The following is a 277,864-nucleotide window of genomic DNA, read 5'->3' as shown; positions in this document are numbered from 1 at the left end:
TCCCCTCAGCCTCTGCATGTCCATCTTGTGTGGGTATGCAGTTTGCTCTCTCTCCAATAAACTCTGCTTGGGAAAAAAAAAAAAGTTAACACAAGAGCTGGGCTCTTGATGGCTCACACCTGTAATCCTAGCTACTCAGGCTGAAGAACTGAATACTGCAGTTCAAAGCCAATCCTGTCAAGAAAGACTGTGAGACCTGTCTCCAAAGAAGTGGTGCTGTGGCTCAAAGTGGTAGAACATGTTACCACAAGAAAACTGCCCAGCATGTGGAACAACCAGCTCCTGTAGAGATTGGGTTTGGGTAATCTGCTCTCACTGCCCCACTAATGGAAGAGCACATCTACACCTGAACTACTTACTGTTCAGTATAAAAAATGGCAAAGTAACCTTCGAATAGATTGCAGGTAGGTCTTAAATGCGTTATGGGGCCTCCTGCAACTCACCTGTTATCAAGTGTCTCAGGAGTGCAACCTGAGGTAGGGAGTTCTGCAGGAACTACAACCAAAGTCCTTGGGCTGGAAAGCCTGGAGTTTTTCAGATTTTGCAAAGCTGACCCTGTATCAGGGATTGTACTAGCCTAGGGGCTCTTAAGGTCAAGTGCATGTGCATCCACTACTACACACGTGCTGCTTCAGACTTAAAGAGCCTTGAGTAATACATATGTTGGGAAACCAAGTCTGCAAGGCCTCAAATGCCCTTATAGAATCGGGTGTAAAGTTGCCTTCTCCAGATTTAAGTAGAGATAAATGCAAATGTGGCTTAAAACTGGCTACTCCTTTTCTCACTATGCAATACAACTGTCGTTTATATGTATTATGTCACTATGCATGCTGATCATTCCAGAAAAATTCTGACCATCCCTTGGGTAGTTGGGAGCTGGCAGGTCTTAAGAGATGAAGAAATTTATAATTTAGGGACTTACATTTTAAAGCGCTTGTCGACTGGGGCCTGAACGGGATTATTTTGGGTCCTAAGCTTTCAACCTGCGTTTATATCTGGGGGTCACAAAGTGAACCTGGATTCACCCATTTGAGGGAGGGATCTGAGATGGGACAGCAACTGTCCAATAGGTTTCTGCACGTGGCCCTCCAGAGTCCTTGGGAAGAGGAAACACCTACAAAGGAAATTGCCAGGATTGAAGATGTCTGCTCAAAAGCCCTTGCGGATCTCCGAGGAAAGGTCTACAGGCTTCCAGAATGTCCGCCCGCACCACTGACGTCACTCCATAGGCTTCCTCAAAACCGAACGCCAGAATGCTCCAATCAGAGGCCAGGCCCCGCCCCGATTCACGTCACTTCCGGTGGTGCAGCAGCCATTTTGTCAGTCGCCCGCGGATCCCGCGCGCTGGGGAAGTGCAGTTCCCCCTGGCAACTAACTCGTCGGTTCTTCGGCGCTGCCGACGAGCGCGATCGAAGAGCGCCCACCAAAGGCAGAGTCGTCCCTCCGTACATGGTCGCTGCTGCCGTTGCATCCGCCCGGTGCTAGCGCCCTGTCTGCTTGCCGTGCCGCTTGACAGGCGCCCTCGGGGAGCCGCCGTTCGCGATGTCAAACGAGGAGAGCTACCGGGCCATTCTGCGTTACCTGACGAACGAGCGCGAGCCCTACGCTCCCGGCACTGAGGGCAATGTCAAGCGGAAGATCCGCAAGGCGGCCGCCTGCTACGTGGTACGCGGCGGGACTTTGTATTACCAGCGGCGGCAGCGGCATCGCAAGACCTTCGCGGAGCTGGAGGTGGTGCTGCAGCCAGAGCGACGCCAGGGCCTCATCGAGGCGGCGCATTTGGGCCCCGGTGGCACCCATCACACTCGTCATCAGACCTGGCACGACTTGTCCAAGACGTACTGGTGGCGAGGTGAGACCTGGCCCGCGGCGAGGGGGCCGGGCTGGCGGCGGAGGGTCGGGGCGAGGCCTCCTAGCACGGCCCGTGGTGTCCTTACGAGAGGCTGGAGGGTCTCAAACACCAGTCGCCGGCTAGCGATCGGCGACAGAGCGCCTGCCTGGCGGAGCGGAGCGGGTGGGGGACGCGAACGGAGCCGCACTTCCTAACGGAAGGAGGCTGGGGAGGCTGAGGGCGGACTCTGGCCCGGGGTGGGGCCAAGGGGCTTCCCTGGGGGCCGGGCCTGCTGCGGGGCGGGTCTATGGAGCCCCGCCTCCCTAGGCAGCCGAGCCACCAACGGTGTAACTCGCTGACGCTGGGGATCCCTCCAGCCTTTGGTCAGCGCCTGCGAAAACTGCGGCTGAAACCACTTTTTTTTTTTTTTTTGAAATTTGCCCAGGTTCTGGGGCTTGAACTCAGGACCCGGGTGCTGTCCTTGAGTTTTTGTGGGGTTTTTTTTGTTGTTGCTTTTTGGCTCAAGGCGAGCGCTCTACCACGTCGCACGGAGTGAAATGTACTTATTACCTGACTTATGTAACCCCTCTGCACATCACCTTTACAGTAATAACACCACCACTACCAACAATAATCAGGGAGTCTCACAGGGCTGGCTTCAAGCTGCGATCCTCGGATCTTGGCCTCCTGAGTAGCTAGGATTACAGGCGCTAGCCATTGAAGCCTGGTGTGGCTGGAACCTCATTAAGAACTGTGCTGATACTTTTGGTCCAGAGCTCACCTGCTCTTTTCAGGGTGCACAGTTCTCAGTTTGGGCTCTTTGCATCTACTCCCCTTTATATCTCAGATTCCGCTATTACATCATTAGTAAACGATAGTGTAATATGGAAATGATGAAGACTAATTATGCAAATAGTTGTCTTGAACCTCGTTTTTAGATTAAGAGTTAAACCTAAGAGTATCAGATACTATTAACTGAATGTTCTTCCCACTAACTCTGTGTCAGGCACCTTGGGAAGTGTGAAGCACTGTATATATTCAGTAAAGATTACTATGGTTTCTTTTTTCGACCACCAGGAAATAATAGCCCTAAAGTTTCTTGACTCCTTGGGAACCAGGATAAGAGAGAAGGGCAGGTGTCTTTGACTTAACTACTGTCCTTCTTCACAAATTTGGCAAGTGCTGAAACTGTACACTTTGAATCAGTTTACAGATACACATAAAATAGTTGTTCTTTTTTTTAAGGATTCTGTATCTTCATATGTTGCTTGGAGAAATTAATATGTGAATAGTGGTTACCTCATTTATGAATAAACGAGACTACAGTACTCTGAATTCTTTTGGTCTTGTGCACCTTTTCTACCCTGTTTGTGCCATTGCTGGGGCTTAAACTCAGGACCATGTGCGTGGCTTTTCCCCCCTAAGGCACTAGCTCTACCACTTGACCTGTGCAACCTCCACTTCAGGCTCTTTTTCTGGATGGATTCTCATTGACTTTTCTCCTTAGGCTGCCTTTGAAGAGCAATCAATCCTCAGATCTCAGCCTCTTTCGTGAGTAGAATTACAGATGTAAGCCACTAGAGCCTAGCTTTCTTATTTGCATTTTTAACTCTTATTCTCTCAAGAATATAGTGAACCTTTCAAGAGGACATATGATAAATTTTATGTTTTGTTGGTTGAACATCCAGGTGATGTCACAAGTTTGGTGTTCCACATGTGACTTAATATTATGGGCAGCAATTAGGCACACTAAAAATATTCTATTACATGATCTCAAAATATGTATATAAACAATGCACATCATAAAACAAATGAATGTTGTCTAGATTTGTGTCATCTCCAGCACTTCTCATTGTGCATTTGTGAATATTCCAAAATTTGAAAAACAAAAATCAGAAATACTTAGTTCCCAATCACTTCTGATAAAAGATACATTAAACACCCATGTAATAAAAAGAATTTTAGGAAAAGATTTTTGCTGTACAGTTTTTATTTTGGCAGTTCTGAGGATTGAACTCAGGGTTCAGTGGTTTGTGGTATTATATCTAGATTATTGTCTTCTAAATCTTTTCTTATGGAGCCAAGATTTTTATGCTCTACAGCACATATTCCTTTATATTCCTAACAAGGTTCTGTGATATCTCTTTGGATGTCAAGTTATCCATAAAAGGTTGTTTACTGAGCATAGACTCAAAAAAAAAATTATAGCTGAGCATCCTTAATCCAAAAATCTAAGACATTTCTGATTGACTAATGAAGTTATTTTAGGAGAAACATCAGAAGCGCCATCTCCTTAGCTCCAACTGCTCTTGTCTAATTCTGCTACTTTTTCAGTGCTATTGTTTTTGGTGTAGATAGAGAAAGTTCTGGAAAAAATTATTTTACATTCTCATTACAAGTTTTGGTTGTAACCTGTTATGTGCTACAGATTTTTTTCTGTATTTTTTTTTCCTATCTTCAAGTCAGCTTAAAGAAGAAATCCATCAGAGACCTTGTTTTGTTTTGTTTTATTTTTTGGTCCTGGGGTTTGAACTCAGGGCTTGGGCACTTTCCCTGAGCTTAACCCCCCACCCCCCATAGTGCTATACCACTTTGAGTTACAATGCTACTTCCAGTTTATTGGTGGCAAATTGCAGATGAGAATCTCATGGACTTGCTTCCTCAGATTTCAGCCTCCTGAGTAGCTAAGATTATAGGCAGGAGCCACCAGTGCCCAGCTGGAGAGAGAGAGGAGGGAGAGAGAGAGAGAGAGAGAGAGAGAGGGAGAGAGAGAGAGAGAGAGAGAGAGAGAGAGAGAGAGAGAGAGAGTGAGAGAGAGTGTGTGTGTTTGTGTTTTGTTATTAGTATTGTATAGCATCAAATATGTGTGTGGTGTGCGTGCCTGTGCTGGTTACAGGGCTTGAATTTAGGGCCTGGGTGCTGTCTTTGAGCTTTTTTGCTTAAGAGTGCTCTAGCAATTGAGCCATACCCCCATTTCAGCTTATTTTCCTTCCTTCTTTCCTTCCTTCCTTCCTTCCTTCCTTCCTTCCTTCCTTCCTTTCTTCCTTCCTTCCTTTTGTGGTTAACTGGAGATAAGACTCTCCTGGGCTTTCCTGCATAGACTAGTTTATAACTGAGATCCTTAGATTTCAGCCTCCTGAGTAGCGAGGATTACAGGAATGAACCACTGGTGCCTGGGTGAGACACTGTAGGTTTTTTGTTTTTTTTTTTTTGCCAGTCCTGGGCTTGGACTCTTGTCCTGAGCACTATCCTTGGCTTCCTTTTGCTCAAGGCTAGCACTCTGCCACTTGAGCCACAGCGCCACTTCTGGCTATTTTCTGTATATGTGGTGCTGGGGAATCAAACCCAGGGCTTCATGTATATGAGGCAAGCACTCTTGCCACTAGGCACCAGCCCTGAGACACTGTGTTTTAATTGAGAGAACAGCTGGGTGCTGCTGGCTCACCTCTGTAAGCCTAGCTACTTAGGAAGATGAGATTGGAAGATCAGAGTTTGAAGCCAGCCCTGGTAGAAAAAGTCCATTAGACTCTTATTTCCAATCAGCCCCCAAAAGCTGGAAGTGGAGCTGTGGCTCAAATGGTAGAGTGCTAGCTTTGGGCAAAAAGAGCTCAGGGACAGTGCCCAAACACTGAGTTCTAGCACCAGTACCAGCAGCAAGAGAGGGGAAAAAAGGGAGAGGGGAGAGAGAGAGAGAGGGATGGCACACGTGTGTGGAGAGGGTGGTTGGGCCAGCACCATTTATGAAGATCAGGCAACTGATGGGAAACGCTAAATACCTCTTAAAACTTGTGTCCTGACATATTAAACAATTCATGTTCCTTTGGCTAAAGGAATCCCATGGTCCCATGATCCAAAAAAAAAAAAAAAAAAAGAATGTTTTGAGTATTTGAGTATTTGTATAGATATGGAGGATGTGGCTTACTATGTTCCTAGACTATCTTATGATCTGAGATCATTGTCATATATGTGGTACATATTTGATCACTATATAATGCATAGCCATAGATTTTATTTCATGGATACATTGTAATAATATGGAAGTGGTCAAGACTATAAAATTGTCTTATAATGGGAGAAGTGAATAACTGAAAACCAACAAAAACCATGTTTCCTAGCATGGAAATAAACTATCATTCTTCTTCTTACAAATGTAAAAATATACTTTACATTTTAACCAGGTGCTGGTGGCTTCACGCCTGTAATCCTAACCCAGAATGTTGAAATCCAGCCTGAGCAAGAAATCTTGTCCATGAGATTCCAATTAACCACCAAAAAACACAAGTGGATCTGTGGCTCAAAGTGGTAGCACCTTGAGCAAAAGAATTCAGGGACAGTGCCTAGGTCCCAAGTTGAGTTCAAGCCCCATACCAACAACAACAACAACAAAAGAATAAATAAAAGTTAAAATTAGTATCTTACATTTTTAAGTATTCGCTATATCTTTTACAGTCATGGGTGTATTTACATACAGTCATTTGAGCATACAATAATATACACAGATTAAATCATATATTTCTTGTTTTCTAGTAGAAACAGTATTAAATTTGTTTATTTTTACTGCAGGTATATTAAAGCAGGTCAAAGATTATATCAAACAGTGTAGCAAATGCCAGGAGAAACTAGATCGCTCCCGTCCAATATCAGATACTTCAGAAATGTTGGAAGAATTGGGACTAGACCTTGAATCTGGAGAAGAAAGTAATGAATCAGAGGATGACCTGAGCAACTTTACTTCACCTCCAACTACAGCTCCTAAGTCTTCAAAAAAGAAGCCAGTATCCAAACATGAACTTGTATTTGTAAGTGATAATTTCCATTTAGCTTTAACTTTTCTTTTTTTTTTTTTTTTTTTTGGTGCTAGATCTGGGACTTGAACTCAGAGCCTGAGTGCTGGCCCTGAGCTTCTTTTGCTCAAGGCTAGCACTCTACCACTTAAGCCACAGTGTCATTTCTGCTTTTTCTGTGATTAATTGGAGGTAAGTCTTAAGGACTGGATGATCTCAGATCTCAGCTTCCTCAGTAGCTAGGATTACAGGCATGAGATTATAGGCTCCCCCTTGAAGTAGAGTATTTTGAATGAGACAAAAATGAATCCTGAACTCTGTTGGCTTGTTGTTTCTTACTATACTATATGTGTTATATGTGTTGTTCGCTTCCCCCCCCCCCCCCCCCCCTCCCCCAGTTCCTGGGCAGAGTCCCTGAACTCTTTTGCTCAAGGCCAGCCCTCTATTGCTTTGAGTTTGGTTTTCTGGTGGTCAATTGGAGATAAGAGTTTCATGGACTGTCTAGCTTGGAACTGCTGGCTTGGAACTGTGATCCTGATTTCAACTTCTGAGTAGCTAGGATTACAGGCGTAAACCACTAGCACCTGGCTTAGGCTTATTACTACCCCATTTCCATTGTTTTGTAATAAAATAGTCGTATAGGCAGAAAACTTTTTTTTTTTTTTTTGGCCAGTCCTGGGCCTTGGACTCAGGGCCTGAGCACTGTCCCTGGCTTCCTTTTGCTCAAGGCTAGCACTCTGCCACTTGAGCCACAGCGCCACTTCTGGCCGTTTTCTGTATATGTGGTGCTGGGGAATCGAACCCAGGGCCTCATGTATACGAGGCAAGCTCTCTTGCCACTAGGCTGTATCCCCAGCCCCCAGAATACTTTTTTTGGGTAATGAAAAATAGTGGTATAGGCATAGGCAGAATACTTCTTTGGAATACTCTTTTGGTCATAAGACTACTCTGACTAGATTTTTAATTATGTTTTTGAACTTTGTATTTTTGTTTATTGGCTTATATCAGTTTTATATGCCACCAAATTTCTGACAGTAAGAAGAAATAGATGGACTAGGAATGTGGCTTAGTGGTAGAGTAATTGACTAGCATGCATGAAGCCCTGGGTTGGATTCCTCAGTACCATATAAGCAGAAAAGGCCAGAAGTGGCGCTGTGGCTCAAGTGGTGGAGTGCTATCCTTAAGCAAAAAGAAGTTCAAGACAGTGCCCAGGCCTTGTGTTCTAGCCCCAGGACTGGCAAAAAAAAGAAGAAATAGAAAATAGTGAGACAAAACATACTGTGCTTTATTTAAACTAATAGGTAAAAGAAAGAATAACAGATTATTTCTTCACTTGGTAAAAGGGACATCTAGTTGACATCATACTTTCTTTTGACAGGTTGATACCAAAGGAGTGGTAAAGCGTTCTTCTCCAAAACATTGCCAGGCTGTCTTGAAACAGCTGAATGAGCAGAGACTTTCCAACCAGTTTTGTGATGTTACTTTATTAATAGAAGGAGAAGAGTACAAAGCTCATAAATCGGTTTTGTCGGCTAATAGTGAATATTTTCGAGATCTTTTTATTGAGAAAGGAGCTATTTCCAGTCACGAGGCTGTGGTGGATCTTTCTGGTAAGATTTTTTTTTTAATAGCTCTGCCTTTTGTTAATAAGTACCTTCTAGAAGAGAGAGTTGTCCTCTAACTAAAATTTATGCTAATAGAGGCAGGCCCACATACAGAAACCTACTAAGCCTATTGAAAAAAATCTTTAAAAAAAATTTATCATTCTTGTTAAGGTGTGTACAGCGGAGTTACCATTTCATAAGTCAGGTAATGAGTACCTTTCTTTTTTAGCCATTGTCACCCCTTCCTTCACTTTTCCCACAAGTTGTCCCTGCCCACAAGTTGCATAGTTCATTATCTACGTACCGTATACTGAATACCATGATTGCATTTGTTTACTCTTCCTCCCTCCCTTACTGCACCCCTTTCTTGTCCTCCCCTCCACCAAGAAGCAGAAAAAGGACCTTCTTTTTAAGCAAGGTTTCTAAGATAGAGTTATAGAAAGAACATGGTTGTACCAGAAGTATTTCTGGGATTTAAGCTGTTTGAGAGAAATCTACAAATGTATCTATGTTACAACACTAAGTGAACATGTTACTTAAAAATTACACACCTAGCTAAGTACTGGTGCTAATGCCTGTTATCTAGCTACTTGGGAGGCTGCGCATAGGAGGATCATAGTTTGGGGTCAGTATTGGCAGAAAGGGTTTTATGATTGTATCCCAATAGAACAACTGAGTGGTTGTGTTATCCCATGCAAGGGCTGGACGTGTGGCTTAGCGATAGAATACCTGCTTGGCCAGCATGAGCTTGAGTCCAAACCTTGGTATTGTCAGTATAGGAAAATGTCAATTATTATTTCACTTTTCCTCCTCTCTCCTGCCTCCTCCTTTTCCCACTCACTAAATTAACATGTTGGCTTTGAGTTATGAAGTGAAAATTTAGAAAGACTTCAAATCGATAAGCTCATTTATACATACATGTTCTTATAATAAGAACCTGCTGTGACTGGCATTCTGACATTAACTTTAGGAAATTTTATTTTCCCATTCTTGGAAGGTGAAAGACAGATGCTGATAGATTTTTTTTTTATTAGTATATGTTAGTTTTAGGCGGGGCTTATTGTTACAGTTCCCTACATGGATACAGTTTATCTTGATCAAACTCATACCTTCCTCTCTTAAAAAATGCCAACAGGTTTGATAGATTTATTTCAAAATTGGTACTATTAGGAATTTTTTCTATTAGTAAGATTTCTAGTTGTTTTTTTTTTTTTGGGGGGGGGGGTGCCAGTACTGGTGCTTGAACTCAGGACCTAGGTGTTACTGCCCCTTCCCTTCCCTTCCCTCCCCTCCCCTCCCCTCCCCTCCCCTTCGCTCCCCTCCCCTTCCCCCTCTCTCCCTCCTTCCCTCCTCTCTCTCCCCCACCATCTCCCCTCCCTCACCTGAGATTTCTTTCTTTCTTTCTTTTTATTTTTACCAGTCCTTGGGCTTGAACTCAGGGACTAAGCACTGTCCTTGGCTTCTTTTTGTTCAAGGCTTAGCACCCTACCTCTTGAGCCACAGCGCCATTTCTAGCCTTTTCTATATATGTGGTGCTGGGGAATTGAACCCAGGGCTTCATGTATACGAGGCAAGCACTCTTGCCACTGGGCCATATTCCCAGCCCCTGAGATTTCATTTTCTAAAAATCATTTTATAGTAAACACACAAAGACTCATTTTTTTTGTTGTTGCTGTTGGTCATAGGGCTTGACCTCAGGGCCTGGGTGTGGTCCCTGAGCTCATTTGCTCAAGGCTAGCACTCTACCACTTTGAGTCACAGCACTGCTTCTGGTTTTTGAGTTGTTAATTGGAGATAAGAGTGTCACAGACTGGTCTGCCCCGGCTGGCTTTGAACTGCAATCCTCAGATCTCAGCTTCCTGAGTAGCTAGAAGTACAGGTGTAAGTCACTAGCTCCTGACTCATTTTAGGTTGTTTTCCCCCATTGTTGAATGGAGTAATAGAATGTATAGTTCTTTTACAGTACTATTTTCTGAATATAGGAGGAAACCTCTTGTTCCTTGTAATTGTTTTAGACAGATATTTAAAGTATGATTTGGAATCAAATTATTTGTTGTTGTTGTTGTTTTGAGTCTTGTTAATTTTGTGGGATTCTTTTCTTTTCTTTTTTTCTGCCAGTCCCGGGGCTTGGACTCAGGGCCTGAGCACTGTTCCTGGCTTCTTTTTGCTCAAGGCTAGCACTCTGCCACTTGAGCCACAACGCCACTTCTGGCCATTTTCTGTATATGTGGTGCTGGGGAATCGAACCCAGGGCTCATGTATACGAGGCAAGCTCTCTTGCCACTAGGCCATATCCCCAGCCCCTGTGGGATTATTTTCTTTTGTAAGTTTATCCCTCCTCCTCCACTTTTCTCCTCCTTCCCCTTTCCTTCCTTTCTCTTATGATTTTGAACTTAAAAATTAAAATGTGGTTTAGTAGTGGAGTGCTTGCCTTGCATGAAGCCTTGGGTTCAGTTCCTCAGTACCATATAAACAGAAAAGGCCAGAATTGGTGCTGTGGCTCAAATAGTAGAATGCTAGCCTTGAGCAAAAGAACCTCAGGTACAGTTCTCAGGCCCTGAGTTCAAGCCCCAGGACTGGCAAAAAATAAAAATAAAATTTATTAGGTCATAGACCATAATTCAATATTTGGTTGATTTGTGGTTTATTTTTTTAAAGGAATATTCTTACTTCCAACTTAGCTTGGTCTTATAGTTTGTGGCATTGTTAACATGGTTTCAGGCTGGTTTTTTTTTTTTTTTTTTTTTTTTTTGGCCAGGCCATATCCCCAGCCCCAAGGTTTCAGGCTGTTTATTGTCAACTACTTTAGGGAAATTGGGGCTTAAATTCAGGGCCTGGGCATTGTGCTTCATGACAGAATTAGCCATGAGGATAATGTTAATCTCTTTCCTCAGTTTTTAATCCTGAAATATATCTCAATTTTATCCATCTATTTATAAATTCTCTATCTGTATATAAAAGCCTCACATTTTGAGTCAAAACTAGAGAATAGCAAATATGAGATTATGATTGCTTTGGTTCTGTCTCACTGAAATGGAAAGTTAATTATATGAGAACAGCTAGATATAGAGCCGCATGTGTAATGTATCATCAATATAAGGTGGAGGTAAGAATATTTCCTGGGTTGTATAATAAATAAAGGAAATGATATCATTTTCTTTTTTGGGTTTTGCTTGAGTATGTGTGTGGGGTGGGGGTTTTAAGTGGGAATTAAACCCAGGGCCTGTATACCTACTTTACCACTGAGCTACACATCTTGCCCTATGCAAGTTCTTTCCATCCTTTTTTCTTCTCTCTTTTCTTCCCTCCTTCCTTTTTCCTTCTTCTGCTTTTTATCTCTTTTCTCTCTCTTCTCTTTCTCCTCCTCCCCCCCGCCTCATGTTCTGGTCCCAGGTCTTGAACTCAGGGCCTTGGTGCTGTCCCTAAGCTTTTGTGCTCAAGGCTAGTGTTCTGTCATTTCCAGTTTTTTGGTGGTTGATTAGAGTTTCACAGACTCTCCTGCTTGGGCTGGCATTGAACCCTGGTCCTCAGATCTCAGTCTCCTGATTAGGTAGGACTACAGGTGTGAGCCACCGGCATCCAGCTTCCTATATAATTTCTTGGTTGTGTATTTGTGAAGGTAGTATAAGAATCAGCACTGATGTAGTGGTTTTTTTTCCACTTCATTTTTAAAAATCACATGAATATTAGGAATTAGAAATGGCTTTTGAAAGTGAAGCACTGAGAACATAGAAGAGAAATAAATTGGCTTTGATATTCTACATAAAATTAGAATGTAACACTTCATAGATGTGGTAATTTCATTCTTTGGATCCAGAATATGCAAACTGTAGCCTAAGGGCCAATTCTCCCTACTCTCCCTTTTCATAAAGAAATTTGTACAGTCAGTATCCATTATGTACATCAGTTTTCCAGCTTCATTGTAAGAGCTGAGTAGTTGTGACAGGCACTTCGTGATCTGAAATATTTATCATCTCATTCTTTGCAGAAAAAGTTAACTGTGCTGGGAATATGGCCTAGTGGTAGAGTGCTTACCTCGTATACATAAAGCCATAGGTTTGATTCCTCAGCACCACATATACAGAAAAAGCCAGAAGTGGTGCTGTGGCTCAAATGGTAGAGTGCTAGCCTTGAGCACAAAGAAGCCATGGACAGTGCTCAGGCCCTGAGTGCAAGCCCCAGGACTGGCAAAAAACATGAACTGACTCCTGCCCTAAGTCTTGTTTCTTGTTTAGTTCTAGAATACTTTGTTCAATTAAATGGACTACTGTTACTAGGTAATATAGCTATACTTACTGAAGTGAGGATAGGGGACAGGTTGGCTGACCCCTGCCTACTCACCAACCTCCCTTATTTTTTATCTTCCATTCTCCAGCAGCTATTGAAGGGAATTTGAGGAAAACCTGGGGTTCTAAGGAGTACAGTTTGAAAATGACTGCCTTACAACAACTCTTGAGGTAGTAAATCTGATATTTTCTGTATTAGGTCTTGAGAAATTCAGCTCATAAAAGTGAGTTAGTCAAGATTTGGTAAGCAGCCAGGACAGAAAGCAAAATCCATAGATAATTAATTGTAGAATTAATGGTCATAATTGCTACTTTTTTATTTTAGAAATGCTTATTAGCTATATGTTAGGGATTTAGAATCTACATTTCTCCTCCCACCAGAACACCGAAAATCTAAAGGTAATGGAAAACAAAAGTTTTATTAGTAAATGGCCAAGCAAGGCCTTGCTTTTTTTTTTTTTTTTAATCTTGTCAGAATTCTGTATCAGTTGTTCCTATGCAGTGGTTTTGTGATGGACTAACTTTTTTGTCCCCTACCTTTCTTGTTTCATGCAGGTTTTTGTAAAGCAAGCTTCCTTCCTTTGCTAGAATTTGCCTATACTTCTGTACTGAGTTTTGACTTCTGTAGCATGGCTGATGTGGCCATCTTAGCTCGTCATCTTTTCATGTCAGAAGTTTTAGAAATTTGTGAAAGTGTGCATAAACTAATGGAAGAGAAGCAGCTAACAGTGTATAAAAAGGGTGAAGTACAAACAGTTGCCTCTACCCAAGACCTGCCATCACAGAATGGAAGTACAGCACCTCCAGAGGCTAGCAATGAGGGAACCACAAACACTGTGTCTAGTGAACATGGGGGTTGTGAAATTGTAGTAGTAGTAAATGGAGAATTGCCAGAAGCTGAGCAGAATGAAGAACTAAGACCACAGCCCGAATCCCAGGTTTCTTCAGAAGCTGAAGCAACTATGTCATCTGTAGGAAGTGTAGCTGACTCCCATCCTGAAATAGAACCTGTTGCTTTAGGAACGAAAAACCAGGCAGAGTTAGAAACGTCAGACATTAGAGATGACACAGTTTCTAATTCTAATCCTATACTTTCGAAAGACAATATAACCAGTAGCTCTCATGAGGACAGTGACATAGGAAATGATGTATCAGCTGAAGATAACTGTGCTGAAGACATTCCAAACCATATGCAAAACCTTGACCAGCCTTTAAAAGATCATGAGAATCTAGTTGCATCAACAGCAAACAAAGACCTTGGCTCTGAGGATGATACTTACAGAAGTAGGCTTCGGCAGCGGTCTGTTAATGAAGGGGGATATATCCGACTACACAAGGGTATGGAGAAAAAGCTCCAGAAGAGGAAAGCCCTTCCTAAGTCAGCAGTTCAACAGGTATGATTTACAAAGGCTTGTCATTTCTTGTTTCACCTTTACATTGAAAGCATTCTAGTGATGAACTTTGGCCTATGGTAAAAATTATTTGGGATAGTTACAGACCAGCAATTTAATGTTTGAAGTACCAATATCATCACTAGGATAATAGAACTTTGAAGTATTTTAGACTCATTAGATAAAAAAATCAAAATAACCTTAAAACTTAGATTGTGTTTACTATTTCTTAACTAGGTGGCCCAGAAATTAGTTCAAAGAGGGAAAATGATGAAACAACCAAAAAGGGACACCAAAGAGAACACTGAAGAAACATCTCATAAATGTGGGGAATGTGGAATGGTTTTTCAGAGACGATATGCTTTTATAATGCACACACTGAAACATGAAAGAGCTAGAGATTACAAATGTCCCGTAAGTATCTGGAAAACTAATAATTCAAGATAACTCTAAATTTAATGCACAGTGTGCTAGTTGGTTGTTATTTCTCCCACTGGTTCCGATTTTTATCTCTCTGATATTGCTGAGTCATCTGCTTTATAATGTCATTTACTTGTACCCAAATCTTCAGTGAATTACCTGTGCTTTCTTTTTTTTTTTTTTTTTTTGCCAGTCTTGGGTCTGTGCTTTCTTTTATATCCTAGTAAAACAACAGAAAAAAAGTCATTCTAAAATTATAAATTTATAAGAGGGTACAGGTAACAGAGAGACCTTGGCAACTAGACCATGGTCACTAATACATAGTAAGTGATTCAGCAAATTTAACAGGACTTACTTTGAGATTTTTAGTAGAGAAGGCTACAAGTCAATTCAATTGTATTGAAGAATGAACTGCTACACAGTTCAAGATTTAGTAGTAATACCAGTAACTTTGAAAGTCATGGCAGTTAAATTGTTATTCCTTGGCCAGAGACCTTTTTTCCTCTGGAAAAGGTAAAACTATAACTTTATCAAGGGTAATTTTGTACAGTGAAGGTATACTATATAGAAAAACAAAATCTACAAAGATCAGATGTGGTGATACATGCTGAGGCAGGAGGATCTTGACTTTGTAGCCAGCCTGACACTCGTCTCAAAAATCAAACCCCACAAAATATAATTTATCTAAAAGATAAATGGAATGGAAAAATAATATTTATAACCAGACATAGTCAATCCTCTATGTCTGTAGGTTCTGTTTGTTTTGTTTTTTGCCACTCCTGGGGCTTGAACTCAGGTCCTGAGCACTGTCCCTGTCTTCTTTTTGCTCAAGGCTGGCACTCTACCACTTGAGCCACAGCGCCACATCTGGCTGTTTTCTATATATGTGGTGCTGAGGAATGGAACCCAGGGCTTCATGTATATGAGGCCAGCACTTTACCACTAGGCCATATTCCCAGCCCTATCTGTAGGTTCTGTACCCATAGATCCATCCAGTTGTCTGTTGAAAAAAAATGATTTTATACTGGACATATACAGGCTTTTCTTTTTACTTGTCATTATTCCCTACACTGGGCAGAAAAAGCCTATCACTTAGTGTTAAAAGTAATGTAGAGACAAGGTAACATGAGAATGCTAGGTGCAAATAGCATGCCTTTTTATCTATGTGAGTAGAACATTGTAAAGTTTGGTATTCTCAGGTCAATTCTGGTTTGTATTGGGCAAGTGTACTATAGATTCCAGGGGAAAAGTATACTACTGAGGGACTAGGACACTTTAAGAGAAACAATTTTTGTTTTGTTTGTTTGTCGGTCATGGGGCTGGAATTCCAAGCCTGGGCCTGGGTGCTGTTCCTGAGCTCTTTTGCTTAAGGCTAGCGCTCTACCACTCTGAGCCACAGTGCCACTTCCTGTTTTCTGGTGGTTAATTGGAGATAAGATTCTCATGAACTTTCATGCCACAGCAGGCTTTGGACCACAATTCTCAGATCTCAGCCTCCTGAGTAACTAGGATTACAGGCACGAGCCACTGGCACCCAGCTTATTTATTTATTTTAAATTTTCTTATTGTTATTGTAAAAGTGATATACAAAGGGATTACAGTTACATAAGTCAGGTAAAGAGTACTTTTCTTTTTGGATAGTGTCATCCCTTCCCTTGTTCTCTCCCAGGTTTTCCCTCCTCATTTTTATTTTTGTGCCAATACTGGGGCTTGAACTCGACCTTTGCCTGAGCTTTTTACTAGAAGCTGGTACTCTCACTTAGCCACAGCTGTACTTCTGACTTTTGCTGGCTAATTGGAGATAGGAGTCTCATGAATTTTCTTTCTTGGGCTGGGTTTGAACATTGATCCTCAGATCTCAGCCTTTTGAGCAGGTAGGAGTATGTGTGTGAGCCACTAGCACCAGACTGAGAAGAGGCTTGTTTGTTCTTTTTTTCTTTTACATTATGCTTATTTCCAGGTCATAAGTTTCAAAGAGAGGAGTTTAGAAAGCATCAGAATATCATTACCAGAAAAATACCAGAATATATCAGAATACTTTTATCAGAAGAAAAAAAAAACTATCACATTCAGTCTCCCTTGTCACATATAAAAGCGACCATTTTTACTAGGTGAAAGCTCACCATGGCTCTCTGAGTCCGGAAGCTAGGTAATGATGACTTAAAGTGAGAAGTAAAGCAGAATCTCTGAGACTCCAGAAGAGTTTTTAAAGAATAAAATACAGATGATCCCTGACTTGTAACAGTTTCCCATTTGAAAATTTTTACTTTATGATTGATTTATAATGATGTGACTATCATAAAAGATAGCTACATATAATATAAAATCTTGAAAATGTTAGGAATTGTAGTTGACTAAATATCTCAGAAGCTATAGAATAAAAAGGTAAATCAAAGAGGATTGAAAGTAATATTTCCAAATAGAACTTGGAAGAACAGAATTCATTTATGTAATTTCAGAATCTAAGAGTAGATTTTTTTCTTGTTAAAAACATATACTGATTATATATCCTAGTAATTAAACTTATATCAAAGTACATTGTGGACTTTCAGAATCAGAGCCAAAGACAAAAATCTTAGAACTTTTCAGAAGAAGGAAAAAAAAATTGGCTGTGCTTCAGCCAGTTTCATGCCTAGCTACTCAGGAGACAGGTTCAGAGCCATAGGGAAAAGTCCATTAGACTCTTGTTTCCAATTAACCAGCAGAAAAAGCTGGAAGTCTACCTGTGGTTCAAGTGGTAGAGCTCTAGCCTTGAGCACAAAAAGCTCAGTGACAGTGTCAAGACCCAGAGTTCAAGACCCAAGATGGGCACAAAAGAACCACACCAAAAACCTTACAGGGAATTAGGATCAAAATGGCTTTTTCCCCCCTGTGAGCTGGCTTCAAACCTTTCTCCTTAGATCTCAGCCTCCTGAGTAGCTAGGATTACAGACATGAGCCATTGGCACCCGGCAATGGTGTGTTTTTAAAACTCCTTCCAGGAGGAAGTTGAGAGAAGCTAGTGATGAATTAGTAAATACAAAGGGAAGTAAAGCGAAATAAAAAGCAAAGAAAAGATTATAGCGTACCAACTGGCCCAGCTTTAGTAACATTTATAATCTATTGGTATAAACATTAACCTTGTTCTTGTATTATATCTGAATGCTCTAATATGTTAACTTTGTTTTTAAAATAGGGTAAGAGGAACCATTACATCTGTATAGGGAGTAGAGGAATGAATGAGGGAATCAGCTTCCACTGCACTACATTCGTGGCACTTACTGCTAGAAAATAAAAATCAAAACAGTGTAAAAGAAAGTTAATTCTAGTAGAAAAGGAAGATGATAGGTCAGGAAACCAGTTTTTTTGTTACTCTTTTTTTTTTTTTTTAAATGGGTCCTGGGACTTGAACTCTGGGCTTGGGCTCTTATCTCTATGATTCTTTTTGCTCAAGGCTAGCACTCTACCTCTTGAGCCACAGCGCCACTTCTGGCTTTTTCTATATATGTGGTACTGAGGAGTCAAACCCAGGGCTTCATGTATGCAAGGCAATCACTTTACCACTAGGCCATATTCCCAGTCCCTGATTATAATTATTGTAATCAGAATTGCAAAGTTGAAATTTGAATCAGGTTTCACTTAATATTTTGTGATGGAAATAAATTTAGATAAAATCTTGTTTACTTTTTCTTTTAGTTATGTAAGAAACAGTTTCAGTATAGTGCCTCGTTACGTGCACATCTTATTCGACATACCAGAAAAGATGCTCCAAGTTCATCCTCCTCCAATTCCACATCTAATGAGGCATCGGGAGCATCATCTGAGAAGGGCAGGACCAAACGCGAATTTATATGTTCCATATGTGGAAGAACGCTACCGAAATTGTATTCTCTTCGAATACATATGTTAAAGCACACAGGGGTAAAGCCACATGCATGCCAGGTAAAGCTGTAACATTCATTTTGCTACTTAGAGAAGGCACTAGTTGATGTATATTTAGGAGTCATTCTCACTTTTATAAAATATCAGGGAAATTTATGTTCTCAGTTTTTTGCCTTTTTAAGTAAGGAGTGATTCTTTATTGTACTCTTTAATTCATACTGTTATGCTGCTTTTTTCCCCCTACTATCTCAATTATTTTGGAAGCCAAGTGCTAATCATTTACTCACAAATTTAAGTGCCAAGTACTGGTTGGGCTTTTCTGTTCTAGTATTGAAGAAATGTGCAGCCTGTAGAAAATAAGTAGAAAATAAGCACGTAATGCAACTTTTTTTTGTTTTGATTTAACACAATTTCCTTTCTAGTATGTTGGAGGTAATAGATAACAACTCCCTCCCCCTTTTTGTTTGCCAGTCATGGGGCTTGAACTCAGGCCTGAGCACTGTTCCTGAACTTCTTTTTTCAAGGCTAGCATTCTACCAGTTTAGCCACAGTACCACTTTTAGCTTTCTGTTTATGTGGTACTGAGGAATTGAACCCAGGGCTTCATGAATGCTATGCCAGCACTCTACCACTAAGCCACCTTCCCAGCCCCTGAGTAGATGGTTCTTTTTTTTTTTTTTTGCCAGTCCTGGGGCTTGGGCTGGGGCCTGACTACTGTCCCTGGCTTCTTTTAGCTCAAGGCTAGCACCCTACCTCTTGAGCCACAGCACCACTTCTGGCTGTTTTCTATATATGTGGTGCTGGAGAATTGAACCCAGGGCTTCCTGTATATGAGGCAAGTACTCTTGCCACTAAGCCATATTCCCAGCCCTTAAGCTTTGATGTCTCTTGAATATAAGTTATACTACATATCAACCTCACAAAGATAAAACAGGTATTTCTCTACTGTCTGAACTTTTATGTAGACTTAAGAAAGATTACAACAATATTTGTCAAATACTGAGTCACGAGAGATCAGCTAGCTACAATCCTAGATATTTATGGTTTCAACTTTCACTGTCATTTTGCTTTAAAATTATTACATAAGATATGTACACTACTTATATATTTAAATCATATGTATTAGTTTTCTTGGTTCTCATTCAGAAATACTGACTTAAACACTACTTTTCATTATACTGACTTAAATACTACTATTCTTTTTTAGGTCTGTGGAAAAACTTTCATCTATAAGCATGGTCTGAAGTTACATCAGAGTCTCCATGAGTCACAAAAGCAATTCCAGTGTGAACTGTGTGTTAAGTCATTTGTTACCAAACGGAGTCTGCAGGAACATATGAGTATTCACACAGGTAATAAGAAAGTTATATTTCTATAATTTATTTTATATATTTAAATTTACTATTATATCAATTATGCTGCTATGTCGGAATTATGCTGATGGTTGTATATGTTCATTTTTTGTTTATTTCTTTATGTAGTTGCAATATATTTTAAAAATTATTCATCTTTTGTGTATCTTTTTCCATTTCCCCTTCTCCCAAGTAGTCCTATAATGTGCAGTGTTTTTTTGTTTTATTTTGTTTTTAAATAATGAGGCATTAAAGTAGTATTTTTTTTTTTTTTTTTTGCCAGTCCTGGGCCTTGGACTCAGGGCCTGAGCACTGTACCTAGCTTCTTTTTGCTTAAGGTGAGCACTCTGCCACTTGAGCCACAGCGCCACTTCTGGCCATTTTCTATGTATGTGGTGCTTGGGAATGGAACCCAGGGCTTCATGTATAAGAGTCAAGCACTCTTGCCACTAGGCCATGTTCCCAGCCCTGCATTAAAGTATTCTTAAATATAGTTTTAGAGCTACTTATTTGTATGGAAATGTTCATTGTTTCTGTCAGTGTGGAAAATGTGTACTGAGCTGAACATGGTGATGCATGCTAATAATCCCAGCTACTCAGCTTAGCACAGTAGCTCACACCTGTAATCCTAGCTACTCAGGAGCCTGAGATCTGAGGATCATGGTTCAAAGTCAGCCTGGGCAGGAAAGTCCATGAAACATCTCCAGTTAAGAAACAACCAGAAAACTGGAAGTGAGACTGTGCCTTAAAGTGGTAGCGTACTAGCCTTGAGCACAAGAGCTCAGGGACATCACCCAAGTCCCCAAGTTCAAGCTCCAGGACCAACAAAAACAAACAAACCTTGCAGCTACTCAGAAGTTGAAGGCAAGATAATCGAGAGTTCAAGGGCATTCCAGGCACCTATCTAAAAAACAAAATGCAAATAAAGAGTTGGGTATAGCTCAAGTAGTAAAGAGAATCTTTGCTTAACATGTACAAGTAAGACCTGGGTTCAGTCCCTAGTACTACAAAATAAAAGGGAAGGAAAATATGTATTAGTGTTAAACCATTAGGGTCTTCAAATTTTTGTTCCCTGAATCTTTTTTAATATATGATTATAGAATACAGCTAAAAACATGAGTTGAGGGGTGGAGCACCTGCCTAGCAAGCACAAGGCTCTAAGTTCAAACCCTAGTACTACCCTCTTCCCCACTAAAAGAGAGGATGGATAGATACATTATAATGGAAGAGGGCTATGTACCCCTTCATCTAACTTTTATAATTATTTTCTCCAATGCAAAAAAAAAAAATACATGTTTTGACTGAAATACTTGAAGTCTCTTCTAAAAGTGAATGTACACAGTCTGTAGTTGCCTCTGAAGCTTCTTCATTTTAGATAATCTTTTCAAGGGTAAAAGAAATTCTACCTAAAAGCTGTCATATTTTACCTTTTAACACCCTATCATCTTGTGCTGAAGGAATCCACAGTTAAGAAGAAGTGACTACTGATGTTCTCATTAAAATCTACAAAGGCTTTGTTTGTACCTCTGTTAACTTGGTTGCATACCAACAGCTCTGAATTTCCTATGCTGTATACTTTGGCTGTATCCAAAGAGAAAAATAATAAACCTGCTTTTTGGGTTTTTTTTTTGTCAGTTGTGGGCTTGATCTCAGGGCTGGGAATTGTCCCTGAACTTTTTCACTCAAGGCTAGTGCTGTACCACTTTAAGCCATAGCACCACTCCTGGTTTTCTGGGGATTAATTGGAGATGAGTCTCATGAAGTTGGCTTTGAACCACAGCCCTCAGATCTCAGCCTCCTGAGTAGCTAGGATTATAGGTGTGAGCCACCAGCACCCAGCTGAATTTGGCACCCAGCTGAATTTCATTTCTTTAAAGAAGCCAAGTTTATACATTTTCCACCTAAAATTTTGTTTTTCATGTATTTGTATATTATACTTTCTATATAGCAATAAATAAGAATAAGCAGTTTTGTTTCAATAAAAACAATGATCATTTCATGAAATGGTTATGCTTTAAAAAGGTTAAATGGTAGGCAGATATAAATGTCAGCATGATAGATAGATTACAATTTAAATGGAACTTCAGTCCAAACATACCTTCATATGTCCGTTAAAGCAAAAATGTAGAAATGGCTAATGAATGTTTGATACTCACTGCAGAATTTGTATTTAATCCATAGATTTTGTAAGCATATCATATTCTTAGGGAACTGGCCTTTGCCAATACAATCATGTTTTGCATAGTGATGTTTCAGCCCATAGTGGACTTAAATGTGCATATACAAGTGTAGTCTCAGAAGAGTATGTCACCCAGTGGGTCTAAGAATATGCCTAGTGGTAGAGTGCTTGCCTTATATACATGAAGCCCTGGATTTGATTCCTCAGTATCACATATATAGAAAAATCCAGAAGTGGCGCTGTGGCTCAAGTGGTAGAGTGCTAGCCTTGAGCAAAATGAAGCCAGGGACAGTGCTCAGTCCCTGAGTTCAAGCCCCAGGACTGGGGGAAAAATAAAAAAGAGTCTGTCAGGGCTGGGGATATGGCCTAGTGGCAAGAGCACTTGCCTCGTATACATGAAGCCCTCGGTTCGATTCCCCAGCACCACATATACAGAAAATGGCCAGAAGTGGCGCTGCGGCTCAAGTGGCAGAGTGCTAGCCTTGAGCATAAAGAAGCCAGGGACAGTGCTCAGGCCCTGAGTCCAAGGCCCAGGACTGGCAAAAAAAAAAAAAAAAAGAGTATGTCATAGGTCAGACACACTGTGATGTTTGTACCATGATGAATTGTTTAAGAATGCATTTCTCACAAGGAATTTTTGTTGGTTAACTTTTTATCAGTGACAAAGACAAAAAGGAGGAAAAGTTTATGTTTTGCTTTGGAGTTAAGGTGAGACAAGATAACTGGGGTGGTGGGATATTGCTCACCTTCTGGAAACTAGGAAGCAGACCGAGTGGGAAGGGGCAGAGAGGTCAAGATACACCTTTCTAGGGCATGTCCCCAGGACCTGCTTCCTCCAAGTAGGTCCCACTTATTTTACATTACCCCCAAGAATGCTACCATATTATTAGTCTATCAAGGGAATAATCTGTTTATTATTAGATCAGATCCCTAAGAATCCAACCACATTCCCAAGCCTATTAGCTGGAAATGTAAGTGCCTAAAGATCCTCATGGGCCTATGAGGAACATTTCATATTCAAACCATTACATTCTACTCCTACCCAGAAAGATATACGTTCGTCTCATTGTACAAAGTGCGTTTCAATCTGCCTTAAGATTCTCTGATAATTGCTCAGAAGATTAAGTCTAAAGTTTCTTCAGAGGCTCAAGGCAAACTCGTAGCTGTCAGCAACTACATGAACAGCAAAGAAGTTAAAATATGTACAAAATACAATGGCGCAAGAGTATACATGCCCTTTGTAGGAAGAGGAAAATAGAAAGGAGACCAAAGATACTGAGCTACAGCAGGGGAGACATTAAATCCTCTAGCTCTGTGGGGTTCTGTATTTGACAGTTGGGGCACATGGTGAGATGTGAGCTCTCAAATGCTTAGGCAGCTCTTCTCTGAAGCCTTGTTGTTTGCAACCTTAAGCTGGCTCTGCTTATAGCTTGTGGTTTCATTGGCAAGTTTTCTGTGTTCTTGGCATCTCCAATATCCTGGATCTATATTGAATCTTCTGGCTTAATGGCAGCTTTACACATTGTCTTCCTAAGGATTCCCCACGAGGACTGTGACCTCGATCCTCTTTGCCTGGCCTCCCAGGCTTTCCTTGGGAATCCATGGAAACCTCTAATGAATGCCCCATAACTGTTACAATCGAATGCTTTTAAAAAACCAAGGTTGTATGGTCAATAAGAAGTCTGCTGTCAACTGAAGCAAGTGGCAAGGCCCTCTTGAACTGTGGCTGCCGTAGAATCTTTACATAGATGACTAAACACAACAAAATAATTCCCTATCTGCTCCAGTACAAGCAGGGCTTTTCAGAGGCATTCTCTCCTCAAGGCAAAATGTTTGAAATGAGTTAAAACCTTTTTACTCTTCAACTGTGATGGATTAGGGCCAGCCAGTTCCTTAGCTGCTCTCAAGATATCTTATTCACCTCTTGTAAAACATGTGGCTTCTTTTTATTGGAGCCATTCTTTAACATGAGATTTTATTTTTCTTTAGTCCCAATTTTATGTACTCCTTTTTTCTCCAAACGTTGTGCTTTGCCTCTGCATTCAGTTCTCTGTGAATTTGGGCCGAAAGAAAACAGCAAAGCTGGGCACTGGTGGCTCACCCCCGTAATCCCAGCTACTCAGGAAGCTGAGGTTCAAAAGCCATCTCAGGCAGGAAAGTCTATGGGCTTTTCATTTCTAATTAAGCACCAAAAAAAGCAGAAATGGAGCTGTAGCTCAAGTTTAAGAGTGCTATCCTTGTGCACAAAAGTTCAGACAGCACCAAGGCCCACAGTTCAAGCTGCAGAACAAAGAAAAGGACACAACAAAATTCATTGTCTGAATACTGGGCTGCTTTGAAATTGTATTTTTCTACCAAATGAACTAGTTTGCTACTTTTACACTCAGTCACCTAGTCTCAGGATGCACACAAAATGTAGACAAATCTTTTGCCCGAATGTGGCACTTATAGCCTCTTTTCTGATCCCGAAAAGCCCTCATTCTCATCCAAAGCATAAAAGTATGGTCTATGTTGTCTACATTCCAGTCCACATTGTTTTTCTGTACTCACACCAGAATTGCCAATTTAACTGTACTTAGTGTATTCTAGCGCTTCTCCTCTAGCCTGGATCTCTAAATTTAGTTTCCCAAATTCATCACAGAAGCCAGTTCCAGAAGATTCTAAACCACCTCTGTTAAGTAGTTGCAACAGTGACCCTCACTGCCAGTACCAGTTTTTGTGTATAGCCTTTTCAGGGAGCCATGCTGCCACAAGCCCTGGTGTTTCCTTCATGCACTGAGAGGAATGAAGGATGGTAGGCATGAGCTCTGGACAGGTAGTAGGTGCATGGAGTCCTGGGCAAGATCCCATGGCTCGGACTTGAGGATGTAATTCCTATACTTTAGAGGAGCTGCCCGCTCTCCTCCACTCCTCATCTGTTACTGCGCCCTCTGCCTTTTCCCTACCCAGAGCCTCCATCATCCCATCCTTCTACCACTGCCTGCACAATGGAAACCTCACTGCTGCAACCCAGCTCCCCAGGTGTTTGTTACAGCAATGAAAAGCTAACATAGTATCCCTTTCATTGTGCAGTGCAAGACTGCTGTTGTTTGGGAAGGAAGGAAGGATTTTGACTTGTGTTATTTTTAGAAGTTTCTTGCCAATGTTTACATCACCATGGTCCATGATAAAGAAACTATTGAAATCATGATATAAGCAGTTCATTGGAGATGATTGCTAGGTTGGTGACATATTTTTTCTCTCTTTCTCTCTTTCTCTCTTTCTCTCTTTCTCTCTCTTTCTTTCTTTCTTCCTTCCTTCCTTTCTTTCTTTCTTTCTTTCTTTCTTTCTTTCTTTCTTTCTTTCTTTCTTTCTTTCTTTCTTTCTTTCTTTCTTTCTTTCTTTCTTTCTTTCTTTCTTTCTTTCTTTCTTTCTTTCTTTCTTTCTTTCTTTCTTTCTTTCTTTCTTTCTTTCTTTCTTTCTTTCTTTTTTCTTTCTTTCTTTCTTTCTTTCTTTCTTTCTTTCTTTCTTTTCTTCCTTTTCTTTCTTTCCAGGAGAGTCCAAGTACTTCTGCTCAGTTTGTGGAAAGTCTTTTCACAGGGGTTCTGGACTCAGCAAGCATTTAAAGAAACATCAACCAAAACCCGAGGTTCGAGGCTATCATTGCACTCAGTAAGTATGTAATGTGGGAAACATGCATTCATTTAACTTGATTATTTTATCTTATCTTATTTATTTATTTTTGGACTATCCTGGGGCTTGCACTCTGGGCCTCGACACTGTCCCTGAGCTTCTTTTGCTCAAGGCTAGCACTCTACCACTTGAGCCACAGTGCCACGTCTGGCTTTTTCTATTTATGTGGTACTGAGGAATCGAACCCAGGGTTTCATGCGTGCTAGGCACACAAAGCCCTCTACCACTAAGCCACATTCCCAGCCCTCCCTGAGCTCTTTTGTTCAGGGATAGCACTCTACCACTTTTTTTTTTGGCCAGTCCTGGGCCTTGGACTCAGGGCCTGAACACTGTCCCTGGCTTCTTCTTGCTCAAGGCTAGCTCTCTGCCACTTGAGCCACAGCGCCACTTCTGGCCGTTTTCTGTATATGTGGTGCTGGGGAATCGAACCCAGGGCCTCATGTATACGAGGCAAGCTCTCTTGCCACTAGGCCACATCCCCAGCCCAGCACTCTACCACTTTGAGTCACAGTGTTACTTCCAGTTTTCTGGTAGTTAACTGGAGATAAGAGTCTCACACACTTTCCTGCCAGAGCTGGCTTTGTACAGTAATCGTCAGATCTCAGCTCCCCAGTAGCTAGGATTACAGTTATGAGCCACCAGCGCTCAGTTACATTTTTTTTATCATAAGTAAAAAATCTCAACCCAAATTGGTTGAGGTTTCTGAAATATGCTTAGAAGTCTGTCATTTAATGTAAACTTTTTTCTAGTATATAGATATGGTAATGGCAGTAATTTAATCTCATAACCTCCTAAAAGATCATTGATTATCATAAAAGATCATTTTCTGTCAGTACAGTGCTGGTGGCTCACACCTCCTGTAATCGTACTCAGGATGCTGAGTTCTGAGGATCCTGGCTCAAAGCCAGCCCAGGCAGAAAAGTTTATGAGACTCTAATTAGCAAAAATCTGTGGCTTAAGTGGTAGAGCACCAGGTTTCAGCCAGGATCTAGTACCTTAGTTGCTGTAAAAGTCCTTAGGTTCATTCTAATTATATCAAGTTAAGTCATTTTTATATCCCTGAGTCAATCACTATGGCCAAGGGAAGGCTGTGCCTTACCCTTGTGGTCTGTGGTCAAGGAGCTGCTCACCTCCAGCATGGGACAGAGTAGGAAGGTGGGGAAGGGTGTGCATAGGAGAGCAAAACCAGGTTGAAGTGATGGACAGGGCCTTTCTCTAATAATTTTTGGGCACTCTACATGGTGCTGTAGAGGTTAAAGAACTTAAATGTTACGAGACTGGAAAATTGGGGAATTCTTTCTTGTTTTTGCCAGTCCTAGGACTTGAGCTCAGGGCCTAGGCACTGTCCCTGAGCAGCTTTTGCTGAGAAGGCTTGCACTTACCTGTTGAGCCATGGTGCCACTTCTGGCTTTTTATGTTTATGTGGTACTGAGGAATTGAGCCCAAGGTTTCATGCATGCTAGGCAAGCACTCTACCAGTAAGCCACATTGCCGGCCCAGTTGGGGAATACTTTTGCTTTAACCTTGGGGTTATCTTACAGAGTTCTAGAAATTAGTATACTGAGTTCTTATAATACTGTTTTAAAGACAATCCAATTAGATAATTAAACTTTATTACAGATGTGAAAAAAGTTTCTTTGAAGCTAGAGATCTTCGCCAACACATGAATAAGCATCTTGGTGTGAAGCCATTCCAGTGCCAATTTTGTGATAAGTGCTATAGTTGGAAGAAAGATTGGTATTCCCACGTGAAATCTCATTCTGTCACTGAGCCTTATAGGTGAGTAAATATGAGGATTCAAACTTGAGAAATGTATGTATGTCAATGAATTCTTTTTTTTTTTTTTTGGCCAGTCCTGGGCCTTGGACTCAGGGCCTGAGCACTGCCCCTGGCTTCTTCCCGCTCAAGGCTAGCACTCTGCCACTTGAGCCACAGTGCCGCTTCTGGCCGTTTTCTGTATATGTGGTGCTGGGGAATCGAACCTAGGGCCTCGTGTATCCGAGGCAGGCACTCTTGCCACTAGGCTATATCCCCAGCCCTTTTTTTTTTGTTTTGTTTTGTTTCGTTTAATTTCACAATTGAAAGTTACAAAGAACTATAAGGAACTGCCATTTACCTTTTACCTGTATTCTCTTACTCTTTACATTTTGTTCCACCTACTTTACAATCCATTTCCTGCCCTCTTTTTCCTTCTCTTCATTCTTCTTGCCCTCCTCTCTCTTCCCTCTCACCACACACTACACACATAATTATATTTACCTGATCGTGTTTGAGGGTGTGGTAGACATATCGTACCCTTCACCCTTAAAAATGTTTGCTATTTGTTAGTAATAGGGACTTTTTCCTAGGTGATCACTATCTAATTATCAAAATCTTGTCTGTATTTTAAAATATGCCAGTGGAATAGAATCATGTGCTTCAAACTAAATAGTTGTGAAATTTGCCCTTTATTTAGTAGATGTACTCAAAATTCGATAGGGGATCTTCCTGTCTCTTTGTAGCCATTAGGGGCTGGGGGGAAGTCTTGTGGCTCACAGGTGAGCAGGCTAGATTTTCATTCTGTCAGTTGAGTGTGTCTCACTAGATCCACAACTACTGTCAGGTACTTTCTTTATTCATGACCACTGTTTGAGGTCTAAACTCCATACCTTTTCACACATCAGTAGAATCTTCACCTGGTGAACTTTGGCTCTAATGACTTACCCTAGCCTCAGTATGACCATTTATACATTTATATAAAGCTGGGCTAAGTCTAGGTAAATTTTTATTTTGTGTTTCTTTTTTTTTATTAATTGGACATAAATTTTTTTACAAGGTGTTGTGCAAAGAGGGTGCAGTTACATAGTAGGGCAGTGTGTACATTTCTTGTGATATCTTACGACCTGTTTTTCTATCCCTTGTCTAGGTCAAGTTGACATATATGCAATATACAATGTATCAAGAACATATACAGTATTCACAGACTTGGTCTCTACTGTCTCTCCGTCTCCCTTTGTTAACAGTCATATATCAGGGAGATCATGCCCCTTTGTTTTCTGTGTTCTAGGCTTGTCTCACTCAACATTATTTGTTTGAGTTCTGACCATTTCCCTGTGAATAACAGTATTTCACCATTCCTAATCGCTATGTAGTATTCCATTGTGTATAAGTACCATATTTTTTGGATCCATTCGTCTGTGGAGGGGCATCTGGGTTGTTTCCATATTTTGGCTATTGTGAATTGTCAATGAATTCTTAATGACTGCTGGATAACATAATTGAGGTTCCTTCCCCTATTTTAGGTGCAATATATGTGGCAAAGAATTTTATGAAAAAGCTTTGTTTAGAAGGCATGTAAAGAAAGCCACCCATGGGAAGAAAGGAAGAGCAAAGCAAAACTTGGAACGGGTGTGTGAACAATGTGGGAGAAAATTTACTCAGCTGAGAGAGTACAGGAGACATATGAACAACCATGAAGGTAACTTAGTATTACAGATAACTGAGTAGAATGATTGCTAATCCAGCAGCGCTTCTTTTATTATCCCTCTTGCCCCTTTTCTTACCTTTAATGCCTTAGAAGACTTATGCAAATAATAGAGGTGATACTGAATCTGAGGACATAATTATTGGAAAGCTCACTTTCATTATCCTAGGTATGGATAAATGAGGTTATACCCAGAAACTAAAGTTTGTAAATGCTATTTTATTTTTTATTTGAAATATAATTAAAGTAGGCTGGAGAAAGAAGCTTTCATGCAAATAGGATAGTGGTCGTTTTGATTTCATATAAATTTTATAACATCACTAGAATGATATTGTATAAGGAAAACCATTAGGTGCTGACTAAAAAGATGACCATAGTCAAGGTGGATAGGCATGGGCACTTGTACACTTGCAGTTCATCATTTTTCTCCCATCTTTCCTCCCCATACCCCTTCTCTTTTTTGACAGGAGTTAAGCCTTTTGAGTGTTTAACATGTGGAGTAGCTTGGGCTGATGCTCGGTCTCTAAAACGTCATGTCCGAACACACACAGGAGAACGGCCCTATGTGTGTCCCGTGTGCAGTGAAGCCTACATAGATGCCCGGACGCTTCGGAAACATATGACTAAATTCCACAGAGACTATGTGCCTTGCAAAATTATGCTGGAAAAAGACACTCTTCAGTTTCATAACCAAGGAACTCAAGTGGAGCATGCTGTTAGCATCTTAACTGCAGACATGCAGGAACAAGAAAGCAGTGGTCCTCAAGAGCTTGAGACAGTGGTGGTGACAGGAGAAACTATGGAAGTTATTGAAGCTGTTGCAGCTACTGAGGAGTGTCCATCAGTATCTACGCTTTCTGACCAAAGTATTATGCAAGTGGTTAATTATGTTCTGGCACAGCAGCAAGGACAGAAACTATCGGAAGTTGCAGAAGCTATTCAAACAGTTGAAGTAGAAGTGGCACATATTTCAGAAGCAGAATGAATATTGAGATAGCAAAAAAGAAGATAGATCTTGTACACTGAACTCACAGAACGTTTGTTTACAGTTCCATGTGACTGTCCACTTGAGAGGTTCTGTGTTTATGCCTTAGGCTGTTGGTACCATTTCCTTTGGCCAGTAAGTTCTGTACAGAGTCCACTTACTGTAAAGAAATGGAGAACAAAATTCTGTCTGCTGATAGTGGTTTATCATGGTATGTTTTTTATGAATTAATGTTTATAAATGGCTTACTAAATTTAATGTTGTACAGTTTTATTTGTATTTTGACATTATTTTATTATATATTCTGAGTTTAAAAGGCTATACAAGTTAGCTTTTTTGTTTTATTCTCAAAATACAGAAGTTCTGTGATTTCAGTTGCTACTTGTAATTAAAAAGAAAATTTTAATATAAATCATTTCATAGGATGCATAGGTTTATTTTTTTTTTGTAGGTCTGTGATTCACAACTTACTATTTATTTAATCCTTTTTGAGTCAGGGATTCCTTTTTCTGTTTTAAAGCACTTAAGTAGTTATGTGTTGTAATCAAGTTCAAATAATATATTTATCTTTGTGGGAAACCCCTAAACTAAATACCTGATTTTTAAAATGCCATTCAAGTGCATAAAATTCCTGTTAGAGCCTTACTGTGCTTTTGCCTCCAGGCATATAATTGGCCATGGGAAACATGTACTGTTTATTAAACACTGTTGATGGAAAATTTCTCCTTTAACATAGGACTGTTAATTAAAAAAAAATCTCTTTGCTGAAGAGAATGAACAAATTAAATGAATGCACAGTTATGTTTGGTTATGTTTTCATCTTTTCTATCATGTTTGTGTTGTAACTGCAGGTGAAAAATAGGATAGCAATATGGATATCCTGTGGATACCATATAATTGTCAAAAAATTTCAGAATATTGAAGTCTTCAATACAGCCCGCATTATAGAATACTACTTGATTATGCGTCTACCAAAAAAAAAAAAATCTTGAAATTGTACCTGAAACTAAGTTATATTGATTCATGTGTTTGATTTTTTTAAGGTCTTCCTCTTTGAGCTAGTCAATTTTCCGATTTTTAAGATAACCATGGAGAAATCTCACATTTCTCTCTAAGAAAATACCATTCAAGCTATAATTGTTAAAACTAAGCTTTTAGGTATTAGAAGCTATCTTAAGGTATAAAATTAAGATATATACAGATTATATGTAATTCATTCCTAAAGCACAAAAAAAATGTGCCTTGTTGTACATATATTATAAAGATGCTTATTCCCATTTACTTTAAAAATGGCTTTATGTATAAATGTGATAGCCATGCTGCATGCATTATAATTGCATATGTAATATTTGCATTTGCAAATTTTTCATTGTTTCAATGGCTGTGTGGCTGACTTCCAATTCTAAATAAATCTACATACAGCCTGTTGTAATGGCTGATTGTTTACTATGTTAGTGAAAAAGTTTTTCATTATACAATTTGAAATTGTATTTTATGTCCATTTTACCAGTTACTACATTTAGTTAATTGTAAAAGCCCATTAATGTATGTCAGAAATATGTAAATAAAAGATGTTCAATCTTGTTTAAAGCATAAGCTTTGAAGTTGAGCCTCATTACTGTTTTCACTTCATGAATCAGTCTTACTTCATGTGTTTACTATCAGAAACCAAAGCATACAATACTGGTGGCATGATTTACGTGGTAGAATTTGTGTCTAGAAAGTAGGTTCAGTGCCAACCTAAAAAAACCCCGATATATTCTAGCAGTAGTCCCCTAGCATGTTTTTTTTCCCCCGCTGTAGACAAAGTTTGCTACTGTAACCCAGTCTCATTGCACTCTTGTCATCCTCCTCCTACCTCAGCCTTCTGAGTGCTGGGGTTATGGATTTAAATCAAACCATACATTTAAATCAAAAGGCAGTGTTTATAGAGAATTCCTTTTTTTTTTTTTTTTTGCCAGTCCTGGCGTTTGGACTCAGCACTGTCCCTGGCTTCTTTTTGCTCAAGGCTAACACTCTACCTCTTGAGCTACAGTGCCATGTCTGGCCTTTTGTTTATGTGGGGCTAAGGAATTGAACCCAAGGCTTTATGCAAGCAAGCACTAGGCAAGCACTCTACCACTAAGCTACATTCCCAGCCCCTAGAATTTCTTTTTTTTTTTTTGGCCAGTCCTGGGCCTGGACTCAGGGCCTAAGCACTGTCCCTGGCTTCTTCCCGCTCAAGGCTAGCACTCTGCCACTTGAGCCACAGCGCCGCTTCTGGCCGTTTTCTGTATATGTGGTGCTGGGGAATCGAACCTAGGGCCTCGTGTATCCGAGGCAGGCACTCTTGCCACTAGGCTATATCCCCAGCCCCCCTAGAATTTCTTAAGGTGGCTGAAACTGCTAAATTTAGGGTTAATTTTTGTTGTTTTACATAGTACTTTTTAAGTGATGAATTTAATTTAAAAATATAATTGTTAGTATTCAGCTGTTGTACAGAGCAGTTACCATTTCATAAGTCAGGTAATGAGTACATTTCTTATTGGACAATGTCGCCCCTTCCTTCAGGTAATGAGTACATTTCTTTTTGGACAATGTCACCCCTTCCTTCACTTTCCCCATTTTCCCTTTTCATCCTTGCTCATAAATTGCATAGTTGGTTTTCCACATAGTGCATAGTGAATACTATGGACTGCATCTGTCCCCCTCCCCCCCACCAAAAAAAGAAACCAAAAGCAGAACACCAGTATATTGTTTTACGCATTTTTATAATTGGGAATGGTATTTCTTGGGGGGTAAGGGGAGCAGTCCTGGGGCTTGAACTCAGCCTGGGTGCTATCCCTGAGCTTTTGTGCTAAAGACTAGTAAGCTTGTTTCACTCTGAGTGTGTGTGTGTGTGTGTGTAATTAGAGGTAAGAGTCTCATGGGCTTTCCTCCCCGAGGTGACTTGGAACCATGATCCTCACATCTCAGCCTCCAGACTGAGGATGATAGGCATGAGCCACTGGTGCCTGATGCTATTTTCATTTTGTTTTCCAGTTTGTTGGTTTATAGACCATGCAAAATCACTTGACTTTTACAATTACCAATTAAAGGTTCTATGAATATACTGAAGGGTGTTCCTGCATAGTAGTATTGGGAGAAAATGCAAACATCTAGGGTAGAAGTGGTTGTATACTTAAATCAGGTGCTGAAGGCTCATGCCTATATTCTTCCTATTTAGATGTGAATGGGTAGATTGCTGTTCTTCATGAGACTCCATCTCAATTGATAAAGCTGAGTGCAGTGTGTGAAGCTGAGAATGGATCATAGTTCCAGGCCAACCAAGGCAGACAGGTCTGAGAGGAAAGCTGGATAAAGTGGCATGCGCTTGTGATCCCAACAATGATGGGAACTCTAAAGAAGGAAAATCAAGGTTTGGGTAGGCTCCCACATCCTATCTAAAAGACAACCAGCAAAAGGCAGAGTTGAGCAGTGTACTAATGGCTCATACCTATAATCCTAGGTACTCAAGAGAATGAGATCTGAGGATAGTTCCAAATCAGTATGGGTAGGGAAAGTCTGTGAGACGCCTACCTACACTTAACTACTAAAAAAGCCAGAAGTGGCACTGTGGCTCAAGTGTTAAAGAGTGCTACCCCTCAGCAAAATGCTCAGGGACAGCACCCAGACTCTGAGTTCAAGCCCCAGACTGGTGTGTGCACACACACAAAATGGCCTAGCAGGACCAGGTTCAACCGTTCTGTCCCTTCTTGGAAAAAAAAGGTATACATACAGATGGACAAAAGTTCTATGTTCCACACTGAGAAAGTTATCTTAAACATAGTTAATTAACTATTCTCCATTTTCACCAATTATCAAAGTATTGCAGGATCAATGTAGAGCAATAAACATACTGGGAAAATGGAAAGAAGTAACACATAGTCACGGCTGACCAAGAATGGCTTCCCAATCCCACCAGGGATTGTTCATGTGAAGGTTGAGGCAGGAATTTCAAAAATTGCCTTTATGGGCAGCTTAGTGGATTAGAGCCCCGGGGACTCTTCTCTAAGAGTCTGTATCTTCTTAATTTTTTCTGTTGGTTGTGGGGCTTGACCTCTAGACCTGGATGCTGTCCCTGAGTTTTTTCACTCTAGACTAGCACTCTACCACTTTGAGCCACAGTGCCACTTCCAGTTTTTTGGTGGTTAACAGGAGTCACAAGGAATTTCCTGCCCAGGCTAAGTTCAAACCATAATCCTCAGATCTCAGCCTCCTGTGTAGCTAGGATTACAGGCATGTGCCACGAGTGCCCAGCTTCTATATTTTAATTCAATTCCCTTGGCCCTAGGGTAATTTCTTCCTGCAGTTTTTTTTTTTTTGGGGGGGTGGAGGGATGGGAGAGTCCTGGGGCTTGGACTAAGGGCCTGAGCACTGGCCCTGGCTTCTTTTTGCTTAAGGCTAGCATTCTCTTTTTTTTTTTTTTTTTTGCCAGTCCTGAGCCTTAAACTCAGGGCCTGAGTACCGTCCCTGGCTTCTTTTTGCTCAAGGCTAGCACTCTGTCACTTGAGCTATAGCGCCATTTCTGGCCATTTTGTATATATTCATGTATAGGAGGCAAGCACTCTTGCCACTAGGCCATATTCCCAACCCGCATTCTAACTCTTGAGGCACTGTGCCAGTCAGCTTCTTGTTTGTGTGGTGCTGAGGAATTGAACCCAGGGCTTCATGCATGCTAAGCAAGCACTCTACCACTAAGGCACATTCCAGCCCAGCAGTTGATATTCTATTACTTAGATATCTCATGTCCTTTCCTTCCCCATTAAAGCAGTACAGAAAGCAGCCTTCAACAACATTCCTGATAAAAATGTAATAGGAATTAGTTTTTTGGAAACGATAAAATATGTTCCTCAGTCTTAAGCCATTTTAATAATAAAAACTGAGGAGACACTTCCTCTGGAACGATGATACATTTAATGTCTACTGCTATTTAATACTTTAGTGTTTTGACGAAAGGTATAGCTACATAGCCAAGGCTGGCTTCAGACTTGTGACTTCCCTGCCTCCACATCCTAAATGCAAAGATTATAGGCATGTACTACCAACTATTAGCTGTGTACTAGAGTTAACAGGCAATACAGAAAACAAATTAAGAGGACCAAAAGCTGGTAAGAAAGAAAACTATATTTTTAAGGATGTTGGTATACTAGAATATTCTACAGAAATAATTCACTACAGGTACTTTGGTCATACTAAGTTATCTTTCCTTTTTGAACATTGCTATTAGAAAAGTTAAAATTGCATATAGGGCTGGGAATATGGCCTAGTGGCAAGAGTGCTTGACTCGTATACATGAAGCCCTGGGTTCGATTCCCCAGCACCACATATATAGAAAATGGCCAGAAGTGGCGCTGTGGCTCAAGTGGCAGAGTGCTAGCCTTGAGCAAAGAGAAGCCAGGGATAGTGCTCAGGCCCTGAGTCCAAAGCCAAGGACTGGCAAAAATAAAAACAAAATAAAATAAAATTGCATATATGAATCACATTTTTATAGGACTGTACTACTCTAAAACCTCAAGACCTGGGTTCAAATTCTGACTTCATGTTCCCCTATTTGCTACAGGAAAAAATTCTCCATCCCTCAATTTTTTTCATCTTTAAAATGAGAATAGTAGTATCTACCTTAGTTTTAAATTAAAAGCAGAAACAATAACCACCACATAGTTGTAAAGAAAATACATTAAAGCCAGATGCTGGTGGCTTAGGCTTGTAATCCTAGCTGAGATCTGAGGAACACAACTCAAAGCCAGCCCAGGCAGGAAAGTCTGTGAGACTCTTTATCTCCCAACTGACCACCAGAAGTGACAACTGTGGCTCAAAGTGGTAGTACGATAGCCATGAGCAAAAGATCTAAGGGACAGTGCCCAGCCCGAGACCAAACCCACAACTGACAAACAAAAAAAATACCATTCAATAGCAATGAAGATTAAATACTTTGGCATGAATAGTTAACAAGAAATGTGTAAGTCCATAATAAGATAATTTTAGAACACTCTTGAAAGACACAAAAGCAGACTACTCTATTGGGGCCAGGCATGGTGGCTCACCCCAGGAATCTGTTACACGGAGGGAGAGATCAAAAGGATCAAGGTTAGAAATTAGCCTAGAAAAAGTTATCGAAACAACTTCAACTAACAAGCTTGGTACTTGCACTATGGTAGGCATTCTAGTAGGCAGAGGCTAGCCCTGACAAAAACACCCTGTCAAAAAATAAAGCAAAAAGAGCATGTGGCTCAAGTGTCTCCCTACCAACTGTGAAGCCCTGAGTTCAAACGCAATAACCAAAGCCAACCAGGAAGCAATAATGCAGTAGAAAAGAAAATCTGAACACTATTGAGTTTGACAAAATTTATTGGTATTTTAGTAAAGACATTCATTTCAGTCATTTCTCTCTCCTTATCTTGACCTTAGGTTAATATTTCATTTGGGGTCAAGCAATGAATATGCAGGAGAGGGATGTTATTTTAACAAACAGTAAAATGGACAAAAATGGATAGTTTGCCTACACAAAAGTAAGTAAAATTTATTTATCTTGATATAATTAAATCATGGAAGAACCAATAGTGCTATATACATTTCCACTGTTTGACTTGGGGCTTATTCTAAACTTAAATGTGAGAGGGTTGGGCATATACACAGGCTGCTTCTCTGGAGTTATTACTGGGCTAAAAAAGCCCAGTGAGTAATCACCACCGACACATATTCTGAAGCTGCCTCCAAATTCATCACTGCAGTTTTCAGGAAATCATTATGCTGTTTTGTTTGTGACTATGCATTTAAAGATGTTTAACTGTCACCTTAAAAAAAAATCCCATATACAATACAAAAATACAAAACAATCCTACAGTACACAAATCTAACGGAGTATATGTGATGTAAGATCCAATGAAATGTGTTTGCAGATGCATTTTCTATTTTCACTAAATAAAATGTGCTTTTGAGGCCACTGGTCAGTATAAATATATTGAAACCAGATAATTATGCTAATAAACCCTGTACTGAGTTCAATTTAGATTGAATGTAATTTAAAGGCTTAGACAAAGTTACAGATAGTTCATGTTCTTGTTTTCCATCTTCATACAGTGCTCAAACTTATTTGTTTTTGGTGTTTAAATCTTTTAGAAAATAAAAACCAGCCAAATGTTTAAGTAGTATGTACATTTCAGTTTTGGGTGGTGGTTTGTATTTTAAAAGAAACAGCTTCCTTATGATTTGCCTCAAGCTCAAGTTTTGTTGGAAATGCTTACAGGAACTACGAACAAAAACTAACAAAAGCACATTCAAAATACTGATTTACTTTGGTAACAAATGGTCATTTGAAGACTGATATAGACAAGGTCCATTAAAGTGGGCTAATGCAAATACTCAATACTTCACATAATTTTTTTTCAAATTTAAAGATGTAAGCAACTGTATCTGCTGATAGCAATGCACTATCTAGTATATGATGACTTGAAACAAAATGCCCATAAAGAAACAATGGTGTGTTTTAATTTTATCTAAATTTACTTTCTGTCAATAGTCCAGTAACATTTTCCTCTCAATACAATACTCCCTCTCTCTATAAGGCTGTACCTAGGAGCCAGACAGTTTAGGTAATGAGGGAGTTAAGTTAGGAGAGTAACTGTTTGCAGTTTTAAATAGACAATAACTTTTTGTTTCCCTCTTAATGTGCTAATAGTTGGTTCTAAAAAAATATGTAATTCTTAAAAAGGTACCATTTCTGATTTCTTTATTATCTGTAGCCTTTGGAAACTAATCACATGAAACTACAAAATTAGCAAATGTCTTGAAATCTGTATATAAAACATAAATTACATCTAATTTCAAACTCTCATTTATTAGTGTACCACTCAATCTTAAAAAAAAAGAAAGGAAAAAAAGGTGGCTCCAAAGATAGTCTTATACCATTCTTTAAAAAAGGAAACTGTTCCTTTTAACTTTACACCCACCCCATGCCCCAATTTCAAAACACATCATTTAATTGTCTTGGTCATGGACATTTCCCAGATGAGATTTTATATTTCGTTCCCATAGCTTCTGGTTATCAGAAAACCCATGCTTTCCTTTATTGAAGGAGTTTGGTCCAGCCGATGTTGGTGTATCCCTGTGGTAAAAAAAAGAAATGGGTTACATTTTAAAATTCGTAAGTATATATTAGTTTAGCAGGTACTATAAACTAACAAGCTGAACCCCAGAAGCCTCTACAGAGATTTAAAGTATCTTTTCCACAGATACCGCTCAAGGTGGATCTAGTTCAGATCCAGGCAGCAGTCAGAAGCCAATCTTTTTCTTTTGTTGCAATGCTGTGAATTCCAGGGCCTCCTGTGTTGTGTTGTTCTACTGGTCAATAGACAAGTTCTTTAACATTGACCTAGACCTCCGCCCAAGCATGTTTTAACAAAAGTTTAAGTTAATTCTGATGCAAAACAACTATTACAGTTTGCAAAATCACTGCCGAAGAGCTAGGGGTGCAGCTCAGTTGTAGAGACTTTACCCAGCACACGCGAAGCCCAACATTACAGAAAACACAAAAACTCGTGCAAAATATTCAGGTACATGAAACTTATTAACTGGGTTTATGAACTCACCTTGGCAGCTTGCCATCAACATTTATAAATAAAACAGGAAAAATATGAAAATCCATCATATATATAAAAGTTTAAACTTAATTCCGGTAATCAATCAGACCTACTTCTTACTTTAGGTCCCATTGTGAAAGGATGACAAGCTCAGGGACAGTGTCCAGACCCCAAGTTTAAGCCCTAGGACGTGTGTGCACGTGTGCACACACACACATATTTAGAATGTAGCTCTTTGGAGGGTCATATGTGGTGGAAATGAGAACAAAGAGGGCTGAGGTAAAGTTGAGCTTTTTTGCTTTTCAGTCATGGAAGTTGAACTCAGGGCCTGGGCCCTGTCCCTAAGCTATTTATTTTTGCTCAAGGCTAGTGCTCTACCACTTTGAGCTACAGTTCTACTTCCAGTTTGGGAGTGGTTAATTGGAGATAAAGTCTTAACAGACTTTCCTGCCTGGGCTGGCTTTGAAATGCAATCCTCAAATCGTAATTTCCTGAGTTGCTAAGATTACAGGTGTGAGCCTCCAGTGCTTGACAAGTTGAGCTTTCTTAACCAGCCTCTAAGTTATCCATTTATGCATATAAACTGGAAATCAAACATGGCAACTTAAAAAAAAATGATTCCATTTATATGACAACAGCAACAATGGAGGAAAATGGAAACATTCTTAGACTTATTTTGGTACTGGATACTTAAGATCAGGCGTAAACAAGTGGGGAAGTTATTGTAAGTCAAGCAAGTAAAGGCTACTTCTCTGTTACACAGAGGAAAAGTATACAAATTTCAACTTGAAATCAAGAACATGTCTCATACCTATATCTTATTTGGAAAAAAAAAACACCCCAAAACCACAAGTTATATCCAAGAAGAAACTGCTTTGTTTCATTCTCCTTAAGATACTCATTTTCTTCTACCAGGGCAGACTGTAAGTTCACTAATAGCTCACATAATGGTACACTATTATTTTCTTCTTTATGACTGGTCAAGTTCTTACTTTGTGTATGTGTATGTGTGTGCGTGTGTGCCCTAGAGCTTGAACAAAAGGACTGGGTACTGTCTCTGGGCTTTTTTTTTTTGGCCAAGTCCTGGGGCTTGGACTCAGGGCCTGAGCACTGTCCCTGGCTTCTTTTTGCTCAAGGCTAGCACTCTGCCACTTGAGCCACAGCGCCACTTCTGGCCATTTTCTGTATATGTGGTGCTGGGGAATTGAACCCAGGGCCTCTTGTATATGAGGCAAGCGCTCTTGCCACTAGGCCATATCCCCAGCCCCTCTGGGCTTTTTTGCTCAAGACTAGTTCCTGACTACTTGAGCAGCTCTACTTCTGGCTTTGGGAAACTTGATCCTTGGATAGCAGTCTCCTGAGTACCCAGTATTACAGGTGCTAGCTGCTAGCACCTGGCCTACTCATCGTTAAGATCCTAATTAACCATGTAGACCACAGAAAAAATTTAAAAAATTGTTTAGCTAGGACAAAGAGCCTGAACACTAATAACACAGTGTAATTCATCATTGTTCTAAGTTAATCTCCAATATTTATGACAATACCTTCCAATATTCTTCATTCTCATCTTTGCTTCTGGAGGCATTTCCTCTGGCTCACTCTGAAGAAGAATGGTAAGGAAACGAAAATGAATGTACTCAAACTTATTAAATTCACAGGGGAGATGGAAAGAATGATAATAGGTAGAGATACAGTTACAGTTAGATAGGAGGATCACCTAATGTTATCTACATAGTAATGTAACAGTACTTGGCAAAAATTAACTGTGTATTTAAAAATAGCAAGTAAAGAATATTTAAAATGTTCTAAACAAAGTATAAATGTTTAAGATGGTGAGTGCCAATATAAATCCCACCTGATCAAAGTATTGAAATGTCACATTTTTTTTAAATCTCTCATTATTCTTGGACTAGGTATGTGCTTCAAGTGGCAGAGTGCTTACCTAGCAACCCCCAGATTCAAACAATTCTCATATTCGAATGCACACAGTGCTGCAATCCCAACACTTAGGAAGCTAAAGCAGAGAACATAATGGGACCTGGGCTCAAAAGCAAAGTAAAAGTCTTCCAACGCTGCTACAACTAGTGACTGGTCTCCATTCCTTTTGTGAATGCCCACAATTCACTTCCTCAAGTACTTCTGATTTTCACTTCCTATTTTACACTTAAAAAAATCTGGCTTATTGGGCTCAGTTCCTATAGGAGCATGTCTGTAATATTATGATGCCTAGTATATAGAAAACTTGAATGGGCAGAAATGTGTACAGCACCTGTCTGACAAGGGTAAGGCCCTGAGTTTCATCCTCAGTACTACCAATGAGTTAAACAGAAGTCCATGGGAGAATGCAGTGACAGCCACAGTAATTCTTTCCCAGTATTATTCTATAAAACTCTCCAGTCCAGGGGCTGGGAATGCGGCTTAATGGTAGAGTGCTTGCCTCGCATGCATGAAGCTGTGGGTTCAATTCCTCAGCACCACATAAACAGAAAAAGCCAGAAGAGGCTCTGTGGCTTAAGAGGTAGAGTGCTGGCTTTGAGCAAAAAGAAGCCAGGGACAGCGCTCAAGCTGAGTCCCAAGCTCCAGAATTGGCAAAAACAAAAACTCTCCAGCTCAGTCAAACGCTTCTACCTTGCAACTTGTGACTTAGGTGTTAGCTTACAAAAGTAGACCTTGGTAGACTCCACTTCTGCCTATTTTAGTATTTAACTGTAATTATTTCTCTTATATTCTCCAATTACTCCACTCCAGGGGCTGGTTTTCATCTGAATGTATAATCCCTGTCTATGTTGCATTTGGGAAACAATTAAACATGTACCACCTTAATATTGTTATACCATAACAATTGTTATACCATAGGGTCACATCTTAAGTGAGAGTTAGGTTCTAAAGTTGAAGCCTAATACAAACATCATGATCAAAGCTGGGTGACGGTGGCTCATGCCTGTAATCCTAGCTGCTCAGGAAACTGAGAGCTGAGAGATCATGGTTCAAAGCCAGCTGGGGCAGGAAAGTCTGTGAGACTCTAATCTCCATATAAACACCAGAAAATAGGAAGTGGTGCTGTGGTTCAAAGTAGTTGAGCACTAGCCTTGAGTGAAAAATATCAGGGACAGCTCCCAGGCCTGAGTTCAAGCCCCATGACTGACTGATCAAAAAACAAAACAAAGGGCTGGGGATATAGCCTAGTGGCAAGAGTGCCTGCCTCGGATACACGAGGCCCTAGGTTCGATTCCCCAGCACCACATATACAGAAAACGGCCAGAAGCGGCGCTGTGGCTCAAGTGGCAGAGTGCTAGCCTTGAGCGGGAAGAAGCCAGGGACAGTGCTCAGGCCCTGAGTCCAAGGCCCAGGACTGGCCAAAAAAACAAAACAAAAAACAAAACACTAAGACATGAGAACTGGGACTGACAGGGTAATAGGTAATAAGCATTTCTAGTCCATCCTGGAATGTGGTTTTTTTTCTTGAAGCAGAAGTTCTGGCAGAATTACATATAGGATACTGCCTTTTATAACCTGAAAAAGTATTATGTATTATGGAAAACCCCACTATAAAAATTGTTAAGGATACCAGTAATGAATTTTGATTTTTGCATGCTTTCTAGCACCTATTACTAATCATAATAAGCACTTGTCCATTTAGTTCATAAGCTTCTTGCCTAAAAGTAATCAGTATTTTAAATAAACTTACAACAAAGTAAATAAGAAAACATAATCATCCAATTTTTGTAGGTGTTGCCAAGAAGTTTGCTAAAGAAGTTCCACCAATACCATAAATACAAACTACAATTTGACATTAACTTTTTCTTAAGGACTTGTTAAAGTGAAATAAGAAGGTATTAACTTACATCTTCATCTTCATTAAAAGCTGCTGCTACTGAAAGGGTTTTTGGAGCAAGAGTTGGAACAGTTTCCTTGGGCTTCTGAGGAAGTAACATATTAAACAAAATACAATGTAAGTAACATTTGTACAAGCTTGCTTAATAATGTAAGAGAAAATGACCATAATCCTCTCCCATACAAACATTAAAATTAGCAGCATTATCCTGAAAACATGTTGTTCTTTACTAGTTACCTTTCCACCAGTTGATCTTTAACCAAGTTTTATCTATTTCATCTTTTTGTATAACTTTAATTGTTCTTACTATCACACTTGGCCTACATTTTATTGCAATCTGGCTCTACCAGCAACATTTAGTTGAAATTATTTTTGGTATGGTCACCATCAACTAGAATGTTGTACTTGGTTTTAGTCACAGCTCCTTTCTGAAAATACCCTCTTTAGCTTCTACGAACTGTTTTGTCTCCTTTCTCTGTTGCTTCTCATTCAAGATACAGACACACACCTAGGGCTATACTGTCAGTGACTTTTCCTTCTATTGTCAATTTTAATCATTTTGAAGGGTATGTGTATATGTGTGTATGTACATACATGTGCACTGTTCCTGAGGACTGAACTCGGCGCCTGGCCACTGTCCTAAGCTTTTTTGCTCAAGGCTGGTGCTCTACCACTTGAGCCACATCTGGTTGGTTTGTTTTTTTTTTTTGTGGTTAACAGACTTTCCTGTCTGGATTGGCTTTGAACCATGAACCTCAGATCTCAGCCTCCTGTATAGCTTGGACTAAGGGCGTGAGTACCCAGTGTTTTTACCTAACAAATTCTCTTGCTTACCTCAAACAAGCTGCCATCTGTCTACTGGACAGCTCCACCTAAGAATTCCATGGGTACTATAGCAGTCATAAGTAATCATGCCAGAAAACTTCCTTGATCTTTTAAGATCCTACTGATCATTTTTATATTGAATAGATCGATTCTCCTCCTTGTATTATATATTACAAAGTCAAGGCTCCTAGTATTACTTGACTGGACTACTGCTAAAGAGACCATTTCCAGGCCTGAGGATACTGTCCTGGAGTATGAATCTGTGTTTGCCTGTCATTCTTTTCAAACATGCTTGAATGCTTATCTGGCAAATAAACATGAGGCTTTGGTTCAATTCCCATAAGAGAAGGTGGGAGGAGATGGATGGATGCTTCTAAGATACCAAATACCAATGTATTTAATTTTCTAGATTCACTATAATGATTCCATGGCTCCCTTAACATCTACATGGTTTTTGTTGTTGTTTTTTGGCCAGTACTAGGGCTTGATGGACTCAGGGCCTGGGCAGTGTCCCTGAGCTTTTTGCTCAAGGCTAGCACTCTATCACTAGAACCACAGTGCCACTTCTGGCCTTTTCTATGTATGTGTTACTGAGGAAGTGAACACAGGGTTTCATGCATGCTGGGCAAGCACTCTACTGCTAAGCCACATTCCCAGTCCAATTTTTTTTTAACTTACATGTTCTGGCTCGGGGAGGATACTAGAGGAAGGATGGCTAAGAAAGGGTGAATGAGGAAGAATATGGATTAAGTAGTTTATCTGAATGCCATTGTTTTAGGAAGAAAAGAACAAAGGAAAGTGAGAGAATGAGTAAGTGAACCAGACTATTTGTAGGCACATATTGAAATAGCAGAACAAAAACCCATTGTACAACTACTGTATACTAATACTTTCTTGTATATGATAACAATTAAAACATGTTTTATTATTCCTAACCAACAAGAAAACCCTACATTATGTGAAATGCATGAAATTCTTTGCAGCTATATGAAATGCTTTTTTTGTGCGTGTTTAATGGAATATCAGTTCACCAGTAAAATCTTTCATCCTGTTGAAACAGAACAACACTACCCCTCCTCTCTCCTTCCTCATTTTTTAAAAGAATAAAAAGCAAAGTGGCTTACGCCTATAATCCTAGCTACTCGGGCAACTGAGATCTGAAGACCCAAGCCAGGCAGGGAAGTCTGGGAGACTCTTTATTTACAATAAACTACCCCCCAAAAAGGCAGGGAAGTAGAGTTCTGCCTCAAGTGGTAGAGCACTAGCCTTGAACAAAAGAAGCTCAGGGATGGGCCCAAGCACCAAGTTCAAGCTCCAGGATTAGCATTAAAAAAGGAAGAAAAAAAGAGTTAACTTAGAATGTATAACAATTCTAAAAATATCCTTTTCTCTTTTAAAGCAGTCTCAAATATTTAATGTTATAAGACACAATTAAGTATTGGTTGATATACTTTATTTCACATCATATAACCAAAACTATCAACTATCTTTTTCACATCCTACACCTCAGTCCAAGAAGATTGAAGTTTATTTTGTAAAAACAGACTTATGAAGTTTTGCCTTCTACTTCAAAGGATCAGTAATTACTGTCAACAAATCAGAAAAAGTAGTGATTTGGATTCAGGGAGAAGACCAAATGCAGTAAGATCATCAAGGGGATTAGGCCTGAGATTATGTAATTATTATGTTATCAAAAAATTAGGGCTGGGGATATGGCCTAGTGGCAAGAGTGCTTGCCTTGTATACATGAAGCCCTGGGTTCAATTCCCCAGCACCATATATATAGAAAACGGCCAGAAGGGGTGCTGTGGCTCAAGTGGCAGAGTGCTAGCCTTGAGCAAAAAGAAGCCAGGGACAGTGCTCAGGCCCTGAGTCCAAGGCCCAGGACTGGCCAATAAATAAATAAATAAACAAACAAACAAATAAATAAACAAACGTATGCTGCTCAGTGTATACATCTTTATAAAGTACCAGGTAACTCATACTTTGAACACAAAATTTTAAAAAATCAGAAGAAACACAGAAACATAGAAAAATACCATTATAACACAAGTGCAATGTCTTTTGTTCAGCCCAATTCCTTTTTTTAATCTTTTGTACCAATAGAGGCGATTAAACTCTGAGACTGAACAATATTCCTTACAGTTTTCAATTAAGTTTACCTCTTACCACTTGAGTCAGCTCTTACTTCCAGCTTTTTGCTGGTTAACTGAAGATATCTCACTCTGCCCAGCCTGGTTTTGAATCACAATCCTCAGATCTCAGCCTCCTGAGTAGCTAGGATTACAGATGTGAGCCACCTGCTCCTGGCCTAAATCTTCTACAAAACACATGAATAAAGAAGTGTTTTTCTCTTCTCACAAAACAGTAATTATGTGGCTGGGAATATGGCCTAGTGATAAAGTGCTTGCCTCATATACATGAAACCCTGGGTTCGGTTCCTCAGCACCACATATACAGAAAAAGGCCAGAAGTGGCGCTGTGGCTCAAGTGGTAGAGTGCTAGCCTTGAGCAAAAAGAAGCCAGGTACAGTGCTCAGGCCCTGAATTCAAGGCCCAGGACTGGCAAAAACAAAACAAAACAAAACAAAAAAACTGTAATTATTTCCTGATGCTAATAATAAAAAACTATCAAGTATTTTTCTTAAATAAAATATATGTTTGGTAAGTATTATGTGCAACTGTCACAGTGTAGGTTAGAAACAAATAGCCAGAACTTCATAAAGTTCAACTTAGTATATCTCAGATACTTCCAGAAGGTCTATGGTTTAGTAAGCATCAATGAAAATACTAAATTCAAATATTTTTAGAGGTTTCATTGTTAATCTTAGAATTGTGATTGCAAGCCAGCCCAGGAAAGCAAAGTCCAGGAGACTCTAATCTCCAATTAACCACCAAAAAGTGAAAAGTGGAGATATGGCTCAAATGGTAGAGTGCTAACCTTGAGCACAAAAGTTCAGTGACAACACTCAGCTCCAGTACACAAACACACAAAAAAAATTCATAGAACTAGGCGCTGGTGGCTTATACCTAGCTCTACCCCCAAGGATCTCAGGAACATGTTTCAATCTCTCTGTCCCATCTTGTCTTCTCCCCCCACTCTGCAAAGTTCATAGGACTCAATTTTCATTAGTAGATATAAAGCTAATCAGGAATTCCTTATCAAATAATATATCCCCAATACTAATAAACGAATATTTCTAGAGATATTGTTATCATTTTTGTGTGTGGTAGTGGTAGGACCTACCTCTTCAATGCTCTACTACTGAGCTACATTCAAGGATATGTATTCTTTTTTTTTTTTTTTTTTGCCAGTCCTGAGCCTTGTACTCAGGGTCTGAGCACTGTCCCTGGCTTCTTTATGCTCAAGGCTAGTACTCTGCCACTTGAGCCACAGCACCACTTCTGGCCATTTTCTATATATGTGGCGCTGGGGAATCAAACCCAGGGCTTCATGTATATGAGGCAAGCACTCTTGCCACTAGACCATATTACCAGCCCGAGGATATGTATTCTTAATATTACTGACAGAGAGATTAAATACAAAACAAACCATTTCACACAAGCTTTGAGATTTTGCTTAACTTACAAAAATTCTGTTACTATATAAATAAATCACATATTTTCTGTAGCATTAGTTCTACTATTCCAAATCTGTTTTCTTAAACTGTTTACTGAGATAGAATTATTGTAGACCTTTCCAAACCACATGCTGATTACTTCTTAAATACTTAATGTTAAATTTCTACATTAAACAAGCAACCTAACTTTTTATAGTTAAAATTTAATTTCCAAAGCAAAGACTGCATTACAAACATCATACATATAATGATAACTTACAGTTGATCCAAGTTTGATGGATATGGCTGATGCTTTCTTTGTTGTCTGACTACCTATGGCAAATCCAAACTTGGAGATCTTTGTAGGTTTTGTTGGGAGGTCTGCAGCTTCTTCTTCAGCTGATCGCTTCTCAGCGCTGCGACTGGAACTTTCCCCTCCATTACTGGAAGAAACAGTCTTAGTTTTCACAGGTTTTTCTGCTTCTTCTTCAGGTCCTGGTGAAGTCGAAACAACTTACCAAGATGAGCTATTTTTACTGAGCAGATTGATGGGAGCAGCAACCTCAAAAAGCATCGTTATAAGGAAGATACCTCTGCAGTTGTCACCTACTGACCCAACAGTCTCTTCCACTGTTAGAGTATATAGCAGGAACTGAGATTTTGTGGCAGTAGAAGAGGTTCCCATGAATTAACTAGCATAAAATACAGAGCAATTTAAATTATAAACACAGAGTTCACAAAAAGTAAGACCCTTCAACTAAACGCTATTATAAAAGTTGACAATCTGGTTATTTGTGGCATTTCAGTTTTTAGAAATTAAGATTTATGTAAACTACTTTCTACAAAGTAGTATGTGAACAATCATGTGGCAAGGTAATACATTCTGCTAACCATCTAATATTCTCAATAATGTACTACTATGTATACAAAATACCTAGCAATGAATAGAATCATTATCACCCAAACTATAATGTATTTTCTTGAGTTAATGTGTCCCTTGTTGTACATCTACTACAACCTCAATCAAGTAAGATCTTCAAGGACTTTCAAGTGTCTTTTTGAGTAATTTTATTCTACTCTGAAAGGTAGGTTATCATTGGTTTCAAGCTACCCTCAAGAGCCTTGGTTTACCTAAGACTTTCTCTCAGGAGAAATGAACTAAAATTTCAAGTAAGTGTACACACACACACTGGAAAGGCAGTATGTCTCAGTTATTTTGCTTGCATTTGCATTGAGTCAATGGTGAAGTCATATTCTGAATGCTATAGGTCATAATATGATTAAAACTAAGAACATGCTGGGTGGTAAGACAGAAACTGGCTAAGTGTTAACAATTGTATTTTCTTTCCCTGATTGTCACTCTAAAGAAAATTTTCTATTATAATAAAGTTTTACTTTCCCTTTCCTTTTTGTTTTTTTTAAAGGTCTGAGACTGGGACTCAAACTTGTTACCTGCTGCTGCTGTTGCTTATTGGCTAGTGTTCTACCAACTGAGTCACACCTCTAATCTCAAGAGTTTACTTTTTGAAGAGACAGTAGGTTAGAAAATAAGACTGAAAGCTGGATTAGGGAGAGAGGAAAAAAAAATCAAACATATAGACAAAGGATTAAAAGACCACAGCTGTAAATCTTGATCTAAAAATGATAGGATCAGGGGCTGAGAATATGGCCTCCTGGCAAGGGTGCTTGCCTCATATACATGAAGCCCTGGGTTCGATACCCCAGCACCACATATATAGAAAATGGCCAGAAGTAGTACTGTGGCTCAAATGGCAGAGTGCTAGCCTTGAGCAAAAAGAAGCCAGGGACAGTGCTCAAGCCCTGAGTCCAAAAGAAAAAAAATAGATAAATAAAAATGATAGAATCACTAGATTAAGAAGCACCTGGGGGGCTGGGAATATGGCCTAGTGGCAAGAGTGCTTGCCTCCTATACATGAAGCCTAGGGTTTCAATCCTCAGCACCACATATTTGGAAAAGGCCAGCAGTGGCGCTGAGGCTCAAGTGGCAGAGTGCTAACCTTGAGCAACTGAGTTCATGCCCCAAGACTGGCAAAAAAAACCCCAAAGAAACAAAAAAAAGCACCCATGTTTCTGGGGATTAAAAATAGGCTCTCACCATGCCAGAAAAGCTCTCCATCTGAGCTATATGCTCCCATCTCTCTTTTAGGTTTTGAGACAGGGTCTTGTTAGGTAGCCCAAACTGGTCTTTTAGCTTGTGATCCTTCTGTTTCAGCCTCCTGATAGATGAAATTACAAATGTGCCATCATTACTGTTCAGCAATATGTACTTTAACTTGAACATTTGATTTTTCTTAAACAAAAGACAAGCTACTCTCTTTGGACAAAGGGTGAATGATATAATAATAGCACAGGGGAGGGACATAAACAGGATTAAGGTTGGGAATTTTATTTCCAAGAGCTATCTTGAAATAGTTGCTTGAGATACTATTTATAAGTAAAATTGTAAAAACACTACAAGAGTTAAAAACTGAAAATGCTATTAAAAGATAAATGCAGAACCCAATATAAGAAATAAAAAAAATCCTTAATGAAAACAAAGAGTATGATAGTTTTCTCAAAGTCTAAGTTTATAATTTAAAATTTACTAGGTGGTGGTGGTGGCTCTAGCCTTTAAGCTGGCACTAAGGAAGCAGAGGCAGGAGGATTGGAGTTTAAGCCATTCTAGGATAAGAGATCCTGTATAAAAGGGGGAAAATGTTGATTTCCCCCCTGCATTCTACTACGTTTTAATAAAGTATACCATTCAATAGTAAAACCAAAACAATAAATACTTTCTGATAAGCACAGTTAAAACTGAATATACACAGAGAAAATGCAGTGGCTTTACATAAAGAAACAGTCTGTACACGCACAGCACACTGTGCAAACAGAAATGAAAAAAACCCCATCAAAACAAATAGAAGAAAGACTTGATTGTAACTCTCCTCTTTGATCAATGAGCAATAAATGGAATAGATTTCCAGTTCTTTCAAAGCCTATTTCTTCTTAATTAGAAAAATGAAAGCAGGAGAAAAAAATCTTACTATTGTTATATATTAACAACATTAAATGTACCAACTAGTTGAACCTATATATGCTAAAAAAATGGAATGCAGTATTATTTTACCTAATCCCATTATGCTAAAAATATTTCTCTGGAGATTGCTAAAGAAAAAAGTATCAACAGAAGGGAAATGGGAGAATTTATCTAGAATTCATTTATAATCAACTGGTAGAAACTCATTTTTATTCTTATTTATATATTATTTTACCTAATCCTATTTTGCTAAAAATATTTCTCTGGAGATTGCTAAAGAAAAAAGTATCAACAGAAGGGAAATGGGAGAATTTATCTAGAATTCATTTATAATCAACTGGTAGAAACTCATTTTTATCCTTATTTATATTCTTATCACTGGAAGATGCAAACTACAGACTGCCTGCCCACACCCAGGTCCACACTGAAGATACACTTATAAGGTCATTTTTACACATCAATGATTTCAGATCTAGCAAGCAATTTATTTTTGGCCACAGGAAAAAAATGGCTTTGCTTTGTTAGATTTACAAAGCAACTTTAAAATCTCATTATCTTTGGATCAGATTTAATCTTCAACAAAGAGACAGGAGTACAAAAGGAGGGAACAAGGTGGATGCACAGTTATCATTTCTTAGTGTGCCATAAGGTTTATGTGCTTTTTTCCCATATATATCTTATTTAGTAATGTAGCAAAGTACACAAAACATTTAAGAAGGCAAAATGGAATAAACAACAGACTAAGATGGGAAGATATGACAGCTAGCTCTGTGACAACTAAACCTAAAAAGAAACCTAAAAAGAAAGTGTGAAATCCATAAAAGTACTCTTCTGTGACTTATTTGCATTCTGGAAGCTAGTTTAGCTGAAAATTTAAATAAAGGGGGAAGAGGCACAGAGCTAACAAGACTAGTATACAGCTTAAAGCAGTATATATTCAAGAACCTACATGTTTCTGGCACAGAAAATATCCATTGAAGTAATTCTTAGCATAACCTTTAAAAATTTAAAATGGCTATGATTACATATAAGCAGCTCTTCTCCTTTTGTTTAATCTCATAAATTTAAACAAAAAGGAACAAAAATCTACTCAAAGCCTTACTCTGTTAAGTGAAAACAGAATTTAAATGGCTTCTCCCATAGACATAAATTTTAACAAAGGAAATAATCTACTCACCAAAAAAAAAAAAAAACAAAAAAAAAAACCCAAGAAGAGAAAACCCACTTTTAAGGCTAGAGGTACAGGGGCTGGGGATATGGCCTAGTGGCAAGAGTGCTTGCCTCCTATACATGAGGCACTGGGTTCAATTCCCCAGCACCACATATACAAGAAGCCAGAGACAGTGCTCAGGCCCTGAGTCCAAGCCACAGGACTGGCCAAAAAAAAAAAGGCTAGAGGTACATTGTAGTAGAACAGTCATTAGCATATGCCAGGCTGGAGTTTAATCCCCAGTACCAATAAAAGCCAAAACAAGCAACTTATATTTGCAACTTAAAGTAGATTGTTCTGCAGGAAAAAGAAATAGGAAGTCTCTAGGTAAGCACGCAGGACCAACATGACCATCCTTTCTTCCTTTTTTTTCTTTCAATGACTGTTTGCCACAAACCTGTCAATTAGGGACATGAATGGATCAAATATCTTAATGCACAATTTCACTAAAAATAGCTGACATGTGCCAGGCATGGTGTCTACACCTGTAAGCTTAGCTACTTGGGAGGCTGAGATCCAAATGATCATAGTTAAAGGCTAGTTCAGGCAAAAAGTTTCTGAGACCATATCTTAAGAATTTTTTTTTCATGGTTCTGTTTTGTTTTTAACTTTATTTTTATTTTTTATTAATCAAATTTTGTTGACAAGGTGTTGGCCATACCTTAACCCAAAAAATAACTGGGCACGGTGATCTACAATCCGTCATCTCAGCCACAGAGAAAGTGAAAACAGAAGGTATGTTAGCTGGGAGGGATAAAGTATGAAAGTAATAAAAGTAAATAAAAGTAAAAGGAATAAAAGTAAAAAGGGCTGGAGGTGTGACTCAAATGGTAGAGTGCCTACCTAGGAAGCAGGCACCACAGTAGTGCCAAAACACACAAACAAAAAGTCAAAAACTGACACTCAAAAATGGATTACACAGGGCTGGGATGTAGCTCAGTGGCAAAGCACTTGCGCAAGTGCAACGTCCTGGGTTTGATCCCCAGTACCAAAAAGAAAGAAAAATGGATTACGCATGCTGGAAGACAGTGGCTGACGCCAGTAATCCTCAGAAGGCTAAGACTGGAGGATCTTGGTTCAAAGGCAGCCTGGACAGGAAAGTCTGTGATCTTCAATTAATCATCAGAAAATCAAAAGTGGTGCTGTGGCACAAGTGGTAGAGAGCTAGCCTTACACTAAAGAGCTCAGGGGCAGTGCTCAGGCCCAGAGTTCAAGCACCAAGACCAAAAAAGGGGGGTTACATATAACAGCAGTAGTTTCTCATTAAGGAAACAAGTAAATTATGTAGAAATTAAGGGATATTCATCATTCTATATTACCAACAAAAAGATAATTTCTCTACACATTTTATACAACTGCTATTAAAATGGTAAAAAATTAGTATTCATGCTGTAGAACTAATACGCTTCAAGTAAAAGAGAGGTAAAATATACAGTGGATTTCTGCTGACACATCAAGGTACATTTGCCAATACATTAAACATCTTTGCTCTTCTGGAAGTTAAAAAGATGACCTTGAAATCAAATCTATATAGGATTCTGTGAGCTACAGATCTGTATCTTAAATTAATTGTAGGTTCTTATATGATCTTTTTTCTACAATTTCTAAGGCAAAAAAATTTTTGGTGGTGAGAAAAACCTCAAAAATAAGTATTAGATGCCTAAAATTGTTTTCATAATTTTACTAGATTAATAAAGGGTAAAAGGAATTTCATTTTCAGCTCAACTGAAAGTACCGTACATATTTAAAAATTAGTAATTCTGGGTGGGTTCATTTTATCTTCATTAATTCTTGTTGCCACAAAAATTCATACTGAAACGCTAATAGGTCCCACTATTTACTTTCATGTGCTTTTAATTGGCTATATTTTTTATTACTAAATACTTTCAGGGACAAGACTAAGGGAGTCAGAATAGAGAATATTAAGACCTTTTAAACAACACGATCAGCTGGCTCGTGTTGAAGTCACTAGTCTCCTGACAAAGCAGCAGGAGGGAGCTGGGGAGATTACTTGTTTCTTTTCCTGAATGCCTAAGACCCAAAGTCAAGGTGGTGGTGGGGGCGGAGGGGGAAGGAGGGAGCAAAGATAACCTGTAACCTGAGCTCAATATGGTAACAAAATATGGAAAGCCACACTAACCACCTAAACACCAGGCCAGTGGTAGGAGGCTAAGAAGAGATAATTGCTTCAAAGAAAGGCAATCAGACCCTGACCCTAGACACCTACCTAGCAGCCCTCCTGCCCACCGTCCCCTGCCCAACCCCGCTTAAAAAGAAAGGGGAGGAGGGGAACTGCAGGGGTCGCCCCCAGCCTCGGCCTAGGGGGAGCGTTCGGCCTAATTCCCTCCTACGTGTAACCGAGAGGCCCGCATCTTCGGAAACTCGGCCTTCCGCCAGTGCCCACGGCCACTACGAGGTGGCTAGTGCTTCGTGGCTGTGTGGTTGTGTGCGTGGCGTGGTTGTGAGGAGCGTGTCCGGTGAGTGTATTTTATGTGTGTTCGTCACCGGTATGGCGTTAGCGGTCCCTACACCGCCACTCCCGGTCCTAATTTAAGTCTCCCTTTCTGGCGCCCACGTCCTTTCTCCTCAGAATCGGGGCCTCCTCAGAATCTCGGAGGTGAACAGGCGATGGCCGCCCCTGTCCTCTGACAAGAAGGCGACGTCGGGCCTGGTTCCCCAGCGAGCCTCACCGGGCGTGCCCGGGGCTCCGCGGGGCCCACAGCTAGTCGAGTGAGCGCCATATCTGCCCGTTCTTGTTCTATCTGACTCCCCACCCCCCACCCCGGGGAGCTCAAAGAAAGGTCCGCAGTATCCCCCGCAGCCCGCGACGTTGGGGTTGTGTTCACCTCCGGAGGCTCCAGTTCGCTGCGGCTTTTCAGGCTTCTCCTCTCCCGCCTTCCCGTCCGCCATTTTCCCCGCCGCGGCCTCTCTGGCAAACCACGCCAAAGACGTCACGGCCCCGCCCTCGAACCACTGAGTTTCAGAACAGCCCCGCAAAATGGTAGCCTAGAGAGGTTCTGCAGTGAAAAGCGGCCTCCCCGGAAGCGGAAGTGACGTCACTAACACGCCGCCACGGAGTACGGGCGGGACCTGAGCACTGCGTAGCGAGTACGTGTAGAAAGGTAGCGAGGCTTAGATAGTGGCAGCTCTGGAGGAATGAGAAGTGTGGGAGTAATTTGGGAAGTGTTGCTGGAATTCTTGGTTTCTGTGTTCCCACCCTTTTGTAGTGGCAACTGAAACTGTTAGGTCCTTAATTCGTTTTATGGGACCACGTGTGCCTGCCTATTTTAATGGGGGCGGAGCGGGAAGTACTGTATTTTAGCGCCCTCTGGTATTGATATCATGCTTCGTTATCATTTAATCCCCGCGAATGCGGAATTGCCCTCTTTTAATTTCTTGTGGGTACAATAGTTTTCTTACATAATTCGAGAGAGACGACCATGTCTTCTTTGCTTAGAAACTTAGTGGATTGTCGGGGCTGGGAATGTGGCATAGCGGTAGAGTGCTTGCCTAGCATGGCACAAAGCCCTGGGTTCGATTCCTCGGCACCACATAAACAGAAAAAGCTAGAAGTGGCACTGTGGCTCAAGAGGTACAGTGCTGGCCTTGAGCAAAAAGAAGCCAGGGACAGTGCTCAGACCCTAAGTCCAAGCAAAGGACTGGCAAAAACAAAAACAACAAGAACAAAAAAAAAAAAACAAAAAAACGGTGGATTCTCATTGTCTGTAAGGATGAAGCTCATATATTTGGCCTTCCACCTTTTCTCTACATTTATTCTGTATTCTAGCCTAATGGGTGGATTACTTGCCTATATAGGGAACTGAAGTTTCTGAGTTATCCTTAAAATAAATTAGTGTTGGAGCACTAGTCCAAGTCCCTGATCAGAGAAATATTGAGAGTTGTTACTCGCAGGCCTTTTCTATAAGACTAATGTCACCTCATTAATGTGAAATCAAGAGGATCAAATTATAATTTACATATGCAGTTCTTTCGGCACTTTGTACCTATGTGTGCATAAGTGTTGAGTATATGGCTCAAAATTCGTTTGGTAGGTCATGGGGCTTGAATTCATTGCCTGAACACTGTCCCTGAGCTATTTGGCACAAACCAAATACTTTGAGCCACAGCTACACTTCTGGTTTTCTGGTGGTTAATTGGAGACGAATCTCATGGAGTTGGCTGCCTTGGGCTGGCTTTGAACCCTGATCCTCACATCTCAGTCTCCTGAGTATCTAGGATTACAGATGTGAGCTACCAGTGTCTGGCTCAAAAAAAAAATTTTTTTTTAAGGCTGGGAATATGGCCTAGTGGCAAGAGTGCTTGCCTCTTATACATACATGAAGCCCTGGGTTTTATTCCCCAGCACCACATACATAGAAAATGACCGGAAGTGGCACTGTGGCTCAAGTGGCAGAGTGCTAGCCTTGAGCAAAAAGAAGCCAGGGACATTGCTCAGGCCCTGAGTCCAAGGCCCAGGACTGGCAAAAAAAAAAAAAAAAAAATTCACACTAGGCTTATTGCTCAGTGGTACAGGGGATCCTTATGCATAAAACACTGGGTTTGATACCGAGCAAAAAGGAAAAAAAATGACAAAATACTATTAAAACACTTTCTTGTGAGAGGTCACTCCCCACTCCTAAAGTCCCCAGAAATAGAGGTAGGACTATGGTCAAAGCTGGCCTAGACAAAAGTGGCAAGCTTGAAAAACTGAAAAGGCGGCTGGGAATGTGGCTTAGTGGTAGTGCTTGCCTGAAGCCCTGGGTTCAATTCCTGAGTACTCTATAAACAGAAAAAGGCAGAAGTGGTGCTGTGGCTCAAGTGGTAGAGTGCTAGTGTTGGGTAAAAAAGCTCATGGACAGTGCCCAGGCCTGGCAAAAACAGGAAAAAAACAAACAAAAAAACGAACTAAAAAGGCATAGGGACTGAGGTTATAGCTTAAGGAATAGAGGATGTGTCAAGCAATTTTATGTCCCTGAGTTCAACCCTCAGCATTAAGAAAACAAAAATAAAGCAACTCCTTAATTCCCTTTGTAAATTTACTGTGTGAAAAAGATGTTCACTGTTAGTGAAGGGATATTGAAGCTTCAAGTTTGAGGAATGGAGAAAAAAGTCATTAGTAGGGTAATTTGGTGGTGTATTTTTCTTACCAGAGTTGCTGTTCCTGGCCAATCAAACAATATATGAAGGGCTAGGAATATGGTGGCCTAGTAGCAAGAGTGCTAGCCTTGTATACATGAAGCCCTGGGTCCGATCCCTCAGCACCACATATATAGAAGAAAAAGGCCAGAAGTTGCACTGTGACTCAAGTGGCAGAGTGCTAGCCTTGAGCAAAAATAAGTCAGGGACAGTGCTCAGGCCTTGAGTTCAAGCCCCAGGACTGGCAATCCTCCCTCAAAAAAACAAAACAAAACTGGATATGGAGCTGTGGCTCAAAGGCAGCTCAGGTGCTCAAGGACAGTGTTTGAGCTCTTAGTTCAAGCCCCATGACTGACAAAAAACAATAAGAAAGTGACCACAAAATAATTTTAGAACAGTACTTAATTCATGATTGCTTCACCTTTCTTACATATATCTCCAAGATAATCACTTGAGACTTCTATCACTTTTTCAATGGAGACATAAACATTTTTTTCCTGAAATAAGAAAATGCCTGTTGTATGTATGTGTGTATATACAGCAGTGCTGGAGCTAGGTAGGGCAAGTACTTTCTTTAACACTGACCTACAACCCCAGTTCATGCTTACATTAAAAAAAAATTTAAATAGTTGTACAAACAAGTTTCAACATGTCACTTTTTATGCAATGTATCTTGGTCAGTACTACCTCCATCATTCTCCAACTATTATCTCACCTATCAAGTTTTCTAGTTCCATTTTCATGTATGTACATCGAGTATTATGACTGTTACTTGCCCATCATTCCTCTATTCATCCATCCATCCGCTTTCCCTTAACTCTTACCTTTCATGCTTCTTGATAATCATTTAAATTGTTAACTGTTCAACATCCATCCCTCATATACTATAGTTTATTCAGTTAGATTGTGCATATTTACAGCCCAGTTTCCAAGTTTACATTTTACTTCCACCTACAAGAGAAAGTCTGCCCCCTTGGTCTTTCTGAGCCTGACTTACTTAACTGTTTTTCCCACATTCACCCATTTCCCTGAAAATGACAATATATAAATAAAACTCCATGGTATACTTATACCATTTTTTGACCCATTTGTTAATTGTAGGACATCTGGATTGTTTCTAAATAGCCATAATAGTCAATAGTGTAGCAATGAACTCAGTGTGCAGGTGTCTTTCTTGTACCCTAATTATCACTTTTTTCTTTTGTCCTGGGGCTTGAACTCAGGGCCTATACTCTGTCCCTTAGCTTTTGTGCTTAAGGCCCGTACTCTACCACCTGACTCACAGCTCTACTTCCTGCTTCATGGATTTTCCTGCCTGTGCTGGCTTTGAATTGTGATCCTCAGACCATAGCTTCCTGAGTTGCTAGGATTATGGACATGGCCTCTGGCACTGGGCTGAATATTGTTAATTACTTCCTTTCTAGAAAACAAGTATGCATTTCCCCCAGTGTACTAGTTTGATAGCTTAGGCAAAGAGCAATTTACTAGCAGTAAACCTGCATGTCTCATGGGCTTTAAACAAACCGTAACCGAGGAAAATCTATAGCTGGTCATCATGTTCTATTTGTAACTGGGGACATGAGCACCTCCAGAAACTAGTCTCTGTAAGTTTCCCCCTCTTACACCAGTTTGGAATGGCCACAGACAATCCTAAAGCCTTTCTATCACAAACCACCACAGAAACCATGTAAGCTATTTTAGTTCTCAAATCTAAAAAAATCTGGATTAATAAGGCCTAGAAAATCCTGGCCTGTCTTCAAGTCAGATACCCATTTTGGACTGATAATTGGCCAAAGGAGTCTGAGTACCATGATTAACCTAAATAAGCAAAGTATGTAATATATGGCAGCAGCTTTTCAAACTGAATGGCTGGAGGTCTGGATTACTTTAGTTGTAGAGGGCTTGCCTGGCATACTCAAGGCTCTGGGTTTTATCCACAGCAAAAAAGTACAAAACAGGGCTGGGAATATGGCCTAGTGGCAAGAGTGCTCGCTTTGTATACATGAAGCCCTGGGTTCGATTCCCCAGCACCACATATATAGGAAATGGCCAGAAATGGCGCTGTGGCTCAAGTGGCAGAGTGCTAGCCTTGAGCAAAAAGAAGCCAGGGACAGTGCTCAGGCCCTGAGTCCAAGCCCCAGGACTGGCAAAAAAAAAAAAAAAAAAAAAAAGTACAAAACAGAAATGGATGGCTGAAGAAACACGTCCTTTCTAGAAAGGTAAACATCTCCACAAACTCATTTTTTATAATATAGCCAATTCACATAATACACCAAATTATGTTTTAGCCTTTTTTAAAACCAAGGCTTTGGGGGCTGGGAATATGGCCTAGTGGTAGAGTGCTTGCCTCGCATGCATGAAGCCCTGGGTTCAATTCCTATATTTATATGTATTGAGAGAGTGAGAGAGAGCGCACCCATGTGCGTGCGCACCAGAAGTAGCACTGTGCCTAAGTGGTAGAGTGCTAGCCTTGAGCAGAAAGAAGCCAGGGACAGTGCTCAGGCCCTGAGTTCGAGCCCCAAGACAGGCCAAAAAACAAACAAGCAAACACACACAAAAAACCCCAAGGCTTTCTAATAGTTCTGCTAATAACTGATTTTTCTTCAATAAAGTTGTATAAACCAATGGAAAAAAACCCAAGGCTTAAACAATATACTTTTGTGTCTATGACAACATTCTTAACATTGTACTAATGTTGAGTTTAATAAGTGAACTACCACCTCAAGTTTGGAAACTTTCTAAGCTGGTTGTTTTTTTTCCATGAAAAGGTATTTTAACCTGGACTAAACAATATCAAAGGAGGATAATGGTGACCGAGATTCAAAGAACTCATAAAAACCCACAGCAATGGTACTGTTTTATTGGGGTCATTTAAAGATCATTCTATTGAACAAACTTTGGAGGACTTCTTTCTGCTTGTCTTTTTACAGTAAATAAGACATAATTCTCAAAATTCTGAAGATATCCAAGAAATTAGGAAAGACATAACCTAGCAGTTAGTTTGAAAACTATCTTTAGAAGAAAATGAACTCAAAGTTTTTTCTTATTCAAGTCACTTTTTCTGTGTGCCTACATTTAAAGAGTTTTGAGGATATGAACTAAAAGTCTTCTTCTTCAATCTATTTACAAACTCCCGAGAATACTGGGAAACCTCCATATAACCAGAATGCTTTCTCTTGGGAACAAACTTCAGAGCCTCTTGCCAATCACCAGTGTTTTTCAAACATAACAAAATACGTATCATTTGATCTAGGGTGAGATTTTTGGTACCCATGTCCCACTGTAAATACTTATCTAATGGAAGGCATTGTGTTGCTAGTCCTAGTTGTTTTGCCTTCGCTAGGGATAGACCTGGCTTCATACATTTATCAACTAAGGATCCAATTATATAAATCTTATCATGCTTGAAAGTAGTCATAACATTAGGAGAATCTGCAGTTAAATATACAATACTGTCCTTTGGAAATAAGTCTGTATAAGACTTTTCTGTTGTTGTTATCAACAATTTGTCCCATTTTTCTTTGTAACATTTAACTAACTCTCTATGGTAAGTACTATCTATTTTAAGATTGCAGAAATAAATATGAAAAGGATCAACATTTCTTCTGTTCCATCCTTCACTTTCTAGAAGTTGAGAAACAGTATTCCGCAGTTCTTTGCCGTTCATACAGTTATCATAAGCCATGTCAAAAACCAAAGGTTGTCCAAACTGCATAGCCTGAGCTCCCTTCCAGTCCATTGCAATGTTCATATTCCTGTCCCAGAGTCGAAGAAATAGAAAGTTTTGTTCTTTCTCCGCAGTGGTTTCAAGCAGCTTAGCTTGTTTTGCTTCTTCCCTTGCTACTGCTTTTGCTTCCTTTTTCATTTGCTTGGCTTTTTTCATTCTTTCCTTAATACTCAAATATTTTAGATATTTTCTTTTTGCTGATTTAGAAGGAAGTTCCATAACAGATTTGAGCTCTTCTTCAGTGATGTGTTCTGGTACTTCTTTGCTAATCAATCTCCACATCTCAATTAATTCTCTAGTGGCAGCTAAAGTATCTTCATCCTTGCTCGAGACTGTTGAAACACTTTCTTCTTGCAGACTAGATTTCATTGTAGTTTTCCATCCATCCAATTCTAGCAGTGCAGGAGGGGATGAATTCTCCTTGTTAGGGTAGGGCACAGCAGGTTTTTTGGAACACATGTATCTCTGTGGAATTGGATATAAATTTATTTTCCTCCTCTGATGAGTAAATGACACCAAAAATCTGGCAAAAGGTCTTAAGCCAGTGATACTAACATTCATCTTGAAGAAAATAGATGCAAGGAAACTTCTGTAAAAGAAGATAAATTAAGCTAGACAAAGAGCTTTTTCTGACATTTCTAAAACTTTCAAACTCTGTAAATAGAATTTGGCCAAAAAATGCAATTGAGCTGAGTTTCAATGGCTCATACTTATAATCCTAGTTAGTTAGAAGGCTCAGATCTGAGGACTGAGGTTTGAAGCTAGCCTGGGACAGGAAAGTGTGAGACTTGTAGCTCCAATTGACCACTAAAGAGCTGTGGCTCAAGTGATTGAGCACTAGTTTTGATAAAAAAAAAAAAAAAGCCCAGTGACAGACCCTGGATTCAAGTCCTAGTATGAAACACACACAAATGCAATCAATTTATGAAACACAAAGTTAAATCCTTATACATCATTAATTTGCTTGCACTATTAATTTCTCCTAAATTTCTATAGCCTAGAGCCTGTGATCACTCATTGAAGAAATATTTTAAAACTTATTTGGGCTTTATTTTATATTTCTGAGATAGTCTCATTACATTGCCTAGGGTAGTCTTAAACTTATTAGTACCTCCTGCCTCAAGTAGCTTGAGACTACAGGCATGTGTCATTATACCATGTTCTAGGTTCTTACTATAAACATGAATTTCATTATTAGGTAAGAGATAAAATTTAAATTCACATATAAGGGATTCAGTACATTAATGTTACTGGATAATTTATGTGCCACTAATAAAGTTGAGTTCATAATGGTAATAATCTCCAGGTATATACTTGAACTTGAAATCCTTCACAAAAGCAATGCATGTAGACAAATTTAAGAAATGTGCAAAATATATAAAAGATGCAATAATGATGCTACTGTGTTTCCACAATAAATTAGGGATTTAAAAAACCCAAATCCTACACAGTTCAGACTCTGAAACATGCTCTCCAATTTTATCTTGAGGTACTAAATGTTCCACAAGATAATGGAGATTCTAAGAGATGCGAAGCCAGTGTAAAACCAAAAAATTATTTGAACAGTTAGAAAACACCTTAAGAGATAAAGTCTTTCTTTTGCTTCTTTAATGGTTCTGCGTTCTCCTAATCTCCTGCCTCTCTGGACTGTATGGACATTGATGCCCAGATTGCTCCCCTTATCCAGCATAGATGTGACTGTTTTGTCCTTACCCTACTTAAAAGATCTGTTTATTTCCCCTTGGAGATATAATTTATAGCTGTGGATTCAAATGAAACAATCTCTTCCTTTCCTACCAAAGGTGCTCATCCTGTGATTTGTTTTAGATAGTGATACTGCTATTAATTAAGCCAGTTACCCAGCCAGAAACTGGAATTAATTTCACTCTTCCCATCACTGACCCAATACAGCATTACCAAATCAAATCCATTTATTGCATGCATTTTACCAGGTCTAGATAATTGTGAGTGCATTCATGTCTCTCTCTCTCTCTCTCTCTCTCTCTCTCTCTCTCTCTTCTGCATTCATGTCTCTTTAATCTCATTTCTTAACTTCATTTCCTATCTGGCTTGCTTCCCAGGCTTGTGAGTCCATGAAAATCTGGTGAGTAGCATTCATAACCTCTCCAATGTACATTAAGCTTACCTGCCATGTTAAAGTCTTTAATTATTAGTAAGGCTTCCTATTATTTTTATGATTACCTTTTCAGCTGCAATTGTACATATTTTTTATCTTATGCTTTTGTTGTTGTTTAAATCAGGCTCTTACTACATAGCCCAGGATGGCCTCAAACTGGAGATCCTTCTGTCTCAGTAGCTTTCCAAGTGCTTTAATTTATAGTTGTGTACCATGACTGGCCTTTACCTCAAGTATTCCTAATAGTTCTTATAGTACCCTGTGCTTACAACAGTACTTGGAATGGTACTTGGTTACCTAATTATGTTACTGGATAGTAATGGCTATCCATTCCATTCAGAAAGACAGTTGAAAATGTTTTGTATGTGGCTAGAAATAATCAACCAAATACTCTGAGTAAACAGTATGGGTCAAGGTTTCTCACATTAAAAAAATACCCTTTAAAGAAGACAATAATGCAGACTTCCCCAAACAGTTAATCCATATACCTCCGGTCCTAATTTGTAAATACTTACAGAAGAAATATAAGTTTTATGCTTGTAACTAGTAAAGACTTTTGGAAAATGGAAACTTCATTATAGTACCCATTTTATTTTGCACCCGTGTGCGCGTTATTGAAGGCTTGAATGCAGAACTTCGGCCTCTTGCTTGTCGCCCCCCTCTTCCTCCCCCCCAACCCCGCTCAGGTAGGCTAGCACTCTACCACTTGAGCCACAACACCCAAAAACTTCATTATGAAAAGCGATCAAGGGCTGGGGATATGGCTTAGTGGTAGAGTGCTTGGTTAGCATGCACGAAGCCCTGGGTTTGATTCCTTAGTACCACATAAACAGAAAAAGCCAGAAGTGGTGCTGTGGTTCAAGTGCTTGAGTGCTAGCCTTGAGGAAAAAGGCACATGGAGAGTGCCCAGGCCCCGAGTTCAAGCACCAGAACTGGCAAAAAAAAAAAAAAAAGCGATCAAGGATATCATTTGGGTAAACACTGCTCTTGTTTCAGACACGGTATAACCTACAGTTTATAAGTCACTGGGCTACTCCTCGGCAGTCCTTCGCGGCGCACATGCTCACCTCTGTGCATTTCAGATCACCAGAACCCTCTTACCCAACAACAGTGGCAGAAAGAAAAAACAGTACGCGTACCCGACGTAGAGGCAGCGGAACCCCACTGGATGAGAGTTCGAGAAGTGGAAAACCTCCTCAAACCGCGCGTGGCAGAACAGCAGTTCACCCACCAGCCCGACCGTGACGGTCCACACGCTCTCAGTCACCGACTCAATATAGCTTCCGGCTCCGCCGGAAGTCCTCTTCTCTCCCTCCCGGCGCGGTCTTCTGACCTCACAGGAGGCGGGAAGAAATTTCCGGGCTGAAATCCGTGTGATGCCAGGGCTGGGCAGTGGGTGCGTGAGTGCGTTGTGAAGCTAGCCGCTTTCTAACGACTTGGAGCTTGTACCCTATTTTACTTCTTGCCTCCCCACCGCCCCCATTTATCCTAAAACCTTGAGACTTTTCTCAAGTCTTGTAGAAGAATGTGCTTACTAAAATAAAACGGTATTATCACACAAAAATTCCTTTGAAACCCTTGATTCTAGGACTTAAACTGTAAACTTTAGACCAGTTTACCACTAGTGCCTACTAGTACAACGTTTGGAAGGTAGTTGAGCACAGTAATCTCTTTCTTTTATTGGACTTAGTTTGGCAAATGTAATGTGAAAATGAAATTAAGGCCCATTTGTTAATTGGTATCCTTAAGCCTTGATCTTGCACGTGTTTTATATAGGTAACATTTTTTAAGATATTTTAAAATATTATTTAAGATATTTAAGATATTTTTAAGATATTTAAAGATATTTTTAAAGATTTTTTAAAGATATTTTAAGATTTTTTTAAGATTTTAAGATATTTTAAGATATTTTTATTTAAGATATTTAAAATATTTAAGATATTTTAAGGATATTTTTTAAGATATATATATTTTAAGATTTTTGGATATTTAAGATATTTTAAGATATTTTTTAAGATATTTAAAACCATCCACAGGGCTGGGGATATGGCCTAGTGGCAAGAGTGCTTGCCTCTTATACATGAAGCCCTGGGTTCGATTCCCCAGCACCACACATAAAGAAAACGGCCAGAAGTGGCGCTATGGCTCAGTGGCAGAGTGCTAGCCTTGAGCAAAAAGAAGCCAGGGACCACAGTGCTCTCAGGCCCTGAGTCCAAGGCCCAGGACAGGCCAAAACAACAAAAACAAAAAAACAATCCACAGCCATTCCTTGGGAAAGGTCAATCTTTTCAACAAATGGTGCAGGGATGACTGCATATCCATTTACCAAGACTAGACCCTTAAAATATATGAAGATTGGGGGGTGGGAATGTGGCCTGGTGGTAGAGTGCTTGCCTAGAATGCATGAAGCTGTGGGTTTGGGTTCCATTCCTCAGCACCACATAAACAGAAAAAGCCACAAGCCTTGAGCAAAAAGAAGCCAGGGACAGAGGTCAGGCCCTGAGTTCAAGACCCAGGACTGGCAATATATATATATATATGTATATGTATACATATACATGTATGTATACATGTGTACATGTACATATACATATATGTATATATATACTCAAATATATCAAACCATTTTAGAAGAATGATAAAACATAAGAAGACATCAAAAGATTTATTAAAGTGATTTGGCAGATATATATATATATAGATATATAGATATATGCATTTTTTGTTTGTTGTTGTTGCTTTGTTTTTTATTTGTGTGGGTCCTGGGAATGAACTCGGGGCCTGGACAATGCAGGGTTTTTTGCTCAAGGCTAGGACTCTCCTGGCTTTTTTTGGTAGGGGTAGTTTGTTGGAGATAAGAGTCTCATGAACTTTCCTGCCCAGGCTGGCTTTGAACCATGATTTTCAGACCTCAGCCTCCTGAGTAGCTAGGATTACAAGAGTGAGCTGGTAGTGTGTGGCTTGTGATATAATATTTAATCAAATTGATTGTATTGAGCAATGAGTAAAGTACACCTTTGGTTGTGCCTTTGATGACATTTCCAAATATTATTAAATCACCAGATGCCCTGGCCTAATAAATCAATTGTACCCTGATGGATTTATAATAATATGGTATTATTGGATGGTGATGATAGGTCAGAGGTGGCACCTAGTTGGATGGAGTAGGTCACTGGGAACAGGTCCTTGAAGGATATGTCTCATTCTAGACTTACCCTGTATTCCCAATAGGAATAGTATATATACTCTGCTTTCCAACTACCATGATGTAAATGGTTCTGCTTTGCCATGCCCTGATAGATTGACTCCATGAGCTAAAGTAAATATTGTACTCAAGGCATCTGCTTCAGGCTCTCCATAGCTCATTCCAGTACATATTGTCTGTTCTACACTGGCACAAATTAATTTACTTTGTATTCTGTCTGCATTATTTATCACAGTAGAAAACTCTTTCTCAAGTGTCTTTCAAAAGTTGGAAGTAAAAGGACCAAGTGTTTCTCATCAAATAGAGAACTTCTTTATCAAATTTGTTTTTTTTAATTATTAAATTTTATTGACAAGGTGTGCAAAAGGGGTACAGTTACATAATAAGGCAGTGAGTACATTTCCTGTGATATCTTACACCCTCATTTTTCCCTTCCCTAGATCAGGTAGGCATATACACAATATCCAGTGTACCAAAATCATATACAGTAACCACATAGGGTACACCAAAGGAAATTCACCTAGAACTTTAAATGTAATGTCAGCAATAGAATCCTACTGTGTCCTTCACTTGGAACTGTTTTTGTTTATCCTCATCTTATATGATCATGTAGCTGTTTAGTTATTGTGATCCACAGATAGGTCTATTCTAGACCTTTTTTTTCATTCAAATTTTTATTATCAAACTGATGTACAGAGAGGTTACAGTTTCATATGTTAGGCATTGGATACATTTCTTGTACTGTTTGTTACCTTGTCCCTCATACCCCCCTCCCTCCTCCCACTTTCCCTTCCCCCCGCCCCCCGCCAGGTGTTCACCACACAGTTTTGCAAGTATTGGTTTTGTAGTTGTTTCTCCTTTTTTACCCTGTGTCTCTCAATTTTGGTATTCCCTTTCAATTTCCTACTTCTAATACCAGTATACACGGTTTCCAATATACTCAGATAAGATTACAGAGATAGTGTAGGTACAACCACAGGAAGGTGATACAAGAACATCATCAATAATAGAAGCTACAGATACAGATGGGACGTTGAAAGTAGTTACAACTGTGATATAACAATCGTTTCCATAACATGGAGTTCATTTCACTCAGCAGCATCTTATGTGATCATAAGGGTATAGCTATTGGGCTCTTGTGATGCTCTGCTATGACTTGCCTAAACCTGTACTAATTATTCCCAATAAGGGAGACCATAGAGTCCATGTTTCTTTGGGTCTGGCTCACTTCACTTAGTATAATTTTTTCCAAGTCCTTCCATTTCCTTACAAATGGGGCAATGTCATTCTTTCTGATAGAGGCATAAAATTCCATTGTGTATATGTACCACATTTTCCTGATCCATTCGTCTACTGAGGGGTATCTGGGTTGGTTCCAGATTCTCGCTATGACAAATTGCGCTGCGATGAACATTGTTGTGCTGGTGGCTTTACTGTGATTTTGTTTGTGGTCTTTTGGATAGATAACCAAAAGTGGGGCTGCTGGGTCATAGGGGAGTTCTATAGTTAGCCTTCTAAGGAATCTCCATACTGCTTTCCAGAGTGGCTGAACCAGTTTACATTCCCACCAACAATGAAGGATTCCCTTTTGGCCACATCCCCTCCAACAATTGTTATTGTTAATTTTCTTTTTTTTTTTTTCTTTTTGGCCAGTCCTGGGGCTTGGACTCAGGGCCTGAGCACTGTCCCTGGCTTCTTTTTGCTCAAGGCTAGCACTCTGCCACTTGAGCCACAGCACCACTTCTGGCTGTTTTCTGTATATGTGGTGCTGGGGAATTGAACCCAGGGCCTCATGTATACGAGGCAAGCACTCTTGTCACTAGGCCATATCCCAAGCCCTATTGTTAGTTTTCTTGATATATGACATTCTTACTGGGGTAAGTCTTTATCAAATTTCTACTCTGCCTACAATTGTGGCTGGCAAGCATTGAGGGAATTTGGTAATTAGGTGAGGACAATGAAATGGGCTAGAGTAATAACCGTAGAAGCAAGGCAAAGAAAGGGAGAAGCCAGGCATAGGCATGAGCCTAGCTATATAGGATTTGTGAGACTTCATCTCCAAAATAGTCAATGAAAAGCAGGGTGGGAGGTGTGACTCAAGTTGTAGAGTGCTAGCTGAGCAAGCAAGTTGAGCAAGCAGGAGGTAGGCCTGGAGTTGAAAGTTGGATACTACAGGCTGGGGATATGGCCTAGTGGCAAGAGTGCTTGCCTCATATACATGAAGCCCTGGGTTCGATTCCCCAGCACCACATATATAGAAAACAGCCAGAAGTGGCACTGTGGCTCAAGTGGCAGAGTGCTAGCCTTGAGCAAAAGGAAGCCAGGGACAGTGCTCAGGCCCTGAGTCCAAGGCCCAGGACTGGCAAAAAAAGAAAGAAAGAAGAAAAAAAAAAGAAAATTGGATACTAATGGGAAAAAAAAGATGGGGGAAGTGAAACTGACAATCAAATTGACAATCTTTGTTGAACATTTAGGAGGAGAAAAAGAAGTCAATAACCTGGTTTGAATACTTGGACAGACTGTGTAACAGTGCAGAGAATGGGGGGAAAAGAACACACTAGGGTAGTAAGAAAGATGGTACAATTTTAGGCCTGGCACTTCCTTCAAGACAACTAAATGAAGTCCTCTTTGGGATGTATGACATTGGCTATATAGGTCTGGAGTTTAGGAGGTTAGCCACCAGTAAAGTAAACCGAAGTGTGAAAACTGTTGACACAGTCCGTTAAACCCATGGGTGGAAGAAATCATTTAGAGCATGAGTAGACAAGAGGAATAAGTAACAGTGACTGCAAAGAAGAAGCCAGGGAGATAGGAGACAAAACAATAAAAATATGACATAGAGGGGCTGGGGATATAGCCTAGTGGCAAGAGTGCCTGCCTCGGATACATGAGGCCCTGGGTTCGATTCCCCAGCACCACATATACAGAAAACGGCCAGAAGCGGCGCTGTGGCTCAAGTGGCAGAGTGCTAGCCTTGAGCGGGAAGAAGCCAGGGACAGTGCTCAGGCCCTGAGTCCAAGGCCCAGGACTGGCCAAAAAAAAAAAAAAAAAAAAAAAATGACATAGAAATCAAAGGAAACATTTCAAGGAAGAGTGGATGAATTAACAAACCATGCCTAGAGAACATGCAATATAAATACTTTCCTATTTATGTACTGGGTTTAGACAGTCCATTAGAAGCTTATTGGGAAGTTTTGGGACTTCAGCAAAAGAAAAGGTAATTATGTAGTTAGAAAGTTGGCATAATTTGTAAAATCTTTCCAAGGGAAAGAAAATACAAGGGTTTATTTAGCTGGGTGCTGGTGGCTCATGCCTGTAATCCTAGCTACTGAGGAAGCTGAAATTTGAGGATCTCTGTTTGAAGCCAGCCTGAGCAAGAAAGTCTGTGAGATTCTTATCTGTAATTCTCCACATAAAATCTGATAGTGGAGCTGTGGCTCAAGTGGTAGAGTGCCAGCCTTGTGTATAAAAGCTAAAAGACAGTACTCAGACTCTGAGTTCAAGCCCCAACACTGGCACATATGCAAAAAACTTTCTCTAGGCAATTAGCCTAGAATAGAGGTTTCTAGGTCATATCAGTATCCTCTACTTTACCAAAGTTGGAAAACTATTTTCCAAAAGGAAAGCCCCTTTTCACCCTATTTTTCTTTTTTTTTAATTGTCAAGATGATGTACAGAGGAGTTAGAGTTACACAAGGTAGTGAATACATTTATCATACTTGTACCCCCCTTCCTCATTTTTCTCCTGCCTTCCCTCCCACCAACCCAAGTCCCCTTGCTTTCATCGTTTTTTAAACCTTCCCAGTGATGGACATGGTCATTCTAGTCTACAATGCTATGAACTTTATGAATATTAACAATAAAACAATTCCTTCCAGGTCAGGTGATATGTACATTTCTTTTCTTTTGATTAGTGTAATCTGTTCCTTTCTTGTTTTTGTTGCCAGTCCTGGGGCTTGGACTCAGGGCCTGAGCACTGTCCCTGGCTTCTTTTTGCTCAAGGCTAGCACTCTACCTCTTGAGCCACAGCGCCACATCTTGCCCTATTCTATATATGTGGTGCTGGGGAATTGAACCCGGGGCTTCATGTATACAAGGCAAGCACTCTTGCCACTAGGCCATATTCCCAGCCGACTTCTGGCCTTTTCTATATATATATATGGTGCTGATGAATTGAACCCAGGGCTTCATGCATATGAGGCAAGTACTCTTGCCACTAGGCCATATTCCCAGCCCTTTTTTCACCCACTGAAGGAAAGCCTTTTTATAATTTGGCATGGAAAATCAGATTTGCACAGAGAAGTAGTAATATTGCAAATGTAAAATGCTTTGTTTATTCAGGAGCTATGCTGCAAATTGCCATTTTCTGTGCTAAAACTAAAGTCATAATATTTACCGTTAAATGAAGTAAACAGAGAACTTCGTTAATTACATTTCAATCAGAGAGTATATCAGTATTTTCTGGTAGTATTTATTAATTATTTAACATCCAGCTATTCTCATTCATCTTTGCTAGGTATTTGTTACCTAGTTGGTAAACAATTTTTGGAGGACAGAATAGGATTTTCAAGCTGAAAAACCAAACACAGGTATGTAAAAGATGAGTATCTTTTAGAGTAAACATTGGACAAAAAAAAGTTTGTTTTACACTCTCTTACTTCATGGCCCAGAGTGGCCTTAAAAGAGTGATTCTCTTGCTTCAGCCTCACAAGTAGCTGGGACTCCAGGCATATGCCACCATGCCTGACTTAAGACAATTCTTTAGAATTTACTGTAGTATGCTTTGCTTGGCTAATATACAATGACTTGTACCTATCTACTTGACATATTCACTATATCTGAAATAGCCATTTGCTTAAAACTCCCCTTTCAGTCGTCTACTGTATTTTTCTTTTTCTGTTTTGTTTTTGCCAGTCTTGGGGCTTGGACTAAGGGCCTTAACACTGTCCCTGGCTTCTTTTTGCTCAGGGCTAGCACTCTGCCACTTGAGCCACAGCGCCATTTCTGGCAGTTTTCTGTATATGTGATGCTTGGGGAATTGAACCCAGGGCTTCATGTATGGTAGGCAAGCACTCTTTTTTTTTTTTGGCCAGTCCTGGGCTTGGACTCAGGGCCTGAGCACTGTCCCTGGCTTCTTTTTGCCAAGTCTAGCACTCTGCCACTTGAGCCACAGCGACACTTCTGGCCATTTTCTGTATATGTGGTGCTGGGGAATTGAACCCAGGGCCTCATGTATAAGAGGCAAGCACTCTACCACTAGTACATATCCCCATCCCTGCTTTTTCTTTTTGTGGCAAGTGGCAACTGAACTCTAACTTCTGTCTTACTTTCACAGGCCACATTTAATTAATTAGTAAATCTTTGGGTTCTATTATTTGAAATATATCCATAGCCTAATTACTATTACCTCTCTACCTCTGTCATGTTGGCCCAAGTGACCTTCAACTCTCTTCTTCATGGTTTTCTAAATATTCTCTAAAAGAACCACTGGCATTAAAGATAGACATGAAAACAAAGAATTGTCTCAGCAAGGTAAAATTTACTTCTGCACAGAAGGGTGTGCCATCAGCTGGAAATATGGCAAGAAAGCACTCAGAGCAGCCAGGCTGCTCTATTTATCCTTAACACAGCAGGCCCTGCCCATCTGCTTGGATTGATGGAGCTGAGGTTCACAATAAGCTCAAGACTGGCTAATTTGAAGAGGGTAACATTTACATAAGGTGAGTGTAATGGGGTTCGAGGGAGGGGATCCCCCATTACTCTAAGAGTCCACCACTTAGAGACAGTCTCAAGTAAAAAGATGGATTTATTGGGGAAGTTCGAGATGGACCAGTCCCAGGTTTCAGAAAAACATATAACACACAACAGGACATCAGCACAGAGACTTACTTCCGGAAGACTTCTAAGTACCAACAAACCAATTCAGCTCCAATGGAGAGCTGCCTTGGGACACCATAGGAACGAGAGACCAGATGCGAACACGTGGCATGGTATAAGGGCACCTGAGCTGGCCTGCCCTTAAATAGGGTCAGGTCAGGGGGCTGGGTCACAGGAAGCTCCCAGTTCCAAGCACTTGACAAACAGATTCAATAACATATAGGCCACGTGCCTCTCCCTGACTCTTGGGATTTAGGAACACCCATTACGTGGGGATGGGACTTCCCTTCCTGTAGGAATCCAGGCACGCCCATCAAGATAAGATGCTAGATATACCACATGGTCAAGCTTGCCACAGGCAGGTGGCCAATGAGGTTACAACACGTACAGAGCATGCCAGGTCACCGGCAGGTAGCCAATGGAGTTACAATCTGCCTCATAGTATCTGTTTGAACCAACCTATCATCCTAGTTAGAATTGGTGTGCTGATTTGGCAGGGCTCACACAATGCAGGGGGATGGGCTTACCCATGGGGAGGGGGTACTATTGTTCACAGCTAAGGGGGTCTACCAGGGATTCTGAGCAGACAAGGGTGGGGCCCTCAACCCTGGAGTTCAGGGGTGGGGGAATGTTAGTGAAGATGGAGCCAGCCTCTGCTCTCTTTAACTAATCTGAGATGGAGTCAGTCCGACTCTTCTCAAGAGTGACCATTAAAAGATTTCAAAGCTGAGCACTAGTGGCTCATGCCTGTAATCCTAGCTACTCAGGAGGCTGAGATCTGAAGATCACAGTTTAAAACTAGTCTGGGCAGAAAAATAAACTACCAAAAAAAGCCAGAAGTGGAGGTGTGGCTTAAGCAGTAGAGAGCTCAGAGTCAGCACCCAGCCCTAGAATTCAAGCACCAGGACCAGAAAACACTTTCTCTCTTTCTCTCTCTCTCTCTCTCTCTCTCTCACACACACACACACACACACACACACACACACACACACACTTAGGAATAAGATTAACAGTAAAAAAGCAATCTCAAAATATACCCACACCCTCTGATAGTTCTTGAACAATATGAGGTGTGTCTTTTGAGATGTTTCTTAATTCCATCTTGGCAACTGAAATAAGAAGACTGCATCTAAGTAACATGTCTTGTCCTCATAGACATCCTGGTGCCTTTCTGGGTGTCAGGGACTTTTCACCCAGCTTTTCACACCAGCTAAGAGGTGAGATATGCTATTTGAAGTACATATGTCATGCTGTTTAGCCCTAGGAAAGCTTTTGCTAGAGAGATGTGGTAATTGTAAGGTCCCTCCCTGGAAGGCTCCAAGTAGATGCCCCCACCTCATTAAGTCTCCACCCAGTTACCTGGGTAACCAGCAGACCTGGAGGCAGTTACCTCCCCTTTCCCTGAGGTCACATCCTAATCCACCTGGCTCAGGCCCTGAGTTCAAGCTCCAGGACTGGCAAAAATAAAATAAAATTATCTAGACAATGTTTAAGCTGTCATCCCCTTGTATGTGGTTTTCAGAATGATCCCTTTAAAAATGTCTAAAAAGGAATGTAACATCTATTCACAAAATTCTGTCATAGTCACTGACATGGTTTCTGCTTTGGTATATAGAAATACTTTGAAATTGCTACTCAATTCTAACAAAAACTTGAACAAACTGAAAGACAACAGCTATACAATTTGGCTACTAAAATACAACAAATTTATTAGCTGAGAAGCCTTTTCAAAAAAATTTCAAAATTATTAGGCTGAGTTGGGGTTCACTGAGAAGTAGGCTGGTAAGTATGGGAATATTTCAAATCATACCAACCTACCTGTCACCAGCCAAGCATTTCATTTTGTTTTGTTTTGCCAGTCCTGGGGCTTGAACTCAGGCCCTGAGCACTGTCCCTGGCTTCTTTATGCTCAAGGCTAGCACTCTACCACTTGAGCCACAGCACCACTTCCGGCTTTTTCTATATATGTGGTGCTGAGGAATTGAACCCAGAGTTTCATGTATAGGAGGTGAGCACTCTACCACTAGGCCATATTCCCATCCTCTAACTAAGCATTTTGTTTTTCCCTTCCAGGTTTAAAAAAAAAATGACAAGCTTGATTCCCCCCCCCCCCCTTTACTGGGGGTCAAAGCTTAGGGTTACTAAGTAACATAGGCACATTCTACCATTTAAGGTACACCTTCAGTTCTGAGAGGCTTGAACTTTAACATATCTTCTTTATTACTCCATAACATTATTGGTTTATTTGCAGTCTTAAAAGGCCTTTTTTTTTTTTTCGTCTAAGTTGAGAAAAACTTCTGAAGACAAAATATATAGCTGAGGACAGAAACAAAGTGATATCTCAAAAAGTGTAATGTTCTATTCTCATATTTTGGGGAGCTACTTTTTTTTAGATCCAATGACCTGGAGGAATTCTATTTAATTAGCACTCAGCAGTTGTACAAAGGGTTTCAGTTTAAAAGATTTGTTTTTGCTAGCATATGCTCGTTGCACAGAGGGGCTTCATTAAATTTCCACAGATACATGCAATGTCTCATCAGCCTCACCCTACTACTCTCAGAGGGGATTCATTGTAATGCAACCGTTTCTGCATTCATGCAATTTAAGCAGTCATTCCCTCTGTCAATGTTCTTCAAACGCCCTCTAGTTTTTGTTAAGTGAATAAGTGAACGTTCTTGAAAACCCCAGGTTGAAAGCGTGTACCCATCCCCACTTTTGCCGAGGGATACAGATGGTGGGAAAAGAGCAATGGAGGTGGCAGGCTAAGAGAAAACAAAGTCCCCCGAAAGCGACTTCCGGGCGGAGGTGGGCGGGGAGTCCCATTTCCGGTGGGAGAGCCGCAGCAACGGCTCCTGCGCAAGCGCAACTCGCACTTTCTGGTGTCTGTCTCCCCTCCCCATCCCTCCCCTCCGCTTTAAGGGGGTTCTGGAGGTGACAGCGCCGGCAACTGCGACGGGAGGAGAGAAAATGGACAAGCGGAAGCTCGGGCGCCGGCGCTCTTCCCCGGGTGAGAAGGGGTGGAGAGGCTGAGCTGGTCTCCTTACCTGGGGCGGCGCGGGCGGCTCTGGGTGTTATGTGGAGGCAGGCCGCTAGCGGTGTTGGGGGGCGGGGGAGGACTGAGGTGAGGGAGCCGGGGGCGTGGGGGAGGGCAGGAGAGAGGATGGGGACGCGCACCATGGCGGGCCGCTGCAGTCCCTGATGGGATGGGAGCTGTCATGGAAGGCTCCGGGTACGGCGTCCTCCGGGAGCGTCCCCGCAGTGGGCTCGCAGCCGTCGGGCCACGCCTTCCCCGTCCTTCCCGCGGCGCGCCCCTCTCCCTACCGGCGCCCCTGCACCTGACCGCACAGCCCTCCATTCCTTTGCATTTTTCACTTGGGGTCCCCTGTTCTGAAATCCCCGGGGTGGAGGGGGGGTCGTGCACCTCTGGAAAGGCGTAGCTGGCTCCTTGCCCTCTCCCCCCCGCCCCCAGTCCCTCAAAGAATGACCATTTTGTATCTCATTTCTCCGCTTCATAAATAGGAGCTTTTTATTTTTTTTTTCTAGTTCCCACACCACCTTCCCCAAGAGATTCGAAAGTCCGAGGTGTCGAAGCTGTGTTTTTGTTGTTTTTCTCCTCATCGCGGTGGTGCTTTTGAGGTTCCTTTCAGGTTTCAGTGACCTTCTTAAGTTTTGCATAACTGTGTCGCAGTTAACATATAAATGGTTATAGGATGTGAGGTTACCGCTTCTCTCTGGCTTGTTTTTTCGTAATTCTGTCATCCATTAAGTGCATCTCAAGCCAATGTGCTGTGAATTTAGGAGATGAGAAGTGCACTGTCTCCTAAATAATGAATCCGTTTCCATTTCATTTTAAACTTTCTTATTGTACTAGTTATATATTTACTTATTTAATTTCTTTACTTTTGTGTTAGTACTGGGGCTTGAACTCAGGGTCTGGGCACTGTACCTTAACTTTTTCTCCCCATTTTACCACTTGAGTCACACTTACACTTCTGGCTTTTTGGTGGTTAATTGGAGATAAGAATCCCAAGAACTTTCCTGCCTGGGCTGGCTTTGAACTGAGATCTTCAGTTGTTTGCCTTCTGAGTAGCTAGGACTACAGACATGAGCTGCTAGCATCTAGCCAGTATCAGTTATTTTTATACAGACTGTGTTAATACTTCCAGAATTATATAGGAATAATCGGCGGCAGTAAATTTCAAACTTTTCTGTCTTTTACTATAATGATACTAGTGAATATGAATCTCTGAGGGCTTTGAGGCATTGAAACCTTAAAATCTTTTCGTATGCAGTGTTAAGGTTTGTGTGTGTATTTACTGCGTGTATATTTAAAAATTATTGATATTTTTTGCATTTAAAATATGTCTGTATAATATAAAATGGATTTACATTGTATGTAAATACAATAGATCTCATATAGCCTGTAGCCTGTCTAGAATGTGGTGGTTAATAGTACACCTCTGGAATCAGGCACGTGATAGAGCACTCTACTAAACTTAAGAATGTTATTTGGCTTCTTCAAACTTGAATTTCTTCATCTGCAGAACAGAGATAATACTATTATTGATCTCATGTGGATTTCGTAAAGATTAAATAAAATAATTAGTGTAACACACTTAGCATATTATCTCCATGGTAATTACTGGTATCTCAGAATACATGTTTATGGAATAATTAAGTGAATGAATGATTTACATAGCCAATGTGGGAAAAGTCAGGTTCTTTTTGCCAGTCCTGGGGCTTGAACTCAGGGCCTGGACACTGTCCCTAAGCTTCTTTTGCTTAAGACTAGCACTCTACCACCTGAACCACAGCATCACTTCTAGCTTTTTCTGTATATGTGTTACTGTGGAATTGAACCCAGGGCTTCATGCATGCTAGGTAAGCACTCTATCACTAAGCTGCATTCCCAGCCCAGGCTTTAACATATTTATTTATTTATTTATTTGGCCAGTCCTGGGCCTTGGACTCAGGGCCTTAGCACTGTCCCTGGCTTCCTTTTGTTCAAGGCTAGCACTCTACCACTTGAGCCACAGTGCCACTTCTGGCCGTTTTCTATATATGTGGTGCTGGGGAATTGAACCCAGGGCTTCATGTATACGAGGCAAACACCCTTGCCACTACGCCATATCCCCCCCCAGGCTTTAACATTTTTAACTCAACTATTTAGAATGAGAATAACCAAGCCTATATGCTAATACTAACATATTGTAGTTTTTAAAGTATATTTTAATATAGAATATTATAAGAAAAGTTACCTTTTTTGTAAGAACAATGTTAGAGTGCTAAATAATTTAATTGGGTATCCCATATAGGATATCTCATTTTTAGTTTTGTTTTGTGATGCTGAGGATCACACACAGGACCTCACACATGATAAGCAAGTATTCTACAACTCAGCTATATCCCTCATCTCTATACTGTCTCACTTTCTTTTGTTTTGTTTTGTTTTTTTTTTTTGCCAGTCCTGGGCCTTGGACTCAGGGCCTGAGCACTGTCCCTGGCTTCTTCCCGCTCAAGGCTAGCACTCTGCCACTTGAGCCACAGCGCCGCTTCTGGCCATTTTCTGTATATGTGGTGCTGGGGAATCGAACCTAGGGCCTTGTGTATCCGAGGCAGGCACTCTTGCCACTAGGCCATATCCCCAGCCTGTCTCACTTTCTTTTAAAAATTAAAAAGGTGGATATTGTCCTCTGTTTTACAGATGAGTACCTAAAGGTTCAGAGAAGTTACAACTAGTAAGGCTGGATACAAATTTATTCTGTTTGCCTTTAAAATCTGTATTCTTAATTATTATTGTTATAATAGGCAGTCTCAGAGGTAACTCATATATTTATTAAAATTCTCCAAAAATAACCTGGTATAAAATAGAACAACTTAGTTACAAAAATTTGTAAGATTTTGGCAAATCAGATAGTATTAATTAAAGGGAACATGAAAGTGTGCTACAAAACAAGAAGCACTTGTAACTCATCTAGCTAGTGTAGGAATATTTATCTGTAAATTGCAGTCTAAGCAACTGCCAGTGCTTTAAAAATGATGTATATTATTAAATGTTTAATTGACCAGAAAATAAATTTCTACAATATAAAGACTTTCTTACCACTTATTTAGAAAATTACTACTTTTTTATGTCATTGGGGATTGAACATATGGGAAAAGTTAAGCAGGCACTCTATCTACCACTGAGCTACTCTCCTAGTTCCCCAAATTGTTTATGTTTGGTAGTCTACATAAGGATTACTAAGACTTTTAAGTGTAATGGTTAAAATGATGTTTTGCCTTAATGCTTGCTTTAGAATACACATGGTAAAACCAAGGTTGTGAATTGTGAACTTAACTCAGAAATAAGTATTTGAGCTCCATATACTTATTGATAAGCTATGGCCCATTAATTACTTAATCATCATCATTATTTTGACATTACTAGGGTTTGAACTCTGGGCCTGGGACTTGCGAGGCAGATTCTCTCCCATTAGGGTGACATCTCCAGGCCTTTTTGTTTTGTTATTTTTATCGTGTGTGTGTGTGTGTGTGTGTGTGTGTGTGTGTGTGTGTGTACATGTGTGTGCACATGCCGCACATGTGTACACGTGTACCAGTAATGGGGCTTGAACCCAGGGCCTCTCTCTCTTACTTGGCTTTTTTGCTCAAGCTGGCATTCTACCACCTGAGTCATGTTCTGACTTTTTTTTGTCTTCTCTTTTTTGGTACTGGGGATCGAACCCAGGATGTTGCACTTGCTAGGCAAGTGCTTTGCCACTGAGCTACATCCCAGCCCATATTCTGACTTTTTGCTGGAGATCTGAGTCTCTTGTATCTGTTGCTATGGCTGGATTTGAACCATATTCCCAGATCTTAGCTTCCTGAATACTTAGGATTATAGCACCCATCTTAAGAAATTAATTTAAAACAGTGCATATAGAAGGATTTCTTTCAATAAATTTTTATTAAATCTCATTGAGATGTGAAATCATAATTTTTTTTTACCATGTCTTTGTTCTTTGTAGAGATGGTAACAGAAGGAAAAAGGAAAAAGTCATCATCATCTGACTTACATGAGGTATGCATTTGTTTTGTCTTAATCTATATACTGAGTTACAGATTTTGAAAATTATTTTGTTTGTCTTCTTAATACAGTTTTAAAGAAAATGCTGTAGGTTTTATATCAGTGTTTCTTGGGGAGCTATTTTTCCTAATCGAGAATTAACTAGGACATTTTCTTTCTGGGTCCAGCCTTTTTATTATCACTATAAGATAGCAGTATTTCTTTCTTTTTTTTTTTTTTTTTTAAGATAGCAGTATTTCAGTTCCCATTTTAGACTTTTTTTTTTTGCCAGTCCTGGGCCTTGGACTTAGGGCCTGAGCACTGTCCCTGGCTTCTATTTGCTCAAGGCTAGCACTCTGCCACTTGAGCCACAGTGCCACTTCTGGCTTTTTCTACATATGTGGTGCTGAGGAATCGAACCTAGGGCTTCATGAATAGGAGGCAAGCACTCTTGCCACTAGGCCATATTCCCAGCCCCTATTTTAGACTTTTTATACAAGACATAACTCATGGATGCTAATTGCTACTTGGAGTATGTCCTTTTCAACTTTTTTCCCACTAATTTATTATGTATATGCCAAGCAAACAAGTAAACAAGTAAAATGTATATGCCAAGCAAACAAGTAAAATGGAGTTTCTACTTATATAGCACATACTTTCTAAAACATCATTGTTTTTTGGAAAGGTGATCCATTTTTTCCCCCAGAATTTTGTGATTTAAATGTGGTTATGCCTTGGTTTACATTACATTACTTTACTAGATACTTTTCTCTGAAGCAGTTATTCATAGATCTTTGATTTGGGACATTTTTATGTTATACAGTTGTAGAATTTAACAAAGGGGGAAAGAAATCATCTAAGAGGGCAGTAAAAGGGAATCCAGAGGACCTGTAAAGACTACACAGTAAAACGTGGCTTCTGGTATTCTTTCTTCATTGGCTTATTTAAGATTGGCAGGGCCAGGAGCCAATGGCTTATGCTTGTAATCCTAGCTACTAGGGAGGCTGAAATATGAGAATCATGGTTCAAAGCCAGCCTGGGCAGCAAAGTCCATGAGACTCTTATCTCCATTTTACCACCAGAAATCCAGAAATGGTGCTGTGGCTCAAGTGGTAGAGTGCTAGCTTGAGCTGAAGAGCTCAAGGACAGCGCCCAGGCCCAGAGTTCAAACCCTACGACCAACAAAAGAAAAAGAAAAAAGAAGATTGGCAGAGTGTGTGTTTTTCTTTTTTAATCAAACATTTTATATTTAGCTAAGATGGGGTAAATGAGGGAAGTAACGAAACTTTTACATTGCTAGGCTAAATACTGTCCTACCTAGTGCCTCATATCATTTTCTATTCATGTGACAGGATACCCTAGACTAGTAATTTGTAAAGGAAATTGTGTTTTGACCCATAGTTTTGGAGAATGGGGAGTCACTAGTATCTTTTTGGCTTCTGTTGGGGGCTTTGTGTAGTTTCAGCTCATCACAGAAAGTTATAGAAGCCTGAAGAAAGGCACCTGTATCAGAGAATCTGAGGGAATTTGCCAGTCTAATTTTTATTATACCTCTTTTCTTGAGAACTAATTCAAGCTCAATACATTTAGCTCAGTTACTTGACAAAGACATGAATCTATTTGTAAAGGTGGTGTTCCCATGATCTAATTGCCTCTTAAATGCTCTACCTATGAACAACTTTATATTGGCAAAGTTCAACATGAGTTTTAGTGGGGACAAACCACATCCAAACTATCAGTTTAAATACTTCTGTATTGAGTACTACCACTTTTAATGTCTACACTGAAGTAAAGTGCTCTGCTTTAGATTCTTGTGCGCCTTATGCAGTAAATCTGAAATTCTACCATTAAAAATTACTAATACTGAGACAATGATGTATGTTTGTAGTTCCAGCAACTTGAGTGAATTACTTGAGCTTAGAGGGTATAGGTCTGTCTAAGATACATAGAGACTGTGTATCTTTTTATTTTTAAATTAAAAAAATTTTTTTGAACCGGGCCGGTGGCTCATGCCTTTAATCATAGTTATTCCAGAGGCTGAGATCTGAGGATTGTGGTTTGAAGCTAGCTGGGGTAGGAAAATCCATGAGACTTTTATCTCTAATAAACTACTCAGAAAATATCGAAAAGTAGTGCCTTGGCTCAAGTGGTAGAGTGTAAACCTTGAGGAAAAGAAACTCAGGGATGTGTCCTGGCCCCGAGTTCAAGTTTCAGGATCTTACTTCCCCCCTGAAAAAAAAAAGAGTTCTAAAGATGATATACAGAGGGGTTACAGTTACGTAAGTCATGTAAAGAGTACATTTCTTTTTGGACATTGTCACCCCTTCCCTCCCTCTCTTCCAGTTTTTCCCTTCTGTCCCCATCCACAAGTTTTATAGTTCATTTTCTACATAGAGTCTAGAGAGTACTACTGCTGGGAGACCCTGTGTCTTAAAAAAATATTGAGTTAATACACTGTGTACTCTCTCTCTCTCTCTCTCTCTCTCTCTCTCTCTCCCTCCCCCCTTCCTATGTTTTCCTTGGCCTTCCCTCCCCTCCCTGTCTCATGTTTTCATTTTGGTGGTGCTGGTCCTTGCAAATGATAAGCAAGCACTTACCACTAAGTCACATCTCTAGTCTATACTTCTCTCTTTTATTTTCAAGCAATTTTTAATTTGTAGAACAGTTAAAGAAGTAGTGTACAATTTCTTCATACTATTCACCTATCTCCTAATGTTAATGTCTCCTAATGTTAATGTCTTATATAATAACAGTATGATTATCAAAAATAAGAAATGAAGATAGATTTAGTGGTATAGGCCTGTAAATTTCAGTACTTGGGAGAAGTGATAGGAAGATAGCAAATTAACCAGAGCTACATAGCAAGTTCTAGGCCAGTATGGGCTACATAGCAAGATCCTGTCTTAAACATTAACGTGCAGTTAATAGATTAAATACTTTGAATTATAGATATGCATGTATATGTGTTCTTTTTTTATTATTTATAAATAGTTATATAAAGAAGTTGCCATTTGGCAAAGCAGTTTATGAATACAGTGTCCCCCCCTCCTGTACCCACCCATTCCCTCACTCTTCTTAATTTTGTAGGAGCTACATTGGGCTTTTTAATTGTGTTTTCCTCCTTTTCTCTTCAGTTGACTACCGCTTTCCCCTTGGATGCAATAGCATCCCTTTGAGTACCTGCCTTCTGGTGTTTTATTTTGCTAAATTTTGACATTGTCTTTTTAAGGAATTACATTATTTGAGTACTCCCTTGAATCTGCCATATTTCAGTTCGTACATTTGTCAAATTTCTTTAATTTTTCCACTGGTGTTCTTTTACTATTCCAGGAGCAAATCCAAGATCTCATATTACACTTACATATTGTGTCCTCACTTTCTTGGAATCCATCTCACACAATTCTTCATTGTTTTTTCTTTTATCACAGTGGTACTTTTGAAGAGTTCTGGATTTTTATTTTATTTTTTTATTTTGCTCTGTGTGTGTGAATGAGTGAGTGTGTGTGATGCTGGTGACTGAAACCAGGGTTTCACACCTGCCACTGAAACTATACCCCCAGTACTCCTGGGATTGTTGAGGATTAAAGAGTTCCATGGTTAGTCTCTTGCTGGTGGCTTGCACCTGCAATCTCAAATTCTAAGGAGGCTTAGTTCTGAGGATCAAATTTTGAAGCTGGCCAGACCAGAAAAAGCCCTAGACACCTTATTTCCAATTAATCAGCAGAGAAGCTGGACTGGAGGCATGGGTCAAGTGGCAGAGCATCAGCCATGTGTGTTTCTGGGTGTTGTTTTTTTTCCCAGTCCTGGGGCTTGAACTCAGGGCCTGAGCACTGTCCCTGGCTTCTTTTTGCTCAAGGATAGCACTCTGCCACTTGAGCCACAGCGCCAATTCTGGCCATTTTCTATATATGTGGTGATGAGGAATCGAACACAGGGCTTCATGTATATGAGCCAAGCACTCTTGCCACTATGCTATATTCCCAGCCCTAATCTCAATCTTAATATAGTCATTTTAATAAGTGTTACTAAAGGGCCTTGATGAATAAGACTTACTTACAATAATTTTTTTTTTATTTTTATTTTTGCCAGTCCTGGGCCTTGGAGTCAGGGCTTGAGCACCATCCCTGGCTTCTTCCCGCTCAAGGCTAGTGCCACCTGAGCCACAGCACCCCTTCTGGCCGTTTTCCATATATGTAGTGCTGGGGAATCGAAGCTTCATGTGTAGGAGGCAAGCACTCTTGCCACTAGGCCATATTCCCAGCCCCTGATTTTTTTTTTTTCTTTTTTGGCCAGTCCTGGGGCTTGAACTCAGGGCGTGAGCATGTCCCTGGCTTCTTTTTGCTCAAGGCTAGCACTCTACCACTTGAGCCACAGTGCCACTTCCAGCTTTTTCTGTTTATGTGGTGCTGAGGAATTGAACCCAGGTCTTCATGCATGCTAGGCAAGCACTCTACCACTAGGCCACATTCCTAGTTGATTCCTGGTTGATTTTGTTGTTTGAGCTGGGATCTGTGTATATTGGCCAGGATGGTCTTTAAAGGTGAAATACATGGCATAGAAAATTATAAAACAAATTCACACTCTAATAGAGAGGGGAAACAATAAAGAAGAAAACAAACAAAAATATAATAGCAGTGACTCTGTCTTCCTAAATTGACATAAAACATCATTTAGAAATAGTTTATTGGTGGCTGGGAATATGCCTAGTGGTAGAGTGCTTGCCTGGCATGCATGAAGCCCTGGGTTCAATTCCTCAGCACCACATATATAGAAAAAGCCGGAAGTGGTGCTGTGGCTCAAGTGGTAGGGTGCTAGCCTTGAGCAGAAACAAGCCAGGGACAGTGTTCAGGCCCTGAGTTCAAGCCCAGGACTGGCAAAAAACAAAACAAGCAAAAAAAAAAAAAGAAATAGATTATTGGTAATTGCACAGGGGTGGCTACTCACTCAGAATGTACTACATTCACTATGTTATGAATTATATTTTGAAGTTTTGGACTGCAGTGATTAGCCCCAGAATTCATTCACATTTTCTTTGGGAGTGATGCTTTTGTGAAATTCTTTTGATTCAATAGATACCATCAAAAACATTTGCTATCACTTTAAGGAAATTCTCTCCTATTCCCATTTCATTTAGCTTTTGTGTTTTTTGTTTTTTTTTGTCTGTTTGTTTTTCAAACAATTTCTTCCTGTATTGCCCAGGTTGGTTTTGAATTTCTAGACCCAAGTGATCCTCTCACCTCAGGCTCCTGAATACCTGAAACTGTAGGCATGTGCCACTGCACCTGGATGTGTTGTTTGTCAGTTTTAATTAAAAAAAATTTTTTTTTTGGCCAGTCCTGGGCCTTGGACTCAGGGCCTGAGCACTGTCCCTGGCTTCTTCCCGCTCAAGGCTAGCACTCTGCCACTTGAGCCACAGCGCCGCTTCTGGCCGTTTTCTGTATATGTGGTGCTGGGGAATCGAACCTAGGGCCTCGTGTATCCGAGGCAGGCACTCTTGCCACTAGGCTATATCCCCAGCCCTTAATTTAAAATTTTTAAAAAATATTTTTATTGTTATTATTGAGGTATTGTACAGAGGAGTTACTTTTCATAAGTCAGGTATTGAGTGCATTTCTTTATTTAGACAATGTCACCCCTTCCTTCACTTTACCCTAGTTGCCCCCATCCCTGTCCATAATTACACAGGTCATTTTCCAAATTGTGTTTACTGAATAACTTGATTGCATTTGTTCACCCTTTCTTGCTCCCTTTCTACTCTCTCCTTGACCCTCAGAAGAAAAAAATGCAAAGCAAAAATAAACACCACTGATTATCTGTCAGTTTAAAAATTTTTTTATATCCACTAGGTTCAAAAACTATTCTGTGATGTTTTCTTTTTGTCTTTTTATTATTTTAACATAGGTTTTATGTTTATTTTTGTTTTGTTTTTTGCCAGTCCTGGGGTTTGGACTCAGGGCCTGAGCAGTGTCCCTGGCTTTTTTTTGTTCAAGGCTAGCACTCTACCACTTGAGCCACAGTGTCACTTCCAGCTTTTTCTGTGTATGTGGTACTGAGATATGGAACCCAGGGCTTCATGTATAGGAGGCAAACACTTTAGCACTAGGCCATATTCCTAGCCCCTCTTATGTTTTATTTTTGAATATAGTATGAATTAAGGTTTATGGTGTAGCAGTATTTGTTAAAAATACTTTATTCCCCATTTAGTTACATTAACATCTTTTTCAAAAGTTGTTTTTATGTGCTTGGGTTTATTTCTGGGCTATTCTGTTTGTTTGTTTGTTTTTTTGGCCAGTCCTGGGGCTTGGACTCAGGGCCTGAGCACTGTCCCTGGCTTCTTTTTGCTCAAGGCTAGCACCCTACCACTTGAGCCACAGCGCCACTTCTGGCCATTTTCTATATATGTGGTGCTGGGGAATTGAACCCAGGGCCTCATGTATATGAGACAAGCACTCTTGCCACTAGGCCATGTCCCCAGCCCCTGGGCTATTCTGAATAACCACATGACCTTGACTTTTATTATTTTAGAGCAAATCAAATCAATTGAAGATAGAATTCTAGAATTGTGATGTTTTTTGTTTTTTGTTTTTTTTTGCCAGTCCTGCGCCTTGGACTCAGGGCCTGGCTTCTTCCTGCTCAAGGCTAGCACTCTGCCACCTGAGCCACAGCGCCCCTTCTGGCCGTTTTCCATATATGTGGTGCTGGGGAATTGAACTGAGAGCTTCATGTGTAGGAGGCAAGCACTCTTGCCACTAGGCCATATTCCCAGCCCCATAAGTTTTAAACTATTAAAAATTATATAGAAAGAAAATTGCCTTCTGTCTTTCTTTCCTTCATCCCCTCCTTCTTTTCCTACGCTTTCTTCTCCTCCTCCTCTTCTACCTCCTCCTCCTCTTCTTTTTTTTTTTTTTTTTGGTGTTTAGGTGTTGGAGGTCAAACCCAATGCTTCATGAATGCTAGGCCAGGGACATTACAAATCTGCTTCTATTCCCGCCCCCCACCAATTACTATAATTCTTTCGATTGTTCTTATTATAGCTCATTCTTCAGTCTCTGTCTATGTTTTTTTTTCATTCTATGTGAGTTATGGCACTTGACAGTTTGGTGTTGGTTCTGCAAAACATTTTTTTCCCTTTTTTCATCCAGGAGTTTAATAGATATTGATTAGCTGACAATTTCAGCTTCTCTGATAAGTATTATTCACTGTTGGTCTTATTGCTTACTTTGGGTATTGGATGGAATGTCAGTACTGAGTTGAAGTTCTGAAATAAACTTATATACTGACTAGTAATATCAACTGGTTGGAAAATCACTATGCATTGCTGGGTGATGATGGTGGCTCATGCCTGTAATCCTAGCTACTCACAGCAGGCTCAGATCTGAGGATCACAGTTTGAAGCCAGTTGGGGGCAGGAAAGTCATGAGACTCATCTCCAATTATCCACCTGAAAACTGGCAGTGGAGCTGTGACTCAAAGTGGTAGTGTGCTAGCCTGAAGCAAAAGAGCTCAGTGACAGCGCACAGGCCCAGAGTTCAAGCCCCACAACAAAAACAAAAAACCCAATATGCATCTGTATTGCAGTGAGCTGACACAGATAAGTGATTGTGAGCAGAGCTAGTTTTTCCACAGGAGTTAGTTTAGCTTCTTTTCAGTATCTAAGGAAATGCTGAGTGTAATCAATGAAACTTCACGCCATTTGTGCATGTCAGGTTGATTTTGTTCAAGAAAATTTGATAGCAAAGAGTAACTTTATTATTATTTTAATTTTATTGTCAAGGTGATGCACCAGAGGGGTTACAGTTACATATGTAAGGTAGTGATTACATTTCTTGCCAAACTTTTTACCTTCTCACTCATTTTTCTCCTACCATTCCTTCCTCCTGACTTAATTTTTTTTTTTTATGGTACTAGAGTATGACTCCAGGCTTAATGCTTGCTAGACAAGTGCTCTACTGCTTGAGCCATACCTGTAGCCTTTTTGCTCTGGTTTTAATTAAGTCTTGCATTTTGCTTAGGTTGGCTTGACTGTGATCCTCTTATTTATGCTTCCTACTGTATCTGGATGACAGTTGTGTGCTACCATGCCCAGTTTTTTCTGTTGAAAAAGTCCCTGGACTTGGAACTGGTTATCTAGATCTCAGCTTCCCTTGAAACTGGGGTAACAGTCATATACTATACTGCTCAACTGTTAGTTAAGATGGGGCAGGGGGGTGTCTCAACTTTTTTCCCATGCTGCCTAGAACCTCAATTCTTCTGATCTCTGCCTTGGGAGGAGCAAGGATTGTAGTACCCCACTGGTACTTGGCTTTTTTTTTTTTTTTTTTACTGTGTTACTCAAGCTGGCTTCAAACTCATGATCCCTTTTCCCCAGCTTCCTGAGGATTACTAGGAATTAGTGGGGTTAGAGGAATATGACACCATACCCAAATTATTTTAATTATGTATGTTAGTTATAGAACATTTTTGACAAGTATTTTATTCTAATTAGCATGGCAACTTGGACAGATTTACACTTTGTAATGAAATGAAATGTAATGACACATTTGTTTAGGACAATGGTAAAAAGGATTTTGAGAATTTTTGTAATGTAGATTTAGGGCATTGAAGCTAGGCTTTTATGTCAGACAGGCTTTTGCGCCAAGTTTATTCTATAAGCTTTAGTTACTTTCTCTTTTTTTGGCCAGTCCTGGGCCTTGGACTCAGGGCCTGAGCACCGTCCGTGGCTTCCGCTCAAGGCTAGCACTCTGCCACCTAAGCCACAGCGCCCCTTCTGGCCGTTTTCCATATATGTGGTGCTGGGGAATCGAACCGAGAGCTTCATGTGTAGGAGGCAAGCACTCTTGCCACTAGGCCATATTCCCAGCCGCTTTAGTTACTTTCTTCCTTTCTGTTTTTTTTTTTTTTTTTTTTGGGATGCTTGTCTTAGAACTTGAACTCAGGGTCTGGCTGCTGGTCCTGAGCTTTTTTGCTCAAGGCTAGCATTCTACCACTTGAGCCACAGTGTGCTCCTCTTCCAGCCTTGGGTGTTTAATTGGCTGAAGATTCTTTTTTTTTTTTTTTTTGCCAGTCCTGGGCCTTGGACTCAGGGCCTGAGCACTGTCCCTGGCTTCTTCCCGCTCAAGGCTAGCACTCTGCCACTTGAGCCACAGCGCCGCTTCTGGCCGTTTTCTGTATATGTGGTGCTGGGGAATCGAACCTAGGGCCTCGTGTATCCGAGGCAGGCACTCTTGCCACTAGGCTATATCCCCAGCCCCCTTGGGTGTTTAATTGGATAAAGGAGTTTGACCAACTTTCCTGCCTAGGTTGGCTTTGAATCGTGTTCCTCAGACATGAGCCACTGGTGCCCAGCTTTAGTTCCTTTTTTTATTGAGTGATGTGTTTTATACTACGGAAGACTGTGGCAACAGATTATTTTTTTCATAACTTAAATTGTGGTAAAATATACATAACAAAAATTTTCCAGCTTTTTATTTTTTTTATTTTTATTGAGTTTAACTACATATATTTCACAGTACACATTTTAACCTTCACAGTGATGAAAATCATCATTCTAATCTACAAAGCTTATGAATTCTACGAACTTTAACAGTAAAACCATTTCTTCCTTACATAACAAAATTTGTCATTCTTTTTTATTTTATTTTTTATTGTTATTATAAAGGTGGTGTACAGAATGGTTACAATTTTATAAGTCAGGTAATGAGTACATTTCTTTTTGGATAGTATCACCCTCTTTGCCATTGTTAACCTTTTTTTTTTTTTTTTTTTTTTTTGCCAGTCCTGGGGCTTGAACTTTGGCCTGAGCAATGTCTCTGGCTTCTTTTTGCTCAAGGCTAGTGCTCTAGCACTTGAGCCACAGTGCCACTTCTACCTTTTTCTGTTTATGTGGTGCTGAGGAATCAAATTCAGGGCTTCATGCATGCTAGGCAATGACTCTACCACTAAGCCACGTTCCTAGCCCATCTTAACCTTTTTTTGTAGTGCTTGGTATCAAACTTGTAATTATACATGCAGAGAAATCATTCTACTACTAAACTACATCCTTAACTCTTCTCTCTCTCTCTCTCTGTCTCTTTCTCTGTCTCTGTCTTTCTCTCTCTCTCCCTCCCTCTTGACAATATTGCGGATTTTAACTTAGGGTCCTGTACTTGCTAGGCAAGTGCTTTACCACTTGAACGATACCTGACCCCCATCCCCAGACTTAGTTTTTTGAGATTATGTAACCTCAATTTTTTTTCTTCTGTCATTTGTGGGGCCTGAACTCAGAGCCTGGGTGCTATCCCTGAGCTGCTTTTGCTCAAGGCTAGTACTCTATCACTTGAGCCATAGTGCCACTTCCAGTTTTTTCTTTTATATGGGAGTAAAGAATTGAACTCACTTGCAAAAAACTGTTTGGTGTAAATCAACTGAACAACTCATGGGGGGAGACGGAAAGAAGGAGGGGGGAGGGAGGAATGAGGGAGGAGGTAACAAACAGTACAAAAAATGTATCCAATGCCTAACGTATAAAACTGTAACCTCGGGCTGGGGATATAGCCTAGTGGCAAGAGTGCCTGCCTCGGATACACGAGGCCCTAGGTTCGATTCCCCAGCACCACATATACAGAAAACGGCCAGAAGCGGCGCTGTGGCTCAAGTGGCAGAGTGCTAGCCTTGAGCGGGAAGAAGCCAGGGACAGTGCTCAGGCCCTGAGTCCAAGGCCCAGGACTGGCTAAAAAACAAAAACAAAAACAAAAAAACACAAAAAACTGTAACCTCTCTGTTCATCAGTTTGACAATAAAAAATAAAAAATAAAAAAAGAATTGAACCCAGGGCTTCATGCATGCTAGGCAAGCACTCCACCACTAAGCCACATTCCTAGCCCTACATTTGTAGTTATTTAAACTTGGGAATCTAAAAGCATTCTTTTTTGCCAGTGCTGGGCCTTGAACTCAGGGCCTGGGCACTATTCCTGAGTTTCTTTTGCTCAAGACTAGCATTCTACCACTTGAGTCACAGTGCCACTTCTGGCTTTTTCTGTTTATGTGGTACTGAGGAATCAAACCCAGGGCTTTCTTTATGCTAGGCAAGCACTATATAGCTAAGCCACATTCCCTGCCTCCTTCATTTCTTTTTTTTTTTTTTTTGCCAGTCCTGGGGCTTGGACTCAGGGCCTGAGCACTGTCCCTGGCTTCTTTTTTGCTCAAGGCTAGCACTCTGCCACTTGAGCCACAGCGCCACTTCTGGCCATTTTCTGTATATGTGGTGCTGGGGAATCGAACCCAGGGCCTCATGTATATGAGGCAGGCACTCTTGCCACTAGGCCATATCCCCAGCCCCCTTCATTTCTTAATTAATGTTATTTCAATACTTTAAAATGTCCTCCTATTATTTTTTTGATAGACTTAGATTCCAACACCAGAAATAAAAGAGACAAGCATTCTGTATGTTTCACATTTTTTTCCCCTCTGTATACTTCAAATTTGACTGTCTTTAATGTTTAAATAAAAAAATACTTTAAGGGGCTGGGGATATGGCCTCGTGGCAAGAGTGATTGCCTCGTATACATGAGGCCCTGGGTTCAATTCCCCAGCACCACATATGCAGAAAATGGCCAGAAGTGTCGCTGTGGCTCAAGTGGCAGAGTGCTAGCCTTGAGCAAAAAGAAGCCAGGGACAGTGCTCAGGCCCTGAGTCTAAGGCCCAATCCTGGCAAAACACACACACACACACACACAAAGAAACTTAAGTGCCTTTTGTTATATTTATTATTAAAATTATATATTTCTTTTTCCTAGTGGAAAAGAAGTCTAAGAAAAAAGGTCATCTCTATAGACCATAAAAATAAGAAAGGTGTTCGGGAGCGTCCTGTCTCTTTTAAGGCATCTCCAGAAAGGTAGGATATATGTGTATGTGTGACATAGGGTTTGCATATGCTTTGTATAAATGGTGTGATCAGGAAGGCTCAGCTCTTTTGGTTTGCTTATTACTACAGTGTTTAAAAGCAGAAAGGTTGAACTTAAGGACTGTAAAATTCCTTTTAGTTTTTCTGTAATTCTAGTTTACCATGCCTTTTCATAGTAAACTATAAGAAGCTTTGGCTGATAATGCTAGAATTATAAATAGGCTGATAATAATTTGATTCATATTTATCATCCACAGTGAAAAGATTCTCTGTTTAGCAATTATTATCCTGTGATCATAGTAATAAAGAGTAATAGATATAGTGGAATTAAATATTTGGAGGATTATAATAGCAATAATGCTCAGAAGGACAGGTTGCACAGCAGTAAATGATTAGAAAATTGTTATTTTAAAAAGGAGTACTGAATTTTCTCCTCTAGCATAATGAAAGCAAAAAAATAATAGAAAAATAAAACTTACAATTACTGGAAGATCGTACAAATTTAGAAGACTTATTAATTCTTGAGATGCCAGTGTACTCTTTCAGCTACTAAGTCTTTTTTGCTCTTTCAAGGAACTTGTCTGTAGAAAGTATAAAATATGTTGATAACTCCATAGCAGTTTATAAAGCCTTTGGCTTTCAACCATGCTGTGTAATTGTGTATATTGTGAAAAGTAAGGGTATGAAGAATAGGATTGGTAGGTGCAATCACAGTGCCTTAATCTTGAGAACAAATATGTGTCCAGTTTACACACTTGGTTTCTCAAACAATTGTTAAGATCATATAAAAAAATTATGTTTGACCCAGGTGCTGGTGACCTATTCCTGTAATGTAAGCTACTCAGGAGATTGCAATCGAAGGATCACAGTTCAAAGCCAGCCAAGGCAAGAGACTACATGAGACTTTTATCTCCAGTTAACTACTCAAAAAAAAAAAAAAATGCTGGCTCTGTGGCCTAAGTGGTAGAATGCTAGCCTTGTCAAAAAGAGGCTTAGGGATAGCACTCAGGCCTTGCCCTGAATTCAAGCCCTTGGTACAGGATACACACACAAATTATGTTTGAAGAAGATCAATTATTGCTTTCGGAAATGTTTGCATATACAGATCCTAAATTATCAGTTCATCCTAAAATGGCAGCTGTTTGGCCTTTTTTATAGCGTTGATGATATATGATGCCTATTATCCAGAATTAATTTCAGGTCTGTTATCAGCATTTGCATTATAAAATCCACTTAAGGGCTGGGATTGTGGCTTAGTGGAGTGCTTGCCTAGTATGCATGAAGTCCTGGGTTTGATTCCTCAGTACCACATAAACAGAAAAAGCTGGAAGTAGTGCAGTGGCTCAAGTGGTAGAGTGGTAGTCTTAAGCAAAAGAAGCTCAGGGACAGTGCCTAGGCCCTGAGTTCAAACCTAAGACTGGCAAAAAATAAAAAATTTAAAAAAAAAGGAATCCAAAAGAAAAAAAAATACACTTAAGGTCTGGGGGGTGTAGCTCAATGATAGAAGACTTGCCTACCGTGTACTAGATTCAGTCCCCAGTACCATAAAAAAAAAAATATATATATATATATTTAATAACAAGAGTTAGAACATAAAATGATTTTAAAATTTAATTGCAAGAGACATTGAGATAAAAGAATAACTAAAATCATCACTTTTTCAATTCATACAAATAAGTATCTTGACAAAGGATGTAGACAGTAGAAATAGTATAATTAGGTGTAGGAGTTTTTAGCCCGCCCCCCACCCTCGGGAGAGACGGGGAAGGCATGCCCCCACCCAGAGGAGCCAAGAAAGGAAAGGGTCCGCAGGCCGCCCGCACCCAGCCCCCCCTCACCGGAGGACAATCAGAAGGCCTGGGAGTCAAGTCAGTGCAAGATCTCCTTTATTGGGGAAGTACATGCCACTAATATAAGGCACAGGAGCCAATCAGGTCTAAGATCAGCAGGAAGGGGAGGGATGAGCTGTCCATCAAGGGCAGAAGAGCCAGGGCGTCACAACCCACAGAACTGCCTCCGGGTTATAACTAAAGACACTTGTAGCAGTTGCGTGTTGTTGTTAGACGCCGCCATCTTAGCTACATGTGGTCCCCAAGACTGAGAAACAGGCGGGGCCAGCTAGTTGACTTCCAGGTGTGCCCCACAATTAGGATTATATTTTATTTGCATAGCCAAATTTGGAATAATAGAGTGTGTGTTTTCCTTTTAATTTCTTTTTCTTTGTGGTGTACTGGGTTTGATCTCAGGGCCTCACACTTTCTAGGCATGTACTTTACTACTTGAACCACACTTCCAGCTCTTTTTGCTTTCATTATTTTTTAGATAAAACCTTGATTTTTATTTGTCTAGCTTGGATTGCAAACCTCCTGTATGCTTCTTGCTGTAGTTGGAATGACAAGAACATGTCACTGCACTTAGCTTTTTCTATTAAAATGAGATCTTGAAAACTTTTTGGTCAGGACTAGTTTGAAACTGAAAGCCTGCTGATCCTTGCCTACTGAAGAACTAGGATTACATGTGTGAGCCATGGTACCTGACTTTGAATGTGATTTTTGACAAATTTTAAAACTTTAGATGGCTTTGTATTTTAAAATAAATACCTGAAGAATTTAAGACCTCTACTGTATTAGTTCAAATTCACAAAGTTAAAATATTCACAAAGTATTTCTACAGGGGATTAAAAAATAGAATTAAAGAGCTGGGAATGTGGTTTAGTGGTAGAGTGCCTGCCTAGCACTTATGAAGCCCTAGGTTTGATTCCTCAGTACCACATAAACAGAAAAAGTGGTAATTGTGGCTCAAAGTAGTGGTAGTCTTGAGCAAGTGAAGCTCAAGGACAGTGCCCATGGCCCTGAGTTCATGCCCCAGGATGGGGTAGGGGGGAGGGAAGAATGAAAAGAACTTGGATGTTGAACATGCAGGATCTGCTGGGTGCTAGTAACTCACACCTGAAACCTAGTGACTCAGGAGATTGAGATCTGAGGATCATGGTTCAAAGCCAGACAGGCAGGAAAGCCTTACCTCTAAGTAACCACTAGAAAACCAGAAGTGGAGCTGTGGCTCAAAGTGGTGGAGTGCTAGCTAGCCTTGAGCAAAAAAAAAAAAAAAAGAAAAAGCTCAGGGACAGCACCCCGCCCCTGAATTCAAGCCCTATTACTGACCAAAAAGAAAGAAAGAAAGAGAGAAAGAGAGAGAGAAAGAGAAAGAAAGAAAGGAAGAAAGAGAGAAAGAGAGAAAGAAAGAAAGAAAGAAAGAAAGAAAGAAAGAAAGAAAGAAAGAAAGAAAGAAAGAAAGGAAGAGAAATGTGCTGGATCTGAATCAGTTTCTTGGGCCAGCAGGTAATGGCCCAAGCCTGTAAACTTCGCTACTTCGGAGGCTGAGATCTGAGAAGCTCTGTTTGAAGCTAGCTTGAGCATAACTCTCCACGAGTCTCTTATCTCCAATTAACAACCCAAGTTGATTGACTCAGGTTGGCCCCAAACCATAAAACTCTGTAACTCTGCTTCCCAAATACCTGGAATTATAAGCTTACATACCATGCCTAAAAGCTTGATGAAATATCATTTTATTTGTTTGTTCATTTAATTATTTTATTGTCAAAGTGATGTACAAAGGGGTTACAGTTTCATACATAAGGCAGTTAGTACACAAACTTGTTTCTTCCTCCATGTTTTCCCCTCCTTCCCCCCTCCTCAATTCCCCCCTCATATCATTTTTTTGTAGTTTTTTTTTTTTTTTTTCCAGAGCTGGGGACCGAACTCTGGGCCTTGCACTTGCCAGGCAGGTGCTCTTCTGCTGAGCCAGATCCCCAGCCCCTCATATCATTTTTTGTTACTGTGCTGTGGGTTTCATATTTAAAAAGCCATTGCCTATTCCAAGATCATGATGGTTTATTGCTATGTTCTTTCTAAGTGTTTTATGATTCTAGCTCTTAGATTTAGGTGTTTGGACCATTTTGATTTAATTTAATTTTTTGTTATGATATGGGCATGCAAATTAATATTTTTGCTTATGAATATTCAATCATCCCAGGGCTATTTATTGAAGAGTCTGTTGCTTTTCTATTTATTTTCTTTATACCTTTGTGAAAAATCAATTGACTATAAATCTAAAGGTTTTTCTTCTGTTTTCCCCTTTATCATTGGTGCCTGTTTTTATTATAATAAATATGATTTCTAAGTTGAGTGTATGATCTTCTTAATGTATTGTTAAATTTGATTGGCAAGTTTTTTGTATATTAAATTTATTTTATTTTATTTTATTTTATTTTATTTTTATTTATTTTTTTTTTTGCCAGTCCTGGGCCTTGGACTCAGGGCCTGAGCACTGTCCCTGGCTTCTTCCCGCTCAAGGCTAGCACTCTGCCACTTGAGCCACAGCGCCGCTTCTGGCCGTTTTCTGTATATGTGGTGCTGGGGAATCGAACCCAGGGCCTCGTGTATCTGAGGCAGGCACTCTTGCCACTAGGCCATATCCCCAGCCCCATTATTTTATTTTTTGATATGTAGAATAATTTAAAAATTATCTTTATAATTTTTTTTTTTTTGCCAGTCCCGGGGCTTGAACACTGCCTGAGCACTGTCCCTGGCTTCTTTTTGCCAAGTCTAGCACTCTGTCACTTGAGCCACAGCACCACTTCTGGCCTTTTCTATATATGTGGTGCTAAGGAATTGAACACAGGGCTTCATGTATATGAGGCAAGCACTCTTACCACTAGGCCATATTCCCAGCCATAAATAGCTTTTTTAAAGGGGTTCAAATTCAACATGTCAATTTACGAGTACAGTGCAGTTATGTTCAACTGATATATGTTTTATTTTGATGCTGGTATCATGACTATGTCCCACTGCAAGTTCATAGTATACTTTCAAATCAGAAAGCTAATCTTGTATTTTTGTTACTTCTTTTATTTCAAGATTGTTCTGACCGTTCTGGCATTTGCAGTTGAAATTTAGAATCAACATGTCAAATTTAATAGAAATGCCAGCCAAGATTGTGATAATGTAATGTAATTGATTTGTAGACAAAATTGGAGAGATAACTTTTTTTTTTTAGCACCTGTGCTGGGCCTTGAACTTGGGGCCTGAGTACTATCCCTAAGCTTTTATGCTCAACACTAGTGCTCTACCAGAGTTCTACTTCTGGATTTTTGGTGGTAAATTGGAGATAAGAATTTCTTTTCATATATGTTTATATTTTAGACTTAACTTTTACATATGAGAGAAAATATGTTCCCTTTGTTTTTACTCGTAGATGAATAAAACCCACATACATATGTACATGCAAATATATGTATATGTAAAAATTGCTTGACTTGTCCATGTCCATTGTAGAGCACCTGGACTGTTAGTGAATACTGCAGCAGTGAATGTGGGTCTGCCTTCATGCATGCTGGACAAGTACTGTACAACTGAGCCAAACTTTTGTCATTCTTTATTAATTCTTAAAATTGATTTCTTCTTCAGAAACATGTAAATTAGATGAATAAATTTTGTGTTGACTGTTTACATTTTCTATTTTACTATTTCTGAAACCAACTGTAGAATGTATAATGCACATTTGATGAACATATACCAATTGTAAATATTTTTTAATGATTCCTGATAGATGTATTATATTACTTTTTAGAGTCTTTTTGCAGCTTTTCATGTTATTAGAATATGTGAGGTTTATCATTCTACTTAAAGTATACAATTCTATGGTGTTCCATATATTCATAAAGTTATTCACCTATCATTATTGTGTTTTTCTGTAGCTCTTTCATTTTATGAAACTAATCTATACTCCTGAAACAATAACTCCCAATTTTCTCTGAAGTCTCTTTAGCCATTATTTTGTCTATCTCTTATGACTTAATCATTGTAACTACCACATGTATGTTGAAGTCATACAATGTTTATCCTTTTATTATTGACACATTTTACTTAGCACCATGTTCTTCAAGATTTGTTTATGCTGTTGCATATGTTGTAATTTCTAAATTATTTTCTACTGTATATATAAAAAACATATTTTGTTTATTTATCCAGCAATGGATATTTGGGTTTGATATGTTATTAATATGAACATGGGTAAACAGATACTTTTTTAATGACAAAACAATTTTTCCCTCTTAATTATTATATTTAAGTAGTTGTACAAAGGTGCCATTTAACAAAACAGTTTATGAATATAATATATCTTAATCAATGTCACCCCATTCAACATTCTCACTCATCCCTCCCCCAAACACATATTTCTTTGAGAACATACATATATATATCTGGGTCACATGGTAATTGCATTTTGAAGTTCTTGAAAATACTATACTGTTTCCTATAGTGATTATACCACTTATGTTCCTATTAGCATTGCTCAAGAGTTTCTCAATTTCCTCTGCAACATTTGTTATTTTCTTTCTTTTTAATTTTTTTTCTTTTTTTATCAGTCATGGGCTTTGAACTCCAGGCCTGGGCACTGTCCCTGAGCTCTTTGCTCACCACCACTTTCAATTTTCTGGTGGTTAATTGCAGATAAGAGTCTCACCATCTTTCCTGCCTAGGCTGGCTTTGAACGGTGATCCTCAGATCTCAGCCTCCTTAGTAGTTAGGATTACAGTTGTGAGCCACCAGTGCCCAGCCATTTTTTTTCTTTTAATCAGATGATTTGAGCATTAAATACAACAATAGGGCACAGTGGTTTAAATTAGTATTTCTATGTAGCAGATAAAATAACAAAGCTCTGAGATCAAGAAACCTTCAATATGTGAGATCTGTAATCCGAACCTAGGTTTGCTTTACTCTCCTTCTTCCCCTCCCTTCCCCATGTGTATTGGAGGGTCTTGCACTTGCTAGGCATATTGTCTACTACTTAAGCCACACCTCCAGTCCTTTTTTCTTTATTGTTAAGGTGAAGTACAAGGGGGTTACATTTTCATATGTAAGGGTGTGTGTACATTTCTTATCCAACTTGTTACTTCCTCCCTCATTTTCCCCCTCCTCCCCTCTCCCTCTTTCCCTTTCCCCTTCATGAGTTGTACAGTTGTTTACACCAAATGGTTTTGTAAATATTGCTTTTGGAATGGTTTGTGTTTTTATCATTATCTCTCGATTTTGGTATTCCCTTTCCCTTCCCTAGTTTTAATACACGTATTTACAGTATCCTCAGGTAGGGTCTTGAGCTTTTGCCTGGGCTTAGTCAGACTATGTTCTTCTTACCTATAGCTTCTTATGCATCACTATGTTTGAGGTTTTTATTAGGATGGTGCCAGAGCCAGCCGGCAACGAAAGGGAATCCTGATGGAGGGGGCGAGGATAAAAGAAAAAGAAAAGATACACAAGAGAAAAAAGACAAGAGACAAAGATGGGGTCCCGGAGGTCTGCAGCTCAAGATTGTAACTCAAGACTGCAGCCTCGTTTATTCTTAACTTCCAGCTTATATGCAGTTTAGAAACCAAGGAATAGCATAGGGTTACTAAAGTTCAAGAAAACAAAAAAGCTTTGAAGTCGGCAATACCAGCTGGCAGTAAAGACAAGATAAGGTTGGTTAACATAAAACAGACTCTTGTGGACATAGTAAAACATCTCCAATTAGTGCTATCTTTCACTGTCTTTCAAGTAAGCCATGTCCTTGCAGTTCCTTGAGACAACAATATAGCCAGGTGCCAGGATGAACTTGCTGTCTGCTCCCTACAGGATGGGATCTTGCTAACTTTTTGTCTGTGCTGATTTAAAATCACTATCCTCCTGGTCACCTCTCATTTAGTTGCAATTACAGGCATTAGCCACCTTGACCTATTTATCCCCCTCCCCCTTTTAATGGTTTTGGAGTTTGAACTCAGGGCCTTGTGCACGCTAGGGAGGCACTCTACCAATTGAGCCCCACCCCCGCCGCCTTGATTTTCTATGTGTGTGCATGTGTGCCTGTCCTGGGGTTTGAACTCAGGACTTGGGTACTGTCCCTGAGCCTTTTTGCTCACTGCTAACACTTGAACACTCTACCACTTGAACCACAGCTCCACTTTTGGCTCATTAATTGGAGATAGTCTCATGAACTTTTCCTGCCTGGGCTGGCTTTGAACGGTGATCCTCAGATCTCAGTCTCTTGAGTAGCTAAGATTACAGGTATGAGGCCACTGTGCCTGGCTTGATTTACTCAACTACTCAGAACTCTAGTCTAACAACATTCAGATGTTTACATTATTTTCTGTGCTTTTATTTGTTTTTTTTGTTGTTGTTGTTTTGTTTTTTGCCAGTCCTGGGGCTTGAACTCAGGCCCTGAGCACTGTCCCTGGCTTCTTTTTGCTCAAGGCTAACACTCTACTACTTTTTTTTTTTTTTTTTTTTTTTGGCCAGTCCTGGGCCTTGGACTCAGGGCCTGAGCACTGTCCCTGGCTTCTTTTTGCTCAAGGCTAGCACTCTGCCACTTGAGCCACAGCGCCACTTCTGGCCGTTTTCTGTATATGTGGTGCTGGGGAATCGAACCTAGGGCTTCATGTATAGGAGGCAAGCACTCTAGCCACTAGGCCATATCCCCAGCCCAACACTCTACTACTTGAGCCACAGGCCACTTGTGGCTTTTTTAATATATGTGGTGCTGAGGAATCAAAACCAGGGCTTCATGTATATGAGGCAAGCACTTTACCACTAGGCCATATTCCCAGCCCCTATTTTCTGTGCTTTTAGAAAATGATTACTATTGTATGTGAACTGGTATTCCATTGTACTTTTAATAAGTGATGTGAACATCTTTTTATGTGCTTTTTAACTAAGGGCTTTCTCAAGGAGTTATTTTCCCAGTGTTTTTTTCCCGTCCTCAGGATAAGTTTTATTCTTTTTTTTTTTTTGCCAGTCCTGGGCCTTGGACTCAGGGCCTGAGCACTGTCCCTGGCTTCTTCCCGCTCAAGGCTAGCACTCTGCCACTTGAGCCACAGCGCCGCTTCTGGCCGTTTTCTGTATATGTGGTGCTGGGGAATCGAACCTAGGGCCTCGTGTATCCGAGGCAGGCACTCTTGCCGCTAGGCTATATCCCCAGCCCCCAGTTTTATTCTTAAGATATTCTTGCTCAGTTCTCAGAACACAGTGATTATGAATATTTGGGCAAGGAGTGCTATGCAGCATATAAAGAAGTATAAGGCTTAAAGCAAAGAACGTACTGCTTTTTTGCTTTTAGACAAGCGATTCACTAATGTAATGTCCATTTCTGAATTCCTGGCTGTTGTTTCTTAGTCTTCATTTTCTCTGATTTATCCTTCCTCAAGAATGAGCTATGTTCTAAGTCAGCTACTCACAAGAAGCTGAGGGAGAGCTTGTGAAAGAGGGCAGGTTAGCTGCTGTGGAGTTGTTAGCTCTAAAATAAAATTGTTTCAGAGTATTAGTATGCCTCAGAAAATCATCTCAGATTGTATTGACTTGTGAGGTAGTGAAATAGTGTGGTAGCGAAATGACATTGAAAGATTCTGCAGGTTTTCAGTTTTTCTCTGGCTTGTGATGAGAAAATGGATGTAATTAGTCCTGTCCAGCTGTTTTTATTTATGAGATAATTGCACATGTTTAACATGAGAGAGAAATTGCTGTTATTGGAAGCCATTCATGGCACTATATGAGGTGAGTACTTCTTTGAGAGACTTGTTTTATCAATGAAAAACCTTAGGCTAATATTTAAAACTTATTTAGCCTTCCTACAGATGAAGCTTTAGCCATGATTGGCTCATAAAAATGTTAATTACGTTTGTCAAGAAAGAACTTAATTGTTTCAGTCTTGATCAAATGATTCAATTATATGTCAGTATATCACATACCAAGAAAGTCTGTGCAGGGGCTGGGGATATAGCCTAGTGGCAAGAGTCTCGTATACATGAAGCCCTCGGTTTGATTCCCCAGCACCACATATACAGAAATGGCCAGAAGTGGCACTGCGGCTCAAGTGGCAGAGTGCTAGCCTTGAGCAAAAAGAAGCCAGGGACAGTGCTCAGACCCTGAGTCCAAGGCCCAGGACTGGCAAAAAAAAACACAAAAAAACAAGAAAGTCTCTGCAGTCATTGTAGCTCAAGGTTGTGTTGACAATAAAGCATGAATAAAGTTTGTTAAAATAGCCACCAGTTTAAGGAGTTACAGTTTTCTTCTCTAGTCCCTTCAGCTCTGGCACATAGCTGAGGACCTCTCACCTGGACAAATGTATCCACCCTGGAAAACCTGCTGGTATGCTACTGACCACTGAAGCACCTGCAACTGTTCAAGTGACTCACCTGAGCTTATGTGTTGCATGGAAGGGTGGAGAGAATGGGTCTGTAACTCTGTCCTGCTGCCTTGACACTACTGTGACTTGCCATGCTTGCACATGACCCATTCCTTCCTTCCATCTTATTAGTCTGTGATGGAGACAAATACAACAACAACAAATCCAAAGCAGCCCATCTCTAAAACAAGATTTCATGGGGCAATTTTTATTTTATTTACTTATTATTTTTAGTAAAGAGAGTTTAAGGACATTTTAGAGTTTTGGTATGAGATGGAACAATCTGGGGAGAATGGAAAAGCATCTCCAATATGCACCCAACATGCCAATTTGAATATCAATGAGCCTATGTTCTCAGTACCAGAATGATACCGGAGAAATTAACTGAGAAACTGGCTGAGAAGACTGACTTGGTGCCATGAAATGAAATGGCTGCAATAGGGCATCTTTTCCTTCCTTTCTTCTGTCTCTTATTGTCCATCCTTAAGCAACTAGCCTAGGGAGGGAGATAGAAAGCTTCCACCATGGCTAGATATAGAGAAAGAGAAGTGGCATGCTTTCCATACCTTATGAGATTCCATCTCCAGCCTCAGGCTCACCAGAACTGGATGGAAGGATGAGGGCTTCTCTTAGCTTCCCATAGACTCACGAGTTCTTGGGTCTGGCTTGCTTCACTTAATATCATTTTTTTTCAAATCTTTCCATTTCCTATGAATGGAGCAATGCCATTCTTTCTGTTGGAAGCATAGAATTCCATTATGTATATAAACCATATTTTCTTGATTCACTTATCTACTGAGGAACATCTTCCATATCTTAGATATGGTAAATAATGCTGCAATGAATATGGTTGTTCTGGTAGCTTTTGTGTGGCCTTGTTTGTGGTGTTTTGGGTAAATGCCCAGGTGTGGGATTGCTGGGTGATAGGGGAGCTCTATGTTTAGTCTTTTGAGGAACCTCCATGTTGTTTTCCAGAGTGGTTGAACAAGTTTACATTCCCACCAACAGTGTAGTAGCATTCTCTTTTGGCCACATCTCTGCTGCCGTCTGTTATTATTAGTTTTCTTGATAATGGCCATTCTAATTGGGGTGAGGTGGAATCTTTATGTTATTTTGATTTGCATTTCTTTTATGGCTAGAGATGTTGAACAGTTCTTATGTGTCTGTTGGCCATTCTTATTTCTTATTCAGAGAAGTCTCTCTTTAAGTCTTTAGCGTACTTACTAATGGGGTGATTGGTTTTTTTTTTTTTTTTTTGGCCAGTCCTGGGCCTTGGACTCAGGGCCTGAGCACTGTCCCTGGCTTCTTCCCGCTCAAGGCTAGCACTCCGCCACTTGAGCCACAGCACCGCTTCTGGCCGTTTTCTGTATATGTGGTGCTGGGGAATCGAACCTAGGGCCTCGTGTATCCGAGGCAGGCACTCCTGCCACTAGGCTATATCCCCAGCCCCGGTGATTGTTTTTTTGAGGATTTGTTTTTGGGGGTTTGATTTTTTTTTGGCCAGTCCTAGGCTGTGAACTCAGGGCCTGAGCACTGTCCCTGGCTTCTTTTTTGCTCAAGGCTAGCACTCTGCCACTTGAGCCACAGCGCCCCTTCTGGCCATTTTCCGTATATGTGGTGCTGAGGAATCCAACCCAGGGCCACTCTTGCCACTAGGCCATATTCCCAGCCCCGGGGGTTTAATTTTTTGAGCTCTAAGTATATTTTAGACATGAGGCCCTTGTTTGTTGTATGTCTAGTGAAGATCTCCCAATCTGTGGGCTTTCTATTTATCTTGCAAGCTATGAAAATGTGGTATATATACACAATGGAATTCTATGCTTCCATTAGAAAGAATGACATTGTCCCATTCATAAGGAAATGGAAAGACTTGAAAAAATCCTATTAAGTGAAGTGAACCAGACACTATGTGAAGGAGATAGAAAATGAGGTAGGGGGTAACAGTGTTCAAAAAGAAATTTACTCATCTCACTTGTGTAACAGCAACCTCTGTGTACATCACCTGTACAATAACATTTTAAAAAATAAAAGAACAAAAGCATCTGAAAAAAAGTTAACAAAGTAGGAAAGGTTAAAGATACATGAAAATTCACATAATAAAATTCCTAAAAAAAATAATACCTACAGTAAATATTAGTGAACATATACTACATATCAGATACTGCTAAGCATTTTACCATGAGTCACTTAATTTGATTCTCACAGCTGCTTTATGACATGCTTTTATAGTTGAGACCGAAGTGGAATGATTAAATCTAAGCCAAAAAGTAGTGAAAATTGCATTCAAAACCAAACACTCCCAATTCTATTGTCCGCTACTTCAGAGATGTATCTAACTTACTGGTTTATGATGGGAGATGTTATTGCTAGGTAACCAGGTTCTAGTAGAACACTTGTTTTGGTAGAGGTTTGGTAAATGTTGAGTGAATTATTACTAGTTCATGAAGATGTTACTCGTCTCTGTATTATTTATACCTTAGATTTATTTTTCTTTTTCCTTTCAAAATTTTTTATTTATTTATTTATTTTATTAATTGAACATAAATTTTTTTACAAGGTGTTGTGCAAAGAGGGTGCAGTTACATAGTAGGGCAGTGTGTACATTTCTTGTGATATCTTACAACCTGTTTTTCCATCCCTTGTCTAGGTCAGGTAGACACATATGCAATATACAATGTATCAAGCACATATACAGTGTTCACAGACTTGGTCTCTACTGTCTCTCCGTCTCCCTTTGTTAACAGTCATATATCAGGGAGATCATGCCCCTTTGTTTTCTGTGTTCTAGGCTTGTCTCACTCAACATTATTTGTTCAAGTTCTGACCATTTCCCTGCGAATAACAATATTTCACCATTCCTAATCGCTATGTAGTATTCCATTGTGTATAAGTACCATATTTTTTGGATTCATTCAACTGTGGAGGGGCATCTGGGTTGTTTCCATATTTTGGCTATTGTGAATTGTGCCACGATAAACATGGAAGTACAAATGTCTTTTTGATATCTTGGGTTTTGCTGTTTAGGATAGATGCCTAGGAGTGGTATGGCTGGGTCATAGGGTAGGTCTATATTGAGCTTTTTGAGAAACCTCCATACTGTTCTCCAAAGTGGTTGTACTAATTTGCACTCCCACCAACAATGGAGAAGGGTTCCTCTTTCCCCACAGCCCCTCCAGCATTTGTTGTTTCCTGAGTTCAGAGTATAGGCCATTCTAACTGGGGTGAGGTGGTATCTCAGGGTTGTTTTTATTTGCATTTCCTTTACTAGCAGGGATGTTGAGCATTTCCTCATGTGTTTCTTTGCCATTTTTATATCTTCTCTTGTGAAGTCTCTCTTTAGCTCTTTTGCCCATTTCCTAATAGGTTTATTGGGCTTGGAGGGGCTTAGTTTTTTGAGTTCTCTGTAGATGACCGATATCAGGCCTTTGTCTGTTGCTGTGCTGGTAAATATCCTTTCCCATATCGTTGGCTGTCTTTCTATTTTGGTGGCTATGACCTTAGCTGTGCAGAAACTTTTTAATTTGTAGTAGTCCCATTTGTTGAGTCTTTCCCCTATTTGTTGTGCCCCTGGGACTCTATTCAGGAAGTTCCTTCCTGTGCCTATAAGTTCTAGTGTCTTTCCTACTCTGTCCTTCAGTAGTTTCAAGGATTCAGGTCTGATGTTGAGGTCCTTGATCCATTTTGAGTTGATTCAAAAATTTTTGTGGTGGTGCTGATGTTATAATTCAGGGTCTCATGCTTGTAAGGCAGATGCTCTACCACTTGAACCATGTATCCAGTCCTTTTTGCCTTGGTTAATTTTGAAGTAAGATTTCATTTTATGAATAACTTTCCTGGACTTTGATCCATCTATTTGATCTGCATGTCACTGATGATGACAAGCATTGATTACTGATTCCCCTGTAGCGAGAATAACAAGTGCATGCCCCCTGTGCCCAGCTGTTGGTTAATATTTCGAGAACATTTATGCCTAATGCTTAGAGGGGTCTTGAATCATACACACCCCCTACCATGTTCTCCCAGGTAGCTAGAATTACAGTTTTGAGCATGAAGCCTTGCTTAAACTTGTATTTTTCAAATTCAACATGTTTGAGCTTCAGTATATCCCAAGAAAGTTAATTTAGGACATAATATCCTCCTAAGATGGCTTGGGAGTTTATCCACAGCTAGCTGCTGCAAACAGATGAGGGGTTTTTGTTCTTTATTTTGCTATAGTATGTTTTATTTCATTGGAAAAATCTGTATAAAGAAGCAAATCTGGTTCCCTTAAAGGAAGAAAGGGAGAAGAGTGTAGAGCCATGTGCTAGCTCTTATCAGTATGCTATTTCTGACTCTGAGACTGAGATGGAAGTCATTGATACTCAAGAGGACTGTGTTTGGCTTCTAGCATTGCCTTATGTGTAACTGGAACATTTGCTTTTTGGACCATAGAGTGCTGAAATTCTCAGCACGGCCCTGGCAGTAATGAAGAATATATGAGGGCTGGGAATATGGCCTAGTAGAGTGCTTGCCTCACATACCTGAAGCCCTGGGTTCCATTCCTCAGTACCACATATACATAGAAAAAGCCAGAAGTGGTGCTGTGGCTCAAGTGGTAGAATGCTAGCCTTGAGCAAAAAGGCCAGGGATAGTGCTCAGGCCCTGAGTCCCAGGCCCTGAGTCCAAGCCCCAGGACGGCAAAAAAAAAAAAAAAAAAAAAAAAAGAATGTATGAATAGGGGCTGGGAATGTGGCTTAGTGGTAAAGTGCTTGCCTAGCATGCATAAAGCCCTGGGTTCAATTCCTCAGCACCACATAAACAGAAAAAGCTGGAAGTGGCACTGTGGCTCAAGTGGTAGAGTGCTAGTCTTGAGACAGGGCCTGGACATAGTCCCTGAGTTCAAGCCCCAGGACTGGCAAAAAAGAAAAAAATATGAATAGATAGAATGCATGAGGACCAAATTTGTATTAGTTACAGTTAGCTGATCACAACCAGTACTATTTTAACTAGGATGGAAATTATATATAAAAAATAGTTCTAGGCTGGGAATATGGCTTAGTGGTAGAGTGCTTGCCTAGCATGCATGAAGCCCTGGGTTCGATTCCTCAGTACCACATAAACAGAAAAAGCTAGAAGTGTTGCTGTGGCTCAAGTGGTAGAACACTAGCCTTGAGCACAGAAAGGCTTAAGGACAGAGCCCAGGCCTTCAGTTCAAGCCCCAGGACTGGAAAAAAAAAGTTCTAATATACAGAAATAAAATCCTTGTTCTTTAGGACCAAGACTTGTTCCTCATTTATCACAAAACCAACCAGGGAACCCAGAACTGACCAGAGAGCAGTAGTGAGGCAGAAAGGTCTCCTCCATAGTACATGCAATAATCTACCAAGTAAGCAGTCAAAGAGAAAATAGGGCCGTTTGCTCATTTCTTAATGGGCAACGGAAATCACAAGGACGAAAGAACAAGACTGGGTCTTGGGCCCTAAGATTTTTTTCTTTTTGCCAGTCCTGGGGCTTGAACTCAGGGCCTGGGCACTGTTCCTGAGCTTCTTTTGCTCAAGGTTAGCACTCTACCCCTTGAACCACAGCGCTACTTCTGTCCTTTTCTGTTTATATGGTACTGAGGAATCAGGCTTCATGCATGTTAGGTCTACCACTCTACCACTCTACCACTCTACCACTGAGCAACCTTCTCAGCCCCAGGCCCTAAGAGTTTGGAAGCTCAAACAAATATACTGTGTTCTTGAGAACCAGAGTTAAGAAGTAGCTGATCTGAGTAGTGTATCACTATGTTTCCATGAAATCGAATTTAAGGGTTTCATTTTCATTTCCTTACTTCAAAATCCAGATGGATAAAGGTTTGGGTGGAAAAAAATGCTCATTAATTGAGGTGAAAAGGAAAGGGTATGTGGAGAGGGCACTATACCAACTTTATTTTAACCTTAAAGAAGTACTTTGAGGGGGTTGGGGATATGGCCTAGTGGCGAGAGAGCTTGCCTCTTATACATGAGGCCCTTGGTTCGATTCCCCAGCACCACATATACAGAAAACGGCCAGAAGTGGCGCTGTGGCTCAAGTGGCAGAGTGCTAGCCTTGAGCAAAAAGGAAGCCAGTGACAGTGCTCAGGCCCTGAGTCCAAGGCCCAGGACTGGCCAAAAAAAAAAAAAAAGAAAAAGAAGTACTTTGAGGTAAAGCATCTCCTTGATGTTAGTGAGGATAAAGATGATTTCTAACAGAAAGTACTACCCTAAGATATCCTGGTTGGTGCTTTCACTAGTCAGACTTTACTATACTTTGCTTATCATGCTCCTTCTGGATCCTTTACACCTGATCAAGCTACTGGTGGGGAACTGCAGCTCCCTCAGCTTGTTCTTGGCTGTAGTTTCAGGGTAGTTGTTTACCTGCTTCCTAATCTGTGTCTAGGCACATGGAGCTTACCGCCAGCAAAAGGAGGCCATCCTAGTAGAGTTGGAGTGCTGGGAGATCTGATTGTCACAGTGGATTTGGAAGGAGAATATGAAGTGGTCCTATAGTGTGGGGACATTACTCCGTTGTTGTTGCAGTCCTTCACTTCCATGCTAGGGATTGAGAACAGGAAGAATTCTTCTGCTTGTCTCACATCTGGGTTGGGTATTGTTAATAACAACCACACTGTAGGGGACTTCCATGAAATTCATTTCATGGTGAAATAGAGCCCATCACCCATTGTCTAAGTTCCGTGCTTCACCTTTGTGCGAGTGCTCTGAGCCCAGATGATTTTTTAAATTTTCTCTTTTATCTAGAAAATAAGGATTTTATAATTTCTTAATATTCTTGTGTTTTTAAACAAAAAGTGCTGCTGAAAAATGCTCATCACATAGGATCATCACTAATTAAGCATTTGAAGTCATTTCAGTCATGCACATATTGTTGGAAGTCCACTTAGTAAACTGTTTATATTCCTTCAAAAACTATATTCTAGGGTTCCAGAACTGTATATAGTTTAAATTTTTAATTGCTATTATAAAGGTAATGTACAAGGGGGTTACAGTTACCTAAGTCAGGTAAAAAGTACATTTCTTTTTGGATGATGTCACCTCTTTCTTTGCTCTTTCCCAGTTTCCCCCTCTCATCTGTATATAGTTTTAAAAACATTGTCAGCAAAAGATGTATTGAATAAGTAAATAACAAATGTGATGAGGCAAAAACTGCAACCATGTGCATCTATCGGGTTTCCTTCTGAGATAGTGCAATACAAGTAAATGTTTTAAATTTTCCCATTTTATAAAAATAAAGTAAAACAAGACTGTGAATGATGTACTACCGTGTGTGTGTGCATGTCAGTCCTGGGGCTTGAACTCAGAACCTGGTCACTGTTCTTGAGCTTTTTTGCTCAAAGCTAGAGCTCTGCCGCTTGAACTCAGCTTCACTTTCAGCATTTTGCTGGTTAATTAGAGTTAAAGAGACTCACAGACTTTCTTGCTCAGGTTGTTGGCTTTGAACTGCAGTCTTCAGATCTGAGTAGCTAGGATTACAAGTGTGAGCCAGAGGTTCCTGGCTCTCCTCTGGTTTTACTAATGTTTTCTGAATCACATGTTGAAACAAAAGAACAGTTTTAGTGTAGGAAGTGGTTGCATCTGTGATGAGTGTTGTAATGAGAGCCATGGATCATTCAACAGTGTGAATGAGCAACAACTTTACCTATGAGTGACCACAGTTACAGTATAAGTGACAGAATTCTAAAAAATACATTCTCAGTTTAAGTGAAATAGACCTTACTTTTAATGTATGTTTGAGAAAGTTTATGCTTACCTTTTCCCCTTAAGGTACTTATTACCATAATGAATTACTTGAATAACCGAAATTGAGAATTCCTGGAGATAATAATTTGCTACAGTTTGATAAATTTATGTATTATGTAATGTTTAGCACAGCATGTATTATTTATGTGTATAACAGGCATCTCAAAGTTATGTTGACGAATGTCCTATGGACGGATATAGGACGAAAATTCAGAAAGACCCTCCCTAGAAATGATGCTAATTTATGGGATGCCAAGAAGGTGCAATCAGACTCATTGCCTTCGACATCTGTTGGCAGCATAGAGACATGTCAAAAATTAGAATCTCTTCACCAAAGCTTTAATTTATCTGAAAGGTATGTTGTTCAGCATTGATTTTGTTCGACCTACCACATTTAAAATAATACAAATCCAGTATTCCTAAAAATATAAACAGGTCTGTACCACTGTAAAACAAATCTTAATTTACAAAGTTAGATAATGGTTCTGTACTTCATTAGTGGCTGATGTGAATTATATTTAAAAACAAGTATCCTTACTACATTTAACTTACTTTATAATAATTTAACTCATGTGTCCTTTTTTTTAGGAATTACTTATATAAAATGAAGATACATGGGCTGGAGATGTGGCCCCAGTGTAGAGAACACTTGCCTAAAATGAAGATACATGTATACATACATATATATGTATATGCATATATTGTTTCCATAAGCATTTTTAAATTTTTTTGCATCTTTTAACATATCTTTAAACATTATTTAACCAAATGACTCATCTTTGGCTTTGTGAGCTTTTCTATATGTTTGTGCATTTAAAATAATGAGATATTAAAATATTGCTTCCGGGTTTAGAGAGTAAATATTTGGTTTAAGCTCAGAAAATAACAAGACAAATTTTGTTTTGTATTTTAAAAAATTTGTATGAGGGCTGGGGATATGGCCTAGTGGCAAGAGTGCTTGCCTCATATACATGAGGCCCTGGGTTCAATTCCCCAGCACCACATATACAGAAATTGGCCAGAAGTGTCGCTGTGGCTCAAGTGGCAGAGTTCTAGCCTTGAGCAAAAAGAAGCCAGGGACAGTGCTCAGGCCCTGAGTCCAAGCCCCAGGACTGGCCAAAAAAAAAAAAAAATTTTTTTTTGTATGAAAATTTGTGGCTGAAAACTAGAAATTAGCTTTAGTAACTTGTGAATATAACATATATATATATACATATATTGCTTAGGTCATATAAATCTAAATATATCTTTATCATATAAATTACATATGATAGAAATATATACCTAGAATATATGTAATATATAAATTAGATTTATATGTATTGCTTGGTTTGCTTGCTTACTTGGCACTCTACAACTTAAGCTCAGCTTCTTGCTTGTTATTTTGGAGCTAGAGTCTCAGAGACTTTTCTGTCCAGGCTGCCTTTAAACCATCATTTACCAGATCTCAGTCTCCTGGGTAGCTAGGATTATAGATGTGAGCCACTGGTGTTTGGCTTATTTTTAAGACCTTTTTCTTTATAAAAATATTTTATATAATTTATTATTCTCAAATAGTTGTACATTAGAAAAGAATTTTAATTGAACATATGATTTTATGAGTACAATACATCTTCATCAATGTCACTCCTTTCCTCATTCTCCTTATAATATTTTAAATTAGTGTACATTTGGTGTTACAAAAGAGGATTTCATTTTGACATTTCCACACATTCATGCAGTAGATTTTAATGAATCTGCCCCCTTTTAAGACAATTTTAGTAGATTTCATTGGTGTATTTTTCTATGTGCAAATAAATGGCTTCCACCATATTTATCCTCATACATGCTGCTACCCATGCCTACCAAATAGCACCCATTTTACTTTCCTGTCATCATTTTTTCATTCTTATACATGCTGTTACCCATGCATACCAAATAGTGCCCATTTTACTTTCCTGTCATCATTTTTTGTATGCATTGTGTGTATGCGTGTATTTGTGTGTGTATGTGCACCAGTACTGAGGCTTGAACTCATTCATGACTTCTCATTCTTGCTCAGGTGTTTCACTCATGGGTGATGCTGTATTACTTGGGCTACACCTCTAATCCATTTTTCTTTGCTTGGTTAATTAGAGGTAGAGTCTCAAGGACTCTTCTACTTAGACTAGATTCAAATTGCAGTCCTAAAATATCAACCTTCTGAGTAGGTAGGATAATAGGAGTGAGGTGTTGATACTTGGCTTTAGTGCATATTATTTGTACCAAGGTGGTTTTTTTCTTTTGTTTGTTTTTGATTTCTTTCTTTTTTTTTTTTGCCACTCCTGGGGCTTGGACTCAGGGCCTGAGCACTGTCCCTGGCTTCTTTTTGCTCAAGGCTAGCACTCTGCCACTTGAGCCACAGCACCCCTTCTGGTCATTTTCTGTATATGTGGTGCTGGGGAATTGAACCCAGGGCCTCATGTATATGAGGCAAGCACTCTTGCCACTAGGCCATATCCCCAGCCCTGTTTTTGATTTCTTAACATGGTTAAGATATATCATATATATGTATATATGTATTGTTTTAATACTTCAATATTTTAGAAGGAAAGTAGTTTGTTGTCAGAAATAACTTCTGATTAGCTAGACAGTGCTTTGATAATATGGTCTGTAATCAGAATGACAGTATCTAAGTGTTTTAAACCAAGACAGAGCAAAAACTGCTAACTTTCAGTAGGTTGCTTTTTTGTTTTTGTTTTGGTCTATTGTGTGGTTTGAACTTGGGGCCTAGACACTCTCCCCTAGCTCTTTTTGCTCAAGGCTAATACTCTGCCACTTTGAGCCATGGTGCTACTTGAGGTTTTTCTGGTGGTTAGTTGGATATAAGAAAAGAGTGTCATGGACTTTGCTGCCCAGGCTGGCATTGAACTGTGATCCTTAGATCTCAGCCTCCTGAGTAGCTAGGATTATAAGCATGAGCCACCAGAGCTGGCTTTTCAGTAGTTACTTTAAAAATAAATGTAGAGGGCTGGGGATATAGCCTAGTGGCAAGAGTGCCTGCCTCGGATACACGAGGCCCTAGGTTCGATTCCCCAGCACCACATATACAGAAAACGGCCAGAAGCGGCGCTGTGGCTCAAGTGGCAGAGTGCTAGCCTTGAGCGGGAAGAAGCCAGGGACAGTGCTCAGGCCCTGAGTCCAAGGCCCAGGACTGGCCAAAAAAAAAAAAATGTAGAGCTATATCAAAATATCTAAACATACACATTACCTTTAAAGGGGGATACTTCTTTTAAGAAGGTAAAGTCATATAAAATGAGTAATGAGCTAGCTGTGGTAGTGCACATTGGTAATCTGAGGTACTCAGGAGATGGAGACCAGCCTGGGAAGTTAGCAAGACTTAATCCCCACCCCAACTTTGTGTGTGTGTGTGTGTGTGTGTGTGTGTGTGTGTGTGCGCGCGCGCGCCTGTGTGTGTGTGTGCGCGCCAGTGTGTGTATGCCAGTGTGTGTACCAGTCCTGAGGCTTGAGCTCAGGGCCTGGGCCCTGTCCCTGAGTTATTTGTGGTCAAGGCTAGCACTCTTAACACTTGAGCCACAGCTCCACCTCCAGCTTCTTTGGTGGTTAATTAGAATAGTCTCATGGACTTTCCTGCCTGGGCTGGCTTCAAACCACAATCCTCAGATACCAGCCTCCTGAAAGAAGAGAGGGAGGGAGGGAAGAAAAGAAGGGTGGAAGAGGGAGGGAGATAGGGAGATGGAGGAAGAGAGAAAGCAAGCAAGAAAACAAAGGGGGTTGGAATATAGCTCAAGTGGTGGAGGCTTGAAGTGGAAAACCCCTGGATTCAATCCCTAGGACTAAAAATAAATAAATAAAAGCAAGTTTAGTGGGACTCTTCTTAGTTAATTATTCCTGATGTAAATTAATTTTCTATCACTAGTAATCTTGGAATCAAACAACTTTATATCAATAATTTTTTAAACAATTTGCACGTATTCACCCTTATTCAGGAAGTCTTCTATCTTGTATAGGAAACTAATCTCAGTTGTGCTGACATCTGAATAAAGGGGTTAGGGGTTAGAAGTGTGGCTCAGTTGGTAGAGAACTAGCCAATGAGCAAAATGTTTTAGATTCCATCTCAACCAATGAAATCTGGGTGCAGTGGCATGTACCTGTCATCCTAGCTACATGGGAAGGGTAAATAGGAGGATTGTGTCCAGGCTTGCCAGCGTATAAATGTGAGACCCTTTCCTCAAAATGACGAAAGCAAAAAAGTCTGGGGGGGTATGGTTAGCATACCAGAGCACATGCCTGGAGGTACAGGGTCTTCAGTATTGCTAAATAAATAAAATATTTCTAATAATGCTTTAATATTTTTATTTTCCTGTTTAGTTACTGAAGTCTGGAAATATAGACCATAATCTTAATTACCAAATTAATTCTTAGTTTTGTATCTGCTGATTCTCTGAGTACCTTAACTTGCCCATATAAATTAGAATTTAGGAATTATCGTTGATACTTCTTTTTCTTTTTCTTTTTTTTTTGGCCAGTCCTGGGGCTTGGACTCAGGGCCTGGGTACTCTCCCTGGCTTCCTTTTGCTCAAGGCTAGCACTCTGCCACTTGAGCCACAGCGCCACTTCTGGCCGTTTTCTGTATATATGGTGCGGGGGAATTGAACCCAGGGCCTCATGTATATGAGGCAAGCTTTCTTGCCACGAGGCCATACCCCCAGCCCCGATACTTCTTTTTCTTTACCCTTTAGAGTCAGTCACTTGCCATGTCTAGGTATTTTTAGATTTTTAGGTTTTTCAGATTCTTTTTTTGCCAGTCCTGGGCCTTGGACTCAGGGCCTGAGCACTGTCCCTGGCTTCTGTTTTGCTCAAGGCTAGCACTCTGCCACTTGAGCCACAGCGCCACTTCTGGCCGTTTTCTGTATATGTGGTGCTGGGGAATTGAACCCAGGGCCTCATGTATATGAGGCAAGCACTCTTGCCACTAGGCTATATCTCCAGCCCTGGGTTTTTCAGATTCTCTAGATCTGTCTTTGTCAGAACTTTATTGCCAATTCCTCAAGATAAGGCCTAATAACTCTGTGCTTTTTATTACTGTGATAGTGACTTGGTTGGGCTTCCTGTGCACAGTCCTTTTTTACTTTTATTATTCCTTATATTTTTCTTTTTTTATTGTAAAGGTGTACAGTGTTTGTTTTTGTATTGATTCTGAAAATCAAGTCTTGTCATTCAGTTTGATATCTTTCTGTGTTGATGTGCCTTAGGCTTAGGGTACAGTTGGCAGTTCACTTGAATGTACAGTGCTATTTTATTCATTCTGTTTTGTTTTCTTATCTTGGAACCAATCTCCTCTTCTTACTGATGTTTGTTGCTTTTGAACACTGAGTTCGTAAGCAGCATTTTGGGGGCCTTGTTTGATTCTACCTTACATATTTGTAGGTGGTTTGTTTCTCTGTCTTGCTTAACAGCTTGCTCATGCTTTATAGCACTCATCCTACTATATTGTGATTTTTAATTTGTTTCCCTAAGAGTAACCTTCATGTGGGTAGGGACTACTTTATTTTTACTTTTTATTTCCCCTTTTTCCTAGTTTAGTGTTTAGTAAAAGGAAAAGAAGCAGATTTAGAGATTCTGTGAATCTCTTGAACATACCAAGAATTGTATTTTTCCCTAGAATTTGTTTTCGATTTACAAGGTATATTTGGAATTATATCATCAGAGAGAAGAATGGATTTAAAAATCTGTTAAAATACCATAAACTACTATTTTAGAAAGGCATTATACTAGAATTACAGAAAAATAAAATGAAATTAGCATTTGTGTATTTGTGTGTGTGTGTGTGTGTGTGTGTGTGTGTGTGTTCTGGGATCTGAACCCAGGGCCTGGGCCTGGGTGCTGTTCCTCATCTTTTTTGCTCAAGGTTCGCATTCTACCACTTGAACCATAGCTCTGCTTCTTGCTTTTTAGAAATTTATTTCTTTATTTATTTTGGCCAGTCCTGAGCACTGTCCCTGGCTTATTTTTACTCAAGGCTAGCACTCTGCCATGTGAGCCACAGCACCACTTCTGGCTGTTTTTCTATATATGTGGTACTGAGGAATTGAACCCAGGGCTTCATGTATACGAGGCAAGCACTCTTGCCACTAGGCCATATTCCCAGCCCCTTTGCTTTTTTTTTTTTTTAATATTCCTTTTATTTTTTTGGGTGGTTAATTGGAGGTAAGAGTCTCACAGACTGATTTTCTGTCTGGGATGGTTTTAAACCATGATCCTCAGAGTTCAGTCTCGTGAGTAGCTAGAATTAAAGGCATGATCCACTGTTACCCAGCTTTATTTCAGTCCTAATAACAGATATTAACTGTTAATATTTCTTCAAAGACTTCTTTAAAATTTTGCTCTTAAAATAAACGAGTATATTAGTACCTTACCACTTTTTCAATATGTCCTCCCCTTATGAAATATCTGAATCTCATTGTTCCCTTGTTGCATAAGTAGATGGGACCTACAACTTTAGAAATAAGTATGCAGAAACATAATCAGAAACTTAATGGCCCTATACTTTTCAGGCCTGTATACTTTGTGCTCACTGTATATTTCTTTTTTTTTTTGGCCAGTCGTGGGCCTTGGACTCAGGGCCTGAGCACTGTCCCTGGCTTCTTCCCGCTCAAGGCTAGCACTCTGCCACTTGAGCCACAGCGCCGCTTCTGGCCGTTTTCTGTATATGTGGTGCTGGGGAATCGAACCTAGGGCCTCGTGTATCCGAGGCAGGCACTCTTGCCACTAGTCTATATCCCCAGCCCTCACTGTATATTTCTAAACTTGCTTTTGCTTTGGTTAGTGTACTTGTTATACTTTGAAGTGTGATTTTTTTGTTATTCATGAATAAAGGTAAACAAATCTGTTTTTATCTTACTTACTGATACTATTACGGGGTCTGTGGGAGGGGATTTCCTGTCCCTCCAAGAGTCCACCACTCAGAGACAGTCTCAAGCAAAAAGATGGGTATTGGGGAAGCAAAAAGCAAACTGACCGGCCAGGAACGCAGCACAGACTCGGGAGCTGAACTGGACAGTGAAAAGCGGGCTGACTAGCCAGGGACACAGTGCAGACTCAGGAGCGAACACTGTGATCCCGAGCAGTATTCAAATTGGGGTTTATAAAGGTAAAAGCATAGCAAAGATGTAGGGGCTTGACTCAGGGGGTATAACAAGCAACCAACAAGTTAGGCAAACATGGCACAGATGTAGGAGATTGACACGGAGTAGAGTAAGCAAAAAAAAAAAAGGTAAGCAAACCGTTTATAGAAGCAGAATTTTGAGGTCAGATTGACCTAATCTCCCCCCAACATTTTCTACCATGTTTCCCTAGTCACAATGGAGTCAGCTGTACTCCCTACAACAATACTATTTATATAGTAAAACAAATTGAACATGTTATGTAAAATGACGTTTATTCTTTCCTGTAGATTGAGATATATGAAATGAATGAAACACATTTATTTACACTTAATTACTGGTGAAAATTCTAAACTTTTTAGATTCCAGCAGTATAGTTATTATGAATTTAGTTATCACTTTATAGATTTATATTCTGACAGGTTATCACACAAGGGTACCTGTTTCCTCAAGGTACCTAAAGTGGCTAGTTGTCCATAGGTGATGGGAGGTGTTTGTACTATGGCGTGAAGCGTTTTAAGTCTATTATATCATGGCTAACTGGTCATTTTATATATTTTTAAAAAGATTGTTTTGATAAAGATTACAGAAGATAAAAAACATGACTACAAAGCACTATGAGAAGTTTATAAATTTGAGCAAAACAAGTACTATGAAAATTAAAATGAGTTTCCACTTACTGTGTACCTACTATGTGCCAGGAATTGTACCAATTGCTTTAAATCTGTTATCTTTATTCAGTACTGTGCAAGGTAGATAATATTCTTATCCTTTTAAAGATGAGATGATCTGTGGTGAAAGCAGAAGTCACAGTAAGTATCTTTTCAAGAATATACAGTTATGGGCTGGGAATAAGGCCTAGTGGCAAGAGTGCTTGCCTCATATACATGAAGCCCTGGGTTCGATTCCCCAGCACCACATAGATAGAAAATGACCAGAAGTGGCGCTGTGGCTCAAGTGGCAGAGTGCTAGCCTTGAGCAAAGAGAAGCGAGGGACAGTGCTCAGGCCCTGAGTCCAAGGCCCAGGACTGGCAAAATAAATAAATAAATTAATTAATAAAAAAAAAAGTGCTTGCCTCAAGAATATACAGTTATTATGTGGTGAAATCTGAATCTTAACCTATGCTTGCCTGGCTTCAGAGTCATACAATTTTTTTTTACATTTTACCCCCTCTGAACTTTTATTCTTCTCATTAGCAAAGTAGCAGTTGGATGTTACTATATATTTCCTATATTTTCTAATTCATTAGCCTTTAAAGGTTCACTTATTCTTTGTTTTTCACTGTGATATTTGTTCACGTAGAAAGAAAGTGCTTTCTAACTGAAAAAAGGTGTCCTATTATGGACATACTGGGTTAATGTCTGGAATTGGAGGAACTTTAGAGGCCCATGATATCTGGTACTTAAATGCAGCTTGGGATAATCTTTTAAAGTTAATTTTGGTTCAATTTTGAACATTTTCAACAGAGGGGATAGAACAAGCAAACAAGTTAAGCAAGCCATTTACAGAAGCAGAATTTGGGGGTCAGGTTGACCTAATCTACTCCCCCCAACATTTCCTATCATGTTTCCCTAGTCAAGATGGAGTCAGCTCTGCTCCCTACAACACTAGACAAACACTCTACTGCTAAGCCACATTCCCAGCCCTGATCTTTCTGTTTTAAAAGATGATAAAGATGTCTTGAATTTTAGTGATTTATATTTTAATTAGTACTAGAAAAGAAAAAGCTTTTTGTGTGTGTGTGAAATCTGGTGAAAAACTTCAAGCACTGTAATAGCATTCATTAGTCCAGTTGGACACTATAATGGTATGCTAGTGCCATAATTTCTAAGAAACAAGTACTTCTAGAAACCAAAAGACTGTATGTATTAAAAAAATTGAGTATTTATGTGTGGATTTCTAGGGTGTTATGGTTCTAATAGCTTACTTGTGCTAAAATGACAGTATTTTATTCATTCATTCATTCATTCATTTATTTATTTTTGGCCCGGCCTGGGCCTTGGACTCAGGGCCTGAGCACTGTCCCTGGCTTCTTTTTGTTCAAGGCTAGCACTCTGCCACTTGAACCACAGCGCCACTTCTGGCCATTTTCTGTGTATATGTGGTGCTGGGGAATCGAACCCAGGGCTTCATATATACGAGGCAAGCTCTCTTCCCACTAGGCCATATCCCCAGCCCTAAAATGACAGTATTTGAAAATACCACTTCCTAGAGTACATTTTTTTTATAACTGAAAACTGGTGCAGTATGGTGTTTGTTATTCTGTGTGACAGGATACCCAAAGTTACATTGACGAATGTCCTGGGAACGGAGTTAGGAAGAAAATACATAAAGAGCCCACCTGTAACGGATGCCAGTTTGAGTGATTCAGACAACTTGCAATCAGAGCAACTTTCTCCATCATCTGATGGCAGCCTAGAATCTTGTCAAAATCTAAATCCTCACAAGACGTACTTTTTATATGAAAGGTATGTTTAGTGATGTCTTTACTCAAAATATTCTCTTGAACCCTTTACTCTTTTCCCACAGAAAGGTTACTGGCTAAACATGAAGTAAATTGTTTTCTGATGTCTAGAATGACTGTGTTTTTGTTTGTTTATTTTTGTTTTGTGTTGCTCCTGGGGCTTGAACTCAGGGCCTGGATGCTGTCCCTGAGCATCTTTGGCTCAAGGCTAGTGCTCTATCACTTGAGTCACAGTGCCACTTCTGGCCTTTTCTGAGTAGTTTACTAGAGATAAGAGTCATGGACTTTTCTGCCTGGGCTAGCTTCAAATCAGTATCCTCAGATCTCTGCCTCCTGAGTAGCTAGGATTATTACATGACCTTTTTTTTTTTTTTTTTTTTTTTGCCAGTCCTGGGGCTTAAACTCAGGGCCTGGGTACTGTCCCAGGGCTTCTATTACTCAAGGCTAGCACTCTACCACTTGAGCCACAATGCTACTTCCAGCCTTTTCTGTTTATGTGGTACTGAGGAATCCAACACATAGCTTCATGCGTGCTAGGCAAGCACTCTGCCACTAATCCATATTCCCAGCCCTCTGGATCTTTTTTGAGCTTATACTTTTCCCTGATTATGTAGGTGGCTTTATAAACTTTTTCTTTTGGATATCCTAGTCTTTAAGTGTTTGACTTCCAAAAGGATAAAAAGAAATAAAGTGTGTGTGTGTGTGTGTGTGTGTGTGTGTGTGTGTGTGAACTAGGTGCTAACTCTTTAAATTCCCTTGAAGTTCCTGTGGATGGGAAAATCTTATCAATGTAGTTAGCATTTGGCAGCATGACTGGCTGCCTGTGTTTGTATGTGGTCAGATACTATAACTAGAGTATAATGTAAGGCTGTATATAGTTCTAGCTATTCAGAAAGCAGATGTGGGAAGGTCACTTCAACTTTGAGTTCAGGATCACCTTGGGCAACATAGACCCTCATCTCAAAAGTAAAAAGAATATTACTAATATTTAAATGACAGGATGCATATTGCCTACCTTGGGTCCCATAGTCACAATGTAAATTGGTCCAGGAACATGTACATTCTTACCTCTTTTGGAGCTAGGGGTGGAGGGTGGATATCTATTGCCACTATAAGAGCTGAATTGAGCTGGATCAACAGTAATTTACTGGCCAAACCTTCTCCTAGAAGTTACAAGTCTTTTCTAGATCCCAGAGTTCCAAAAGAGTTACATTAGACAGATTTTTTTTTTAATGTGCTTGTTTAGGCATGCCTACTTGTTAGTTATGATTATGAGTATGGTAGGTAGCTCCTATTTTACTATGCTCCTGGATGTTACTTGGTAGGTAATTCATTGTATTTTACTGTGTAGGTATCCTTTGTGTATTCTAGGTATTCTTTTTTATTTTATTTTTCTTTCTGCAATTAGAGGTTTTTGTTTTTTTTTCTGGCCAGTCCTGGGGCTTGGACTCAGGGCTTGAGCACTGTCCCTGGCTTCTTTTTGCTCAAGTCTAGCACTCTGTCACTTGAGCCACAGTGCCACTTCTGGCCGTTTTCTGTATATGTGGTGCTGGGGAATTGAACACAGGGCTTCATGTATACAAGGCAGCAAGCACTCTTGACACGAGACTATATCCCCAGCCCCTAGGTATTCTTTTTTAAATCTGTGCTATCCAGTAGTTTAGAAAATGTGTTACTTTCTACATAACATGTTCTGTGATAATGATGAGCTATAATTTAATCATTTTACTAAACGTTTTTATGAAATCAGGTAGCACCATAATGAATTGTTTCTTTAATAATAATTCTGTGGGTAAAATTGTGGGTAAAATTATTGGGTATAAGGATATTAGTCCTTCTGTGGCTATTCTGAGTACTAAATTGCTTTCTCAATCAGTTGTATCAATTCATAGATAGATAGATAGATAGATAGTAGTCTTACCAACATTTGATATTATGAGTTTTATTTACTATTCTGAATTCCCTGTGTGGCCTTCTGTAATGGAAGTGTTGAGATCTAGTAACCCTTGGTGATGGTATTAGGAGGTGATGGTGGGGCTTTGGCAGTGGCTAAGTCCGCTGGAGCAGTCCTTATAAATGGGATTAGTGCCCTTTGTCTCTTCTGTCACGTGAGTTTATAGTGGAAAATGGCCCTGTGGGCCAGAAAAAGGGCTTTTTCCAGATGCCTTCATCTTGCCTTCCTAGCATACTGAACTGAGAAATAAATTTGTGTTCTTTATAAGCTACCTACCCCATTGACTGTATTTTGTAAAGAAACCTGAATGAACTAAGATATCACTTTTTTTTTCAGTTTTTCAGAATTTCTTGTTTTTTATTTTCACAATGTAATATCAAAAGCACATTAAGAGGCTGATATCTGAGGATTGTGGTTTGAAGCTATCTCTAATAAACTACTCAGAAAAAGCCAGACGTGGCACAGTGGCCCAGGTGGTGGAGTGCAAGCCTTGAGCAAAAGAAGCTTAGGGACAGTACCAAGGCCTTGAGTTCAAGTCCCAGGACTGGTGAAAAAAAACATCCCTAGCCATTTTTTTCCCATCCTAATACGTTGTTGAATAGGTAGCTGTGGCATGGTGGTTTGGAGCTTCTATTTTGTAGTTGAACAAGTAGAGTCAAGTCACCAACTACAATTTACCAAGTTCACTTAGTCAGAAAAATTAAATTCCTTGGTGACTAAATTTAAACTCTTGATCTACTGCTATCTCTTGAGATGTTTAGGAATTGCCACATGCTGCTTCTCACTATGTTGATATAAATGGAATAATTGTGTAACAATACTGGTTTGTCAGGGCTGAGGGTATAGGTTGCTGGTAGAGCACTTGCCTAGTATAAAGCCACTACTTTTTGTAAATATAAAGTGTTTCTATCTTAGAAAACTTATTTCTAAAATGAGCTATAGTAGCTAACACCTGTAATACTAGGTACTCAGGAGTCTGAGACCTAGAATAGATAACAGTATGAAGCCAGCCTGAATAGAAAAGTCTGTGAAACTCTACCTTAAACTGTGATTCTCTAATCTTAACCTCCTGAGTAACTAGTAGTATAAGCATAAGACACTGGTGCCTTGTCTTTGTTTACCTTTTACGCCTGTAATAATAGCCCCTTTTTCATTTGTGAAATTAATAATTTACATCTTCCTTTTAAATTTCTTAGTCTGGTTAGAGGCTCATCAATTTTATTTATCTTTTTAGTAAAATTTAAAAATTACTCATTTCTAATTTCTGATGTATTTTTTCCCTTGTCTTTCTGTCTTTCTTATCTCTCTCTTTGTCGTCTATTTCTTTTCCCTTTTCCTTTTTTTTAATGTTTTTTTTAAAGTTTTTATTATAAAACTGATGTACAGAGAGGTTACAGTTTCATACGTTAGGCATTGGATACATTTCTTGTACTGTTTGTTACCTTGTCCCTCATACCCCCCTCCACCCTCCCCCTTACCCTTTCCCCCCCTGAGGTGTTCAGTTCACTTACACCAAACAGTTTTGCAAGTATTGCTTTTTTTCTTGCTTTTTTTTTTTTTTTTTGGTCAGTTGTGGGGCTTGAACTTGGGGCCTAGGCACTGTTCCCTGAGCTCTTCACAAGGCCAGCTCACTTTCCTAATTGAGCCACAGTGCTACTCTTGATTTTCTGGTGGTTAATTGGAGATAAGAGTCTCTTGGACTTTCCTGCCTGGCTGACTTTGAACCTTGATCTTCAGATCTCAGCCTCCTGAGTAAGCTAGGATTACAGGCGTGAGCCACTGGTGCCCAGCTTTTCCCTTTTCTTCTGCTTACTCCAGAATAGGTTTTCTATTTTCTCTTTTCTAAGGTGTTTTAAATTTCTATCATAAGAAGATAGATAAGAGATCACCAATTTTGTATCTTAATTCTTTTAAATTTTCTTCCTGGTATGTTTACTGGTCTTTATAGTCCTTATTTTCCACTTCCTATGCATTTTAGTTATGAATACCTTTTATTTTTTTAACCTACAGAATTATTTTTCAAATTACAAAAATGAGTACACATTTACATATATCAGTACAGATAAAAATAGCATAATACATTATTCAGCTTTAACTAGTATTTCTCTTTACATCAATTTTGTTTGTATTTTAAAATAAGTGTAGAAAGTCAAGATCTCAATTATATTGCCCTTTCTGAGTTTGTCATGCACACACCTTAGTTATTCACTATCAAAATAGGTTGGAAGTCTTCTTGCCCATTTAAAAAATCTTTTAATATTTATTTTCATATGTATTTTTTTTGTTGTTGTTGTTTTTCCCAGTCCTGGGGCTTCAACTCAAGGCTTGAGCTCTGTCCCTGGTTTCTTTTTGCTCAAGGCTAGCACTCTACCACTTGAGCTACAATGCCATTTCCAGCTTTTTGTATATGTGGTGCTGAGGAATCTAATCCAGAGCTTCATGCATACAAGGCAAGCATTTTACCACTAGGCCATATTCCCAATCCCCATAGTATGTTTTCTATTTTGAAAAATTTTTTAGAAGTGTTGTTGTGCTTGTCATGCCAAAACTTTTTTTCACCAAACCTTGGATTTTAAATTATTTCATATATAGGTAAAATTTGCTACTATACCAGTCTTTATTTTGTAGTTTACCTTTTGACATATGAATCATGTTTGAAGCATATTAACAATTAGCTTTTGGCTGTAATTTTTTTTAACAAATAATTTTAGTCTTTTAGGATATTTGTGGTGTTGGAATTTTACTTTATAAAACCTTTTTGAGTTATTTAATGCTTGTATATGATTACTCTTTTGCTCATGTTGCATATGTAGATATCTGGATATATGAATAGTCTATCTTTTTCATCAGACACCACGAGAATTTAAAGAACAAGATGAGAACTAAGATCAGAGTTCAATATGTTTATTTTCACTGTCCAGATCATATAATCTTCTTTGTGGGAGTCTATTTGTAACCTGCTGGATTTTCATTTTGGATATATGCTGGTTTGCTTCTGAATTAATTTGGGCTTCATTGAGTATAAGGCCGGGTGCTAGTGGGTCATGTGTGTAATACTAGAAACCAAGGAGGTTGAGATCTTGAGGAGCCAGCCCAAGCAGGAAAGCTTGTGAGACTCTAGTCTCCAATTAGCTACTATCTGAGTATATTGGAAACCATCTAGACTGGTATTAGAGCTAGGAAATTGAAAGGGAATACCAAAATCGAGAGACACAGGGTAGGTAAAAAAAGGCAAACAACTACAAAAGCAATACTTGCAAAACTGTTTGGTAAGTGAACTGAACACCTCATGGGGGGAAAGGGATAAGGGGAGGAGGGAGTGGGGAATGAGGGACAAGGTAACAAACAGTACAAGAAATGTATCCAATGCCTAACGTATGAAACTGTAACCTCTCTGTACATCAGTTTGATAATAAAATTTTGAAAAAAAAATAAAAAAAGCTGGAAGTGGAGCTATGGCTCAGTGGTAGAGACGCTCAGGGATAGTGCTGAGGCCCTAAATTGAAATCCTTGGAATGGCACCCAAATAAGCAACATAAATAAGTAGAATTGAGTATAAGACAATTATGTTTTGCAGGGCTTCACAACAAAATAAGACAGTAAATAACATTTCTGCAAAGCAGACTTTACGTGCTAAAGGGAAGCGAAGAGGTGATGATGCCATATTTCATATAACATCTGATACTCAGACTAAAGGTTTGTGAACCTTAGAAAACTGTTGGGATTTGAATTTTTGCCTAGTTTATTTGTTTTAAAACAAATTTTAAGTTATAAATACTTAACCTTACATTGAAAATAAACAAATGAATTGTACATCTTATGGGTGGGCCTGGGAGGGAAAAACTGGGAGAGAGGGAGGGAAGTAGAGACATGATTCAGAAAGAATTGTACTCATTACTCATGTAACTGTAACCCTCTGTATACCAACTCTACAATAACAATAAAAAAGAGAAAATAAACAGATTATTTAGTAAATATAAAATAAAGAAATTAGTAACACAAAGTTGTATCTTAGCTCATATTTCTTGACTTACAAATCTCAAAATTTAATATTAAATATTGTTTATTTCCTTTTATTGTGGATACTAGAGATATGGCTATAAAGTTAAAGTGTTAGTTCAAATACGTAAGTATTGTTTTTATACTTTCTAGATTTATATTATTAGTTATTTGGTTGTTTTTTTTTTTTTGCCAGTCCTGGGCCTTGGACTCAGGGCCTGAGCACTGTCCCTGGCTTCTTTTTGCTCAAGGCTAGCACTCTGCCACTTGAGCCACAGCGCCACTTCTGGCCGTTTTCTATATATGTAGTGCTGAGGAATTGAACCCAGGGCTTCAAGTATACAAGGCAAGCGTTCTTGCCACTAGGCCATATCCCCAGTCCATATTATTAGTTTTGTACAGTCTGTTTTCTTTTCTTTTTTTTTTTTGGCCAGTCCTGGGCCTTTGACTCAGGGCCTGAGCACTGTCCCTGGCTTCTTCCCGCTCAAGGCCAGCACTCTGCTACTTGAGCCACAGCGCCGCTTCTGGCCGTTTTCTGCATATGTGGTGCTGGGGAATCGAACCTAGGGCCTCGTGTATCCGAGGCAGGCACTCTTGCCACTAGGCTATATCCCCAGCCCCAGTCTGTTTTCTTACCATATTCTCTATTACTAAGAATTTCCCAGAGGCTGAGCATGGCTGAAGAGGTAATGAATTTGCCTACATGGCAGAAGCCTAGTTTCAATCCCCAGTACTGCTACCCCCCCAAAAAAATCCAAACAAAGAAAATGTTGCAGTAAGTCAGTATTACCAAATTTGAAGATAAAATACACCTTAGTCTTGTAAAAAACATCCTTATAGGGTTTCTTGAATTTATAATGAGTGATTTAATGACTTTTCCTTATTTGAGATTTAAAAAGTTTTTTTTTTTGCCAGTCCTGGAGCTTGAACTCAGGACCTGAGCACTGTCCCTGGCTTCTTTTTGCTCAAGGCTAGCACTCCGCCACTTGAGCCACAGCGCCACTTCTGGCCGTTTTCTGTATATGTGGTGCTGGGGAATTGAACCCAGGGTTTCATGTAGATGAGACAAGCACTCTTGCCACTATTCCCAGCCCCTTAAAAAGTTTTAATAAAATTTGTGCAAAACAATTTTCTTCCTTTTTTTTTTTTTTTTTTTTTTTTTGCTAGTCCTGGTGCTTGAACTCGGCCTGGGCACTGTCCCTGAGCCTCTTTGTGCTCAAAGCTAGCGCTCTACTACTTGAGCCACAGCATTACTTTGGCCTTTTCTGTTTATGTGGTACTGAAGAATCAAACCCAGGGCTTCATGCATGCTAGGCAAGCCCTCTACTACTAAGCCACATTCCCAGACCTGTACAAAACAATTTTCTACCTAAGCTATTTGTGAAACTGGAACCTTTAGTTTGTAGCTTGTTTGTAGCTTCATACCAGATTTTTTTTCTTGAATGGTTATATGAATTATTAATATAAAAATATCCTTTAATTGCATTATATAGATATTCGTGCACTCCATTTCAAATTCAACTATGTTTAAATATTTTTGGCAGCATTTTACATAGAAAAAAGTTACAAAGAAGTTAAAAACTTTTATGCATATGAGAAGCTAGCTCAAAGCCGTATAAGGGTAGTCTTTGGATAAATCATTGTGTCTTTGTAAAAACAAACTTCCATTACTCACTCATCATATAGTGAAACACATTTTAAAAAACTAGACTTTTTTCTAGAAATAATTATTTTATTTATGAAAAATGTAAGCATTTATATAGATGAGCTCAGGAGGCTGAGATCTGAGGATTACAGTTTGACACCAGCCCCATCAGGAAAGTCCATGTGTCTCCTATATCCAGTTAGCTACCAAAAAGCCTGAAGTTAGTGGTAGAGTGCCAGCATTCAGTGAAAACACTAAGGGATAGTACCTAGCTTCGAGTTGAAGTCTCAGTACAGTCATAAAAAATAAACAAGGGGTAGTTTCTCTTTATTTTTTCCAGTTCCTGTAATGAACATGTACTTTGAACAGGTTAATACAAGTTTTGCTTGTACATTCATCCAATGGCATTGTGGGATTTGAACAATACGCTTTTTTTAATGGACTTTGGAGCTAGTATAGCAGTTTTGATATTGATTAAAACTTCTCTAAAAGGGTTTTTTCTGTATTTTTTGGCCGTATTTATTCGTGTTCTGTTTTTAAGACCTTAACAGTGGAAGGAGAGGTTGTGATTGTCTTGGAGAGGGAAGCAAAAACAAGGATTCAAGCAGGGGACACATTCTGATTTCCAAGAAGATAAAGAGAAGGGTTATAAATAACTTGCCTGATTCTCATATTTCTACTTCTTTGGATAAGTCAACAGAACATACAGTAAGTAGAGTTATTTAGAAGGCTTGGGAAACAATTTTGTATTTATAAAACTGAGCTGATTTAGCCAAATAATTCTCTTTTAGTTTTCTACTTCTATCAGATATTTATTTATTTATTTATTTAGGCCAGTCCTGGGGCTTGGACTCAGGGCCTGAGCACTGTCCCTGGCTTCTTTTTTTGCTCAAGGCTAGCACTCTGCCACTTGAGCCACAGTGCCACTTCTGGCCATTTTCTGTATATGTGGTGCTGGGGAATCGAACCCAGGGCCTCATGTATATGAGGCAGGCACTCTTGCCACTAGGCCATATCCCCAGCCACCAGATTTTTAAATGTCTTAGTTCTTTTCAAGCTTTATGTTTAAACATATTCTTTGTGCAAATTTTCTTTGTAATTTAAAATAATGAGAAAATTTGAAATATTGTGAGAGTAAAAAACTTAAAGGTTCTTTTTCTCTACTAGCACTCTCCCCCTCAACCCTCTCTGGAAACAGTGGTGCAGGTAAACCAAAAGGTGTGATTTACTAATTTGTTTCTCAGTCCAATCAAGTTGACAATCAAAATTAACTATCACAAGTCCACTTCTTATCAACTTGATACCCAAACACACCTTCTTAAACCATTATATCTCATTCCTGACCCCTAAAAGACTCATGACTCATCTTATAATACAAATATTGTCAGTTCCTCTGCATGAGTCCTCATAGTCTTAACATTATATTGTTCAAAAGTCCAAGTTTGAAGTGTCTTCTGAAACTGAAGGAAAACTCTTACTTGTGAACCACTGTAGAATCAAAAACAAATCACATACTTTGATGATGCAATGATACATTCTTGTTCCAAAGGTAGGAATAGAAGACTAGCCAGGAAGGATCCAGACCAAAGCAAGACTAAAACCCAGTAGGCCAAACATTCAGAAATCTTATGGCTTCATTTTTCCTTCTAGGGCACATGATGTGAGGATATGATCCCCAAAGGGTTTTTACAGCCAACTCCCAATAACCTTGCTTGTTGCAGTCCATGTGGCTGGCTGTTCTCTGAGGCTGGCTCAGAGCACAGCCTGCAGCTTTCTTCAGCAGGTGTTCTGTTCAGTGTTTTCAGCATTTCTAATTTCTGGAATTTTCATTGAATCTTCTGTTTCATCCTCACAACTTCATACATCATCCTCTGAGAGGTGGAGCTGCCTAAAAGAACTTTGATTCTGTCCACGTATTGCTTAGCCTCCCAAGTAGGTGGAAGTCTTCATGACCCTGTAACTTTTGCATTCTACAAAGCTATAAGACCAAAATCATGGATGATGCTGATGTCTACTACAGGTCTAGCAGTGACTGGGGTCCCTTTGGACAATGACTTCAATGGTTTTGGATTGCAAAGAAACATTTCTCTAGGCAGCACTGTGTACATGTCCCATATCCTCCTTTTAGATGGGTTTATACGTTTTTCCATGTCAGTTTTTGTTGGTGGAGTCTTGCTGATATATACTTTTTTTTTTTTTTTTTGCCAGTCCTGGGCCTTTGACTTAGGGCCTGAGCACTGTCTCTGGCTTCTTTTTGCTGAAGGCTAACCCTCTGCCACTTGAGCCACAGCACCACTTCTGGCCATTTTCTATATATGTGGTGCTGGGGAATCAAACCCAGGGCTTTATCTATATGAGGCAAGCACTCTTGCCACTATGCCATATTCCTGGCCCACTGATACATACTTTAGATGTGCCACAGCCTCTTTTCTATTGCCCCAATTTAAAGTACTGTGCTTCTTTTCTATAAGAAGTACAAGTTTTAAAAGTCTATGCTGTTGTCAGTTTCCAATATAAACCTGCTAAGTAGGGATCAATTGCTGTTTATCTCTGAATGCTGTACTTGCTACCTTTATTTGTTTGTTTTTGTTTTTGTTGCCAGTCCTGGGTGTGGACTCAGGGCCTGAGCACTGTCCCTGGCTTCTTTTTGCTCAAGGCTAGCACCCTACCTCTTGAGCCACAACACCACTTCCGGCTTTTTTTTTTTTCTGTATATGTGGTGCTGAGGAATCGAACCCAGGGCTTCATGTATACGAGGCGAGCACTTTACCACTAGGCCATATTCCCAGCGCACTTACTACCTTTAAATATCCTCTTCTGAGTTAATTAAGCCATCACTTTAAACTCAGCCTCCCACAGTCTCAGAACATCTGAAGAATGTAGACAAGTTCTTTGCTGCTGTGTAACACAAATGGCTTCCAATCCAGTTCCCAGTAGGGTCCTTATTCTCATGTGATAGCTCATGAACAGTCCTTACTGTCTGCAATGCTGTCAACATTCTCCTGTTTTGAACTCTCACCACATTTACACACTGAGCTCTGCCTAATGCATTCTAGATTTTTTCTAGCCTGCTTCTCCAAACTTGTTCCACATCTAATTCTAAATACTTCAGGACACAGCAATATAATTTTGGCACCTTTTTTCTGTAGTAGTCATTTCTCTCAGTGTCTCAAAAAATCTGATATAAACAAAGTAAGGGAGGAATAGATTAATTTTGGCTCATGGTTTCAGAGGTTTCATCCTATCATGAGAGAGAGAGAATATGCCCGTGATACTGTAGAGATTTAGGACAGATCTTCCTCATTAGTTAATTCTTTCTCTGGGAGTGCCTTCATAAGCACACCCAGAGCTATGCTTTACTAACTCTTAGGCATTTCTGATTCCAATCTAAGTGACAATCAAGTTTAACCATCACACTGGATAAGTGTAGTGTAGATGATTTCATGGTTCTCACAGGAGAAACTATATGGAGATTTCTCTGCTGATAAAAACAGTTTGTTATGTTGAAAACATTCATTGAATATCTTTGGACTGAGATATACTTATAGAAATATGCTGACAGCTGTGCTTCTTAAAATGTACCAGTCAACAGATCATCTTTTACTGTTCCATTTTATAACTACTATTCTTTTACTCAAATAAGTGGACACTGGTTCAGATTTTATGCATGTAAAAAGATATCAATGTTAGTCCACCAGGAAAGATGAATCAGTTTATTGATTCCTTTGTCTGATAATTTACTTTAGGACCTTGTGGTATCTTTAGATTTATAACATACTTAGACAAACAGTAATGGAGAGGTTGAAGACAATGATTTTTAATGTCTTTTTGTTAAAATTTTTAATGTTTTGCTTTTGTTATCAAGCCAGTTGCCAACAAAAATGTTAAAAATACTCTGTTATTCTGAAATTGACTTAGACTACAGGAAACAATCTGAACCACTTATAAGGATGGACATTTTCCCACTTTCCACTCCAAAATTTTTCATGCATCAGGTTAAATAGACACTGCCACAATTAGGTAGTTTTCTCTCCTTATCGTTGTAGAAATGATATAATGTCTTTACTTTTATATTATTCTTTATGGGTTTAAGTCTTGGAAATATTTTAAGGAAGCCACAGTAAAAAAATTGATGATTTTTGATATATTTATTTATGTTCAGAAGGAACAAGAAAATGTCAAAACAGTCTCCACTGAGTTTGAACAACCAAATGAAAACTATCATCAGGACACAACATTATTTGAAAAACTTACATCTGAATCTATAGAAAGTGATTCTGTTAAACCATTGTCACTTGGTTCTCAGCAACTGAGTTTAAGTACTGCCTCCACAAGTGCCTCTTCTTGTTCAGCCACAAAAAAATTGGGGAGCTCTATTCCCACTGATAGAGCAGAGATTTCTTCCCCATCTAAGAAGAGCAAGGATGAGTTGAATATGGTAGAGAAGCTTCTTCTAAGTGGACACAGGGAAGAGAACCCATCTTTGATCTCAGCTGAACCAAGTAAGTAATGTTAAGATTTGTGAAGATACATTTTTTTTGTGCTTTACTCATTTTTTCCCTTCAAATTCTGCCAAGTCATTGAGCTTTTATGACATCACTGCAGGAAAAATGTCCTGAGGTTTTCTTCATAATATTGTAATACCAATTTAGGTAAACAGTAGAATACTTGGAAGCATGGTAACTTTAAAAAACTAGTTCACTGTGATAAAGTCCAGTAGTTTAAAATGGGTTCTCTAAAGATAATTGTTCTTCTCCTTTGGTTGATAAAGATGTCTTTAAGAGCTATTTAGTTGTATCATTTATTTTGATTTAGTTAATTTTTGAATAGTTCATGCAGTCATATGGTACAAAAAGTCAAATGCTCTTTAGAGAAGATAGTGGTTAGTCTTTCATAGCTCCCTTTAGCTATCTATCCATTTTTCCCTTCTAAAAAAGACTATTGTGACAGGATTCAGAGTGTAGTTTAGTGTGATTGCACAATACAATGTCCAAAGTAGATATTGTTCCTAAGGTATTTAATTTTTTTATTTAAAAATTTTGTTTTTCAATCTGGGATCAGGATTCAAATTCAGTATGTGGCACTCATGGGCTAGTACTCTACCAAAGCCATGCCCTTCAATTACCCTAAGGCTTTATATTAGCTGTCTACTACCATAACAAAATCCCTAAGATGATTAACTTATCAAAAAGGAATTATTTATCTTGACTAGAGTTTTGTTGAGTTCCAAACCAAGATGGGATAAACGCATCAATTTGGGCCATTAGTGGGTATGCCAGATGGCAATATCAGGAAATGCAGAGTGGAACATTAGCCTGAGAGATAAAGGATAACAGACATAGGTCCCAAAGTCCCCTTCAGTGGCATCTCCCAATGACCTAAAGATTAGATGTTACCTCTCAAAGGTTCTGCCACCCCTAGTCTGGAAGAGTAAATCTTTAACACATGGATCACATAATACACAAACTATAATCAAGTTTACTTATAGCTTTATCCTTTTTTTTAAAAATTAAATTTCCTTACCCTTAGTGGTACTGGGGATTGAACTCAGGGCTTCATCCTTACTAGAAAGGCATTCAACTACTTAAGCTCTTCCTTCAGCTCCTTTATGTGTTGGTTATTTTCACTGTATGGTTTCTGCCTGAGTTGGCTTGTGCTGTGATCTTTCTATTTGTATTTCCTAGTGTCACTGGGGATGACAGGTGCTATAACCAGCCATTGTGCTTCCTCCGCATAGCTGGGATAATAGGTACATTATTGCATCTAGCCATTGGTTGAGATGGAGTTCAAGAGTGAACTTCTTTTTGCATAGCCTGGCCTTAAGCAGTGATACCCCAATCTCTACTTCCCATTATCTAGGATTATAGGCTTGAGTCACCATGGACTTTATTTATTTTTAAATTTAAAAATCCTTCAGAAGGGGGCTGGGAATGTGGCTTAGCAGTAAAGTGCTTGCTTAGCACGCACCAAGTCCTGGGTTCAATTCCTCAGTACCACATAAACAGAAAAAGCCAGAAGTGGTACTGTGGCTCAAGAGGTAGAGTGCTAGCCTTGAGCAAAAAGAAGCCAGGGACAGTGCCCAAGCCCTGAGTCCAAGCCCCAGGACTGGCAATTAAAAAAATAAATCCTTCAGAAGATAAGATAGGTAACTTCTGCGTATGCAGAAGCCTGATATGCAGTACCAATATGAAGCAGCTTTTCTGTATGACAACAATGGACAAGCAGAAAGGGAAATGATGAAAACAACTCCATTTCAATAGCCTTGAAAAAATACCTAGGAATTAATGTAATCAAATATGTAAAAGATCTTCGTAGTGAAAACTACAAAAATCTAGAAAGAAATCAAAGAGGACACCAGGAAATGGAAAGATCTTCTGTGTTCATGGATAGGTAGAATCAATATTGTGAAAATGGCCATATTGCCAAAAAGTCAATTCAATCCCCATCAAAATCCCAATGATGTTCTTTATTGAGATAGGAAAAGCAACCCAAAATTCATATAGAACAACAAAAGAGTTACAATAGCTAAAGCAATTCTAGGCCAAAAAAAAAAAAAAGCAATGTGGGTGGTATCACAATGCTAGACTTCAGACCCTACTACAGAGGCACAATAACAAAACCAGCTTGAGGGCTGGGGATATGGCCTAGTGGCAAGAGTGCCTGCCTCATATACATGAGGCCCTGGGTTCGATTCCCCAGCACCACATATACAGAAAATGGCCAGAAGTGGCGCTGTGGCTCAAGTGGCAGAGTGCTGGCCTTGAGCAAAAAGAAGCCAGGGACAGTGCTCAGGCCCAGAGTCCAAGCCCCAGGACTGGCCAAAAAAAAAAAAACCAAAAAAAACCCCCAGAAAAACAAAAAACCAGCTTGGTATTGGCACAAAAATAGACCAGAAGATCAATGGAACAGATTAGAAGACCAAGAAATAAAACCATATATTTATAGTTATCTGATATTTGACAAAGGAGCCAAAGACATACAGTAGACAAACTATAACCTCTTCAACAATTGGTGTTGAGAAAACTGGGCAGCCATATGTAGAAAACTAAAAATGGGCCCTAGCTTGTCATTATGCACTAATCAATTCAAAGTGAATCAAAGACTTCAACATCAGGCCCGAAAATCTGAAACTACTGGAAGAGAGAGTGGGAGAAACATTAGAATGTATAGGTATAGGCAGAAACTTCTTGAATAGAGTCCCAGGGGCACAACAGATAGGAAAGAGACTCGACAAGTGGGACTACATCAAAATAAAAAATGTCTTCACAGCTAAGGACATAATTACTAAACCAGATAGATAGCCAGCCAGTTGGGAAAATACCTTTTCCAGTAATGCATCAGACAAAGGCCTAATATCTGAAACTAACCCCTCTCAAACTTAATAAACCAACCACTAAATGGGCAAGGGAGCTAGGGAGAGACTTTTCAGAAGAAGAGGTAAGAATGGCAAAGAAACACGTGAGAAGTACTCATCATCCCTAGCCATAGAGGAAATGTAAATCAAAACAACTCAGATTCCATCTTATTCCAGTTAGAATGGCCAACATTGTGAATTTGAACAACAAATGCTGGCAGGGATGTGGGGAAAAAGGAACCGTCCTGCACTGCTGGTGGGAATATAAACTAGTACAACCACTCTGACAGCAATCTTGTGGTTCCTCAAAAAACTAGACATAGACCTTCCCTATGACCTAGCCATACCACTCGTAGTCATTGACACTGAACATCATGAACCAGAATGTGATAAGGACAGCTGCACGTCAATGTGTACTATTCACAATATCCAACATGTGGAAACAGCCCAGAGGCTCAATAGATGAGTGGATCCAAAAAAAATGTGGTACCTATGTACAATGGAATTTTACACAGTCATTAGAAAGAATAAAATAATGTCACTTGCAGGGAAATGGATTGACCTAGAACAAATCATGTTAAGTGAGGTTAGCCAACATCAGAGAGGCAAATGGCGCATGTTCTCTCTGATATGAGGAAGGTAGATCTAAAACTTACTGGGATATGACAAATTACATAGGATTCTATATACTCACATACACAGATCAGAAGAGGATAGCCTTAGGAGAGAATCAAATAGGTGTGATGCCTAAGTGTCTCTTCACATTCATATAAGATAATATATACTGAAATGGACTCCTAAGATAGAGAAGCCAAAGACTTATTATTCTTTTTTTCTGATGATTCTGTTTTACTTACCTTATATACAGCATATTCACATGTGCATCTTTGGGATGGTCAGGGGGATGACAGAAAACTTGAGAAAAAGGGTGAAAACGTGCAGCAGTGGAGCATGCTGTACACTGATGAAAGTGCACTATACAACCTGTGGGCAGAGATGGGAGGGAGGGAATAGGAGAGAATGAGGGAATAGATGATACTATACAAAGGAAAATGTACTCATTGCCTGACCCATGTAAATGTAACCCCTCTGTACATCACCTCTGTAATAAAAATAAAGTAAATTTTTAAAAAATTATAAAATACTGATATAGAAACAATGAATATTGCTAGTATAAATCAGACTGTGAATGGTAGACTAATTTGCAAATTGAATAATTTGAAAGATTAAAGTTATTGAGATTATTAAAGATATATTACTTTAGAAAGTTCTCTTTCTGATTGTGGCACATTTAAAATATATATTTTTTTGCTTTTAGTTGTTGTTTCCAGTGATGAAGAAGGACCCATTGAACATAAAAGTTCAGGAAAACTTAAGTTGCAACCTAATCAAAGCCATGAGATTGCTATTGAAAATCAGAGTATTTCTGAGTCACGTTCATCAGAACCACCACTGGTTGCATGTGAATCTACACAGGTAGTATATTTCTGCCTTCTTCTAACAGTTGACTGTACTTACTGGCTAATGACTATTATTTGTTTTAACAAGCAGAATATTATAGAAAAAGATTATACATGGTCTCAGTTTGATTTGTTCACCCTTTGTTCCCCTTCGCCCCTAAGGACAAATAAATGGACAGTCAAGATGAAAAGAAAACAAAAACAACAAAGAAAAATCCTTTTGTTTCCATTTCCTGGAGTTCATTTCGATGAATATTATTTCCTATGATCAGAAGCACATAGGCTTTTGCACCTTTGTGCTCCTTGAAGAGTATATTTCCAGTTTGAAATGAAGTTATGAAAGATATGTATTGGTCATTTTTAGGAGATAGTCTTTACAAAATGTAAGGTTCATTAAGAAATTATTTTTGTATCAACTTCTGATTTTGTCAGTTAAATCATAGTGACATATCTGATTAGAGCCACCTGTAATTGATTTTCCCCCTATTCCCATGGCATTTATTTGTTCTTCTCAGCATCACATATAAAAATCCCTTAGGACCCATTTGTCCAATCTTCAGAGCTTTAGTAAATAGGATGTTTGATAAGTAGACCACAAAATACAATTTTCTGGGAAAGAAAAGTTTGTAGCTGGGAGATAGACTGTCTGTTTCTTTTGTAATTGTTGGGATTGATGATAAGTTGTTGTAGACTAATGAGTGTACCTCTTATTACAGCTTATTCTATATTGAATTGATTCTTCTTTTTTACTTAAAGTATAAAAAGATTAGCTGGGTAACAATGGTTTATGTCTATAAGCGATCCTAGCTATTCATGAGGTTCAGATCTGAAAATTGAGCTTTGAAGCCAGTACAGGCAGGAAAATTCAAGAAATTTTTATTTCTATTTAACAAGCAAAAAGCCAGAGGTGGAACTGTGCCTCAAGTAGTGGAATTCCAGCCTTGAGTGAAAGCACTAAGGTACAGCCCCAAGCCCTAGTGACCACACAGACAAAAAATAAAAAGATAGTATGTTAGAATGACAAAGAAATTTTGTTAAGCAGGTGAACGGCATTATAAATTAGGTTAATAATGAATATTTGTTTTAGATGACAATCACCTATGTTAGAAGGGGATTTGAATACACAGATAATAATTGCGTTCGTGTAATTTGTTAGATCTTTTATGATGTGTAAGTTATAGATGTTAAGTAAGTGTGGAATTGAAAAGTTCATGTCAAAATCATGTAAAATCAGATGAACTGGTGGGACAAAGCTCTTTTTTTTTTTTTTTGGCCAGTCCTGGGCCTTGGACTCAGGGCCTGAGCACCCTTCCTGGCTTCTTCCCGCTCAAGGCTAGCACTCTGCCACCTGAGCCACAGTGCCCCTTCTGGCCGTTTTCCATGTATGTGGTGCTGGGGAATTGAACCGAGAGCTTTATGTGTAGGAGGCAAGCACTCTTGCCACTAGGCCATATTCCCAGCCCCCAGGGACAAAGCTCTTGATACTGTCTGGTTGAATCTTATTTAAAAACAGAGTTATATAGATATTTTAGTGGTATGACTAAACTTTTAGCTAACTATGAGCTTGCTGACTATCTTTGAACACGCTGTGTGTAATAAAGCACATAGATTGGAATAAACAGTTCTTTTAGCTCTCACATCCTTTAATTTCTCATTAAAAGTGCAATATAAATTGTCCAGGTGCTAGGGGCTTAGCCTTATAATCCTAGCTACTCTGGGGGCTGAGGTCTAATAATTTCAGTTCAAATCTAGCCTGGTCATGAAGACAGCACACACACACACACACACACACACACACACACACACACACACACAAGACCACCAACTAAGGGACATCAAGTTTCTACTTGATGACATTGATTCCATGACATTGATGATGCAGAGGATATATTTCCAGAATTTAGGCTTGTAGAATTAATTTTCTGTTTGACTATTTAATTTTTTCAAGGTAGATAATTTTTTTCCTTTCCAGAAAAAAACCTAGATAACTATTTTTAGTATGCATTAAAAACTGAAAAGTTCTCCACAAATTTATTAATGGTAATTTAAGGAGGAATTTTGACATTAAAATAATTTTTAGGTTTTCTATTATATCTTTGGCTCTGTATTTTTATTATTTATTCTTTTTTAGGTATCCTCTGAATTCTGCTCATATAATTCTATTACGGAAGAAAGTTCCTGTACTATACCTAATAACAAAATGGATCTACACCTTGATTTTATATTTACTTCTGTATATATTGGTAAAATAAAAGGAACTTCTAAAGGTTGTATTACAGTAAGTTATGTTTTATTTCCCATTCATTTTTGGGTATTGGACATTTCAGAGTGTGTGTGTGTGTGTGTGTGTGTGTGTGTGTGTGTGTAAATGAAAATAGACTTGAGATTAATGTTTTATGGGATACTTTGAATGTGGGAAATGTATCTTTAATACTTTGGAATGTGTCTTTAATTCTCTCCTACTAAAATTCTTTTTCTGATTTGTCTTACCCAAACAAGTTCCTTTACTCATCACTTGAAAAAGCCAGACTTGATGGAAATTTTTAGGGGAAAGGAGAAAGATTTATTTGGAAAGTCAGTAAACCAAAAAAAGATTAACAAAGAATTTATAAGCACAAATGGCTTTCTGGGAGGAAATGAGAAAACAGAGGTGCAATGGCAAGAAAACTACATACAGAATATAGTCTTCATCTTCATTATGGGAACCTAGTTTTCTTTTCTATCAAAATATTCTTGTGATAACATTGGTCTTTTATTTCTTAACAGATCCTATAATTTTTCTAGACAATTATTTCCCTTCAAATCAAACACTTCACATTTAATTAAAGAACAAGATTAGCAAAACCTTGGCTCACACTTCGATGTTAATCTCTTTTCGAGAAAAAAAGATAATGTATAGTAAGACTTTGACTTTTTAGTTCCTTTTCTAAGGTGTAGCTAACCATGGAGTTAATCATTAATATACAAAAGGCATTTTGTAGGGGGAGATGATTGTGAAAGGCAACAGTTTTAACCAGTTTGATGCCGTAAGTCAGCGGTGTCATCGACAGGTAGGCCAGTAGGAGACCAGTAATGGTATTTATTGTTCAAACTCTGATCTTTAAAATGAGTGATTTTTTTAAATCAAAAGCAAGGGAGGCTGAAGGCTATATATTCTTTCATGATATTTAGTATCAGGTATGAAAAAACAGTCACATGCATTGTTACTATCCCTTGGGTTCTAAAAGTTATTTAGCAGTAGTTGTTCCTGGGCTAGGAATATGGCCTAGTGGTAGAGTGCTCGCCTTGTATACATGAAGCCCTGGGTTCGATTCCTTAGCACCACATACATAGATGAAAGCCAGATGTGGCACTATGGCTCAAGTGGTAGAGTGCTCTCCTTGAGCAAAAAGAAGCCAGGACAGTGCTCAGTCCCTAGGACTGACAACAAAAACAAAACAAATAAACAAAGCAGTAGTTGTTCCTCAAGGCATAATTTGGAACACACATAACAAGTCTCATTTTGCTAATTTAAATGGTTATAAACAGACTTTTTCAAAGTTCATAAACTTTTTCTTGGAGTGTATCCAGGAATGGATTCTAATCTGGTTTCCTACTTTTTAAAAAGTATTCCTTCTCAAGAACTGTATATGTGTTTCAGTTGGATTTTAACATTTTATTTTCTTGTACATCCAGCTATTACAATACTCATCTTTTAAGGTTTGTCTGGAATAGTATCTCTTCTAAGAAACCACCCCTGATCCCTCCTTCCCAGACAAGTTAACTTCTCCCTATACTGTGTGGCATCTAACTCAGAATCTTTGTGCTTCAGTTTCCTCTTTTGGGATTACAGTCATAGGCCACTATGCCTATTTTTTTCACTCTCTTAACAAATTTTTGTTTTCTTTCTTTCTGGGAATAGCTTTAATCCAGAGAGAGATATAATGTACTCTCACCGTTGTCATTCAAAGATATACATAAATATCAGGCCTTTGTCAAGTAGACGAGATCAAATAAGATTATTTGGTGGTCTGAGGAAGAGGAGAGAGTAAGAGACACTAGAGGATCTGGGAATGTGGCTTAGTGGTAGAGTGCTTGCATAGAGTGAATGAAGCCCTGGGTTCGATTTCTCAGCACATAAACAGAAAAGCAGGAGTGGTGCTGTGGCTAGCCTTGAGCAGAAAGAATCGAGGACAGTGCTCTGGCCCTGAATCCCAAGCCCCAGGATTGGCCTGAAAAAAAAAAAAAAAAAAGGAGAGAGACACTAGACACAGAAAGATGCCATATTTCTCCTTCATAATTTTGTAGCTGCATCAACTCTGGAAAACAAACATCCCTATAGTTATATCCTAGAACTAGTTACCTACATTTACTAAGATACATTTTGGGATATTAAATACCCAGTAAAGCATGTCACAAAGAGTTTGGAAATGAAAATAAATGTACGTACTAGAAATTATATAAAATTACAAATTTTATATAGCTATTACATAAACGTGACAATATTCAGTGTGTATCCTATGAAACTTGGAAAACTACAGGGAGAGGTTGGGTACACAAAGACCTTTTAAATTTTGTCTTGTGCTCACAGACAGTAGGTTCAACAATTCCGTAAATGTATTGATCAGAATATTAATTTTAGACAAGAATAAATAAACTTCGAAACACAAGATTGTTTTAGATGCTATGTGTAAGATTTACCCCTGAGAATTTATTATTACAGAGAAAAAATTTCTTAGGATAGAATGAACAGAAAGAGAAAGAACTTTTTCAGAAGGTAAGTGTAACATGGAATAAAGAAAGATGAATGCTATGGAAAAAAGCTGTTGGTGCCCATCTTTAGTTAGCCAAGATGTTCTGGCTGGGGGACTAAATTTATGTTATCATTTTGATGAATGCACTGTTTGATGAATCACTGTTTTGAAGTTGGGTTTATTAGACTTTTTAGTATTAAAATTATTATACAGGATTAACTGACTTGTTAGTTTTGTGTTCATTTAGCCAAGGCAATCTCGTGGTTGGAAGTTTTTCTATAGAAACTGTTTATAGTATCAACACAAATTTAATAAAAGTTGTCTTTTGACAGTTATAATATCCCATTACAAATAGTGTAGAACATTGGTGCTGATTGTTCCGTGTATCTTTTGAGTTTGGGTGTAAGTTCATTTGCAAGAGAATGATCATTGGCTTTTGAATCAGCTAACCAGTGTGGTTTCTTAACAATTTTTTCTGGAGTTTCTTATTTTTTTCCTTAAATTATGAGAATACATTTTTGAAAATTAAGAAAAATTCCACTGAATTTTACAAATGAGCATATTGAGAATTAAAGCATACTGGGTTCTTAAACAGCCCTAAAACCAAGTCTTTGTAATGAAATATTTCCTTTATTTATCAAAAGAAGGACTTGAACATGAGGTGTAGACATTGAATGTGTACTTGAGATAGGAGAAAAATAGATTTGTTTGAACAGTAACACATTTTGAGTAGTAACTTTTTGTTTTTTATTTTTTAGTTCACAACAAAGTATGTTAAAATCCCATTTCAAGGTAAGATTTCATGCTCTTATCACCTTTCCTCCTCACAGCAATTTTGACTATGGAATAATGGTTAGAAAAAATTTTGAAGTCCTTTTCTAACAATTTGTATAATTTTGGTATAGAATATAAGTAAACAAAGGCAGTTTAATAATGTGTCTCATCTTAACATTGTTAGCACTTCCAAAATACATTTAAATGTTTTATAATGCTGAATATATTATTATTTTAATGGCTTTAAATAAAATAATGGCTATAAAATAACACTAAACTACTCATGGGGATGCTTTATGATTTTCAGAAAATCAAGTTTGACAGCAAAAATAAATTGGTATATATATGTAGGATTTAAATAGGAACCATCAGGAAATAAGTACAGAAACATAATTTGTTTATGCATGGCAGCTTAAACATTTTTTTATACAATGGTTTCTAAAAAATTATTAGCATATATTAATTATACATAATGAGGAATTTCATTGTGATATCTCTATACCTGTGTAAAATGACTTTGATTATATACCTCCCTTATATTCCTCGTGTGTGTGTGTGTGTGTGTGTGTGTGTGTGTGTGTGTGTGTGTGTATATATGTGTGTGCGCGCATGCGCGCACATGCATGGGCACATACTAATCCAGGCACTTGAACTCAGGGCTTTAGTACTGTCACTCAGCCTTTTTGCCCAAGGGTAACACTCTATCCTTGAGCCCAGCTCCACTTCTAGCTTTTTAAAAAAATTTATGTTTTGCATAGTTAAATGGAGATAAGAGTCTCATAGACTTTCCTGCCTGGGTTGGGTTGGATTATGAGCCTCAGAGTTAGTACTCAGCTCTTAGCCTCCTGAGGAGTTAGGATTACAGTTGTGACTACTTGCACCTGGCTTCTATTCTTCTTCTTAACCCTTGTCTTCCAAACTCTACATTTTAACCTTTCTTGTAAACTTAAAAATGGGTTTAGTTTGACTTCTTATATGTACATACAATATACTTTGACCATATTCTCTTCTCCTTCTAATACCTTCTGCTAGTTCCCTATCTCAAATAGACCCCATTTATTTTACTTTTTCCTTTTTTTTTCAAAGTTAGCATATATTAGTCTTACAAAATGTCATTTCTACATATTTTACACATACAAACAATTTATCCCAATCAAGTCATCTTCCCTCACTCCCTCCCATACTTCTTCCTTTTCTTAAGACAATTTCTGCAGGTTTCATTGTTTCTATTTTCATACATAGAAATACCATGTGGACCATATTCATCCTCATTCACAGTCATCAGTACCTTTTTCCCTTTTCTTGATTCTTATCTCCCCTCAGTGGAAAATGTTTTACTATACTATTTTTTTTTTTTTTTTTAGTGTGTGTTAATCAGACAGAGGTTTCGTTATGGCAGCTCAGATGTTGTGTATATTATGTTTTGCTTAGAATAATCCTCTCTATTACTTTCTATTTTTCTCTCCACTTTAATCTCATATCCTTATTTTTAGGCATAGATTCCATATAGGAAAGACCACATGATATTTATATTTCTGAGACTGGCTTATTTTGATTAACAAGATGATCTCTAGTTCTGTTTATACTTTCCTACAATTGACATAAGTGTATTTTATGTTCAAATAATACTTCATTGTGTTTGTATAACACATTTTCTTTATCCATTCATTGTTTGATGGGCATGTAGGATAATACCATAACTTGGTATATAACTTGTGAATAATGCTGTAATAAACACCAGGTATCTTTTATTTATCTTTAAGTGTTTGGCCCAAAGTGGTAGAGTAGGATCATATCATAGTAATAGTTTTGTTTTTATTTTTTGAGAAATCTCCACATTCTCATCATCAGGATGTGAGGGCTCCTTCCCTCTCTGTATCCTCATCTGTATCCTATTCAGCACTTGTCCTTTTCTTTTTCTTTTTGTCAGTTGTGAGGCTTGAACTTGGGGCCTGGTGCTATCCCTGACCTTTTTTATTCAACGCTTGTGCTCCATCACATTGAGCCACAGCTCTTTTTTCCTTGTTTTCTTGATGAAGACTATTCTGACCTAGGGTAATTAGTATATATCAATGTTGTTTAGATTTTCATTTCCTTTATGACTAAACATATTGAACACTTCTTCACATGTTTATTGTTCATTTATATGTTTTCTTTTGAAAGCTGTTAATTTACCCATTCATTGATTGGATTTTTTTTTTTTTTTGGTGTTTAGTAGTTTGAGCTTTTTATATGTTCTGGATATTAATTGCTTGTCAAATGACTAGCTTTTGTGAAGATTTTCTTCCATTCTGTAGACTGTCTCTTTTTTTTTTTAAAAGTTTTTATTGTCAAACTGATGTACAGAGAGGTTACAGTTTCATACGTTAGGCATTGGATACATTTCTTGTACTGTTTGTTACCTTGTCCCTCATACCCCCTTCCCCCTCCCCCTTTCCCCCCCTGGGGTGTTCAGTTCACTTACACCAAAGAGTTTTTCAAGTATTGCTTTTGTTGTTGTTTCTCTTATTTTACCCTTTGTCTCTCAATTTTGGTATTCCCTTTGAATTTCCTAATTCAAATACCAGTACACACTGTTTCCCATACACTCAGATAAGATTACAGAGATAGTGTAGATACAATCACAAGAAGGTGATACACAAACATCATCAATAGTAGAAACTATACATACACATTGTAGACTGTCTCTTTACTTAGAAAATTGTTTTCTTTTTTATGCAGAAGACTTTTAGTTGAATCCCATTTGTGAATTGTTTTTAATCCTTGATTGGAGTTCTATTCATAAAGTTCTCAATGTGCCTATACTTTGACATGTTTTTGGTATATTTTTAATACTTACAAGATTTCAGGTCTATATAAAATGATGCTAATAGAAATGATCCCCCTGATATGGAAACAAGAGGGTTTTGCTTTTCTTTTTTGTTTTAGTGTATTGTTTGCAGTTATTTCTTTTGTCTTTCCCTTTTTTCCCCTCTGGTGTATTTCCCATGGTCATTGTTTCTGATTTTGTTACTCTTTGTCTTGTATATGCTTATCTGAAAGGGAGGGGGAACCACAGAAACAGTGGGACAAAGGGTGAACCAATGCAACAGCAATACTCACTAGACACTCTGTTGGAAATGAACTTTATGGGGGGAGTCAGTGGGAAGGGAAATCCGGAGAAAATGAGGGAGGGGGTAACACTTTCCAAAAAGAAATGTACTCATTGTCTTATGTAACTGTAACCCCTCTGTACATCACCTTGACAATAACATAGAATTTTTTAAAAGGCAGGATTTCATGGCTTAGATTAAGGTTTTGATCCACATTGAATTAATTTTGGCACAGGATGAGAGATAGGAATGTAGTCCTAGTCTTAAACATGTGGCTGTCCAAGTTCTAGCGTCATTTGTTGAGAAAGCTCTTTTCTTTCACATACTTTTTTGGCCTTATTTCTAGATTTTCTATCTGGTTTTGCATGCTATACCTTGCTATTTTTGTTATGATGGCTTTGTAGTATAATTTTATATCATTTCTTATCTGGATAAAGTGAACTGGACAATGTATCTTCAGCTTAAAGAGACTCAGATAATTTTTTCATTCTCTCTCCAACTTAAACCTTTCCAAATAAAAAGTGGCAAAAATAAAATCTTACAGAATAAACTCTTAGAAACAGATTATAAAAAGAATGAAGGATTAAAATATACACACAAATAGCACTTTAGATATGAAAATTAAGCTTCTAGTTTAAGTTGAAGATGTGATCAAAGTAACTTTTAATTAGATTCTCCAAGATACCCCATGCTCAGAATAAAAAACTCTGATGGTAGTCTAGTAATTAGATTGTCACATAACCATCAAGAATATATGGGCTTGAGGCTGGGGATATAGCCTAGTGGCAAGAGTGCCTGCCTCGGATACACGAGGCCCTAGGTTTGATTCCCCAGCACCACATATACAGAAAAACGGCCAGAAGCGGCGCTGTGGCTCAAGTGGCAGAGTGCTAGCCTTGAGTGGGAAGAAGCCAGGGACAGTGCTCAGGCCCTGAGTCCAAGGCCCAGGACTGGCCAAAAAAAAAAGAATATATGGGCTGGTGATATAGCCTAGTGGCAAGAGTGCTTGCCTCGTATACCTGAAGCCCTGGGTTCAATTCCCCAGCACCACATATACAGAAAACGGCCAGAAGTGGCGCTGTGGCTGAAGTGACAGAGTGCTAGCCTTGAGTAAAAAGAAGCCAGGGAACAGTGCTCAGGCCCTGAATCCAAGCCCCAGGACTGGACCCCCCCCAAAAAAAATTATATATATATATATATATATAATATGTATATAAGATTATATATTGAAGCTCTTAGTACAAAATGATAATGAATTATTAAGAAATAATATATAAGCTTTTTAGATAAAACAGAAATATGTTACTTCAAGAAAATAATTTTGGAAAACATAGTGATGATAATCTTATAGTTAAAAAACCTGGGTAATACAGCTTGATTTCAAGTTCTTTTTTTTTTTTTTTTGGCCTGTCCTGGGACCTGGGCTCAGGGCCTGAGCACTGTCCCTGGCTTCTTTTTGCTCAAGGCTAACACTCTGCCACTTGAGCCACAGCGTCCCTTTTGGCCATTTTTTGTATATGTGGTGCTGGGGAATTGAACCCAGGGCCTCATGTATATGAGGCAAGCACTCTTGCCACTAGGCCATATCCCCAGCCCTCATTTCAAGTTCTTTTTTTTTGTGCTACTTGGGCCACAGCGCCACTTCTGGCCATTTTCTATATATGTGGTGCTGGGGAATTGAACCCAGGGCTTCATGTATACGAGGCAAGCTCTCTTGCCACTAGGCCACATCCCCAGCCCTCATTTCAAGTTCTTATACAGATATAAAAAGTGATATTTTAGGTCTTTATAGTGAATATTTGTATTCTGCCTTAAATAGTTTTCTTATATTTTTCTATCCAATATGGTTTTTAGAAGACTGTTTTAATTACAAAGTGTAAATACATTTTTAAAAAATGGTAATAAGACAATATTTCTTTTTTTCTCTTCATTGTCAAAGTACAAGGGGGTTATAGTTTCACATGTAAGGCAGTGAGTATATTTCTTATTCAACTTGTTACCTCCTCCCTCATTCCCCCCCTGCTTCTCCCTTCCCCCTTCCTCTCTCCCCGCCATGAGTTGTACAGTTTTTTATACCACATGGTTTTGTAAGTTTTGCTTTTGGAATGGTTTGGCATTTTTTTCCTTTGTCTCTCAGTTTTGGTATTCCGTTTCCCTTCCCTAGTTCTAATACATGGATATACACATGATAGCAGGGGTAAAACCACGGGAAGGGAATATGAGAGGGAAAAAAAGGGTACTGTTTCACATGGTATGTTGAAAATAATTACAACAATGATATACTGCTTGTTTCCATAACATGCAGTTCATTTCACTTAGCATCACCTATGTGTTCATACGGGTATAGCTTTGGGCTCTTAATCAGAGAAGAAAATACTAGTTTTCTTCCTCAAATATTGTCTATACGGTTTATTCATATGAGAAACCTTTTTAAAACAAGGCATAAAAAGACAAAGTACAAATAAGACATTTAAAAGATATTTATGGGCAGGCTCCAGTGGCTCATGCTTATAATTCTAGCTGCTCATGTGGCTGAGATCCTCAGATCTCAGCCCAATCAAAGAAGTCTATGAAACTGTTATCGCCAAGTAACAAGTAAAAGCTGGACATAGAGCTGTGGCTAAGTGGTAGAGCATTAGCTGTGAGCATAGAAGCTTAGGAACAGTTCTCAAGCCCTGATTTAAGTCCCAAGACTCATATATACACACACAAAAGTTATTTGTGGATGGGAACCAATGGGTATAAATTCTTTTTCCGTGCAGCTGGAGCAAGTAATTTACTTATCTATATTTATATTTACTTTTAATTAGGTTGGATTGTTTGTAACAATTGCTCAAGAAATATTTTTCCTTTATATAGAAGAAATCCAGAGGTAGCCTGAACTAGTACTGTGTTTCCTTGGTTAGTGGAGGTTCAGATTCTTTTTGTTGTTGCTGGTTGTAGAGTTTAAACTCAGTACATGGCTGCTGCCCATAAACTTTTTTGCTCAGGGCTAGTGCATTACCACTTGGAGCCACAGCACCACTTCCAGTTTTCTGGTGGTTAATTGGAGATAAGAGTCTCATGGACTTCCGTGCCCGAGTTGGTTTTAAACCTCAATCTTCAGATCTCATCCTCCTGACTAGCTAGGATTATAGCTGTGAGCCACTAGCTCCCAGCTTCCAGATTCTTTTAATATTTTGTTATTCTTGGCACATGACTTTGATTCTCAAGCCTGTCTGTGGCAAGTAAGGCTATTCATACTCCATCATCATGTTAGTGTTCCTCCAAGTAGAAGGCTGGAGAAAGGAGAAAAGAGAGTGCTATCTATCTCTTATTCTTTCAAAGGACATTCTTGGATGCTCTGAGACACCTGATCCCTTCTATTTACATTTTATTAGCGAACTCAACTGAGTGGACACACATTTCTTTGCAAAGAAAGCTAGGAAATAGATTTTTTAAAAAACTAGATATCTTGTTCCCTTAAGTAAAATTAGGGATCTGTTACTAAGCAAGAAGGATGAAAGTGGATATTGAGTTGTGAGCTGCATAAGGAAGACATGATGCGCAGGTTCTGGGTTTTTTTTTTTTTGAGTGTTTTCACACTGTTTTCTTTTAATCTGTTTGTCATTGTTATCAGTTATACTGTCAGTTTTTAGAATGGAGAAGTTACAGTGTGAAGAATTAAATAATGGACTTGGAATATAAAGATAACTGTTTAATCAAGCATCTTAATACTGACTATAAAATCATTCTCAAATTTTAACATTCACAATTAGCCACATGACAAAGATCTGTTAAACTGGGGGTCTATGAAGGGCTTGATGCTCTGAATTTCTTAAAAACTTCAAAGTAATAACAGTGTTGCGGGCTGAGGGCTACACTTTAGAGTAGCAAGGTGCCAGTAGTTAAAGCATGGAGGAGTACTAATTGAGAGTGCTATTTCAGATGAGCTCTCAACTTGGTTATACTTAACTGATGGTTGCTTTCCTGGTTGAATTGTTTGCTTTCTTAAGGATTTACTTTTAGGATTTACTGTTGTTCTTTGTTTTGTTTTGCTTTTAGTATTCAGGGTCTTATGATTGCTCAGTGGACACTGTCCTGCTCAATCACTTCTTCAGCTTTTTGGGGGAGAGGGGTGATTATTATCTTTTTTTTTTGGTCAGTACCAGGGTTTGAATTGAGGACCTTGTACTTGGCCGGTCATCTACCGCTTAGCCATATTTCCAGCTTTTTTGCTGGCCTCTTTTTTCCCCCCTGGGCTTTCAGAGATGGAATCTTGCAGACTTTTCTACCTTCTAACTGCAATTATCTGTATTTATCTTCCTCAGTAACTAGGATAACAGGTGTGAGCCACCAACACCTGATCTTCAGGTCTTCTTTAAATCAGTTTTATATGGATATTTGAATTTAAAAAAATTCCTAAGAAATTTCTTTAGGCCAGGAAGGAATAAAAAACATAATTTAGTGTGATTATTTAGAACATTCAAATTCTCTTAGTATTCATGAGACTCTTGATAGACGTTTGTCTACATAGGGAAATAAATATATTTTTAGAGGAGAAATATAGTCATAAATTATTCTAAGATAGCATTTGGACTCTTAATTAAAATACTGTTGAGGGTTGAGGATGTTTGTCAATGTTGGATTGGTTGTGAGCATGTATAGACTCTGGGTTTGATCCCCAGCATTGCTAAGTCAGTAAATCAAATATTGACCAAGATAGGAAAGATAAAAATGTAAAACAAGTTAAAGTTATGAGTTTCAATAGTGATATTTTTCCTCCTTTTTGCTAATGATATAATTCTTTTGTTTTGTTTTTTGCCAGTCCTAGGGCTTGTACTCAGGGCCTACACACAGTAGTCATGGCTTCTTTTTGCTCAAGGCTAGCACTCTACCACTTGAGCCACAGTGCCACTTGTGGCTTTTTCTATATATGTAGTGCTGAGGAATCGAACCCAGGGCTTCACGTATACGAGGCAAGCACTTTTACCACTAGGCCATATTCCCAGCCCCATCTAATGATATAATTCTTAGTGAGAAGTATGAGTGCATAAAAGTTCTCTTTCATATATATGTATCTTTTGTGGACTAGGATTTGCACTCAGGTCCTTGTGCTTACTATGCAGATGCTCTACTAGTTGAACTATTCCCCTAGACCCTATAGAAAGCATTAATGCTGTATAAATTTAGCCTAAAATTCATTTTTCTAGATCTATCTGAAATCATACAATGTGAGAAATGAAATGGCTGTATTTTACTATCATTTAATAATTCTTGAATACTTCCTAATTTGTAATGTATTTTTATTTTGGCAATATTGCTTGGGATATTTCAGCTAAGTTTAATGAAGGGTACTAGAAACATATAAAGCTTCATATATTTATCTTTTACAAAAATATACTATGAACTGTCATATGTACATATATGGTATCTTCCTAAATAGATGAACTTTTAAATTATACCTTTATTTGTTTCAGTGTCCCTGAATGAGGTTTTATTGGTAGTTGACACCACACACTTGAAGAGATTTGGGTTGTGGAAAAGTAAGGATGAAGATTACAGTAAAAGGAGTCATGCTATTCTTTTCCTCTGGGTTTCTTCAAGTTATCTTCAAGAAATTCAGACCCAGTTAGAGAACTCTCTATTAAGCCAGCAACGTGAGTATAAAATAACTTATAAATATTAGGATGACTTTAGAATTCTTATAAGTTTTAAAAAGTAAGTTATAAGTTCTAAAGATAAAATTATTAAATTAAAGTTAATTTTATTGAATAAAAATTATTTTATCCCATATTTTATTTACTGACATGATTTCTCCTGGTAATTTTATTTAGGTCAGTGAAGTTTTCATATAAAATGAAAGAAATAGTATAAATAAGAAAAACGTTAAAAATTGTTTACCTTGAAAACAAAAAACTATCTTTTGAAATGAAAAAAGCACTATGTTTTAGTCATTTATTTACCCTTCTCATGAAAATTTTTTTTGGCATTATTTCTAATAGATTGTTAGAGTTAGTGACAAAGTTAAATAAATGGCATTTATCTTCAACATTTTCTTAGTTTTTGGAAAATAAATTTCAGCCTCCTTCTCTGTAAGTCTGAATACATTAATAAATTGATGTACGTAGGCATCCTGAGTTATTCCCAAAATTCGTTTAGTCTTCAACTCCTCATGAAGTAGAAAATGGAATTGGTTTAGAATTAAGTTAAATTAGTAAGATTTGTTCTTATCTTTTGATTTCTTTACCTTCTTCCCCCTGCTTTCTTGCACATTATAGATTTAAATAGTAAGCTAAATTATACTTTCATATTTATTCATTTTCCTGTCTTAATTACTTCTAGTAAGAAAAATTAATGATTAAGTAGCAAGAAGTTGTGGGTAAAATGAAGAAATTTGTAATAAGCTCAAGATAAGACTGTGTCTTTTGAGGCTGTTGTTATGAGAAAATGAAGGAGTTTAATTAAAATATCTTGCTTTGATGATGGATGAATCTGTGCAGGAGGCTAGAGGGAAGTAATTGCTTAACTATCATTCATTCATCAATAATGTTTATTAGCACTACTAGGAATGGGAATTCAGTAGTCAGTATAATTGCAGAATTTCCATTGTAGTTAATGAGAACAGGAGTCTAACTTAGTTTTGGTTCTAGATTATTGTTACCTATTTTGAAGTTTTAATTTGCCTGAGTTATCACTTAACATACAGAATGCTTCATTGAGTTTTATATTACTCTTACTATTACATTATGTTAATTATAATCCCTTTGAAAAATAATACTAGTGATAAAAATTGTTTTTATTTCTTTCATAGCAAAATCCAGTGAATTCATTTTCCTTGAGCTAAACAATCCCATTTCACAAAGAGAAGAGTTGAAATTGAAAGATATTATGAAGGAAATAAGTACAACCAACGGAGAATTAGAGCTTTCTTATCCATTGTCTTGGGTGCAGGCATTTCCTTTGTTTCAGAACCTGTCTTCAAAAGAGAGTTCCTTTATTCATTATTACCTTGCTTCAGCTTGTTTATCCACTGCTGCAGCTGCTGAGGAAATGAAGATGATACCATTATTTCAGGTTAGCATATGATTAATCTTGATTGGCAGGAAGTAGAGAGGTAAAAATTCTTTCACTGATATTAGGCTAATTTCAAAGTGTTATGTTTTTCTTTCTTTTGCCAGTCCTGGGACTTGAACTCAGGGCCTAGGTGCTATCCCTGAGCCTCTTTGTGCTCAAAGCTAGCACTCTACCACTTGAGCCACAGTGCCATTTCTGGCTTCTTCTGTTTATGTGATACTGAGAGGAATTGAACCCAGGGCTTCATGCATGCTAGGCAAGCACTCTACCTAGGCCACTAGGCCACATTCCCAGCCCCCTGGTTTTTTTTCTTCTGTCAGTCCTGGTGCTTGAACTCTGGGCCTGGATGTTATCCCTGAGATTCTTTTCCTCGAGACTACCACTCTACCACTTGAGCCACCATGGTACTTCCAGCTTTTTCAGAGTAGTTTTTTAGAGATAAGAGTGTCATGGACTTTCCTGCTGGGCTGGTTTCAAACTGCAATTGCGATTGTCAGATCTCAGCCTCTTGAGTAGTTAGGATTACAGGTGTGAGCCACTGGTACCCCACGTAAAATACTTTTTAAACTAATTTTTAACATTTTTAAAAGTTTGATTTCTTTTATTTTTTTCTTTGCTTATGTGGTACTGAGGAATCTAACCTAGGACCTCATACATACTACATGAGCGCTCTACCAAATAGGCTATATTCCCAACCCCAAAGCATTACCTATTTATTTATTTATTTATTTATTTATTTATTTATTTATTTATTTATTTATTTATTTATTTATTTATTTATTTATTTATTTATTTATTTATTTATTTATTTATTTATTTATTTTGCCAGTCCTGGGGCTTGAACTCAGGGCCTGGGTGCTTCCCCTGAGCTTCTTTTGCTCAAGGCTAGCACTCTACCATTTGAGCCACAGTGCCACTTTCTGCCTTTTCTGTTTATGTGATCCTGAGGAATTGAACCAAGGGCTTCATGAATGCTAGGCAAGCACACTAAGCCATATTCCCAGCCCCAAGATGTTAAGTTTTATCAAAATAACACAGAACTAATCTCAAAGAATTCTCAAAGCCAAAGCTGGAAAGTTTGATTCACAAAATCTATAGTAGCATGAAATGCTAACCAGAGGACAATAAAAATACATACTGATAACAACAGATAACAGAGTTAATGAGTGAATAAATAAATGGGTAGTAGGGACAATCCTTTCTTTAAAAGAATTCAGTTAGTAAACACAAAACCAATAAGGAAAACATAACTTCTAAACATAACTACTGAAGAATTATAATTGTTTTAGGCAAGGTCCATTGGTGGGTATGAAAATTAACAGGTGAACATTTAAGAAGTAGATATCTATAGTCTTTTATTTATGAGTATTGATATTTATTATTAATATTCACTATTATTTGTATGCTATTTATTTATTTTTTATTTTTATTTTTTGGCCAGTCCTGGGGCTTGGACTCAGGGCTTGAGCACTGTCCCTGGCTTCTTCTTGCTCAAGGCTAGCACTCTGCCACTTGAGCCACAGCGCCACTTCTGGCCATTTTCTGTATATGTGGTGCTGGGGAATCGAACCAAGGGCCTCATGGATACAAGGCAAGCACTCTAGCCACTAGGCCATATCCCCAGCCCTGTATGCTATTTATTTTATTAATAAATATCCACAAATAAAATAAATATTCATGAATAAAAGCAATAACTTTGTAGTGGAGATACCTGGCAGACATCACCTTAAGTGAACAAAGTCAACATCATGATTGATACAATGTCACCATTTGTAGCATGCACTCATAGATGCATCATTCTGTGCCACTCTTGCCAGTATTATATAACCCCAATGTAATCTTGAAAAAAATGAGACAAACTCAGTTTTAAATTATCTGACTAATACTTTTCCAAAGTTTCAAGCTCTTGAAGGACAAGAAAAGGCTGAGGAATCAAAAGGGTCCTAAAGCAGAAGAATATCCATGAAAAAACAAGTGAAAACAGAAAAAGTCAGTAGCTTAGTTAATACTGTTATACTGATGTTAGTTTTTTAAGTCTTAAGATGATGAAACAGTAAGTTACAAAACATCAAAGAAGTTTTATAATATACATACCACTCATATAATTGGTAAATATTTCTAGAAATGGAAGTATTTTCAGAGTTAGCTTCAGTATACATGTACATGTCCATATACAAAAACTAGTATATTAGTGTAGTCTAACCACCTTTTATGCAAAAGACCTATAGAAAGCCACACTATAGGTCTTTTTGCTAAGGGAGCATAAGAGTTCATCATTATTGTACTTTATGCATAATGAAAAAAACTGTTAATTGCTTATGAGAGTTTGTAATTTTTCCATTTCATAATAGAATATCAATTTTTGATATAATATCAATCCATACTTTTTAACCTGAATTTTTTTTTCTGTTACTGGTCAGCTGTTTTGGTTATTTTAAACTATGATGTTATCACATTCTTCTGTAATTATACAGCTATTATATTGAAGAAATGAAGCAAAATTGAATGTTGACCATTGTATTGCTTGTGGTGATTTTGATCACAGGCATTTATTTGGTTTTTTTTTATAGAAAAAAATTAAATATTACTCATTGGTATAACTTTCTTTCAATCACAAATCTAGTTTTACCTTTGTCTTTTTTGAAATTGACATATTTATGTTTATGGATTTTAAAAAGAGTACTTTGTTTTTATTTTCTTCCAGCCCGCAAATACAGATGCAGCCAAGCCCACTTACACCTTCCTGCAGAAGCAGAGTAGTGGTTGCTATTCACTTTCTATCACATCCAATCCAGATGAAGAATGGCAAGAAGTCAGGCATACTGGACCTGTTCAGAAGTATGTATAGTGTTATATCCTATTTGTAGATGGGCTATCCTAATTTTAATTCATGCTGCTGCTTTTCAGTATTTACCTTTTAAAATGTTTCAAGTCTTACTTTCAATGCTGATGGGTGGTAAGATATTTTTGTGAATTTGAGAGGAACTTGTACTACTAAGAAAATAAGTGCCATTTTACTCGGTTTTGTATAAGACAGAAATACCAGTGGAATGTTACATTTGGTAAAAATTAAAATTTTTATTGAAAAGTTTATTGAAAGCATTGGAATAACAATGTAGGTTTTGTTTTGGTGGGCCTTATAGTTGCTAGACAAGCATTCTAACATTTAAGCCACCTCCCTAACCCCTTTTGCTATAGTTACTTTTCAGCTACTATCTTACGTTTTGCCTGGGGCTGGGCTCTGACAGGGTGATCCTCTTAAAATACCTCCCGCATAGCTGAGACTATAGGCCTATGCCATCATGCCCTGCTTTATTATTGAGGTGAGCTTGTGCTAACTTTTTCCTGGCTGGCCTTGAACCACAGTTCTCCTAATCTCTGCCTCCCAAGTAATTGAGATTACAGGTGAGAGCCACTTTTCCCAACCCAGCCATGGATGTTTTTGAAGATTTAAATATTCCTTGTCTATATTAGGATAGGGAAAATGAAATTGCTTACTAAATATACCTCATCTTAAGAGTTTGGAGTTTATTATAAGTTCTCTTTCAAAAGTTGCTTTTTTGTTTATATTTCATGTATCTTATAATGACGATGAGGCAGAAGTGCTTATGTAGTTTACATACTTTCTATGCCTTTATGTGTTTCTCTTTTTTTTTTTAACAATTAGAAGTACAGGATAGGGAAATAGCCATTTATTTACAAACTATCAAGAGAGCTAAGTTTGCTTGTTTGTTTTTGGTGCTATAGTACTAAGATGAAAGCAATTGTGGATGACTCTTAGGTTCTTGAACTATTTTGATGCAAGAAACATATATTATGCCTTTACTAAATTGCTACATTTGCCCATCAAGTACTGCCATCTGCCATGACTGTTCTAGAAATATAGCCTGAAATTCATATCTGATTTCAGGGTACCAGAAGATACCTCTGAGTTATCATCTGTCCTCTGCTACTTTCTGGTGTGATTTCATGATTTGTTTTCTTCATTTTCTGTTAAGTTCTACATTATAAGTACTTTTTATGGGAAACCTGCCCCCTAAGCTGCCCTGTCATTTTTGTTGTTGTTGCCACTTGCTAGCCAGCAGAAGCAAAGCACACTTTTTGACACCTGGCTTATATGAATGGAAAAAAATTGGCTGTAGGGATTCAAATGGAGAACTGGAAGTGGAATATAGAAAAATCTATTGTTTTTATACAGCAGTTGTTGCAAGTTTAAAAAAATTATATAGAAGAGAGACATCCTCAATGTTATTGTAACTGGTAATGAGATGAATGAAGCCTTTAAGGTTAGGTAACTACTGAGAACCATATTAATCTATTGAGGTTTGCCTGAATAAGAATTATTGGAGAGGAAAAGATAATATTCAGTAAGAGTATCATTAATGGGCTGGGGATATGGCCTAGTGGCAAGAGTGCCTGCCTCATATACATGAGGCCCTGGGTTCAATTCCCCAGCACCACATATACAGAAAATGGCCAGAAGTGGCGCTGTGGCTCAAGTGGCAGTGCTAGCCTTGAGCAAAAAGAAGCCAGGGACAGTGCTCAGGCCCTGAGTCCAAGGCACAGGACTGGCCAAAAAAAAACACAAAAACAAACAAACAAAAAAGAGTATCATTAATAGCTTTATGAAAATTTAGGAAAGTATTCTACATATTTTCAGTTATAGTTATTGTTTCATATAAGACATTTTATAAATACTAAAATTTTCAGTACCAATAAATTTTAACTTTATTTTTTAAAGGTTGATTGTATATCCTCCACCACCTACTAAGGGAGGGTTAGGAGTAACTAATGAAGATCTGGAATGTTTGGAAGAAGGAGAGTTTCTTAATGATGTAATAATTGATTTTTACCTGAAGTAAGTATAATGATAAATGGTCTTACTTATTTTATAGGTTTGCTATGAAACTGAAAATGATTGTCTTTATTTGAACTATATTAACTTTAAAGTAACCTACAAGATTTTCAGATTTGGAAAAATTGTTTGCTTATAAAATTTTTACTTAAAGTTGACTAAATTCAGTTTCAGTTCTTGAATTTTCATTGATACTACACATGTAAATGTACATACATACTACGTATACTACTGTTCTTCTGCTTGTTTTTTTAGGTGTATGTTAGGTTTTTTTTTGTTTTTTGTTTGTTTGTTTTTGTGGGTATGGAGCTTGAACTCTAGACCTAGGGTGTGTTTTAGTTTTTTTTTTTTGGCCAGTCCTGGGCCTTGGACTCAGGGCCTGAGCACTGTCCCTGGCTTCTTCCCGCTCAAGGCTAGTACTCTGCCCCTTGAGCCACAGCGCCACTTCTGGCCGTTTTCTGTATATGTGGTGCTGGGGAATCGAACCTAGGGCCTCGTGTATCCGAGGCAGGCACTCTTGCCACTAGGCTATATCCCCAGCCCCCCTTTAGTTTTTGATATGTGGTTCTTTGACTATTATTATGGTGAAGGAAATAGTTACATAATTGCAAAGAACTGAAAAGAAGCAACACTATTCAGCTATCATGTCTTGTAAATACCATAAAAGTTAACTTTCACTTAACAAATCCCTATCACTATTCCATTCAGATTTTTAAACTTGCATTGCAAGAAAATGAAGGTGTAGATATGGAAGCTCTTAAAATTTTCATGTAATGTCCCAACATGGTGGTATATGTCTGTGATCCTAGCTTTTCAGGAGGTGAAAGGAGGAAGATCCTGAGTTTGAGATCCTGTCTCTACAAAACAAACAAAATAAGGGTTGGGGATTTAGCTCAGGGGAACAACTCTTGCCTAGCAAGTATAAAACCCTGAGTTCAGTCCTTAGCTCTGAAAAAAGAAAGCCAAAAAACAAGGCAAGTAGCACCAAAAAAAAAAAAAAAAAAAAAGAAAAAAAAAGAAACAAAACTAAGGAACAAAGGAAATTCAGTTCTAACCTTTGTTTTCTCCTGTATCCCTAGACTTAAATTGCTGACACTTCATTGAGAGAGCCCCTAATTATCTCACAAGATTCCTTTCAAACCAAATTTATTATCTTACTTAAACTCTTAGTTTTACTAATACCATTTGTGGGCTGGGAATATGGCCTAGTAGTAAATTGCTCGCCTCGTATACATGAAGCCCTGGGTTCGATTCCTCAGCCCCACATATATAGAAAAAGCCACAAGTGGCACTGTGGCTCAAGTGGTAGAGTGCTAGCCTTGAGCAAAAAGAAGCCAGGGACAATGCTCAGGCCCTGATTTCAAGCCTCAGGATTGGCAAAAACCAAAAACAAATACTAATACCATTTGTATCCCAATCATAAAGGCTCAAAAATATCATTTATATTTACAGATATTATAGACTTCTAAAGCTCTAGAAATTGAGTTTGGAATTAAAAAAAATCTCTCCCATAACTGTCACTTTTTTTTAAATTAAATTTTTATTGTCAAACTGATGTACAGAGAGGTTACAGTTTCATATGTTAGGCCTTGGGTACATTTCTTGTACTGTTTGTTACCTCCTCCCTCATTCCTCCCTCCCCACTCCTCACTGTCACATTTTGAACACTTGGAAATTGTCACAAATGTCTTATTATTCTTTTATGCCTACCAGTATCTGTCAATTTGGGGATTGGCTGATAGGTCTTCATTATGAGTCATTCTTTTTGACTTGCGTATCTGATAATTTTTTATTGAGAAATGAATATTTTTAAATTTCTGTATGCTTTAATTTTTTCTTCAGTGACATTTAAAATGTTTGAAAATACTCCATGCTTTCAGATGTATTGTTTTTAAGATTTACTAAGTCAGATAGCAAACTAGTTTCCATCATTGAGGAAAGTATTGTTTTCATTCTTTTATACATTATGAAGTTCTAAATAGTAGGAACAGTCACCAGTGCTGATTTATGTGAATGCTGGGCACCATTCCCTCTAATTATTTTGGATAGCTATTTACTCACCTTGGACATTTTCCTCACATACATATACTTTTCTGGAATTCTCTCTGTATATAGCTCTCTCTTTTCTAGTATTCTCTTCTGCAGACTCTGTTTTTTCTCCTCCTCCCCTCCGCCCCACCCCCCAATAATGTGGCTGGAACTCAGGGCCTCACAGTCTTGCTTTTTTGCTGGAGACTGGAACTATATCATTTGTTCCACACTTCCGCCTTCGAATTTTTGCTGATTAATTAGAGTTAAGGATTTGTCAGCACAGACTGACTTTGAATTGTGATTCTCAAATGTTAGCCTCTTGAATAGCTAGTATTATAGGAAAGAGCACCAGCACCTGCATAAATGATTAAAAATAGCAAAAATTCCTAGTTATGAAGTTTTAATCACCAAGTGATTGAATTCTAAAGTTATGTTTAAGAATTATCTAGTATGGAAATAGACTAAGAACTTAGTGCTTGACAATTTTTCTAGATTTATGTAGAAGTGTTATAGCCTTTATTATATATTTGTCATATGATATTTGATTAACATTTCTTTACTTCTATGGGGCTACTGTTCCATTCCTCCTTACTTTATGTGTTTAGTGAAAATATGATGCTTGGTAGGAGTTCGATACATATTTATTAAATGAATGAATGAATGAATAAGTTGGCACTTTCTGCCTTTCTGCTTTAAATAATTTTGATGGAAGTAAGGTACCTAAAAATGAAGTCAAAGTCAGAGAAGATGTGAAGATGTGAGAAGTCAGAGAAGATGTGTTTTTAACTTAATTGTATGTATTTATGATTTCCAGATTGATGATAATTAGAGAAGACATGCAAAAATAAAAATAATACTTTTTTGGGATTGCTATTTTACAGGTATCTTATATTGGAGAAGGCTTCAGATGAACTTGTTGAACGAAGTCACATTTTTAGTAGTTTTTTCTATAAATGTTTAACAAGGAAGGAAAATAATTTAACAGAAGATAATCCAGATCTTTCGTAAGTCAATTCTCTCATACAGTTAGGTTTAAAGATAAAATACACTATTTTTATGCTCCTTGTGAAGTGGCTTCTTTATGTTTTGTAGAATGGGCAGTATTACCACTGTGTAGGACTGGGTCTGTTTGCTAGCAGAGCCTTTTCTTGTGCTTTCATTGTTTTGCTGCCTTTGACAGGGAGGCTGACTTTTGCAGGCTGGCTGTATTTCCTATTGTATGCCCAGTGGAAGTCTAAGGAGTTGGAGGGCAAGGAATAAAGAAGTCAAACTATTTCTTCCCTGATCTTTGCCTTTGGTTATGATTTTATTAAGAAATTGTATTTCTTCTGTGAGTCCATCTTTCACTGGACAGAACTGTTAGACCTCCAGCTCCTACACTGCCATTTAAAAAAATGTACTTTTTTAAACATTTATAACTAGTCCTCTTTATTACATTCTCTTTTTAATCATAGCTGACACATACTACTGTTTAATTAACTTGATGCAACATTATGTGAAATACCACATTAGTCTGAAGTTTAGCTGAATTTCTGGCCAAGTATTTTTTTTTTTTTTTGGCCAGTCCTGGGCCTTGGACTCAGGGCCTGAGCACTGTCCCTGGCTTCTTCCCGCTCAAGGCTAGCACTCTGCCACTTGAGCCACAGTGCCGCTTCTGGCCGTTTTCTGCATATGTGGTGCTGGGGAATCGAACCTAGGGCCTCGTGTATCCGAGGCAGGCACTCTTGCCACTAGGCTATATCCCCAGCCCTCTGGCCAAGTATTTTGTTGTTATTGTTGGTTGTGGGAACTGAACTCAGGTGTTGGGTTCTGTCCCTTATTCTTATTGCTCAAGGCTGGCTCTCTATTACTTTGAGCCACAGTTCTACTTCCAGTTTTTGAGTGAATTAGAGATAAGAGTCTTAGAGACTTTTCTCCCCAGGCTGGCTTTGAACTATGATCCTCTGATCTCAACCTTCTGAGTAGCTAGAATTACAGGTGTGAGCAACTAGTGCCTGTCTCTAGCCAAGTATTTTTTGATTAATACTAAAAGCTATAAAGCATTGGGTAGGGATTACGCAAAATGGAAGGAATTATTCACTCTTCAATAGTAGTGACCCAGAGAATAGTAGCATAGAGCTTTCACCCTCTTTTTCTGCCGGAGCCAGCCAGCAACGAAAGGGAATCCTGATTGAGGTGGGGCGAGGATTAAAGAAAAGGAAAAATACAAGACAAGAGAAAAAAGACAAGAGACAAAGATGGGGTCTGGGAGGTCTGCAGCCCAAGATTGTAACTCAAGACTGCAGCCCCGTTTATTCTTAACTTCCAGCTTATATGCAGTTTGGGAACCAGGGAATGGCATAGGGTTACTAAAGTTTAAGAAAATGAGAAAGCTTTTAAGTCAGTAAATAACAAGAGGCAGTAAAACAAGACAAAGCTGAATGGTTAACATAAACCAGGCTCCTATGGACACAGTAAAACATTTTGGTAAGTGCTGGCTGTCAATTAAGTCAAATCTTAACACATTCCTTGTGATAACAACACAGCCAGAGGTCAGGATGAGGTTAGCTGCTAGCTCGGCTACCAACATCTTCCCCGTCTTTGTTTAAAGAAGCGAACCCGCCTGTCTTAGGTTGGGTGAATTGCCTTGCCTGCCTTACCCGTCATTGGGAACTTCTTCAGAGCAAAGCTGAAGGCCCTTGTCTTAGGTTGGTCAGGCCCGACACCCCCTCTTACCCGTCTCTGGCTGCAGTTCCTCTCAGGGGAAATTCATTTACTTGGAGCTTGATTTTATGTAACTGGCTGGCTAAACTCATAAAATAATTTTGAAATATACGTATAATGCAAGGAAGGCATAGGAAAACCATCAGCAAAAGTATCCCAGGGCCAAGCAATGTCATTAGTAACCCCTTAACATTAGTCAAAGAAGGGATATAGTGTTCAAATTGCTCAAACAGTTCTTTTGCAGTATTTGCCACTTCAAAGTTCAGGAGCGGAGCTTGTTCTAGTCCGGTTATTTGCCTGTGGAGCTGAAAAAGATCTAAAGACAAATTATTATGATGCCAAATACCAAGTGTGCTACAACTTGTTCCCAAGGATAGCTTGACCCATTATATTTATGGAGGGTATTATTTGTGTACAAATAAGGTCAAACCCAGCATGGCAGCGCACCTGTTGTAAGGTTTGTAAAGCACGAATTTGTTCTCCCAGAGACAACACAGATTCATACAATGCTTCTAATTTTTGTTCTACTTTATCATCAATCCTGCCTTGAAAATGTAGGGCTTGCGTAGTATTATGAACAAGCTGATTAACATAGTGAGCTGTCTGCACACTGTGTGTTAAAGCCACAGTAGCTGCTGCAGCAGAGGCAGCCAAGGAAATAAAGGCTACGATGCCTGCTATCAATAGCCCTATAAATTATTGAGGGCGCATGAGCTCTTTTAGATGTTTTAACACTTGAATACCTGTTTCTTCATACCAAGCTTCAGATATGTTCACGGGAAGCATAACAAATGGAGGCTGCTTAATAACAATTACAGAATCAGTAAGACCACTATACAAGCAATTTGTAAAAGAACAGTTAGTACAAGTAACATTGAAATACATGGCTCCTATAGAAATATTAAAAGGTCCATTCATAATGGCATAAGGAGGTGTTACACAACTCATAATATTTTTTTAAAAAGGAAGAAGAGGGGGCTGGGATATGGCCTAGTGGCAAGAGTGCCTGCCTCGGATACACGAGGCCCTAGGTTCGATTCCCCAGCACCACATATACAGAAAACAGCCAGAAGCGGTGCTGTGGCTCAAGTGGCAGAGTGCTAGCTTTGAGCGGGAAGAAGCCAGGGACAGTGCTCAGGCCCTGAGTCCAAGGCCCAGGACTGGCAAAAAAAAAAAAAAAAAAAAAAAGGAAGAAGAGGGCCAGGAGATATTATTTAGGGCAGCCACTAACATCCAGACATGACGTTGAGGGTGCCCATTCATCCACCACAGACCTGGATTGTACTTGTTGGTGAGATTAGCTCCCGACCAGTCCATCAATTGAGAATTAGTTCCTGAAATATTTGTTATAAAAGGATGTTCATGTCTACACTTTATGGGGTGCAGTTCTCTCGTGGATTCTACAATTTGAGAAGAATTGATGCAGCGAGGTATCATGAAGGATGATATAGAATTAGCATGTACAGGGAAACCAGTAGGTAATGAAGTCATTTGTATATTATACACTTGACTGTTATCAGGAATCCAAATTTGATGATTTATGGATTGCATTATAGTACAGCGTGGATTATAGCCATTGGAGTCAGTTATAAAACTTAAAGGGGTTCCAATGCCAGAAGCTGCAATGTCTCCCATTTTAATGTGTTGAACAAAAGGATCTGGAGCCATACCATATGTTGATCTGTTGACATGGCCGAACACCTCAGCTCCTTCCCAAGTTGCAGGGTGTACAATCGGTGGATCTCGCACGTAAGCCCAGTGGGTCAGCGCTTGTACCATCCTGATGAGCATACAATCCTAACGTAATGCTCAGGTAGCCAGCGGGCATCATTTTCATCCTGTGAAAAAACACAGACTTGTCCTCGACCTTATGTCAATATTGGATTGGGTGCGTGCCAAGCACCTGTTAAAGGATCTCTTTCCACTTAACTTGGGCAAAAGCTCTCTTTGCTCTCTCTTTTCCCAGAACTGCTGTGCTGCAGAAAGGCCATTGCAGTCCACATTTAAGAAATTTAGTACAAGTAAAGCGTGAGAAAGAATATTAACAGGAGAGAAGGGGTATATTTCCCCCCCCCCTTTTAATTTAGAAATTTGATGTTTTAACAAACTGTTGGCCCGCTCAACAATTCCTTGACCTTGAGGATTATAGGGAATTCTGTAGTGTGAACAATCTGGTAAGATTAACAAAAAGTTTGAAAAGCTCGTCCGACATATCCCGGACCATTATCAGTCTTAATGTGTTTAGGAAGTCCCATAGTGGCAAAGCAGCGTAGGGCATGGGAAATACAATGTTTGCTAGCCTCCCAGCAAGAGGAGTAGCCATAATAAAATTAGAGTAGGTATCTATGGTCACATGGACAAAGCGAAGCTATCCAAAAGAGGGAATGTGGGTAACATCCATCTGCCAAACATGGTTGGCTACTAAACCTCGAGTGTTAATGCCATTGGAGGGCACAGATAGGAAAATAGTATAGTCGGGACAAGGTTTTACAATTTGACAAGCTGCCTCACGTGTGATATGAAAATGCTGACTTAAGGCACGACTGTTTTGATGGTGGGCTGCATGTGATTGTTTTGCTAAGTCGATCTGAGTGAGGAAAACCTGAGTAGCCTCATCCGTAATAGCATTGCCCTTACTTAACAGTCCAGGAAGCTTAGTATGAGCGCGTATAAATCCAAAAAAGCATGGACAGGTGCGAGAGCGAAGAAGAAGTTGTATCTGGCCAAAAAAAGTTTGGATAGTGGAATTAGCTGTTCCAAGAAAGGGGACAGTTTCAATAACTTGAAGGGCTCGAATAACTTAATGACTCAGAATATAAATTGAAAGCTTTTGTAGGTAAAAGTGTAAGGGCCTGTAAAACTGCTTGAAGTTCAACTTCCTGGGCTGAAAAAAGACCAGTGTCCCAAGATTTAGTATCACCACGAATAGTAAGAGCAGCCGTTCCGTTAGAAGATCCGTCTGTAAACACCAAGGCAGCCATAGAAGGAGGTGATAGAGATACAACTCGAGGAAATGTAAAAGTGTAAGAAGAGGCAAAGTGAAGTAATTTGTTGGAGGGATAATGATGTGAAATTGTACCCATAAAATTGGCCCAAGCAATGGCTCAGGAATCATAATGAATACAAAGCCATTCTTGCTGTTGTAAATTATAGGGGATATAAATTACATGTGGATCTCATCCGAGAGACTTACAAGATTCCACACGGAAAGTGGCCACCAATTCATAATAGGGAGTTAACACTTTTGAGGGAGTAGCAGGCAAGGAGAGCCATAAAAGAGGTCCCTTCTGCCAGAGGACCGCTGTTGGAGAATGAGGTGTAGTTAAAATATATGCTTCCCAAGGGGCTGAGTAATCAATATAGTTTACATGTTGGGAAAAGATGGCAGAATTTACTATGCTTAAGGCTTTAGCTGCTTCAGTTGTCAATTGTCTGGGAGATGTAGGGTCAGTGCCCCTTTTAATAAATAAGGGTTTTAATTTAGCTGTGGATTATTTAAGATAAGGGCGAAGCCAATTAATGTCTACCATGCAAAAATCATGCAAAGTACACAAATGAGAAGTTTTAATCTGTAATTTTTGACTAGTAAAATAATAAGGACCTAAAATATGACCAACAAATACTTGCCAGAGTTCTGCTGTAACACTTAGAGAAAAGCAGACACTGAATGAGATCCATGTGCCATTAAATAAAATCATATTATTTAACCTTACCTTACCAGCAGGTGGAAGAGAACACAAATCAATAACAATCAAGAGGGCAAAGGATCAGGACAATGTAAAAGTCTCAGCTTCAGTGGATCCGAAGTGGCTTATGTCTTACATCCTGAATCAGTAGGCCAGCAGGAGAGATGGGTTGGATCTGGGCAAGGCTGTAGTGGCATCTCTCAGAGTCCCCTGGATAGATTGTCATACCTCCTGCTGGGTCACCTACAAATTTCTACACAGACTGGTTAAAGACATTTGAAACCTCCCAGTATTCCTTGGTTGCTTACTCTGAGTACTCTGGCTTTTGTAGGCTGGTGCCCTACTGGTTTAATCAGGGTGACACTTTAAAAGATTTTAGAAGGGTTGGGCCTTTAACCATCTTCTTAGTCACAAAATCCACAAAGACCAAACGCCAACAAAGTCTGCTCTCTGCAGCAGCCACAACAGTTTCTGAGACATGGAGGGGGAAGATACCAATGCTTCCCCTGTAGCCCCCAAACACAACTCTGATGCTTTTAACCTTGCAGTAAATCTCGGTTGCAACTCTGTCATGATAGGCCTGTTATAAACCCAACTCTAATCTTGGGAGGGGGTGGGGCAGAGCTGGGCCTGTCAAAATCTTCACAGGACTTCTAGATTTCCTGAACAGTTTCCCATGCAAGAGAGAGAATAAGGAATCATTAGTAGTGAAACCAGGCAGTTTGGGAGCAGACTGTGGAGGCAGCTTCCTGTAGCCACAGACTGCCATGGTCCATGCAGCTAGCACACATGTCGACCTGCATCCTATAAAGCGAAATATTAATCTTGGGTCAGAAAAATCTAGGTTAGAAGCCACATTTGCATACTCATTCCAAAATGATTCTGGTCCCTTGATCTTAAAAGAGTTTATGAGGGCACAGGAAAAAAAAATGGAGAAGCAAAATCTTAATCTATACCAAAGAATTGTCAGAATTAGATGTACACTTGACTTTTAGCATAGATAGACATAAAGAATAACACACTGGTTTTACATCATTGTACTTATATCACGTGCTGTATATTAGAACCTTTTGGAGTTTTTCTTAGACACATTTGCTTGCACCCAAACATGGGTTTAAAACCTGTTTTTTTTTTGTTGTTGTTGTTTTGTTTTGTTTTAGTTTTACCGACAGACAGACAGACATATAGACATACAGACAGTTGTGCACAAGCTTTGGGGCACGCTTAGAATTGTTCTTTAATTGGCCATGTAAGTTTTCTGGAATTCCAGTGGCAAAATGATATTATTTTGCCCATATTGTAGAACCATGTGGTTAGAAGACAGAAAACCTTTCCAGCAAACCAAAATTTTCACAGATTAGCTGAGAAGCCACATTTTGAGAAACCAGTTCAGCTCTCATGGAGAGCTGAAGTGGGACGCTATGACCAGAGAAGGTCCAGGAGATGGGAGACAGGACATGAACAGAACACAGACAAGTGGCAGGGCGTAAAGGCAGCAGAGCTAGTCAGAGCCTTAGCAGGCTCACAGCAAGACACCTTCACCTTCCAGCATTTGAATTGCAAGGTACCTTTGAATTGCAAAGCCACAGTTCCAGAGTTCAGGGTGCAGGGTTACGGGAGCTGGAGTCTCCAGGTCCCTGTCCAGCCTTGAGGAACTTGGCACGCCCATCACTTGGGGATTGGGTGGGCTTCCACCTCCAACCAATTCTATTGTCCACCATGTGCTGAATGCTAGAGAAAATTTAGGATTTAGCCAAACAAGCAGAATTTAACTGAATCTCCAAACTTAATAAAAATCAATAACAAGAATAGAAAAACTTTATTTGTGTCTTTCAAAGCAGATGTTAAACAAACATTGGTACCTTTGGAATCTAGCAGGCAGGCAGGCAGAGTTTAGAAAGAGGCAGAAAAAGAGAGACAGAACTTCATCTGCCCAAGCACTCATAGAAGTTATGTAAGTCCTGTAAAATATTCCAAATTTTTAAGATTGGGCTCAACTTGAACAGCCTTTAGATTGTGTCCTTTTCATGGTAAGTGATTAGCAGAGCTGAGGAGATAAATACCAAGCATCCTCAGTATTACTCTGGTCAGCTGAAATGTAGGAGACAATCAGCAATGAGGTCAACACCCCAGTTGCTGTGTCCTGGACTGAGCAGAAGATCACTCACCCTGGGTATGAGGGCAAATTTGTAGATTGTAGTGGTGGATGGAAGTAGAGTGCTGGGTCAGAAGTTACCTCGGTGGTGTTAGCATTTCCCTAGCCTCAGGTCCCTCCCCTCTGTGAGCAGCCTGCACCTAGGAGAGTTGTAAGTCTGCCAGGACTGTCCATGGGGGCTCACCAGTATCTACCTTTAAAGGAGTTTTTTGTTCTGAATGAAGCTGTGACAATAGGGCTATAAATGATTTCAACATGCTCTCAACATGGGTCAATCTATCTTTAGTAGGCTCATTGTATATTTTTTCCTCAGCGTCTGAGCCATGTGAGTCTTCCTTATTAACTAGCCCAGCCAGTTCAGATTTTATTAATTTTCTTAGCTCTTCCCAGGCAGCTGCATAAGCTCCCTGGGCTGGGTGATGCTCATCAAGCCCCTGTCCAGTTTCTCTGATTGACTGATTGAATCTAATCTGTTCATGTCTAGGATCTAAACAATCTTGGACCAGATTCCAAAGAGTAAAAGCGTCCACTGGGGTTTTTTCAGGGCCATTTGTGTTATAATGTCCCTGAATCCTTTTTCCAACTTTTTGTGCCAAACTTCTAAGTTAATGGTTCCTTCCTCCGGGAACCAGGGGCCTGCTTCCTCAATGCTAACTTTCACTTCCCGGGCATGAAGCATCCCTTTGGGGGCCTGCATGTATAGCGTGCGGCCGTTACCTTGTCCCATAATTTCTTACTCCCGACGATACTCTCTCTCTCCCGCTCTCCTTCCCAAGTGATTGGACGTCCTCTTACCTGAGCGGGGTCCTCTGCCTTAGTCCCAGGTGTTCAGGTCCCTGTTTGGGCGCCACTTGCCAGAGCCAGCGGCAACAAAAGGGAATCCTGATTGAGGGGGGCGAGGATTAAAGAAAAGGAAAAATACAAGACAAGAGAAAAAAGACAAGAGACAAAGATGGGGTCCGGGAGGTCTGCAGCCCAAGATTGTAACTCAAGACTGCAGTCTCGTTTATTCTTAACTTCCAGCTTATATGCAGTTTGGGAACCAGGGAATGGCATAGGGTTACTAAAGTTTAAGAAAATGAGAAAGCTTTTAAGTCGGTAAATAACTAGAGGCAGTAAAACAAGACAAGGCTGAATGGTTAACATAAACCAGGCTCCTATGGACACAGTAAAACATTTTGGTAAGTGCTGGCTGTCAATTAAGCCAAGTCTTAACACATTCCTTGTGATAACACAGCCAGAGGTCAGGATGAGGTTAGCTGCTAGCTTGGCTCCCAACATTTTTCCTGTTACATCTTCCTCTTCCCCTCCTGCCCCGCCCCAGTTCTGGGCCTTGAACTCAGGGCCTGGGCTCTGTTCCCGAGTCTCTTTATCTCAAGGCTAGAGCTCTAACACTTGAGCCACAGCACCACTTCTGATCTTTTCTGTTTATGTGGTACTGAGGATTCAAAACCAGGACTTCATGCGCTCTACTACATTCCCAGCTCACATCTTTTTTTTTTTTTTTGCCAGTCCTGGGGCTTGAACTCAAGGCCTGGCCACTGTACCTGGGCACTATCCCCTGAGCTTCTCTTTGTTCTAGGCTAGCATGCTACCACTTGAGCCACAGCGCTACTTCTGGCTTTTTCCGTTTATGTGGTTTTTTTTTTTGGCCAGTCCTGGGCCTTGGACTCAGGGCCTGAGCACTGTCCCTGGCTTCTTCCCGCTCAAGGCTAGCACTCTGCCACTTGAGCCACAGCGCCGCTTCTGGCCGTTTTCTGTATATGTGGTGCTGGGGAATCGAACCTAGGGCCTCGTGTGTCCGAGGCAGGCACTCTTGCCACTAGGCTATATCCCCAGCCCCTCCGTTTATGTGGTTTTGACCAATTGAACCCCGGGCTTCATGCATGCCAGGCAAGCACAGAGGAAAAACGAATTAATAAAACAATATTATTGCTACGCATTGGTTGCTTATACCTAAACTGCTAGCTATTCAGGTGGCGGAGATCTAAGCATTAAGGTTTGAAGTCAGCCCAGGCAGGAAAGTCTATAAGATTTTTATCTCTATTAACCACTAAAAAAAAGCCAGAAATGGAGCTATGGCTCAAGTGGTAGAGTTCTAGCCTTGAGCAAAAAAGCTCAGGACAGTGCACAAGCACTGAGTTTAAGCCCCAAGATTGGCAGGAACACGCATGCACACACACACACATGCGCAGACACACACAAAATTCTTGAACTCTTTATTTTGATTAAGTAAATCAATCTATTTTTCAGAGTTGCACAAAGAAGACATAGAAGAGTAAGAACATGGACTCGTCACATAAACATTTTTAATAAAGATTACATTTTTGTCCCTGTAAATGAGTCGTGAGTATTTCAGATTATTTTAAAGTAAATTGATGAATGACAATTTAGAAAAAATACTTATAGTGCTAATAATCAGTAGACTAATAATCAGTAAAATGTGTAGTACATAAAGCACAGACTATTACATCTTTTTTTTTTTTCCTGTGGAAATAGCTAAAACAATGAATCACCTATCTTAGGTTTCTAGTTTGATAATGTTTTATTGTAAATATAGTTGAAAAATGAAATGACATATAGTTCTTAGACCATAGGACTGAGACTTTTTTTTCACTATGTGGGCCTGAACTCAGGGCCTCATATTTACCAGACAGGTGCTCTATCACTTGAGCTAGGTCCCAGCCCTTGAGTGTTTTTTTTTGGGGGGGTATAAGAAAAAATTACTAAATATTATAAATATTTAAGAGGAAAAAACTATGATCTAATACAAAAAGGTGATGCTATGCATCTATTAATTTACATTCTCAACAGAAAACACAGGTTATATGGAAGGAAATACAGTTTGAATTACTTAAATTTTATCCTAAATAGCTTTACTTTTGGCCTTGTTAATTGTAGTTACTTGTCGTAGATTGAGTATTCTATATTGTACCAAGTATTATTACAATGGATGTCTTCAAAATTAATATGAAGTTTGTCATACCCACTTTCTCCTATATAGCTCTATAACATATTCTTCTACATTGGTTAGATTTTGCAGGTTTTTAAGATTATAGTTCTTCTTCAACAGGTCTCACTGGTATCTTGCAGTCATTTGTTTCCCATGGTTAGAAGAAGTTGTGTATGAAGATTTCCCACAAACTGTATCCCAGCAATTCCAGGCTCAGCAATCTCAACAGGACAACAGAACAACAGGTGATGTTGTTAATGTAACATTTTGTAATAATGACATAATAAAATGGCTATAGATTATAATGTGAAATTAAAAGCAGTGTATTGGTAAACTTATTAGAACAAAGAATAAGAAGTTTGAAATTTTATTATAGGTACATACTGAAGTTAAATTTTTGACATCAAGTTTTATTATAGAATTTTTAAAGAATATTTTTTGCTTATATGACCAAACCTCAAGTCATGGATCTTTAAGCATAATCTGAATTCTCAATTCCTGCTTCATTCTTTATGTGCCAATACTGGGGCTTGAAATCAGGGCCTGGGTTCTGCTTGTTTTGCTCAAGGCCAGCCATCTGTCACTAATTGGTTAGTTGGAGATGAGTATTTTGGATTTTGCTGCCTGGGCTGGCTTTAAAACACAATCTTTAGAGCTCTGCCTGTTGAATACCTAGGATTACAGAGAGGAACCATCAGAGCTCATCTTCACTTGCTTCATAATATAATAGAATGCTCTCGTTGTAGATTAGTAAATCAGAGATAAGATCACATTTTCTTTTTTTTTTTTTTTTTTGGCCAGTCCTGGGCCTTGGACTCAGGGCCTGAGCACTGTCCCTGGCTTCTTCCCGCTCAAGGCTAGCACTCTGCCACTTGAGCCACAGCGCCGCTTCTGGCCATTTTTCTGTATATGTGGTGCTGGGGAATCGAACCTAGGGCCTCGTGTATCCGAGGCAGGCACTCTTGCCACTAGGCTATATCCCCAGCCCAAGACCACATTTTCTTAGGCAATAGTATATTGTTTCTTCCCCCCACCCCTTCTTTCTTCCTCCTCTTCCTCTCTGTTTTTCTCTGCTCTTTTCTTACCTTTGTTTCTTTCATTTTCTCTTTCTTCTTTTTACAGATATTTGTTATGTAGCCTAGGCAATAATTGCCTCAGCCTAATGAGTGCTGAGATTACAAGGTGCACACTTTTCTTGGTATAACCCAGATTCTTAACTATGTAAACCAGAAAACCCTAATTTGAAAAACAAAGTCAAAATTTAATCTCTTGTCTCTATAGCCTAAGTAGCAAGCACAGTTGACAACACCAGGGACAGTGTTCAGGCCTGGAGTTCAAGCCCCAGAATTGGCCAAAAAATTAATAATAAAATTAAGTACATATTACAATTTTAATTTATCACTATTAAACATATAATAAAGACATACTCACTTCATTTTTTTTTATTAGATAATGATCTCCGTACAACTTCAACACTATCCTTAAATGCAGAGGATCCCAAAGTAAGTGTGTTTTAAATAAAAGTGAAGGAAAGTAAACTCATATGTAGTATTATCAATGAAACAGAGTATTGCTAAGTGAACATGCATGACTATTGCTAGTTCACAATTAAATTCTGCCTCTTCATACTTCATTGAAAAATTAGAGCAAAGGAACAAGAGAGAAGTTATTCTTCTTGTACTCGTTTAGCTTGCTTCAACTTCCTCAGAGATTCACTGTGTACCTTAGAAAAATAAAGGGTCTTCATTAAGGAAATCAAAGTTTGTAATATTGTTTCTCAAATTTATGAACACAATCAAGCATCAAGAAAAACTATAATTTTCCATTTCTTTTCACTTAATGTAGACTAATTTTTTGTGTGCTTCAAAAGGAAGAAAAACATCTCTATGAATTCAATTCAATTAGGAATTCAATTAGGAAATATATGTAAAGACAGGTCAAATTCTTGTTTATCTTTGTTCAAATGATAAGTGAATGGAGCTAGTCAAGTTCTGGATTATTTATTAGGTCTAGTTAAAGCTCCATAACTCCTGAGGCTGATGTGAACTATTACATTGCCAGTATAAGAAGATAAATAGATTAATTTTGGAAAAATGAAGTTAGCTCACCACAGATTATGAAAAGAACTCTTGTTTGAAATATTTTAAAGATTCACGATTCACTGAATATTAATGAACTTAACTAGCTTTTGTTGCAAAGTCATAAAAATTTGTGTTATTTCAGAGTACTGAGATGAGTACGACAATACCAAAGAAAATGTGTAAAAGGTATGAATATGCTATAATAATAATAATGATTTTCTCATGTTTGGGCATATTTCTTATATAAGCATGTATATCTTAATTTCTTTGTTTGCTTTTTTTAGGCCATGTATACTCATACTAGATTCCTTGAAAGCTGCTTCTATACAAAATACAGTCCAGAATTTACGAGAGTAAGTAATAATAAAGGCAGTTTAATCATTTCAAAATTTTGAAGCTGCTATAAAAATGACTGGAAACAAATCAGTTTGGTGGTGGGTACCTGTAATCCCTGCCCTTAGTAGGATGAGGCAGGAGGATCATGTGCTCACAGCTGCCTGGGTTCCATAGTAAAACCCTGTCTCAAAATTAAAAAAATAAGCCAGACACTGGTGGCTCACACCTGTAATCCTTGCTACTTAGGAGGCTGATATCTAAGGATCAGGGTTAAAAGCCAGTCCAGGCAGGAGTCTCTGAGATTCTTATATTTATTTATTTGTTTATTTATTTATTTTTTGCCAGTCCTGGGGCTTGGACTCAGGACCTGAGCACTGTCCTTGGCTTCTTTTTGCTCAAGGCTAGCATTCCGACACTTGAGCCACAGCGCCTCTTCTGACCATTTTCTGTATATGTGGTGCTGGGGAATCGAAGCCAGGGCTTCATGTATATGAGGCAAGCACTCTTTGCCACTAGGCCATATCCCCAACCCAAGATTCTTATCACCAATAAACTACTCAGAAAAAGCCAGAAATGGCACTGTGGCTCAAGTGATAGAGTGCTAGTGTTGAGCAAAAAAACTCAGGGACAACGCCCAGGCCCAGAGTTCAAGCCCCAGGACTGGCAAAATAAATAAATAAATAAATAAAACATAATGATAACATTGTAACAAAAATCCTATTTTAATATGTATTTATACAAACTGCAAATTGTATTTTAATATGCATTTAAATAAACTCTGCAAAGTCAACAATACATGTTATCTATTGTCTATTGTCTGTTAATATTCAAACATTAATATTCCTCAAGGACTTTCTCAAAAGTAAATTAAGAATTTGTATTTAGAGTTTAACAAAAACATAACCTTGTAAAAGATAATTGCAAATAGTTATTGACAAAAGTACTGCCCCCAAATAAGAACAGAAATTCTTATCATTATTAGTGTATGTGTGTGCATGTGTGTGTCTGTCTGTGTGATTTCTGTATGTGATTTAGTACGTTACTATAGGACCAAAAAACACTACCAATGAAACTTTTAAAGCCATCTGTTAGTTTACTTTACAGTATAGATGACTTTTATATGTTTGAGTTGTAGGAAAAATCTTGCTTTTAGCTTTAAACTATTTTCTTAAATGACACTTGAAAAACTTACATAATTTCTATTGTTAAACTTTAGTCTTTGGAAATTTAGCTCTAAACAACAGACCTGGTAGCAAATGTTTCTTTGCCTTTGTGAAAGTGTTGCACAGTAAAAGAAATTTATATCATCTCACTTTGTTTATTGATGATTTCAGGTATTTAGAGGTAGAATGGGAAGTTAAGCGAAAAACTCACCGAGAATTCAGCAAAACAAGCATGGTAGACCTCTGCCCTAAAGTTCCTAAACAGGATAATAGCAGTGACTGTGGAGTATATTTACTACAGTATGTGGAAAGCTTCTTCAAGGTAGGTGAAGATATACGTACATTTTATTCAAAACTATCAGCTATAATTACAAATTTGTGAGTAAGCAAAAAGCCCAGAAAATATTGTAATAGTCAAGGAAAAAATAAAATAGAATAGACAAAAACTATAATGATTTGATTAGTGTGTTGGGAAAAAAAACATAGCTAAAGGAGAACAAAATAGATGAGGAGGACTATATTAAAAATCAGTGAGCATTCTAAAGCTGAAAATATATAATAATATGTCTGATGTTAAGAATTTATTTGGGGCCACATGCTTGTAATCCCAATGATGGATGGCTGAGGCAGGAGGATTGCAAATTTGAGTCCAGCCTGGATTCAAGATTGTCTCATAACAGATGAACAAAGCAGCTTTTGATAGTTTTTGGAGTACATTGAGTTCAGCAGTGAATGGAATTAGTGAACTTCAAGAAAAGAAAACAGAAAATGTTAAAGTATAGCTCAAGGAGAAAAGAGAATATAATAGACAAGAGTGAAAGGTCTAATTTATATGTAATCAGAGTTCCAGAATGACTAGAAAGAAGAGGGAGATGAACTAGTTGAAGGAAATTTCCCAGAATTCAAGGTAATTTTATTCAAAAAGCTCAGAACACTATATGTGGAGAAATTCATTAACAAACACAGCTGTATTTCCTAGCTCCCAGAGACTTCAGTAGCAACACTGAAGACTAAATCTTAAATGACAAAGAACCACAGCTTTCTGTTTCATCTGTCAGCTCATTAGTTCAATTATAAGCAATATTACTTAAGAAAAGATGTGCTTTTGCTCAGAAGCCTGCTTAGAGAATGCTTAAAAGTTCCTTTGAAGGATGTGGCTTATAGTGTGCCGTACAAATCTATAGTGTCTTTAATATTGAGGAATAGTAGTAATATATAAGAAGATAAGTCATAAATGACCTTATAGAACTTAATAAATATCTTTGTTAAGAGTCCCTCCTCCCCCTTTGTATTCCACAGTGGAACTTTGTCATGAGGTGACAGTTCCGATGCTCTTAACAGTATTTTTCAAATTTGATTTTGTGTTTTGAATATTAAATGTGTCAATCCAACCAGACATTTGAATTGAGCTGTCTCTGTTTTATCAGTTCTATTTGTGACTACTTACTTAAACATACATTGTTAGCAGAACAGACAATACTTAATTTGATATTCAAGAGTTAGTGATTTAGTGAAAATGTCCTAAATTGATTGTGATGATAGTTACACACTAAATAAACTAAAAATTTTTGCTTTGTATGAAGTGTATGGTATATGACTTATATCCCAATAAGGCTTCAAGGTGCCAATTTTTCATTTTCTATAAAAATTAAAAGAAATTTAATAATTTCATATTATTCTGCTAAAGTGTTTGTATTTTTTTTTCTCATTAGGATCCAATTGTTAACTTTGAACTACCAATTCATTTGGAGAAATGGTTTCCCCGTCATGTAATAAAGACCAAACGAGAAGATATTCGAGAGCTTATTTTGAAACTTCATTTGCAGCAACAGAAGGGCAGCAGTAGCTAGTTAATCTGTATAAACATGACACATATGTTCTCTAAGATTACTGGAAAGCTGCTTACCAGCCTTGTGCTAGCTCACGGTGAAGAAGATAACTTATAGTAGTTTTTATATGTCACTGAACATTATTTAAAGTATATGATATATTATTAGAAATTTGGGGCTCTTATAGATGGAGTGGAAAGGGGCCTGGTATGAACTTACTAAATAGAAATTAAAATTTTTTAAATATTTGATATTTTTTCTGAGTAAATATGCTTGGATTATGCAATAGCACATGTGCTGTGGGGATGTTTTTGTAAATAATGGAATTGTGTGATCTGTACTTCCACATGACTGGGTGTTGATGGGAGTTAGGTTCTCCCTGGTGCCAGCCCCAGCACTTGTCAGGTTTGTTGACAAGTCACATTATATTGTAATTCTGTATTTTGCAGCTCAAGCATGCAGTATGAATACTGTGTATTTTTTCTTTTAAAGAACTTAGTATCAGGGCTTCAGAAAATGCCATTTACGGCATCTCTTCTGTATAGTGTAAAATGACTTGGCATTAAGAATGATACAAATTCACTCTTTCATAGTGCAGCTTACTATTTTCAATTGCTAAATGCAATTATTCTGCTAAAAAATGTCAATTTCCTTTGATCTCCTATGTGGAAGATCTAAGAATTTATGTTTTTTGTTCATGATGAAATTTGGAACAAAATTACCTGTCCGAAGTAAATTTTAAAAAATTTTGGATGTAGTTAAACTTAAATATGAAGTGTAACTTTATAAATATTAACTTTTATTATCCTATACTGTATGTACCCAGTTTTGTGAACAAAGAAGATAAAATTGATGTGTTCTCATAACTGTAACAAAAGAATGAAAGTTCAGCCTATTCATTATTTAGGACAGAATACATAATTTTATAGTTCAGATTACCCAGTATTCATCTGCAAAGTCAGGTCACTCTCATTGTTTTTATATTTTTAAATTTCAGTTTTTAGAGACCTATGATGATCCTCTATGGATCTTATACCTATGGCACTTAATATTTTATTAAATATTCAGGTAATAATTTCACTGAATTCATGAACTGATAGCTATTATATATGAATAACAGTTCAGAACCTCCTAATGTTATTAGGAATATTTTGAAGAAGACATGATCATATTGTATTTCCTATTTTTAAATATCTCTGGAATTTACACTGTAACTATATGTAAAACAAGCAAATGCAATTTAAGGTAAACCTAAAAAAACCTGAACACTTATTTAAAAATCATGTGACTTGAGATTGTCAGTTAAGCTTCAGTAATCTTTTCTTAATTTTATCACCATCTTTATGTTGTCCAAGGTATTTCTCTTTTAGAGAATTCATATAACAATGGTCATAATTATACTTATTCCCAGTGTGTGTGTGTGTGTGTGTGTGTGTGTATGTGTGTGTGTGAGTGTGTGTGTGTGTGTGTTAGGGAAGTGGTAGCTATGACATTTTGTGTATATGTATTGTGTGTGTATGTGTGTGTGTGTGTTAGTCGTAGGGCTTGAACTCAGAGTCTAGGCACTGTTCCTGAGCTTTTTTCTCAAGGCTAGCATACTACCAATTGAACCACAGCTCCACTTCCAGCTTTTTGGTGGTTAATTGGAGATAAGAGTCATGTGGAATTTTCTGCGTAGGCTGGCTTCAAACTGCAATCCTCAGATCTCAGTTTCTTGATTAGCTAGGATTACAGGCATTACTCAGTATAGGGTAAGACTTTTTAAATGACTCTTGTACATCTGATTTTGAGAAAGCAAGTGTATAAAACGTCTTGTGGTTTCTAAACCTTTTATTTGTGTGTTTTTCAATACCATGGTCCTTTATCATGTTTTGGAAATTGTTTAAAATTCATTTTCCTGAATCCATGTAAAAATAATGCCTTGAAGATATCAGCATTTTTTATTAAACATATATTTCCAATTCATTAAATTGAGCTGGAGTTTTTTTGTGTGTGTGTGTTTTAGAAATATGAGTCACTATCAGAACTAAATTCCTAATTGTGTATCTGTGAATACCATGTAACTGATGCTTAATTAATTTTTCTTGCTGTTCTAACAAATGCATGGTACATTTGAATGTCATTTCAGTTCAGGGAAAATTTTTTCGTTCAGATTGAGCATCCTAATTAGAAAAGAAAAATGTTTCAAAAATCCCAAGCCCAAAAGACTCCAAAATTCTAATATTTTGAGCACCAACATGATGCCACAAATGCAAAATTCTATATGTGATGTCATGTGATAGGTAACAACCAAAACACAGCCATATCAAACATATTGTATAAAATTACCTCTGTCTATTTATATGTTTGTATGTTGCATATTTAAAAATATAGGGTCTTATTCCCAAGTCATATGGACATATGAACTGTGGTATTCTCTAGTAAGAACAGTCAATTTCTGTGGAAACATTGAGGGGAGTTTTGCTTAGATATTTTGCCAACATGTATGGATATTGTGTGGGAGTGGTTAAAGAGAATAGAAAGATTGCTGCTAGCCAGAGACAGCTTTTGCAGAGGAACTAAGTTTTAAACTTGTAACTCTTGAGAAAATTTTGCTTTTTTAAAAAAAGTCATAGCCAACACTTAAATGATCTTGTTCTGCATCATTTTTCATTGTACTCTACTTTAGTTATACAGAATGGTTCATCCATGTTACAAATATTTCTCTAGTCTCTTAGAACTGAGAATATCCTGTGGGAATTTTATAACTGCCAAGAGCTGTTAAAAGATAGACTTCTGTGTATAAAACCCAGCTGTTCTGTGGACTGCATATACTTAGTTTTGTAAAAACAGAATGCATTTCTTTTGAGGACCAAAGAAGTCAGTCAGTACTCATATATATATATATATATATATATATATATATATATATATATTTTTTTTTTTTTTGGCCAGTCCTGGGCCTTGAACTCAGGGCCTGAGCCCTGTCCCTGGCTTATTTTTGCTCAAAGCTAGCACTCTGCCACTTGAGCCACAGCACCACTTCTGGCCTTTTTGCATATATGTGGTGCTGAGGAATTGAACCCATGGCTTCATGTATACAAGGCAGGCCCTCTTGCCAGTCGGCCATATTCTCAGATATGCTTGGTTTGGGGAAAAAAAATCACTATGAACAGCCATGCTGTGTCCTACAAAGTAAATGAGTAGAAATGGTTGTCCCAGGAGTGTCACTTTGAACCTCAAGCCATAGATGATTGTGTGGTGTTCATATCATTGCAATACCTTCAGGCTTTGCACGTTGTTCTCTTTTCCTGAAATATTCTTTTGCTACTTCTTATGAACTTTATGTTTATTTTCAGACTCTCATTAGTCACCACTTCACACCTGCTCAAAGGATAACAATAATTTTCATTCTCTAGTACATGATTCTCTAATAATTTTCACTCCATTATTTGTATACATATTTTCCCTGTATACATCCATTCAGTCAAAGTCTGGAAATATTTCCTGTATTTAGTATGTTAGTAGGATTTAGTAAGCATTCAATAAGTTATCCCTAATTGATTTGGAATTAGGTGTGAATGAAATTCTCTGCTTCTTATCTAAAAAGACAAGTTTAATTTTAAATCTTACTGTTATCTTTGTATGTGTAAGGAGTTGCCATTCAACAAAAGTAGTACATAACTGCAGTGAATTTTGATCAATGTCATCACTTTCATCATTCTCCCCCACCCCTCCCAACCCTGACATTCAGTGTCTTTTGATTTGGGTGCTTTTTTTTTTTTTTGCCAGTCCTGGGGCTTGAACTCAGGGCCTGAGCACTGTCCCTGGCTTCTTTTTGCTCAAGGCTAGCACAGCGCCACTTCTGGCCGTTTTCTGTATATGTGGTGCTGGGGAATAGAACCTAGGGCTTCATATATGGAAGGCAAGCACTCTTGCCACTAGGCCATGTCCCCAGCCCCTGGGTGCATTTCTTGATGCAGAACAAGATTCAATACCGTTATATTATCTACCTACCTATCTTCCTTTGTTTTTTGCTAGTCCTGTGCTTAATCTCAGGGTGTTGGCATTGTCCCTGCATTTTTTTGTTCAGGGCCAGTGTTCTACCACTTACTAGAGCCTCGTTCTACGTTTGGCTCTTTAGGAAGCTATTTGGAAATCTGAGTCTCATGGACTTTCCTTCCTAGGCTGGCTCCAAACCTTGATCTCAGATTTTAACCTCCTGAGTAGCTAGGATTACAATTGTGATGCACTCATGTCCAACTTGAAAATACTTCTTTAAACAACTCTTTTAATGAAAACTAAAGAAGTATTTTTTCTGAGTAAACATTAATCTATAAAATCCAAAATTATGGTAAGATTTTCAAGATACTCATAATGTACCACAATTAACCTTTTTCTCATGATTTTCAATCTTACAGATCATGACCAGGAATTTTATTCCTAATTCTTAATCCTTCCTCCTACCCATACTCATCTCAGCAGACTGAAATGCCCTTCTAGGCACAGTTAAAATCTAATAAACCCATTTTACTTTTCCTAACTGAAATTAATCTAGCTTTTGGGTTCTCATTTCACAAATGTATTGCTGTCACTACCTTAATGCTTTATACCATATATATAGTTATTCTCAGAGTATTAGTTAAAAGTTACATCAAATGTCAAATTATAAAAAGATGAATTTAGAAAGAAAGCTGATTAAAAAAAATGCTTTTCTTTGTGTTTTGGTACTATAGCTTGAATTTAAGGCATCTTGATTTTTCTGTTTACAGGTAGCACTCTTCTGCTACTTCAGCTGTACCTCCAGTCCTGTCTGTTGGTTCTTGGGGGATGAGTCAGAGCTATTTGTTTGGGCTGGCTCCAAATCAAAATCCTCAGATCTCAGCCTCTAGAGTAGAATTATAAGTCTGAGCCACTGACATCCAGCTTCACAATTTTTTTAGAGCAATATAGGTTTCTGAATTTTTGCAAACCCTATTTTGTAGGATATAACTGGGAAGTTAAGTTAGGGGAACCTTTTTTTTTCTATTCTAGAACAAAAGAAGATTCCCAAGCTTAAAAGGACTTTATTCAGGCCCTATTACCACTTTTTAGACAACGAGTACACAAGGTATTCTTAAATAATTTTCATATTTCTTAATTCTTTCAATAATCCCTGTTTCAGGCAGAGATTAATTTCTTGGATGAGAAAAGCATCTCAAAGAGCGTAAGATGTGGGGTATTGAGCTGGGTATACGGTAAGCACATAGTATGCCTGAGGCCCTTGGTTCAAGTCACACATACCCAAAAGAGATAGTATATTTTCAGAAGTGATTGAGGACCCTCACGAATGGGATCAATGCCCTCATGAAAGGAGCATAAAGGGAACTGCCTTGCCTCTTCTGCTATTTGAGAACACAGCAAAAGGTATCATCTAATAGAAAACCCATTGGACATTGAAAGGCTACTGTTATGATCAGCCTTTAGGATGATAAGAAATACCTGTTTTTTAAAAGAGCTTCAGTGAGTTACCAAAACAAATTTACCACTTAATATTTGAAAGCCAAGGGGAATTTGAGAACACTCTTTCTCAATCTAAGTACAGAAGATGTTTCCAAATTGGAATGACACCTAGATTTTATTTTTATTTTTTGTTGGCCATCAAAAAATTTTCTAATTTCTCAACAGTATTTGTCACCTGAAAGTTTTCTCATGTTCGGAATTGTCAATAAGAAACATTTTTGAAGACTAAAATTTTGTTAAGTAACAGTTTTAGGTTTTTTCTTCCATTCATACAAATAAATAAAGTTTGACAAAGAGATTTCCCAATATTTTGAAAATGCTACGTGCTTGTGTGTTTTTTTTTTTTTGCCAGTCCTGGGCCTTGGACTCAGGGCCTGAGCACTGTCCCTGGCTTCTTCTCGCTCAAGGCTAGCACTCTGCCGCTTGAGCCACAGCACCGCTTCTGGCGGTTTTCTGTATATGTGGTGCTGGGGAATCGAACCTAGGGCCTCGTGTATCCGAGGCAGGCACTCTTGCCACTAGGCCGTATCCCCAGCCCCGTGCTTGTGTTTTTGATGGTCAATTTTGTTAGCTTTTTATAAGGGCTAAATATGTGGTTTATTTGAGGCTATTTTGAAAAATATAATTGGTGAACTTTTTCTAAAGCATAATATAAGTTGACCTAATAGGAATTGACAAGAGAAATGTGTGCTCTCCCTCTCTCCCTCTCCTTCTCTCTCTCTAACTCTATTTATACTGTACTTGCCAGTCCTGGGGCTTGAACTCAGGGCCTCAGGACTGTCCCTGGCTTCTTTTTGCTCAAGGCTAGCACTCTACTGCTTTTGAGCCACAGCACCACTTCCGGCTTTTTCTGTTTATGTGGTACATGAGGAATACAACCCAGGGCTTCATGCAAGCACCCTACCACTAAGCTGCCTTCCCAGCCCTGTGTTATATCTTTTACAAGATACTTTTTTTTTCAAAGAACTTCTTCAAATACACAGAAAACAAAGTATAAGTTATTTGATAATAAATGCTTGCCTCCACTGGTATTATGACTAATTTAGTGGCTTTGTACTAGATTTATCTAATAAAAAACAACTGGAGTAAAACAGAATTTTATGGGAAGAGTTAAGAATTCTTCCTGTTGATAAACACCCTGGGCCTCACATTTGATCCTAAATGAATCAACAAAGCTATTGTTACACTATCTTTTATACTCCAGTGCTTCTGCAGGCCAGGCATTAATCTAAACAACGGTGTGAGGATTAAATTAGTTCATTTGTTAATTAATACTCAGCAGTTTGCTTTATTATTCCTACCCCTCCCTCCTCCATTTGATACATAAGAAAGAAGACAAAATAGTTTTTCAGTGAACAATTTTTCTAGCATGGAGGCAAATTTACAAGGTATTAGCTTTATTGAAAAAATGAGTTTTGTTTTGTGTACAGCTCTGTACTAGATATACTGGTACAGCTATCCGGGCATTTTATGCTTGTAAATCTTTGGTCTAGAAAACGCAGAGAACCTGTGAATCTGTTAGCCTTGACTAATAGGTTAGAAAAAACTTTGTGGAGGAAAAAAACCCTGAAGAAGAAATGAAATATATTATTTGTAAGTGAACTGCTTATTTACAGTAAGAGTGTCAGTAAAGAGCTTAGCTAGCTAGATTAAAGAAATTGTCTGTCCCATCTGTTCTAATTAGCTTATCTCTCCTGCTTTCCCATCATGCTGATTATTTCAAGGAAGAAGTGAGAGCTACTTTGAAAGGACATTTTTTAAAAATTTATAATGGTTTCAGAGTGGTTGTCTATTCTCAAAAATAAACTTTTAAATGTTGGGCCTTTTCTGTAACAGTTTGTCACTGGAGATTTCAAGTCTTTGAATGCACAGTTAAGGATTTTGCCTCTTGTTTCTTTGATTTTGGCTCAAATGATTATGTTTCCTCTCTTTGGGAAGATTTCTCTGCATATTTTGATATTCTTCCTGATAGAAGGCAATTTCACATTCTTAGCAGGTATGTTTTCATCTTTTTATATATCTATAGCATATTCTCCTAAAATTATTTGATGTGATTGCTGTGAGAAATCGTTCAACTATGACTCAATCCTTGATACTGCTTTTTATAAATTGTTTAAAAATATCTCCAGTATTTTGCATTTTACCTCTTCATTAATAAATCCGGGCTCAAACTTCATTTTGTCTTATTTCTCGTATTGAAATTGGGTAAATACTTCATTTTAACAAAAATTTTGAATTAAAGCAGTGGGAATTTTGAGGAGATTGACTATTTTATTCTTCTTTTTAGATTTGTACCTCCATTCACACTGACATTGACCTTTAGATTCAGAATCCAAATGTGTCCTAATGTCAATTTTTGTTACCTCTAGTGCTATGTCTTTATTAGGAGTCTTGATATGCTTTGACTTTGTAATGCAAACCTATATATCTTTAGAAGAGAACCAGGAACCCAAGAGCACAGTTGCTTTTCTCCTGCCTGAAGAATCTACAGACGCTGTTCTACTTACTGAAAAGAAACAAATTCCAGATCGCCGAGAAGCTGAGAGACAGTGGTTACTTAGAAGGCGCCGGCGGCGCTCTATTCTGTTTCCTGATGGAGTAAAAATCTGTCCAAATGAAAGTGTTACAGAGGCTGTGGCAAACCACATGAGGTATTTTAAAGTCCGAGGTAAGCCAATATCCAAATCCTTTGCTTCCCTGATGAAATTTATGTTTCATTTGCTGAACTGACTATAAGTCAAAACTCGTGACAAGTTAGACAAAAGTTTGTATTAATGAAATTGAAAGGACTTGCCAAAAATAGAGTATTTATGTAATTTCAGAAAAATGTTACATTAGCCTGAATGAGCCAATGTTTTAGGACTTTGTAAGCACTTGAAAAACACCAGTTTATATGACTGGATAAATTCTAAGTTTTAGTCTCTGCATTACAGTAACTTACCTAAATGTACCCACAACCTATATTTACCGAGGTATATTCACCTGTTTGAATATTTAGTTTATATATATATATATATATATATATATATGAAGACATTTCTTTGTTTTGTAGTTTGAACATTCCATAGGTTCTTATAGGTTGTTCTCTAGTTAGGACACAGAAAACTTTTTGTGTTTAAAATAATGCTACTTCCTTTTTTTTTTAAACTTGTAAAATGTACATTTTAAGTCCATAGAGTATGTATGCATTTATTAATTAATTTTTTCAGATCTACAAATTTCAGCTGTTACAATATTAAAATTTAAATCCAAATAGCCCCCTGTATTAGATAGATAATGGATCCACGTCACATTGTCAAAAAATATCTACAAAATAAAGATTGATCTTGCTAATATGTTCACAAACTGATTGAACTCTTTAAAACTATAACTTTAATGGGTACAAAGTGGAATATATTTTGTACTTTCATTTTCAATAAAACTAATTCTTTTATCTTCAAAGAATATTGACTAGTAACTTCTATTGCAAAGTGAATATTCAAATAAACAAAAAGAAAAAAGAGGTAGGCATAATGTATAGTGGGAAATCTGTTAGTTTATGCAGTGAAAGAATACAGATATTCTGATAATGAAGTCAGAAATATTGTTTAGCGCATCTATTCAGTTTATTTTCCCTAACAAAAAATTAAAGCTATTATTCAATTAGACTTTTCCTTTAAAAACATTTATTTCTAAATGCAAATTGAAGAGAAAAATATCTATGAAGTATATTATTATTTTCTCCCTCAGGATCAATGATTAATTAGGGAGGTATTACAATATATTTGATGAAATTCATGAAGGATTTTATGTGAAACATAAGTATCCATATGCTTATTTAAAACATAAGCACAAGTTAATTGTATAAAGTGATTCATTGTAATATTTGTTATATGTACATATATACTTTAATCAGATTCACCCCATCTGAACTAAACTTTCTGAATTCCTTTTCCATCTGCCCCTTCCTTTTTAACAGTTCTTTTTGTTGTTGGATTTTACTGTGTTAGTTTTATGTATGTATATAATGTACTTCTATAAAATTTGCCCTTGCCACCTTGTCCTTTACTCCTATCTGTTGGATCCCTCTAACAGGCCCTTGTTTTACTATCATGTAACTATTATAATAGTAATAATAGTTATTATTATCCTAATTTATTGTACCAAGGGGCCTCATTGGGATATTTGTAACATAATGTAATATACATTGATCAAATTTACCTATTACATTGCCACTTCTTAACCACTCTCTCTCCTTTCCCCTTCCTTTTTGATGAGTTCTATTATGCTATTTTCATACATATGCATAATGAACTTCTATAACATTCAGCCTCCATCAACTATCAACCTTTCCTTTCCCCCTCTGCCTGAATGTTGGCTGCTTCCACTCAAAGAGTCCACCTTTTACACTCATGTCATTACTATTACTTTTTAAGGTCTAGATTTCACATACAAGTTCAGATGTGTAATATTTGTGTTCCTGAGCTTGGATTATCTTTCTCAACACGATGGTCTCCAGTTCTACCCACTTTTCTGCAAATAATATAATTTCATTCTCCTTTATGACTTATGTGTTCCATATCTTGGCTACAGTAAATAATGTTGGTTTACTAGTGTGCAGGTAGGTATGTCTTTTGTATGTTCCTGTGGATACATATTCAAGAATGGTTTAGCAGGATCTTAATGGCTAGACTAAGTTTCATTCCTTCCCACAGTGTAAGAGTATTCTTTTCCTTGTCCTACATTCTTTTGTTTTTCTTGATGACTTCCATTCTGATTGGGTAAGAAATAATCTGTTATTTTCATTTGCATTTGCTCTATGGTTAAGGATGGTGAACATTTCTTCATGTGTTAGCCATGTATTAGCAGAGGGATTATAGCTACAACTCAAGTAAAGAGCATATTTCTTTTTGGACAATGTCATTCCTTCCCTCATATTCTCCCAGGGCTGTCTCTTGATTCTGAACATTGTTTCCTTTCAAGTGCAGAGGGCTTTTCATTTGATTCAATCCTATTTGCCAATTCTTACCCTTATTTGCTGTAATTAGAGTCTGTTCTGGAAATTGTTGCTTATTCCTTTATCTCCTAGTGTTTTTCCTGGGCTTTTATGCAATAGTTTCAGATTTCCAGGTCTTACATTTAGATCTTCGATCTGCTTTGATTTTAGTACAGGGAAAAACACAAAAATCTGTTGTCCATATTTTACATATGGATATTCAGTTATTTAAAATTATTGAAGACACTGTTTAAAATGATGGTACTTCTTACAGTGGTATCTGAAGCACCACACTCATATTTTATTATATTTTGTTTTAAATTAAGAGTATCATCTTAAAACTACCTGAGCCATGCCCCCCCCCCATTCCTTTTTTACTTTACTTTTGGTATAGAATGTCACACTTTTTCCCTTCAGTGATCTGAACTGTTATTTTTCTATTAACACTTCCTAAGTAGCTGGAAGACAAGTATAAACTACCACACCTAGATTATTACTAGTTGAGATGGAAGTCTCATGAAGTTTTTGTCCACTTCGCTTCAACCCACGATCCTCCATTTTCCAAGTAGCTTGGATTACAAACCTAAGACACCACTGGTTGTTTGTTTAATGTTGTATGTGTTTGTGTGTTTGTGGTGCTGGAGATTTAATCCAGTGCTTTACCTACACTAGGAAAATTTCCTATCAATAAGCCATATGCTCTATCACACAACTATGTGTTCCCACCTCCAGCGTTAAAAAATATATGTTGTTATAATTTTTCCAAGTCCTTCCATTTCCTTACAAATGGGGCAATGTCATTCTTTCTGATAGAGGCATAAAATTCCATTGTGTATATGTACCACATTTTCCTGATCCATTCATCTACTGAGGGGCATCTGGGTTGGTTCCAGATTCTAGCTGAAGTGAGCCAGACCCAAAGAAACATGGACTCTATGGTCTCCCTTATTGGGAATAATTAGTACAGGTTTAGGCAAGTCACAGCAGAGGACCACAAGAGCCCAATAGCTATACCTTTATGAACACATAAGATGATGCTAAGTAAAATGAACTCCGTGTTATGGAAACGATTGTTATATCACAGTTGTAACTACTTTCAATGTCCCATGTGTATCTGTAGCTTCTATTATTGATGATGTTCTTGTATCACCTTCTTGTGGTTGCACCTACACTATCTCTGTAATCTTATCTGAGTATATTGGAAACCATGTATACTGGTATTAGAACTAGGAAATTGAAAGGGAATACCAAAATTGAGAGACACAGGGTAAAAAAAGAAAAACAACTACAAAAGCAATTCGTGCAAAACTGTTTGGTATAAATGAACTGAACACCTCATGGGGGGAAGGGGAAAGGGGGAGGAGGGGGTGTATGAGGGATGAGGTAACAAACAGTACAAGTAATGTATCCAATGCCTAATGTATGAAACTATAACCTCTCTGTACATCAGTTTGATAATAAAAATTTGAAAAAAAATATATGTTGTTATTGTAGAGGTGATGTACAGAGGGATTACATTTATATAAGTCAGATAATGAGTACATTTCTTTTTGAATCATGTCACCCCTTCCCTGGCTCTCTCCCAGTTTTTCTCTCCTGTCCCCATCCACAAACTGTATAGCTCATTTTCCACATAGTGTACAGTGAGTACCACTGCCATACATTTTCACTTTGTCCCACCTTTTCTATGCCCCCCTTGCCCTCCCAAAGACAAATAAACTAATAAATAAGACAAAGGAAAAGACAACAAAAACAGCAATAACAAAAATCTCGTTTCTATTTCTTGGAGTTCATTTAGAAAAATATTACTTTATATGCTCATATGCACATAGCTATTGGGCCTTTGTGAGCTGCTTCTATGAACAGCCTCCTCTAGTCTCACTGTGTGAATGTCTAGCCACTTGTATAATTTATCATGTCCGTGTGTGTGTGTGTGTGTGTGTGTGTGTGTGTATTTACCAGAGTGTTTACTTGTAGATTTATAGACACATTCTAGTTACCACAAATGAGGGAAACCATGCAACCTATGTTTCTTTGGGTCTGGTTTATTTCACTTACAATAAGTTTTTCCAAGTCTTTCCATTTTTTTATGAATAGTATAATATCATTCTTTCTAATGGTGAGTAGAACTTCATTGTATATACACACCACATTTTCTTGGACCATTTGTCCGCTGATTGGCATCTGGGTTGATGCTGTATCTTGAAATTAAAAATAAGTGATAAAATTTCAAAGGAGTAGATGTTATTTCATTTATACCACTTTATTTGGCAAAAAAACCCTCTAGGTATTTTAAAGTTCCCAATCCATCCAGAAAGGCTGAGGTTTTTTTTTTGTTTTGTTTTGTTTTCAAATTTTTATTATCAAACTGATGTTCAGAGAGGTTACAGTTTCATACATTAGGCATTGGATACATTTCTTGTACTGTTTGTTACCTTGTCCCTCCTCCCCTCCTCCCTCCTCCCCCTTTCCCTTTCCCCCCCTGAGGTGTTCAGTTCACTTACACCAAACAGTTTTGCAAGTATAAAGACAAACAACTACAAAAGAGCTGAGTTTTAAAGGTACAACATAAGAAAGACATCTGTAAACATGAAGGAAACTTAAAATCAGTGTCTATTCAGAAAATACCTGGCTAAATACAGTAAACTTAACATCAGCTACACTTTTGCAAAGCATAATCATGGACATTTTTTAAGAGATGAGGACCAAGCTTCAGCACATTAAGAAAAGGAAAAGTGTGAAGCATATAACAAATTATCTTCAGAACTGAAAGGCCTTATAGATATATAGAGGACTTTAACTGACTACCACTCTCAAATCCCTCCAGAAAGGAAACAGTGGGCAAGAGTCTCTTGGGGAAATATGGATGCTTGTTCCATTTATTGTGAGCCCCCAGGCCATGTTAGGCCATGTTAGTTTCTCCTAAAAATATTTCCTTGTTCCTTTTCCAGTGTGCCAGGAAGCAGTCTGGGAAGCGTTTAGGACTTTTTGGGATCGACTTCCTGGGCGTGAGGAATATCGTTACTGGATGGATTTGTGTGAGGATGGAATTACAAGTATATTTGAAATGGGTACCAATTTTAGTCAGTCTGTGGAACACAGAAGCTTAGTCATGAAGGTAAGTGTTAGGAGGGAAAAGGAATCATGTGTTGTTATAGTAACATGCATACACAGCTAAACCTAAAGGAAGAAAGATGTGCATGTATGCACATGCACACAGACACACACACACACACACACTCACACACACACCCTTTGGGTTAATCCATTTGGAGGTTTGTCTATATAGCTAGAAATAGGAAACAGGGGTTTGAAATTAGACCTTCTAACTTAGTCTGTTCTTTATATAGTCTGTTCTTTATATCACATTGATCTCAAAATAAATCTACTTAAGAAGAAACTTGGGAAAATTTTGTTTTAGAATGCCCTGAGTTGAAAAAGAAATGTAATTATTGATGTGATTTTGTCTGAATTGTAGAGAAACAGATTTATTGGTTATTTTATGAACATAGTGTTATAGAATGTCAGTTCCTTATATCACAAAATTTTTTGATTCTGAGTTTATAGCAGATAAATGTAAAACTCTCCCAGTTTCCAAGTTTAGACCTTTATCAAATGATGAGCAAGTACAGTCTGTTAATTTGTACCTATTCTGAGAGCATAGCAACTGTGCTGCACATAGAGACACTGAATGTTGGGAAATTCCCACAAACACAAAAGCAAGTTGGCATCAGTAGTACCTATATTCACTATTTGTATGTCACAGAAAACTGTGATATACAGTCTGTCATGCTAGGATATTAGTGTTCTCTGTGGAATAAGTTTTACTCACTGCTTCACAACTGTTACCAATTCAGTCATTTTGTTATATTTTTTTCCTTAGAAACTGACTTACATGAAGGAAACTATAAGCAGGTGACTATGTTGTTATTTTTCCCCTAAATTCATCTTTTGCAACAGAGATAAATTATACTATTCTGAGACTCACCCTCAATGTAATGGTTCCTTTTCTGTTTTCTTTCCAGTTCTTGCAAGGACCAGACCTGTGGGTAAGTTCCAAAAGCATTCTCATCTTGCCTCCATCTTCTTTGTCAGAACACTAATATACCCACTGCTTGTTTACTCTCTGACCTGACCAGGTAACAGATTGTTCCTCTCTCCAATAAGAAAAAAGATTGATGGTTTATATGCAGTAATCTACTGCTATTGAAAATTAAATGATAATAGTGTTTAGAAATGGCATAGTTCAGTAGAAGAGAGGCTGTCAAATAATGGGTGATGGTGTGGGTCACGTTCATAAACTATGATTATGGTCTTGAAACAGGTCTCCTAAAAATACATTTTATCACCTATACTCAGACCTCACATCCCATCTTGCTCTAAGAAATCTCTGCCTGTCATTTTTTCTTTTTCCCAAGTCTTCAACATCTCTTTTATTAATTCCTTCTCAATAGTAAACTTGCTCATCATTTCTTTTTTTTTTAAAAAAATTTAATTGTAAAGGTGATGTACAGAATGGTTAGAGTTACCTAAGTCAGTACCTAAGTCAGAAATGAGTACATTTCTTTTTGAACAGTGTTACCTCTTCCCTCATTTTCTCCCAGTTTTTCCCCTGTCAAGCCCCTACCCCCAGTTGTAATAGTCCATTTCCAGCATAGTGTCTAATGAGTATCACTGCTGAATTGGTTCACCCTTTTCCTCCCTTCCCCGTTTCTGTACCCAAATCTTTTCTATGAAAAATCTCTTCCAGATCTTTTCTCCATCATTGCCAGACAACTTGCAATTATCTCCTTTTAGCTCTAGCCTCTGCTTAACTCCCTGCCATTTGATTTTGTTGTCATGTTCTGAATAACTCGTGAAAGATGGATATGTGTCACTGAACTTGTTACTAAATGTTCAAGTCTCTTTGTTATCAGGTCTTTGGTGATATTTTCATATAAGGTCTGTTTTTTTGGGGATTTTCTTTTAAGATTTCCCAATTACCTTACATTTATAGTTGATGATCATTAGGGATAACAAGCCACAATTTTCAGTACAATGTTTTGTTCTGTTTGGAATGATGCATTTCAGTACTTTAACTTTTATTACTCTTATTTATTTACTGTTTAATGCTTTTGGTAATTTTTCTGTATATAATGTTTCATTTAATTTTCCTTAACACCTTTGTGAAATATGTTAAATAAGGAGGCACTCTTATTTTCAGATCTAGGCCAAATTATTTTATTTCAAGTTATATACAATGTTAAAGATATATTTGAGACTAGCACTATCTTGAATTCTTTTGCTATTATATGCTGTTTGTAATAATGAATTCAAGAGCAAAGTATAGAAAATTATCAAGGCTTCTGTATGCTGATGAATCACACCTGGAATCCTAGCTACTCAGGAGGCTGAGATCTGAGGACTACAGCTCAAAGCCAGCGCAGGCAGAAAAGTTCATGAGACTCTTATCCCCAATTAACTACCCCCCAAAAGCCAGAAGTATAGTTGGGGCTCAAGTGGTAGAGTGATATCATTAAGCAAAAGAGTTCAGGAGGCAGTGCTCAGGCCTGGAATTCAAGCCCAGGCAGAACAACAACAACAACAACAGCAACAACAACAACAAATTATCAAGGGTAGTAGTAATCTACTTGGCTTGTTTTACAATTTTTAAAACTCTCGGATCCTTGTGTGTGCTAAGCACACTGTCACTAACCTATAGCCATAGGCCTACAGTGTTTCTAAACCTACATTCCATGTGACTATGAGCATATTCTTTCACATTCCCACCTGATTTCTACTGACCTGATTAGGTAGTGACAGAAAAGAATAAACAATGATCTGTAGGAGCTGAGAAAATAAGACAGGAGGGGGTTGTTGCTACTGGTATTAAGCTAAAGATCTTTTTGTTTTTATTTTAAATTTTTATTGTCAAACTGATATACAGAGAGGGAAGCTAAAGATCTTAGCTAAACAACTTCAAGTGTGTGGTTTGGCTTAGAAATGAAGTAGAATTTCCTCCTTTGTGTTCCAGTGCTAGGGGGAGTGACATTTTAAGGGATTCCTACAGGAGGTTTAACTAATAAGTACATGTGAAAGGACTCATGTTGTTCAGTATTCAGTGTTCTTTACTCCCTTTTAAAAGGAGAATGAGTAGGAGGGTGAAGGATTAGGTGTTGGAGTATTAGACAAGCAACTTGAATTACTGAGTTTCCTAATTACTTTCATTAAGATGTTATTTATATTCAGTAAGGTGAAAGCTTCTCCTTAAGTAAGCAGACTTCTCTACTTGGGCATGCTTGCTAAGTGAGACATTTTGATTTTCAGGACCAATTTGACCCATCTTAGATAATGAGGTCTGATTTTGAGGAATAATTTGATTTTGTTTTGTTTTTGTGTCCCAGTCCTACGGCTTGCACTCAAGGCCTGGACACTATCTCTGAACTTCTTTTGCTCAAGGCTAGCAGTCTCCCACTTGAGCCACAGTGCCACTTCTGGCTTTTTAAAAAATGTGGTATGAGGAATCAAGCACTCTACCACTAAGCCACATTCCAGGCCCCATAATTTGATTTTGAAGGAACAATTTGACCCACCCCAGATGAGGCTTGATTTCGCTATCATTTCATCCTAACATTCTGTAGTTGCCAACATCCTATTCTAGTTGTTATGTTGCGTTTTGGCGTTCCTTTGACTTATTGTGCTCTTTCTATCTGATTGCTCTCCATATGTCTTCAAACCTGATCAAGTTCCTTTTCCTCCTTCTGGGACCTTTACACACTTTGACTTTTAGGTCATCTAGTTTATATGAGTCACGATAATTATGATGAAGTGTTATTCTTGTAAAGATTATGTGTCACTTATAGACCAAGCCTGAAGCTTACACTTGTAATCCTAGCTACTCAGGAGACTGAGAGCTGAGGATCACAGTTTGAAGCAGCAGTCTGAGCAGGGAAGTCCATGAGACTCTTATCTCCAATTAATCACCAAAAATTCAGAAGTGGAGGGAGCTATGGCTCAAAGTGGTATAGTGTTAGCCTTGTGCACTAAAGCTCAAGGACAGTGCCCAAGCCCTGAGTTCAAGCCCCAGGACCAGCAGGAAAAAAAGCTCCAGGACCATGTGTATCTGTCTCATGGCTTCAAATACTCCTTCTAAGCTTAGAGCAGAGAGGTATCTAAAAAAGTTGTTCTTATCATAGAACTTACTGGTATCTGAGCATGGCTGGGAGACATTTTTCACTGTAATCAAGTCCTTTTAGGTATTTGAGTTGTGTAACATTGGAGAGAGTTTTCAATTGCTGAGTTAAAAACCGGCAGTCACTACTAAACAACACCTTTGGAAAAAGTTAATGGACAGTTCTTTCCTTTTAGGACACATATAGAAATTTTGAGGTTCTGAAATGTTCCCAAGTTGCTATAATTTAACTTTTATATCTTTGGTTTACCTTTGGAAATTTTTTAAACTGTAAACATTATTTTCCAGTCCTGAATTGTCATCTCCAGTTCCTGCTGGTGATACCTCAACATTGAGAGGTATGCTCTTGTGCTTTTATTTACTTTTCTTTTAAAGTTATTTATGTTCAAAATTTTCACCTATCATGTTTCTATTATTCAACAGTCTTAAGAAAAAGTAATCATTTTTACTTGTCTTATATTATGTTGTAGATTCTTAAAACTCTGTGTTAGTGTAATACAAATTGGACCATAACTTATAACAAAAGTATGACATAATGAATTATTTTATAGCAAATACTCTGTCAAAAGATAGGAACTTTCAACCAGGTGCTGGTGGCTCATGCCTGTAATACTAGCTACTCAGGGATTCTCAGATCTGAGGATTCTGGTTCAAAGCCTGCCTAGGCAGGGAAGTCTGAAAGACTCTTATCTCTAATAAACTATACAGAAAAAACAAAAGTGGCACTGTGACTCAAGTGGTAGAGTGCTAGTCTTGAACACAAAGAGATGCAGGTACAGTATGAAAGCCCTGGGTTCAAGCCCCAGGACCCGCAAAAAAAAAAAGAAAGAAAAAAGTAGCATCTTTCTAGCTCCTCTATTTGTCATTTATCCTCTAGTTTCCCAGAGTAAGGACTTTTCTGATAGTGTGTTGAGTATAGTTGAACATGTTCTCTTTACCTGTGTATTTCTTATAAATTGGTAGTAGTTCTTTCTCTCTTCATTTCTCTTTCTCTTTCTTTCTTTTGTTTGTTCTTTCATTTGTTCCTCTTTCTCTCTTTTTCTTTCTCCTCCCTTTCTTCTCCCCTTCCCCCTTCCCTCCTTCTCTCCCTCTCTCCCTTCCTTTCTGCAGTGTTGGTGAGGGAACTCAAGGCCTCATACATGGTAGGGAAGCATCCTACCACTGAACTCCACTTCTATCCTATGTCCTTTATTTTTAATTAACCTTCTTTGTTTAGAAATTTCAAACATATAGAAAACAGAATAGCATGATATAAAGTTTCAATGATTGTCAAATCATGGACAGTCTCCAAATTGATACACTTCCCCTTCCTACTTTCTTTACTTCTCTCAGTATCTGATCTCATCGTTGTATAATTCCATAGGAATAGAAATTTTCTGTTTGTATCCCCAGCATCTAGCATAGAACTTGGCATAAGGTTGCTATTCCTAAAATCCCACAAATGTTTGTTGCCTGTGAAGACTGATTGTCTTGAGGTTCAAATGAACTGAATTTTCAATATGGAAAGACAAAGGATTTGTAAGAACAGATTTCAAAGTCAGTTCCTTATTTCCTGATAGGAATTCTGACTTCTTCCACGACTGATTTCATACTTTGTTTTTCTTTTTAGATGCTGCTCTCAGAGTTCCATATTCCAGGGTGGCCTCCTCTGAAGGTGCCTCAGAGAGGAGCTTGGAGCTCCCACAGGAGACTGTGAGTCAGGCTGTTTTGTTAGTTTCTAATGAGGAGAGCAGGAGTTAAGATGGAGTTTATAGTCCATTGCTGAGGATACAGAACTTCATTAGTGTCCTGCTTGAATTCTAAAAGTAGCACATTAAAAAAATCCCATAATCCTTAAGAATCAAATAAATCTGTTATACTGACAAGTTTTCATGAGAGAAGGTGTCAAATTGTAAATGAAATGGTTTGTAATTTGTGGAATTCCCATGTTGATAAGCCTGTCCCATAATAGGCTTATACACATTCTATCCCTTGGTAGATCAACTCATAGCCTTCTTCTTAGAGTGAAAGGACATAGATTTTATGTAGTTTAAAATAAAAAAATCATGATTTCAAAATATTGATAAAACTAAGTAAAATATTAAAAAATTTATAGTTTCCATCAATCATAGTACTCAACAACATTGAACCCTATAGTTGTGTGTCTAAAAAAAGCCACCAACACAAACTAAAAAAATTGGATACTGTATTTTATTAGAAGTTCTGTTAAAATCTGCATTAAACATTTTATGTGTTCATATGTACTATCAATAGGGCATATTCTGCCCTAAAATATTGCCTAGAAGGATATAATTTAGTTATGTTGTATGTTTTCTTCCTAATTTTGGCATTTTAAGTAGTGTGAACTCAGGTTAAGTCACTCCACTTTGTGTCCTGTCTTCTCTGTCACTGGACAAGTTTGGTAGTAACTTGGGATCTATAGAGTGGATGCTTAAATCAGTACTTGCACCCTAGGCACAACTGTGTCCTAAGTATGTCATGCTAGTATATATGGTCATTCAATACGTAATTGGGAATAAATGACTTAAGACAGTGATGATGTAGCTCTGAACTTGAAACAGAATAGCCATGATTTAGATCTGCAAACATTTATAAACTAATACGGAATTTACTATAGTAGAAATGATGAAATTATATTTAGACAATTAGAATACTATTGTTCAAAAACAGAGAAGATATTTTGAGCCTATTTATAGAACTGTAAGAAGATAAAATAGTAGAGAGAAAATGAACTTGTTGGTTAGTTAGGCTTGTTGGTTGAGATGAGTTCTTGGGAATGCTTTGCTCAATCTCCACCCATTTTCTGCTTCCCAAGTAGCAAGGATAACTGGTGTATACTACCACATCTGGCTTTGAGTCCACATAGAAACTGAAGAAATTCCTTTTTATTTATTTATTTGTTGGTGCTGGTCCTGAGGCTCAAACTTAGATCTGGATGCTCTTCTAGAGCTTTTATTTTTGTTTTTTCCTCAAAGCTAACATTCTACCACTTGAGTCACTGATCCTCCTTCCATTTTCTTTTTTTGAGCTGATGTTGTTTCAAAAAATATTCTGGCATATGAAAAAGTGATTAATATGTTCCTCCATTCACAAATACATTTCTGTGTGTATCATGAAGATTTTTTCATGTGTTTTAAATAATACTACTATTGCAACTCACAGCAGAAGCAACTCATTTTTTACTCATTTTGATATTTTTTTTTGTGGAAAACTTTCTATCTTCCCTTGAACTAGTCAATGTGTGTTCTAAGAAATGTACAATTGCATAGCTATTTTAACATTATCCTATATAGTTTTAGGTTATTATACTTTTATTTATTTTTAAATTTTATTTTTAGCTTTAAGTCATTGTACAAAGGTGTTGCCAAGCATACACTACTTTGTTGAATGGCAACTCTATTATCCTATCTTAAAGTGTATCCAGTATGTTCCAAAGTCAAATATGATGTAAAAATCATGATCCTAGATTGCCTTGGTACAGTATCTGGAACTCTATGGATCAATAAACTCCTTGGTTGAATGAATAAATGTTGCCATTTATTGTTCTTTATTAAAAAATCTAGATTAGCAATGAAATTGAGAATGTGGTAGAAGAGCCTGCAAAACCAGCAGCTGAACAGGTTGCAGAATTCAGTATTCACCTTTTGGGGAGACAATATAGAGAAGAACTTCAGGACCCCACAAGTTTCCATCACCAGCATCTTGCAGAAGAGTTTATTTCAGAGGTGGGTGATTTTGTTTTTTGTGAACAGGGCAGTTTTCTGGAGATGTCCATTCTTCATACTCACACCATGATTTAAAAGCAGACATAGGACTCAAACTGACTATCTAGTTGGTGCCTAGGGTGATGGCATTAACCATTTCTTAAGAAAGATTTGTAAAAAGTTCACAGAAAGAGACATTCTTGCATAGAAACAAAACTTTTGAACTGAGTCTGTGTAGTCAAAGAAGAGAGGTCTGTGGCATGGTTTTGATTTGACAGTGTTTGCAGAAATGAGCATTTCTGAACAACTGTGCTATGCATTGTCTGTTTTTTGAAGGTGCATTGAATTCTATTTTTTTAAATTTCATTTTCAGTATTTTGCCTTAATTTGAAAAATTTGGAGCAATTGGCACATGGGCTATATATATCTAGTACAAAGATTAGATGCACAGAAGGATATACAGTAAAAAATTTTACTATCTCTGTTTCTTTTTTTTTTTTTTTTTTTGGCTAGTCCTGGGCCTTGGACTCAGGGCCTGAGCACTGTCCCTGGCTTCTTCCCGCTCAAGGCTAGCACTCTGCCACTTGAGCCACAGCGCCGCTTCTGGCCATTTTCTGTATATGTGGTGCTGGGGAATCGAACCTAGGGCCTCGTGTATATGAGGCAGGCACTCTTGCCACTAGGCTATATCCCCAGCCCATATCTCTGTTTCTTGGTAAGAGGTATTTTATTTATTTTTTCAGGGTTTTCTCTCAATTTTTATTACATTTTAAAATTTAGCATACATATTTATATTTTGTACACTTATTAAGTACAAAATTTATTATGGAAGGATCATTACTTCATGCAAGATCCAAAACCTCTAAAATTTGTAATATTCTCAACTGCTTAACAGCGGGATTCAAAATCATTTCAAATAAGCATAACATTTTTATACTCTCATATTCATTTATGACTATTTGAGTTCTTTCAAATCATTTTCATACTCAATGGAGAAGGCATGAGTATGTTTCTGATGGAAAAATAGCCATGTCTCAAATACTGAGTACCAAGAAATGGGAAAGGATACCTATGATTTTTTTTTTTTTGGTGATGTGTGATAGTTACATGATAGAATATAGTTTCTTCCAAAATCCTAGAATCAAGAAAATGTAATAATGGTTCTTTTTCTGAGTTAGACCATGTTATAACTTTACTTTTTGGAAAAATTCAGTGTTAGTCCTTAAATTCAAGATTCTTCCAGTTAGAAATAGCTCATCCTGGGCTTCCTTATAATATGTCTTTGTGTTTGTGTAGTAAGGCATTAAATACCATCTACTCCTCTGTCTGTTGACAGGGTGCATCAGTCCTGTTTATTTCTTTTCCATTCCTTCTTAATTTGGTTCCTTTTGGCCAAGTCTGTCAGTTCTGTTACCTGGGATTAATTTCCTCCCCAGACACTGTGTCCAGATGGGAAATAAAAATATGCATCTTTCAGCCAAATAACATCATTTCACCCATCAGACATGGGGAGTGTAGGCCAGACAATTAATTTTCCTAGCCATGGGCCAAGTTGCAAAGCTGTATGGTATGTGGAAGAAATGTCAGCCAGGCCAGTGGCCACCTGGCATCAGAATCTTGACTTGGCTGTCTGGTGTTTCTGCCCTTGGATTAAATAACCTTTAAGAGGTTTCAGTGTTTGGGTAAAGAATTGCGTGGAATGACTACAGGTTTAGCAAAAGTCTAGTGAGCAGTCTGAAAAACATCTCCTGCAGAGACTTTATGAGACATAGTTTATGAGGAGAAAGGTAAGAGGAAGGAGGGTCATGGTAATCTTGGGACAATACCAACTGTGATGTCAAGATAAAAAGAATATGATAAGCTCATAAGGATCTGTAACATGAAGGCAGTCATGATATTGATGTAGTGTTCTTCCATCCTGCTTTAAGGCAAGTGCACAGTGTTTCTATAGGCTGCTTTCTAGCTGTTTGCTTCTAGTAAACTTCTTGATAAATAGCTTAATTCCACAGGTGAGGCTCAGGAAGCCAAATTACTTATTAATAGTAGTTTCAGCCTCTCCATGAACACAAAGTATAATCAGGTCTCTTTCTGCCTTCTATGGTACTCTTTTGTTTATATGTAGTCCCTTCATAATTTAGAGTAGAAACTGTGCTACATTTTGTAATTTCTTCAGTACTGATCCTAATTTTAAAATATCACAGGCAGGAGAAAGATGAAAAGGCAATTGCAATGTTAAAAAGACGAGGTAAAGTTATGATTCTGTTACCACATGTGTAGTTTGGACCAAATTATTTGACATCTTAAGTGTCTCAGTTTTCTCATTTATACAATGAAGACAACATGTACATCTTTGAAGATTGCAAAGTTTAGAAGTAAAGCCACGGGCTGGGGATATGGCCTAGTGGCAAGAGTGCTTACCTTGTATACATGAGGCCCTGGGTTCAATTCCCCAGCACCACATATACAGAAAACGGCTAGAAGTGGTGTTGTGGCTCAAGTGACAGAGTGCTAGCCTTGAGCAAGAAAAAGAAAAAAAAAAGAAGCCAGGGACAGTGCTCAGGCCCACTAGACATAGTAGTAGTCTCTCAATAATTATACTTCTTGTTAATAATTTCTGTTAAGTGGAATTTCTTCTTCCACTGGGCTCCAAAACAGTGGTGAACAGTAAATGATGAATTGGAATGCTTGTATATGTTTAGATGCCAAAGACCAGATTGAGATAGGTTGAGTAATAATACTAATGTACAGTTAGAAAGCATTTTTGTAGTTAGTAGAATACTTCCAGATATATGCATTTTAATGTTACAAAAACCAACGTGGTAGAAGGGGAGAGAAGTGTTAGTGTATAAAGGATGCCTGTGTACAGACACTCTTTCAGTAATCAAGAGCTGAGACTAGACTTCAGATTCCTTGTTCTACAATTCTGTATCTGTCTCTATCCTACAAAATGTTCTCATCCTTTTCAAAGAGTAAAACAAGGCAAATTTCAATAGTCAATACTGAATTTTAATTCTTTACCCTTAAGGCATGAAGACCTTAGGTGAATCAAATTCTACTCTCCTGATTATATGACAACTTGGTTAAAAGCATATACCCAGAGATATATGATCTTATTTGCATTTTTTTAGTATTGTCTTTATAGGGATCCATCTTGTGAGCTACCTTTTGAAATACTATGGATTAAATATTCAATTTTGTTAAAATTGGCATTTTTGCATAACCTCATTTAAAAAAAATATTCTAGCATTCTTCAATACCTCCCATCTCCTGTCATCAAGCTCATCTGGAGTTTATATGGCTAGATTTTTGCTCTTGCTGGAGTGGTGACTTGTGTGGTAGAACAGTTGATTAGTAAGTACAAGGCCCTTAGTTCAATCTCCAGTGCCACCAAAAAGACCAGCTCCCGTGAAGGTTCCTTTTGATCAGTTGTATTACTTGGCACTGTTTCTTAACCTTCATGAATCCTGGTCTGTATTCTGGGTTGATTCCAGGAGCTGTATGCTCCTTTTCAAATGCTAAGTGTGTTCATAGCTGTTGTGTATTAGAGGAATAGGAAACAGATGCTACTAGACACTTTCACACTTAGAGAAAACAGGCACTTGACTGTGTCAGTATGTGTGCTGGGGCTAGATTTCAAATCCAAACTATAACATTTAGAAGTGTTGCTGTAGCCTCTTTGGAAATGACGCCTTTCACATTTCGCCACATTAAGGAGATCCACAGTGCTTTGCCAATACAAAGTATACTTTTTATAATTTCCAAAAGAAGGGGCTGGGGATATGGCCTAGTGGCAAGAGTGCTCGCCTCGTATACATGAAGCCCTGGGTTCGATTCCCCAGCACCACATATACAGAAAATGGCCAGAAGTGGCGCTGTGGCTCAAGTGGCAGAGTACTAGCCTTGAGCAAAAGGAAGCCAGGGACAGTGCTCAGCCCCTGAGTCCAAGGCCCAGGACTGGCAAAAACAAAAACAAAAACAAAATAATAATTTCCAAAAAAATAATAGCAAGGAATATGAAAACCATAAAAGACAAAATGGAATTGAGAAAATATGACAGTGTTTTAGCAAACACTATTTTCCAACATTGTAACTATTTTTTTAAACTTGAGACTCCTATATGTGTGTATGCATGTATGTGTTTAAAATTAATATACTTTTTATTATGTTTATAAAAGCTTTTCATATGTACTTTCCCATAATTCTATATCATTATCATCTTTCATTTTGTTTTTAACAGGTGGAAAATGCATTTGCTGGATTACCAGGCTACAGACAGATTCATGTTCTTGAATTTAGGTAAATAGATTTACTCTAAAACTTATGTGTTCAGTAGTACCCTTGGTTTGAAATGGAAGATCCTTTGTGTTTATTATATATAAACCAACAACAGATTCTGTAATCAACTGCTATTTCTGGTATATTAATATTTTGAATGCTAGTTTTTCAGGTAATGTTATGTTAGTGACAGGCAAAAGGTATGTTTAAGGAGGTTTAAGGGCCATTGACCTCCCTCTATTTTTGAACTATATTGTATCACAAAATCTGAGTTCCTTTTTCCATACTATGTCAATTTAAGTATGGCTCATGATTGCATGTGTAGGAACTATGTTTCAAAACCTCTCTTCCTGTTAGCTTAACCATATAACTAAGTTATCATTGCATTGATGATATGTTTAGCATACACTTCTACTTTAATTGCTTTCTTTGAATTTGTGTATATCTTTTTCCCACATACCAGAGCACAGATATGCCCCCTGTCTTTGAATATGCAGAGAAATACAATAATCTGGATGAGCAATCAAGACAAAAGAAACTTAGACCCCTGGATGATTTTCTAAAGCACAAATATCCCACCAATTTTTATCACTTAACATGAGAAATACTTTTCTGCCTTCTTTAGCCACTGTATTAGAGACCATTTTGTTACAGAATGTTTCCTGTATCTTAACGAATATATCTCCATGCCTGGGGTCTCAGGAGGCTGGGTGGAGACACCTTCGTTCTACTGTGGCCTAGGAAACTTCTGGTGTACTTCCTCCTCTTGGTGGAGACAACAGAATGTATGGGAGATGATTTCATTGTTTTCCAGCAGGTTTGAAATCATGTTATCATGATTTGATCCTCCTAAACTAGGCAAATAGTTTGATTAGGGATGGAATTCTGGTTGGGAAATAATTTTCTTTTGGAGTTTTGAGTTTTTGCTCTATTTTCTGTGTTATTTTAGAAAAAGTTATTTTTACTAATCCTCCACCCCCTTGAGGACTGTATAGTTGTTTTTTAATAGAGCTCTGGAATTTCTCATGTCTTATTTTAGTCTGGAGCTATGTATTTGATTTTCTTTTCATCTATTTTAATACTGTGCAACACACTGCAATTCCAAAGAGAAGGATCACATTTTAATGCCAACAACTGTATTGTGTTACTAATCTTACTTATAAAATGATAAGCCACATCTTCATTATTTAAAAAGCACTTTTCCTGCCTTAGTTAAAATAGATTAAAAATACACATGTACACAGACATTCTGTTGATTTATGTCCTAGGGAGTAACTGTAAATGAAATACTGTTTTGGGTTTTAAAAAATATTTTTGCCAACAGGCAGTTTGCAACAAATGGATATGTTTATTGACTCCTTTTAATTGCAACAAGCAGGATAAGGCTAGTATTTTAACTTGTTTCTATTTCTTTTTGGCCAGTCCTGGGCATTGGACTCAGGGCCTGAGCACTGTCCCTGGCTTCCTTTTGCTCAAGGCTAGCACTCTGCCACTTGAGCCATAGTGCCACTTCTGGCCGTTTTTTCTGTATATGTGGTACTGGGGAATTGAACCCAGGGCCTCATGTATATGAGGCAAGCTCTCTTGCCACTAGGCCATATCCCCAGCCCCTTTGTTTCTATTTTTGAGGTGACATACATTTGTAACACAAAGGAATTTTTATTGTGATATTTTCATACATACAGACAGTATACTTCAAAAGCATTTTAAAGCAATGTTTAAGATTTAGAGATCATTGCTTCTGAGTACTTTCTCCATCTTTAGTCCCTTTTCTCAGTCTGCAGGACCTTTTTTTTTTTGGCCAGTCCTGGGCCTTGGACTCAGGGCCCGAGCACCGTCCCTGGCTTCTTCCCGCTCAAGGCTAGCACTCTGCCACTTGAGCCACAGCGCCGCTTCTGGCCGTTTTCTGTATATGTGGTGCTGGGGAATCGAACCCAGGGCCTCGTGTATCCGAGGCAGGCACTCTTGCCACTAGGCTATATCCCCAGCCCCTTCAATGAAATTCTTACAGATTTTAAAAAAGGTCCTGCAGGGGCCGGGGATATGGCCTAGTGGCAAGCGTGCCTACCTCGGATACACGAGGCCCTGGGTTCGATTCCCCAGCACCACATATACAGAAAACGGCCAGAAGCGGCGCTGTGGCTCAAGTGGCAGAGTGCTAGCCTTGAGCGGGAAGAAGCCAGGGACGGTGCTCGGGCCCTGAGTCCAAGGCCCAGGACTGGCCAAAAAAAAAAAAGAATTTCATTGAAGAAGACATTTTAAAGAAAATCAGAAGAAACATATAAAAAGCTTGTACTGTGTGTGTGTGTGTATGCTGGTCCTAGGGCTTGAACTCCAGGCTTGTATGCTGTCCTTGAGCTTTTGTGGGCCAAGGCTATAGTACTCTACCACTTGACTACATCTCTACTAAGCACATTTTGGTGATTAATCGGAGATAAAAGTCTCCTGGGGGTGGGGGTGCTGGGAATGTGACCTAGAGGTAGAATGCTCCCCTAGCATGGATGAAGCCCTGAGTTTAAATCTTGAGCACCACACATACAGAAAAAGCTGGAAGTGGCATTGTGGCTCAAGTGGTAGACTGTTAGCCTTGAGCTAAAGGAAGCCAAGAATAGTGTTCAGGCACTGAGTTTAAGCCCCAGAACTGGCAAAAAAAAGTCTCATGGACTGTCTTGCCTGGGCTGGTTTTGAACCACAATCCTCACATCTCAGCTTCCCGAGTAGCTAAAATTATAGGTGTGAGCTACCACCTCCTGGCAAACCTCTTTTTAAAGCAATATAACAATTATAAATATCTTGAACTCTAATTGACATTTGTCCTTCTTTAAATTTTCAGGTCTCCTAAGGAAAACGGCAGGTAAAGTCTTTTTTTAAAAATATTTTCTGTATTATCTATTGAACGTGGTACCACGGTAACTAGAAAATATGGAGCCAATATCCAAGAGAGGGAGCATAACCCAATTCTTTAATTAATTCCATTGAATGAGGAGCCAGAAGATATGGAGCCGAAGCTCAGGAGAGCATGATTTGGTTCTTCAATCACTTCCACTGAATGAGGAGATAGTTTGAAAATAAAGAGTCTAAGTCTAGGGCAGTATGACTCTGTTATTTTGTCGCTTCGATTATCACTTTCCATCTCCTTACAGGAGTTGACAAACTTTTTGTGCTAAATATCAGTGGTAAATGTAAACTTTATAGAAATATAGTGCTTTTGGTCACCACTCACCTATATAAAGTGAAAGAATACATGGGAAATATTCTAAACTAAAGAGTGTTACTATGTTTCAATAAAACATTACTCACTAGCTGGGGTTTGGTAGTAGGATTGTAATCCCACAGCTTGGGAGAATATGGTAGGAAGATTGTAATTGTGAGTTTGAGTTACATAGTGAGGCTTGTCCCAGAAACAACTTAACTTTGTGTGTACTGAAGTATCAAGTTTATATGTCACAAAATAGTTATTCTTTTGATTCTTTCCAACGATTTAGAATGTAAAATTTACTTCTTTATAGACAGCAGGCTGAGTTTAACTCACCAGCTGTTGTTTGTAGACTACTCGTTAAACAGCTGACAAATACTTTAAATATTGAGTTATGCTTAATTTAAAATAGAAATAATAACTCATATTAGAAAATATAATTTTAAGTGTACTGTGCCATTCAACAATATAATCAAGTACACTTCAAGTGGTAAATGAAGGGGAGAATGCTGAGCTCTATAGTAGTATTTGCAAAAATAGTTTCACTTGGGGCTGGGGATATGGCCTAGTGGCGAGAGAGCTTGCCTTGTAAACATGAGGCCCTGGGTTCGATTCCCCAGCACCACATATACAGAAAATGGCCAGAAGTGGCGCTGTGGCTCAAGTGGCAGAGGGCTAGCCTTGAGCAAAAAGGAAGCCAGGGACAGTGCTCAGGCCCTGAGTCCAAGGCCCAGGACTGGCCAAAAAAAAAAAAAAAATAGTTTCACTTAACATTTTTTTACAAGCCTAATATAAAAGCACAATCAATTCATCCTTTCAACATTGCTTGTTGTTTTTGCACTTGGATTCCAAGTTACTTAAATTTGCATTTCCTTGGGAGATTGATAATTACATGTGACATTTTCACATTCACATTTCATACCTATATTCACATCCCTCAAATATTTTAGGCTGGGAATATGCCTTAGTGGTAGAGTGCTTGCCTAGCATACACGAAGCCCTGGGTTCGATTCCTCAGTGTCACATAAATAGACAAAGCCAGAAGTGGCACTGTGGCTCAAGTGGTAGAGTGCTAGCCTTGAGCAAAAAGAAGCCAGGGACAGTGCTCAGGCCCTGAGTTCCAAGCCCCAGGACTGGCAAAAAAAAGAAGAAAAAGAAAAAAATATATAGATTTAAAGAAATGTATCCTGATTAGATATGGTAGGTTATGATAGAACTGTTACTTTTGGGGACCCAGTGGAAATACTGGGAGACAAATAATATTTTACTAACAAATAGAAGGGTAATAATCTACCCTAAAATGACTGATTTGTGTACATTTATTAATTCAAGGATATTTCTTTAAAAAAAGTGATATTTGTCTAATGTATCTTTTCTTTTTTAAAATTTACTTTGTATTATCTGTACATAATTGTACAAAAAGATACAACTCAGCATTTCAATTTATGATTATAATGCAGCTGGATCAGTGTCATCCCTTCCTTCATTCTCCCCCCATCTATCCTAATCCCACCAATCCCTTCAAGTTAACTGGTTCCTTCTTCACATATGTGCATACAATATTGTGGTTGTCCAAGAATATTTATTTTTTTATATTTTCCCATATATTTAAAAGCTATTGAGGTACATGGTAGGTTTTTAGTGAAAAACAAAAACAAAAATACAAGAAACAAAATCATATTCTTTGATTTTTTGCATAAAGAGGAGCCAATTCACATTCTAATTATCCAGGCTTATCTTTCTTTATCTTTTTCTAATTCCACTCCTCATTTTCTTCCTCTTCTTTCCCTTCCTCTTAAAATTACTGCTTCCTTTCTGTGGAGAGTCATGTTAATAAGCAAGCAAGTTTTAAGGTTATGCAACAAGATCAGCTTTTTAGAGCTAGAGAGCTGTCTGATCTGTCTAGATTGGAAAGAGCATGTGTGTCCTTACCACATGTCCTTACCTTATGGCCCCGAAACAATGTCTCTAAAATGATTATGAAGAATAAAAATATACAGATATAATATACATTGTCTATAGTTGAAAACTATTCTTTTTGTATTAGATACAGAGAATGCTTCATATTGTCGGGAATACTGCATAATATCATTTAAGCAACAGATACTCAATTGTCTTGTCTATCTGTATTAAGTGGAAAAACTTGACTATCTCCCCCTCTACATTGTTTTCAAAAAGTATTTATTGAATGACTATAACTAGGCTTTGTTCTAGATGATTAGGACACAGAGCTGAGTAACAACTGTGCTGTTATTGGTAGTGGAGATAGAAATTGGCCATGAACTAACTATATCTTCAGTGTTCCCTGAGGAAGTTATCTGAGTTGAGGTAAAAAATAGGTGAAGAAAGTGTGTATAAATGTGTGCGTGTGTGTATAAATGTGGGAGGATAAATTGGATGGGAGGCAGTAATAGGTACAGCAGAGAGAAGGCTGTGAACATGCAAAGCTCTGGACAGGGCAATGTGTGGGGCCTGTGCTTTCAGTTCATCAGAATGACCCAAAGCTCATAATGGACAATGGGGAATGTGGCATGGTTAAGTTCTGACCAGTAGGTGTCCCTCTTACTGTTTTATTTCATCTTGAAGTCATCCGTAGATTACATTAGCAAACTTCACAAAGTTTCTTTCCTCATAAGAAAAATGGAAAATTACATCTAGTATCTTAGTATACACATGAAAAAGCTTCAGTTGCTTAAGGGATTGAGGAAGACCACAGCAGATGTTTTTAACACCTAAAGCATCAGGATAGCAGAACGACAGATAATAATTAGTACAGGTTTAGACAAGTCATAGCAGAGCATCACAAGAGCCCAATAGCTATACCCTTATGAACACATAAGATGATGCTAAGTGAAATGAACTCCATGTTATGGAAACGATTGTTATATCACAGTTGTAACTACTTTCAACGTCCCATCTGTATCTGTAGCTTCTATTATTGATGATGTTCTTGTATCACCTTCCTGTGGTTGTACCTACACTATCTCTGTAATCTTATCTGAGTATATTGGAAACTGTGTATACTGGTATTAGAAGTAGGAAATTAAAAGGGAATACCAAAATTGAGAGACACAGGGTAAAAAAAGAAAAACAACTACAAAAGCAATACTTGCAAAACTGTTTGGTGTAAGTGAACTGAACACCTCAGCGGGGAAAGGGAAAGGGGGAGGAGGGAGGAGGGTATGAGGGACAAGGTAACAAACAGTACAAGAAATGTATCCAATGCCTAATGTATGAAACTGTAACCTCTCTGTACACCAGTTTGGTAATAAAAATTTGAAAACAAAAACAAAAACAAAAACAAGCCCATGTTCCCAGAAACCAAAAAAGAAAAAAAAAAAAAAAAAAAAAGGGTGGGCCTTTTAAGATGAATCCTGGCTTCCCAGACCACAAAACACTAAGTATACTCATTGATCTATTTAAAATGAAAAATCCATCTGTCAATTGTTCAATTACTGCAGACAAGTCTTTAAGGAGTTATAATCAAAGTCACTTTGGAAAGCTTGAAATTAGAGGAAGATGAATGAACTCAGTGACTCTTCAGCCTAGGGATTTATCTCACAAAATAGCCCAATACACTGCTCAAAAGCCTTTTCCCAAACAGTAACATAATTTATTGGCCAGATTTCTTTTTCCATAGAGTCCAAGATTTCATCCTTATTTTGTGGGTACTTTTTTTTGATGTTATCAATAATTTGATTAGTCTGAGTTATTATTATTATTATTTTTTTTGCCAGTCCTGGCCCTTGGACTCAGGGCTTGCGCACTGTCCCTGGCTTCATTTTGCTCAAGGCTAGCACTCTGCCACTTGAGCCACAGCGCCACTTCTGGCCATTTTCTGTATATGTGGTGCTGGGGTATCGAACCAAGGGCTTCATGTATATGAGGCAAGCACCCTTGCCACTAGGCCATATTCCCAGCCCTGAGTTCTTTTTAATACACAGGCAAGTATAGATTTCTGTTTATCTAGTAAGATAGTAGGAATCTCTCAGAGGTATTTCAGGATGACAATTGCAACCAGGATATATACATTCAAAGAAAGATGCTTTTAATATTTTTGTGCTTGCTTTGATTTTTGGGGTCATTCTGCTTCTTTGAAATGACTGAAAAAGCAAATTGCACCCATCTGCTCTGGTAGTTTATCTTTGCAAGGTAGTATCCTGTCCTGCTTTCCTCTGGAGGGATTTGGTTTGTTGCCTGTGAAGGCTGTGTGTCAAGACAAACCGAAATATAGAGCTGCCATCCTAATGACTGTTTCTGATAACAGTTTGATTTAAACTAATAGAACTATAGCACAGTAGTTCAGAATACAGTTATACAAAACACAGGTTAAACAAATTGTTTAACTTATGACTTAGAAATTCCAAGTGGAGTAATAAGCACATATGAGCAGATTTCTCAAGGTTTTAAATTGGGGAGGAGAAGTGCTAATGGGGAAAGGAGAAAGAAGGCTATTAGGAAAGAGAAAGGAGTTGTCATTGAAAGAAGAAAGAAGGGGTGAGAATGTGGGAGACAAAAAGATTTAGATAGTTCTGAGTCCCTTTAGTTTGACTTCCACAGAGTTTTTTCTATATGTTTGAGCTATGACCCTCTGTTCTTTGGGAAGGAGGAGGAGATAGCAAAAGGCCTCCTAGAGTTTGCAGAGTATGTAGATGGAATCCAGGGCTTTTGAGACTTTCATCTAGGTTTAATGTTTGATGTCTATAGGTGTCAGATTCCTTTCTTTGTGTTTTCTTAGCTGGACCTCATCTTTCCATTTTCATTCATAGTGGTATAGATGTTCTCTACACAGTTACCTTCAATGCTGAGGCCATCAGCAATACCACATGGGACCTAATTAGCCTTCACTCCAACAAGGTGGAAAACCATGGCCTTGTGGAAATGGATGATAAACCCACTGCTGTTTATACAATTAGTAACTTCAGAGATTATATTGCTGAGACACTTCACCAGAACTTTTTGCTGGGGAATTCCTCTGTGAATCCTGATCCTGAGTCTCTTCGGCTTATTAATGGTGAGTTTGAGATCCTTGTATAATTGCATTTTCTTTTCTAATATGCTTTGGCAAAAAACGAATTTTCCTAATTCCTTATGTGGTTGTGAACATTCCTTGACTGCAAGAGAGAGGAGCCTGCCTTATATATGTAGAGCTTCATACATGAAGCTATTTTGGGCTCTTGGAGTATTTGTAGACAGAGTGGGAAAAGTGGAGAATATCATGACATATAGAAATAGTTTGAAGAAGCAAGAGGAAGTATAAGAGAAAATAGTATCTGAAGTGTCAACTGAAACAGGCTTTTGTGCATTAAGTAACCAAGACACACATTCTAGAGGAAAGCCAGCTGCTTAAGGGCTAAAAGCCTGAGAGCACAGAGGAAGAACAGCTGCAGAAAGCAGATGGAAGGTCTTGATCAAAGAACTGGGTGCGGGGTGGAATGCCAAAGTATTACATGCAAATTTACATAGCTATGTTGACCTACTTATGATTAATGATGAGCAGTTAGGTTTAGAACTATCAAGATGGCGACTTCTGAATTTGGAGATTAAAAGGGTATTCTAAGGCTTGCAGATGGCTGCACTACTGGTGTACCACATTTTTTTTTTTTTTTTGGCCAGTCCTGGGCCTTGGACTCAGGGCCTAAGCACTGTCCCTGGCTTCTTCCCACTCAAGGCTAGCACTCTGCCACTTGAGCCACAGCGCCGCTTCTGGCTGTTTTCTGTATATGTGGTGCTGGGGAATCGAACCTAGGGCCTCGTGTATCCGAGGCAGGCGCTCTTGCCACTAGGCTATATCCCCAGCCCGGTGTACCACATTTTAACTCTTCAGAAACACAATACCCTAAGTTACTTGCTACTTTGTGTTCACTTTTCTATGACTTCTTCATGTATTTGTAATTTAGCTTTTAAAATTTCCAGCACAATGTATTTTTACTGATGTGAGGGCAGGAGAGAAATCCCAGCTGTTAGAGGAAAAGTAAGTTTGAGAGGCAAGAGCAGCAATGTGCAGATCTTAAGAGGAAAAAAGCTCCTATTCTTTGTTTAAAGGAAAACTTTTTTCCCCCCTGTTGACTGTGGGTCTTGAATTCAGGGCCTGAGTTCTGTCCCTGAGCCCTTTTGCTCAAGACTAGCACTCTATTACTTTGTGCCACAGCGCCACTTCCCGTTTTCTGGTGGTTAATTGGAGCTAAGAGTCTCAAGGACTTTCCAGCCTGGGTTGGCTTTGAACTGGAAACCTCAGATCTCAGCCTCCTGAGTAGCTAGGACTATAGGCATGAGCCTATAAATATAAAGCTCCTGGCAGGAAAACTTTAATTAAATTTAATAGTTTAATTGAGCAAAGACGGATCTGTAGGTCATGCTATCTATGGGAGATGCTGAGGCTGCTGCATGGCTGGATAATACTTGTACTGAGAAAATGAGAACGAGACACAGAGACAGATCATTTGCCTTATTTGTATCTGGCTTTATGGACAGCTGTTGTGATAGAATGACATTCACGTGTATATTACTAAGCAAATTCTTCAATTAGGTTTTCATTCTGTTTACATATGAATTAGGCTGCAGCTATATAGGTTAGGTTTTAGATGTGTGCACAAAAGCTTGGTTAGGCCAAATTTAGTTAATTTCACACCATTAGGCGTGTGTGTGTGTGTGTGTGTGTGTGTGTGTGTGTAGATAAACAAACCAAAATATTCATTAGAGAAACCATAAAGGCTTTCTGGATTTATACAGGAAGGGCAAATATTATTAGTGGAGGAGAAAGAATAGATTTGGAAGATAGGTTAGAGAGGAACTTAGGGAGTCAAGAATTTTTAGATGAACAATTCTTAAAGAGACAAAGGAAAACCTCGTCTTCCCATACACATTTTCATGATGTATGTGCAAGAGAGAGGGAGAAAAAGAGAAAAGAGAAGAGAGGAACAGGCAGGAAAGGGAAGGGAGGGGAGAGGAAGGAAGGAGAGAAGAGGAAAGGAAAAGAGAAGAAGAGAAAGATTTAAAAAAATATTAGACAGGACTGACTGGAAATTATTTCAGGCCATTGGAGTGATATTTCTTTAATGTGACACTGTGCTGAGACAGAACCACAAAGTGGTCAGAATTTTATCTGAGTTACATAGGACTCATTTAACATAGAAGAACTCTGTTTAGTGGGTGGTAGTGATAATATAAAGCTATCCATTATATTACATTATATATATTCTTGTCTTAGGGTTTGAGCTCAGTCCTGAGCACTATCCCTGAGCTTCTTTTGCTCCAAGGCTAGTGCTCTACTATTTGAGCCACAGTACACTTCTGGCTTTTTGGTGGCTAATGGGCAATAAGAGTCTCATGGACTTTCCTGCCCCAGCTGACTTTGAAACATGATCTTCAAATTGCAGCCTCTTGAATAGGATTGCAGATGTAAGCCACTGGCACCTGGCTGAGATGGATATTTTAATCAGACTTTTATTCTTAAAATACATTTTGATTCTTCTGGCAACTTTAGAGTTCTAAGTGGAGTTCCAGTTTCTAGGTAACTTAATAATCATTTCAAAAAATATGAGAATTAGCGTGGCCCCTGCGCAAGGATGACATGCAAATTTGTGAAGCATTCCATATTTTTGAAGTTCTGAGATGATGTTGGCCCTGCCCAAGGACAAATAAAGTCATTTCCACTCTCAAAAAAAAAATGAGGAAACTTGATCTCATGGAGCCTGTTTTCCACAGAAAACAGGATAACTATAGACACAGTAATAAAGAGTTTTTGAAAATACTTAAATAAGATATTCTGGGTTCTAGGTTCTTATGTGCTAAGCCATTGGGAACAGAGAAGAGATTCTGTCCTTTGTAGGAACACACCAGTCTTCTTTCCTATAAGTTTGTCTCTTCCATTTTGATTGAATCTTTGTCCCCTTTACATAAAACCAATTCTTCTTTGTCTATGCTCTCAGTCATTGTATATGTGCCCCTCACATTATTTTATAGCTTGTAATTTATTTTTTATCTTTCTAACAGAGGCAATGTTTCCAGATAAGAAACTTGGTACCATTCATGTTTATAAGCTACAACTTTGGCAAAGTCTTGGCAACCAGTTAGGATTTAGTAAATGTTTGTCGAGCTGGATTACATACTGGGCTTGCTTTTCCTTATTACTATTTAACATTATCATAGTGACAAACCTTTTTGGTTTCCTTGATCATTTTTCAAAGACTCTCTTTGCCAAGAAAAGGAATAATTTTACATACTTTTCTACCATTTTGTATTGACTAAATGAGTTAAAATTTGGGGTCAGCTTTCTTCCCTAAAATGAAAAATATCAAATTGAAAATAACAGTTTTATATAATTCTGGAAAAAAAGTAAAAACTGTCTTCAGCAAGAAAAAAACTTTCCTAAGTATAATATTGACAAGAATCTTTATTTTATGCAGGATTCTTATAATTCAGACATTTTGCTAATATACATAAAATATTTAATCATAAACATTTTTCCAAGCAAGTCTTCCTCATCTGTTCTGCATAAATCTAACTTACAATGAAGAAGAAATTAGTTTTTAGCGGCCCTTATACCTCAAATACCAAAGTGTCTCAACTAAACATGTTCTTTAATGTTTCTTCCCCAGTGAGAGGAGTTTTGCTTCCACAAACAGAAGACCCAGTTTTAAACACCCAAAGTTCAAGTTTTCAGTCAACATCACCATCTGTTCTGGTATGTTTCTGTGTTTTATGCCTAGAACCAGGCCCTTAAGCTACGCTCCTTTGTATCCTCACCTGCTTACTTTGGCATCATGATATTCCCAAGTTGTTCCTATTTCAAATATTCTGCTTCATCCCATGATATTACTCATAGTTGTCGCTTATGAGTACCAAGTGTTGGTTCAGAAAATTTAAGCCTTCCGCAGTGGTTAAATGATGCCTGCACTTGCCAAACTCCACACATGGTAGAAAACTTATTATTTATAGTTTAGACTGGTGTGATGATAATTAAACTATATGTGGCCACTGAGTTGTTTTCTAGGGTACACAGAAATAGTTTGGGGGGTAACAGGAAATTGTTATACATAGCATACATTTTTATTTCAGGGATTACATATAAGACAGTTTAAAAATCAAAGCATGTAGAATAGTATGGGTATGGAAAGAAGCCAGAATAAAAATACCTACTAGCTGACAAATGATAGACCTTAAAATCAAGCCTCCCTTTAAAAATGGAATGAAAAAATTTCATTTGCATATAATAGCATGGAATAAATTTCCCTTCTTGTTTTATCATTCAACTGCATCAGAAATTCTTCTTCCCCCTCTACAGCTCTACTTTTTACTTTTCCCTCACTTGTAAAGGGCCATCCAGTAGAACGGAAAATGAATTAAAGTGACATTAAAACAATATCACCTACAACCATAACAAGAGACTTTCCTGTCTGCAATGAGTACATGAATCTCTTATTATTTCCTAGACACAGATCTCTTATTATCTCATTTACAGTCCTCATTCCTTAGGACTTCCTTTTGTCTCCTATCAGGTATTGGCAAGACTTTTTTTTTTTTTTTTGGCATTCATCAAGCAATGGAAATTTAGAAAGACTACCCCAAATTATTTAATAGTTGATCTATTCAGCCATTTTTTCTACACAGATAAAACAACTTTGTTTTGAAACATGGAATCACTAGACACAGTCTTTTCACCAAGTTTTATTTTGGAGGAAAAGGCAAGGTTCGGGTTATTGACATCAGAGATTATACTAACTGGGTGGTTATTTTATTCATTCATTTATCCATTCATTCAAATATTTATTATGTGCTTTTCATGCGCCAAAAATATTGGGGAAACTCGGAGGAACAAGGTGTGGCACTGCCCATGAAAACTTTCCAGTCTCGCTAGTGGACAGATTTCCAAACAAATACAGTGATGTAAATGCTATCCCGGAAGTCTACCCAGCTTGCAATGGCAGAGAGAAATGATGGAACCACTCCTCTCTGTGGAACCACTCATTTCTGCATCTTGTAAACACATTCAGTCTGAAGTCTCTCTAATAACTGGAGATCTGTGATGGCATTTTAGCAGCACAGTGTGAAGAGGCTTAATCCCATCTATTCTGGAAGTGGATGTCAGGAGGATCATGGTGAAGAACAGTCTGAGTTTGTGAGACTCCTTGTCAATTTATAAAAGCTGATCATGGTGGTATGTGTTTGTTATACCAGCTTTACTAGAGGTGAAAATATGAGGATCATTATATAGGCCAGCTAGGTCATTAAACATAGGCCCCTATTTGGATAATAACTAAAAAGCATTTAAGGCTAGGGAATGTAGCTCAACTGATAAGAGATCCTTCCTCCCTCCCTCCCTCCCTCCCTCCCTCCCTCCCTCCCTCCCTCCCTCCCTCCCTCCCTCTCTCCCTTTTCTCCATTTATATTAGTAAGATTATTATAGAATTTTATTAACTAGATTCATTTTTATTTGTCAGTCATGAGGCTTGAACTCTGGGCCTGGGCACTGTCCCTGAGTTCTTTAGTTCAAGGCTAGTGCTCTACCACTTGAGCCACAGCGCCACTTCTGGCTTTTTCTATATGTTTTCTGGTAGTTAAGTGGAGATAAGAGTCTCACAGACTTGGGCTGGGAATGTGGCCTAGTGGTAGAGTGCTTGCCTAGCATGCATGAAGCCCTGGGTTCAATTCCTCAGCACCACATATACAGAAAAAGCCAGAAGTGGCACTGTGGCTCAAGAGGTAGAGTGCTAGCCTTGAACAAAATGAAGCCAGGGACAGTGCTCAGGCCCTGAGTTTAAGCCCCAGGACTGGCAAAAAAAAAGAAAAAAAAAGATGCAAGAGTCTCACAGATTTCCCTGCCTGGGTTGGCTTTGAACCGAGATCCTCAGATCTCAGCCTCCTGAATAGCTAGGATTACAGGCAGGAGCCAGCCAGTGGCTGGCCTAGATTAAATTTTTTTTTTTTTAACCAGTCCCAGGGCTTGGACTCTGGGCCTAAGCACTGTGCCTGGCTTCTTTTTGCTCAAGGCTAGCACTCTACCTCTTGAGCCACAGCGCCACTTCTGGCTTTTTTCTGTATGTGTGGTGCTGAGGAATCAAACCCAGGGCTTCGTGCATGCTAGGCAAGCATGCTACCACTAAGCCACATTCCCAGCCCCTAGATTCAATTTTTAAGAATTATTTTAGAGGTTAGACTTCTGTGATGTTGTAGAAAGCTTTCTATAGCACTAGAAGGCTCTTCAAGGGTCACTAGGAGAAGTGAAACTGGCAGATATAATTTAAACTTGTCAGTTTACTACACTGAATTAAGAAAGAATTTATGAGTTGAATTTGTTGCTATGGGAACATCTATTGGTAGAAACATAAATGAAGTGCTTTTCCTGGCATAACATGCTTACCTTTTAAAATGTATAAGAAAATATCATACCGTGTAATTTTTTAAAAGAGAGTGTTTATTTGGAATTTGAAAAGCCAAATTAGTTACAAAAACAACTAAAAATTACTTTTTCTCTTTGTAAGTTAGATTTTGGCAGAACAAATGAGGCAGGCCTCCTTAGAAAATGATTTGATAATATTTTATTTTATAAAATTTGTTATGTTCACACACATGTACACAGTCAGTCCTTCTACTACAAGATTAAAAAAAAAACAACAACAACCAAAGGATAGCTTTACAAAGTCTCTGAGTCTTTGGTAAGGCAAGTTCTTATTGTCCTTTAGGTATTTTTTCCCTTTGCATTCAGGACTTATATTCATTATATTCTCATTTATCTGAAATTGAACTCTCTTTCTATCTGGTCCATTTTAAGGACTCAAAATCTTGTAGATCTTGTAGGTAGGCACAAGTGCAAGGCAGCTTTGTGCGTCTATGTGATGTAGAAAGCCCTGTACACATGTCAGCAATCACAATCCACTGCACACATTTATGTAAGGTTGACTCAGCCCCTAGTGACTGCATCCTTCTAACATTAAAAGTTTGCTAGATAAATGCTGGAAGTTTTCTCCTTAGTTAGATCATCTTTATTGGTCTGACTCATTAACTAAGTCTTACTTTTGGGTTCACATCTGCCCTATTCCTGAATTTAAATGTTGAGATAAAACTAGTACATAAACTCTGTTTGAAGATGGAGGACAGAAGGAAGGAAGCAATTGGAATATGGGAAAAAGGGTAAATTTGTTTAAAGTACATCTGTGTATGTATAGAAATGAAATGCTTTCACATTACAAATGTATATTAATGAAAAATTAAAACCAATAAAATATATAATCAGAAACTAAAATTTTAACCAATAGAAACTATTTCAAAAAGAGATTATTATAAGTAAAAACCAATTACATAGCTTTATTAAAAATTGGTTTTACTAACTTACATTGGTTTCATCTAGTGACTAATACATTAGTCACTAGAAAAAGAAAATTCTATTTCAAGGCTTTCCTATATATTTGAGATAACTGGACCACACTTTAAAATTTTATTTATTATTTATATTTTAATTATTATTAAGTAGTTTCAAAGTGATGTTTTTGATAAAAACAGAAGACTTTAATCTATCACTTATCTTTCAGAATGATGAGTAAAATTGCTAATTGTCCCTTCCTGATATGTGCTTGGGACTTTGCCAGCAAATTATTAGTAACTCCTGGGAATTAAATTTATTTAAACTAAAATGATAGAAATGAATCATCTAACATAAAAGAAACAGCATTTTATCCTGCAAATTCACTTTGCTTAGGGTCTCTCAAATATCTCATCTGTCCCCCTTTTACAGGTGAGTTTTGAGGGGTTACATGGAGTATCTTTTCTAGATTCTTGAACTAGCAAGTGGTTGAAATGGCATTTGACTGCAGATCTGCTTAATTCTGGAGCATTTGTGTGTCATCCCCCCCCCCACCATATTGTATCATCTCACTTTCCCTAGAAAATCCAGGTATCCAGATAGGTAGGTGAAATTTAAAATCATTTTGTGTGTTTCTGTTATCTATGATATGATTTAACCTTTTTCTCCCCCCCTCCCCCAGGATAATACCTTTCCAGCTGAATGGCTCTCAGCAGATGAATCCACCATCAGCAATATTTCACAACTTGGATTCACCTCTGGTCCTCCCTCAACCCTTGGCAGGGAACTGTGGTCAGAAAGTGCTTTGAGTGACTTAGTGTCTACATCTAAATTAACCTTCCCCTCGGAATTGGGCCTCAGTTCTTCCCCAGAGGTGTTAGATGTTAGCAGCTTGACTCTTCATTCTGTCACCCCAGCAGTGCTGCAGACTGGCTTGCCTGTGGCTTCTCAGGAGGGAACTTCTGGATCTCACTTACTAGAAGATGGTGAGGAGTTTTAATCACTTCTTGTGCTTCTTAATTATGTCAGATGACAGGAATTTTGAAGAGAGGAAGGAACTATATAATGAAGAGAAAAGCATAGTAACATTTATTAGGGGGAAAATGCCTTGGGAAATGTGTGTGAAAGAATAATCCATCAGATTTCACTGGGCAAAATGGAGAATCCAAATTGAGATAGTAGTAAGAAATGAACTTGGGGAAGTGTTGTTAAGATCCACTAATAGGTATTTTGAAGGTCACATTGATGTGTATATAATTAAATTACTGTAAGTAAAGAACTTTACTTACATAAGTGTGAGAGTGTAAAACAGTACCCAAGAAGATTATTCCAGAAGTTTCCAATTAGTTCTAGTTATAGAACTCAGTTTAAAGATTTAAGGTGATAGTAGTATAGAGAAGGGGAGAATGTGAACTGGAAGAGCTACAGAAGAGAATGAAAATGAATGAATGATCTCATGTTGTTGAGGAAAGGAAACCATCAATGTGATATCAAGATAAAAAATATATATGAAAGAGAAAGACAAAGTGATAAACAATGAGTCCAGGATTTGAACACAGGAGAAACCTGAAGGAAAATGGACAATAAGCATAATAGTGAAAATAAGAGTTCAGAGAGAAACACAATCACCAGAAAACTATCTCCGTGGATTTCTGGTGGATTCAATCTTGTGTGATCTGTGTAGCTACCAGCATCAATTTCCATGGAAAATAGTTGGACGTTTGAGGACATTTGAGTTCAATAATCAAAGTCTTATGCTCACAGAAAGGGGGTTATATTCATGAGTCTCACATTATAAACATGTGATTGTAACTTTCTTTTTTTTTTGATTGTAACTTCTTGTGTGCAAAATATAGCACATAAACCAACAACTGTCCTTGATAATAGGAAAATAGCTAGTTTTATTAAGAAAACTAGGAGAATATTTTGGCTACTTTGTAGATTAATTAAGGGAATTTTTAGTTTTAGGATTGGCCAATATTGAAGAGTCAAATGTTCTTTCTACAGATACATTACCTTCAAGTGCATTCACTCAATCTGTGCCAAAAAGAACAATACCATCTATAGACGACTCAGATGTGTCCCTGACATCCTCACCATATCTAACCTCATCTGTTCCATTAGATCTTCCTGCTAAAGAAATGACTTTTGACTTGGACTCCTTGGCCTCCAAAGTCACAGAGCAATTGGAAGTGGGGCCTTTGTTTCCTGATACATCTGTGGAAAAAGAGGTCATATTTGAGAGTGGTTTCAGTTCTGGGTCTGGGCAAAAGGTGGACGTGATAACTTGGCCCTGGAGTGAGACTTCATTAGACAAGAGCACTGAACCACTGTCCAAGCCATGGTTTGAGAATGAGGATTCACTTTTGCCAACTGAAGGTATAGATGAGAAACTACTTAGAGATGAAAAAATGGATTCCACAGATCTAACTATTGAACAGTCAAAACATAGTCATGATGATACACACACACGTTTTGCAGAAACAGAGACCCTCAGTGGACCTACTGTACCCACCTTTGCAGAGTCTGTGACTTGGTCTGCATCTCTGATTTTTTCCAAGCATCCATCAGAAGTATCTGTTGATTATTACTCAGTTACAAAAGCACCACTCCTACAGACATCTATAGCCAGTTCTGCTTCTCCTGAGAAAACAGAGCAAGTGGATGCCTTCCTACAGGAGCACATAGGACAAACAACAGAGTCATCTGGCCAGGAATTGTTTGACAGCAAGGTTTCAGAGGTGAAGGCAGATATGCAATCTACATGGACCATACCACCAGAAGCAGATATAGTTTGGAAAAGAACTTCCCCGGAAAAACTGTTGAGAGATACATTGGCAAGTACACCAATGAGTACTGCTAGATCCTGGTTGAAATCTTCCTTGACACAGTCCACTAAATTGCCTTCAACCACAAGCTCCACCCTGCTAGAGGATGAAGTAATAATGGGTGTACAGGATATTTCATTAGAACTGGACCGGATAGGCACAGATTACTATCAGCCTGAGCTAATCCAAGAGCAAAATGGCAAGCTTGGTAGCTATGTGGAAATATCTACAAATGACCATTCTACAGAGAAGGTTATTGTGGCCCATCCCACCAAAGGAGGTGACGCAGGTGACACTCAGACCACAGGAGCTTTGGTGGTTTTCTTCAGTCTTCGAGTGACTAATATGTTGTTTTCAGAAGACTTGTTTAATAAAAACTCTCTGGAATATAAAGCCCTGGAGCAAAGATTCTTAGAATTGGTAAGCTCAAAAAGTTGGCATTAGGGAATAATCATGTATGAATCTCCCACATTCATAGCACACCCAGGGAACTGTGATCTGTAAGCATTCATTTCCTGTTATTCACAAATACCACCATGGCCTAGGGTTTGTAGGAAGACAATAAGATAGGTGAATTCAAGAAATGGAAAGCAGAAATGTGGAGTGAGAGGCTATAACAGGCTAGATAATGAAGATTTTTATGCCTGGAATTGTGGGACTGAAATAAAATATGAAGTTATAATATAACATGATATAATTGTCTTTGGGGATATTCATGCCTTCACTCCTGTGATTCTTCAGTGAAACAGAGAGAATAAACACTTTGCGTATCTGAAATAGTTTATGAGTTTCATGGAATCCTGAATGTCATTGTGGCAATCTCATGACATTTCTAAATTATTCTCTCAATAATCATTTCTTGTTAATAGTTTAAATGTAGGTAAAACACAACTGGGAAAAGGGGAAAAGGTATTCATGCCTGTTCTTTTTGTCTTTTTTGGTATCTTTTCAACAAAAGGCAAAATGTTATTGATAAATTTTATCACTTTTCCTGTTATTGCAGCTGGTTCCCTATCTCCAGTCAAATCTCACAGGTTTCCAGAATTTAGAAATCCTTAACTTCAGAAATGGCAGCATTGTGGTGAACAGTCGAATGAGGTTTGCCAAGTCTGTCCCTCCTAATGTCAATAATGCTGTGTACCTGATTCTGGAAGACTTTTGCACCACAGCCTACCAAACCATGAACTTGGATATTGATAAATACTCCCTTGATGTGGAATCAGGTAATGTTATGGCTTACCATGGTTATTTCTTAGTAGAATCCAATAATTATTCTTATGTGTTTTCTTTTTCTTTCCATTAAGGTGAATCCAATACTTGTAGGAGAACAGAGAACTATGTCAAACAAATTTTACACATCTTGAGAATCAAACCTTTTCCCAGAGACAATAATATCATTTTTTTTTCTCTAGGGTCTTCACAAGTGTTAACTTTACTGATTCACCTTCCATCCCCTTTTCTAAACATTCTTCCCAACTCTTAATTATCTTAATTAACTATCTTAATTATCTGCTGAATCTGTTCTTATTATGTCTTTTTGTCTTGCCAAGTTTTCCCCCCTGCAAACTTGGTCACTCTTCACACACACACACACACACACACATACACACACACTCACATACACAGAGTCTTGTCAATAAAGTTACAATTTTCATGTATCATATATACATATATGTACACCTGTACACATGTATGTATACACATTTAAAGGTTTTGATTTATCCTTGTTCATTTGTTTTATGTAAAATATCAGTGATATATATGTACACATGCATATATATGTACATATATCCACATATATATATATCCGGTGTTGGTACCGGGTCTTGAACTCAGGGTCTCATACTCGTGCTCCTTTTTTGCTCATAGCTGGCACTCTTATCATTTGAACCACACTTGTAGTTTGGAGTTGCTCATTAACTGAGGATAAGAGTCTCCTGAATTTGTTTATTTGGAATGGCTTCAAACTTCAATCCTCAGATCTCAGCCTCCTGGGGGCTAGGGTTATAGCTGTAAGCCACCTATCTGGCTAATTTTCATATGTTTGTATGCAAGTAAAACTTTGCTTCTAAGCTCTAGAATCATTATTTAATTACCTACTTTACAATCTCTACTTGGATATGTTTGATGTATGCTATATATACACCAAGATTTAGATGTTTAAGAGTGAACTCCTATTTTCTTCACTTACTCTCTCTCTCTCCATTTATCTCTACAAGTCTCAACTTCTTCATTTCCGTAAATGGAAGCGTGATCTATTCAATTATTTAAGTGGGAAATTGCAGAACTCATTCTTTTTTTTTTTTTTTTTGGCCAGTCCTGGGCCTTGGACTCAGGGCCTGAGCACTGTCTCTGGCTTCTTCCCGCTCAAGGCTAGCACTCTGCCACTTGAGCCACAGCGCCGCTTCTGGCCGTTTTCTGTATATGTGGTGCTGGGGAATCGAACCCAGGGCCTCGTGTATCCGAGGCAGGCACTCTTGCCACTAGGCTATATCCCTAGCCCCCAGAACTCATTCTTGATAGCATGTTTTGCATCATGCTCCCTAGCCCCCAAGTTTCAGTTACTCAGCAAGGTGGATTCTGAATTCTAAATATACTTCAAATCCAAGAGCTTATCTCTGTTGCCACTGCTACTACTCTATCCAAGTCACTGTTATCTCTCATTTGTACCACTTTTCCTACTTCCCACTTGCTCTCACTTCAATCTATTCTTTAGGAAGCAGCTATTATGCTCTCTCTTTTTTTAAACAGTGATCAGATGATTTCTCTTTGTGGCTTAATACCTATCAATGACTGTTCCGTTCAGCAGCCATAGCCTGGTCTCCATCTTTTTTCTCTATAGCATCTAGTCAAACTAGCTTGTTTTTACCTCATCAGGTACAATCCTCTTCACTTTTGTAGCACTGAAACCTTTGCACATACTCTCTTCTTTGTGTGAAGCTCTTTCCCCTCTTGGCTAACTCTTAGGCTTTATATCTCAGTTAAAATGTCATTTCCAGCTGAGTGCCAGTGGTTCATGCTTGTTATCCTATCTACTCAGAGTGAGATTTGAGGATTATGGTTTGAAGCTGCCCCAGGCAGGAAAGTCTGTGAAATTCTCACACCAAACTAAATACCAGAAAAAAAAGCCAGAAGTGGATCTGTGGCTCAAATGGTAGAGCAGTAGCCTTGAGCAAAACAGCTCAGAGTCAGGACCAGAGCATGCACACACGCACACACACACACACACACACACACGTGCACACACACATTCACTTCCTCAAGACTTCTAATAATTCACCTGAAATCTAGATTAGTCTTTCTTATAACTAATGTTTCTTTGTGTTCTTTTCTTTTCTTTTTTTTTTGCCAGTCCTGGTACTTGAACTCAGGGCCTGCGCACTGTCCCTGGCTTCTTTTTTGCTCAAAGTTAGCACTCTATCTCATGAGCCACAGTGACACTTCTGGCCTTTTCTGTTTATGTGGTGCTGAGAAATTGAACCCAGGGCTTCATGCATGCTAGGCAAGCACCCTACCACTAGGCCATATTCCCAGCCCTCTCCATACCTTTCTATAGAATTTATTAACACTTATAATGCAAATATACGTGTATTGTTGCTTAATGGTTATTTTCTCCCAGTTAAGCTTTCCACGGAGCCTGAGAGTAGATCCTTTGTGCTAAACTTTCTAGCCAGAATTTAGCATCGTGCTTTGAACACAGAACATGCTCAGAAATACTGCAAACAAGTAACATAAGCCATTGTACTTACCTTGATTTTATTAAACATGTTTTTTGGTGCTACTGGGATTTGAACTCAGGGTGTTAGGCATGGCAGGCCCTTTTTACTGAGCCACTTCTCTAGCCCTGTTTGTTGTTGATTATTTTTAGGAAAAGCTCTCACTTCCCTCTGGAGTAAATACTTAAGCTATGTCCTGCCTACTTTAGGCTTTCTATTTTTTTCCTGGGTTCACAGGCATATGCCACCATGTCCAGCTTCCCTTTGTTGAGTTGGAGTTGTGCAAGCTTTTTCTGCCTGGGCTGGTATACAACTGTGATTCTCCAAGCTCAGCCTCCCACAAAGCTTAAGGTGACAGGTGTGTGCCATTGTGCCCCCCTGTGGGTTGAGAAGGCGTCTCCTGAGCTTTTCCCCTTAAACTGTCTTGAATGCAATACTGTTCTCTGCCTTCCAGATACATAGGAATAAAATCATCATTTCTATTCTAGGGACTTGGGAAGTTTTATTGTTTTTCCTTTCACATATCAGAGGATCATGGCTTTGAGTCAGAGTAAGGTGGAATGTCTAGGTGCACACTTTCCAGTGCCTTTGACTCTCAAACTGGTTTGAAAATCAGCTGTATATATTTTTAATCAGGAAAGAAGCAAGCATACATTCATTTGGAATCCTTGAAAGACAATTATTGATTGAAAGTGAGGGAAATGATTTTGCTTATTTGCCAACATGAAAATCCCTCACCACTTTCCTATGCTAAGGCTTTTTGCACACATTGTCTTGTGATTTAGTGGAAGAAGCAATTTGTTATAAGTTGGAAGTCAAGAATTTTGGCTTTTCTCTGCCATTTATCATCTGTGTGACTTTAGATGAGCTATTTTATCTCAGAGCCTTAGTTTCTCATATGCTATATGAGAAAATTACCTGGCCTGTGTAGTTTCTGTGCCTAGTCTAAGCATTAAACAAATAACATATGTAAAAGCACTTGGCTAGCTCCACAAATGCAAGCAGTTATGATTTCTAAAAGTTTTGCAAAAGTCAATTCACATTTTTTGGTTGTTGTATGGTACTGTAGATCAAATGTATCACCTCACATGTCGTGTAAGCAATTAACAACTAAAGTACATTTTCAGTCCCTAATCAACTTCTTTTTAAAGGAATTTCAATACACAGATTTTTGTGTACTTTATCTATCAGTCAAAGGTCAAACCACCCAGATTTATAGAGTGACCTTTTCCTTCTATGTTCAAATGAACTGGCAGGAGTCCTGTACAGTGTACAACCTTTGTCTTAATCACATCCAGCTCTAAGTTCCTTCTCAATTTTCAGTTTCACATCTGTCTTGAAGCTTCTGATTATATGTCAACAGTACAGATCTTAGTCTTATTTTCAAATGTTCCACAAACATCTATAACATAACGTAATTGAGTCTATCAGATATTTGCTTGTGATACAAGGGTGATGGGGGAAGCTTTTATTTGTGGCAGAGCAGATAGTTTTAAAATATTGTTGCTAAGCATAACAATTCTTAAATTCCTCTGTCATCCTCCCAAGGGCTTTATCTGACTTACCCACTTTTCCCAGAACCCAGCCAGCTACCATGTTGCTCTGGCCATGAAGCTTTCTTTCCTCTTCTCTCATTTTCCAAGGCCCATAAATCCTTCACTTAGGCTACTACCAGATAGCTAGAATTTAGGTCCCTATTTTCCTTTCCAAACTTGTTTCTTCATAAAGTCATTAAGGTAATTTTCCAAACTCTTCTGGGCTTTCACCTTTAGCCAGCACAAGGGATTGGAACAACACTTGAAGACCTTAGTGCTTTATTTCCATGATTAAAGAATTAGGCTTAAGTTTTTGAAGCAAAATGGAATAGCATTTATTTTTTCTATATTATTATTATTTTCCTAATCTATAGAAAATACAAATCCTGTTTTCTTCCTCCCACTCATAACTGTGGAGTGGCCACAAAGTTTTACAAAGAAAATTTCCCTACTGTGTATATACTATGAATGATTAAATGATCATTTTATGTCAAGACTGGCTCAAATAAGACTCACTTGTTCAGCTAACTTTTTCACATGCAGTCTTAGAAAATTTCACTTTCATCAACAAAGGGGATTGATTCAATATCCTTATTCTCATCCACTGTATATAGTCTATTTTTCATTGCAGGTCAAGATTATGTTGCTTAGTGACTACTAGGCCATGGGTGCAAAGAAGTCAGAACTACATAATGAAATCCTGCTGTGCAGTCCCTTCTTGAAGCTGCCTGTCCATTAGTACATTTGTTATATGAGCACCATCTTTCCAGTGGTCCTCTATATTGGTTTCCTAAGGCTGTTTTTAACAAGGTGCCAACACTGGGTGGCTTATAACAATAAATATTTATTCTTTCATGGTTTTTGAACTGAGAAATCTAAAATCAAAGCTTAGTGGCATGCTTTATCCAAAAGTTCTATTGAAGAGTCTTTCCTTGACTTTTCCCAGTTTCTGGTTTCTTCTGGAAATCTCTTGAAATTCCCAGGCTTGTCATTTCAGCATCTGCCCGTGTCTATAGATAGTCTGTTTTCCTGACTCCCTGTGCTTAAATTTCCCTTTTCTTATAAGGACATTGATCATTAAATTCATTAAATTAGGGACCATTCCAGTTGGGCAAGACCTCTTACCTTGATTATATCTATAAAGACATTTTTACATAAGGTCACGTTCTGAGGTTATGGGTGGGCATGAATTTTTAGTTACAATTATTTAATTTAACCTGGCTCCCTATTCCCACATAGGTCCAAGGAAAAGTTTCAGATATCCTTAAAACTCTAAGGGTGTAGAAGAAAAAACCCATTGGGGTGTGTGTGTGTGTGTGTGTGTGTGTGTGTGTGTGTGTGTGTGTGCATTTGCATGCATGTATGTACGTTTGATATTCAAGACAGGGTTTTATTATGGAGCCCACACTGTCCCTAAACTCATGATCCTCGCAAGCTCTGGGATCCAGGTGTACACCATCATGATTGGTTCATTTTTTAAAAAAATACTAATTTGTCAGAAAACTAAGCAACTATGCTGTTTTTGATCCTCCATAGATTTAGAGCTAAACGGTGGACTTTCTCATATAGATGAGTCAGTGGATTCCACCTATTTCCCATTTTCAGTATGTCCCTATTAGCTTATTTACCATTCACAGACTGCCATTTACCAGGAAGCAATCAATGATAAAAGCATGGAAGGCTTATCCATGGTCAGTGTATTACATCAGTTTTGACTACTGTTCTAATTTATTTTTTTGGTCATTTTCACCTATACCCCCAATGAAATATGAAGTTGCTGAAATCAAAATATTGTTCAGAGTGGCCCAAAGCAGACAAGATTTCTTTTTCTAATATTGGCTTCCCCAAATCTAGAACGTTTCCTAACACTGTTCCTATTAGGCTATACTAGCTCCGGAGGCTCCTACCATTTTTTTCCTACCATTTTTTTCCTACCATTTTTTTCTGGGCTCTTTACTCATCTCATAGTCTCATTGTGGGAAGTGATATAGTAGTAAATACTGAGTAGAGGTGACCTGTAGCTGAATGGGCTGGTAGAAATGAATGGCTTATGAAACTATGCTGTAGATTGACACTTTCATGGCATTGATTTTAAAGCTTCTGCATAATTCCTAAATAAGACATATAGAAACTTGTCAGGTTATAGGGTTTAATGATTCAGCTCTGCGTGTTAGTGTACTTCATTAGTTCAAGATGGTTGTCTCATGCATGGTACTCTAAGGGAACAGCTTTAACTAAAGACTTCCTGTACCCCAACTCCTGGGTTTTACCTTTTTATTATTCTCTGGTTTGTTTGATGTTTTAGGTGATGAGGCCAACCCTTGCAAGTTTCAGGCCTGTAATGAATTTTCTGAATGTTTGGTCAACTCCTGGAGTGGAGAAGCAAAGTGCAGATGCTACCCTGGGTACCTGAGTGTAGACGATCTGCCCTGTCAGAGTCTCTGTGAACTACAGCCAGACTTCTGCTTGAATGATGGAAAATGTGACATTATGCCTGGGCATGGGGCCATTTGTAGGTATGTTCTGATTAGAGATAACCTTGTAACTATTTCTTCTTTTAATTTTTTAATTTAATTTTATTGTCAAGGTGATATACAGAGGGTTACAGTTACATATGTAAGGTAGGGAGTATATTTCTTGTCATACTTGTTACCCCCTCCATCATTTTTCTCCCACCTTCCCTCCCCTCCTTCCTCTGGAGTTGTACAGTTAATTTCCAACATATTGTCTTGTGAGTATTGCTGTTGCGAACCCATGCAACAAGGATAGATATTTCTTCAGAAGAAAATGGATTGATGCTATAATTTAGGCAATCATTACATATTTGTTGTTTTAGGCAGTAAGTAAATGCTGTCCATTTCTCATGTGAAGACTGAGCCATTTAGCAGACTTGAATTATAACCCCAGTTGAATTGGGTCTATTATGCTACTGGAGAAATCTGAAAGCTTGTCCAACAAAGAGTACTTAGAGCAGCTTCAGATCTTTGTGTTAATGTGTTTTAGTGGCCATGATAAAAACATAACAGTGTTCAAAACAAGGTGGAGACATTGATATTCTATCTGAAGGTGAAAACAAAGCACCTTTATTGTTCTGCCTGAATTAATTCTTCTTTTCATATTTATATTAAGTAGTTTACAAAGGGGTTTCATTTTAAGTCATATTATGAGTACAATGCATCTTGATCAATGTTAGCCCTTCCATCATTCTCCTTTGGAATAATTTTTTTTTGGGGCCAGTCCTGGAGCTTGGACTCAGGGCCTGAGCACTGTCCCTGGCTTCTTTTTGCTCAAGGCTAGTACTCTGCCACTTGAGCCACAGTGCCACTTCTGGCCATTTTCTGTATATGTGGTGCTGGGGAATTGAACCGAGGGCTTCATGTATACAAGGCAAGCACTCTTGCCACTAGGCCATATCCCCAGCCCCCTTTGGAATAATTTTTAATAGCTTTGAGTTTCTTGTATTCTTACTGAGTTTTCAAAAAGGTATGCATGACATTTTTGAAAAAATGACAAATATATTATCTTTTAAGTGCATTTGATTCCTTATTTTGTGTGTGTGTGTGTGTGTGTGTGTGTGTGTGTGTGTGTGCGCGCTGGTCTTGGTGCTTGAACTCAGGGCCTGAACACAGTCCCTGAGCTTTTTTGCTCAAGGCTAGCATTCTACCACTTGAATCACAGCTTGACTGCCAGTTTTTTTGGTGGTTAATTAGAATTCTTAATGTTCAAGGAAATTAATATTTCTCAAAATAGTGATTTCTTTGCTGCTCTGGGGATTGAGGACATTTTTACACAACTTTGTGGCCTTAGTGATAATAGGGTTTCTTTAGTGTGGGATGTGGAGAACTGAGTTCTAGACCCAGCTTTCTGCTCTCTAATTGCATAATCCACTGCCAGTCACTTTTCTTCTTGGGTCTGTGTTTAGTTATCCATAAATAAGGAGGTGGAATGGAATCATTTGTTGAAGTCTTATTTAGTATTTTATATAGTCACTTCTGAGCAGTTATTGAGGATCTACTGAGTCTGTGCCAAGAATTATGCATAGCATTAGGCCATATGCTAGTTTAACTTGTATATCCAGGTCTCCTCTCCTCTCCTCTCCTCTCTTCTCCTCTCCTCTCTTTTTTCTTCTTCACTCCTGTTTTCTCTCCCATTCCCTTTCCTCCCTCCTTCCCTCCCTCCCTCCCTCCCTTCCTCCCTCTTTCCCTCCCTCCCTCCCTCCCTCCCTCCCTCCCTCCCTCCCTCCCTCCCTCCCTCCCTCCCTCCCTCCCTCCCTCCCTCCCTTCCTCCCTCCCTCTCTCCCTCCCTTTTTTTATTCTTTGCTGGGGATGGAACCCAGGGTCACATGCATACTAGGCATTCATGGAGCTACATCCCCAGGACTATAGTCAACTATTTAATGAAAGTTTACATGGTCAACATTTGTATTTCTTCTTTCCTGGTTCCCACCAAAGGTTCTTCTGTTCATTATTACTTTGAGCAAAGTGATTCAAATCTTTTCTTTGGTGATTGTTCTTTACAGATGCCGAGTGGGTGAAAACTGGTGGTACCGAGGTGAGCACTGTGAAGAGTTTGTGTCTGAGCCTTTGGTCATAGGCATTACCATAGCTTCTGTGGCTGGCCTTCTCTTTGCCTCTTCTGTTATCATCTTCTTCCTTGTCAAGACTCTTCAAGCTCAGAATATCAGGAGAGAAAGAGAGAGGCCTAGCAGGTAAATAAGGAAAAAGCACTCTGATGGAATATAATGTTTTGTTTGCTCATTCATTTAGTACTTACTGTGTACCAAATATAAGCAAAGAGCTGAATGAAAGAAAGAGCTATAAAGTTGATAAAAACATGGCTCTTTACAGTGGTATCTTTTGGAAAATAACATCAGTAGCACTACGATGAGATGCTAAGGATCCCAAATAAGGACCAAACTAGTTCTCTGTGGGGAACAGAGTCTTAAAAGTTTTAGCAATAGTTGTGATGTTTTGCAAACAGGGGAGTAAATATTTATTGGTAGTTGGGTGGGATACTTTCCAGATAACTGAACATAAGCCAAGTGAGAGGGGCATACACTGGAGGAGAAAGTCTACTGATTGTGGTCAGGACACCCAATTCAAGGTCAGGGAGGATATAGTGAGGGGTCAATAGGAGATGGAAATGGCGAATTTCCTTGTTGAGGGTTAGATGTGTGTCAGTTTATTTCTCTTTGGCTCATACTAGTGGCAATTAGATTGCAAAGTTGGGAAAGGATCTGATAAGAAATCAAATCTGATTCTCTGTTAAGTTAAATGTGGCTTCATCAATGGGGGGAATACAGCCTGGTACACTTGCTAGACTAAGGATTTAAGGACGGTTTTGGTAGTTTTATGATCATAAGTGGCAGTTGGAATTACTTCTGGTCAGTCTACTTCCTTTACCCTCTGATCTGGCTGAGCCCCTCTTCCTGGGCTAACACCACCTAGGACATACCTCCAGCACGATCCTTATACTTTTTATTGCATATGAGTTTTCAACAAACTGCAACTTCATTTTTGTCAAAGATTCCTACAAATTATTTGTTTCATAGGAATCTAGAAAAATCTTAGGCACGTGACTAATCTCAGTAAGTATTTGTAGACCTGAACTGAACTTAACTGAGGCCCAGGTCATCTCATCTCCTAATGTTTGTATTAAAAATTACATTCTCTGTGTGTTACCCACTGATTTTCTATATGTATAACTGTGAAAGTGATAGAGCTGTCTGTGTTTAATGAAATGCTACCCATGAAGACCTGCTCCCAACCAAAACTTGAGTGTCAGGCACTGTGGGAAAATAAGATGAGTGAAACATGGCAGTTTTTGAGATTCATCTGCTTATTTCTCACAGTTACCTTTCTTCCTACACCATTTGTATCCATTTTCCCTCTTTTTCAGAAATCTGGCCCCAGATAAACAAGTTATCAACTATCAGAGCAATCCTGAATCCGTATCTTTATTTTTGTGCCTCCCACAGGCAGCCTGACAGCCTGTCATCCATTGAGAATGCTGTGAAGTACAACCCTGCTTATGAAAGCCAGGTGGCTGGATGTGAGCAGCATGGTGAAGCTCAGTATCCCTTCCACAGCTCTGCCTGTGAAGAGGTGATTGGCGGTCTGAGCAGAGAAGAAATCAGACAGATGTATGAGAGCAGTGGCCTTTCCAAAGAGGTAAGAACTGCCATTTGTTTTGCATTTCTCTCCTCTTCCTCTTTCTTCTCTTCATTCTCCTCCTTGTCCTCTTTTTTCTCTCGCTGCTGCTGCCACCACCGTGTGTGTGTGTGTGTCCATGTGCATGGTTAGTTCTTACTTCCCTAAATGTGTGGTAGGCAGGGAGCATGCATCTGTGAGCTCTACCTTCTTTTCCACTGATGACTACTCCTTCCCTTTTCCCTTTTCTTGGAAATATATATCAGAGTTAAAGTATTATGCAATAGCCACAGCAGAAGATTTCTCTAGATATAAGCTCTCCCTCAGGAAGCTCCCAGACTCACAATTCCACCTAATATGTAGAACTCCTCTTAAAAGTCTGTTGAAGTTTTTCAAATGTTGTCTGTATCTTCTTCTTCCTTTTTGTTTAAGGAAATTCAAGAGAGAATGAGGATATTGGAACTGTATGCTAATGATCCAGAGTTTGCAGCTTTTGTAAGAGAGCATCAAATGTAAGCATTTCAGCAGCCCTCTTGCAACCTACCAGCTTAATAGCTTGTCTTATAGCGGCACCACCAACACAAGGGTGTCATTCCTGTTTATATGACAAAAGCGGCGGTGATAACCAAAATTAATTGGGTTCTTGAATGTTTATGCATGTTCTGACAGATTCTTTCATGTTTCCCTTCTAATGGCTTTGTCATTTGGATGTTTCTTAGTTGAGGAAAGGAAACATTGGAAAAGCAAAGAGACTTATGTAAGGTGATAATGATACCAAGTGGCAGAGAAGATTTGACCTAGAGATCGCTGGGCTATGTCAGTAATATCCTGTCTCAAAACAAAAGAAAACAAAACATAAAACCAAAACATTTAATTGAGGCCAAGACATCTAAAGAAAGGTCTTCTGATAAGGAATTAAAATACACAGAATCTGTCTATGAAACAAAGAAGATTTAAGACTCTGTGAAACAAAAGCCTTCAGAGGGATGCGTGTAGAGGGAAGGTGACATTGAAAAACTGTAGGGCCTGTTAAAGATGTAAGCACAAAATCCAGAGCATTTTCAGTTTGTACTTAGTGTTTGTATTCTCATTTACCCTGTAGCCCCAAAATGTCAACAGACTTGAGATGTAGTAAAAGCATTGCATGACTTTATAGTTTGTTTCTTTAACTTTGCACAACAATGTTATAAATAAGTTATATACAACACCTCCCCCCCCCTTCCTCCAGTGGAAGAAAATAGAAAGCATTGGTGGTTATGGTGATGTAGTACATTGCCTTTCCACTGTATTGGTCTTGATGTTGTTTTCTTTTTCATGGCAGGGAGGAGCTTTAACACACATGCCTATCTTTGACATGGATTAGAAGACTGGAGAAATTGGAGACCACTGGTTATCATGTCATGTAATTAATATAGAATTTACTTTGAGCACCACTGGAAGAATCTATTAAAAAATAAATATGGAACATACACTATTTCCCTAGCTTAAAATAGTAGGAGTTGTGATACTTTTTACTTCTACAAAGACCAAGAGCTTGTGTTAAAAAAAGTTCAAAATCATAAGTGTTGGAAAGTATTCTACTACAAAAGAAGGGGAGAGAGAGAGAGAGAGAGAGAGGATAGAGAGGACAGAAAGAAAAAGAGAGGGTAAAAGAAATAAAAATCCAGTTCCTGGAGTTAGAACTACAATTTCTCTCTGCTCCTGACTCTGAGATTTTTCCCAAGAATTGTGCCTAAGTTTCCAAGGGGGAGCATAATCTAATACTATGGCAAAGAGAAGTTAAGCTTCATAAATCATAATTATGTAACTTATTTGTTAATGTCAGAAAGACTAGGGAATCTTGGAAGTAATTCTAATATAGTTTAGAGTAATTACCAAATAAAACATTATTTTTGTTTGGGTTTTAATTTTAAAAGTAATTGATAATTATTTTCAAAGCATTATAAATGTTGAGGATATTTGTCCCTTTTAAATGCTTGATTTTATTTGTAAAACTTTCAAAAGATTTATGCTTAAGATTCAAAGCTTTTTTCCTAAGCTCATATATGTTGGATGAAAAACAAATTGTTTATAAATCACAAATTAACACTAAAAGGCAGCTCTTTAAATGGGTGCTTGGTGGAAGAGTTCTAGACAACTATAAAGGTTGTCTAGGGCACATCACCATGAAAAATACTCAGTAGAAGCACAGCCCGAGCCAAAGGAGGACTCTTGTTTTCCAAGAGATGAGCAGTAAAGTGGGAAGTTGGGAATATTTGACACACGTCACTGTCTCTGATTTACTTTTGAAGTCTTAGGCCAAACTTTTATTTAGGAACTCTCATTTCATTAAGGACTGAAATTTTCTGAATATTAAAACATTGCCATGAACCTAGCAACATAATATTCAATATGATGATCATGTTATTCAAAAGTAATAAAATGGAGTTAAATACTATAAAACTGCATAGTGAATAACTCAAGCTTTTTCCCCCTCCTGGAGTCATAAGGTACAGTGACTCTTACAGATGTATTGTTTATTTGATAAATAGGTCTATTTTTACTATTGTACTAGCTTAAAGATATTTGTTCACATTTATGTGGCTTACCATCCCACTTACTTTACATAAAAAGTTTCATGTAGGTTAGGTTTCATTTTATTCCACCTATTTTCATTTTACTTTGTTCTGGGCCTGGGAATGTCCCTGAAATTCTTTTATGTAAGGCTGGTGTTCTACCACTTGAGCCACAGCACCACTTCTAGCTTTTTTTGGCCAGTCCTGGGGCTTGGCTCAGGGCCTGAGCACTGTCCCTGGCTTCTTTTGGCTCAAGGCTAACACTCTGCCACTTGAGCCACAGCGCCACTTCTGGCTGTTTTCTGTATATGTTGTGCTGGGGAATTGAACCCAGGGCCTCATGTATACGAGGCAAGCACTCTTGCCACTAGGCCATATCCCCAGCCCCCACTTCTAGCTTTTTCTGAGGAGTTTATTGGAGAGAAGGGTCTTGTGGACTTTCCTGCCTTGGCTGTCTTCGAACCATGATCCTAAGATCTCAGCCTCCTGAGTATCTGGGGTTACAGGCATGAGCCACTGAACTTCTGAAATATCTAGTCACCATGAGTTGATTCTTCCTTTTCTGGTACTTTCCCTCCCGTCTGACCACATAGTGAATTATAATGTAGTTGGACAACCCTGACTTAATATTACTTCTGACAAAATGATGGAAACTGCACAATTATTTTTCATAGGCACTAAAATATGTTGGATTAAATGATACTTGAACTAGCCATAATATACTTGTTTTAGTTTTCCTCTTGTTTCATGTTTAAGCAGTTAGTGTACCCGAGTGTCATTTTCATGTTGTCAGCAGTGAGTATCTTGATATCTATCATCTCTGAACTATTTCACAATAGGAAATGAAAACACAAATTTATTTTTTAAAGAAGCAGATGAATTAGGAGAATAATTTTATCCAATAAAAATATGGGTCAAGCTTTTTTCCACTCCCCTAAGATGTTTCTAACAATTCCCAGTTGAAATGGGTGGGGCCACTCTTTATTTACCATCCAGCTGCAATGAGTCAGGATCCTAGCTCATTTTATTCCCAAATGGACAATAAATGCAGTAAAATGATATGAAGGTCACAATCTTCAAGTCTATTGCATTGTGTTCCACAAAGGATCCTGGCTAGAGGTGGGAATATGGGTGGCTACCATGATGTAACAGATGATGTAAAGAATTTGCCTGGAAATTTCTTTGACTCATGTGTTTTGTAAAATCTTACACTACTCTTATGAGTTAATAAGAGACAGATTAAGCCACTCCCCTCAGGATAATAAGACACAGATTAAAACACTCCCCTCAACAAAATTATAACTTCAGTTTAGACAGAGTACTTCTTTATCCTCATTTTCTCCCTGTTATATTTAATTAATTCCTTGGAGATTAAGGATACATATAGGAAAATATCAGAGGATATAGATATATAGTTATATAATTCAGACAATGATGACTCCTAAGCAATAGTGCATATACCACAGTATATGTTTGATATGGAGTATGATTATTGAAAAACTTGTTTTGTCTGTAATGGCATTTATCCAAAGTGTGATCAAATAAATTTATGTAACTTTACTATTTTTATTCAATGTTAGATAATTAGATATAAAACATTGTCCATATATATACACACATAAGACTTTCTTTTATCATGTATACAATCATGTTATTTTCATTAGTAATAAAATGTCTTTCATGAACTTGTCTACATTGTTTTTGCCAATTAAAAATAAAATGGTAGATTTCATCAATGGTTGACTTGCAGTCATAATCCAAAGATAAATATATGAACATTACTGGAAAAGTAAAATCATTCCTCAGTTGATCTTGGTATAGTGAGGATTAGGAGAATTTTAAGATAAGCCCTCAGCCCAGTTGTGACCTTAGATTTGTTGATAGTTGGTGATACTGAGTCATTATTTGACCTCTTTTGAACCTTACTCTTTTAAACACTTAGACACATTCAATTTTTTTCTCATGTGCTTAAGTCAGCAATGGAAAGAAAACTGAACTTGATTAAAGAAATATTAGGTGGGGTAGCTATACCAGCTGTCTTGTAAAGAGAAAAATTGATGATCCATCTAAAGTGAAAAATTGATGTTCCATCTAAAGAGAAGGCATAAGACAGTAACTCAAACCCGTCTTGCAGAAGAAGGAGGAATATTAGCTAACAGTTACTGAACAGGAAATTTCCAATAGATCAACAACATAAACTTCATAATTTTATTTCCTTTTTATATTTTCATCGTATCTTACTATCAACAGGACACAAGGAAATCCTAAATCAGTCTTAGAAAAGAGGAGAGTCAATAGTCTTGATTTGGCTAAAAAATATGTCTAATAGATGCCATCTTGATTGCTTATTAGAAACCTAATTTTAGGAGAAACAGTGAGTAATAGCCTGTTTTTAGGTTCTGATTAAAGTCTGGACAAGTCTTAGCCTTAGTAGTTTAGTTTTTACCATATGGGTCTAGACTTTATGAATTTATGTCTATCTCAGTAGTCCATGTCCATGATGGACTGTTATTTACCCTTATCTTTTCACCAAAACAGATGTATCTATATCTTCCTCTTTCTAGTCAGAACAAATGAATTCATGTTAATACAATAATAGATGTTCAATTATCTTTTCCAAGTAGCACCCAATTGTTTATGGGATTTCAATAAACAGTTGATTATCCTAAATGAGTAACTTGTGAATCTGGCCCTGTACCATGGCAAGTTTAGGAGAGAATATGCATGTTTTTAGTAAATGACTCTTTCAGTAGGCCTCAAATAAGAAAAAATACCAAAACTTCTTTCATGTCTCCCCCCCCCCTTTTTTATCAACAAAAATACTTGTTTTGTGGAGTGGGTAGTGTGTGATCTCAGAACTTCTGGAATTGCTTCATGGTTTGTGTCTTTTTCTATCCTATGTACATGTCTCCTTTCTGTTATTCAACAAGACTGTGGGGCTAGGAATGTGGCTTAGAGGTAGAGTGCTTTCCTAGCATACCTGAGGCCCTGGGGTTTGATTCCCCAGTACCACATAAACTGAAAAATCCAGAAGTGGCACTGTGGCTCATGTGGGTAGAGTGCTAGCCTTGAGCAAAAGAAACTCAGGGAGAATGCCCAAGTTCTGAGTTCAAGCCCCCAGATGGGGGGAAAAAAGACTGTGCTATAATTTTTTATTTCTGTTGTTGATTTCTCACTAAACTGAATTCTTTGACATTGAGGCCATGTTTTGTTTGGTAAAATCAAAGAGTGTTTGGCACAGAAACTGGTATACAATAATTTTGAATTTAATTGACTTGTAAAAATGGGTCATATGTAAATATGCATTTTATGAGTAGCAAGCAAATACTTATTCTATATCTCAAAAAGCAAATTGGGTAGACCTATTTTTAAAACCTCTGAGTTTTATTTAAGGTAATTATAAAACTATACACATTTAAAGTATACATCTTGATAAGTTTGGATGTACACTCATACTCATGAAACCATCACATTTTCAGGAAATAGTTACAAAGATTGTTAAATATGTCTGAAGAAATTAGACTCATCTGGGTCCCAGTGGATAACACCTGTAATCCTAGCTATTTAAGAGGGCTAGAGCTGAAGATTGTGCTTCACAGCTAGCTTAGGAAGGAAGGTCTGTGGGACTCTGATCTCCAATTAACTAGCAGAAAATGGGAAGTGGCACTGTGGCTCAAGTGGAAGAGCCCAGATTTGAGCAAAAGAGCTCAGAGACAGCTCCCAGGCCTGGAGTTTAAGCCCCACCCCGCCCAAAGATATCAGATTCATATATTTATAACTACTTCCTTAATAACTCATAAGTTATAATACAGTAAACATTTTACAAAAACCTAACTAAATGGATGGACTCCAGTACATGTAGTAACCTGTGAGGTTTTTAACCATGGATTGAGGAGGTAAAGTGTGATGAAGGAATGGATAGAATTGGTAGTGGTGTTAGGAGCCTGGAATTAAGTTTGCAGTGATGGGATGGTTTGAAAATTGAGGCGCTTGTAGAAGCAGGTGGATTTGTGGGAAAACTCAGATTTACTTTCTGTTGGCAAAGTAGGGAGTATTATGTGTACAGAAAGCATTTATTTAATCCTAAAGAGTTTAGTAAATGTGATTTTATTGTTTCATTTTGTGTAGAGCAGAATAAAATAAAGGCACCAGAGAGAGGGCATGGATAAAAATATGTTTCAAAGTCTGAATACAAGCAGATTAAATGAATGTTGCTTTAGTATTGCCTATTCCTTTAAAAATGCAAAAGTGAAGGTAACACTTCTAGTGAAATATATTTTCCTTAGGATTTGATCTTTGTGACATGGTGGTGGAATGATCTTTCTTCTTCATAAAAGAAAGTTCTAAAACACATGTTGAGAACTGGAAATCTGTGCTGTTCAGTACAGTGAGCCAGGGAAATATTTTCCATTGCTTCATTTTTTCTTATTTTATTTTCAGATTCATAAGTGATATTTCAAAGTCAGAATTAACTTGGGATGTAAGCTGTAGGCTTAAGTGGACTTCCCATTAATGGACTTTTCATTAACTCATTTATAAATAATGAATTTTTGTTTTGAAGACAGTGTTGAATTAATTTTGACTTAAAGCATGAAATTGATAATTTGGAGAGTACGATATAACCAGGTGGTTTTTTTTTTCAGCTTTCTTAAACCATGCTAAAGAGAATAATATTCTAATAATGTTAATGAGCATGTTATAACAACACTAGTTTTATCAGCATCTTTGTGATAGCCATCCAGGAGGTATGTTGACTGCTAGCATTTAGTAATATCTTTTTTTTGGTATGTGTTATACTGTGCTTTAAAGCACATTTAAAGCACATTTAAAGCAGGACCTGACATTCACATCTACATAGATCATCACAGCATCAAAGAAAAAGAAGCCTTTGCTATCTGTTCACAGAGCTCCCCAGGAAAAGAGAAGATTATTATATGGCAATTTATAGAGATGAACAGTAAACTTCCAATGTAGTTACTTCAGTCTTTCCATCCAAGTGCCTTAGCTAATTTTGTCCCCAGAACTGTTTGATTTAAATTAGAAAGTTGGGTTAAATTGCTACCTAATATATTTATTGTTGAGGCAAAATTATATGAATTGTAATTCAATGTGTTTAACTTTCATCCTGACTAAAGGAGGAGAGAGTATTGCCACATAGTTCCAGGTTATAAAACTGTTCCTCAGAAGCAGAAACAGGAAGTTGAATATCTTGCAAATTTTTCCATTTCAGATTTCCTTTTATTATTTAGAAAAGGTGGAAAATTCACTAATTCTAGCCAACATCAGTGATCTTGCAAGACTCCATTTTCTAGTTCTCATTTATTTGCCAAAACCAAAAGCATAATAGTATAGAGCTTACAAGCGCAATGAATCCTAGAGAACTAACTTGTTTCAGCTCCACTGGAAAGGAAAATGCTTTTGTAATAACAGGTACAGGTAATGTACTTCCACCTTTCCATTGATGTGATTTTGTGTCTCCTGCATGTTGTAAGTGGTTGATGGCTCTGGCATCCTCTTCTCTTCTGACCATGGAGACCTGTGTGTCGTCATGGTTACTATGTGAGCTCAGTGTCTAGGTTTCAAAGTCATCACCTTCACTAAAGACCTGTGTCTGCCATTGTGCATAGTATGGGATGGATGGGAGAGTATTTGGGGCCACAAGACTACAAACAGAGGCTGAGCATATAGCATTATTAAAGTGGCTGGTGGAATTTGGCAGTTCAATCATACTACAAGTTTCTAGCCCAGAAGTTATGCAATCTTGTTTAGATAACTAAATAAAATCTGTATGTATATATGTGAATGGTGCCATCAATTTTGTATTTCCAAAGGAATCCACTTTTTATAAAGGACATGGTTATTCTTTTTCATATGCTTATATTTCCACCCACTATTTGAGTGTCCTGTATGATTCTGAAATTATTGAAAATATGACAAAAGTCACACTGCATCCACCCATGATAGTTTTGTGTCTTCCTCTTACTGCTATTTCATCTGGGTTTGGGGAATGCAGAATAATTTCTATAGTTGGATAATCAAAACATAGAATAGGTAGGAATGAACATGTATCAATAAAAATCACCTGGTTGTCTCAGGGTTATCCAGTATATTATTTTAGTAATTCATTTGAATATTTATGTAAGAGAACATACTTTGCTAAGTTCCAAATAACAGTACTTCAAAGAGTTCTAGAACAGTGCAGAGTGGAAAATAGATTGAAATTAGCTAATAAACTTTGACCAACTGGGAAGCAGGATGATCAGAATGGGTATAGGCAATGATGAGCATATACTTTAAACACTCCAGGCTGACATTTCCCACAGGAGTTACATTTCTAATTGTGTTTTATTATTGGATTGTGAGAAATCTAAGTGGAGGAGTCTATCAACTAATGAGTAGTGGTGTGAATCACTTTTTTTTTTTTTTTTTTTGGCCAGTCCTGGGCCTTGGACTCAGGGCCTGAGCACTGTCCCTGGCTTCTTCCCGCTCAAGGCTAGCACTCTGCCACTTGAGCCACAGCGCCGCTTCTGGCCGTTTTCTGTATATGTGGTGCTGGGGAATCGAACCTAGGGCCTCGTGTATCCGAGGCAGGCACTCTTGCCACTAGGCTATATCCCCAGCCCGGTGTGAATCACTTTTATAAACTATGATTATGGTCTTGAAACAAAGGAATAGTACAACCTTGATGACTCCATCAGTATGACTCTAAAATCACATGAATCAGATTGTTTCCAGGTCTTACAGTAGTAGGACAAAGTAGAATACAAATGGTAAGCACTATTGGGGGTGAAAGATTTTACATTTTTTCAATCATCAGAATGTCAAGATTATGCCAGCATGTGGATGATTACATAGGAAAACAAAGAGTAGGTTGAACAATCAAGCAACTGAGTAAGTGTCTAGAGCTCCACCCTGAATAGCAGAACCAAGGGAAAAGCATGGTTTGAGAATACATGCAGGATGTAATGTTTCCAAGTTTAAAATTAACACTAGGAGTGAATTGGGACCATGTGTGGTCTTAGTCATTCATACAACTCATGGTATCACCAAATCCATGCTGGGAGTTTGAGATTAACCATTTACTTATGTGCAAGAAATGTGGTGGTTTCTTCACCTCTGAGAGACAGAGTTCATAGGTCCTTTGTGATTGCCAGTGTAACAAATAGTGAACTAAATGCCTTGTTGAGTCCTATCAGCCCCAACAATGTTCACATTTGTATGAAAGTATGACAAAGGACTCTCTATTGGTTTGGAAATGATAGAGATTTGAATACAGGGTTGAAATGATGTGGGGGTGGTTTGGGAGGGAGGCTTGAAGGACCTAGGCTATTCTTGAAATCCTCATGATAGTTAGTTCAGGATTCTCTAAGATGCTTGCCCCATTTTCTTGTGAAAAGATTCAAGTAGGACTGCATCAAATTAAAGCATTTCTAGATTTGGAGAAAAAAATCTTTGATATCCAATGAAGGATAAATATCCAATATATACAAAGGATTCAAAGGATTAAATAGCACAATAATTCAATCAATCAATGGGCAAATGAACAGGTGGCCTTTGGAAGAAGACACAAATGGCTAATAGATACATGAAGAAATGTATAATAAAATTCTCACCCCTGTTATATTGGCAGTCATCAAGAAAACAACAACTTCTAGTGAGGGTGGAGGAAAAAGTAATTCTTACATACTGTGGGGAATGTAAACTAGTGCTGCCACTATAGAAATTAGTATAGAACTTTCTCAAATAAACAAAAATTGATCTAACTTATGACTCCACTGTGTCATGCTTGGGACTATTTCCAAAAGAGTGCAAATCAAGAAAGATAGTTGCATACCCATATTTATTGTAGCTCTGACTACAACACCTAAACTTTATCATTAGCCAAGGTTCCCAGTAACTGATGACTGGATAAATAAAATTATATATATATATATATCAATCATGAAACATCACTTAATAATGCAGAAATAAAATTATGTCATTTGTAGAAAAATGAACAGAGATGGAAGTTATCATGGAGTGTGAGATAAGCTAAGATCATAAATGTCATAACACTTCTTCACCTAAAAACCAAGGATGTTGAACAAGTTGACAAGGTCTCTTTATTTCAAAATTCTATGATGCATTAAAAATTACTTTATTATTTTAGAGGTGATATATAGCAGGGTTACATTTACCTATGTCAGGTAGTAAGTACATTTTGTTTCATACAGTGTCATCTGTTCCCTCATTCTCTCTCATTCTCCCCCCATCTCAACCCATGAGTTGCAGTTTACTTTCATCAATGTCCAGTATGCTGCACTGCTGCACTTATTCACCCTTTTCCTCAGATTCTGTGCTTTCCCCCAACTCTGCCATAGAAATGCCCATGAGTACACCGTGTACAAGGTAAAGAATATAGAGTCATCAGAAAAAGAAAAAAATCATATTAAGAAAAATGTCATTTTGTTTCCATATCTTTGGAGTTCATTTCAGTGTGTATATTATTTTATATTCATATGAAGAGGAGCTTGGATATTGCACCTTTGTGATTCTCTCCTAAGACTATCCTCTTTTGGGTCTCACTGTATATGAGTATCTAGAATCCTTGTGTAATCTGTCATATCCCAGTCCATTTTAGATCTAACTTTCACATATCAGGGAATATTTTTCTCTCTGGTATGATGCATTTTGTATTTCTACAGGATGGAGCCTGGATTACTTCAAGCTGTTTCAAGGAATGTATACAATTGAAAATTTATTTTGCCCGAATGAATTTTTTGAAACCAATAGTACATTCTTAAATGGTGTGTATTAGGTCAATTTACATGGAAAAGTATATATTTCCTGGACTATACTGAGGGCCTTACTTATCTTTTCATATAAAAATCAATGTCAGTTCCCCAGACATAGTTTGAAGAAAATGCATCCATGTGAACAATTCCAGAGTGGCTTGAGAATAACAGGTTTTTCAGTAAAATGTGATTTTTTTGTAAGAAGCACCCTTTATGGACAGAGAATTCATGGTGATTACGGAAGACAATTTGAATCTTTCTATTCTTAGGAGAGGATCACAAAAGCTCAGTACCTGTGTGTATGTGATATATAAAATGATGTTTATTGAAGTGAACTCCAAAGAATATAGGAACAAGAACAGTTTTTTTTTTTACTTTCTGTTTTTTTTTCTTCTGTTATTACTATTTTTTCTTTCTGTACCTTTCATATATCTGTTTTGGGGAGAGTAAGAGGGCACTCAGAAAGGGTGGGACAAAGGGTGAATAAATACAGCAGAGACACTCACTAGACACTGTATTGAAAATGAACTATACAGCTTGTAGGGGAGGGAGGTTGGGAGGGAAAAACTGGGAGAAAAGGGAAGAGGTGACACTTCAAAAGGAAATGAAATGTACTCTTAGCTGGACTTACATAACTGTAGCCCCTCTGTACATCACCTTTACAATAAAAAATTTAAAATCTTTCCAATAGCGTTTCTACTGAAAATTTGGTTACAACCAAATCTAGCTTAAGATCTGAGATAAGGAACCAATCATTTGTTCAGATTGCAAAGGTAAATTCAACAGTTTTTCTTACAAAAATATCTTCCAACAAATATGATGTAATAGTGTAACATTGGTCACAATATATTTATATGTCTGAAGAAAAACAATCTGCCAAAAGTTTGATGATTAAAAAAGCTGTCATGACTCGATATATAGATAATTTTGAGCATTCTTGCCTTCCATGATAGCTTCTTAAACATCTCTGTCTATTTGAGTGCAATTCTTTTTTTTAAGGTGACATTATTTATGAGTAATAAGCACGGGTTATTCCATGACAGCTGGTATTTTGTGGCTAAGTTTAGTTCTAATATTATTGATTAAATATCATTGGTAAGAAATAGAAATCTATATTGATGCTCAAATACTAGTGCAGAATTTGAAGTTAATAAAATATTACATGAGGGCTGGGAATGTGGCTTAGTGGTAGAGTGCTTGCCTAGCATGCATGAAGTCCTGGGTTCAATTTCTCAGTAACACATAAACAGAAAAAGCTAGATGTAGTGCTGTGGCTCAAGTGCTAGAGTGCTAGCCTTGAGCAAAAGAAGCTCAGGGACAGTGGCCAGGTCCTGAGTTCCAGCCCCAGGACTGTGGCAAAAAGAATTACTTGACTATTGGAAAGTGTCCTCAACTAGAGGCCTGCCTGCCAAAGACAGCCTTTTCTTTTTAGGTGACAGTGGTTTGATAGAAACTATCTTTTGTGAAAAGAACACACAGTGGAAATAAAGTAACATTAAGAAGCCTAAACACTACTATTTGGTTTTATGGAATGAGTATAAGTTGTATTGCCCTAGTTTTATGCATTTCTTGCTTTCACCTGAATTCTGAAACATTGTGTGCCTGCTTCTATATTGCTTCTTTGAAAACATACCTACCATCTCACCATTGATCAGAGAGGAAATAATTTAAAGGAGAAGCCAAAGAATCTTAGAAGGTAAGAATTCAAATTCTAATTTCCTTATTATCTGTATCATACTGGAGAGGACAATTTGCCTCCCATTGCCTCTATGTTCACCTTCATTAAGTGGTGATAAATGAGATCATCTGAATAAACTATACAGGCTACATATTAATAATTCCTATTCATCAGTAGATCTGAAATCTTGAGAACTAGGTCTCTATATAGCAAGGAATATTTAAGGGAAAAATTTCTAAGTTTTACAATTAAGTTTCACAAGTGCCCTTCATAGAATGAGAAGAGTTATATTAAGTATAATGTCTTGTGCTTGTTATCTATTAGGGTAGGTCAGAGTTTGCAAGATCTCAGGAAGAACAATTGAGATTTGGCACATTGGGAATATACTCTGCCTATAAGGACCTTGTTTCCCAGAGAACCCCTCATCCCTCAGTCTTACTTACCATTATTTGTTTATAGCATGACCAGTGTGAGCCTCTGAGTACATATGACTGTTCAGGTTTCATTTGAATCTTTTTTCTCCTTTCTCTTTTTTAAAGAAAATTAAGTAAGTTGAAGAAAAAGCTTGATTCCAGTGGGCTGACATCATCTTCTTCTCTTTTTTCCTCTTTTAACATGGTCTCATTGTGTTGCCCAAGCTAGTTCCAAAATTGTAAGGTCAAGATATTTCCTGTCTCAACTTTCCAGATAGCTGGATCTACAGGTATGCACCACTATGCCTGGCTTATTTCCTCTGTGTGTTTGGGATTCCTTTTAGAAGGTGTCCAGGGAATTTATTATCATTTTTTTCTGCAGCAGAATTACCACACCAGTTTCTATATGTTATTGTAAAATTATTTCTTCTCAAGCATTTAAAAAAAATATGTCCCTTATGAGAGGATTTTTTTATCCATCCGGAGGAGTCACACTGTGTAATTACATAGTCTTGAGCATGAACGATAAACACTTTATAATCATGGAGAATGACTAGTGGTCTCCACATCTTCGATGTCTTGTAAAAAGGTTCTTTGTGAAAGTTATCTTTCTGAGTGTGGTTTTATTACTGCTGGAGTGACTTCTCACTTCTCCAGGGATGTTTCTGAGTTCTGTTACTAATTCAGCTTCATCCTGGCCAGTCTGCTTGGCTACCTTTGAGATTGCTCCCTACCAGGTGAAGGACTAGAGAAACACATTCATTTTATCACTGTCAAGGCTGTGACTCTCCAAAGGTGGTCTTTTTTCTTTTTTTAAACTTGCTTGCATATGTCTTGAGTCTTGTTCAGCTTGGAGAGTGTTTGATATTTCACAATTCATTTTCAGATACCCTCCAGCTCTTACATTCAGCTCATTCTGCTCAGGAAGATACTTGATCTGACATTTGTGGCTATCATTTATTTGAGTTCCTTCTCCTTCAATTTCTGTGAACTATAGCGATGGCTTAGGCTGTTTCTTGGGTCATTACAATGTCCTGTTAATTTAATCAAGGGACTCGGATTGAGAACTTTGTATACAAGATAATCCTCCCATTGATTTAATCAAGGGACCCTGATTGAGAACTTTGTATACAAGATAATCCTCTTACAATGCTTGTCCATGAAAGAGTTTTAGTTTTGCAAAAGTTACTTTTTTTTTTTTTTTTGGCCAGTCCTGGGGCTTGGACTCAGGGCCTGAGCACTGTCCCTGGCTTCTTTTTGCTCAAGGCTAGCACTCTGCCACTTGAGCCGCAGCGCCACTTCTGGCCATTTTTCTGTATATGTGGTGCTGGGGAATCGAACCGAGGGCCTCATGTATACGAGGCAAGCGCTCTTGCCACTAGGCCATATCCCCAGCCCCGCAAAAGTTACTTTTTAAAAAATCTTTTCACAAAGGAATAGGGACATATAACTGGTAAATCTAAAAACAATTCTTTGGAATGAATCACAGTAACAAGTAATAAGTAGCAATAAAAATCAATAGATTCTAGATGGGTACCATTCTGCCACACATTTCCTTATTCATCCTCTTGATAATTGTCAGATGAGTAGGGAAAGTCCTTTTGAGTGTCTGTGGCTGGTGTTAATGAGTAGGACATATAAATATCTGAACTCTAATAAGGATTTGGCCTAATGAGCATAAAAAAAAATCACAGAATAAATTAGAACCATTGGAACCACTTTCTTTTATTCTCTCCAGAAAAAGTCTCCTACATGCTTAATAGAAAGAGAATGGGCTTTAAGAATATCATTAAAAATAACATATTATTGCTGAGAAAATTATTCCTGATGGGAAACATGTGCTTCGTTGTTTTTGCAGACTGGGTAGGTTCTGTGCTTTCAGAGCTGCACGTACTGTTTGAGGCAGAAGAGAGACTGTTGTTCTGAAGTTTGTGAAAGTTGTACTTAGTCATGCCCATGGCTGAAGACCTGAGTGCTCCCTGAGCCTCACATCTTTGGAATATGTGAAAGTACAGAAGTTTTTTTTTTTTGTTTTTTTTTTTGCTAAGACTGACTTTCCTTCTAAACTTTTCCTTCACTGCATTCCAGAATAGAGCTGTGTTGTTGAAACAGAACCACTGTCAGTTTGTTTAGGATCAGAGGACAGTATGTCATGGGTTACAGGGACTAGCTACTTTTATCCCTATCCCACTTTAAATTTTCAGATAGTATGAAGGAGTTCTGGTTCTTCAAGACAGATTTAATTCACAGCCCAAAGTATTAGAATTGTTTTCTGTATTGAATTGTAGTTGACTGCTTTCTCTAACTGCCTAAGCTGTAGTTGTTGTAACTACAGTAAGACTGAGAGCTGTTTTATTACCTCTGCCATGCCAGTAGGATTCTCTTTAGTTACTCATTAAGTATTTATTGAGTTGCCAAAAGAACATTCACATCTTGCTAAGTACTTGAACAAACATAGTAAAGATTAGTAAGTCTAGGGAACTGGAAGATGTCTCCACTTTACCCAGGAAAAATCTTGTGATACTGGGAGAATCAGAGATGGTCATCATATAAGCATGCATTTCTGGTAGATGAGGCGGTATCTTACTCATTTTGAAAAACATGCCTGGCCTGTGATATGCCTCTTACCACTTATAGGAGCTTCTGGTACAGAAGAGGGAATGTGCACCTAAAGATTTCCATAAATGTGAACTGGACTACTTCATCAACCAGAGAAGAGGACTGTGAAGAGTCTGTACTTCAACTCAGTGAGCCATAGTCTATGGCTACGAGACAAACTCACATTTTGGGAATTGGAAGTTTGCCCAAACTTGTCCATGCAAACTTAGAATGATTGTTCACCCAAATTAATTCCCACTAGGCAATATTTCTAGCATAATTGAAATAATTCTGAAAGTCCCTAAACTGAGATGTAGTTAGGATCCAAAATGTCTTCCTTCACTAGTCAATGTTGGTTGAACATCTACTGTGTGTTAGGCACTGGGAAGGTGCAAGAGAAAACAAAGATGGAGGAGGTATCGTTTGACCTTGAAGAGCTCAGAGACTGAATCGAAGACAGATACATTCTAATGATGAGAAAGTGTGATAATTCCTTCAGTCGTGGTGCAAACAAAGTATTGTGAATGCAGAGGAGAGGGAGAATTAAGTGCTTGTTAACAACAGTGAAGGATTCTTGAGTTGGGTTTTACAGGCCTTAGTTCTTTGCACAATGCAGGACAGTTGATAGCATTTGGGAAGATGGTCATTTAGACTGTGCTAAAATCCCAGAACAGAAACAGCTCACTGCATTTTCAGGCTTTTCTATTAAGTTAATTGATTTAAATTAGAATCATCTGAATGATTGTCAAACTTGTTCTTAGTTATCTCATTGAATACATACCTAAGTAAGAATATTTATAACTATTTTCAGGTAAATATCTATAGTATGTTCAAGTTTACAAACAATGACTGGCATCAGTTGATCTGTAGTCTGGATTTGAAACTTTGTGCTTAATTTCCCTCATACCCCTATAAATTCATATTATGTCATCTAAAGAGAAAAATGAGAAAGTTGAGTTTCTCCCTCTCAACTTTTCAAATATTTCATGAGAATACTCAGGGATCTATGTGCTCCTTAACTTCTCTATCAAATTTTACTCTAGTCATTAACTCTATGTTCCTTCAAGTGTTTATCAAAACAATGCTTTCCAAACCCTCGTCCTTTAGCCATCTCTGGGGGACTCTTCTGTTTGGGGACTTTCTCAAATAGTAGCAGAATCGACAAAGCACAGTATTTCAGAGGTGATCTATCATTGGGTAAAATGGGTGCAGTATTTCTTTATCCAAAAATGTATTATTATTTTATTTTTATTATTATTGTTATTATTAATATTATTATTTTGGCTAGTCATGGGGCTTGAACTCAGGGCCTGGGCACTGTCCCTGGCTTCTTTTTGCTCAAGGCTAGCACTTGAGCCACAGTGCGACTTTCTGGCTTTTTCTGTTTATGTGGTACTGAGAAATTGAACCCAGGGCCTTATGCATGCTAGGCAAACACTCTACCACTAAGCCACCTTCCCAGCCCCTAAAATGTATTATTTTTAAGCCATATATCATCACATTATTGGCACCTCCCCCTTTTTGTCAAAAATATAAAAGCAACAAACCAACTAAACATGGACTAATACCTCTGAAAAGGTAAGCCAAAATAAATCTTTCCTTTCTATAAGATAATTATCTCTGGCATTATATTACAGTAAAGAAAGCTAACACAATCCTTGTATGTTTTTTCATATCTATATCTGTCTATATCTATATCTATCAGAGAAGCCCTGGAAGGATAGACATGTTTTCTGTGTTCTGTTTGATCTAGTCCCTTGGAGCTAGTAAGAATAGGGAAACTGGAGGATTATAGTGTGTTCTCCAGGCAGAAGGACTTGGACAAATGTTCTGAAAGCTGTGATCCAAGTATCATTGTAGAAAGATTACTTAACCCTTAATTAGAGCCTTATTTGGTGACATTACTGATCTTACCATTCATTAATGGCTTATGTATATACTTTAGAAGTTCTTGATTTGAAAACTTAAATATTTCCTCTTATAAAGATTATATCTTAAATTACAAATCCTAGATGGAAAGTCTGTAGCTGTTACATATCCTAGCCTGAAGTAACAATTTATACAGTATACAAAATAATTTCTATTCATTTAGATTTTTAAGGTGGACCAGATTTAAACTAGATTTTAAGTCCTAGGTGTATTTGATGGTATTAAAATTATTTTCTTATAGTTGTTTGTAGTAGTTTTATTATAAAAGAATCATTTAATGATGAAATAAAATTATTTATCTCCCTGTATGTGTATGTGTGTGTATATTGCTGTACACATACATGTGTGCCAGTCTCAGGGCTTGAACACAGGACCTGGGCACTGTTCCTGAAGTTTTTTGCTCAAGGCTGGCACTCTACCACTTGAGCAGCTCCCTCGTCTGGTATTTTGGTGGTTAATTGGAGACAAGAGTCTCATGGACTTTCTTGCACAAGTGGCTTTGAACCACAAGTGGCAAATCTTAGCCTTCTGATTAGCTAGAATTACAGGTGGGTTCCATTAGCCCCCAGCAAACATGACATTTTTTGGAAGAAGAGTTGTGATGTACATTGTAGTTCAGGCTTACCTTGAACTCTGGATCTTGAGGCAATTCTTTTTTTTTTCTGGTTCTGGGGCTTACACTCCAGGCCTGGGCACTGTCCCTGAGCTCCTTTTGCTCAAGGTTATCACTCTACAACTTGAGCTACAGAACCACTTCCAGCTTTTCCTGTGATTAATTGAACAGCTTCATGGACTTTTCTCCTTGCGCTGGCTTCGAACGATAATCCTCAGATCTCAGCCTCTTGAGTAGCTAGAATTACAGGTGTGAGCCATTGGTACACAGCTTGGAACAATTTTTAATGTAGTTAAATGATTTAAAATGTTTACTATAAGGGTTAATTAATGAGGACATTTCTTTTTGAACAGTGTCACCCCCTCCCTCATTTTCTCCCAGTTTTTTCCCTTCTGGCCTACTCCCTCACAAGTTGTAGGATTCATTTTTAACATAGTATCAGATGAGTATCACTGCTGAGTTATTTCACAATTTGTCCTACTGTTTTGGTGCTTCCCCCTCCCCAAATCAGTCAAGTGTATTTTTAAGTCTAGAATTATTACTGTATTAAGAATTTCTCTTGTTCTAAATATCACAAACACATTCAAGAATAACTTGTTACTGACATTAAGCCATGGTAATTTGGTAAAATAACAATATGTTTTCTGATGTGTTATGATTTGTTGTTTTTGCTACCAGGGAGCTTCTGAGGACATTTTAGCTGTGATATTTCAGATATTATCAAGTGCACTGCTCACCTATTTTCCTGGCTGGTATCCAGACAAGCTAACCATTCCTCAGCTAAGTTTGTCTCCTTGGATGCTGTTTCCAAGACAACAAAAATCTATTATTATAAGAAACTCATAATGAGTCTGTGACTCTGTGGAGGTAGACAGGAGAAGAAAATATTTCTGTTTAACAGATAAGGAAATACATATAGGCACAGCATCATAAGAAAGGGCATGCGATTCCAATGATAAAGCAAGGATTTTGATTTCCTTCATAAAGGTATATTGAGTTTCTAAGTAAGTGTCTCCTAAGGCTATGACACTGTTTTGTTAAATTTAGTCACAAAATAAGTCCCTGGGACCAGTAACTGGCCAGAAGATTGATAATATGAGCCTTCAAATTTGTTTTTTTAAACATTTATTTATTTATTGCCAGTCCAGGGCTTGAACTCAGGGCTTGGGCTCTATCCCTGAGCTTCTTTTGCTCAAGGCTAGCACTCTACCACTTGAGCCACAGTGCCACTTCTGGCCTTTTCCGTTTCTGTGGTTCTGAGGAATCGAACCCAGGGCTTCATACTAGGCAAGCACTCTACCACTAAACCACATTCCCTGTCTATTTATTTTTTGAGACTGAGTCATGACAGGCAGTCCCTGCTGTCCTTGGGCTCAGGATCCTCCCTAAGTTCTATGATGCTGCAATATTGAAATAGGAGATATGGAATTATGAGTTTGAAAATATCTCTTTCCATATCACCCATGCCATTTCCTTCCTTTATATCATGATTTGGAATTTACCTCTCTCTTACATCTAATAGGAATAAAATGACCAGTTATATGGTTGTGGATGGTCCTCATGAACATCAGTGTTGGATTTACTTATTTCTCAAGTGAACAGCTGGTACTGAGTCGAGTCTCTAAAATGTGTTAGTCTTTGCATAGGAACTGTAAGAAATTAACCATGTGCTCATGGAATGTTCAGGCCTTTTCATTAATTCCTATTGCTCCTCATCCTTGGTTTCTGGAATCTTTCTCATACTTGTTTGGTGTAAGTCACCAAGAGCCACAAATATACTGATACAAAAAGGTGGTTTGATCTTGTGTTCAGTTCGAAAGGTCAGTCCATCCCTGAGGGAAGCTCTTCATCTGAAATGTGATTAAAGAATTAGAAATGAGGCATCTTTTTTCAGCATTGAACAGAAAGAAAATCTGCTGATGTTCAGCTGCATAAACCACTTGGAATTGTAATCTGCATAAAAACTCTTTTGCTGTCAGCCATCTACCAGGTAGACATTTAATCTCTGCTGACTCTGCTGTGTCTTTTTTGTGCCAGGAGCTGTGGAAGAATCAAAGCCCCTTTTGAGCTATGGCCCATCAATTATGATTTCCTACTTTCCAAAGGAGGAAAAAGCCAGAATCCTGAAGTGACAGAAATACCAATGCTTGGGACTGACATTAAAAAAAAGAAGAATTTAGGACGATGGGTAACTATTTATAGAAGCAGTTTGGGGATTTGATTGTGATTCTGTCTACTATTTGAAAATACGTCATCTCACTCATTTAGTTCTTCAGTGTCCCAAAGCATTTTATGAATTCAGTTCTTAAATTCTACTGCATTTAACTTCATTGGCATATTTTCTAAGACATTTTCTAAGACTTTAGGTTACCACCAGAGAGCAGTAGAGATTTATAGGTAATGAGTATCCTAAATACTAAATATACCAGAAAGATCCTCTAGCTTGGTTTGACCTCATTAACTAAATGTAGAGGAGGAAGAAGAGGCAGCTGATTAACTTAACTAGAATGCTTACCCATTAACCTGTGTCCACATTTACACACTTTCTTGTATGTGTGTGAAAGAGAGAGAGCGTGAAAGAGAGTGAGAGTGAGAGAGATAGAGAGAGAGATTTTCTGACTGAGTGATTTATGATACTACATGGAAAGGGGTTTCTGGCCTTTCTAGAAGCTTAGAGCATATGAGTCAAAATATAACTCTCTACTTCCAAATTTTCATGCCATGGCCTGATTGATAAAATGGAAGACAATCAATCAAGTTTGAGAAAGAACAGTACTGTGTTTTTCATTTTTAGGCCAGAAGTCATGAAACTACTGTTTCCACAGGCCAAATCAAGTCTGCTTCCTGATTTTATAAAGCTTTATTGAAATGCAGCCATACCCATGGGCTCAATTTTTGTCTGTGATAGATTTCATGACAAGAGTGGAAGAATCTATGGACTACAAAGCCAAAAGTTTTTATTTACTATCTACTCTACAGCAAAATTTTGCTAACTATTGCTGTATATCATTTCTGTCTTATCAGCTTAAATTATAGAAAGTATGGCAAAACAGAGTCTTCGCTTGGAAATTCAACAACCATTGCATGAATCCTAAATTTGCAATCCTTGAGTAAGCCCTTCAATATTCTTACCCATATGTGCCTGCATCAGTGAATGGCTTGAGGATGGGTGGGTGGGGGTGGTCATTGCACTTGATGACAGATCCAAAGTTTTGTGACTTTTAGTTATCTTTTGACATAATATGGTGTACAAGTTAACTTATGAGGGCTATCATTTTTCTATTAGACAGTGTCTCCAGTTGAAAGCTAGTAGGTTGGCATCTTTTTCTAATAACTTGAGCAAGTTTCCCTGGTTCCTTGACTTGATTCTGCCAGTAATATAAGTCTGATCAGCCATAATTCATCTGTTAGTCATTATTTCAAGTGAAAATGGTATTATGATGAGAATGATACTATTTCCTAGTCTGGAATGTGTTAATATGTTGCCTCATGTGGCAACTTGTTAATAATGTTACCTTACCTGGCAGATGTAATTCAGGTAAGATGTTAAGAGTGACAGATTGTCTTGGATTTCCTGGGCTGGCTGGATCACTGTAATCACCAGGATCCTTATCAGGAAAAGGCTGTCATGCTTTGAAGAAGAAGGAAGGATCCATGAGCCAGGGAATGCAGGCAGCTACCACAAGTTGGGAAGGCATCCCTTGTTAAGTGTTATCAGAGCACCTGTAGAGACTCAACATAATAGAGCTTATTTTTTCAAGAATTTACCTTCAACCAAAAGTTATGGGTTCATACTTTTACTCTCAACCAAGAAATAAGCTTATTTATTCTTTATCAAAAACTTTAAATGTACAGGTACACAGTGGAGAGACATCAATGATGGAAATCACATTTAGTTTGTGTATTCATTTCCTGCTATTTGGAAATAGAAATAGTCACTGTCTTTCTCTGGCCAAAATGTTGTCTCTTGATGAATTAACTTGAAATGTGAGGCATAAGATGGGACTAACAGAATGGGCAGACATGCAGAAGAGTCTGTTGGAAAGAAACCCCAGACATCCCTCAAATAGCATAAATGTGCTTTGGACAGAATGGGGTACACACGTAGGGAACTGTGGACAGCCGACCAGGGCCTGTATGCATGCGGTTAAAGGAAACTAGATCCCGGTAAATGCTGTGGAATCAGCCTGTGGAATCGTTCTCTTTTCATTATCATCACCAGATGACAGTTAGGTCTTCCTTGGCACTCACTGCTGAGCTGGACCCTGCATGCAAAGAATGATCAATTTCCCTGAAGCAAATTCCTGTGCTGCCAGAAGCAAGGGACAGTTTCCAGATGACTGCTTCTTTTTCCTCTCCAAAACCCACTTTTCCTTGTATGATGACCATATGTCATGGACTTGCTAGCCTGGAGCCAATTTCTTGCTTTTTAAAAAAATAGAATGAAGAAATCTCTAGCTAACTCTAATCTAAGTGATCTTCATTTATAAGACTACAGGTATGTATTTTATAAATTCACAAATAAGGAAATAAAAATCTCCCTTTTCAGATCAGACTTTGCAACTTTTGGATCAGAAGTCATGGTGTTTTAAAAACTCAGGCGAGGGGCTGGGAATGTGGCTTAGTGGTAGAGTGCTTGCCTAGCCTGCATGAAGCCCTGGGTTCGAATCCTCAGCATCACATAAACAGAAAAGGCCGGAAGTGGTGCTATGGCTCATGTGGTAGAGTGCTAGCCTTGAGCAAAAATAAGCCAAACAAAGGCAGTGCTCAGACCCCGAGTCCAAGCCCCAGGACTGGCAAAAAACAAAAACAAAAACAAAACAAAAAAACTGAGGTGACAGAAGTATTTAATTATTTTCAAATAAAGAACCTACTTAACAGGGATCAATCAAAGGAATAAAGGCCAGTCCTGTCTGCGAAAGCTGGCATCTATTTGAGTAAGATGAATTATTCTAAAAGGGCAGATAGTTGTTCCATGTTGGACTTTTATTCTGCTAAATAGCTAAATGGACCCTTTTCTTTATAAACTACTCAGCTTCAGTTGACTTGTTTTAGAAACACAAAATAGGCTAAGATATATTTTCCTTTGGCTGGATTTTTTTTTTAGATGACCATATGTCTGAACCAAATATTATAATGTTTGACCTGACAGGGATATCTTTTTTTGGTTTGTTCATTTATGTATTTGAAATGCCTTAAAAGTTAGATCAAACTTTTTATGTCAGTTTGGTTTCAAGTTAGTGAATCATCTCCCACCCCACTCTTTTTTGTAACCTGTGTCATGAGAAGGGCTTGTTTATTTTTTGGTTTTTGTAGATCTCTGCTAAAGTTGGGCAGGGCTAGGAACATGGCCAAGTGGCAGCATTTTTCTTATTCTTGAATTTGGCACCAATGGGATATCTTTAGATCTCTGGCCTATGAAAGATCCAGGTCTCTCATACTATCTGTAACCATCACTCATTTACTTTAGACTTCAGAAGGACATAGCTCTCCATACTGCTAAAATGAAATTTGATTCTTTTCCTGTCTTACTCCATAAATTACTACCAGGAAATGATTTAATTTTGTGACAAAATTTTTATGAACTGGAAGTGATGGAGCTGTCATCATAGGCAATTGCAATGAGTGATTAAAAATTTATTAGATACACAGAGTCTTGAATCTTCTACCTGTAGAATGAAATTAGGCATTATCAACAAGAAAAGAGCCACATATAAACTGCATACATCACTGAAAAGGCTTGTGAAGAGCTTCTGCTAATTTTTAAAAATGTTCAAAAGAAAAATAGAAACATTGGGTTAGAAAAAAGTATATTTCCTTTGATCCAGCAAGTACATTTTCAGAAATGAATCTCATGGAAATAACTAAATACACATGCAGATTTAGCTCAAAGGTTATAACATTTAACATTGTGGTGGTGATGTAAGGAAGTAGCCAAAGGTGATGACAGGAAGTTTGGTTAAATAAATTGATGCACACTAACTAAAAAATAATCAATTTATTGTCTCCCTCTGACTTAAGATTTAGTGGAATTCCACGTAAGGTAAAAAATGAAATACTTTTCATTGCTTACAATTTTTCGTGTGCATTTCAGAAGACCATAGTAATGTTAAATTCTGCCTGTGTGTTGTTGTATTTATTAATAAAATTATGGCATCCTAATGTCTTCAGAAATAAATCTGTGTTTTAGTTTTAAAAAGTAATATGCAGCTACATATCATACAAAGGCCTAATATCTAATATATACAAGGAGTTCAAGAAACAAACCCTTCCCAAAGCTAATAAACCAACCACTAAATGGGCAAGGGAGCTAAGGAGAGACTTCACAGAAGAGGTAAGAATGGCAAAGAAACTCATAAGGAAATGCTCAACATCTCTGGCCATAAAGCAAACGCAAATCAAAACAACTTTGAGATTCCATCTCACCCCAGTTGTATTGGACAATGTTGTGAATTTGAACCACAAATGGTGCAGATGTGGGGAAGAAAGAACTGTATTGCACTGTTGGTGGGAATGTAAACTAGTACAACTCCAGAGGTTCCTCAAAAAACTAAACATAGACTTTCCCTACAGCCCAGTCATACCACTCCTGGACATCTACCTGGAACATCACAAGCCAGGATACCATAAAGACATTTGCATATTTTCATTGCTGCATTATTCACAATAGCCAACTTGTGGAAACAGCCCAAATGCCCTACAATAGATGAGTGGATCCAAAAAAATGTGGTACCTATACACAATGGAATTTTATACAGCCATAAGAGTAATATATCATTTGCAGAAAAATGGATAGACTTAGAACAAATCATGTTAAGTGAGCTAAGCCAAGCTCAGAGAGACAAAAATGCATGTTTTCTCTCATATGTGGACGCTATGTCTAAAATAAAGTGGGACATAATAGATTATATAGGTCTCTATGGTCTATTTGTCTTTAGGAGTGTAAGGGGAGGCACAGAAGTACAGGGAAAAATCGTGAACAAATGGAGCAGTTGTACTCACTGGACACTACATTGAAAGTGAACTACACAACTGGTAAGTGGGATGGGAGGGAAAATTGGGAGAGAGTGAGGGAAGAGATGACATTTTCCAAAAGGATAAGTACTCTGTGCTTGACTTATGAAATGGTAACCCCTCTGTTTTTAGTGTTTTCAAATAAAAATTAATATAACGTAAAATTGTGTGGAAAGATCATCGTGTCTGGTCTACTTATTGCTCTTCTTCTGGAAAGCAGACATCTCCATGTTGGGACCAGGGAATGAATATACTTAGGCTTACTGGAGGGAGGATGGAGTGTAAAAGGTAACAAATTGGAAGAGGGGTATGATGATCTGGGTACTTTTACCCTCTCACGTTCGTATGTAGATGATACCTAATACTAGTGCACTAGCATTAAGAGGTAGCTCCTTACCCTTCTGCACTGCGGGTGGGAGTGTGAACTAGTGCAACCACTCTGGAGAACAGTATGGAGGTTCCTCAAAAAACTCAGCATAGACACACCATATGACTCAGCCATACCACTTCTAGGCATCTATCCAGAACAACAGGATCCAGGATATCACAAGGACACCTGCACATTCATGTTTATAGCTGCACAATTTACAATAGCTAAGATATGGAAACAACCCAGATACCCCACTACAGATGAATAGATAAAAAATGTGGTACCTGTACACAATGGAATTCTACACAGCAATTAGAAATAATAAAATAATGGCATTCACAGGGAAATGGACAGGTCTTGAACAAATAATGTTGAGTGAGAGAAGCCTAGAACATAGAGAACGAAGGCACATGGTCTCCCTGATATGTGGATGTTAGAGGAAAAAGAAAAAAAAAGCAGAGACATGACAAAAAAAAAAAACATGAGGGGGAAAATTAGAGAAAAAGAAGGAACAGATTACATGAAGCAAAAAAAAGAGATATATACATATATATTACCTGAACTGAAAGGAATCACTCTACAGTTACCAATCATACAGGTCATAAGCACTGAAGACTAGAGGGACAATGGACATTAAGGATATGATCTCTAATTTATTTCACGTTTTTGTTTCTGAAAAAGTAAGTAAGAAAGCAAAGGAGGTGGGGTGAGTGGAGGGGAGGAAAGGAAGGAGAAAAATGAGGAGGGGGGATAACTGATATGACAAGAAATGTATATGTAATCACTACCTTAACTATGAAGTTGTAACCCATATGTACAGCATCCTGACAATAAAAAAAAGAGGTAGGTCCTCGAGAGAAGGTAACTGGATGATAAATCTTGAAGCCTATAAGAATGAGATTCACATCCTTACAATTTATTCAGACATAACAAAGAATTAAATTATGTCAATTTCAAGGAAATAGATGAACCTGGAAACCATCATATCTGAGTAAAGTAAGTCAGGCTCTGAGGGGCAAACATCACATTCTTTTCACATGTAGAAAAGATAAACATATATGTGAACATATACAGGATGATATGTGCATATTTGTGCATGTATGTGGTATGCATCTGTGAGATTCTATGATGAAACCCCTTTGAACTATTAACACGCACTTTAAGAAAAGTGACTATTAGGAAATTGAAACATGTCTAGAGTGGGTATTAATAGCAGCATAACAGATTGATGGAGATGGGGATGGAGGGTGAATATACTCAACATACTTCATGTGCATGCGTGAAGATGGAACAAAGAAACAGGTTAGTTTGGGAAAGAGGAGGAGGAAGAGTGACAGATACAGATGCATTATATACATAAATGAGAATATAAAATGAATCCTTTGTAAAAACAATTGATTATAAAAAGAAAGAGGTCTAAGGAGCCAGGTATCTTGGTACATACCTGTAATCCTAAAAATCCTTGGTAAACTGAAGCAGGAGGGACATGAGTTTGAGGTCATCCTGAGCTAATTAGTAAGACAGTGTTTTATTTTTTTATTTTTTCAAATTTTTATTATCAAACTGATGGAAGACAGTGTTTTAAATAAAAACAAAAAAAATTTAAAAAGGGAGTGTGAGAGCTTATTTACTCTTTCCATCACATAAGGACACATAAAAGTCACCATCTATGAAGAACAAGCCCTCACTTGACATTGAATCTGCTGGCATCTTGACCTTGAACTTCCCAGTCTCCAGAACTGTGAGTAGTAAAATTGCCTTAAAAAATAAACTTCTATTTTGTTATGACAGCCCAAATTCCAAAAGGTGTTTACCAAAGATGGACAGCAAATGATACTTTGCATTTACCATTTTATGCCTCTATCAGGAAAGAATGACATTGCCCCATTCGTAAGGAAATGGAAGGACTTGGAAAAATTATACTAAGTGAAGTGAGCCAGACCCAAAGAAACATGGAGTCTATGGTCTCCCTCATAGGGAATAATTAGCATAGGTTTAGGCAAGTCACAGCAGAGGATCACAAGAGCCCAATAGCTATGCCCTTAATGAACACATAAGATGACGCTGAGTGAAATTAACTCCATGTTATGGAAATAATTGTTATATCACTGTTGTAATTACTCTCAACATGCCATGTGAAACCGTAGCTTCTATTGTTGATGATGTTCTTGTATCCCCTTCCTGTGGTTGTACCTGCACTATCACTGTATCTTATCTGAGTACATTGGAAACCGTGTATACTGGTATTAGAACTAAGAAAGTGAAAGGGAATACAAAAATCAAGAGGCACAGGGTAAAAAGACAAACGACTACAAAAGCAATGCTTGCAAAACTGTTTGGTGTAAACCAACTGAACAACTCATGGGGGGAGAGAGGAAGGGGGGAAATGAGGGAGGAGGTAACAAACAGTACAAGAAATGTATCCAATGCCTAATGTATGAAACTGTAACCTCTCTGTATATCACTTTGACAGTAAAAAAAAGAAAGATATAATTGTCAAAAAGAAAAAAACTGAAGAATGGAGACCAGTGAGCAGGTCCTTGTGGAAGCAGAATCTGGACCTGAAGACAAGTGTGAGGAGTGAGTGAGCAGCGGTTTCTGAGGACCTGCTTCTTTACTTTGTTTATCTCTAATCTTGTTTTTGTGTCTCTTTAAAAAGTTTATGTATCTTGTCTCTTAGAGCAAAAAGAAAACCCCCCAGATATATGGTTTGGTGAGACTTTGTTTTGACATATGGCATTCACTACAGTCCAATGAAATGTATCACTTTTGTTCTCAATTGTCTTCAGTTTCAGTGTATTTCCACTCACTTGATGTCAGCAATTTAATGAACTTTGCAACAGAACAAAAATATTCTCTTAATATTTTTCTTGTGTCCACCATGCTCATCTCATGCTGCCTTTCTCTTTTTCCATTTCTCTGAACACACACACACACACACACACACACACACACACACACACACACACCCTTAAAACAAATTGTATGGGGAATATGGATATTAGCAGCCTGGCTTTGCTATAACTTTAGGAAATTTTAATTTGTAAATCACCCCCTTCCTTCTTAATTTCTTCAACAATTATTCTTCAGGTCAAGATTAAGAAACTGCGCTGAGAGTGTTGCTCAGCAGTAGAGTGCTTGTTTAGCAAGTTTGAGGCCCTGGGTCCAATCCCCAGCACCACAAGGAAATCAGAAAATCGAATAAAGTTACTTGTATTAAGAAAGCGGTTTTTTAAAGCTAAGAAATAGTACATTTCTTTCCTCTCTATTGCTAATCTCTGTTTCTAGATGCCTCAAACTTACTTTGTCTTCTTAGAAGATGTGTTGATTCTCATCCGTTTTTATGAGGCAGGGACTCAAGGCTGAACTCATGAAACCTGGGTGGTGGGCTGCAACCATGATCAAAGGACCAAAGGCAAACATGCATTTGGTCATGCTTCTATCCTGCAGAATTCTCAAGAACTCTCATGCAGTCACCTTCTTGGCTGAATGTGGCCATGAGTTCATTCATGCTTCATGAGCGCAGGGCTCTTTTCCTTTGGTATCAGATTCTTTGCCAAAGAATATGGTTACTATTGGCTTGGGGACCCAGGTATAGGGGTGATTTTTGTGCAATCCTGCTTTTATGAGTGCTTGTGGCAATGAATCTTCTACTCATTATTGGAGAGTATTCTCCAATATTTAGAATTCAGGCAAGAGACTTGGTTTGTCTTCTGTAGTCCCCCCCTCCCCCTGTGAGTTGCACTTTTATGTTTTTACCACTAATGTCTGCTTTTATAATCTTATCTCTTCTTTTTCCAATTGAATTTCCAGTGTAAGCCACCAAGTTTGTCATCTTATTCATAATGTTAGGTTGCCAGATTTAGCAAATAAAACACACTACACCCATTCAAATAAGAATTCAAGATAAACAGCACATGATTTTCAGTATAAGTACACCCCATGCAATATTTTATACATTATGCTGTATATCTGAAATGCAGTTTTACTGAGTATTCTGTATTTTGTCTAGTAACACTATTTTTTCTGACTTTTGCCCTTCAGAGTTTGTACCTGCTGAATGAGCTTAAAAGAAAAACATTAACTTTGGATATTTCTTTTAGAATCAATTCAACATGTCAACCTTGAGTGCAATGCATCCTCATTAGTGTTATTGCTTTCATTGTTTCCCCACATATCTCACAACCTGACACACCCCATCTAGTTATCTAAGTTTATTTTCACATATGTATATATTGAATATTATGACTGTATTTGCTCATCTTTACTCTCTTGTCCATCCTGCCTCCCCTTGGTTTCATCCCCTCTCCACGAAACACATTTCAGCTTCATGATATTAATTTTGTTAAAGTATAATTTAGTTGTTCAAAGGAGTTATATCATCTTCCCCTACACAGACTTTAGTTGATATACTTATGCATATATGTACATGACATTGTATATGTTTTCATATATGTTTATAATTTATATCTAACTTCTACATATGAAAGACAAAATGCATTCTTTGTCTCTCTGAACCTGACTTATGTCATTTAACATAATTTTTTCCAGAGCTATCCATTACCCTGCAAATGATATAATGTTGTTCTTCCTGATGGACGAGTAAAATTCCACTGTGTGTGCATATATATGTATATATATGTTTATCTATATGTATCTATGTATGTATGTATATGTAGGTATGTATGTTTCTATCATCTATGTCTCTGTCTCTGTCTATCTCTGTTTTTATCTATATAGCTTACATTTTCTTGATCCACTTGTCTGTTGAAGGGTATCTAGACTGTTTCCATAAATTGGCTATGGTGAATAGAGCAACAGTAAATATGGGTATGCAAATGTCTTTACTGTATCCTGACTTGCAGTCTTTTTGATCAATGCTCAAGAATGGTGTGGCTGGATCATAGAGTAGAGCTGTGTTGAGATTTTTGAAGAATTTCCAAACTGTCTTCCATAGTTGTTGCACTAGTTTACATTCTCACCAACAATATTATAGGGTTCCTAATCTCCACATCCTTGCCAGAATTCTTTGCTGTTTGTATTTTTTATTTTTTGTCAGACATGGGCCTTAAACTCAGGGCCTGGATACTGTCCCTGAACTTTTTTTCCTCAAGGCTATTGCTCTCCGACTTTGAGCCACAGCTCCACTTCTGGATTTCTGGTGGCTGCTTGGAGATAAGAGCCTCCTGGCTGGGATTATGGCCTAGTGGCAAAAGTGCTTGCTTCATATATATGAAGCCCTGGGTTCGATTCCTCAGCACCACATATATAGAAAAGGCCAGAAGTGGTGCTGTGGCTATCTCTGTTATCTTATCTGAGTACATTGGAAACCATGTATACTGGTATTAGAACTAGGAAACTGAAAGGGAATACCAAAATTGAGAGACATAGGGTAAAAAGACAATCGACTACAAAAGCAATACTTGCAAAACTGTTTGGTGTAAATCAACTGAACAACTCATGGGGGCAAAGGGAAAGGGGGAGAGGGGAGGGAAGAATGAGGGAGGAGGTAACGAGCAGTACAAGAAATGTATCCAATGCCTAATGTATGAAAATGTAACCTCTCTGTACATCAGTGTGACAATAAAAATTAAAAAAAAAAGTCTCCTGGACTTCCCTGACTGGGCTTGATTCAAACTGTGATCCTCAGATCTCACCCTCCTGAATAGCTAAGATTACAGGTGTAAGCCACTAGCACCCAGCCTCCTGTTTGTGTTCTTTTTTTTTTTTTTTTTTTTTTTTTGCCAGTCCTGGGCCTTGGACTCAGGGCCTGAGCACTGTCCCTGGCTTCTTCCCGCTCAAGGCTAGCACTCTGCCACTTGAGCCACAGCGCCGCTTCTGGCCGTTTTCTGTATATGTGGTGCTGGGGAATCGAACCTAGGGCCTCGTGTATCCGAGGCAGGCACTCTTGCCACTAGGCTATATCCCCAGCCCCCCCGTTTGTGTTCTTGATGACGGTCATTCTTACTGGAATTTCAATGTTCTTAAAATTTGAATTTCCAGTATGGCCAGAAATGTTGAGCATTCCTTCATGTATCTATTGACCACTTTTACTTCTTTTCTTCCAAAACGTGTCTAGAGCCTTTGCTTATTTACTAATTTAATTATTGGTTCTTTAGGGTTTTAATTTCTTGAGCTCTGTGTATATTTGTACATTAGGCCCTTGTAAGAGATATGGTTAGTAAACCTCCTCTCTCATTTCATACACTCTCTTTTTATCTTAATTACTATGCCTTTCACTGTGTGGAAACTTTTTAGCTTGGTGCAATCTCATTTGTCAATTCTCTTTCCAAATTGCTGAGACTTTGTGATTCTACTCAAGAAGTTTCTGCCCAAGCCAATAAGTTCTAGTGTTTTCCCTATGCCTAGTTTCAGGACTGCACGTCTTATATTGATGTTCCAGATCCATTTTGAATTGATAATAGTACAAGAATACAGATAGGGACCCGGTTTCAATCTTCTATATACGGATGTCTAGTTTTTCCAACAACACTTATTAAAGAGGTTGACTATTTTCCAACATATATTCTTGACTGTTAAATACAAGATAGCGTAAGTATATGAGGTGTATTTCTTCTAATGTGTTCCACTGTTTGCAAGTTATTTTTGTGCCAGTACAAAGCTTCTTTTGTTGCTATAGCTCTGCAGTAAACTTTGAAATCTAGACTGTGATATTGCCATCAATGCTTCCCCATGTTACCCTCCAGGATTGCTTAGATGACTTAGGGCATTGTTTTTAGCCTTATATAAATTTTCTCTATCTTTGTGAAGAATAACATTGGGATTTTGATGGATTGTATCAAATTTGGCAGTTTGGTGATTTTTCAGGATATCAATCTGCCAATCCAGGAATATAGGAAGTCTACTTCCTGGTGTATTTTTTCTTTCTTCAAAGTTTTATAGTTTTTTTTTTTTTTTGGCCAGTCCTGGGGCTTGAACTCAGGGCCTGAGCACTGTCCCTGGCTTCTTTTTGCTCAAGGCTAGCACTCTGCCACTTGAGCCATAGCGCTACTTCTGGCCTTTTCTATATACGTAGTGTTGAGGAATTGAACCCAGAGCCTCATGTATACAAGGCAAGCACTCTTGCCACTAGGCCATATTCCCAGCCCAGTTTTATAGTTTTTATTGTAGAGTTCCTTCAGTTCCTTGGTTAGGTTTACTCCTAGGTTCATTATTATTATTATTTTGCCAGTCCTGGGGCTTGAACTGAGGGCCTGAGCACTCTACCTCTTGAGCCACAGAAGCACTTCTGGCTTTTTCTATATATGTGGTGCTGAGGAATCAACCCAGGGCTTCATGTTTGTGAGGCAAGAGCATTGTGAAAGGAAAAAATAAAAAGAAGGGAAAGAGGACAGAAAAGACAAGAAAAAACAGTAAGAATTAGGCAATCAACTAAAAAAAAAAGTAACCTTCAACCCAAAAGAAAATGAAGACAACTTAAAACAACTCAAATGAAAACACTGACTGACATCTATATACCTACTACCTATACACACACACACACACACACACACACACACACACACACACACGAAGAAAGGTAGAAGAAAAAAAAAAGGAGAGAAAGAAATTCCCCAAACAGTGTATATTCTGTCTTTGTTGAGTTATAGTTTGTTTCCCACTAAGTTCTCTTCAAGATGATCTGCCCTTCCAGTTTCAAGTCCTGCTCTAAGATCTGCCTTGAATGAATTGCAGTCCCTGTAATGGGAGAGGAAGCTCTCCTAGGGGATGTGCTTTATGTCCAGGTAGTACTCCAGAATAAGAAAGTCTCTAAAGTTGCTGTTTTGTCTTTAAGTGAGCCAGCTGCTGCTATTTTGCTTTCAATCACCCTCAGGCCAGCCCAATTATCTACTGCCCCTGCCCTTCCAAGCTATGTGTGTGGCTCTGTCCCTGGCTGCAATTCCATTCTGACCTTGCCTACTGGGACCTGCATGGGCAGTGTGAACTGGCACACTGGATGCAGTGAGTTATAACCACAGTCCCAGGGAGCCCCACTTATCCCTGTTTTGGAAACATGTGCTGTCTGTCTCCCTGGTGAAAGTAGATCATAACCATGCTCACCAGTGATCACCACTGGGACCCTCTGAATCACTGCAGCCTGACATCCTGGGCATGAGATGAGTTATAGAAAAATTATACAGCCCTTCTTCCTATCTGCCTTCATAGTGTTGTAGATTTGGCCATGACTTTTACCTTCAAACTTGGTTTTGTTCAGTGAATGCATGAGATGCTCTTGGAGATTTAACTTTAAAATATGCCAGGATGCACAGCTCTTGCTGAGGATCTAACTTCAGCAACAGCCCAACCCAAGTCCTTTCAAGGGGATTTGTGATTTTTCTCCATTTTTAGAAGCTTAAGATTCGATAATCCCTGATTGCACTACAGTCTATTTGCTTATACTTTGCCTGGTGTCCTCAAGCTAGATTTCCTGGTTTAAGCTCTGTACCTCCAGTTAGTCACAGAAGACTGATTTTCCTCTGTCAGCAATGTGCCATCTTCCCCTTCAGTCCTTTGAATGTGAATGAACACTGTTTTATTAAATTTATGTATTATTTTAAGTAGTTGTACAAAGGAGTTGTCTTGCAACAAAACAGTTCATAAATAAAATGTGTGTTGGTCAATGTTATTCCTTTTAATATTCTCACCCATTCCTCACAACCCACTCCTTCCCTCACTTTTCTTAATTTTGTAGGATATATATTGAATTATTGATTACATATCTCCTTCTTCTCTTTATCTGTCTATCCTTCTCCCCTTGCTTCCATCCTACCTCTTTCAAGTACCATTTCCTGGTGTTTATTTTGATACATTTTGATTTTGCCTTTCAAAGAGATTACACTGTTTAGGAACACTTTCTTAAAGACAAACTTAGTAGGTCAAACCAACAACCACTTTTCCTCCTTTTTGATTACAAGTTTTTGACGAAGAAAGGTAAAATTTTGGTGAAAGTGGATTTATATTTGGAATTTGATATGCCCAATTTAATCTTTGGGATCTGTGCATGGTGTTCTTTATGCCTGGAATTGCTCCCTCCTCCAACCCTCTCTTGCTCTGGTTCTTTCTGCCTTGCCTGCCTAGCTTCTGTTGGGTTCAGTTTCAGTGTTCTTCTGGTATCCTTTACTGAACTACACAGATATGAAGAAGCCTAAATGGATTATCATCTGCTCTGAATGAGCAGCTGCTGAAGGAGTGGAAACTACATCTTTGGAGTGTGGCCCTGGAAGTCAGATATTGCTGTACCATCATCTATTAGTGGGTGGTAACTGGGCACTTGTACCATATTAAGTTGGAGAAGCAGAGGGAAAGGGAAGATCCAGATCTGCAAACATGGACAAGACTTCTCAATACCTTCCAAGACTCCAACAATTACTTGATAACTGAGAGGACTTGAGTTTTAGCAGGGTAGATGGAGAATAATCGTAGCAATTCTGCTCTTGATATATGGTCATTTTATTTTTACCCTCTGGTTGGTGTGGCCTGTGAGACATGGGCTATCTTCACATTTACTCATCTCTCTTTTTAGAGCACTCATAAATACAGATAATGGCTCATTCTTTCTCCTGCATTCTACAGGGCACTTTATTGTTTCTCTATGTAATTAAATAACAGACTCTAAAGGCATGGATAACTTTATGAGGCAAAGGAAAATTTGATAAACTATCCTTATCCTCACTCAAGCAGAGCGATGACAGTGTCACAGAAGGGGGTTATTCACTAGTATTTTTAGGAGAAATGATTGTCTTCTCTATTTTAATAGAAAAAGATTTTCAGATAATTATTTACACTTTCTTCCAATCCAAATAGCTTGTGATTGCCCAGAATAGGAAACCTGGAGCCTTCTTCCTGATTGGAATTTAGGGAAAACTAAACTTAGGTAGTTAATGGTTTCCTTTAAGATGGCATACTTCTCTCTTTACCATCAACTACATTGCCAACCTTTACTTTTTCCCATTGAGATAGTAAATTGAGGAGAAACACTTTGGCTTAGTAGAATTATTGAATATTTCAAGATAGCTGGTAGCTTTGTACTGGCACAAAAATAGGCTAGAGAACCTATGGAACAGAATAGAGGACCCAGAAATGAACCCACAGACCTATAGCCATCTAATTTTCAAAAAGTGAGCCAAAAATATAATCTGGAAGAAAGGCAGCTTCTTCAACAAATGTTGCTGGGAAAACTGGATATTCACATACAGAAAACTCAAACTAGATCTCTGGCTATCGCCGTGCACCAGCATCAATGCATCAAAGAACTCATTGCAAGACAAGAAACCATGAAAGTTTTCTTTTATGAAAATGAACAAAAACAGAGATTAACTATATTAGAACAATTACAAACCAATCAGTAGAGATTTGATTAGGCATCAATACTACCACTTTTGTCTACTACCACTATCACTTTTGTCATAGGAAAGACTGTATCAGAGGTTAGCATGTTTTTGTTTTGGCCAGTCCTGGGGCTTGAACTCAGGGCCTGAGCACTGTCCCTGGCTTCTTTTTGCTCAAGGCTAGCACTCTGCCATTTGAGCCATAGCACTACTTCCAGCTTTGTCTATATATGTGGTGCTGAGGAATCGAACCCAGAGCTTCATGTATACGAGGTGAGCACATTACCACTAGGCCATATTTCCAGCCCCCCAGAGGCCAGCATATTTTGATTTTTGAGGTTGTCAGTTCTTTGCATACATACACTGCCCCCTGTGTCTGCCCCTCACATGTGATACCTGCTTAGACATTTGAACCAGGAAGAGAGCTTAATATGTCTAGATTGAATCCAGTTGCAGTACCTGAGTGTTGTCCTTCTTTTCTTTTCTTTTTGCCAGCCCTGGGCCTTGGACTCAGGGTCTGAGCACTGTCCCTGGCTTCTTTTTGCTCAAGGCTAGCATTCTGCCACTTGAACCACAGCACCACTTCTGGCCGTTTTCTGTATACGTGGTGCTGGGGAATTGAAACCAGGGCTTCATGTATACGAGGCAAGCACTCTTGCCACTGGGCCATATTCCCAGCCCTCTTTTCATTACTTCTATTTTTACTTCGTTAAAAAAAATATGAATAGACTTCATCAAAGGAAGTATTTTCTTAGTTCTAAAAGCACTTTCCAAAAAAAACTATTATGAAGAAAATGTTGATTTCAACTAAATCGTTCTGAGTTATTTCATTTACTACTTTGCAAGTAGTTTGTAAGAAGTCAGGGTTAGTAAATTTTGAATGCTGAAAGATTTCAGGTTCCAAGGTTCTCTCATAACCAACGTCAATGGAAAATTCTTTCTTTGAGATGGTCTTGATTGGAATATCCTGTTTAATCTATTTGGCCCATCTGGGTCATACTTGTGAAATTCTTTTACTAAATCTGGACAGACATAAGTGTAGTACTCCTTCCCACCATATCTGTGTCTGGGGTTTGTTCTGGAGGAATTTCTACTTCTTAGCAGGTATTGCATAAAGTATGTGTTATCTCGTGCTGATAAAACATGCCTACCAGTTACAACTCCCTACCCTTTAGTCATAGATGGGACAGAAATGGCACCATCTTTATTTTCTCTGTTCCCATGTCAATCAATAGCTGTTTTCCTACTTGGTTTGATGCTCAGGATGCTGCTAAGGCAAGAGTATCCTGCAAGGCTATGTATACCACAATCCACTACTCAACCTTGTAGTTGTCCTGCCTTCTTTCTTTCTTGCTCCTACTTGCTGTAGATATCTGTTTCTGTCCATGTTTGTTCCTGCAGATGATGGCAGAAGATGGGAAGTCTAGCCTTTCATAGATACAATATTGCTATGCTCTGCTACAATATATTTCTCTCACATATATTCTTCTTAGAAAGTTAAGATACCCCACTGGTACTCATGGCCATTAGCCCAATGGTAGACTCACATTTAGAATGTTTCATATTGTTGACTTTTTTCCATTTTTATTAGCATACATTAGCTGTAGATGGGGGTTTTATATGATGTTTCAATATATACATACAATGCATCAAGATCACTGTCTTTGTCATTCCCTGTGCCACCAATTCTCCTTGTAACAATTTTAACAGGTTTTGTTCTATTTTCATGTATATGTATAAAATACTTGAAGGATACTAACCTAAATATCTCCAATAAATGTGGATGTGTATGCTTCCTTCTTGGCAAAAGTTATTTGTTCCTTTCCTTCCATTTAAATTTCCTTTTTTTTTTTTCTAGTGCACTGGTAGCTTATGCTCATGATCCTAACTACTTAGGAGTCTGAAATCTGAGGATTGATGTTTGAAGCAAGCCTTGGAAGAAAAGGCTGAGAGACTCTATCTTCAATGTACCAGAAAAATACCAGACTGGAGGTCCTCTGCTCTTGAGGACTATGCTGATGGCCTTTCCCTTGAGTCACCTCCAGCTGGCCTCTTTGTGTGATTCATAAGTGATTAATGGAGAAACTCATTGTACAGTTTGGAATCATATTACATTATTCAACTTAAACAGTTAAGGAACAATGATAGCTTCTTGCCAAATTTCTTTTTTTTAAAGTTTTTATTATAAAACTGATGTACAGAGAGGTTACAGTTTCATACGTTAGGCATTGGTTACATTTCTTGTACTGTTTATTACCTTGTCCCTCATACCCCCCTTCCCCCTCCCCCTTTCCCCCTCTGAGGTGTTCAGTTCACTTACACCAAACAGTTTTGCAAGTATTGCTTTTGTTGTTGTTTCTCTTATTTTACCCTTTGTCTCTCAATTTTGGTATTCCCTTTCAATTTCCTAATTCTAATACCAGAATACACGGTTTCCAATATACTCAGATAAGATTACAGAGATAGTGTAGATACAATCACAAGAAGGTGATACACGAACATCATCAATAGTAGAAACTACAGATACACATGGGATGTTGAAAGTAGTTACAACTCTGATATAACAATCATTTCCATAAAATGGAGTTCATTACACTTAGCATCATCTTATGTGATCATAAGGGTATAGCTACTGGGCTCTTGTGAACCTCTGCTGTGACTTGCCTAAACCTGTGCTAATTATTCCCAATAAGGGAGACCATAGAGTCCATGTTTCTTTGAGTCTGGCTCACTTCACTTAGTATAATTTTTTCCAAGCCCTTCCATTTCCTTACAAATGGGGCAATGCCATTCTTTCTGATAGAGGCATAAAATTCCATTGTGTATATGTACCACATTTTCCCGATCCATTCGTCTACGGAGGGGCATCTGGGTTGGTTCCAGATTCTTGCTATGACAAATTGTGCTGCGATGAACATTGTTGTGCTGGTGGCATTACTGTGATTTTGTTTGTAGTTTTTTGGATAAATACCCAAAAGTGGGGTTGCTGAGTCATAGGGGAGTTCTACATTTAGCCTTCTGAGGAATCTCCATACTGCTTGCCAGAGTGGCTGAACCAGTTTACATTCCCACCAACAATGAAGTAAGGTTCCCTGTTGGCCACATCCCCTCCAACAACTGTTATTGTTAGTTTTTTTGATATATGACATTCTTACTGGGGTGAGATGGAATCTCAATGTTGTTTTGATTTGTATTTCTTTTATGGCCAGTGATGTAGAGCACTTTTTCATATGTCTCTTGGCCATTCTCATTTCCTCATCAGAGAAGTCTCTTTGTAAGTCTTTAGCCCACTTGATGAGTGGGCTATTAGTTCTTTGCGGTTTTGTTTTGGAGGAAGGTCATTTTTTTAGTTCTGCATATATTTTAGAGATGAGTCCTTTGTCCGGTGAATGGCCGGTAAAGATCTTCTCCCAGTCTGTGGGCTTTCTGTTTATCTTGCAAGCTATGTCCTTTGCCATGCAGAAGCTCTGCAGTTTGATGCAGTCCCATTTGTCCAACCTTTCTTTGATTTGTATCCATTCTGGGTCTATGTTCAGGAAGTTCCGTCCTGCGCCAAGGAGCCCAAGTGTTTCTCCTACTTCTTCCTTTAGTGTTTTCAGGGTGTCTGTTTTGATTTCGAGGTCTTTAATCCATTTGGAATTGATTTTGGTGCAGGGTGATATATAAGGATCTAGTTTTAGTTTGTTGCATGTGTTGAGCCAGTTTTTCCAGCACAATTTGTTAAAGAGGCTATCTTTCTTCCAAACTATTGTCTTAGCCCCTTTATCAAAGATTAAGTAGGCGTAGTTCTGTGGGTTCATTCCCGGGTCTTCAATTCTGTTCCATTGGTCTTCAGGCCTGTTCCGGTGCCAATACCAAGCTGTTTTTATTACTATAGCTTTATAATACAGCTTGAAGTTGGGTATTGTAATTCCTCCAGCACTGTTCTTTCTGCTTGGATTGTTTTTGCTATTCTAGGTCTTTTATTATTCCATATGAATTTCTGGATTGCTTCCTCTATTTTATCAAAAAATGGTGTTGGGATATTAATGGGTATTGCATTGAATTTGTAGATAGCCTTTGGCAATATTCCCATTTTGATTATATTAATCCTCCCAATCCAGGAGCATGGGAGGTTTTTCCATTTCCTTAATTCTGACTTAATTTCGTTTTTCAAGCTTTTAAAATTCTCCTCAAAGAGGTCTTTCACTTCTTTGGTTAAGGTTATTCCTAGGTATTTTATGTTTTTGGAGGCTATTGCAAAGGGGGTTACTTTCCTGATATCAGCCTCGGTCTTCGGGTCGTTAGCATACATAAAGGCCGTTGATTTTTGAGGGTTTATTTTATATCCTGCAACTTTGCCAAAGTTTTGGATCAGCTCTAGTAGTTTGGGGGTAGAGTCTATGGGATTCTTTAGGTATAGGATCATGTCATCTGCAAAGAGAGAGAGTTTAACTTCATCTTTACCTACTTGGATCCCCTTTATATTTTCTTCTTGCCTGATTGCTCTGGCTAGGAATTCTAGTACTATGTTGAAGAGCAGGGGAGAGAGTGGACATCCCTGCCTTGTTCCTGATTTTAAAGGGAATGGCTTTAGTTTTTCACCATTTAGAGTTATGCTTGCTGTTGGTTTGTCATAAACTGCCTTGATTATATTCAGGAATGTTCCCTGGAATCCCAGTTTTTCCAGGGCTTTTAGCATAAATGGGTGCTGGATTTTATCAAACGCTTTTTCTGCATCCAGAGATAAAACCATGTGGTTCTTTAGCTTGCTGTGGTTGATGTGGTGGATTACATTAATTGACTTGCGTATATTAAACCAACTTTGTATCCCTGGGATGAATCCAGTTTGATCGTGGTGTATGATTTTTTTGATGACCTGTTGAAGTCGATTGGCCAGAATTTTTTTTTTTTTTTTTTTTTTGCCAGTCCTGGGTCTTGGACTCAGGGCCTGAGCACTGTCCCTGGCTTCTTCCCGCTCAAGGCTGGCACTCTGCCACTTGAGCCACAGCGCCGCTTCTGGCCATTTTCTGTATATGTGGTGCTGGGGAATCGAACCTAGGGCTTCGTGTATCCGAGGCAGGCACTCTTGCCACTAGGCTATATCCCCAGCCCTGGCCAGAATTTTGTTGAGAATTTTTGCGTCTATGTTCATCAGGGAGATCGGTCTATAGTTCTCTTTCCGTGATGATTCCCTGCCTGGTTTTGGGATGAGGGTTATACTGGCTTCATAGAATGAGTCTGGAAGTGAAAGTTCTCTTTCAATTACATTGAAGAGTTTGAGAAATATTGGTGTGAGTTCTGTTTTGAAGGTGTTGTAAAATTCTGCAGTGAATCCGTCTGGACCTGGGCTTTTCTTGGATGGGAGATCATTTATTGCCGTTTGTATTTCAATACTGGATATGGGTCTGTTTAGGAGGTTTAAATCTTCATGGTTCAGTTTGGGGATCTGAATTTTTTCTAGGAAATCATCCATTTTTTCCAAGGTCTCGAATTTGTTGGTATAAAGGTTTGCAAAATAGTCCCTTATTATTTTCTGAATTTCGGTTATTTCTGTGGTGATGTTACCTGTTTTATCTCTTATCTTGTTTATATGAGTGTACTGCCTTTGTTTTTTGGTCAGGTTTGCCAGGGGTCTGTCTACCTTGTTGATTTTTCCAAAGACCCACTCTTTGTTCTGTTGATTATTTCAATGGTTTTTTTTTGTCTCTAATTGATTTAATTCTGATTTGATTTTAATTATTTGCTTCCGTCTATTGATTTGGGGTTTGGCTTGTTGTTCTCTCTCAAGGAAATTAAGGTGCTTCCTTAAATTATTGAGTTGCTTTTTCTCCAGTTTGTTGATGTATGCACTCAGAGATATAAATTTTCCTCTGAGTACTGCCTTTGCTGTGTCCCAAAGGAGCTGGCACTTTGTGTCCTCAACTTGGTTGAATTCCATAAACATTTGAATTTCCGTTTTAATTTCTTCAATGACCCTCTGATGGTTCAGCAGTGTGTTGTTTAGTCTCCATGAATTGTAACAATTTCTGTGGTGGCTGGTTGAGTTGAGCTCTAATTTTATTCCATTGTGGTCTGAGAGAATGCAGGGAATGGTTTTTTTTTTTTTTTTTTTTTGGCCAGTCCTGGGTCTTGGACTCAGGGCCTGAGCACTGTCCCTGGCTTCTTCCCGCTCAAGGCTGGCACTCTGCCACTTGAGCCACAGCGCCACTTCTGGCCGTTTTCTGTATATGTGGTGCTGGGGAATCGAACCTAGGGCCTCGTGTATCCGAGGCAGGCACTCTTGCCACTAGGCTATATCCCCAGCCCCGCAGGGAATGGTTTTGATACTTCTGAATTTGTACAGATTTTCTTTGTGCCCTAAGATGTGATCTATTTTGGAGAATGTTCCATGTGCTGCCCAAAAGAATGTGTATTCTGTCCTTGCTGGGTGGAATATTCTGTCGATTAAGTCTTAGTTGGTCTATGCAATTGTTTAGCTCTGTGGTTTCTTTGTTCAGTTTTTGGCGTGTTGATCTGTCCAGAGGTGATAGTGGAGTGTTAAAGTCCCCAACTATCAATGTGTTTGGGTCTATGAATGTTTTTAGAGTCAGTAGTGTTTGTTTGATGAAGTTGGGTGCTCCTGGATTTGGTGTGTAGATATTTAGAATGGTTATATCTTCCTGTAGGAGAGATCCCTTTACTAGTATGTAGTAACCTTCTTTGTCTCTTCTTCCCTTTTTTAATTTGAAGTCAATTTTTTCTGATACTAGGATTGCAACTCCAGCTTGCTTATGGGGGCCATTTACTTGATAGATTTGATTCCAGCCTTTCACTTTTAGAAGATGTTTACTTTTGCTGGATAGATGTATCTCTTGGAGGCAGCAGAAAGATGGATCTTGATTTTTTTTTTTTTTTTGGCCAGTCCTGGGCCTTGGACTCAGGGCCTGAGCACTGTCCCTGGCTTCTTCCCGCTCAAGGCTAGCACTCTGCCACTTGAGCCACAGCGCCGCTTCTGGCCGTTTCTGTATATGTGGTGCTGGGGAATCGAACCTAGGGCCTCGTGTATCCGAGGCAGGCACTCTTGCCACTAGGCTATATCCCCAGCCCTGGATCTTGATTTTTGATCCAACTTATGAGCCTATGTCATTTGATTGGAGAATTAAGTCCATTAATGTTGAGAGTTAGGATTGGAGCTGATCGTTTGTTCCTTTCATTATCACTATCTTGTTTAAAGCTGTGTCTTCCCATTTCTTGATCTGATGTTTACTATTTAGGGTTCATTTCTCTGTCTGTATTGGGATCTTGATTATTATCCCTGTATAGTACATCTTTGAAGACTTTCTGTAAAGCTGGTTTGGTGGAGATATATTGTTTCAGTTTTTCCTTACTGTGGAAGACTTTTATTTGACCTTTGGCTATGAAGGAGAGTTTGGCTGGGTACAGAATTCTTGGTTGATAGTTATTTTTATTTAGAGTTTGGTATACTGCATTCCAGGCTCTCCTTGCTTTCAGGGTCTCTGCTGAGAAGTCTGGGGTAATTCTGATTGCTTTTCCTTTATATGTGATTGTTTTCTTCTCCCTAACAGCTTTGAGTATTTTTTCCTTGCACTCTACTGAACCTGTTTTGATCACAATGTGTCGGTGGGATGTCCTATTCTGGTCTGGTCGATTTGGGGTTTTAAATGCTTCTTGTATGTGTATAAGCCTTTCCTTCTGGATATTTGGGAAGTTCTCAGCTAATATTCTGTTAAATAGGTTGCCTATCCCATTAACCTCTTTCTCCAAGTTTTCCTCAATACCTATTATCCTTAAATTGGGCTTCCTGATCGTGTCTTGAATCTCCTGTAGCGATCTGTTTTGTTGATTGGACTGGATTTGTATTGATTTTTGATCTTTCTCCATAGAATCTAAGGAATCTTCAGCTCCTGAAATTCGATCCTCTGCTTCAGTTAGTTGGGACTGTAGGCTAGCTACTTGAATTCGAATCTCTTTTCCTTCTGACTGGTCTTTCCTGATAATTTCCATGTCATTTCTTAGGTCTTGTATGGACTTCTTTACTTCATTAACTTCATTACTTTGGTTTTGAGAGTTGTCTCTCAAATCTGTAAGCTGGTTAGCTATCTTTTCATTTGACTCTTGAAGTTCATTTACCTTCCTATTTGTGGATGCCATGAAATTCTATTAATTTTTGCTTTGCCTCCTCACGCTCTAGAATAATTGACTGAAGAGATTCAAACTTTTCATTTATCATTTTTATCAGTAGACTTTGTAGAGCATTTTGAGGGTTCTCTTCTATGTCTTTGATTGACTGCTCTGCTTCCTGCTTGTTTTGAGTGGGGGATAAGACTTCATTGTTTGCCATCTTTCTTGTGTTTCTTCTGCCCAGTTGAATTGGGGATGCCAGTCTACCAGCACCTGTGAGCACCGTTTAAGACCCAAAGCAGCCCTTACCAAACACTGTTGTGTAAATCCTACAAGTTCACACTTATGTACAGATACCCTGTATACCTGTCTATAAAATTAGATTTGGTGTTTCTAAAGAATACAGTTTTAATATAACAACTGATCCTGGGCCCTGTATTCAGTAGTTACTTATTTACTGTTACAACCCTATATGCAATTCTTGTTTTTATATTAAGTTCTTTTAGGACTGGCTTTCTCTATGAACCCTTTTGATTCACTCGGATTAAGCTGGGATACCCTCTATCCAATAACCAGGATTCATTGGAGACTGGAGGTCCAGGCAGTAAGTCAGGAGGGTAAGTTGGAGGTAGTAAAGAGAATAGAGTAAAATGTATTGGGGAGGAGAGGTGGTGATTTTGGTTTAGTTTCAGTGACATGGAAGTTTCGAGAAGAGTAGAATCAGTAGAGAGAATAAGGTTGCAATGATAGATAATGGAGAGTTAGCAGAACAGAGTGGAGGTGTTCTTCATAGGAAAGTAATTTTTAAAGAAAGAGAACGCAAAGAGAGAACTAAAGTAAAAGTAGTGGGAGACAGATGCACACAACAGAGAAAAATTATTTAAAAAAGAAAATAAAATAAAAAGGAAAAAAATATCAGAAAAGGAACAACCCAAACAAACAGAAAAGAAAAAAAACTTGATAAAACAAATAGGTAAAAATAGAAAACGTGGGAAAAAAAACACCGACGACGTTTCTGAATTGAAAAAAAATTTTTTTTTTTTAAGTTTAAGAAATGTTGAAAAGATAAAGAAAAAAAATGGAGTCTTCCTTGTTTGGGTGGTCTTTCCCCAGTCTCTGGTTTCCTTGTGATGGTCTGCAGTCTATATTCCTGATTGTCTGGGTTTGGCAGAATTCAGCTTGCTCCTCTGTCTGCTGCAGGGCCGCGGCCTTTAACGCCTGCCTTTGAATAGGCTGTGGACTGAGTAGGGCGGGGCGCCTCTGGCCTGTTTTACCCAGCTGAGAGGTGCTTGCCTGTGCAAGGCTTCTGCCTCCTGGGCAGGCCGGCCTCCTTGGTGGAGGTAGCTATGGAAAGCAGCTCCTTTTTGGGCTGGGAATTGGGCTTCCTCTGTGACTGGACCGTTTAACTGTCTCAGGTTCTTCCGTCTGGTGTTTCTGTGCTGCCGGGAGCTGCTGGCTGTTTTCTCGTTAAATTTAGAAGTTCCGGCGGGCAGGGCGGGGTACCTCTGGCTAAGCCAATGCCCAGGGCACACCTCCCGCCTGGGCAGGGGGCGTTCTCCTGGGCGGAGCTGGCTCTCACTGTTCGGTCCCTCTTGCCCTTTTCAAAGATGGCTAATTTGACCTCGCTTTTCCCAGGCCCGCTTTAGTTCCAATCTGGTCTGACCCTATGCCAGTGGCAAAGATGTCGCTTTGCTCTGGCAGTGGGGATGGGCTGCCTTGCAGAAGTTGCTCTGTGGTCGCGAGTGAGAATATCTTTCGTGGGGTACTCACGCTTTCTCTGCGATTTCAGGTTGTCCGTGCTCAGCCGCCGCCTGGTCTCTGCTGTGTGCTTTACCTGCGTGGAGTGCGGGTTGCTGTGATGGGCACTGTGCCAGTGGCGCCGACACTGGCGTGGTGGTGGGATACCGCCCAGAGCTCGAATCTGTGTTTTCAGATGTGCAAAGTCGATTTTTCCTTCCTGGCCAGAATCCCTGTACTGTTACAACTTAGGCTGGTTGTATTTCTAGTGGTAAAAGTTTCTATGGGGTGAGAAAACTGTGTTGCTGGAGGGAGCTGAGCTAGTGCACTGCAGCTCCTCTGCTGTCTTCCCGGAAGCCTCCTTGACATTAATTTCTGATCGCCAAATTTCTTTATAGGGAACTTTCCTGGAGTTCTATCCTAATCAGTTTGACTATCTACACAGATAAAAAAAGAATTTTATGTATGTTGCCTGAGCCACTGCTTTGTTGCTTATTCTGTTCATCTTGGTGTGAGTTGCCTTATATTCTGTTGAAAGGAATACCCACTTAAAAAAGTGATTTTCAACCAAAATCGAGAGATAAAGGATAAAAAGACAAACTATTCCAATAGCAATACTTACAAAACCAATTGGTGTAAACCAACTGTACAACTCATGGGGGGGAATGTGGGGGGGGAGATGGAGGAAAAGTGAGGGAGGAGGCAATAAGTTGGATAAGAAATGTACTTGCATTATTTATGAAACTGTTGACCCCTCTGTATTTCACTGACAATAAAGAAGAAGAAAAAGCAATTTTCATTTGCACCGTGATTATTAGTATTTGAATACAATATTCAGCAATTATCACCAATGGATTAAAATTACCAATTACTTAAGCCATCATTGACTTAATCATGCACATGCTGAAGGTCTAGGTTGGTTATTTATTTACTCATTTTTACTGTTAAACTCACATTTGCTCACTTCTGCTTTTGTTTTACTGTCTGCTTCTGTTTAATACTGAAGACCAAACATTCAGACTATGACTATGATTGGCATTACAGAGATAAAAGGACAGTCTGGGGACTGTTTTTTCTCCAGATTGCTGATAAAGTTGTCAGCCAGGCTGTGAGGGTAGAATTTGGCAAGACTTGTGTTCAAAATTTCTTATGCTTAGCCAACTGGCAAGGGATGTCATCAAAGGATTCAATAGTCGACTGCAATAAAAACACATACATATATACAGGACATTTAATTTTTATTTTTATGTGAAATATTGTGGTTGTAGAAATCTCTAGACAGTACTAATTAAAAAAGCAGAGGGCTGGGGATATAGCCTAGTGGCAAGAGTGCCTGCCTCGGATACACGAGGCCCTAGGTTGGATTCCCCAGCACCACATATACAGAAACGGCCAGAAGCGGCGCTGTGGCTCAAGTGGCAGAGTGCTAGCCTGGAGCGGGAAGAAGCCAGGGACAGTGCTCAGGCCCTGAGTTCAAGGCCCAGGACTGGCCAAAAAAAAAAAAAAAAAAAGCAGAGCACAATATATCCTTTTTTTTTTTTTTCAATATATCCTTTTCTTGACATATTTCTGTTATTTTTTTAATAGATGATCTGTTAACTGTCTTAAGTCTGTCTTTCTGGCACATTACCAGTGACCCCTTAGGTGAAAATATATCTGATAGTATTGGAAAGAAAATTTTAGGCTCTATACTTGAGAAACTAGGACCACAAGATATGGATTTCTTTAGACATTGGTGATTTAAAAGACCCTCCAGTAGTTTGGAAACTACTAAATGTTGTCAAAGATCTCAGATTGACATGTTGACATCCCTTGAAACTGTTAGAGATGAAGTCTCAGGCCATTGATATGTGTCTGAAAAGAGAAATCTGCATTTTACCAAGATTCCCAAGTGATTTGTAGGCACCTTAAAATTTGAGATATGCTTGTCTGGGAGAGAATTTCTCCTTCTCCTTCTCCTTCTCCTTCTCCTTCTCCTTCTCCTTCTCCTCCTCCTCCTCCTCCTCTTCTCCCTCCTCCTCCTTCCCCTCCTCCTCCTCCTTTCTCTTCCTTTTCCTTCTTCTCCTCTTCTTCTTCTTCAGCTTCATCTTTGTCTTCTTTGTCTTTGTCTTCCTCTTCATATTTGCTTCTTCTTTACTGTCACTGCAGTTTGTTTTATTATTATTATTATTTTCTTATTTATTGTCAAAGTGATGTACAGAGAGGTTACAGTTTCATACGTTAGGCATTGGATACATTTCTTGTATTGTTTGTTACCTTGTCACTGCAGTTTGAATTCAAGACCTCTGATTTGTTTAGCTTGCTTGCATGCTCTACCACCTGAGCCCTGCACTGAAAGCTTTTATCTAGTTATTTTGGAGATGGAGTTTCTCAGACTTCTCTACCCAGGCTAGCCTCAAATAATTATCCTCTGAATCTTCTAGTTATTCAAGAGAATAGCAGGGGAATAACTAGAATTATAGATATGAGACACCTGATGGGGTCTAATCACCTAATCAAGTGAAAGAATACCCTAAAGATGGACTCTAAGATACTTTCTTCATCTATCAATCATCTATAGTTAATTATGGCTTAATTGAAACAGCATTTCCAAGGCCTTTACTTTTTTTTATTACTTATATAAACTGTAATCTAAAACGTACAATTGAGTGGATGATATAAGAATGACAATAATTTTGGCCATGTGAAAATGGTAACCTCACATGATTAAGACCCTTGGTTCTAAGGATGTGTGCATATATGCTAGAACCTGAACTTCTGGATCAACAAGGACAGATGTGTTACTGATGGTTTGTGGAGCCACTTCATTTCCTGCAGTGTTGAGAGACATAAAATTAGAGTAACAGTGACTGAACCCAGAGACTAATCTTAACTATTTTTCTGACCAGCTTCTCTGAATCTGTATTTAATAATGTAAAATTAAGATTTAGGCTGGGCATAGTTGTATATACATGCAATCTTAGCCTTAGGAAACTTAGGTAGGAGGGTTATGAACTGGAGGCCCATCTGGACGAGAAAGAGAAAGACTGTTTCCAAAACAAAACCAGAAAACAAGAAAAAAAATGCCTCTGTGCT

At 38.4% G+C, this 277,864-nt stretch overlaps 5 protein-coding genes, 2 long non-coding RNA genes and 1 other non-coding gene across 11 annotated transcripts; 6 read left to right on the top strand and 2 right to left on the bottom strand.

Moving 5' to 3' along the window:
• The first annotated feature begins 1,208 nt into the window (after positions 1–1,208).
• Zbtb11 (zinc finger and BTB domain containing 11) lies at positions 1,209–31,560 on the top strand. Of its 2 annotated transcripts, XM_048346524.1 has the most exons (11): positions 1,209–1,852; positions 6,395–6,630; positions 7,994–8,225; positions 13,061–13,899; positions 14,134–14,310; positions 17,992–18,237; positions 19,385–19,529; positions 25,242–25,359; positions 27,001–27,159; positions 28,662–28,837; positions 29,311–31,560. In XM_048346524.1, exons 1-11 carry the CDS (start codon positions 1,543–1,545, stop codon positions 29,826–29,828), a joined length of 3,156 nt encoding a protein of 1,051 aa, XP_048202481.1. In that variant the 5' UTR covers positions 1,209–1,542; the 3' UTR covers positions 29,829–31,560. The 2 variants fall into 2 exon arrangements, with proteins under 2 accessions (XP_048202481.1, XP_048202482.1); XM_048346525.1 differs by lacking the exon at positions 6,395–6,630 and having other exon boundaries at positions 1,210–1,852.
• A 5,392-nt stretch (positions 31,561–36,952) lies between these two features.
• Positions 36,953–53,876, bottom strand: LOC125351636 (PEST proteolytic signal containing nuclear protein). Of its 3 annotated transcripts, XM_048346519.1 has the most exons (6): positions 53,741–53,876; positions 47,166–47,339; positions 46,928–47,090; positions 42,274–42,348; positions 39,973–40,028; positions 36,953–37,953 (listed from the first exon to the last, which is right to left on the bottom strand). In XM_048346519.1, the coding sequence occupies exons 2-6, from the start codon at positions 47,330–47,332 to the stop codon at positions 37,827–37,829; spliced, it is 588 nt and encodes a 195-aa protein (XP_048202476.1). In that variant the 5' UTR covers positions 47,333–47,339; positions 53,741–53,876; the 3' UTR covers positions 36,953–37,826. The 3 variants fall into 3 exon arrangements, with proteins under 3 accessions (XP_048202476.1, XP_048202477.1, XP_048202478.1); XM_048346520.1 differs by lacking the exon at positions 47,166–47,339 and having other exon boundaries at positions 46,928–47,142; positions 53,741–53,871; XM_048346521.1 differs by lacking the exon at positions 53,741–53,876 and having other exon boundaries at positions 46,928–47,142; positions 47,239–47,332.
• A 4,986-nt stretch (positions 53,877–58,862) lies between these two features.
• Positions 58,863–63,151, bottom strand: Trmt10c (tRNA methyltransferase 10C, mitochondrial RNase P subunit). The gene is made up of 2 exons (XM_048346518.1): positions 63,034–63,151; positions 58,863–60,346 (listed from the first exon to the last, which is right to left on the bottom strand). Exon 2 carries the CDS (start codon positions 60,316–60,318, stop codon positions 59,083–59,085), a length of 1,236 nt encoding a protein of 411 aa, XP_048202475.1. The 5' UTR covers positions 60,319–60,346; positions 63,034–63,151; the 3' UTR covers positions 58,863–59,082.
• Positions 63,152–64,823: 1,672 nt separating this feature from the next.
• LOC125351641 lies at positions 64,824–65,234 on the top strand. The gene is made up of 2 exons (XR_007210986.1): positions 64,824–65,031; positions 65,063–65,234. It is a non-coding gene; the product is annotated as an uncharacterized LOC125351641 (long non-coding RNA).
• Positions 65,235–73,377: 8,143 nt separating this feature from the next.
• On the top strand, positions 73,378–174,865 carry Senp7 (SUMO specific peptidase 7). Its single transcript, XM_048346523.1, has 23 exons — positions 73,378–73,983; positions 77,987–78,039; positions 89,799–89,896; positions 108,035–108,232; positions 117,297–117,491; positions 123,019–123,137; positions 125,627–125,793; positions 129,248–129,587; positions 133,758–133,915; positions 136,031–136,177; positions 139,391–139,424; positions 147,958–148,137; positions 149,292–149,554; positions 152,259–152,392; positions 154,296–154,412; positions 157,322–157,444; positions 167,238–167,330; positions 168,058–168,182; positions 169,387–169,439; positions 170,161–170,204; positions 170,303–170,371; positions 171,689–171,839; positions 173,230–174,865. Exons 1-23 carry the CDS (start codon positions 73,944–73,946, stop codon positions 173,365–173,367), a joined length of 3,039 nt encoding a protein of 1,012 aa, XP_048202480.1. The 5' UTR covers positions 73,378–73,943; the 3' UTR covers positions 173,368–174,865.
• Positions 123,569–124,580, top strand: LOC125351640. The gene is made up of 3 exons (XR_007210985.1): positions 123,569–123,617; positions 124,058–124,338; positions 124,544–124,580. It is a non-coding gene; the product is annotated as an uncharacterized LOC125351640 (long non-coding RNA).
• Positions 174,866–181,040: 6,175 nt separating the features above from the next.
• Impg2 (interphotoreceptor matrix proteoglycan 2) lies at positions 181,041–231,402 on the top strand. The gene is made up of 18 exons (XM_048346522.1): positions 181,041–181,495; positions 186,754–186,920; positions 187,686–187,717; positions 191,262–191,311; positions 192,583–192,665; positions 194,537–194,698; positions 198,915–198,973; positions 201,786–201,806; positions 206,918–207,162; positions 210,749–210,834; positions 215,132–215,435; positions 216,418–217,697; positions 218,281–218,500; positions 224,834–225,044; positions 227,048–227,236; positions 228,506–228,698; positions 229,110–229,189; positions 229,999–231,402. The coding sequence occupies exons 1-18, from the start codon at positions 181,174–181,176 to the stop codon at positions 230,009–230,011; spliced, it is 3,717 nt and encodes a 1,238-aa protein (XP_048202479.1). The 5' UTR covers positions 181,041–181,173; the 3' UTR covers positions 230,012–231,402.
• LOC125352151 lies at positions 209,648–209,751 on the top strand. The gene has a single exon (XR_007211142.1). It is a non-coding gene; the product is annotated as a U6 spliceosomal RNA (small nuclear RNA).
• Positions 231,403–277,864: the final 46,462 nt, after the last annotated feature.

The sequence above is a fragment of the Perognathus longimembris genome, chromosome 5 (assembly GCF_023159225.1).
Source record: "Perognathus longimembris pacificus isolate PPM17 chromosome 5, ASM2315922v1, whole genome shotgun sequence".
In the NCBI taxonomy this organism is placed as follows: domain Eukaryota; kingdom Metazoa; phylum Chordata; class Mammalia; order Rodentia; family Heteromyidae; genus Perognathus; species Perognathus longimembris.
The sequence above is the reverse complement of the archived record's forward strand: the minus strand, read 5'-3'. Positions and strand labels throughout refer to the sequence as shown.

What these genes read in the sequence shown, in the direction of transcription:
- Senp7 (XM_048346523.1), top strand. Translation starts at nt 73,944, where the DNA reads ATGGACAAGCGGAAGCTCGGGCGCCGGCGCTCTTCCCCGG. An exon ending in ATAATTGATTTTTACCTGAA is followed by an intron (nt 154,413 to 157,321) that starts GTAAGTATAATG and finishes GCTATTTTACAG; the next exon opens with GTATCTTATATTGGAGAAGG. An exon ending in CCAAAGAAAATGTGTAAAAG is followed by an intron (nt 170,205 to 170,302) that starts GTATGAATATGC and finishes TGCTTTTTTTAG; the next exon opens with GCCATGTATACTCATACTAG.
- LOC125351636 (XM_048346519.1), bottom strand. Translation starts at nt 47,332, where the DNA reads ATGGGAACCTCTTCTACTGCCACAAAATCTCAGTTCCTGCTATATACT. An exon ending in AGTAAAAATAGCTCATCTTG is followed by an intron (nt 47,091 to 47,165) that starts GTAAGTTGTTTC and finishes TGTTTCTTCCAG; the next exon opens with TAATGGAGGGGAAAGTTCCA. An exon ending in AGAATGAAGAATATTGGAAG is followed by an intron (nt 37,954 to 39,972) that starts GTATTGTCATAA and finishes TTTTTACCACAG; the next exon opens with GGATACACCAACATCGGCTG.
- Zbtb11 (XM_048346524.1), top strand. Translation starts at nt 1,543, where the DNA reads ATGTCAAACGAGGAGAGCTACCGGGCCATTCTGCGTTACCTGACGAAC. An exon ending in CTAAGTCAGCAGTTCAACAG is followed by an intron (nt 13,900 to 14,133) that starts GTATGATTTACA and finishes TTTCTTAACTAG; the next exon opens with GTGGCCCAGAAATTAGTTCA. An exon ending in CGAGGCTATCATTGCACTCA is followed by an intron (nt 25,360 to 27,000) that starts GTAAGTATGTAA and finishes ACTTTATTACAG; the next exon opens with ATGTGAAAAAAGTTTCTTTG.
- Trmt10c (XM_048346518.1), bottom strand. Translation starts at nt 60,318, where the DNA reads ATGAATGTTAGTATCACTGGCTTAAGACCTTTTGCCAGATTTTTGGTG.
- Impg2 (XM_048346522.1), top strand. Translation starts at nt 181,174, where the DNA reads ATGTCAATTTTTGTTACCTCTAGTGCTATGTCTTTATTAGGAGTCTTG. An exon ending in GAGGTATTTTAAAGTCCGAG is followed by an intron (nt 181,496 to 186,753) that starts GTAAGCCAATAT and finishes TTCCTTTTCCAG; the next exon opens with TGTGCCAGGAAGCAGTCTGG. An exon ending in ATGAAGGAAACTATAAGCAG is followed by an intron (nt 187,718 to 191,261) that starts GTGACTATGTTG and finishes ATTATTTTCCAG; the next exon opens with TCCTGAATTGTCATCTCCAG.